General features: G+C 44.8%; 8 protein-coding genes across 10 annotated transcripts; 4 read left to right on the top strand and 4 right to left on the bottom strand.

Moving 5' to 3' along the window:
• Positions 1-71,411: 71,411 nt before the first annotated feature.
• LOC132081924 (ADP-ribosylhydrolase ARH1-like) lies at positions 71,412-75,325 on the top strand. The gene is made up of 6 exons (XM_059485891.1): positions 71,412-71,629; positions 72,499-72,597; positions 72,676-72,781; positions 73,549-73,628; positions 73,699-73,882; positions 74,738-75,325. Exons 1-6 carry the CDS (start codon positions 71,437-71,439, stop codon positions 75,111-75,113), a joined length of 1,038 nt encoding a protein of 345 aa, XP_059341874.1. The 5' UTR covers positions 71,412-71,436; the 3' UTR covers positions 75,114-75,325.
• A 1,020-nt stretch (positions 75,326-76,345) lies between these two features.
• Positions 76,346-79,205, top strand: CCDC61 (coiled-coil domain containing 61). Its single transcript, XM_059485926.1, has 14 exons — positions 76,346-76,397; positions 76,837-76,997; positions 77,078-77,160; positions 77,256-77,413; positions 77,481-77,609; positions 77,704-77,779; positions 77,861-77,943; positions 78,031-78,143; positions 78,236-78,314; positions 78,421-78,485; positions 78,577-78,646; positions 78,716-78,779; positions 78,869-78,935; positions 79,023-79,205. The coding sequence occupies exons 1-14, from the start codon at positions 76,378-76,380 to the stop codon at positions 79,118-79,120; spliced, it is 1,266 nt and encodes a 421-aa protein (XP_059341909.1). The 5' UTR covers positions 76,346-76,377; the 3' UTR covers positions 79,121-79,205.
• Positions 79,206-79,478: 273 nt separating this feature from the next.
• On the bottom strand, positions 79,479-81,527 carry BLOC1S3 (biogenesis of lysosomal organelles complex 1 subunit 3). Its single transcript, XM_059485837.1, has 2 exons — positions 81,486-81,527; positions 79,479-80,421 (listed from the first exon to the last, which is right to left on the bottom strand). Exon 2 carries the CDS (start codon positions 80,416-80,418, stop codon positions 79,945-79,947), a length of 474 nt encoding a protein of 157 aa, XP_059341820.1. The 5' UTR covers positions 80,419-80,421; positions 81,486-81,527; the 3' UTR covers positions 79,479-79,944.
• A 1,746-nt stretch (positions 81,528-83,273) lies between these two features.
• On the top strand, positions 83,274-90,149 carry DHRS7C (dehydrogenase/reductase 7C). The gene is made up of 7 exons (XM_059485848.1): positions 83,274-83,426; positions 83,906-84,061; positions 86,629-86,741; positions 87,966-88,176; positions 88,417-88,509; positions 88,803-88,958; positions 89,881-90,149. The coding sequence occupies exons 2-7, from the start codon at positions 83,908-83,910 to the stop codon at positions 90,087-90,089; spliced, it is 936 nt and encodes a 311-aa protein (XP_059341831.1). The 5' UTR covers positions 83,274-83,426; positions 83,906-83,907; the 3' UTR covers positions 90,090-90,149.
• A 3,707-nt stretch (positions 90,150-93,856) lies between these two features.
• On the bottom strand, positions 93,857-100,858 carry LOC132081897 (germ cell-specific gene 1-like protein). The gene is made up of 5 exons (XM_059485849.1): positions 100,549-100,858; positions 98,607-98,654; positions 95,262-95,414; positions 94,946-95,057; positions 93,857-94,240 (listed from the first exon to the last, which is right to left on the bottom strand). Exons 1-5 carry the CDS (start codon positions 100,856-100,858, stop codon positions 93,985-93,987), a joined length of 879 nt encoding a protein of 292 aa, XP_059341832.1. The 3' UTR covers positions 93,857-93,984.
• A 2,755-nt stretch (positions 100,859-103,613) lies between these two features.
• Positions 103,614-126,935, top strand: GLP2R (glucagon like peptide 2 receptor). Its single transcript, XM_059485850.1, has 13 exons — positions 103,614-103,712; positions 108,105-108,198; positions 108,491-108,595; positions 109,618-109,739; positions 112,731-112,837; positions 113,418-113,574; positions 114,402-114,561; positions 114,692-114,752; positions 116,737-116,806; positions 117,314-117,402; positions 118,495-118,633; positions 123,465-123,506; positions 124,855-126,935. The coding sequence occupies exons 1-13, from the start codon at positions 103,614-103,616 to the stop codon at positions 125,161-125,163; spliced, it is 1,554 nt and encodes a 517-aa protein (XP_059341833.1). The 3' UTR covers positions 125,164-126,935.
• Positions 126,936-133,011: 6,076 nt separating this feature from the next.
• Positions 133,012-214,336, bottom strand: GAS7 (growth arrest specific 7). 3 transcript variants are annotated; one of them, XM_059486025.1, is made up of 14 exons: positions 214,125-214,336; positions 181,512-181,635; positions 171,374-171,445; positions 170,239-170,324; positions 166,983-167,036; positions 158,831-158,920; positions 156,219-156,334; positions 152,310-152,384; positions 149,687-149,765; positions 147,978-148,106; positions 145,567-145,690; positions 143,315-143,394; positions 141,947-142,045; positions 133,012-141,304 (listed from the first exon to the last, which is right to left on the bottom strand). In XM_059486025.1, exons 1-14 carry the CDS (start codon positions 214,305-214,307, stop codon positions 141,191-141,193), a joined length of 1,425 nt encoding a protein of 474 aa, XP_059342008.1. In that variant the 5' UTR covers positions 214,308-214,336; the 3' UTR covers positions 133,012-141,190. The 3 variants fall into 3 exon arrangements, with proteins under 3 accessions (XP_059342008.1, XP_059342009.1, XP_059342010.1); XM_059486026.1 differs by having other exon boundaries at positions 181,512-181,632; positions 214,125-214,307; XM_059486027.1 differs by lacking the exon at positions 214,125-214,336 and adding an exon at positions 185,010-185,099.
• A 9,736-nt stretch (positions 214,337-224,072) lies between these two features.
• On the bottom strand, positions 224,073-255,112 carry LOC132082042 (myosin-13). Its single transcript, XM_059486096.1, has 40 exons — positions 254,909-255,112; positions 254,669-254,812; positions 254,421-254,577; positions 253,857-253,884; positions 253,655-253,766; positions 249,899-249,991; positions 249,739-249,802; positions 249,551-249,649; positions 249,352-249,455; positions 248,328-248,466; positions 247,794-247,912; positions 247,546-247,695; positions 247,292-247,462; positions 246,650-246,959; positions 245,500-245,579; positions 244,885-244,972; positions 244,093-244,210; positions 243,436-243,559; positions 242,864-243,000; positions 241,929-242,184; positions 241,099-241,341; positions 240,263-240,439; positions 239,419-239,564; positions 239,243-239,333; positions 238,097-238,486; positions 237,878-238,004; positions 237,376-237,494; positions 236,216-236,412; positions 235,555-235,738; positions 234,559-234,724; positions 233,684-233,808; positions 231,952-232,260; positions 231,659-231,862; positions 230,338-230,463; positions 229,105-229,275; positions 228,449-228,553; positions 228,279-228,374; positions 227,167-227,333; positions 224,422-224,631; positions 224,073-224,214 (listed from the first exon to the last, which is right to left on the bottom strand). The coding sequence occupies exons 1-40, from the start codon at positions 255,110-255,112 to the stop codon at positions 224,073-224,075; spliced, it is 6,192 nt and encodes a 2,063-aa protein (XP_059342079.1).
• Positions 255,113-255,759: the final 647 nt, after the last annotated feature.

The raw sequence follows: 255,759 nt of genomic DNA, 5'->3' as shown, positions 1-255,759 counted from the left end.
CGGAGGTTCTGCTGGGACGTGCAGGGATGCCCCAGAAGCTGTCACGGATGGTGCAGGGATGCCCTGAATGGCCGGGAGGCTGTTCAGAGGTACTCTGATGCAGGGATGCCCGCAGGCTGTGCCGGGAGGCGCGGAGATACCCCAGAATCTGTTGTGGAGGGAGCAGGGATGCCCTGAGTCCATCCCACGGGGCAGGGAGGAGAGCTGGGAACTCTTTGCTAGCTTTCCTCTCGGTGCTGACAGGGACATCCTGCTGCCCACGGGCTGCCTCTTTCGGCAGCCGAACCCCGCAGGACTTTTCTGTCCAGCACGTGTGTGGTGCAATGAGACCCCGGTGTTTGGCTGACCACCCTGTCCACCTGCCTGTCCGGCCACTCAGGGTTTTAATTGACCCCCCCCGGATCCCTCCGGACCCAAGAACAAATTCCTGGTGTGCCCAATAGTCCACCCTGACAGACACAAATACCTTTGCACGGAAGAGCAGCCCCCCTAAAGCTCTGATGGGTGTAAAACACACTCATGGTATCACAACCAACAGTTCCACCGAGCTCCGTACAGAACATAGCACAGAAACACCCAAAATCAGACTTTTCCCCCCTAATTTGCACAAGCTGCCCCTGGGCTGGCTGCAGAATCTGGCCCACGATCGGTAAGAAATATCTACAAAAGCAACACGATATTGCTGTTGGAATTTGCTCTTCTCCTCTGAGAGTACATAAAATGTGGAAATAGCTCTCAGCTCCATGGCTGCCTGATTCTAAGGGCTTCGTTATTTCATTGCCTGTGGGAATGCCCTCTTAATTTGAAATGTTTGTCATAGATTATAGAATTTTCAAACAAACTCGCACATGAAACACTTGACTTAGATCCTTTTTTTTTTCCTTCTGTTTGGTGTGGACCTAGCTGAGGACTTAAACTTCAACTACTTGGAAATAAAGCTGGTGTATCCAGAAATTATGCAATGAAAAGAGGGGAGAAAATATTGCATTGAATTATAATCAGCCATCTGCAGAGCTGGCTGGCTAATAAAAATGTGTTTCCAAATAGTAAACAGAGCAAAATTAATAACAAATGCTATTTGCAGCGAATTACTCTACTAGATTTTGTTGTAAGATACTGTAGCATTTCAGGTATTTCAATGCTCCAAAATATAAATAGATTTACAAAATGCTGTAAGCAGGTTAGGCCACCGACACCTCTAGGCAGCTACTTCCATCATTAGGAACCTAAATGCCTTTATAAATCTGTGCTCTGATCCAGCTCATTGAAGTCAATGAAAAGACTTTGCTGACATCAATGGGCTTTGGACTGGGCCCTGCAGAAGGGAAAAAGTGATTTCACTTCTTATTATTCTCATTATGATACTTTTTTCCTAGACACTTAGAACAGTGCTACACTTTCTGTTTGAAAAAAAATGGTAATTTCAAATGGAGAAAACCAGAAAAGGGAAATTGGCGTGAAAGAGCTTAGAGCATGTATCTGCTGGGATTGTGTTGCAAGACTTATGTTTGCAGCATTTTTCCTGGAAATATTTGTGTGAATCTGAGCTTTCCTTTAAAGAGTCACTGGCTGACTGGGGAAAATATGACCAGAGCCTGTATAAAAAGTTTCAGTGTCTAGAAAGCAATAAGCTAAATATATCTATATTTAAAAGAGCCCAACGATATTTAAGGCAAACTTGTGATATTTTTACAGCCCCTGACTCATGGTTTCTGCCTCCTGGGGCTGAAGGCACCAGTAATTCTGCAGCCAGGAGCAGCTCTCCAAGAAGGAAGGTGTCTTAATGCTTTAGAAAGGGCAATACAGGGAAATGGTTCCACCCGTATTGCTGTGGGCTCTGTTAGTACAGCTGCAAATCTGAGATTCTTTACTAGCAGCAGACTGCTCTGGACCTTATTTCTGGATGAGTTTTTCTTGCTACATAGAGCATTTGATGAACAGTGTACTATAAAGCCAGAGAAATTATGTGGCTGAGATCATGACATCGAGCGCTGAGAACTTACTCCTCTTATCTATTTTAGCCCTGCTGCAAAAATAACCCTTCTCAGGGATAACTTCAGGGTTTTAAACAACTTAGAGCTTGCAGCAAAAGTTGCTTTTCATTTTACTCAGTCCCTTGCACAACTGAGTTAACATTTTCAGAGCAGGCTCTTTCTTTGCCCCTTAAATTTCTGTCTGCCCATCTCAGAGCTGTTCACTGCACCCATCACAGACCCAGCCTGGGGGGGATCCCAGGGCAGCTCTGCAGCCTGTGCTGGCCCCATGGGCACTGCTCATGTCCCCAGAGTGGGACAGGGTGGAGGGGAGTGTGGCTGTGCCCATGGCTGTGACTCACAGCTCCCTGGCACCAGCCCTGCTGCTGGCATGGGATGCTGCTGGCATGGCAGGCTCCCTCTCCTCTGTGCTCCTGCTTGCACTTGCTCCCTGTTCCTTTCTCCTTTTATCTATTTAAATTTTTATTATTAATTTTTTTAACTTTTATCTGCAGTTTTATTATTTATTACAGTGCTTGCTGCGCTCCTGGCTCCCCCCCAGGAATGCCTCCACCCTGCTCCAGTCATTTTGGGGTGTTGAGGGGGTGAGTGGGGCTCCTCTCCTGGCATTGCCTGGTGCCAAAATCCTCCTTTCAGCAGCAAGGCTTCCCTCTCCAAACGGGCTGATTTGGGATGCTCCTCACTGAAAAAAACACACCTGCTCATCAGGAGAGACCTCTGGCTTAAACCAAAATTATCTGTCCCCTTGGCAAAGCAGAGCTGAAGGCTTTGCTTCCACCATCTGATGTTTCCAGGTGCTTCCACACAGCTGGGGAAGGGGAAGGCTCACACCTCGGAGGCTCTGAGCAGCCCGTGCCAGCCCCACTGGGATTGCTGTATTTTTTCCCCTTTCCCAGTGACCCGTGGCACAGATGGGATCAGGGGTTAAACTGGGACTGTGGTGGAAAAGGGCCCGGGAGCCCGGGGCTAGAGCAACTTAACAAGTGATTATAAGGTCTGAAGGGAAAGGGAAGCCCTGCCTGTCAGGAAGCTGCTGCTGAAGAAAACATCCCTTTGTGCTGGGGAGATGGAGTATGGGACAGAGCAGAGGGAAGCAGATTGATAACCAGGGGGTGATGTGACCCCACATCGGCTCCCACAACAAAAGCCCCTTCATCTAAAATGAATAGGAACAATGGCTAATGGGGACAGGCCAGCAGTGGGCAAGGATCTGAGAGCCAGGGCAGAGAAGGGAGGCAATGACAGCTCCTGTTCTACCCAAATCCTCCATTGATCCCAATAATCTCCTGGGCTTTCCCCCCCTTGAAAACAGACAGAAAGTTCAAGGGCTTTTCGCTTTCCGATTGTAGGAACAGGCATTGTTCTGGAGAGCCACTGAGGTGTGCAGGGAGAGCCTGGGGCAGGCTGAGAGGCCAGGGAGGAGCTGCTGCTGTGCCCTGCCATGTCCCAGCCCTGGAGGAGCTGCTGCTGTGCCCTGCCATGTCCCAGCCCTGGAGGAGCTGCTGCTGTGCCCTGCCACATCCCAGGGTGTTCAGGGCAGCAGCAAGGCCATGAGGACACTGGGAACAGGAGCTGCATCCCCAGGGAGCATCCACAGAGTCCAAGCAGATGGGACAGGTGATGGAGAGCTGATCATCAACTCCAGTCCTGGTAGTTTTGTTGAAAAGATGTCTTGAAATACTGAGCCAGAGACACTAAAAATGTAGGGATGAGATTTGGCTTTGGTTTTTAATATTACTTTTTCTTTTGGAAGGACAAAAATACTCACAGGAAATACCATGTAGACCAGGGAAAAAAGGAAAAATGAAAAGTTTTGAGAGACTGTTTTCACTCTGCACTCTCCTAACCTGATAGGATGACTTGGTCTGCTGTCTAATTTGCACTGCCTGTGCCCAAAAGCAAGCAGAGCTGAGAGCAGAAAGCCAGTGAAATCTGAGTCCTGCTTTGGCTGGGGCTGGAGGCCACAGATCCCTGTCCCTGCTGCCTGGCCATGGCACAGAGTGAATGCACCTTGTCCTGATAGCTCCTGCCCAGCTGGGATGGGGCCAACTTGATTAGAGAGCTGGCACAAGGCATGGGGACATCTGGGAGGCCTCAGAGCAGGAGCATGAATTAATAAGAACCAGAAAGAGGAGGAGGCTGAATTGAGCCATGGCAGGAACTCCACGGTGCCTGGCTGCTGTGAATGGGGTCCTGCACTTCCCAAGGTGCCCATCCTGCTCAGGGGATGCCTGTGCCATGCAGGAGGGCAGAGCCTGGCTGATGGCTCAGCCTGCCATGCCAGCAGCAGTGTTTCCCAAAGGCTGGAGAGGGCAATGGAGCCCTGGGGCCAGCAGGACCATGTTCTCCCCTCTTGCCTGAGCTTTTATATATATATATATATATATATATATATATATATATATATATATATATATATATATATATATATATATATATAATTATATTTATATGTATATATATATATGATTATATATATGATTATAAATATGAAATATTAAAAGCCTTATAAATATGATTGCCTGGCAAAAGATTTTGAGAATATGAAAACTATAAGCGAGATTGAAATGAAAGCAAGCTTTGAGATCCCTCAGTTACTGAACAACTGGAAAACAATGGTGTGGCCAGCTGAAGGTGATCCCCTTTTGATGGAACAACACCCTCTGCTTGCAGACAGGCCCAAGGGTCAGAGCAGACCCTACAGCTTGGCAGAAGGAGCCCAAAGAGGAGTTTTTAGGGTTTTTTAGGGTAACACAGTATGGGAATGTAGTGATTCCTATAGGCTGTGTGTAAATGCTGTAGGATTTGTATCTTGTACTAGATTGGTTAGTGAGAATCAGAATATTCGACACAGAAGAAGATTTATTGTATTGTAACGGGAACCTCACTCTCCCATCCTCTTTACTCTTCCGCACTCTCTCATTTCTCTTTACCACACTCTTGCCTTCTCTGTCTTTACCACTTTCTTTACTTCTCTGATTGGCCAAAGAGTGAAAACAACTCACAGCAGAATCCAATGGAACGATCACCTGTGGGTAAGCAATCTCCAAACACATTCCACATGAGCACAACACAGGAGAAGCAAATGAGATAAGAATTGTTTTCCTTTTTCTCTGAGGCTTTTTAGCTTCCCAGGAGAGAAATCCTGGACAAAGGGATTTTTTCAGAAAATTTGAATGTGACACCAGCTGTGGGGAACAATGGATTGCCAGCTGCAGAGCCAGGCCAGGCACAGAGGTGGGGACACTGTGCTGAGCACAAAGCCACGCACAGGGGAGCCTCACACCTGAAACAACCTCTGACACCCCAGTGCTCATGCATCAGCAGCTCCCACCCTGCAAAACCACTCCTGGAATTACCCAGCACATCCTGAGATGGCCTGTGCTGCCCTGCTGCTGGTGTTTTACCCCTCTGGGTTTGCCACAGGGCAGTTTGGGCATTTGGAGAAAGGAGGATGAGGGTGATGGGTCTGCAGCCCCCATGGGACCTCAGCTCTCTGTGCTGGGAACCCCTTGAGCACTGCATGGCTTCAAACAGCTCCATCCCTCCACCTGCCCCAGCTCCTTTTCCTTCAAGAAATCCTCCCTGCTCAGAAATAAAGCAGCTGCAAGAGTCACCTCCTCCATATCCATGCTGATGGCAATGCTTGAAGTGGCTGAAAACCCCCTGAGCACTGCATGGCTGCAAACAGCTCCATCCCCTCCACTGCCCCAGCTCCTTCCCCTTCAAGAAATCCTCTCTGCTCAGAAATAAAGCAGCTGCAAGAGTCACCTCCTCCATATCCATGCTGAGGGTGATGCTTTAAGCAGCCCTCTGGTATGCAAAGTCTCCTCTCTTTCTTTCATCCAGTGAAAATAAATCCATCAGACTGGGAAGATGCTGAATATCCTGGTAAGGTCTGAATCCACACCCACAGGGTGCTGGGGGTGCCCTGGACACCCCAATCTGTGGGGTTGTTGTGGGGCTGGCAGCCTGGGATGTTCCCAACAGCCCTCGGCCACTGCAGGCAAATATTTACAGGAGCTCTCCAAGGGGAACCTATAAAGTGCTGCCTGGTGGAGCTTCCTGAGGATCACTGCAGACAGCTATATTAGCTGGAACATGAAGTAGTTACACTCCTGCTGCTCTTCCAGTGCTCTGGAAACAGATACTTGTCTCTTTTATTACCTTTGTTTGTGCTTCGTTTTATTTGTGCTCTGCGTGCTGCTTTGTGCTGGCTTTGATACACTTGTGAGTGGAACAACAATCAATACCTTCCAGGCCTTTTGTGCTTTTTAATATTATTCTCCATTAAAAAAAAAGAAAAAAAAAAAAACAAAAAATCAGGCAATGAAAACAATACAAGGAAAATTAAACCCTAAATCTGCATTTATGGTTCTTCATTAAACACACAGGGAAGGCTGGCTACTAACTGCTGATAAAATGGTTTGGTTCTGTTAAAAATGTGCTTTTGGGCAAAGTGGTGTGTTTTGTGGACTGGGGTTGGCTTGGATGAATATATATATACTTGGTAAGGTGTCCCCAGTCCAGGATGGACATTCCAGCTGGTAAAAATGACCCCAACAACTGGAAAGGGGTGCCCTACATGGGGTCAGAGTTGCTCACTCCCAGCTTCACTTTGTTCCTCCATAAAATGCTTTGTCTCTCTGTGAAACCTCAACCAAGCAGCTCTGAAGTTAAGGGCAGTCTTTAAGTGGACTTAATTTGGTATCAGGCCATGCTTGGAGAGCACTGAGGGCTGAACCAGGCCTCCAAAAGGCTGGAAAAAACAGCCAGGGATGCACCAATGGTCTGGGTGTAAAACCCTTCCCAGCAGGTTGGACACAGAAGGGAAAAGGGCAGATCAGGATGGGACTGTGCTGCCAAGGGATTCTCCTCTCTCTGTGTAAATATTTGTGTTCCAAAGCACTCAGAGCAAGGGCAGGGGTGTGGGTGTGTGTTTTGCTGTGGGGGACACCCATGTGGTTGCACTGTGTGAGCTCTGAGCACATCAGGCAGGTTCTCACTGAGGGCTCTGCTTCTTCAAGGCTTTCTCTGCATGGATATTCGCAGAAAAAGAGCCTCACACTCATTTAAAGCACATCTATATCTGAGTGGGCAGCTCAGTGACTACAGCTCCATGATGAAGAACATCTCAGAGAGGATGGAGATCACCACACACTGTGTCCCTCTGAGTAGCCATGATATTTTCTGAAAAATTCCTTTGCCAAGATTTTTCTCCTGAGAAGCTAAGAAGCCTCAGAGGAAAATAAAAACAATAATTATCTGCTGCTGTGGAATGCAACAGGTGCATCTTTGATTGGTCCATGTTGGTTGTTTCTAATTAATGGCCAATCACAGTCTGGCTGTCTCAGACTCTCTGGTCAGTCACAAGATTTTATTATCATCCATTCCTTTCCTTTTCTTTCAAGCCTTCTGTTGAATTGCTTTCTTCTATTTTTTAGTATAGTTTCAATAACATATAAATATAAAAACAACAAATTTATGATTTATAATATATAATAATGATTATACATTATTATAATATATTATATAAGAATATATATTATTTATAATATAAATATTATAAAATTATATTATTTTATATAATAATATAAAATATACATTATATATATTAAATATAATAAATATATATTATGTATAATAATATATTATATATATTCTGAAACATTTATTATATATATATATTTTTTATACATATATATATATATTCTGAAACATGGAGTCAACATTCTCATCTCTTCCCTCATCCTGGGACCCCTGTGAACACCATCACACCTCTGGGTTTTTTTCCCCTCATCCTGGTTTCCCCAAGCCCTGCCCTGAGCAATGCAGTGGACAGGAAGGTGATGGGCACCCCCATCAGGTCAGCTGTGCTTTCCAGCTGCCTGTCTCTTTGCCTCAATGGATTTTACTTCTTTCTGGCTGCTAATATCAACAAAACCTGCCAGGGCACCTCATAACTGCTGCTCCCCAAGAGCAGACACGGAATACTTGGAGCATGCAGTCAGCTTTTCCAGCCTGTCCACACAGCTGCTGTAAACTGCCTAAGCACCATCAAAAACCACTTTATAAACTGAGGACGGGAAGGGGATGATTGATGGCTCTGCACTGGACGTGACACAGCTTCCACACTTCCCTATATTTATAATATTTGTGTATTGCTCCTACCTCAAAGCCTGACTGGGCTGGTCCAATTCACTCAGAGATAGGAATTTGGCACAGCCTGACATAAACTCCACCACTTTGGGCCACCAAGGGAGAAGCCATTGTTATAAACTTTCTCCCCCACACCCTGCTTGGCCCCCTTTTTAACCCCATTCCAGTTGCATTATTTCTTTACAAGCCAGCAAGAACAGAAACAAACGTTTCACATCTGTTCTTGCAGCCTGGCCCATTTGCATGAGAATCATGGCCAGGGATTCACTCATGGCCAGCAGTGGGACAGAGCTGGCCACCAGTGTCCCCTCGAGCTACTGCACAAACCAGACAGACCCTCAGCATCAGGAAATCACTTTCTTTTGGGATCTAATCCCTCTAGAGATGTGCCAGGTGGTTTTTCTTTCTGGATGGTGCTGTGCAGCTGATCACTCATGGGTGAATCCTTTGGAATCTCCAGTTTAAGGGGTTTGGTGGAATTAAAGGGTTAAAACCCCCAGTTTAAGGGGTTTGGTGGAATTAAGGGATTAAAACCCCAAGTTTGAGGGGTTTGGTGGAGTTAAGGGGTTAAAACCTCCAGTTTAAGAGGTTTGGTGGAGTTAAGGGTTTAAAACCTCATGTTTAAGGGGTCTGGTGGAATAAAGGGATTAAAACCTCCTGTTTAAGGGGTTTGGTGGAGTTAAGGGGTTAAAACCTCCAGTTTAAGAGGTTTGGTGGAGTTAAGGTGTTGAAACTCTTGGGTGAGCCCTTTGGAACCTCCAGTTTAAGGGGTTTGGTGGAAATAAGGGGTTAAAGCCTCCTGTTTAAGGGGTTTGGTGGAGTTAAGGGGTTAACACCCCCTGTTTAAGGGATTTGTGGAGTTCTGCCATTCCAGCAGCAGCATCATGAAGGGAAGGTTGGTGCTCCAGCCAGGCTTGAGGCAAGGGTGGGTTTTGTTCAGTAGGTCAGTAATTATCATTTTAATGGTAGAACATCTCCAGTGATATTGGCAGCTGCATTTCCTTTCTCTCTTTCCCCATTTCTGAGGTACTGGAGAGGTTCAGACTTCCCAAAACACCTGATACTAGAGATTCCCCCCTAATGTACAACCCTCCCTTTTAATTTTAAATTCTTATGGAATTTAGGGGTTTTTCTTCCCCATTGCTTCTTTCATCTTTCAATGTCCAATTTCATTTATCAAAGATATTTGTAAAAGCAAATATCCTTTTCCATTCACCAATCAGTGGAATCCTTCCCATGGTTTCTTTTATCTCCCAGTGCTGGTTTTACCCACCAGCAGAGCCACAGCTGGTTTGGAAAGACAAATCTGCTGTTCCTCTCAAGGGCTTGAGGCTGGGATCCCACTGCAGGGTGAAGATTATCCTGGTTTGGAGCTGCAGGGTCTGCACAGGTGGCTGTGTTGCCTCAGGATGGTAAAGTGATATCCCTGTGCTGGCATCCCAGCCCTGCTGTCCCTTCCCAAGGGCTGGGAATGCCCCTGTGGGGTTTTGGGACAGGCAGGGTGGCCTCAGAGGAGCAGGCATCTGCCAGGGTCATGAACCCCAGCTGCAGCATCCTCCTTGGGGCCTGGCCCAGCACCGAATGGTTTTGGAAGGATTCCCAGGCACAAAGGAGAGACAGATTGTGTATTGATCCAGTCCCTTCATCGGTGGCTGCAAACCTGCCCAGCCATGGGAGCACCTTGCAAGCAGAGGGGGCTGATCTGGGCTGTGAGAGATGCTGCTCACTTCCAAAAATGTAAAAGGTTTATCAAACCTGATAAAAAATACAACAGAAGAGTGAATAGAGAAAATACTGTGGCACCAGGAGCAGAGGATTTTCCCCACCATGTGCTCACCCACACAATGGAGGTTTCGCCTTTTAACCCTTCGACCCCTCTGTCCACTCCTCCTTCCCTGTCCAGTGGTGGAGATCATTCCTTAAATCCTGACTGGAGCTCAGGTGTTCCACAGTGACAATCTGACCCTCCCAAATGTCCCAAACCCAGGGCACCCCTGATAACAACACAAGGGGGGTAAAACAACCATAAATCTATAAAACTTCTCTTAACATATATCCATGATATTTGCCTTTTAATTGTGATAAAACATAACTATAAATCTATAAAACAGTAACTATAAATGTGTAAAACTTTTCTTAACATATATACATGATCTTTGCCCTTTAATTGTGATAAAACACAACTATAAATCTATAAAACAATAATTATAGATCTCTAAAACTTCTCTTAACATATATGCATAATATTTACCTTTGAATTGGGATCAAACATAACTGTAAATCTATAAAACAATAATTATACATCCATAAAACTCCTCCTAACATCTCTACATATTTGCCTTTTAATTGTGATAAAACATAACTATAAATCTACAAAACAATAACTATACATCTATACAACTTCTCTTAACATCTATACATGATATTTGCCTTTTAATTGTGATCAAACATAAATCTACAAAACAATAACTACAAATGTATAAAACTTCTCTTAACATATATCCATGATATTTGCCTTCTGATTGTGATCAAACATGACTATAAATCTATAAAACAATAACTATGCATCTATAAAACTTTTCTTAACATATATCCATGATATTTGTGAGAGTCACCCATGGCATTGCCCATGGCAAGGCACCATCAAATCCAACTCCTGGCCCTGTGCAGGACACACCACATGCCTAGGGCTGTTGTCCAAATGCTCCTGAAGTCTGTCAGGCATAGTGTGACTGCTGCCCTGGGGAGCCTGTTCAGTGCCTGACCACCCTCGGTGTGATAAATGCTGATATCTAATCTTGTTAACAACAGTCCTTGGCTCGTGCAGAGCATTTCCAGCTCCAGGGGGTTGTGGGCACACTTGTCAATGACAGCATCAAGCTTAGGGCATGGAAATGTCAGCATCTGCATTTTTGTGCCTGCCACAGGGTTTTGTGATGCCACAGGACATGGGCGGTGTGTGGTGGCAGAGGAGCTGCCACAGACATCCAGAAGGCTGCAAGGAAGAGGAGAGCAACACAGGCATTTCAGCTGGTGCCTTTGTTGTTTGGGCTCTGCGGTCCCACCTGACAATTCAGAGTGTATTTCTATGCAATCACAGAATAGATTGAGTTGAAAGAGCTTTTAAAGATCATCCAGTGCCATGTGCAGGGACCCCTTCCTTTAGACCAGGTTGTTCCAAGCCCACCCTGGCCTTGGATTCTTCCAGCAATGGGGCAGCCACAGCTTCTCCAGGCAAGCAGAGCCAGTGTTTTACCACTCTGGATTTGTCATGGATCCTCAGCTCTCTCTGCTGAAAACCCCCTGAGCACTGCATGTCTGCAAACAGCTCCATCCCTCCACCTGCCCCAGCTCCTTCCCCTTCAGATGGCATCACAGAAATCCTCCCTGCTCAGAAATAAAGCAGGTACAAAAGTCCAATACTCCATATCCATGCTGATGGTGATGCCTTCTGGTACCCAGACTCTCCTCTCTTTCCTTCATCCAGTGAAAATAAATCCATCAGACTGGGAGGCTGCTAAATATCCTGGTAAGGTCTGAATTCCTATTAAACAAATAAATAAATAAGGTAGGCTCATTGTAGTGATGCTGGCTGCAGGCAGGAGAGAGGATGTGCAGTATGGATTTGTGAGCACAAGAGGGAGAGCAAGGAAGGAGGAGAGAAGAAGGATAGGAGTGAAGGAAATGGACTTGATACCTGTTTGTAACCTAGGTCAGGATTAATAATAATTTGGGCAGCCTTGGCTCCAGGCCCAGTTTTACATATTTTGTCTCGGGATCTCTAGCTGGTCAGAGTGACCCTGAGAATGTTGAAAGTCTCTTTTCTTAGCTCGACGCTTGAAGAAAGACTCAGGGCTCTTCATTTCTCGGTCTCAAGGTTGGTTATTGTATCTTATCTATAAAATTCTTTCTCCTGCCCTGCTGAGGTCCATCCAGCAGGACAGTTCAGGCACTCTGCCTGCCCACAGGGCTGTGTTATGTCTTTATACTAAAAACTACATGTACAATGTTTACAATTACTTCCCAATACCTCTCACCTATGTTAGACAGTGAGTTTCTACTCTAAACCAATCTGGAAGTGCCACCATCACAGCAGAAGATGGAGGCCAAGAAGAAGAAGGAGAAAGGCTGGACATGCCCAGTTCCCTCCATCTTGCCCCCTGAACCCCCATTCTAAAAACCCCAAAATCTACTTTTCCACCCCATGATAACTTCACTATTATTCTACCTAAACTGTTGTGGCTTGCTGATCTTCATCTAAGGTTGCTAATTTGCTCCATGGGTCATAATCAACCCCACAGGTGTTTTGGGCTCTGTGCCAGGGTTTCTGAGCCCCCCCTGGCTCTTCTGGACAGCCAGAGGGATGTTCTGGGTTCCTACAGTTTTGCAAAGACATAGAAAGAAATGACAATTCCTGCCTGGAAGGATGAGCTGTGATTTATCAGGACCCCAATTTCTGCTCACACAAACCCGAGCACACAAGCGAGGATCTGCAGGCTCTGGGCAGGGCAGGTTAAATCAGTGCTCTGGTTTAATCCTGCTTATGTCAGTCAGGAAAAGTCTTACCCAAGGAATAAAAAACAGCAAACCAAACCCTGCTTGTGAAGTGATGACTTTTATTTCACTGCTTTTTTAGTTTATCTGCTTAGCTCTGCCATTCCCTCTCATCGCTGTATCCGAGCAGGCGTGGGAATGACTGTGCCAACAGTTTCACTGACTTGAGGGAAGTGATACCAATAGAAAAATAAAAAAAACCTGAATGCTGAGGTTGATATTTTGCAAGACCAGCTCAGTGTTTGCTCCCTGGAGGCAAGGCTGAGTAACTGAGCAAAAAAAGTCCTCTAGAAAAGAAGCAGTGATGGTGCAAACAGTGCCTGGCATGGGGTGCAAGCCCAGTCCCAGGGCAGCATTCCTGCAGTGCTGGAGAGCCTGATGAGAGGCCTTGAGAGCTATTTAGCACCACTGAATTGGGACTTGAAGCAGAATTAATTGAGCTCAAATTGCATCCTCCCAGCAATCCGCTAATCTGCTGCAGCAGCAGGATAATGACATCTTGAGAAACCGCCTTCAAAAACCAAACTTGCCCAGCTTTAATAAACGGGCTGCTTGAAGAGGAGATTAATGCTTGCATATCAAATATTGCCATTTCAAGTCTTATGTTCGTGTAGGAGTCTTTTCCTTCCCAAAGGAGGGGGGTTCTCAAGAGAATTTGTGAGCTGCAGGCACTTCACACACACACACCCAGGAGCACACAGAACCAAGCTGCTGTCATGTCCCCAAATCGCTTTCTTTAAACCCTGTTTATTAGTTTTAGGCAGTTCTTAGCATGCAGGAAGTTTAATAAAAGCTCCTTTCAAACAAAGACCTCAAAATGCTCTGGAAACAGCAACAAATCAAGTGTCACATCATCCCTGGTGACATGGGGACAGCTCTGCAGCCTCTGGAAACGAGTGGAGTGTGGCAAATACATGGAGCCCAGGAACAGAAGCCTCTTTGAATCCTGCACCCTCTCCCCCTTCATTTCATATCTCCTCTTTGCTGACACCTCTGTCACTGAGAAAGAGCTGAGAAAATGGGATTTTTGCTGTGATTGCAGCAGGACCCCTTTTGGAAAACACCCTGTTGGTTCAGGATGTGCACTCATACAGCACACAGGTCAGATTCCTGGAATTTATCCCTTTCCTCACTCCACGCTGCCTGCTTGGCTCCAGCTGGCTGCAAACACCAAATGCAAAGTGTCCTCCCAGCAGTTCCCTGCATCCCCTCACTCTCCATCCTTCCTTGGGTTTATGTGTTAATTCAATGAGACACAACAGAAGTTCCCAACCCTTATGCATCACCCTCAATTTACATTTTATTACCAGGGGTATCCACAGCAAAGCAAATCCACACCAGCAGGCTGTTCTCTCTGCTGCTGTCAGTAACATTGTCACTGCCACCAAGCCAATTAAAAACATTTGTTGGCATTCAGTAATTAGCTTGGAGCAGGGCTGAGGTCTCTGTCTTTCACCAAAGGGCTCACAGGCTGCTATCAAATATTTATGAATGATCTTGGATGACATCTGTTTGCTATTTTGCTGGTGATGTTCCTGGTGAGTGGCTGACCTGGGGAGCACATGCTGGTCGTGGCAGTGGAGCACTCGCTGGTGGGTCAGCAGGAAAATAAAAATAAAATAGAATAAAATGAAATAAAAAATAAATCAAATAAAATATAAAAATAAAAATAAAGCAATGTAAAATATAAAATTAAAATAAAATAATATAAAATAAAATATGAAATAAGATATTAAAGATATAATATAAAGATATTATAAGATATTAAAATAAAATAAAATTTAAAATAAAATAAGATAAAATATAACATATAATATATAAAATAAAATAAAATAAAATAAAATAAAATAAAATAAAATAAAATAAAATAAAATAAAATAAAATAAAATAAAATAAAATAAAATAAAATAAAATAAACCAGGGCTCAGCTGCTCTGTCCTCCAGCAGGTCCCAGCTGCTACCTGGGCTGGTCCAGACACATCAGGAGCCTCACCCAGGATAGATGTCTGAGGCTGAACAAACCTTAAACCTGGGTTTACCAAAGTTTCAGCTGAACCTGGGGCTGGTTTCTTGCACAGAATCACAGAATTAATTCATTAATTCCACAAGCTGGAAAAGACCTTTGAGATCATCAAGTCCAACCTATGACCCAACACCTCCTCATCAACTAAACCCTGGCACTGAGTGCCACATCCACTTCCAGGGGTGGTGACTCCAGCACCTCCCCAGGCAGATGATTCCAGTGCCAATTCCTCTTTCAGTGAAGAATTTTTTCCTGGTGTTTCACCTAAACTTCCCATGAGCTTTAGACTTTGATGGGCTCAGAAAATTCTTGTAGATCCCAGGAGACTTCATCTAGAAAGTTTTTGGTGATGCTTCTGGAGGCTTTGTGTTTTGAGCAAAGCTGCAAGCTCTGAGTGCCATTGCAGAAGTCAGGAACAGAGAAACAAAAGGAGAAAAGTGTTGTGGTGTTGTGGGGGTCCTCAGGATGAGGTGAGAGATGAGAATTGACTTTAAGTTCTCAGAAGGCTGATATTATACTATATTATATTATATTATGTTATGTTATGTTATGTTATGTTATGTTATGTTATGTTATGTTGCGTTGCGTTGCGTTGCGTTACGTTACGTTATATTACGTTATATTCTAAAACTATACTAAAGAAAGAGAAAGGAGACATCAGAAGGCCAGACAAGAATCAATAATAAAAGCCTGTGACTGACCAGAGAGTCTGACACAGCTGGCTGTGATTGGCCATTAATTAAAAACAATTCACATGTTGGATAGACAATCTCCAGGCCACATTCCAGAGCAGCAAAACCTGGAGGAGCTGAGGCTTCTCATCTTGCCAGGACAAGAAATCCTGGCAAAAGGGATTTTTCAGAAAATATCATGGTGACAGCAAGGAGCAAAGCCCTTCTAGCAGCACCACTCCAGGTGTTCTCCAGGCTTGGCAAGAAGGAGCCATCACCTCTTTCCACTCCCCCAGCCATACCATGGAGCTGTTTTAACTGCACCCAGCACAGACAGACAGACAGACAGACAGACCTTTTCACATCTGCTTGCCAGCCAGGCACTTCCTCATGGTGACTTTGGTGGAGGGTGCTGCACTCAACACTTTGTTCCAGCTGAAGCCCATGAGGATGAAAGATAAGCAGAAATAATTTTCCACTGAGGGATATCAGTGAAATGAATGAAAACTGCCTGTCCCTGCACCATCTGGCTGCCAATAATACAATATTAACAAGCAGAGCCAATGAAGCTGAGCCGCCCTCGGGGAGCAGGGTTTCATTTGGGCAATGTCACAGGAATTGATGTAATCCAAGTTCTGATGCCATTGATAGCAGCTGGCCTGGAAGCCAGGGTGCCCAGAGAGGAGTCCAGGCCCAGCCTCAGCTCTGCCAGGAAAGCTGCTGCCACCAGCAGATGCTTTCCAAGGATCCTGGATGGAAAAAGGGTTCAAGGTGAGCTGCAGGTGCTCTGGGAGCCCAAGCTGGGCATCAAAACCCTCCTGTTGTAGGGAAACCACTGGAGGTGATGCTGGACACTCTGTGAGGTGCTGGGGGGAGGCTGGATAGGTCCACAGGCAAAAGGGAAGAGTTTTGCATTGTTGCATTACTCACTGGGACTACAGGAGCTGAAAGGTGTCACTATAGGACATGAAAGAACACAAGCACACCACTGTTCTCAACGTGAAAAGGAAAAAGGGAAGTTTATTTTCTGATTCTAACATTTATAGTTTTACAAAAGTGACAGTGGATTGGAGGGTGACAGTGCCACCTCTCCAATGACACTGGTCAAACTAACAGACCATCAACTCTCTCTTCTTCTATAAATGAATGCAAAACAATGAGTTTTTTACAGAAAGTGTGTGAGAAAGTTCTCTACAAGAATGTCAACATCAGAAGGCTTTGAAAATCTTTAAAAACCAGGGTGACAGAAAGGGGGGACAAAACTTCCCCTCCTACCTTCCTATCACCTGTAAAAACCTTCTCTTCCAATCCAATGGAACAATCACCTGTGGGTAAGCAATCTCCAAACACATTTCAAAGCAGCACAACACAGGAGAAGCAAATGAGATAAAAATTGTTTTCCTTTACTCTGAGGCTTCTCAGCTTCCCAGGAGCGAAATCCTGGGTGAAGGGATTTTTCAGAGAATGTGAATGAGACACAACTCTTGTTGCTTCTACCCATGGAGTTGCTTGGGCTTGGAGAAGTGGAGCTGCAGAGAAGGAGGAGCTGGAACAACCAGGATTTATGGGGAGGTGACAACTCCCAACATTTTCCATCAGGCAGCAAAGGGAGACCCTGTTTTGGAAAGAGCCAGATGCCCTCAGAGGAGGTGTCCAGCCCCAATCTGACCCCATTCAGGTCACCCTCTTGCCTAACGAGGCTCTAATAAAACCCTCCCAAACAAAGGTGCCTTCGTGTGAGGTGGTTCAGCACCCACAGCAAGGAATCTCTGGGCACAGCTGTGTGATAAAAGGCATTTCAGTAATCCAGAGGAAGAAACAAAAGAGTGTAAGTAATTCAGGTGAGTCCTCACACACCCCAGCTCCTCAGCAGCACCTTCCAAGGGAGCTGAACCTCCCGCTGAAGTCAGGCCAAAGAGCTCTTAAAGAGGAAAAAAGAAAATTGCTTACATTGAAAATGCATTGTGTGGCTCATTTCACAATGGTTAAAGCAATTTAGAGCCATCAGCAGGATCAGAGAGAGGGATTTGCTCTGTTTGATCAGCCAAATCAGCCGTGGCAGGAGATGTCTGTGCCTGCAGAGGTTCAAACACTGGGGCTTCCTCTGTGAATCTGCTCTGCTGAGAACCTGCGCACATCCCATGCTGGGACAAGCCTTTCTTTCCCAGCCACCCCAGGCAGTCTGTTTCTCTGTTTCCACCATGCTGTTCCTCTAAAGCATAAGATTGGATTAGGCTTTTCTTAGCTTGCCTGACTCTGAATGTAGTGTTGCCAATTTGTACAATTTTCTGCCAAGCTTTGTGATGTTTGGGATTTTTCTTGGAGTGCCAGTTCCTGGAATAAAGTGATTACAGAAGAACCGCTTTAAAAGTGAATTCCTGCCCCATGTTGTTACCAGAAGGGCTGAAATGGGGAAGGAAGATCTTACTTGGGGGAGGTAAAGAGGCCTTTTCCATCACCCAGATTTAAAGATCCTGCATGCTGTAAGGAGTTCTGAGAACCAGAAACGCTGCTGCTCAAGTTTACCTTGGATTTGCAGCCAAATTTTCTACTTCTCCAGCACATTCAAAAGGGGAACATAATTTCTGGAGCAGTGAGAGAAAATCTTCAGAAGAACCCTCTGCTCCTGAGCCACTCCATGTCCTGTGTGTGGGACAATGCTCCCACAGCCTGTGTGCTCTGACTCAGAGCCAACCTGATGGACAATGGAACCCATCTCAAGAGGAAATGTCATTTTTACTGTGTTATTTTAAGATGTTTGGGATTTTTCTTGGAGTGCCAGTTCCTGGAATAAAGTGACTACAGAAGAACCACTTTAAAAGTAAATTCCTGCCCCATGTTGTTACCAGAAGGGTTGAAATGGGGAATGAAGATCTTGGGGGAGGTAAAGAGGCCTTTTCCACCACCCAGCTTTGGGGATTAAAGATCCTGCATGCTGTAAGGAGTGTTCTTTTATCCACAAGAACCAGAAACACTGCTGCTCAAATTTACCTTGGATTTGCAGCCAAATTTTCTACTTCTCCAGCACATCCAAAGGGGAACATCATTTCTGGAGCAGTGAGAGATGATCAGAAGAACCCTCTGCTCCTGTGTTTGGGCACAGCGCTCCCACAGCCTGGGTGCTCTGCGACTCAGAGCCAACCTGATGAACAATGGAACCCATCTCAAGAGGAAATTCACTTTTACTGTGTTATTTTAAGAGGAGATGTCATTTTTTATTTCTTTTATTGTTTTATTTATCCACTAGGAGGCCATGGCTGGGGATGGAGGGTGTTTAACATGCTGTAATATCCAGGCATACTTGGCCCTGGTGTTTATTGGGGGCTGTTTGCAGCAACATGTGAGATGTGCTCACTGTGGAAATATGTGGCACAAACACAAACCCAGCCCAGATGTGCTGGGAAGTCTTTGGTTTTCTTTGCTTGAAATGGCTCCCAAAGTATTAAAAATCTCTTTTTCCCAGCCCTGTGACCAAAGAAGAAGTCAAGATTTGTCAGTTCTGCCTTTCAAGGTTATTTTCTCTTATCTATTCCATTCTCTCTCTGACCTGCTGAGATCTGTCCAGCACGTCTGGTTGTGGCACAGTCCCTGCCCTTGTTGGGGTGGTGTTGGCTTTTTATACGAAGAAATAATTGAAACTACTGCTTTTTATACTAAGAAATAATTTTAACTACGTGTACTTTATTTACAATAATTTTCCAATACCCATCACCTATATTAGACACTCTGTCTCTAAACCAATCCAGAAGTGCCACCATCACAGCAGAAGATGGAGGACAAGAAGAAGGACAGAACACGCCCAGATTCCTCCATCTTGCCTCTTGAACCCCCATTCTAAAAACCCCAAAAAATCCATTTTTCACCCTGTGACAAACTAACTATTATTCTACTTAGACTTTCGTGGCTTGCAGATCCTCACACAAGGTTGGTAATTTTTTCCATGAGTCATAATCAAAGGCACAGGGGTCCTGGGCTCTGTGCCAGGGTCTCTGAGCCCCCTGGCAGGGGTTTGGGCAATCCAGGACAGCCAGAGGGATGTCCTGGGTTCTGACAAAGGACAGGACACCCCCAGATTCCTCCATCTTGCCTCTTGGACCCCCATTCTAAAAACCCCAAAATTCTATTTTTCCACCCTGTGACAAATTCACTATCATTCTACTCAAACTCTTGTGGTTGTAACTTCACACAAAGTTGGGGATTGTTTCCATGGGTTAAAATCAAAGGCTCAGGTGTTTGTGACTCTGTGCCAGGGTCTCTGAGCCCCCTGACAGGGTCTGGAGCCCTCCAGGGCAGCCAGAGCAATGTCCTGGGTTCTAACATGTCACACCAAATGGTTTTTAATCACACCAAAAGGAAGCACCAGGGGAGCTGGGCTGGCCCAGGGCATGGGGAGCTGCCTGCAGCCAGGGTGGAGAGAGGGCTGGGACAGGAGAGGGTTTATCTCCTGATAAACCCTCACCTGCTGGGCTGGCTCTGCTCAGCTGCATCGTGCTTTAATTCCCTGTTTTCTTCTGAGGTTTGGAAATCCCATTGCACAATATTGTAAAAATGTCATAAAATATTTTATTGCAGCGTGCCACTGAAACGCTGCCAAGAGCCTTAACCCTTGCAATGCCTCCTTGCTGGGGGTGCCCAGCATGTTCCCCATCAGGAACTGGCTCCCTTTGTTTGGGGGTTGGACTGTGAGGATGGGGAGGGTTTGGGGGGCTCAGAGCTGCCTGATCACTGCTCCAGTGAGTCTCTCAGACTGATTTTAACTATTTTTAGGCCTTCCCATGTCTCTGTCTGGGGGTTTCACCTTGATGACAATTAATCTAATCAAATTTAAATTATTAATCATAATTTTAACTGATTGGTTTAAACCAGTCCATTAATCCAGTTGAAGGTGAGGTTTGACCGTGTTCACAGGGGTCTCAGGATGAGGGAAGAGACGAGGATCTGACTCCATGTTTCAGAAGATTGATTTATTATTTTACGATATATATTACATTAAAATTATACTAAAAGAATAGAAGAAAATGTTTCATCAGAAGGCTGGCTAAGAATAGAAAAAGAAAGAATGATAACGAAGGTTTGTGGCTCAGACTCTCTGTCTTAGCCAGCTGACTGTGACTGGCCATTAATTAGAAACAACCACATAAAACCAATCCCAGATGCACCTGTTGCATTCCACAGCAGCAGATAATCATTGTTTACATTTTGTTCCTGAGGCCTCTCAGCTTCTCAGGAGGAAAAATTCCAAGGAAAGGATTTTCCATGTAAGATGTCTGTGACAGTGAGGTTGGTCCTGATGCTTTTGTTCCTCACCTTCATCCCCAGTGAATATCAGAGGAAAAGCAATCAGTGACCTGCAGGTTCCCGGGGTGCGTCCCAACTGTCTCATGTCATGCTGATCAGCTACAAAATGACTTTTGGAATCATTTGGGGTCAAATCCTAAGGGTAGGGAGGTGAAGGACCAGCCCTTAAGAAGGCAATGGTGGTGCTCATGCTCAGGATGGATGACCACCAAGATGCTTCAGCCCCCAGGTCACCCATGACACGCACAGGTACCCAGGATTTGTGTGTGTGAGCAGGACAATGCCCAGGTTGCACCAGCAGCTCCCAGGGAAATGTTCTGTGGCTTGTGAGGAGTCTGAGGTGTCACTGTGGGAAGCTCCTCTGCCAGGGCGGATGGTGTTTTCCAGGATTTTCCAACTAGAGATTCTTTCCTCAATTTTGACTTGAAAAGCAGTGACATTCAGCATTTTAAGGGAAATATAGCTAGGTATGGCTAGGATATTTTTTTTTTCCTTGATATTTCATGGATGACTTGGAGAAGCCACTTAACACTGGACCCTGTCCTCCTCAGCTGTGGGGACAAACTGATTTATTGACCTGCTGCACAAACTTCTGGGGTCTTTGCTGCTGATAAAACCATGATATCAGTGTTTCTGGTAGATCTTTGCAGGGTAGGGGGGACATGAGAGTGACACCAGACCCTTCCCATAAATCATGGAGCAAACTGGACACATCCAACATGAGATGAGGAGGCTCCTGTTCCTTAAAGCAGGACCAGAAATAAAACCTGGCTCCTTGGAGCATGATTGAGGAGTCCACCTCTGCACCAGGTTGGGTTTTCCCTCCATCACTTGTCCTGTGACACCCAGCTGTGCATCCAAAAAATGACCACTGGTCACCCCATCCCCACCCCAACAGACTGTCATTAACTGGGGAAATATCTCCCATTAGCTGGGGAAATATCTGTCATTAACTGGGGAAATATCTCCCATTAGCTGGGGAAATATCTCCCTTTTTCTGGAAAATTCCAGCAAGCTGGGGCAGGCAGAGGCCTCTCCTCCTGCAGATGTTGGGGCTCTGCTTGCCAGAAATCAGATGTTGACCTGAGTTGTTATAAATAAAGAGCAAAAATTAAACCAGCTGTTCTCAGTGGAGATCTTCATCCCTTCTTCTAGAGCCCTTTAATGAAAGAAATAATAACTGCAGAAAAGGCTTGGGCAGAACTGATTCAGGCCCAGGGGAAATTCACCCTGCTCAGAGGTACAGGTAGCAATTAATTCTCACTTAAAGCCTATTTTGAGTGGTACAACATGGGTATAAATCTCTTTTTCTGGTGTTCATGTAGAAATAAATTATCAACCTGCCCTGAAGGGCAGAATTGGAAACTCTTATTTTGTACTTCTTGAGGACACAGTGCGAGCAATCTCAGCTTTTCTAACCTGGGCTGTAGGCAGATGTGGGTTTGAGTCATGGGCAAGAAGAGTCCTTCAAAGAGGAATTTCTGCTGTGATGGATCTCAGGATAACCTTGGTTTGCAGGCTGCAAACTCTTATTTTGTATTCTTGAGGACACAGTGCAACCAATCTCAGATTTTCTAACCTGGGCTGTAGGCAGGCTGTGGGTCTGAGTCCTTCAAAGAGGAATTTCTGCTGTGATAGATCTCAGGTAACTCTTGGTTTGCAGGCTGCAAACTCTTTTTCCATAGTTCTTGAGGACACAGTGGAAGCAATCTCAGCTTTTGGGTGGGTTTGAGTCCTTCATAGAGGAATTTCTGCTCTGATGGATCTCAGGTAACTCTTGGTTTTCAGGCCACACCACCAGTGTTGTTTCCCACCCTGTCCCATCACCTAAACCAGGCTGTGCTGCCTCTGCCCCACACACACACAGCCAGGGTGAAATTAAGGATTAATAATGCAAATTTCCCTCGAGTTTGTGCTAAATCTCCATCCCAGGGGCTGGCTGAGATGTGCCAGAGAGGAATGTGCGGATTTGCTTGTTTGATTTTTATCTAAACAAAATGCTTTCCCATAAACAGGGAGAAGGAAAGCCCACTTGGCTGAGCCCCTTGGAAGAAGTGTCCTCACTGGGAATGTTTACATGCTGCTTTTGAAAGCTAAACTAAACCAAACTGAGGCTTTGAGCAGCAGCTGCCCCAGCTGTGAGCAGCACCAGGGCTCCGCTGCAGGCCTCAGCTGGGCTTTTCATACATTAATTTCATAAATATGATGTAAGAAATAGAAAATTATAAATTAGGAAATAGAAAATAATTATAAAACATCACAGCAAAATGGTGTGATAAATAGAAAATTACAAATTAGGAATTAGAAAATAATTATAAAATATCACAGCAAAATGGCGCGATAAATAATGTTTTTATCACACAAAATGTTTTTTATCACACCAAATTGGTGTGATAACTTATGAAATATAAAATAATCATTATATAAAAATATATATAATATATAATATATGATATATAATATATAATATATATTATATAATATATAATGTATAATATATAATATGATATAATATATAATAGATAATAGATAATATAATATATATAAAATCATAAAATAAAAAATAATTATAAAATATCATACCAAAATGGCACGATAAATAATGTTTTTGTCACACCAAAAGGGTGTGATAAATTTAAAATTGCAAATTATAAAATAGAAAATATTTATAAAATATCACACTGAAATGACATAATAAATAATGTGGGTTTTATCACACTAAAATGGTGTGATAAATATAAAATTACAAATGATAAAATAGAAAATAATTAAAGAATATCACACTGAAATGGAGTGATAAATAATGTTTTTATCACACAAAATGGTTTTTATTGCACCAACATGGTGTGATAAATATAAAATTATTATTAAACAATAAAAATATTATTATATTTCAATATAATAATTAAATATTATTGTATTTAATATTATTATAAGATATTTATAAAATATCACATGATACAGAAAGGATACAGACAGAAGGATAAAAAGATACTAATGAATCTTGTGACTCTCTTTCCAGAGTCTGACACAGCTTGGCCCCAATTGGCCAATAAGTCAAAATAATTCACAGCAGAAACCAATGAATCAACCACCTGTTGGTACACAATGTCCAAACACATTCCAAAGTAGCAAAACACAGGAGAAGCAAATGAGATAATTATTGTTTTCCTTTTCTCTGAGGCTTCTCAGCTTCCCAGAAGAATCCTAGGCAAAGGGATTTTTCAGAAAATGTGAATGTGACACAAAGGGGCAGCTGCTCTGAAAGGTGAGCAAGGACAAGATAAAGCTGCTACAGGAGTGCAAAGCTCCTCCACGTCAAACACTGACGGAGGGAGATGCTGCAGTCAGTGCCAGCTCCCATTGCCTGTTTTTGTAAGGTTTATTTATGAAATCTGGGAGTGAAAGCAGAGTCCAAGATGGGATGCACGGCACAACTCACAGAGGTGAAAGCAGATGGTGGCAGTTAACAGGGGAAGAGCAAACAGAAATATAAATAAACTCTTGGCTCTCAGGGATTCATCAGAGATTCACGTAGGCACGAGAAGATGGATCTTCAAGGGGAGGCTGAAGCAAAAAGCAACACAGATTTTATGGTCTCTTGCTGTTAACTGCTATGAAATTGCAGTGCTTTACAGCACTCAGGTCTTTATGTTCTCTCTGGAGGTGCTGCCACGTGGAAGCAAAGCTGAGCAGCAATCCAGAGCTGCTCTCTGATTAAAGCCCTGCTGCACTCTGCTCTCCCTGTCTCACTCTCTGCTCACATTGATGCTGCTCCAACACCAAACCTGAGCTTGTCTCCCATGAAGAATTGCCTCTCCCCTTGGGCCCAGCACCGTGTTACTGGTGAGCAGTTCCCATCTTCCATCATGTGAAGGGAAATGATTAAAAGCGAATTACCAGAATTCCCTGTATCTCCATCAGATATCAGACTTGGTCATTTGGAAAATTAGTCGTGAGGATCATTTGTTAATGTCACTATTAAGTGATGAATTTTTTTTATGTTTAACATGCCAGGGTTATTTTCCCTTCATTTCCAGCTTTGTTTTTGAACTTGCTAATTTAATTAAATCTCTCCTGTTGAGCAGCCATTAAAGGTGACCAAGCATGCAAGATCCCTGCTGTGGTGCAGGTAAATTAAACAGCAGATAATTAAAGTGAATGGGAGTCAGCTTGGGGGAGAGAAGGAGGTCCCTGTGTTCTACCAGGGGAACACCTGGGTTTATGGGATCATGCCCTGCAGAAGGAGTTATAGGATATTTCATCACACTGCACAGGATATTCCAATTCCCTTCTGGTCCTAAGGCAATGCTCTAAAAATCCCCCCCTGGAGGGTTTTGGCCTTAAACAGTCAGCATTTTGTTTAATATGTAAGATCACTTGTGTCTCATTGTGTGAAAAGGCGTTTTTATCTTTCCATCCAAAGAAAAAAAACCACCTGCAATGAAACAAATATAAATGTATATTTTCTGAGGATCCCCTCCATGGATAGGCAGGGAAAAAGAAGGGAAGGAAGTGGAGGCACCAGATACAACCCCAGAGTGCCCTTTTCCTCCTCTCTTGACCTTCTCAATTACCTGCTGGTAGTTCAAGGCATGTTGTTAGCAGAAATCATAAAGCTCTGAGATTCCAAAACCAGCCCCAGCAGTCTCACATATTTTATATTTTGTAACAAACAAAGTGTTAACCTTGTGGACTGCACTCCTTGTAACCCATGCCCATGAGCTCCAGTATTGTATTTTTAGGGTTCCCAGAGGAAGGCAGGAATGGTGAATTTGACTCCATGTTCTCAGAAGGCTAATTTGTTATTTTATGATCTATATTATATTAAAGTATACTAAACTATTCTAAAGAATACAGCAAGGATACTTACAGAAGGCTAAAACATTAATAACGAAAACTCATGACTCTCTCCAGAGTCTGACACAGCTTGGCACTGATTGGCCAAAGAGTGAAAATAATTCACATTAAGCCAATGAAATAATCACCTGTTGGATAAACAATCTCCAAACACATTCCAAAGCAGCAAAACGCACGAGAGGCAAATGAGATAAGGATTGTTTTCCTATTTCTCTGAGATCTCTCAACTTCCCAGGAGAGAAATCCTGGGCAAAGGGATTTTTCCAGAAAATGTGATGGTGATACATGCCAGGAGGAGTGAGAAGGCTGCAGACACCTCCCCTGGCAGTGTCCCACCCATCCTGGGGTGTGCAGCCTTCCCAAGGGGATTGGGATCCTGGCAGGACACACACACTCTGCCTGTCCTTCTGCTCTCTTGGCAGAACTGCTCCTCTGGGCAGTCAGACCTCATCTGAGATGGGAATTGTGCTGCTCCAAGACATCACTAAGGAGGGAAAGACTGAAATTATCACATGCTGTCTGATAAAAACACAGCTCCCCAGAGCCCAGCATGGGCTGGATGGCAATTTCTCTCCTCCCAGCCTTTGGTAGCTTCATTAATTCCTAGAAGGAGCTGGTGAGAACCATGCTGAGCAGAAAGCCAGACTGTTTCCTGCATCCTTTGTGAGGGGCTGGTGCTCATTGCTGAAGCCACCACAATTTCTCCAGCTCTAAAAACCTCTGAACTTTTGTGAGTGGCTGTGCTCAATTTGAAAGCAGAGGAGCTGCAGTGCTGCCACTCTGGTTTGCAGGTAAAAATGGGATGTCCAAGGTGGTTTTCCTTGGCTCTCAGCCTTCCATGATGTGCAACATTCCCTCAGCAGCATCCCTGCCAGGGACCTCAGGTGATGGCATGAGTGCCCTCAAATAATGTTTTTATCACACAAAATAGTATTTATCACACCAAAATGGTGTGATAAATTATAAATTATAAAATAATAATAAAATATATAAAAATATAAATATATTAGGTATCAGTCCAGCACAGAGCACAGCCTGGACACTCCAGTAAGGCTGCCAAGTGCCAGTGCCTTTTTTCATAAGGACAACTGATGCCTTTTTTTGCTGCTCCTAGAATTATGAGCCAGACACAGTTAGGGTGATAAAAGGGGTTACCTTTACATAAGGATCCTTAGATGCATCATTTGTCAGGTGGAAAACACCAAAAATGCACACCCTGCATAACACATATGCAATTTTTATATTATATATTTAGATTTTGCAAATTATCATATCTGACAATAATCCCCAGTTAGAAGCACACTCAGTGAAGTCATCCCCCAGTTCTAAATCTTCCTCCCTCAGATGAGGACTAAATGTTGTTTATAAAAAACATGCCTTGAAAAGCTGGTGTTAACCTTGGTTTCTAAGGAGAGCCAAGATAGGACAGGGGTTTTGGAATGTGTTCTGTCTTTCTGCCTTGGGAAACAAGGATAAGCTACAATAATAGACTACAAAGCTACAAATCTATGTGAAATAAAGAATATATAAAGAATACATAAAATATATTAAAAAGTATATATAAAATATATATATTATTACATATATTATAAATAAAGACTGTATAAAGAATATATAAAATATATTAAAAAGTATATATATAAATATATATATATACATAAATATGTATATATTATATATATTATATAAATAAAGATATATTTTAGAGATATAATTTATGTATTCTAAAGGATATATAAAATATATTAAAAAGTATATATAAACTATTTTATATATTATATATTATATTAGATATATATTAGATATATAATTTATCTATTCTAAAGAATATATAAAATATATTAAATGTATATATAAACTATTTATATACATTATATAATAAATAAATAAATAAATAAATAAATAAATAAATAAATAAATAAATTGTATATTCTAAAGAATATATTAAATATGTAAACAATCCACTCAGTGTCACAAGCAAAGCAGGAGATGCATGTGTGTGTCCTGCAAAAAGACCCCAGGTCCCCCCTCTGCCTGGAGGGAGGAGTGTGCCCTGCCAGGGCAATGCACCCTCTTTGCACCAGGCCTGGAGCTGGCCAAATCTCCTCAGGAAGCCAAAATTGAAAATGTAAATATCTGCTTTACAAGCACGGGGATATACACAAGCTGCAGCAGGAATGTGGGAGCAGCTGCTGTGGCTCTCCCTGGCTCTCTGCTGATGTACACAGGCACATTTTGTTGTTGTAAATGTTTAGAGAAAACAGCTACTCTTGGATTGTCTGAGGAGCACTTTGAATCAGCTGGGCACTGGTGGGAGGACAGTGCTGGTGATGAGCTGCACATGCAGAGCTCAGAGCTTTTACCCAAAGCAGGCTCAGCCCAGCTCCTTTCCTGTCACACTGCTATTTCAGCATCACTGACAAGGAGCAAACACAAAGCAAGTGGCTAAAATGATTGTCCTTACCCCTAACAGGGTGTCCCTAAGCTCTGTCTGAATTCAGTGATCATGTCACAGAATTGGGATGATCCAGCATCAGGAGAATTCTGAGAATTCCACTGGGCCAGTTTATTCTGCTTACCCTTATCCTGCTTATAGCCCTTATACTGCTCACCCAGGAGCATAAATGGGCTGAAAGCAAAATCTCTGGACCCAAACAGCCTTGGATGCTGCTGGGAAAACTCTTCTCTTTCCATCCCTGAGATCCTTCTCATCCATTCGATAATTACCAGCCAACTCAGGGTAGTGCAGAACCTTAAGGCAGTGAGTTAGGAGAAATGAAGGGTTTGTCAGAACATTGATGGGTTGATGTCCTTAAAGGTAATGGAGAGAGGCAGGAACACCCTTAACCTGATTTAGACTCCCTTGTTTCCACACCACTTTTGTGCCTTTCTTAGATAGCTGACATGCCTGGAGATACAGGAGGTCATCCAGTGAACTAAAGTGACTGAAGATGGGAATTTGGGCCAAAGGGAAAGGAGAGAAGCAAGAGGAAAGAGAAAAATAAAAAAATCTCCAGGAGCTGTTGCAGAGCCCAGCTGAAAACCTGCGCACCCTTCCCTTCCTATGCAAAAAGTTCTTCACCCCTTTGGGCTCTCTGCAAAGCCTTCCCATCTCACCCTGGCCCAGGCTGGAGCTCTCTCTCTCTTTTTCCAGCTGGGAAAAAGTCAGTCAAAGCAGAAGAACCCCTGCTAATTGCGAATGGCACCTCCTGCTGCGGGTGGTCTTCAGGCAGAGAAGTGTGACATTGTCTGGGAGCCCCTCACAGAGTGGAGCCCCGCCTGTCCCAGCCCTGGGCTCCATCCTGCTGCTGGATAATAAGGGTTTAATGCTGGAAAGGATGCACTGGAGTGTGCAGCAATCAGCCAGGAGCTGGCAGGCTGCAGTGGGCATCATTAGATGTGCACAACTGTCTCCTGCAGAACAAAACCCTGTCTCTCCCAGTACAGTTCTGGTGTTGGGCCAGGGCAGTGCAATTGTTGCTTTGATGGACATTGATTCAAAACAAGCCCTCAGTCAGTAATGAGGCTTCTTCAAATTGCCTGGAACTTCATTTGTTCTCCTCTCAATTAACGCTTTCAGAGGAATAATGCAAATTCTTTCCTGATTTGGGGGACAAAGAGGGGGTGAGATGGAGATAGTGCTGAGAGAAGGTGGCTGGTTCATCAGAGGCAAGCACAAACCTCTCACTCTTTGTGTCCAACCCAGCTTTGCCTCTTGGACAGTGAAACAGCTTCATGTTGACAAGTGAGCTCATACGTAATAACATTTGAATGCAATTAATGAGAAAAGTTATGGCAAATTCCAGCCCCAGCATTCATGTGAGTGCTGCTCCCTGCTCCAGCTCTCAGCCTCTGCACAGGCATCAGGGCAGGCACAAAGCTCTGCGAGGACAACTGTGACATCTGTGACACTGGATATGCCAGCAGAGAGGCCAGCTAGCTCTGACACTGAAGTGGGTCACAGCAAACATTTTTTTGTCTGAAATAAGCAAGGTCTGAAATAAGCCAAGGTTGGGTTCCCCTGATAGAGCTCAGTCTAGAGTGAACTGGCAGAAGTCTGGATGTTCCCACCAAGGACAGCTCAGGTGGGTGCCCAAGGGTTGTTGGCGTTGAGACAGTCACAGTACAAACCAACACTCCATTTTCAAACTGCTTTTATTCCAGCATGCATGCTTTTTATACATTCTTACAAAACTCATAAGTTTACTATCAGTTTCTCTGGGTCTGGATTGAAGGCACTTGAGACAGTAACTCAAACTGGGACTCAGGTGTTGATTATTTCTTATCACTAAAACAGTCTCACTACTGTGAGTTCTGCAGCTTTTCATTAGAAGGCACAAAATGGCCAACAATCTCTTGGTACAAGGTCTTTTAAGACTAAACTATCCAATTAAGAACTGACACCTGGATTGTTTCCCCTTTTAACCCAATAACCCACAAGTGAATTATCACATTTTATCTGTTTTTTAAGACTCTGATAAAACACATCTCCTTTCTCTCAGCCCCTCTCCCTTCTGCCTGAGCCAAGGAACCTGGAGCTCCAAGGAAGATTTGGTGCTCTGGCACTGACAGAGCTTTCTGAGCTTTCACATCGCAGAAAATCAGGATTTTGGGGGCTGCAAGGTCTGAATGGACAATCCTGGGATTCCAGCCTAAATTTGGGCCCTCAAATTCCTGCTGGCCCTGCGCTAAACAGGGCAGGGAAATGCTGTGGAGCGTGGTGGGATGAAGGCACGTGGGGAGCCAGGAGGGCTCAGAGAGAAAAGTGGCATTGAAATAAAAGAATAAAAAGCACTGCTTTGCTTTTGGAGTGAAATACAAAGCAGTCTCAATTAACTGCAGTCTGCTCAGTTCTTAAAACTGATCCTCTCTGAAGGAAAAACAAACAGTTTTGATTTTTTTCAGTCTGTGCTCAGTCCTCTCCATCTAAAATGCTCTTTGCACCCTGTGCTTGGTGGTCATTTTTTAATTAGCAAAACGCCTTTTGGGATTTTTATTCTCCCCCAAAATGAAAACTCAGTTCTCCTGTATAATCTAATTTCTTATAAAATATTGAGAATTAGGACCTAATGGAAAAAAAAAAAAGAAAAAAAAAAAAAAACTAGAATAAATACTTCATGGCTCTGAAAAGCTCCCAGACTCCAGACTCCAGCATGGAAAGCTCTTAGATAGTGCTGTTTCTTTTTTATTTAGGTGTTTTTTTTCAAAGAAGAAAGTTTACTGCTTGGAAAAATTCATAACTAATTTATTTATGCTCCTGGTGGTCAGGGGCAGCACACTGTGATGGGGGAAGGCAATAGGCATTGGGTGGATTTTAGGGAAAAAACAGAAGGAATTTTGACATTTTAAAATACCAAATGTTGATCTGTTTTGATTGACACTTTTGTCACACAAACCACTTTTAAAAATCCTGATCCTTGTCTTTGAGATGTGTGACGGCCTTCACAGGGGTCTCAGGTTGAGGGAAGAGATGAGGATCTGACTCCATGTTTCAGAAGGCTGATTTATTATTTTATCATATATATTACATTAAAACTATACTAAAAGAATAGAAGAAAGGATTTCATCAGAAGGCTGGCTAAGAATAGAATAGAAAGGAATGATAACAAAGGTTTGTGGCTCAGACTCTCTGTCCGAGCCAGCTGACTGTGATTGGCCATTAATTGGAAACAACCCCATGAGACCAATCCCAGATGCACCTGTTGCATTCCACAGCAGCAGATAATCATTGTTTACATTTTGTTCCTGAGGTCTCTCAGCTTCTCAGGAGGAAAAATCCTAAGGAAAGGATTTTCCATAAAAGATGTCTGCGACAGAGATGTTTGAAGTGGCTCAGTCTCCTCGTAGGAGAGAGCTGAGTGCTGGTCATGGGTCAGGAGAGCTGCTGCTTGCGCTGATGCCTCAGGTTTTGGCTTTTCTATTTTTCACATTCTGTGCTGCTTTAGTGTGTGGGTCTGGGTTCACATGAGGCGATGTGAGCTCTGTGCACAGAGCAGGGAGACAAAACAATTCCTGCTCCAGCTGGGCACCAAGGACAAATGATCCAAATCTCAGCCCAAGAGCACAAACACCGTGGGCTGGAGAGAGAAAAACAAGAATGGGACTGCATGGGCTAAAGCTGGAATGGGACAATGAACTGCAAGATGCAGATGGAGCAGAACTGATCACAGTGAGAGACCCCGTGACTGGTTGTGCATTTTGGGGCCATTTTGGTTCACCTTGGGTGCAGCCCTGGCTGGGCTCTTGTGCTGCCTAAGGTGGATCCAGTGAGGAGATGCTTTGAATAAATCCCTGCTTTATTCTTTAACTCTGCCCAGCCTCTGCTCCAGCTCAGCCTTCCCAAGGCTGGAATCACTGGAACACCACTGAGTTCCCTGCTGGGGACAGGGAGTGAAGGTCACACTCATGGCCTTGGGTTGCCCAGGGAAATTCCTACCCCCATGTGGTGTGAATCCATCCAGCTGCCTTAATGCAAAGATTTAGGAATGTTTTCCTGCATGAACTGCTCAGGGTTTATCTTGCTTTCGCACTAGAGTTTGAAAAATGCAAGAAGTGCAGATTTTGTGGAAAATCCCCTTTTCTGCAGAACCTCTTGGCTAAGGGCAGCCCTGCCTTGCCCTGATCCCTGTCACAGGCTGAGGCAATGGTGTCAGGGAGAGGTCAAGGAAAGTTTAAAAAGTGCTTTAATTAAGATTAGCCCGTTTTTCTTCCTGCCCAGTCAATGAGGTTCTCTGTGTGGATGGACACAAAGCCATTTTCCAGGCAGGAGGATGGGGCTGTGTGAGGAATGTGGGTCTGGACAGATGATCCTGAACCAGGATGGCCCCAACAGCATCCCAAGGAATGGCAGCTGATGGAAGGGCAGCCAGGAGAGCCCTGGAGAGGGAAAGTGAAGGATATTCCCATTATCTGCAGGCATGTTCTCTAGACAGGATTCCCTTTTATTTTTAAGGATTGTTTTGGATCTCCAGCCAGAGAGAGTTGGGTATAAAAGGGAAAACTGTTCAGTTCATTATCCCTTAATTATTGAAGTGAATGATTTGGGTAAAATGGAGGAAATTGAAAACATAGAGATGATATTCCAGTCCATTAGGCAACCTTGGCTTCCTAAATCAGGATTTTTAGACTGGCAGAAATATTTTTAATTTATTCTGTCATCTGCAAACACAGAGAACTGTGTCATTACTGAAAGGACTTTTCAAAAGCTGCACATTTTATCCTCCTTTTCTTCTCTTCTTAACAATAATCTTCCTGTGGCTCCCACCCCTGAGCTGCTGGTTTCTGTTTTAGTTGGGGGTTTAATTTAAAGAAAAAAGATCAGTCTGGAATTTTAAAGGATTGCTTTGCTAATCATTGTACCTCACCTACCCAGAAATGGGAAACACTAAAAGCCCAGCAGCACAAAAAGAAACAAAAGCTTTAATTGTGGTTAGAAAATATTCAATAAGGAACAACATTATGACAAAGATACAAAAAAATTGCACTAAAATTAAATTGGTATGAGAATGCTCCAGATGAAGAATCCTAGAATCACAAAACCATCAAGTTTTGTGATTAGGACAAAAGTGGTGGACAGACATTAAGTGGTGGCACTGCCCAGTCCTTGCTGGGAGCTTTGCTGCCAGGGCTAGAGCCAGGAGCTGATCCAAGGAGTTTTCCAGAGGAAAGGAAGAGATTCAGCCACTGCACTGCCCCACCAGGCTGCAGACCCCCCAGCAATGCTAATGTTGGTGAATGAGTGCCTGCAGGGTGAGGGCACCAATCGGGCACTGATACCCCCAGCCCCTCTTTGTGTCACAGTCCCCTCCTGCCCAACTCTGAACCAAACCCTGACCTTCCTCATCTGCCCCCTCTGCACTTCCCAGCTCTCCTGAGCTCAGCCTGGAGCTCCCCTCTCCTTCAGCTGTGCTGGATCCAAAGGGGGACGTGGGGTTTGGGATGAGCCTCTGTGGAAGGGGCCAACAGCGGGCCTGTGAGCTAAAGGAGAGAGGACAAGCTGAGAAGCAAGAAGAAGCTGACAAGGAGCTCTCTCCAAGGCTGTAACCAAAGAGACCAAGAGAGGTGAGGAATTGAAGAAAGATAAGAGAACTTTGCAGCTGGACGAAGCATTTTTAGAAAGTTAGTTGAAGAGACAGTAACTTTTCACCAATAGTGTTATGTTGACTTATTGTGGCCAATAGTTAAGGTAGAAGAAGCATAAACAATTGGAAAGTGTATAAAAGGTCATGTTCAATAATAAAGAGTTGCCATCTGAGATTGCTTGTAATCTCTGCTTTGTGTTGTGACCGCCTCGACAGCAACAAGCCTCAAACACACCCAGAAGCAAAGAAGTTTTCTTCATCCATCCCTGACTGAGATTTGACTGAGGATTTGCATTATATTGCGATTTTGGCCCATGTTTAACCAGTGATCCATTTTTATGCCAGCCCATTTTTCAGTCAATTAGTTTTGATGCGGTACTTGTGCATTTGTGTTCTTTTAAAATGTCCTGTTTTACACTTCTCACATTGCTGGGCTCCTAATCAGCTACATGGCTTGTTAGGAACATTTTTGTTCTCATGAGGTGTCTGCATTGAAATTACATCTTCCACTGGGTGTTTTCCTCCAGATAGCACTGCCCTGAGTTAGGAGAGCATCAATCCAAACACTGCCAAAAGCCTCCTTATTCAAAAGCCATCACTTGGCTCTCATTCCCAAGGAGGAAATGAAGTTAATTTGACATGCCAGCATGGATTTAGGTAAAACTGAGGGCTATTTTTAGCGTGGGAGAGTTGTTGAGTTGTTTAGGAGGTTTTTAGCACAGAGCACAACTCCTTAAGTAGATTTACTTGACAAGACTCCAAAAGAATGTGATAACAGACTGTTGGTACACCAGTGATTTTGTCTGATGAAGATAAGATCTCAATGTGTCTGGAATAAAGATGTGAGTTCTTGGTAAAACTCATCTGCCTTCTGAGTCCATTGGACTCAAACAGCAGAAAATTTTTAAACCTCTTCAGCTGCTCTCCCTCTGTAGTTTACCTTGGTCCTTTCTATTCTCTAAAAATACAAACAGCTTGATGATTATCTCATGCAAAAGCCAACACAGAGCCTACATTTCTTCCTGAGAGAGACAAAAGTTCATCAATTGTGTTGCTCTTTTTCAGACACTCACTTTCTAAAGAGGCTTCAACAACAGAGATGAGCTGTGGACATAATGTCACTGTGTTTGTGGCTGCCTCAAAGTGTTTATTGCTGATGTTTGGCCTTATTTTCCTTTCTTTTTTTCTTCATCTGCAATAAACACCACATCCTTCTAACTTCTGTTCATTGCCTCTTACACGATTACCCTCAACTCACACACGCATTTGTGAAGGTTTTTGGGTTTTTTTTCCACATCTAGTCTGAGTCAAATCCAGTCTGGAGCAATTTTTGTTACATCTTTGGAAGCCCATGAAAGACTTCTGAAAGCCAGACTTGTGCCTTATTGGCTGGGTCAAACATACTGACACCAAAAATAAAAATCTGGTTTTAAATGAGTGGTTGAAGATTGAAAGCATAAAAGAGCTGCCTCTCAACATCTTCTTTTTTATGGATGCCTTTTGCTGCAAACAGCTCCTGAAGCTGCCTCTACCATCATGCCTGAGAAATTTCATATTTAAAAGAACCCCAAAAAACGATTTATCTGCAAAGACACAATGCAGTGTCCCCAGGATTTTGATCTATCAACAGTAAATTATGTGTTTCAACCGTAAGAAGTATTTTTACAAAGTAAATATAAAAAAAAAAAAAATGATGGACCAGCTCCAAAAGTTGTGAAAGGACCCTTAGTTTGCCTTGTGCTTGTAAACCACCTTAAAAATATATACAGAGTTGAGACAAAGTTGACAGTTTTCCCTAACAAGTAAAGAAAACATGGTGCACCCAAACCCTGCAATAAGAAACACATAAAGGTTTTGGGTCTGATCCACAGCTGGTAAATTAAAATAAAATATTTTAAACCTACCATAAGAAGGTACAGACTTTTCAAATCTATTTTTACACAGCTAAATTAGGATGATAATGGTTTGACAACTGTTTCCCATGAAGGGTGACTGACAGTGAGTCCCCCCAAAAATACCAGTTCAAGTGCTGTAAGCTCCAAATTTAGGTGCAAATGACCTTCTTCTCATAAAGGGAAAAAAAAAAAAAAAAAGCAGGGGGGAGGTTTCTAGCACATCTTTCAAACAATGTCAGCCTGCCAGTTTTCAGGCTGTAATTTTTTCCAGCTGTAAATCAATCATTTTATTAACTCTTCTCTCCAGTCTCCCAGTGAGTTATCTGGGGCTGGCAGCTCGAGGAGCCCTTCTGGAGGAGCCGTGAGAATAAAGTTCCTCTTGTGCACTGCTGTGATGTCATGAGCACTCACTCCTGGCTCTCCCTGATCCTCCCTCACAAAAGCCTCTTTCTTTGCTCACAGCAATTATTCAGCCATTAAAGCACATTACATGAAGTTTCTTATTTTAAGAGTGATATCACTCCTTGCTTTAATGTCCAGCCCATGGAGCAATTTGTACTGACTTCCCCTGACACTGTGCTGCTGCCCCAGTGCCCAGGTCCTGCTCCTGCCTGCATAAAGCTGCTATTGATGGGCTCTACATGTGGGGAAGGCATGGAGCTTGTGACTGACTTAAACATGTAAATATGCAATATGAGGTGCTCACTCCACTGCAGCAGCAATCCCAGCCACTCTTGAGCTCTGCCTGACAAAGCTTTGAGCCTTTCCTCCATCTCTCTCCATCCTGGGTGCTCCAGAGGATGAAGCTTTGAGCCTTTCTTCCATCTCTGTCCATCCTGGGAGCTCTAGAAGACAAAGCTCATGAGCTTTCCTCTGTGTGTGGATGTCTCCTCGCCATTTCTGGCCCATCATCTGTTCCAGACTGGCCCAGGCCATTGCTGCTACAGGTGTGCAGCTCCCACCAGCTCTGCAAAACCAGGTGGCTGAGCTGGACAGGGGAGCATGCAAAGTGAAGCTCAGCCCTGCTAGCAGGGAGCTACCATGAAAGAGGAGATCCAGAGGGAGTTTCCCCTGAGGTTGTTGCACCTGTGGTTTTCAAACCACAGCCTCTGTACACAATGCTGTGATGGTCTGTCACTTGCCTCCCGTTAGCCCATCACCATCCAAACTGCAGTCAGTGATTTTCTCTCCAGATGGAAGCAGAAGCAGGTGAGGCCTGGGCTGGTGGGGCCAGCAGAGCACACCCTGTGATGGAGCCCATGCAGCTCCACGGAGCCACAGCCAAGCATATTTACATGTTTAAAGCAGTCACAAGCTCTATGGCCTGAGCCCCAGGGCTCTGAGGACCAGCTGCTGATGTCCTCACAGCTTTGTTACACTCCCTCTTCCTCCTTCCCTGCAAAGTCAACTTCCTCCTTCCACCTGGCACAATAATCTCTGTATCCAACCTTCCATCAAAGCTCCTCTTCCCTTCTCCCTTTTGTGGCACTCACATTTTCTGTAAAATCCCTTTGCCCAGGATTGTTCTCCTGGGAAGCTAAAAAGCCTCAGAGAAAAAGGAAAACAATTCTTATCTCATTTGCTTTTCCTGTGTTGTGCTCATGTGGAATGTGTTTGGAGATTGTTTACCCACAGGTGAGTGTTTCATTGGATTCTGCTGTGAGTTGTTTTCACTCTTTGACCAATCAGGGCCAAGCTGTTTTGGGACTCTGGAAAGAGTCAGGAGTTTTCATTATTATCTTTTTGGAATTTATTAAGTATACTTTCTGTATTCTTTAGTATAGTATAATAAGAGCATTCTTTAATATAATATAGTATCATAAAATAATAAATCAGCCTTCTGAGAACATGGGGTCAGATTCATCATTCCTTCCTACCACCCCACAAATCCAATCCCTGTGCACCCTCCTGCATCCCAAGGGCAGCCCCCAGCCCCTGCCTGCCCACAAGGGCACACTCAGCTTTATCTCCCCCCCTAGGAGGAAGGGAAGGAGTGAGCTCTGCCTGCCCTGCTCACAACCATAGGGGCTGGAGCTGCTCAGCTCTGCTTTCCTTGCAGGTGGTCCATGCTCAGCAGGCCCAGGTGTAAATATAAGACTTGCTATTTATAGGAGTCCTTAATTTCCCAGTTCCACCATGAATTAACCACAAATCAAGCAAAACATGCAGCAATCTGTTATTTCTGCTACGTCTCGCTCACAAGGTGTGGAGCTCAGAGGCCACTGAAGGACTTTGCACTGAGAAATGCCTGTCAAGAGCAGCAGGGTTTAAAGAGCCAGCAAGGGTTTAAAAACTGTTTGCATGACCACCTGCAAATGCCAGATGAAGACACATATGCTGATGGCTTGGCACTGAGTTTTGCATGGCATAACCAGGGAAGAAATGCCTGCCAGGTAATTCAACTTTCCAGTCCCTCTCAAAAGCCTGAGCTTGTGGTCTGATCAGACTAAATTTAAATGATCAGCTGATGAGATCAGCTTGTGATCAGCCTAAGTGCAGCACTGCTATCTTGTCTAGTCTGAATTAAGAGTTAGCAAGATGTTATCATCACTATTAACATCACTGTTCAAAGTGCAACTCATGATGTCCAGGAATATGTCAAATAGAGGTGTCAGTGGTTGAACATTACACTGAATTTTTAAGTCCAACAGGCTGGAAATAGCAGGAGCTGAAGAGAAATAAGCACTTTTCAAAAAGTGTGTCATCCAGACCTAAAGCATTTGGAGTGAATTGCTCTCTGGACAACCCTTTTCACAACTGAATGAAAGAAAATAAATGATCAGTTAAGTCCACTAGCCTCTGCTAAGCTGCACAGGCCAGTTTAATGCCATTTCATACAACCATTTTTTTTCCCCAGACTATCTTGGCATGCAACAGGACGGTGAAGAGAGAAAAAAACCTAAAAATTACAGGGTTTCTTTCAAGTATGGAGCTGAGAAGAAGTAGGTGCTATTAAATGCTTGGACAATATACTTAGTGTGAAAACCAGCCCAAAGTTCCCAGGAAACAGAACAGAAGCAGCAGAAAGGATGAGGAAGCCTTGGGAAGGATTTGGTTGTGGTTTCATGTGAAAGCAGCTCAGAAAGCTCAGAAATCACAAAAAGGGAAAAGGTGTTGTAGGGGAAAGTGGCAAAGAAAAACTTGACAAGCTGCAAAAACAGGAGTTGGAAAGAGGCTTGCAGGACAAGATGTTATGAAGCAGCTCTGGAATAACAGGATTATAAAGCATAACCTGGAGATTGGAGCAATCACACAGCAGCAGAAATCCAAGCAGAGGACTCTGGTCTGTGTTAGCTCCCAAAAAAACACTCCAGACAATGAACTGAAACCTGAAGATCTGTGTTGTGGTGGTGTTCACAGGGGTCCCAGGATGAGGGAAGAGATGAGAATCTTGACTCCCTGTTTCAGAAGGCTGATTTATTATTTTATTATTTAAATTAAAAGAAAATGATATATTAAAACTATACTAAAAGAATAGAAGAAAGAATTTCATCATTAGGCTTGAAAGGAATGATAATAAAATCTTGTGACTGCTCACAGCCTGGACACAGGTGGCTGTCATTGGTCACCAAGTAAAAACAATTTCACATGCTGGGTAAACAGTTCTCCAGATCACATTCCAAAGCAGCAAAACAAAAAAGAAGCTTCTCCAAAGCAGCAAAACAAAAATGAAGCTTTTCAGGAGAAAAGATCCTGGCAAAGGGATTTTTCATAAAAAATGTCTGTGACATTGTGTCACTGGTTCCCCCTGGGCTGTGACACGGGGCAGCCACTCAGCAGCACAGGCCAGTGGTGCAGGAAGGATTTGAAAGGGCTGGAAAGTCCAGAATGGGCTCAGCTACACTGCATGGAAAACGTGGAGCACATTCCTGCTGCCCTGGGAATGCTGCTCTGGTGGGAACACACAAGGTCAGGCATTAGCAGCCAGTTCCCAGAAATGAAATTAAATAGAATGAAGGGGTGCGTCAACATCATTGACATAATTTTTGGCCAAAAATAAACCAAATCCTGAAGGATTTTAGGTTGCAGAGTCTTTGAGGTTTCCACCTGCATGATGTGCTGTAGGATTGTTTCTGTGTGTCTGTCTCCTCTGGGACAAACAGACCCTCTGCAGGACACACGTTCCCAGCCCTGAACATCTGACTCACCTAATGGGGGCCCTGCAAATTCACATAAATTTTCATGTGAGAAGAGTCTATCAAGAGTGAGAAGCCTCCTGCCAGACTGGTTCTGATGGCTCTGGGCAACAGTCAGAGCTACCAGGGGAAAGAAAAAGGGAAAGGGAGAAGGGAAGAAGAAGGAAGGAAAGAGAAAGGAAAGGGAAAGGGAAAGGGAAATTAAGGAAAATGAAGAAAGGAAAGAGAAGGGAAGAGAAGGGAAGAGAAGGGAAGAGAAGATGCATTTAAATGAAATAAAATGGTTACTGTTGAAGTTCTGAGAAATCCAATTAGCAATTTTCAGGGTGAATGCACCCCAAAATCAGCATTTTCAGACTTACTGTTTGCCTTGGAGAAGAAGTGCTCATAAATCTATTGCCTATGCAATTCCAAAAAAAAAAAAAAAAAAAAAAAAAAATCTCAGCTAATTTCAGGCCCAAACTAATTAATCAGCACATATTAATTAGCCAAAAGTGACCTCAGACATATTTGGCCTTTTCCAGCCACTTAAACCTAATGGGAGAGAATGCACCTGAGGCAAAACCTGGGCAGAAATAGAGGAGAAGCCTGCTTCCAGCTGGGTAAATACAGCCCAGACTTCCCAGCTCTGTGAAATAAACTGAGCCCCAGCCCTGCCTCTCTTTGCTCTCTGGCCTTGAGTCTGGCCTTGAGGAACATCCACGACTCTCTGGGCTTTAAATCCAGCTTTTGCAATGAGTTATTTATGCACCAGCAGCCTTGGAAAACTTTACAGCTGGGTTTTGGGCACTCCTGAGGTTATTTTTGCAGTGTTTCCTGCAGGGAAGGTTGGTTTCATTGGCAATAAACCATTGCCAATAAACCATTGCCAGGCGTGCACAGCCACCTCCTCATGGGGATGCTGAGCTCCTTCAGCAGCAAGGTTCCTTCTCCACACAACCCTCCTGATCCTTGTGCCTTTTTCTCTGGTCCCAGAAATGTGAGCCAGACACAGTTAGGGTGTTGGATATAGGTTAAGTAAGAGTTAAAAGATTTTATTTTATTATTTTAAAGATTTTATTCTATTATTAGTCTCGATAAAAAGTAAAGCATAAGAGATATGAAACTCAACACTCTTCTATTAGAAGTCAACTTATTTCTTAGTTATAATACTTTATAAGTTAATACTAATACTTATAAATAAGTTTCTGGTCTCAAGAAAGTCTCTTGATTTTTAAAGAGGTTTTTAATGTACTGGAATATTTTTCCTTCTAAAGAAGCTGCAATTCCTGTTCCTGCAAACTGTTTAAGCAAAACACCATTTTCCTCTTTTCTCTGGGTCCCTCTGACTCCTCCAAACTTGCTTCAAGAACCTCCTCAACTGAGCCATCCCCAGCTGAAATCGCTCAGTGCTGCTCTTAAACAGCCATTAACATTTCAAAAAGCTGTTTGAAAACACCAAATCTCTCTTGAGCCACTTCCAAGAAACTTTTATGAATCATGGTTTGTATCATATCACACCATTCAGCAGGACATGGGCTGGAACAAAGGTATTCATGGGCATGACCAATCCTTAAAATATCCACATGAGGAGTAACAATTGAACATTGTGAAGGTTACAGCTGGGGATGAAGGAAGCCAGAGGTGAGCTTGTGGCTGCTGCTTAAAGACTCTTTCATTTTCTCCACTCCTTTTGAGCCTGCAAAGGCTGAAATATTCAGTGTGAATTATTTTCTGAAATTGCAGTCATGCCTCTTCAAGAGTGGTCTTATTTCTGGAACGTGACCCTGTAATGCAAAATAAGAAAATTCAAACTCAAAATAAGAAAACTCAAATATATATATATATATATATATATATATATATATATATATATATATATATATATATATATATATATATATATATATATATTTTATATATATAATATAATATATGATATATGATATATAATATATATTATATATTATATATTATATATTATATATTATATATTATATATTATATATTATATATTATATATTATATATAAATATAATTCTTATTCAAAGTAAGAATTATAATTCTTATTTTTAATTACTATAAGTAATTACTATTACTCATAGTAATTCAAAATAAGAACAAATGATGTTGGCCCCTCTTGGGACCATGTCAGAGCAGTTTTGAACTGCAGATAGCCTGAAATCAGGCATCTGTAGGAATTCTTTTAGGACTTCTTCAAATGTAGTGAATTTAAAAGCAAGATTACAATTAACCACTTCACTCTTCTAACCCAGCTCACCTCATTATTTTGGCACCACAAGTGGCAAAGGGAAGGCTCCTTGAATTTCTTTCTAAATAAATGGAGATGCCATGTTGCTTTTGGAAAGGCTGATTATTTTGTTTATAAATAAATATAAACAAAATTATAAATATAAATAAATATAAATAAATTTTAAAATGCTCATTTAACTACCTGTGACACCCCACTTCTCTAATATTAATTAATATATTTTCCCCAGATCCTCTCCGTGGGCTTCACTGTAACCCTGCAGGCTCTGATATCTCTTCATCACTGAAAGATTTTTTAATTGAGAATCATCACTGAATCTTTCCAAGCAATAGGTTAAAGCTGAAATTTAAATTCCAGATCAACAAGGACCTGTTTTTTTAATGGCAAGTTGTTGATTCAATATTGATATACAGAGAGAAAGCAGGAAAGATAACCTGACAATGATGCTCAAGCAAGGTCAGTGGGAGCAAATCTGGTCAGGCTCTGCTGCAAACTAAAGATGAGCAATCATTTCCGTCTGGAACTGTGCTAAAACACACCTCAAGGTTATTCCTTTGAAAATTGGTCAGCTGAAGTCAGCAAAGTGCAAAAGGGAGGTATGAATGCCCCCTTTGGAGACAAGGGTTTTGGGGAGGAAATGGTTCTTTTGCCCTGGAGTTGGAAGTGCCTTCACTAAAAGGTGTTTCCCCTGCTGAGGGGTACAAAGGTTGATAAAATAAAGAGGAAAATTTGATACAAAGGCTGATAAAATAAAGAGGAAAAATTCTCTCCAAGGGAGTAAAGAGAGAGGAAGGGTTTATCCTCACATCTTTTCCTAGCCCTGGTCATGATGTTGAGCTTGAAAATGTGTCCCTCAAAAGCTACAAACCAAAAGGGAAATAAAAACTAGCCAAAGATTCAGCTGCATTTCCCGCTATCTCACCATTTAAAGGATTGACACTTGCTTTCCAAAGGCTTTGAGCTGGCTGTATTAATAAAGCTGCTTCCACTGTCAGCATTTCAGTGTCAGATTCATTGGAGCAGGGGCTGGAACTGAGCAATTGTGGCTCCCAAAAGCCCACCCTGAGCACCAGGCTGGAGAATCTGCCTTATGCTCCCTTTCTAGCTGAGTGCATTCTGAAACTGCCCATGCAAGAGGCTTCCCAGAGCAAGCACCAAAAGGTCTCTCTCATATTTTGATGGAGAAACTCTGCCACAGATCAGAGCTCAAACCTGCTAACATTCCAGCAACAGAGCATTAATTACTGATTTAATGTCTGGAAAAAGGCTGTAGCAGCAATAGCACAAACCTTCCATTACCAAGGCATGGAAACAAAAGGTTGCAATTCAGGCTGCAGCAAAAATAAAGATTTTCTGGGCTTTCATTTTGGGGAGGGGAAAAAAACCAAGCAAACAGGCAAACAAACAAATTACTGCAGACTAATCACAGGCATTAAAAAATATCATTTCCTCCCTCCAGATGGAGAAGAGTGTTTTTGTACAAATATTCAGTGTGTTTCTTCCCTTTGAAAGGCCATCAGAGAGCTAATGAAAAACACAAAGGCAAAAACAGTGTCTGGTACTACGCTGAAGATCTACTGCAATCCTCAGAGAGTCTGGGACAGCAAAAATATTGATCCTGCACACTGCCAGACTTCTCCACCTCCATCTCCTCCATTATTTCTGCAACATAGGAAGAATGGGCCAAGAGGAAGCAAAAAAGCTTCTTTCCAGGTCTGGGTAATCTTAAATATCTAGATATGATGTTCAAAGACCCAAATCAGTGAATTGGGCACGTTACCCATCAATAATAGTGAAAATATCCTGCATGTTATATGAAGTCCACATTACCTCCTGTCCTGAGAATTGAAGTGAAATCAAAATCAGTGTAATGTCCATCACAATAGGAATCTAACTTTAGCTTCTGGACTTGATCAGTTATTGGGTTAAAAGGGAAAATAATGCAGGTGTCAGTTCCTAAAAGACCTTGTACCAAGAGATTGTTGGCCATTTTGTGCCTTCTAATGAAAAACTGCCAAAATCACAGTAGTGAGGCTGTTTTACTGATAAGAAGTAATAAACAGTTGATCTGAACATGAATTACTGTCTCAAGTGCCTTCAATCCAGACCCAGAGAAATCCACAACTGAAACTCCCACAGTACAGTATCTCTTTAATACAGTAGAGTTATACTATAGTATTAATGTGATATAATATAGTGTTAATAACAACAGGTGCATCTTTGATTGGCCCATGTTGGTTGTTTCTAATTAATGGCCAATCACAGTCAGCTGGCTCAGACACAGAGCCCAAGCCACAAACCTTTGTTATCATTCTTTGCTATTCTATTCTTAGCTGGCCTTCTGATGAAATCCTTTCTTCTATTCTTTTAGTATAGTTTTAATGTAATGCATATAATAAAATAATAAATCAGCCTTCTGAAACATGGAGTCAGATCCTCATCTCTTCCCTCATCCAAGAAACCTCTGTGAACACCGTCACACATCCCCCTGATTAAAGGGGGTAGCACACTCACAAAGGGAAGCAAGAGGTTATGCACAGCACAAAATGCCACTCAGTTAAAAGGAAATGCTCCCAGAAGCACAGAGCAGGGAGTCAAGTGTTCCATTTACCCTCTGCTGCCTTTTATCCAGACTTGGTTCACACCTCAGGTCTCTCCTCTGTGGCTCCTTCTGACACCCACCCAGTTGTGGGTTTTTCTGAGTCTGGATCGAAGGCACTGGAGACAGTAATTCATGTTGGGACTCAGGTGTTTGTTATTTCTTATCAGTAAAACAGTCTCATTAATGTGAGTTCTGCAGCAAGGCACAAAATGGCCAACAATCTCTTGGTACAAGGTCTTTTAAAGCTAAACTGTCCAACTAAGAACTGACACCTGGATTATTTTCCCTTTTAACCCAATAACTGAGCCCACAATGGGGACTTTTCTGCCCAATTACAAAATGCCACCCAAACCCATGGAGAAGAAGCATGAAGAAGAAACCCAGGGTGACACCCTGTGCCCTCCATCTTGCTTCCATCCACAACACACTAAAAACCCCAAAACCTCAATTTCTCACCAAGTGATACACCTACACTGCTCTCTAAAATCTATTTCACACTTTTTGTGGATTCTAATCTATTCTGGAGTTTAGGAAACTTTCTCCATGGATGAGGGTCAGTCAGTGCTACCCTGGGGGTCAGGGCACCCCAGAGCAGATACAGAAATATTCCCAGGGTCCCTGGGTTTCCACAACCCACTTTAAAGATGGTTGAAGTTCTTTTCTTTCAGCTACATTTTAGTGGTAGTGAAGAAGGGAAAGCCAATGCCACACCACCATCTGAAAGGTCATTTACAATTATACAGCCAGCTCCTGTTGGTTTTCCTGAATCAGATCATCCTTTCAAGCTGAAATTAATTAATTCTGAATTAATCCAGAATAATTAAATTCTGTATTTCCCATTCAGAACACTTTCTCTGGATTGGGACATGGAGATGTGTTTTGTGGCTACCTGGAGTGAAGCTGCTGGTCAAGCCAAAGCACTTGAGACTACACAAAGCTCACCAGGATCAGGAATATTATTCCTGTAGATCTAAATTATTTCCAAACCTTGCCCAGAGCAAACCCTTTGATGCTGTGAGCTTCCCAAAGCTGTCCCAGCAAGGCAGAGACCCACAGCAAACAGGTCCAACAGCACAGGCAGCTGCCCATGGTTTCACAAAGAAGGAATCGCTGAAATGAAAACTTTACATGCTAAAAGCATTCCTGCTCATGAGTCACCTCAGAAGGGAGAGCTGTGGCTTTGCCTCTTATCTGTGGGTGCTTAATAACAGCTTGGGGCTATGAGATGAGCAGGATTTTTAATCTTTAGCTGCTCTTTGCCCAGTGTTGCAATTCCCTTTTGCAAGCTGGCAGGTTTGTTTTGCAATGGCTTCCTCAGCCAAGTATCAGGATCATCTTTCATTTAAACAAAATAATAGGTTTCTAGTCAGGTTGAACAAAAAAATCCCAAGCAGAACGGGCTCAAAAGACAGGAGCCAAATGGAAATCTTGTGTTATCAGTTCCCCACATTTTTTTATTTTTATTTTTTTTAATTTAGATTTGAAATTTTTAAACTTAAAGGTATTTCTTAATTTTAATTTTTTAAATTTAAAATAGAAATTTAAAAATAAATTTAAATTTAGTTTTAATTTTTTAAAATTAAATTAAAAAAATTTTATATTTAAAAAATTAAATAATTAAATTTAAATTTTATTTTTAACTTTTAATTTTTTAAAATTTAAATTAAAAATTTGGATATAAATTAAAATAGAAATTTCAAGGTTTTAAATTTTAATATTTTTTAATTTTTTAAAAAGTTTTTTTTCCTCCTCTGGTCACAGTTCTCAGTTCACTGGGATAGGCAACCCTGCTCTCTTCTTTAGTCCATTTATTTCCTTTCTGCCCTCATTAAAAGCAGAAAATCGCAAGCTGGCTGGTTTCACCTGTCATGTCCCCACCACACCCGCTGGGACAGCAAGGCCAAAGCTGATGCGCCCACCCTGAGCTCCTCCCTCCATCCCTGGCCCACACAGGAACGGGGTTTTGGTTTTTCTGGTGTAAAGCACCAAAACCTGCCATGAGCTGAGGGTCTGGCCTCATCAAAACCTGACACCCGGCTCCCCAGGCTCTTTGGGAGCAATTCCCATGGCCTGTGTGATTTATTGTGACCATCAGGATGATCAGAATGATTTATTTGTCCTTCCCAGCACATTTTCTACATGCCAGGTGCTGAGCACAAAGAGCACAGACCAGAAAACAGCAGACACTTGAAAGGCCATTAAAGCTCGAGTCTGAAGCGTGAGAGGAGGTTCTGGGACATCCTTTTACCTCTGCCTGGAGCAGGAAGGAGCCACATCTCAAATTCCCATCCCCAAATTCCCATCCAGGGCGCAGGAGGTGCCACAAGGCTTTGGAGAAGTTGTTTGTTGTCGCAGACATCTTACATGGAAAATCCTTTCCTTGGGATTTTTCCTCCTGAGAAGCTGGAACAAAATGTAAACAATGATTATCTGCTGCTGTGGAATGCAACAGGTGCATCTGTGATTGGTCTCATGTGGTTGTTTGTAATTAATGGCCAATCACACTCAGCTGGCTCGGACAGACAGTGGAGACACAAACCTTTGTTATCATTTCTTCTTTTTCTATTCTTAGCTAGCCTTCTGATGAAACCCCTTCTTCTATTATATTAGTGTAGTTTTAATATAATATATATAATAAAATAGTAAATCAGCCTTCTGAAACATGGAGTCAGATCCTCATCTCTTCCCTCATCCCAAGAATCCCTGTGAACACCGTCGCAGTTTGTCATTCTGGCAGAAACCACAAAGTTTGCAGCATCCAAAATTCCCCACCACAGCCTCTCCTTGGAGATAAAGTCACTGGAGCACCAGCTGGAGAAAAGATTCCAAAAAAAAAAAAGTATTTAAAATCCTGGAAGAAAGCAGCAAGTGAACACAGAGCATTGCAAAGTAGAAAATGGATGCACAATTCCTGGAATTTGGCTCCATTTCACACAACAGACTGTTCCATGGCAGATGTCAAGTGTATTTATGGTGTGGGAACATTTCCAGCCCCTTCCTGGGGTCTTGGTAAGATCTCTGGGATTTGCCTGAGAGAAACTGTTGCCTGGTTAGAGATGAAAAGTTTTTTTTCATATTTACAACTCCAGTTTCCACCTTCCATAAACTGTGCTGTGCCGTCAGAAGGCAATACTCAAAATCCTGCCACAAGCATTGTCTCCTCCCCCTTCCTCTGTTTTCAGAGAAAGCATTTCTTTTTAAAAACATTTGAATTAGAATTTAATGAAACTAATAGCAAGCTCACATTAAATTAATTGGGTTATTTGGCAACAAAATCAGGAAGAAACATGAGACATACCAAATGGAAATATTGGTATATTCCTCTGAAATATGCCAAAATGGAAAATAACAAAAACACATTTTACTTGGTATTTTCAAGGAAAACTTTTTGACATTTCATTTGGAAACCAAGCTCTGCTTCAAAAGATATTTGTGTTTAATAATTAAAAAGAGGAAACAGAAAGAATCAAATGCAGCAGGCTGAGACAAGCAAAATGTTTTCCTGACAAAAAACAAAACAACCAAAAAAACCCAAATCAACAACAAAAACCAACCAAACAAAAACCCCCAAAGTGACAAAAGCAAAACAAAAAACCATAAAAAATATATATTTAAGTTTTCTTGCGGGAAATGAATTAAACTCAGAAGAAATCTTATCTTGGGAAGAGGGTGGTCCCATGAAACAAAAAGTCAGCAGGTTGCACAGAGCCCATCTCCAATATTTGCTGTAAGGGGAGTTGTCTTTGCTGGTGAGGTTTTGATAAGCTGCAAATTGGTAGAAAATCAATAAACAGGGCAGAGATGGAGCCTGCTGACACAAACGCCACAGGAGAAGTCACCAATGACCTCAGCAGGCACCAGAGGGAGGAAGGGGAGATGGGTCAGGGCACAGGGACCCAAACTAAACATTGGCAGGAGGAAGAGAAGACCTTCAGCACCCATCAGCCCCAATCTGCTCTTCTGGCTGAGGTGGCTCCAGGGTCTGGAGTGGGAGCTCAAGCCAGGGAAAACCTTTCCCTGCTGTGAGAGATGCTGCTCACTTCCAAAAATGTAAAAGGTCCATTAAAGCTTATCAAAAATACAACAGAAAAGTGAATAGAGAGAATATCACAGCACCCAGAGCAGAGGATTTTCCTCACCGTGTGCTCACCCACACAATGGAGGTTTTCCCTTTTAACCCTTCAACCTCTCCCAAAGTTCTCTCTATTGACTCCTCCTTCCCTGTCCAGTGGTGGAGATCATTCCTTAAATCCTGACTGGAGCTCAGGTGTTCCACAGTGACAATCTGACCCTCCCAAATGTCCCAAACCCAGGGCACCCCTGATAACAACACAAGGGGGGGTAAAACATAACCATAAATCTATAAAACTTCTCCTAACATCTATACATGATATTTGCCTTTGAATTGTGATAAACCAATAAGTGTACATTTATGAAACTTCTCCAAACATACATACATGGTATTTACCTTTTAATTGTGATAAAATTTAATTATAAAACTAAAAAAAAAAAAAACTACACATCTATAAAACTTCTCTTAACATATAGGCATGATTTTTGTGTTTTAATTAAGGTAAAACACAACTATAAATGTATAAAACTCCTCCTAACATATATACATGATATTTGCCTTTGAATTGTGATAAACCAATAACTGTACATTTATAAAACTTCTCCGAACATATAGGCATGATTTTTGTGTTTTAATTAAGGTAAAACACAACTATAAATGTATAAAACTCCTCCTAACATATATACATGATATTTGCCTTTGAATTGTGATAAACCAATAACTGTACATTTATAAAACTTCTCCGAACATATAGGCATGATTTTTGTGTTTTAATTGAGATAAAACATAACCATAAATGTATAAAACTCCTCCTAACATCTATACATATTTGCCATTGAACTGTGATTAAACATAACGATAAATCTATCAAACAATAACTATAAATCTATAGAACTCCTCTGAACATATATCCATGGTATTTGCCATTTATTAGCGAGAGTGCCCCATGGCATTGCCCGTCTCTCGCTCGGCTGCCTCAGAGCTCCTGGCAGAGCCTGTGGGGACGGGTGTCGCAGACATTTCTCCACAGAAATTCTTTCTTTCAGATTTCTGCGTCTTTGGGAGGCCAGAGGCCCCTGAAGAGAAGGTAAACAATTATTATCAGCTGCTGGGGAATGCAACAGGAACACCTTGATTGGCTCATTTTCTATGTTTATAATTAAGGGCCAATCACCAGTGCAAGCCAGGGGACTGAGTCCTTGGCCACAGCTTTGTTGTGGATTCTTTTCTATCTCTTCTTAGCTTAGCTAGCTGCTCTGCAAAGCTCTCTCTATATTCTATTTAGTATAGTAATAATGTATTATATATCATATATTAATAAATAAGCCTTCTGATCAAGATACAAGATTCACCGTCTCTCTCTCACCAGCTGCGCCCCCTCAGGTCACAGTAATAGACAGGGGGAGCTTTGCCCAGGAGTGATGGATTTCCCAGGCCTCTCCCACCTTGGGGCTGGCAGTTCATTGTCATGCAGCAGCGTGGAGGCCCCAAACCTCGCTCTTTCAAAGTGCAATTCTGAATTACTCACTGTCAAACCCACCCAGCTACAATTCCTCCCAGCTGCTCCCCATCTCCAGCTCTGCCTGGAACCCTCCAGGGGCCCCAGTCCCATCCTTCTGTCTGTGCTGGAGGTGTCAGCATCAGGTGGGCTCAGGAGGCTCAGGAGCTGCTTGCTGCCACCCAAACCTGTGACATTTGAATGTGAATACAAAATTCTACCCACACCACTCCATCCAGGGATTTTTCTCCTCCCCCCCCCTCGGCTCAGAAAAATGATGAGGGTGCAGCAAATGGGGGAGTCTCCCGAGGCCAATTAGCAGAGATTTGGGCAGCATCCAGACACTTCTGGGGGTCACTGAAAAGCCTTGAATTTGCAGCTGCCTCCCCTGCCCTCCCCATTCATTTACCAGTGGGCACAGGTGGGGCTGGATCCCAAATCAGAGTTTTGTTTATCCAGACAGCAGGGCCGGGCACCTGCGCTGTGTGTTTGCATCCCAATAAAGCCCGGGCAGCACGGATCGAGGCTGGAATGCAAACACGGGGTGGGACAAAGGCAGGGAGCTGCCGATGCTGCAGGGACAGCGGCACCTGGGCCAGGGTGGCACCGGCCCCTTCCTGGGACGTGTTTGCATTTCTTTGCCTGTGCAAACCAGAGGAGAGGGTGAACCGGCTCTTCCTGCTAGGATGGGCAGGGAAAAGGGGAGAAATCTGATTTTTCTGGGGCTCTGGATTGTTGGGCAGCATCACTGGCTGTACAAATCACCAATGGGACAGGACTGCTAGGAACGCTTCTCAAGCTGTTGTATTTTCCAGCATCAGTCTCATTCCATGGTTATGACAATGGGAAGATGCCACCAGCTCACATCCCAGGCAGCAGACTAAGAACTCAATGTCACAACTCACTTTAAAAGTTTTTTGACCAATCACACAAAGCAAAAGCACACTGACAGTAGTTCCATCCAACCACTATAAGCACAGGTACCTTTGGTTAAAACAATGCTTGCTTATTTCGAATACAATACCTACTTGTGAGCTCCAAGGAAGTTCTAAGCTCCATTATTAAGCTTAGAACTTCCTAATATCTCACTAGATAAACTTTTCTGCAGCTTAGGGAGTTATTCTAGACAAGCATTGACACACAGACCATTGTTCTATTTGTCTACTTTTCTACTTTTTACATAATTTTTCTGCTGACCAATATCATGGCTGCTGCTTAGCTCTAACCACAGTTTTGCTGTCTCTGAGGCCTTTTGCAGCTTTCCCAAAACCCTCTGATTTTATGGATTCCTACAGACAGCACTTGGGTACCTGCTTCTGCACTCAATCAAATAAGAACAATTGTAAAGAACAACCAGGATGTGCCTCTGATAAGGCTGATTGTTGTATTGCACTAAATAGTTATTTAGTTGGGGTCTGTATTATTGTACAGAATAGTTTGTATCTTCATGGGATTCCCCTCTTAAATCACATTATTGCATAGAATAGTTTGTATTTTCATGGGATTCCCCTCTTATATCACATTATTGCATAGAATAGTTTGTATTTTAATGGGATTCCCCTCTTATATGACATTATTGCACAGAATAATTTGTATTTTCATGGGAATCCTCTCTTATATCACATGCTCCTTCCATGCCCCACGTGCTGCCCAAAACCTCCCTGGAAAACCAGACTTTTTTTTTTTTTTCTTGTTTTTCCACTCACAGTGATGCTCAAGTGCTCCTTGTAACTCCAGAGCAGCAATTTTTCTGCAGGAGCATGATGTTTTCAAGGTGATGCTATGTTTTTATGAGGCCAGGAGGGAAACATTTCGGCCACGACTACGAATTTGCTGTCTAGACACATATTTGACAAAAAAGGGGACACTTTAACACAACCCTTACAGAGTGCTGAGCACAACTACTCAAAGACCCTTTGAAGCCTCACGCCCCAAAAGCCTTTCTGCCCACAAGCAAGCTTCAGCCAAAATACACAAATTTCAGGGACACCCCAAATGCTGCCCCCCACACATCCAGCATGGATTAAGGGCTGGGGATGAAAGGATGAAGACTGCAGTTAATAGAAACACTCCCAGCTTCAAACCCTGCCAGACAGAAGGAATATCTGAGTTTGCACACCACAACCAGAGGAAACACTCTGTGTGTCACAGAAAGCACAGCTCATGGAGCAGAACACTGAATAGAGGCTCAAGTGCAACTTGGTGTGCAAGGGATTTTCTGGAAACATCATTTTTGGCTGTTCAAGGGGATCTCTGCTGTCCCCTTTGATTTCTGATGGCATGTGATTGTGACCATGTTCACAGGGGTCTGAGGATGAGGGAAGAGACGAGGATCTGACTCCATGTTTCAGAAGGCTGATTTATTATTTTATCATATATATTACATTAAAATTATACTAAAAGAACAGAAGAAAGGATTTCATCAGAAGGCTAGCTGATAATAGAATAAGAAGGAATGATAACAAAGGCTTGTGTCTCAGAGTCTGAGCCAGCTGACTGTGATTGGCCATTAATTAGAAACAACCAACATGAGACCAATCCCAGATGCACCTGTTGCATTCCACAGCAGCAGATAACCATTGTTTACATTTTGTTCCTGAGGCCTCTTAGCTTCTCAGGAGGAAAAAATCCTAAGGAAAGGATTTTTCATAAAAGATGTCTGTGACATGTGATGCCTTCAGAAGGCTGACCTAGAACAGAGTTAAAGAATAAAGCAGGGATTTATTAAAAGGCCTCAAAGGATCCACCTTGGGCAGTGCAAAAGCCCAAGGGGTACACCCAAGATGAACCAAAATGGTCACAAAAATGGACTACAGGGCCTCAAAGGGAATGGTGGACAAAGAATAAAGCAGGGATTTATGAAAAGGCCTCAATGGATCTACCTTGGGTAGAACAAGAGCCCAAAGGCTACAAAACACAAGATGAACCAAAATGGTCCCAAAATGGACAACAGGGCCTCAAAAGGAATGGTGGATCCTGGACAGTGGTGGGGTAGAGCACCCAGCAAGGGGAAAAGGTTTCAGGATCAAAAAGAGATGTGGAAACACCTCCAGGATGGCTGGAAGTGCTGGTTTGTCTGTTGCTGCTGAGCTCCTGCTGCCTCAAGCTGGTTGAAGTTGTTCACCTTGGCTCCTTCAGCATCTCTCCATCCCATGGGACACATGGCATTTGAGCTTGATTAAACAGACATGGTTAACATTTGTCATCGGGACACTTCAGATCCCAGCATTAGAGACCACACGTGGAGCAGACAGCAGTCCAAACACTAAGCTAATGGAGAACTCAGCAGAGCTACAGGTTACTCCAATAAAGAGCAGAAAACTGGGGTGAAAAAAATGTTACAGACTAGACTTCTACCCAAAAACATAGTGGGTGCTAACTCCAGAAGCCTGTAAAATGTCTTAGCTGCAATATTTTCACTTGGGGGGGAAAAAAACCCCAAGAAACAGAAAGAATTATTTTGCTTTTCATCAAAATGTCAAAATTAGTGGTGAGACTGAAGCAAGTCACTCTTTTCCCACCCAGGGCAGCAGTAAAAGTGCCACTGCTGAAGGGTTGCAGCATCCTGAGGGGCCCCCTTGGCCCAGCACAGCCCTTAAACTGGGGAGCAGCAAAGCTCTGTGCTGACACCAAGCACTCCCTGGGAACTGCCAGCTCAGGAAAGGAGGGACACTGATGTAGGAACCCAGGACATTGCTCTGGCTGCCCTGGAGGGCTCCAGACCCTGGCAAGGGGCTCAGAGACCTTGGCACGGGGTCACAAACACCTGTGCCTTTGATTTTAGCCCATGGAAACAATCCCCAACTTTGTGTGAAGAGTTACAAGCCACAAGGGTTTGAGTAGAACGATAGTGAATTTAACACAGGGTGGAAAAGTAGAATTTTGGGGATTTAGAATGGGGGTTCAAGAAGGAAGATGGAGGAATCTGGGCATGTCCTGTCCTTCTTCTTGCCCTCCATCTTCTGCTGTGATGGTGACACTTCTGGACTGGTTTAGAGCAGAGACAGACTGTCTAACATAGGTGATAGGTATTGGAAAATTATTGTAAATAAACGTAGTTCTAATTATATCTTAGTATAAAAAGCAGTAGATGTAAATATATCTTAGTATGAAAAGCCAACACCACCCCAAGGGCAGGGACTGTGCCACAACCCGACCTGCTGGACAGATCTCAGCAGGTGAGAGAAAGAATGGAATAAATAAAGAAAATAAACAACCTTGAAAAGCAGAACTGATGAATTTCAACTTTTTTTTGGTCACGGGGCTGGGAAAAAGAGACTTTTTAATACTTTGGGAGCCATTTCAACCCCGGAAAGCCGAGGCACTGTCACTTGAGGACAAAGCCGAGCAGAGCAGTGTGCCCTGGCGAAGTGGGGAGCAGAGTGTGGGTCCCAGGAGCTGCAGGCAGGTGGCTGGGGCTCCCCGTGCCCCTGTGGGCTCTGCTTTGCCAGAAGGAGCCCAAAAGCCCCGCTCGGGCCGCAGCAGCCCCAGCCCCCGGGGCTGGCACTAATGAAGCTGCCCGGCCCTCCTTCCCTTTCTTCCTTCTTTTCCCAGGTTGGGGCACCCCGTCCCATCAGAGTGCACTTGAAAGCACGGGATAGCTCCTTTGTGTGGGGGAACAAATGAAGATTAATGTGTTGGTTGTAATTAATCTGCGATGACAGATTAGCGGAGCAGCGGCAGCGCCTCGCGCTGCTGCAGGAGCCAGTGCTGATGGGACAGCTGGTGAGAGGGGACACCAAATTCAATTTGCTCCTCATTTGCATACATATGACAACCATCTGTGCTAATAGCACTGCAATGTCTCTATTAGGCTCTGTTCGAGTGTGCCAGCTCACCTAGACTCCAATTAGGCCTTTCAGAGAGGAAGCTTCAAGCATAAATATTTGCGGAGGGGAAGGCAAGGGGGCTGCACAGCTCCTGCTCTTGGTGCTGCAGCCTGAGCCCTCCTCCAAGCCTGCCCCAGGATGTTCTGCTGCCATTCAGCACTTGCTGATGGGATGCTGAGCTCCATCAGCCCCACGTTATCAAAAAATGCTTTAAGCCATGGGTGAAAAGCCAAAGGAGCAGCAGAGGGTGGTGAGGATCAGCCCTGCAGTGAGGAGAAGCCCTGGCCAGCACAGGGTGATTGATTCTCTGCCCCCTATTTTCACCCAAATTTGGGAGCTGGGACTCAAGTGCTGCCCCAAGGGTGGAAGAGGCTGTTGGAAGCCATGGGCAGGTCCTGTGGGGATGTCACCCCTGCAGATTTGTCCCCTGGCAGGGTTTCAGCTGAGACCCCAATGAGCAGCTGCTGCTGTGTGCCACCAGCACAGCCCCAGACCCAGTGTGCCACGGGCATTTGTTCCAAGTGGCCTTTTATTTCTGTGTACACATTGCAATTGGCAGCCCCAGACTCCCCTGAAGCTAATGAGTTAATTAACCACTTAATTAATGAGCTGGCTCACCTACCCAGCTCTTCCTATTCTTCCCACCCAAGGTGATTTTTACAATTTTGAGTTTACTTTTTGTTTTCCAGCTATAATACCTCAGCTCTCCAGAACTGAGAGCATAAAACTGAGCCCAACACCAGACCTGACAGTAAACTTTACCCTAAATATTAATATCACTCTAAACATAATAACAGCACTCATGGTAACCTGAAGCCTCAGCCTAAACTTAGCCTAAAGCTAATCACACCCATAAACCGCACATAATCCTAGCCCAAAACCTTCAATAGCCCCAAAATGAACCATAACCCAAAACATAATCATAACCCACATCCTAAAAAAAAAGACCCAAACCTTAACCCTTGCAAAAGCATAAATCTAACCATAACCAAAAACTAACACCAACACTAACCCTATCCTGATTCATTACAAGAGCCTAATACTAAACCCAGACCTAAACCAATCCCAAATCCTAAAATTAACCCTAACCCTAATTTGGAATGTAAAATAGCATTAATCCCAACATTAACCATAAACCCAAGCCTTACATAACCCTAAAAATTATCCTTAAACAACCCTAAACCAAACCACCACATAAACAATCTGAAACCCAAACCACCCTTAACCCTATCCCAAACCCTAACCCTTCCCTAAATCTAATCCTAACCCTCATTTACCCCTAACCATGACCCTAATCCTTTCATAAATGCAACCCTAACCCCCTAACCCTAACCTCCCATGGGTTTCTCCTTTGCACATGAAGGAGATTGGGGCTGTGCTATTTCCTTCACATGGAGAGGAAATCTCATTCTCATCCAGGAAACCAAAATTTTTATTTCATCTCCAAAATTTAGTACCTCCAAGGACTGCTCCCAGAAAAAAATAGATGGGTTTAGCTGGCCTTGACCTTCCCTGAGATGTTTCTCATCTACACCTGGAACTCCAGGGCCATGAGATTTCTTTCCAGAATTGCCACTCTCATCCAGAAGCTCTTGGCTGAAATTGGGATTCCAGCTCCAAAATTCAGTACATGCAAGGATTTCTCCCATCTGCACCTGCAACACTGGGGTTACAGGATTTCTTTCTTGTGGGAAAAAAAAAAAAAATCTCATTTTCATTTTTCAGAGACCATGACTTTCCTATCTCTTTCTTCCCCATCCTTGCCTTGTTTTTACTCCCCTGCCATTGATTTGCCTTGCCTGCCCATCTCTGGGCTTGACTCTCTCTGCCCTGCTTTTCAAAAAACCTCTGGGCTTTCAGTCAATCCATTGCCTTGCCTTTCCTCTCCATTCCTACCAAACCTTGCTTTTCCTTGCCACTCCTTCCCACCCCCTGCTTTGTCTTGCCTTGCCTCCACATCTGGCTTTGTCTGGGTGCTTTTTCACCCACCCCTCCCCTTTACCTGCCTGCTCTTCCCTTCCTCACCTTGCCTTGCCCTGCCTGCTCCTCCTGACTCTCAGTCCTTTCCTATCTTTCATTTCCTCGCCTTGCAAAGCCCCCCTGGTCTTCCCTGCCCTGTCTACCCACTCCCTTCCTTTCTGCTGCCTTTCAAACCTTCAGCTGCCTGCTCCTTTCCTGCCTTGCCTTTCAAAGCCTTGCCTTCTTCTTCTTTGCCTTGCCTTGCCTTTCTGACCCCTCTGTGTCCCTGCCTTGCCTTTCTGACCCCTCTGTGTCCTTGTCTTGATTTTCTGACCCCCCTGTGTCCCTGCCTTGCCTTTCTGACCCTTCTGTGTCCTTACCTTGCCTTTCTGACCCTTCTGTGTCCTTGTCTTGCCTTTCTGACCCTTCGGTGTCCTTGTCTTGATTTTCTGACCCCTCTGTGTCCTTGCCTTGCCTTTCTGACCCCTCTGTGTCCTTGCCTTGCCTTTCTGACTGCTTTATGTTCTTGCCTTGCCTTACCTGCCTGTTCCTTGCGTTTCATGGCGTTGTGTGCTAATTCTCTGCCTTCTCTTGCCCTTCTAACCCCTCTGTGTCCCTGCCTTGCCCTTCTAACCCCTCTGTGTCCCTGCCTTGCCTTTCTGACCCCTCTGTGTCCCTGCCTTGCCTTTCTGACCCCTCTGTGTCCTTGCCTTTCCTTTCTTACCCTTCTGTGTCCTTGCCTTGCCTGCCCATCCCTTGTGTACCCATTCCCTGCCTTGCTTTGCCCGGCCCTTTCTCCCCTGGCCTCTCCTTGCCTCCCTGTCCCTGCCTGCCCTACCAGGGCAGGTAAAGCTCAGTAACACCATTTTTATGGGATCAACCCCTTGATGCTTTCTATTTTGGAGGAGACAATCCCATTTCTTCCTATAGCTCCTCTCTTCAGCAAAGAAACCAGTTTTGATTGCCGGCATTGGGTGGTCCTTAGTGAATTTAATTGCTTCTCCTAGCAGGGAACTCTGTGGGCCAGACCTGTTGAAGTGTTATGGTGGGAATGCAAACTCCAGGCTGCTGAGATTTTAGTCCTGGTACCTTCGGTGTGTGAGCAGAGCCTGGTGTGTTCTGTTTGCATCCCGACCCTGTGAAACTGAGGGATTATGACAGGACCCAGTGCTGAGAAGGAAAGTGAGCACACCAGGGTGGTTTGATGGGTGCAGCTGAAGCTGGAGGCAGCAGGAGCTCTCTCAGCACTTTTGTCAGCTCTGTTTTCACCGGATGTTTTCAAGTTTGTAGAGTGAAAAGACTTCTTAGAGCCCAGGAATTAATTCACGCTGTGTCCCACCCTTTGGGTGTGCTGTAAATGAGAGTCTGTACTTGGAAGGGGCAGGGCAGGGAACACTCGCTGTCCTGACAAAGGTTATTTGAGAGCAGGGACACTTCCAGCTTGGCTCTGCCCTCCGGGTGTTTCCCAGCTGATCTCGGTGCTTTTCCTCCTTTTGCGAGCCGGCAGCGCTATCGTGTGGTTGTTGTGATGAGCTCTGACAGTGCCCAGAGTCAGGAAAATTAATCTACAAACACCAGATGTTTATGTCTAAAAAGGAGACAGAGGAGTCCGTTCTGGCTTTATTCCAATAAAGGGAGAGGCCATGGGGCATTCCCCTGGGATCTCTCAAATTTTTGGAGGATGCAGCCTCCTTTTTATCCCAATTTCCCAGCTGCATTTCCCTCTCTCTTTCCCCATTGTCTGAGGTACTTTAGAGGTTCAGACTTCCCAAAGCACCTGATCCCAAAGATTCCCCTCTAATGTTCCTCCTTTTTAATTTTTAATTCTTATGGAATTTAAGAGTTTTTCTTCCCCATTATTTCTCTCATCTTTCAATGTCTAATTTCATTTATCAGCAAACCTAAAGTTTATTTGTAAAAGCAAATATCTTTTTTCATTCATCCATCAGTGGAATCCTTCCCATTGTTTCTTTTATCTTCCAGAGCTAGTTTTATCTACCAGCAGGCCCATAGATTGATTGTAAAGACAAATCTGCTATTCCTCTCACCAGGAAAACCCCAAGTTTTTATCTGTCCCAGCACAGTTCTGTGCACCTTCAGGCATTTTCAGTCTCACAGAGACAAAACTAAGAACATTCAACAGTTGGTCCCACACTAAATGTTCTAGAGGGAAGAGGCAGTGCTGGAATTCACTTTTCTTCAAAAAGCCCAGAAAACCAACTTGCAAAATAAGGAAACACTCAGAGCTCAGCTCAGAATTCCCCCATTTTTGGGAGTAGCACAGAGCCAAGCTGCAAACTTTCCTGCTTTCAAATCAGCAGTGTCAGGACTGAAAGTTTACACTGATCTTCCCCTTCTAAGTACAAACTCTTATTTACATCACACCCAAAGGGCAACAGGAATTATTTGGTGCTAAGAAATTTTTTCACTCTCACAGAGCCTCTCTGCAAACTTGAGGTGCAGCTGCTAGTTTCTCTCTGGATTTAAGAAACAATGTCAATGTCTAGTCAGCTTTTAATGCTGACTAATGGGCTTTAGGCATCCTAGTGGAAACTTTGAGCTGTAAAAGAGGGTTTGGACCCTCTAAAAGTCTTCAAACTGGGTCTGTGAGAACTAAAAATGGGCTTTTGGAAATGAAAGTGAGGGCCTTGTGTCACCCTGATTTTTTAAGATTTTCTAAGCCTTCTGATGTTGAAATTCTTGTAACAAACTTTCTCACACACTTTCTGTAAATAACTCATTGTTTTGCATTCTTTTATGGAGGAGGAGAAATTTGATGGACTGTTGGTTTGTCCAGTGTCATTGGAGAGGTGGCACTGTCACCCTCCAATCCACTGTCACTCTTGGAAAGCTATAAATGTTGGAGTCAGAAAATAAATTTCTCTTTTTTCACCTTGAGAGCAGTGGTGTGTGCACATCATGTGGTTTCATGTCCTATAGTGACAGCCTTGAAGTTAGGTTTGTGCCCTCAAAGGATGTTTCACTGCCTCAGCTGAAGGCTTTTCCTCCCAAAAGGGATTTTTAGGGGGTTAAAAACCTGGAAGAAGCTGGGAAGGGTGGAACAGAAACCCCCAGCACTCCAAGTGTGCCCGCCTGAACCATGACCAGGCTCATTTACAGCTCTCTGCAAATTGAGTCCTCTCCTGCTGGAGCTCCTGGAAGAGGCAGGAGCTTCTCAGGTTGCTGTTGTTAATTGCAGCCCCAAGATGTGCAGGATGTCTCTGCTTCAGCCCACATGGCTGAAGAACGAGTCTGGACTCTTCACTTTCAGTCTTGAGGTTGTTTATTAATTCTTATCTATAAAATTTTCTTTCTGCCCAGCCGGGATCTGCTCAGCAGGGCAGCCACAGGCACTCTGTGTTTTTCTTTTATACTACAAACTACATATAACATATTTACACTTAATTCCCAATGCCTATCACCTATGTTAGACAGTGCACTTCTACTCTAAACCAATCCCAAAGTGCCAACATCACTGCAGAAAATGGAGAACAGAAGAAGAAGAAGAGGAAGAGGAAGAGGAAGAGGAAGAAGAAGAAGAAGAAGAAGAAGAAGAAGAAGAACAAGAACAAGAACAAGAACAAGAGCAAGAACAAGAACAAGAACAACAAGAAGAACAAGAAGAAAGGCTGGACACGCCCAGATTCCTCCATCTTGTCCCCATAACCCCCATACCAAAAATCCTAAAATCTACATTTTCACCCTGTGATCATTTTGTTATTACACTATTTAAACCTGTGTGACTTTCACATCCTCATACAAAGTTGGCAACTTGCTCCAGGGGTCAAAATCAAATCCCCAGGTGCTCTGGGCTGTGTGCCAGGGTCTCCGAGCCCCCTGACGGGGTCCTCAGTAACTCTGGACACCCAGAGGGATGCGCTGAGTTCCGACAGAGCTCTGCTGACAGACAAACAGCCCTTTGCCCACAGCACCTGCTCCAGGGACTCCCAGCTGTGAGAAGTGCCTGGGCTGTGAAACCAGGGCGTTCTGTGGCCTCAGAGGGACATGGCCCCATGTGGCCTCATGTCACAAAGAGGCAGAGATATGGCCCTGGCCCAGCAATTGTGATCTCACCTGCCCAGAGTTTGGCATCCTGAGGAGAGAGCCACTGAAAGCTGGCTGGGCTGAGCTGGCCTTCAGGATATCTAGGCTCCTTCCACTGTGGGCCTGCCTTTTTCCAAGCAATCTTCATCCTTGACAACAGCCACAAGCACCACCAAAACTTTTTCTGATAGCTGAAGGTGCTCTGTGGGTCATGTTTGGGGTTTCTAAATAAGTTTGTTGGCCTGCAATTATTCCCTTTCCCTTCAAGTGATGGGATTGGTGATGAGCTGATCTTTTTGGAGGAGATCTTTCTGGAACTTTGTCACCCAAAGGTTTCCCCTCTGTTCCTGAGAGGAGTGATGACTGCAAAGTGGAACAGCTCCTGTGAGTCCTGGAAATTCGAGATTCCAAAGGGAAAGGAAGGCCCAGAAATCAGAGTGGGTTTGATGGATTTTTGGCAGAGTACACAGGGGAACAGAGAGTTTTCCAAAACTGCTTCCCTGCCAGTAGATGTCAGCAGGGTTTTAGGATTTCCTTGATGTTTGAGTTGGTGTCCTTGGTGCTCCTGCAGACAACTCAACATTTGAATATTGTTCTAAGGAACAACTTAAAAATTGTCTCACCTCTTTTCAAACATGGTTTCCCTGCAGACATTACTGAAGGAATGGCTCTGCCACAAAGGATTTTTCCCCCAGAGAAGATTTCCATGGACTGGCAGCAAAGACAGAGACCTGGAGCAGGACTGTTCAACCTGGGCAACACGTGCTACATCAATGTCATCCTGCAGTGCCTGACTTACACACCCCCTCTGGCCAACTACCTGCTCTCCTACCAGCACAGCCAGTCCTGTGAGTGCTTTTAGGAACATCGCCTTGTAAATCTCTTGGGCACATCCCAAGGAGAACCTGGAATCAGGTTTAGGAGAACAGCATCCCTTTTTTGTCAGCCCCATGAGCTCATGTCCTTTGAGCACCAGCTAAAAGATGCTTGTCCCATCAAGGTGCACTCACCTTCAGCAAAACACCTCTTTCTAGCCCCAAGTTTCTACAAATTGAACTCTCTTGGCTTATTGCAGGGAACATTTCTGCACAGAAACATTTCTGTGAGTGCTTTTAGGAACATCTCCTTGTAAATCTCTTGGGCACATCCCAAGGAGTCCCAGAACCTGGAATCAGGTTAAGGAGAACAGCATCCCTTCTTTGTCGGCCCCATGAGCTCATGTCCTTTGAGCACCAGCTAAAAGATGCTTGTCCTATCAAGGTGCATCTCTTTCTAGCCCCAAGTTTCTACCCCTGCAAGCTGAAATCTCTTGGCTTATTGCACAGAACATTTCTGCACAGAAACATTTCCCTCTGAGGAATGTTTTCTGTAGACTCAAATGTCCTGGGTTTGTTGGGACACTGGCAGTTTGGGAGTAAAGAAGTGGAGACTGTTCTTAGAACTTCAAGATCTCCATTAGGAAGCTCCTGTCCCTGCTCCCTCCCCTGCTCAGGCCAGCAGCAAGGCTTCTGCATGATGTGCACCATGGAATCACACGTCAGGAAGGTCCTGTCCTCCTCAGCCACCGCCATCCTGCCTGGCGCTGTCCTCAGGGACCTCAAATGTAAGTTGTTTCAGGCACTCCCAGAGGTATTCTTCTTTGTCTTCCCTCCTTCTAGGGGAGAGCTACTAAATTCTTTCTCAGTCATAGGGGAGGAGTTTGAGTATGGCCGGCAGGAGAACGCCTACGAGTTCTTGCGCTGCACGCTCGATGCCATGCACAGAGCCTGTCTGAGCTGCCAGTAAGCACCAGCAAATTGCAAGTTTTAATTTTCCCAGCCCCACTGGACTCCTTGATGTGCTCCCATCAAGGAAAACTGATGTCCAGACCTTTCAGTGCTAAACCCTCCGAGGAGGTGACTCTCTGCCCTGCCATTTATTTCCAGCTTGGACGTCTCTTCAGAAGAAACTACCATCGTCCACCAAATATTTGGGGGCTTCATGAAATCTAGAGGTAGGTTTCTACAACTGCTGCTTTATTTGGCTTGTCTGTGCCCTTCTGTCCACCTTTGACAAGCAGCTGGTGCTGTGATGGCTGATGTAGGAAACCCCACAAGCACAGTCAATTAATTTGATTTTCCTTCCAGTCACGTGCTTGAGCTGCCAAGCAGTTGTTGATTCCTACAAGGCCTTCCTGGATGTCTCTTTGGATATCAAAGTAAGAGGTTTGCAACTGAGCTTCAAGACATTCCCAAGGCCCCTGTAGCTTTCCAGAACCAAAGCATTTGTCTTAAAAACCTGTACTGTGAGCACAAGGGAGCTTGGTGGTGAGTGGGAAGGGGGAAGCACAGAGTCCTCATTGTCCTGCAGAGGCCATGGCACTGCTCTCTCCATGGTGTTGCTTTGGGCTGGAATAGCAATCATTAACCCCTCTGCAGCCTTGGCATATTCTGCTACTCCTTCCTTTGCTCTCCCTCAACACCCACCTGGCTCTCCCAGGCTCATAGGTAGGATCAGTTTTCAATGCTGACGGCCCTGTGTCACTGACATCTTTTATGGAAAATCCTTTCCTTAGGATTTTTCCTCCTGAGAAGCTGGGAGGCCTCAGGAACAAAATGTAAACAATGATTATCTGCTGCTGTGGAATGCAACAGGTGCATCTGTGATTGGTCTCATGGGGTTGTTTCTAATTAATGACCAATCACAGTCAGCTGGCTCGGACTCTCTGAGACAGAAGTTTTTGTTACTCACTCTTTCTTTTTCTATTCTTAGCTAGCCTTCTAATGAAATCCTTTCTTCTATTCTTTTAGTATAGTTTTAATATAATATATATCATAAAATAATAAATCAGCCTTCTGAAACATGGAGTCAGATCCTCGTCTCTTCCCTCATCCTCAGCCCCCTGTGAACACTGTCACACCCCTGCATGCCTTTGGTAGCCCTTGATGACTCTGGGAGCCCCTGGGACATGAGGGAAATGTTCAGCATCACTCCCTCCTCCTGGGGTAGTGCTGGCTCTCTTCAGCATCAGCTGCCTGGGTTTTCTTGTCCTGGGAAGTGTTTGGGTGAGAGAATTTCCTGCAGCTCCTCTCTCCCTCCTCCAGGCAGCCTCGTCCCTCACCACAGTTCTGGAGGACTGTGTGACACCCAAGCAGCTGGACCAGACTGAGTGCTTCAGGTGTAGCAAGTAAGATGATTCCACACAACACAAAAACACCAGATCCTGCATGAGGGGCCGCATGGCTCTGAACTCATCTTCTCAAGGACGTTTAATGCACAATAACAAGACTCTTTTAATGTGCCTCTGAATAACCTTAAAATAGCATAAGGATGTGTGAGACAGGGGAAAGGCTGCCTGGCCTTCTTGGGGGGAAGATGGGGTGCATGTCTGGTGCATTAGTTGTTTTGTAACTAGGTTAATAAACCATAGTTGGAGGGTTGAGAGTCAGTTAGTAATTAATTGGTTATCCAGGGATGGTAATAGGAGGGCTGGGAATGTTACTGAGATGAGGATTAGTGGGATTCCTAAGAAGGATGGGCTTGAAAATTGGTCAAAGAAGCTTAAGTTCATGGTCAGGTTCAGGGGATAGTGCTTGGAACGAGGGGTGGTTCGTTAGAGGGGGGATTTATTGATATGAATGACAGGAGTTTGGGTTGGATGATTAAAGAGAAAGCGAGTCATGAAGTGAGCATGATGAAAAATCAGACGTTGGGGTTTAGTTGAGGTGTATCATTAAGGAGGGGGGAGTCCCTCTTTCTTTAGCTTAAAAGGCTAATGCTGGTTCATAGCTTCTTAAAGATTGGGATGATATTAGAGAGGATCAGCTTGGTTTGTGCTTGGTTTCAAGGTGTAAGAAGAAAGCTGCTGCCTCCAAGAAGGTCACAGTCCATCGTGCACCCCGAGTGCTCACACTGTGCCTGGAAAGGGCTGACCAGTGGACTGGCACAAAGATCAGCAAGGTGTGCATGCAACTGGAGGGCAACTTTCTCTTTACAAAGAAGAAGATTCCCCAAAGCTCTGCCACAAGATGTTCACTTTGGGATATTTGTGCTCCCTTCTGGGGAGAAGAGAATTCCCATGAAAAGACGAGGTTGGACTCTGTTCTCAGCCAAAGCACTCAGTCAGAGCAGTTTGCTGCCATTACATGCTGAAGGATATTTACTGTGGTAGCTGAGGATCATTTCTGAGCCCTCTCGGTCTCTCTGCAGTTCGTGGAGTATCCTGAGTACCTGGACCTTCGGCCATACATGTCAGACACAGCTGGAGAGCCCCTCCTCTGCTCCCTTTATGCCATCGTGGTTCACAGTGGGGACACCTGCCTTGAAGGACACTTCTTGTGCTATGCAAAGGTAAGGGGCCACTTCACTCCTGACAGGGACAAACGTGTGTTGGGAAAGACAAACTTCCCCAGCAGAGTTACTGGCAGCCAAGGTTTGGGGGGAGAAGGTCTCCTTCGGGGCTGGATTTGGATTTGTGTGCTCCTGGGTTGGCGGTTTTCTGTCTTTGGTGCTGTGGAGGTGTCGATATGACAGTCTGGTCAGAGAGAAAAAGCTAGATAAGCTTTCCCATGAGCTGGTCTGGGAGGCTTTAGGGAGCTGGAGACAAATAATGATAATTAAATGGAAACAATCCACAAGTGCTGTTTGTAATAATGTTGTTTGTTCTGTTTTCCTCATAAGGTTGTTTACCAAAAGGGTGGTTTCTTAATTAGCCAATGGTGAGATGTTTTGATTAAAGCACCAATCAGGTCCCCCTGTAGTGAACTAGAGTATAAAAAGGAATGGGATCCTGATAAAATTGTTATTAGCTTTCTGAAAAAGCATGCAGTATGCCACTGTTATCTGTATGTCCTTTTAGCTGTGTCATTTCTGACACAGACAAACCCTGAGAGCTGGGTGCCTTTCCTTGCAGGCCAGCAATGGGCTGTGGTACAAGATGGATGATGAGTCTGTGGATAATTGTGACATCCACACAGTTCTAGGGCAGCAAGCCTACTTGCTGTTTTATGCCAGGTAAGAACCAGGATCCTGTGGTCAGAAAACATTTCCTTATTTTGGATTAGCTCCTTGTCTCCTCATCCTCCTGAGTGTTTCTGCCACAGGGGACAATTCCTTCCTGCACCCTTCAATGCTGTCATTTCTCTGCTATCCCACTCCAGCTCTCCTTTCCCTGCTGGGATTTAGGGTGCTGCCCTGTGCAAAGTGCCTCTTGTCTGCTCTTTGGAGATGAGAGAAGAGGACTTAAAGGGATTCCCTAGGAAGGATGGGGAGAGATTCCTTGGCAGGGAGTGCAGTGATGGGGCAAGGGGAAAATATTTTAAAGTGAAAGAGGGAATATTTAGATATTAGACAGAAATTCTTCCCTGTGAGGCTGGTGAGGCCCTGGCACAGGGTGCTCAGAGCAGCTGTGGCTGCCCCTGGATCCCTGGAAGTGTCCAAGGCCAGGCTGGACAGGGCTTGGAGCAGCCTGGGACAGTGTAAAGTGTGCCTGCCCATGGCAGGGGGGTTGGAATGAGATTTCTTTCATCCAAATTCTAGGATTCTGTGAAGTGGAGGCCATAGGGGGTAAAAAGATGTGGACTTGCTCTGACAGTGGCAGACATGGTGGGAAGACTTTAATTAAACTCACCACTGGTGACCTTGGTGAAATCTTCTCTCTGTGGCTCCAAGAAAATGCCTGAATCCCAGAGGAACCTACAAGGGATGCCTGAAGCAGAGATAACTCTTTTTTTCCTCCAGGTGCTCGGATGTGAAAATGAGGGAAACAACGCCTTCCTCACCAGCACCACCCAGTGCCCATTCCACGGTGGGTCAGGGAGGTTCTGCAGTAGCCCAGGCTGTGCCTGGCAGGATTAAAGCGATGCACAGTCAGAGGAGCCATGCCAGGGAGAGAGCCAGGAGCAGATCCCCACAGTGGGGCAGTGATCTCTGCAGCTGGATCGTGAGCAGCGCCAGCTGTGGCAATTTAACAGGAAGGAGGAGGAAGAGAAGCAGTCCTTTAGGCCTGGACCTTGCTCCCAGGAGTGCCACAGCTCCAGGGCTCTCTGACAGGATCTGCCAGGAGGTGCCTGCACCAAGCCTTGCTTGGGTGCAAGCCTTGCCTGTAGAGAGGGAGCTGGGCAGGTGCTCGTGGCAGGAGTACAGCCTCTGGAGCCAGCTTGTGGAGATCACAAACTCTTACCTGTCAGTGTGGAGGGCTGAGCATCCCAGAGGTGCATGTGAGACAAGCACAGCCTGGATGCTGCAGCAGCACAGCATCTGAAGTGAACAAAGCCCCATCTGTTTGGAACCAACAGGCAGAAGAGCCAAAGCCAGAATTAAAACCCCTTGTTGGGCTGTGGAGGATCAGATCTAAGCATGCTTTGTCTCAAACATTCTGGTTATTGCAGTAGGAAAGGTCATTGGAGAAGATTGAGGCAAATTGCTCAAGAGGGTCAGAAGAGCTGGCTGTGCATTCATGAAGAGAACAGCACAAACAATTTAGGCTGTGTCAGAGGTAGGCACCAAGTTCACTATAAAGGGAAGCCAATTGGATCCCCTGGCTCTTTTTCCTCTTTCTAGCTTTTTTTGTCTTGCAATCCCTGCTCCAGACTATCCACAGCAGAACCAACATGGGATCTATGGACTGGTGATGAGCTTTGTTCTCTCTCTCCCTTTTCTGTGTTTATTATCGCCTCCTTTGCTTTGTCTGGGCAAAGCATGGCAATGATTCTGCCCCATGCTCCACACTAAAATTTGTTGTGGGAGCTTGTGGAAGTGTTTTGTGGCTTGTTAGCCAGTCCTTTTGAGGAGCTTGTGGTGGGAGCTGAGAAATTATTGAAAAGTAATGCTATACAAAATTAAGGGCTTGTCAGCCACCACTCGTGAAAGCCTAATGTAGAATTCAAGGATTTTTAGCCAACATCTTTTGGGCCTAAATATTTGGCTGGTTGCCAGAATTATGGCAAGAATAAAACATAAAGAATTCCCTGACACATCATCAAGTGCCTTTGTTGAGCCTGATGACAATTTCCAGTGAACATCATGCCTCTGACTGGTGGGCTGTGACATTGTGTGAATAATTTACACAGTGTTTCCTTCTCAGGTTTTGAGGCAGCTGCTGGAAATACCCACAGTGTGATGGTTGTGTGATGGGATTGTGGGAGCTGTGTGCTTGCACGTGCCCATCTAGCAATTTTAAATATGGAGTTTAAGTCACTGGAAGGGACGTGGGCTGGATGTGGCAATGGTGGCTGAAAAGGGCTGAGGGCCAGGCCCTGAGGGGGCTGCTCAGTGACACCACGACAAGGATGGAGCCAGGAACAAACAGCATCTCCCAAGGGTCAGGGGCTGGTCCTGCTGAATGTCTTTCCTAACTGGATGCTGGGGCAGAGAGGACACGCAGCAAGCTGGCAGAGGACACCGGGGTGGTGCTTGGCTCAGGGGACTCATGCCACCACAGCAGTGACGAGGGCAGATTGCCCGCCTGGAGGAGGGGGGAGCAGATGATGGGACTTGTGCAATGCCAGAGAGGAAGAAGAGGAATGCAGGAAGTACCAAAAGTGTCTCTGGCAGGGAGCAGCTTGCACAAAGAGCACCAGCAGACTGCCCTGATGTGGTCAGAAAGGGAAGAGATGAGAATCTTGACTCCATGTTTCAGAAAGCTGATTTATTATTTTATTATATATATTATATTAAAAGAAAATGATATATTAAAACGATACTAAAAGAACAGGAGAAAGGATTTCATCAGAAGGCTTGAAAGGAATAGTGTGACTGTGTTCACAGGGGTCCCAGGTTGAGGGAAGAGATGAGGATCTGACTCCATGTTTCAGAAGGCTGATTTATTATTTGATGATATATATTATATTAAAACTATATTAAAGAAAGGATTTCATCAGAAGGCCAGCTAAGAATAGAATAAGAAGGAATGATAACAAAAGCTTCTGTCTCGGACAGAAGTACGAGCCAGCTGACTGTGATTGGCCATTAATTACAAACAACCACGAGACCAATCACAGATGCACCTGTTGCATTCCACAGCAGCAGATAATCATTGTTTACATTGTGTTCCTGAGGCCTCTCAGCTTCTCAGGAAAAAAGATCCTAACGAAAAGATTTTCCATAAAATATGTCTGTGACAGTCTGACTCTGCTCTGAGTGCTGCTCCCAGTAAGGAATCCCCCAGAAACAGAAACTGCAGAAACCTGCCCAGCTCTGCCAGCTGCTCACTGCCCACAATGAGGCTGGGACATGAAGAATAGGGGCTCCTTCAGAACTTCCCTGCTCCTCCAGGCCGGTTGTCATCCCCAACAGCTCAACTTCCAGCCCACAGGGACACCTGCTGCTGTGCCTTCAGGCTTACTTTCTTGAAGAACATCCATCCTTCCTGGACCCCTTTGTTTTTAAAGGCTGCTTCCCAAGGAAGTTTCCAAATCAGCTTCTTGACAAGGTCAAAATCTGCCCTCCAGAAGTTTTGTTGGTGCCTCTCCTGGTTTCACCAATTACTGAGAATTCTGTTATTTCATGATCATCAATCTGGACATTATGAAACAGTAAACTTGCCTTCAGAACCAAACCCTGTCAGAGGTAGCACTTTAATTTCTGTAGAGTGTGACCAACCAAGAAAGAACAGGGGCTTGTGTCACAGACATCTTTTATCCTTTCCTTGGGATTTTTTCTCCTGAGAAGCTGAGAAACCTCAGGAACAAAATGTAAACAATGATTATCTGCTGCTGTGGAATGCAACAGGTGCATCTGGGATTGGTCTCATGTGGTTGTTTCTAATTAATGGCCAATCACAGTCAGCTGGCTCGGACAGAGAGTCCAAGCCACAAACCTTTGTTATCATTCCTTCTTTTTCTATTCTTAGCTAGCCTTCTGATGAAATCCTTTCTTCTATTCTTTTAGTATAGTTTTAATGTAATATATATGATAAAATAATAAATCAGTCTTCTGAAACATGGAGTCAGATCCTCGTCTCTTGTCAGATCCTCACCTCAACCATCACAGGTTTGATTGTTGGGTTTTTTTGTTTGTTTGGTTGGGGTTTTTTTTAACTGGGAAAAAAGCCAAATTGCCTGAAAAGAAGGCTTTGGAGAGGAAAAACCCTGCTTGGAACTCACAAAAAGAGAAGTTGTGAGCTGAAACATTCTTTGGATGCTCAAAATGAGACTTTGTAGCCTAAAAGGAGCCTGATTAGGAAGCCAGAACTAAGAGCTTCAGAAGGAAATATGGGGTTTAGAACCATCCCAATGTAGGTTTGTAGTCTAGGCAGGATTTCTGTCCAATAAATGAGGGTTTGGATCCAAAACATGAAACTCTGTGCCGTAAAAAAAGCAACAGCTGATATAAGAGAGGTTGGGAGCCCAAAAATTAGGATTCTGGCCCCAAAATGGAGGTTTTAGGCATAAAAAACATTAATAGGTGAAATGCTACAAATGACCTTGTGGGCCCTGCAATGGAGGTAAACCTCTCTTGCCCCAAGAAGTGAAGCTTTGGTGCTGACTAGAGGGCTTCAGGCAGTCCAGTGGAACCTTTGAGTGGTAAAAGAGAACTTTGGACCCTCCAAAAGAAGGTTTTGATCTTAAAAAGAGGGCTTGGGGTCCTAAAAATTAAACTTTGAAAACACTTTGTACCCTGAAGTTACGTTTTGTGCCTTCAGAGGATGCTTTGTTACCACAGTTTAAAGCTTTGACCCTAAAAAGAGATTTGAGGCCCTTGGACCTCTCTTTCCCTCTGCCCCTGGAGTCCCTCCCTGCTTTCTCCCTCTTGTTTTGGGGATACCAGCCCTGTACCCACATCCCCGGGGTGTTCTGGTCCCCTTAAGGGCCCCTGGCCAGCCCTGGCCCCGTGCCCTGACCCTGACAGGCGTTCCCAGCTGCTGCACCATGGAGGAGCCGTGAGTGCACCGGGATCCCTGGGCTTCCCCTGCTGCTGGCACCCCTGAGCCCCCTGATCAGAGAGGGCTCCCCCTGAACACACCCTGAGCCCCCTGATCAGAGAGGGCTCACCCCTGAACCCCCTGAACCTTCTGATCAGAGAGGGCTCCCCCTGAACACCCTGCCTGGAACCCCCTGAGCCCTCTGTTCCCCCAGGGTTCCCCCTGAAACCCCTGGCATCCCCTGAACATCCTGGAACCCCCTGAGCCCTCTGTTTCCCCAGGGTTCCCCCTGAACACCTCCTGAGCCCTCTGTTCCCCTAGGGTTCACCCTGGCACCCCCTGAACACCCCTTGAACCCTCTTTTCCCCCAGGTTCCCCTGAACACCCTGGCAGCCCCTGGCACTCCTGAGCCCTCTGGTCCCCCAGGGTTCCCCCTGAGCCCTGTGTTCCCCCAGGGTTCCCCCAGCACCCCCTGAGCCCTCTGTTCCCCCAGGGTTCACCCTGAGCCCTGTGTTCCCCCAGGGCTCCCCCAGCACCCCCTGAGCCCTGTGTTCCCCCAGGGTTCCCCCAGGGTTCACCCTGAGCCCTGTGTTCCCCCAGGGTTCCCCCAGCACCCCCTGAGCGCTCTGTTCCCCCAGGGTGCCCTCTGTGGAGGCCTACGAGGCAGCCATGGTGCTGAGCGGGGTGGGGGATGCCCTGGGCTATCGGGGTGCCCGCTGGGAGTACTGCACCTCGGGCCCCCAGATCCACGGCGAGCTGGCTGAGCTGGGGGGGCTGGCAGCCATCAGCCTGGAGCCCCCCGAGTGGCCCGTCAGCGATGACACCGTGCTGCACCTCGCCACCGCCGAGGGGCTGGCCACAGGTGGGGGACACCGTGACCCAAAGGGAGGGGTCCCTGGGGGTGGGGTCCCCATTGTGCCCCAGGCTGGCGCTGGAGGGGGTGTCCTTGTTTGTCCCCTAAGAGGTGGGGGGTGCCTCTTTGTTCCTTGGGTTGGTGTCTGGGTGTCCCCTTACAGCCTGGGATGTGTCAGGGAGGTCCCCATGGCATCCCTGACTCAATTGGAGGATTGATGGGATTGTCCAGCTCTGGAGGGGGCTTTGGGGCATCTTTATCACACTTTCCCCACCTTTTAGGGATTCTGAGGGGCCTTGGGGGGATGTGTATCCTTGTTTCCTCTGGGTGGGGGTGGCATGGGCACTGTGAGTGTGTCTGTGTTTTTCCTCATTTATGTGCCCCTTCATCCCATACTGGGTGCTGGAGACAGGGACATTTCCCCCTCCCACTGCCAGAGGTGCCATTCTTGGGGACAGTGACCTCTGTGTCCCTGGGGTTCCTGGAGCATTTAGTGTTCTTGGTGGTAGTAAGAAGGTATCCAGTGCCTTGACACCCCCCAGGTTTCCTGATTGTCCCCAGTGTCCCTGCCACTATCTGGGGTCACAGGGGTGTCACGGTGTTCACAGGGGTCTTAGGGGTCTCCTTTGGGAACCCAGCAGGGTCCCCCTTTCTCACTCAGTCTGCAGTGCTCAGGGATATTCCCCATTTCTCCACTAAACCCATCCTGCTTCCCCTCCAGTTTTGGAGGCTCTGTGGGGCAGTGTTCCCTTCCCCACATTTCTGGGAGTGGTGCGATGAGGATGTTATTCCCTCCCTTAATTTTTGGGGGGGTTCATGGGGCCTCTCCCTGCCAGCCTGGGTAACCTGGCCGGGTTCCTCACGCCCACCCTGCACAGACCTGGAGGGGGAACCCCTCCTGCAGGAGCTGGCTCAGCGCTACGTGGCCGCCATGGGGGACATGGAGGGACGCAAGCCCGGACCCAGCAGCATCCTAGGTGAGCAGGGAGGGCCCGAGGAGCCAGGGAGAGGCAGAGGGGCTCAGGGAGCCTCACACCCCCCTGTCCCCTCCCCAGGCACCTCCCAGCTGCGGCCGGGGGAGCCCCAGGGCTATCGCATCCCCTTCAACGCCCGCGGCACCGGCTGCGGGGCTGCCATGCGCAGCCTGGCCATCGGCCTCAGGTGGGCATGGGGACACTGAGGGACACCTGGGGACACTGGGGACACCTGGGGGCACTGGGGAACACGGATGTGGGTGTCAGAACTGGGGTGATGGGGATGTGGGGGTGTCAGAATGAGTGGAAGGGGGGATACAGGAATGCCACGCGGGGACACGGGGAGGGATATGGGATGGGGATAAGGGGACGTCAGAGGGACAGGGTGGGGACAGGGATGTGGGGGTGTCAGAATGAATGGAAGGGCAGACACAGGGAGAGACACAGGATGGGGATAAAGGGGTGTCAGAGCTGGGGTGATGTGGACAGGGATTGGGGGTGCTGCAATGAGTGGAAGGGCAGACATGGGGAGGGACACGGGATGGGGATAAGGGGGTGTCAGAGCTGGGGGAGTGGGGACATGAGGATGTTTGGGGCTGGGGAAATGGGGGTGTCAGAGCTGGAGGGAAGGGGACAGGAAGGGATGGGAGTAGGGTAAGAGGGACATGAGAATGTCAGAGGGGGAAGAGCGGGGATATGGGGTTGGTGGAGCTGGAGGGGACAAGGTCCAGGGCTTGGGGACATGTGGAGCTGGAGCTGGGAGGCTGGGGACGGAGAACATGGGGACAGCAATAGGGAAGAGGGACACAGGTCACAGAGCAACTAAGAGTGGGACGTGGAAGTGATGGGGCTGGGAGAATGGGCACAGCAGGGACAAGGGTGGTGGACTGGGAATGGGGACATTCCTGGACATACAGGAGCAGGAGTTTGGGGACTGGTGTGATGCCAGTGCAGGTACCCACACGCCTCAGAACTGCCGACTCTGATCCGGGTGAGCATCGAGAGCGGGCGCATGACCCACCACCACCCCACTGGTGAGTGCCAGCCTGGCAGGGGAGGGCAGGAGGGGACAGCAGAACTCCCCTGAAGCCCCTGTCCCCACAGGGTACCTTGGAGCACTGGCTGTGGCCCTCTTTGGGGCACTGGGGGCTCGGGGTGAGCCCCCAGAGCGCTGGGGGGCTGAGCTGCTGCGGGTCCTGCCCCTGGCATGGGACTACGTGCAGGGCACCGGGCTGGCCCTGGAGGACAATGCTGCTGCCTGGCCGTTCTTTGGGGACGCGTGGCACCGGTGAGGGGGCACTGTGAGGGTTCTGGGGGGACACTGGGAGCACAAGGAGGGGCTGGGGAGGATACTGAGAAGGTGACTCAGTCCATTAGTGCCACTGGTGCCAGCCAGGCTCTCTGACAGTCCTGGCAGGGCATTCCAGCGGTGTCATTGCTGACCCCGATGCCCAGTCTGTCCCTGGTGCACCCAGTGTCCCTCATGTCACTGCCAGAGGTGCCATCCTTGAGGACAGTGACCTCTGTGTCCCTGGGGTTCCTGGGGCATTTAGTGTTCTTGGTGGTACTGGTATCCAGTGCCTTGCTACCCCACAGGTTTCCTGATTGTCCCCAGTGTCCCTGCAGTTATCTGGGGTCACAGGGGTGTGACAGTGTTCGCAGGGGTCTCAGGATGAGGGAAGAGATGAGAATGTTGACTCTATGTCTCAGAAGGCTTGATTTATTATTTTATAAAACATATTTTATTAAAACTATACTAAGAGAATAGAAGAAAGGATTTCATCAGAAGGCTAGCTAAGAATAGAAAAAGAAGATAACAGAGGCTTATGACTGACCGAGACAGTCTGGACAGCTGGACTGTGACTGGCCATTAATTACAAACAACCCCATGAGACCAATCAAAGATCCACCTGTTGCATTCCACAGCAGCAGATAATCATTGTTTACATTTTGTATCTGAGGAGAAAAGCTGTTTCTCGGCTTCTCAGGAGAAAAAATCCCAAAGAAAGGATTTTTCACAAAATACCACGACTACACAGGGGCTGCTGGAGAGCCACAGCCCAGTGACCCCCAGCCTCACTGGTTACCCCATTGTCTGTGACAGCAATGTCCCCGGTGACCTGGATGTCCCCATTCTCTGCAGGTACCTGGAGTCCCGCGGGCTCCTGGCAGGCGGTGGCCCTCCGCGGGTGCCACCGCTGCCGTCCCCAGCCGAGCGGGACACCGAGTACCTGCGCTGGGCCTTGGACGGCTGGGCGGGCCGCAGCGGCCACGACGCGCCCATGGTGGCGCTGGAGGCGCTGCTGGCAGCGGGGGACAGCTGGCAGGAGCTGTGTGCCAGGGCGGTGCTGCACGGCGGGGACAGCGATTCCACGGGCACCATCGCGGCGGGCTGCTGGGGGCTGCTGCGGGGGATGGCAGCCGTGCCCCCGGGGCTGCACCGGCGCCTCGAGTACCGCGGGCGCCTCAGCGAGGCCGCCCGGAGGCTGCACACGCTGGCCTGGGGGGCACGGCGGTGAGAAATGAAGCCCTGGAGAGGAGAGCGCTTTCTCAGAGTAGTAATTGCTACTTGGTGGTAATGACGTTGATAGGGTCTTAATTGGAAGTGTTGGTTTGTTGTTAAATATTGAATGTTAGAGTTCTAGGACTTGCTTTAGTGTCCGCTATTAAGTGTTACTATTTTACCCTGTGTTTGTATCCCTTTCCATTACACTCGGTATTTGTACTCCTTTGTATCCCTTTTCGTCGAGAACCACTTCCCCTGCTCCCAGGAGGTCTTGCACCCGGACTGAATTTAAATGAGAGGCTGTGGGAACTATATTAACCCACTCAAAACAACAAACCAGCACATAAACTATGACTTTAACCCAGCAGAACGGCACTAAATCACCCACCCTTGACCAGAGCCAGATTCTGTCCTGCCACCATAACAACAGTATTCAGCTTGGAGGATATCCCTAAACTACAAGCCAACATCACTTTCCTAAGGACTCTTGTGAGTGAAGGAAGCCCCTGCCTTGCCAAGAGACAAAGCTGGAAGTCCCAGGGGCAATTTTGGGGTGTGTTGAACAATACTATATGTGCTCTCCTCCCCAATATTTTATGGGCGCCCGCCTGCAACGTTCTGGGGGGGATTTGGAGCCTTAGGGCTGCCCCTTCCATCCATTTCGGGGGGAAACGTTGCAATTGGGGGGGTCCTCCTAAACATTGGGGCCCTCTAGTGGAGTACTGCGGCCTCCTGAGGCATCCCCCAGTCTCTCACTGCTTAATAAAATCAGGTTCGAGGTTCAGTTGCTCCACAACTTGTCAGTGCCCTCCTGCACTGCCTCGGGTTCTGTGCTGCCCCATATCCAGCCCAGATCTCCTGCCCCAGACTCAGTGACCCGTTCCGTTCCGTTCCGTATCTCCTGTCAGAGCAGACCGCGGCCATGATCAATGGCAGGCACGTCGCTCAGATGCATGAGAAGGGGCGGACTACAGCAAGCAGGCATGGCTCCACCTCTGCCCCAAAATGAGCGACAGCTCCATTAACCAATGGCGCAGCGGGAGCAGGAGGCGGGCTTCGCCTGACAACCAATGGCAGCGGGAAGCTGGCAGGCAGGGCGGAGCGGCTAACGGCACTGCGATGACGGGCAGCGCCGACAGCCAATGAGCGGGAGGGATCGGTGCAACCAGCCAATGAGGAGGCAGGGCGGGGCGCGACCAGCCAATGAGATTGGGCGGTGAGGCGGAGCGGGGTGCGGCCAGGAGCGGAGGATCGCGGCGGGCGGTGAGGCTCCCCCGATGCGGCACGGCTGCTCCCGGTACCTGTGGGCTGAGCGGCACCGCGGGCCCGGCAATCCCCAGCTCCCCTCCCTCGGTACCCCCGAACAGCCGCGCAGGCAGCAGGCCCAAACCCACGGCTCTCCCCTTCTTCCGCTGTGTTCTCTCCACCCCTTCGCGCTGCGCCCGCCCCCATCGAGCCCGACTCAACAAAAGCTCCGAGGTGCCGTCCGCTCACCGCTCGTGGGGCTGTGGGCTCCCCTTCTCACCCCGTCCGTTCCCATAATTCTGCTCCCGTTCTGCTCTCACCAGCCCAGACCCCACCGCAGCTCAGCTGTCCCGAGCCCTCCAGCCGGGCTCCCCTTTCCCCTGTGTGCTGCTGGGGTCCATGGTGTGCCAAGGGTGCCCCTGTGTGCTGCTGGGGTGCCCGGGTGTGCCTGGGATGCACCGTGTGCCAATGGTGCCCCTGTGTGCCCGCAGAGCCCCCCGTGCCATGGCGGAGCCGCGGTACCTGCAGGCCGAGTGCGCTTTCCGGCCCGGGGCACACACGGTGCGGGTGACCCTGACCCGCAGCACCTTGCGGGTGGAGGTGGAGGCTCACGGCACCAGCGACCTGTGGAGGGGCGAGTTCGATGCCGCCTGTGAGTGCTGGAGGGAGCCTGGGGGGGATGAGGGATCTCCCACGGCTGCCTGTGACTGAAATACCCTCTGCTCCTTGCAGTCATCGAGGACCTGACCCGCAAAACGGGGAATTTCAAGCAGTTTGGCATTTTCTGCAGCATGCTGGAGTCGGCACTGACACAGGTGTGGCCGTGCTGCTGCCCCACGCGGCGTTTTGGGGGTGCCTGGGGTGGGGTGTGTGTCTCACCGATCCCTCCTGCTTTTCCAACTTTCTGCAGAGCAGCGACTCCGTCAGCCTGGAGCTGCTCACCTTCACCGACCTGGAGACCCTGCACAGCCGGAAAGTGGGGGCAGTCACCCGGCCTTCCCCTTCCACCTCTTCCCCCCTCAACAGCAAGCGCTACCTCATCCTGGTCTACTCTGTGGAGTTCGATAGGTGACAGGGGACACCAGGCAGGGGTCACGGGGGAGTGACTCCAGCCTCACCTTGTGCTCTCCTCCAGGATCCATTACCCGCTGCCGCTGCCCTACGCGGGCCGGCCGGACCTCGTGGCCCTGGTGCGGGAGCTGCAGGAGCAGCTGGGGCAGCTCCGGGCGCGGCGCCTGGAGGAGACCCAGCACTTGCGAGATGCGTGAGTGGGGCCAGGGCACCCAGAAGGGTTTGGGGGTTCCTGTCTCTCAGGGTGAGGAGGGAACCCCCAGACCACCCCCTGGCATTCCCCACAGGCTGTGGAAGGCACTGGAGGAGAAGCGGGCAGCAGAGAGCCGGCACCAGCGCGAGTACCGGCAGCTGGCTGCAGAGGTGGGCGGGGAGGGTGGGAGCTGCTCTGGGGAGGGACAGGGGCTGCCAGATGCACACTGAGCCTTTTTTTCCCCCTCGAAGCTGGCCCAGGCAAAGGCGTCAGAGCAGAAGCTGCAGCTGCGGGTGAAGAACTTGACAGCTGAACTGGCCTCCTGCAGGAGAGGGTGAGGCCAGGGTGAACCCTGCAGGAGGACCCTCATGACCGTGGGGTGTCCCCCTGTCCCCCCTGATGGTGCTGGTCCTCTTGGCAGCCGCCAGAGATCTGCCAGCCCAGCCCCACGCACCCAGGAGCGACGCTCAGCATCCCTGGAGAGCCACAGGAGCAGCCGGGGCCGCCCCTCGCCCAAGTCCCTGTCACCTGCAGGTGTGGGACACTTGGGGACACACCCAGGAGTGGAGACAGGACACAGCTCACCCCCTCCTCACCCTGACCCCTCCTCTGCCTCCTCCTGCCAGGCTCCCGCCCACCACGCTTCGACCCCACTGCCTTTGTCAGGGCCCAGCAGCGCCGGCAGAAGGAGGCTGAGCTCAGAAAGTAAGCGGTGCTGACAGCTCCTCACCATCCCTCCCTGGTATTTGGGGGGGTCTCCTTCCCCCTTTAGCCCCATGTTCCCCCTCACCACCATCTCCCTTGGGTGCAGCCAGCGGCGTGGAGTGGCCTCTGGCAGCAGCAGCCCCGCCAGGAGCCACAGGCGCAGCTCGTCTGGTGAGTGGGGAACAGGAACAGGGCTGGGGGTGCACCCACTGTGTGCTGGGGCTCCTTCCTCAACTTCCTCCATCCCCATTTCTCCCTGCAGCTGAAAGCTGCCGGAGCTGGCGCCAGGGAGGGAGCCCTGCCAGCAAAGCCCCAGAGACCGTGCCCTGCAGGTAACACTGAGGTTGGACAGGATGCTTGGGCATCCCTTCTGGCACCCTTTAACCCCGCTCCTTGGGCAGGGACAGGAGAGTGACCCGAGCACGGAGACCCCTGAGCGCCTCACTCTGCAATAGCCCCTGTATGGTGAGTGGCTGCCCCTTTGGGGTTCCCACCCTTCCATCCCAAAGCAGGGTGACCAGGAGGTCACTGGTGACCCCCAACCTCTCCCCCAGGCGCCTCGCCCAGCTGCCAGCCACAAGATGCCAGCGTGCAGGACTGCTGGCAAGCGCCCTGGTAAAGGTGAGGCCCCTTCTGAATCCTTAGATATTTGAGGGACACCCCAACCCAGACCTTTGTTAGCCCTTTTTTCCTGCACTGCCTCCCCAGAGAACCGTTCCAAGGAGCCCTCAGCTGAGCTGGCTGAGATCGATGCCCGGCTGCAGGCTCTGCAGGAGTACATGGACAGCCTCAACACCCACATGTGACCCCTCCAGGGACACACACCCTCCTCTACCTGTGTCCTCTGGAGTTCTGGTACAAGTGTGTCCCCAAATAAACCCTTGTTTGGCCCCAGAGTGTGTCCTTCTTGGGATGGGGTGAGGGCATTGTCCCCTGGGAGGGACACAGTGTTGGGACTGAGGGCACCAGGGGCATCACAAGAGGGTGACAGTACCAGTGCTGGGGACATGTGGGATACAGCCCAGGCCACCAAGCTCATCCCCTGGGCTACTAGTGAACTCAAAGGCCACTGCAATGTGACACCAGCACCCATGTCACCCTACTCTGTGCCCACTCCTGCTACACTACTGTCCTCACAGTGCTGGCCAAGCTCCCCAGCATGGCTCTGACACCACCATGGCTTTATTCAGTTCCATGTCACATAAAACAGTGGCATTTGGGGACAATGGTGATGAGCCAGCACCAGGCTACAGTTCTGGGATGGTGGCAGCTGGCCAGGGGATGAGCAGTGAAGATGTCACCAGATCATGCAGGTCTTGGGGCACCAGGCTGGCAGTCTCTGTGCCAAAGCCACTGTTTGGTGTCACCGTGGTACACTGGTGATGACGCCACCATGGTGAGATCTTCAGGGTCAGCGTGAGGTGCTGCAAACATGACTCGATGTCATCACAACTCCAGCCTCGGCAGGATGCTGCACTGATGGTCCTGCTGGTGATGACCCCGCTATGGCACTGGCGATGCCGAGGTCAGCAGTGCTGCTGGCAGCTGCCCGTGGATATCTGCCAGGTGTCGGTGCCGCCGCTGGTGCCACTCAGTGGGGATGCTGCAGGCGGTGCCCCGGCCGTGCCTCTCAGAGCTGCCCGCGGATGTCGGGCAGGAGGTGACACGCAGTGACGATGTCGATGGTGTCGGCCACAGCCCGCAGGTCGCGGCGGGCCAGGCGCAGGCAGTGCGCTGCCGCAGCCGCGGTCACCTGCGCCCGGCCCAGGGCCCCGCCGAGCCCGCCCAGGCTGCGGGCGGCGCTGCCGTAGCTGTGGCGGAGCGCGCTGCCCACCGCGCCCCGCAGCCGGCCCGTGCCCTCCCGCAGCCGCTGCTGCAGCAGCGAGGGGCCGCCCCCCCACACGGCCGCCGGCTCCTCCGCCAGCACCGGCGGCGTCTTCGGCCTCTGCTGCTCCTCCTCCTCCTCGTCCGTCTCGGAGGCTTCGCCCGGCACCTTCAGCCCGGCCCCGGGAGCCTCCCCGGCCGTCTCCACCAGCAGCTCCGGCTCCGAGTCGCTCTCGGAGGCTTCGCCCGGCACGACCCGGGGAGGGCGGGGGGCGGCCATGGCCTGGGGGGGACAGGGGTGCGTCAGGGGGTGGCATCGAGGGGAGGGGGAGACCCGGGCTTGGCCCTGCGGATCCCTCCCGATCCCCTGGGCTCAGACCCCTCGAACCCGCGCGGCCTCTCCGGCGATGCCGGGGCCCCGCAGCCCCGGCAGTGACCCCACAACGCCACACCGGGGTCCCCTGGATCCCACAGCCCGGCAGTGACCCCACTTCCCCATAGCACGGTCCCCTCGATCCCATGGCAGTGACCGCACTTCCCCCATAGCGGGGTCCTCCTCGATCCCATCGATCACATCCCTACACCGGGGTCCTATCGATCCCACATCCCCACAGTGACCCCACATCTCCACAGCGGGGTCCCACATCCCCGGCAGTGACCCCAGAGCCCCACAGCAGGTTCCACATCCCCACAGCGGGGTCCCCTGGATCCCACAGCCCGGCAATGACCCCGCACCCCCACAGCACGGTCCCACACCCCCACAGTGACCCCACATCCCCACAGCGGGGTCCCCTCGATCCCACGCCCCCACAGTGACCCCACATCCCCACAGCGGGGTCCCCTCGATCCCACGCCCCCACAGTGACCCCAGAGCCCCACAGCGGGGTCCCCTGGATCCCACAGCCCGGCAATGACCCCGCATCCCCACAGCACGGTCCCACGCCCCCACAGTGACCCCAGAGCCCCACAGCGGGGTCCCCTGGATCCCACAGCCCGGCAATGACCCCGCATCCCCACAGCACGGTCCCACGCCCCCACAGTGACCCCAGAGCCCCACAGCGGGGTCCCCTGGATCCCACAGCCCGGCAATGACCCCACATCCCCACAGCACGGTCCCACACCCCCACAGTGACCCCACATCCCCACAGCGGGGTCCCCTCGATCCCACGCCCCCACAGTGACCCCACATCCCCACAGCGGGGTCCCCTCGATCCCACGCCCCCACAGTGACCCCACATCCCCACAGCGGGGTCCCCTCGATCCCACGCCCCCACAGTGACCCCACATCCCCACAGCGGGGTCCCCTCGATCCCACGCCCCCCCCCGCTCCCCCCGTCCCGCTCCCACCTCCTGCCCGCAGCGCCGCAGGTCACATGACGCGCTGCCCACGTGACCGCACCCGGAAGTGGCGGCTGCAGCAGGCCCGGGAGCACAAACAATTCCACCAAGGTGGAATTAAGAGAAAAAAATAACAAGGATGGGACTAATTAAACTAAAGCTGTAACTGCACAGTTAACTCCAATAAACTAATGGAGCAGAACTGATAAAAATGCACGACCCCTTGCCCGGTCGTGCATTTTGGAGCATTTTGGTCCATCTGGGGTGCAGCCCTGTCTGGGCTCTTGTGCTGCCCAAGGTGGATCCACTGAGGAGATCCTTTAATAAATCCCTGCTTTATTCTTTATCTCTGCCCAGGCTCTGTTCTAGGCCAGCCTGCATAAGGCATCACCCTCTAGAACAATTTTAAATACTCTTGTTCCTCTGGCGTTCCCAGCAGTGCTCTGAAGGTGGCAGTGCACAACACATTTCTCGGGTATTTCTGAAAGTCAGGTTTCTGTGCTTCTGAAGATTTGGGTGTTTGGGTTAATGCAGTCCCTGCATTTCTGTATTTTCTGACTCTGGCAGCTTTCCTTTACAATTTTTCATTATGGACATGATAGCATTTTATCTTTACAGTCTTACACACTGTGGGCTATATAGTTCTCTCAATTGACCTTCTCCTAGTCCTGTTTTTTTGCTTTTCTTGTACCTTTATTCTACCTTTATACTAGTTCATTTGGAAACAAATCACTTGGAACTCATATAAGTCCTCTATCTCTAGTGTGTGCTTTTTTTTTTTTTTTTTTCTTTTTAATGTTTCAACTTTGCAGGAAAGATGTTTCCAGAGCCCTGACTGAATTAAACAAACAACACATCATGTTCCATGAAAGGAACGAACTGGCTCAGCTGCTGATAGGGAACTGCTCATTTGTTTATTAAAAACTGATGCTTTAAAAGTAAGAGAAGATAGCTGGGGCTCTAGGGATGATGAAAAATTGGATTTCCTCTCTGTTGCTGCAGGTGGCCTGACATGACTCAATGTTTTTACATTTCCTTGCAGAAACTGATGTACATTACAGCACACTGTGACCATTTTGCATTGAGAAACATATTTATTTCTGTCATTCATGTTTTTTTAGCTATGTAAAAAACACCAATCTTATATAACATAGTTTCTCTTCAATTTTCTGAAATGTTTCATTTTAACCTTATGTTATAACCTAAAACTATACTTAACACACCACTTAGGAAAATAAATACAGCATCACTTTCTAACCATAACACATATAATATTAATTTTAATTTTTGCCAAGTTTAAAATATATATTATTATAAAAATATATATTATTATAAAATACAATTATATATATTATATATAAAAATAATATAATATTATATAATTATATAATATTATATATAATATTATATATCATTATATATATAATAATACTATATATAAAATATATAATTATATAAATATATATTTTACATATAATGATATATAATTATATAAATATACAATATATATTTAATATATAAGAATTATTATATTTTTATATATAATAATATATAATTATATACTTATATAAAATATATGATATTTTAGATTATTATTATTATTATTATTATTATTATTATTATTATTATTATTATTATTATTATTATTATTATTATTATTATTATATTTTTAAATAGTATATTATTATTACAGGTGAATTGATTCTGTACCAGGAGCTTTTCTGTGCTGGTGGGGTGGGAAGGTCAGGCATGCAGATCACTTGGGCAGGCTAAATTTACTCTGGAGTGCCTCTGTCCCCAGCCATACATGGCCACTCTCACTCAGGGCAAGCAGCCCCAACAAATCAGTGCTCTGTGAAACTCTGAAGGATCCTAATTAAATCTGTAATGAAAAAGTTTGCAAAAACACAATAGAATGCTCTGTGTGTGTCTGGAGTCTTCATAGCCATGGTAAGTGATTGTATTTTCTCTGTCTTTTAGAACAGAAAAGACTTGTGTTGTGAGTTTTATCTGAAATTTGGATTAAAAGTTTTCTCTCTGTTTTCTGATAATAGCAATGTGGTTAAAGTTCAGTGTTTATTTCATGTTTTGCTTCAAGGCACAATAGAATATACATACACCTATTAGTACAGATATATATTCTTTCTTTTATTATGGCCTTGCCATCATACAGTAATTTAGCATAAAAGGAACCAAGATTTGCCTAGACCAAACAAAGATGAGGAAAACGGACAAATAAACAACATTGCCCTGTTCATTAAAAAACAACATTACACCATTGATTGGAAAATCACCTCCCTACTGTTTCAAGTCGCTGCTTCGGCATGCTGTCAGTACATTTTCTAGATCAGAAAACATTGGAATAATTGAAAAATAATCAATGTGTATTGTGATTACTGTACTCTGATGTGATCTTGTGTTTCCCACAGCCATGGGTATCCTTTCTGTACTTGCTCTGCCATTGCTGCTCCTGGGGATCAGTGGAATTATTTACATTTACCAGTCAGTCCGGTGGCTGCTGTCCAAGTCAGCAGTGCAGAACAAGGTGGTGGTGATCACAGATGCCATCTCTGGCCTGGGCAAGGGTGAGTTGTCTCATTTCTTCTCAGCGGCACAGAACAGAAGCAGCCAGAGAGCCACGCTCTGGATGACAAACATGCACACATTGCCTTGGATGCATTCATAACTGGATGAAGTAGAAGTTAATAATAATTATTTATATTTATATTTATATTTATATTTATATTTATATTTATATTTATATTTATATTTATATTTATAATTTAATCTATATTATTATTTAGTTTTATTATAATGTTTTTATATTCATCTTTATAATGATAAAAGTCTGTGTTTATAATATGGCTAATATATGTTTATATATGTTTAATATATGTTTTTATATGTCTAATATATATTTATGTTTCATACATATTTATATTTATATTTATAATAATAAATATATTTTATATCATCTATAGCACAATTATATTATTATAGGTAGAGTATAAATAAAATATTATATTTTTCTACATATTTATATTATATAAATATTATATTGGTAAACTCATAGGAGCTGCAGAGCTTTGTGCTTATTTAATTCAATAGAAGAGAGGTTTCAGAAGGACACTGAGTGCTATTTTTAGCACGTTGCTACTGTAAGATCTCATTTCACAGGCTGTCAGTGCAGGGTGGCTGCATAAACAGGTGTCACCTTACTTTTTACATGTTCCTTTTCAGCCCTTAGACACTTCAGCAGTTCCTGCTTCTTGTGAACAGCAATGCTCACCCCTTTTTCCCTATTTTTATCTCTTCCCCCCTCTATATATATTTTAAATATCACCCAAATTACTCCTGCTCCCAGCTGAGCTGCCTGTGCAGTGTGAATTCAGAGGACAAGGAAGAAGTGGCTGCCTAGAAGAGAGGCTGGGCAGAGTTAGAGAATAAAGTAGGAATTTATAAGAAGGCCTCAATAGATCCACCTATTTTATTATTGTATATATTATATGTATATTATACATATATATTTATATATATAAATATATTATATATATTTTTCACCTATTTATTATTATTTATATTATATGTATATTATATATTTTTATATAAATGTATATATATATATATAGCCCACCTATTTTATTATTGTATATCTTATATATTTGTTATATATATTGGGCAAGGTTAAGAGAATAAAGTGGGTATTTATTAAAGGCTTTCCATAGTTAATTACACCTTGGGCAGTGCAAGAACGTTACAGAGGCTACACCCAGGATGGATGATGGTCACCAGTTTTTTATACAGATATAAGTTTGGTCTATTTGCATATCAGAGGTTAATTGTTCAATTACAGCTTCAGCTAATGAAGTCATACTCCCACAGTTTGCTCTCCCGTCCAAATTAAATTTTGTTTCTAGTTTTTGGTGCCTGAGGCTGTGGTGTGTCCTTGGATCACAGGCTCAGAGGAATTGTTTTGTCTGACCAAAATGTGAAGGCAGGAGCTGACACTTTATAAGGATTTCAGAGTTTTGCACTAATGCAGTGCAGGATTTGAAAAATATAAAAGCTAAAACTGAAGGCATCAAGGGTGTGTAATAATTTATCTGTTTAAACAGCTGGTCTGGGTGAGCAGCCACAGAGCATCCCTGGGCCAGAGGAGGTGACAAAGATGCCAGGCTGGCAGAGTGGGGTGTTCATCCCAGGGAAGGGCTCTGGCAAACCTTAGAGCCACTTCCAGGGCCTAAAGGGGCTCCAAGAGAGCCAAAAAGGGACTTTGGGCAGGGGCCAGCTGTGGATGTGGGCTCTGAGGAAACAGACAAATTCTTTTCCTACACGCCAGAATTTCTGGACTAAAGGCAACATTCATCAAAGTTAAAAAAGAGAAACAAATCTATGATGATTGAAGGTGTTTTCAATGGTTTGTGATTGTTATTGAAACCTAGTTCCTGTTTCTTCTGAGTGCTGGAACTCAAAAAAGTTCTGGGAAGTTCTGGAGGAGAACATCATTGGTTTCCCTTTAAACATTTATTGCTGTTCACATAGAAGTCTTTTCCCTTTTTTTCCTCAAGATTGCCTCAACTGTTGTTTATAGGGAAAATTCTGCTGTAAGTGTTCTGGCAAATACTCTTTTGGGCATTAAATTAAAAATCCTTCTATACTAGAAAACAACAAAAAAAAAAGAAAATGGAAGATGTTCTTAAAATGACTTTTGTAAATAATGAAAAAAATTGCTTAAATAAAAGCTTCCAGCTGCACAGGTTTGCAAAACTACAAGGGTGGATCCATAAATACTTCCATACAGATATTAGGAGTCTAACATGATCATTTAAGAAATCTAAAATGGGTAGATTGGAATAACTGGATTTCCTGTAGGTATTGAAATCTGAAGGAAATGTTTCCTGGAGGACAGCAAGCACTGGGGTTGTTCTGTAGCCCATTCAACACAGGCATTATCCCATTACATTAAATCTAATTTATTTCTCACCTATGTACTATCACAAGTCAATGCTTTCTTTTTTCTCATATTATTTTCAAATTAATGAGTTTTAAAGTATGGATTCACCACCTTAACCAGCATCCCATTTCAAACAAAATAAACAAAATCAATTTGCCACTATTGTAATTTTTTTTTTTTAATGTATTTCTCTCCTAGAATGTTCTCGTGTGTTTCATGCAGGAGGAGCAAGGCTTGTGTTGTGTGGCAGGACATGGGAGAAGTTGGAAGCTTTGTATGATGCCTTAATTAGTGTGACAGACCCCAGCACGGTAGGTATCCATAGCCTGGGATAAACCTTGCTCAGGGACAGAATGGAATTTTAAATCCAGTAAAAAAATGTACAAGAAACATGATTTGCTGTCAATGATGGCTTTGATCACCATTATAATAACAGCAAACGGTTCAGAGAGAGATGATGCCAAAATCCTGCTCTCCTGAGCTATTCCTGTCAGGCATCTGAGTGCTCCTGTGTTCTGAACAAGCCACCCAGCTAGAAATCCTCAGCAGAGCAATTGGCCTGATCATTTGGATGGAAGGGATCCAAATGCTTCATTTAATGGCAGGAAATGCCACCAGGTTTTGATATCATTCATGTGCTTAAGGAGTGGGAGACAGGTCTAGAGATCAAATTCATTTTGAGCTTCCCCACTGTTTTGGGGAAAGTCTCAGATAGAAGGGATCCCAGAAAAGATTTTTCTTTCTGGCAAGAAAAAAAACAGGAAAAAAACACCAAAATGGCCAGAAGAGGGGCAAGAAACACTCCCCCCCCCCCCAAACCAACCAACCAACCAAAAAACTAAAAAAAGAAAAGAAAATTCTCTTATCCTCATGGCCACTGACTGTGGAGATGCAGGACTCCAGCTCTTTGGCAGGTGTTTCTTGAGGCTCCTGGCAAAGCTTCCCTTCTGTGACCAACATTCAGCTGACTGTTCCAGGGCACAGGTGTTCCTGAAGGCATCACATAAATTTTGCAGCCATTGCTCATCAGACCTACAAATATTTGCCTTTTTTCTTTTTCAGTGGGTTTCATTCATCTGCATAAATAACCACAAAAGTAGTGTGTTCATGTTAGCCTGCACAGATTCAACTAGGCAAAAATATTAAGTATGACTAAAAGTTCTGCATGAAATTGTCTAATTAATACAGTAAAGGGAAAAACTTCAAGTTCATTCCTCTGTCCCACAGCGGATAAAATCTGTTTTTGCAGAAATCATACAAAAGTAAACTCCATTTGTATGACCTGTAGCAAAACAAACCCTTCCTACCTTTCCTCTGTCCCCATGGGTGTGTAGCTCATCCATCAAAGGAAATAGAAAGAAATAGAAATAAAAATAGCAATAGCTATAACTATATAACTATAACTATAACTATAACTACAACTATATAACTATAACTATAACTATAACCTATAACTATAACTGTAAATGTAAATGTAAATATAAATAGAGTTTGTATCTAACAAGTCCCACTGAAATGAGTCTTTTGCTCACCAGACATATGCCCCAAAGCTGATTCTTCTGGATATCACAGACATAAGCTGCATCAGAGATGTAGCCAAGGAAATCCTGAACTGCTATGGCTGTGTGGATATTCTGATCAACAATGCAAGCATGAAGGTGAAAGGAGCAGTGCAGAGCATTTCACTGGAGCTTGATAAAAAGATCATGGATGCCAACTATTTTGGACCTATAACATTAACCAAAGGTATTTTATTATATTTTTTTTCTTTTTTTGCTGTTACCACTTAAAGCACATTGGCAATTAAATGTGTTAATCAATACTGCAGCCATCTCTGCATGTAGAATTCAGGTGAAGTCTAGAAGACAATTCCCAGCTATTGGATTTTATGATATTTTGCTTTCAGCATTTAGACTTTTTTTTTTCTCCTTTTCACTAAATACACTTTTATTTACGTGGCTCTTTCTTGTGTTTCTCTTTTTGCAGCCATCCTTCCTAATATGATCTCAAGAAGAACTGGCCAAATTGTTCTAATTAATAGCATCCAAGGGAAAATAGGAATTCCATTTCGTGCAGCTTGTAAGTGATACATTGCAAAACCATAAATTCTAATGCATAAGCTGTGAGGAGTCCCTGACACTCATCAGAGGTTATTAAAAGTGCTAATTTGCATCCAAATTTAGCATTACTGCAGTATGTGGCTGAAATTTTTTCAAATTGGAACTCAGTTGAACATAGTTAAAATGCTACCTTAGAAATGCATTTTGGTTAATCATTCCATGCTCATTTTCCCTAATATTTGTTCTCTGTTATACACCTCCTTCCATGCAATCATGTATCCAACCATGCATATGTGTGCTTTTTACTTCTAGATGCTGCTTCCAAGCATGCTGCTGTAGGATTCTTTGATTGTCTCCGAGCTGAAATGGAGGAATTTGATATTTCTGTCAGCACTGTGAATCCAACCTTCATCTGCTCCTACCATCGCCAGCCAGCACCAGGCAACTGGGAGGCATCAATCTGGAAATGTGAGTTTGGGTGGGTGAAGATGAGGCACATAAAGCAGGATGAAGGCTTTTCCAGGGTTAAAAAACAAAGGAAAAATGATGGAAATGGCAAAAAGGATGAACAAGCATGAGGAGCAAAAGGAAAGAGATATTTTATATTTCTTTATATAGATATATTCTATATTTATACATAGGTATAGAATCTATATATATAGATATATTCTATATCTATAAAGAATACCTCTATATCCCTCCATATAGAGGTAATATTAGCCTGGTGAAAAGAGAAGGAGCCTGGAATGAGACAATGTTATATGAGAAAATAAATATATCAGGGCATCAGGCATGGAGGGGGAGGAGAGCACAACAGTGTCACTATAGGACATGAAACAACATGACACAGACTCACTGCTCTTTCCAAGGTAAAAAAAGGACTTTTTATTTTCTGACTCCAACATTTATAGATTACCAAAAGCGACAGTGGATTGGAGGGTGACAGTGCCACCTCTCCAATGACACTGGACAAACCAACAGTCCATCCAATTTCTCCTCTTCCACAGAAGAATGCAAAACAATACGTTATTAACATAAAGTGTGTGAGAAAGTTCATTATAACAATATAAACATCAGAAGGCTTAGAAAATCTTAAAAAAATCAGGGTGACACAAAAGGTCCAAAGGGAAAATTCCACTGCACTCAGGTTGCTCCTTGCCCTAGGGACTTGTAAGAACTTTACCTCAATTATGAAAAGATCTTGGTCACATACTGATCAGGAGAATGGAGTGGGGAAGGGATTGAGAGTGCATAGAGAAGAAGAAATTAAAGAAATTAAACTGATTCGACTGATTCACTAGCTGATTACCTTTTAAACACTCTTCCCTCAGGGTATCTGCCTGTCTCTCTGTCTGTCTGTCTGCAGCTCTCATTCCTCTCTCATTTACAGTCTTTTTCAGGAAGGTGTCCTATGGAGTGCACCCCGTGGAGGTGGCAGAGGAGGTCCTTGCCACGGTGAGCAGGAAGAAGCAGGAGGTGCTGATGGCCAATCCCATCCCCAGAGCAGCAGTTTACATCAGAACATTCTTCCCCGAGCTGTTTTTTGCCATTGTTGCCTCAGGGATTAGGGAAAGGCTGAAGACAGAAGAGGAAAGTTGATTTTGTTCAGTTATTTCTTTGCTTTTGACCTGAAAAAAAAGGTTTTTGTTTTGAATGTCAGTGACTTGTGCTGCTTGCTGTGAGTAGAATAACCCCACTATCATTGACACACACAATCATCTATAAATTTAGGAACTTCAGGTGAAGCAGAACACCATTGAAGGGTCAGCTGGACTAGCTCCTAAATTTAAATTTAAATCATCTTCAAATTGGTTTTAGGGATTATGACAATGTGCCATTGGAACCAAACTGCTAAAAGTCCCATTGTTCACGAAACTTCCAGCACTTACAGACCTCATTCATAATGCAATCACCAAACATGACAGGAATTCTGAGGGCAAAGGAATATCTGTCACTTGCAGGGACATGAACCTTTGGCTGTAGCTCTAAATGAATTCTTCTGGGTTCAGGAAACCTGGCTCAGGGAGGTGTTCAGCTCTGGGATGGAGGGGTCAGTTCCTGCAGCTCCTGCTGGAGCTCCATCTATTTTCTGGTGTAGCACTGGGGTTTTATTGTGGTGTGAGTGATTATTCCTTCACTGGGAAGTCAAACAATCATTTGCTCAAAATTTTCTTGGTCCTCAGCAGAGCTCTGCTCCCTCAAACCAATGGGCATTTGCTGCCATCTCAGTTCTGTTTGTTTCTGTACTCAGCAACAGTCAAGTCCTCCACATTTCCATGAGAGCAAGATGCAGAATAAGCATAATTTCATCAGAAAAGGGTCAGGCATCACAGTACACCCCAGGTAAACATGAACCAACATTGTTTGTGGCTGCCCCATCCCTGGAAGAGTTCATGTCCAAGATGGATGGAGCTTGGAGCAACTTGGGGTAGTGGAAGTTGTCCCTGCCATGGGTGAAATGACACAGATGCTCTTTGAGATCCCTTCCAACCCAAACCATTCTGTGATTTCTCTGATTTCTATTATTGTCCTTCTTCGTTGTAAAAACAGGTGGATTACATGTTAAAATAAGCTGAATAATCCTTCTACTGCATTTTGCATGTTCTAGAGATCAGCAGAAATTCTTCACACAATTTCCCTTCCAAACTGTGAGCAGTTCAAGGCACCACAGCAGAAGGCAGTGAGAGGTGAAATAACACCAATATCCTTCAAGAAAGTTTTAAAACCCAGATGAATTTTTATCTAGAAAGTTGTATCTGAATGATTTTCATATCCCTGCAATGTTCTGCAGAGGAGGCAGGACTGAAGTGTTCTCCATGTCTGCTGGAGTAGGACAATGTGCTAAAATTACTGCCAAGGAGATTTACAGGGACAGCATTTTCTGCTAAGAATAGTTAAGCACAAAGGATAAATTGCCACAGAAATTTTCAAATGCCTGTCTTCAGAAGCTTTAAAGAAGAGATTAATGAAACATCTGTAAAAAAGCAATGTAGCTTTAGTTTATCCTGCCTAAAAGAAAAGAAGGATTAGATGACCTTTTAAATGGGTCACACTTTTCTCTAATTCAGTGGCTTTTTCTCATCTTGAAGATGAGGTTTCTCCACTGGTATTTCAGACACAATATTTTTTTCTCTCTGGGGAAATCTATTATTTAATCTGAAGTTTTCTGTTTCATTTGTTGATCTCTGTTTTTCTGTCTCACCTGTGGATATATGTTGCACATAAAAATATTATTATAAGAAAAAGAAATATTAAGATGAGTTCAGGATAACATGAATTGCATCCCAGAGGTGCCTATTTCTCTCATTAAATACCTGGTTTCCACTGGTAACCAGGACTGCTGTAAATCTGTGTCTGAAATTTACTGAAATTCATCAAAATTGATTGGATCTAATGAATCAGAATAAAAATGCTGCTGGTGCTTTTCCTCTGCTTTCAAATAATGTGGTTCCAGGACTTACTGGGTGTCAAAAGTTAAAATGAGAGGCAGAATATAAAATTGTGGCTTACAAATAGGGATCAGGAATCTTGCATTTCATCAGGTGAATTTATTTACCAGATATCCAGCAGAAGCCATACAGCTTCTGGAATGGTAGGCATGAGAAAAACGGACAGTTTGAGATTTAATAATGGATCTGGATGGATTCTTACTGCTAAATTATTTTTAAAAGCCCTTGCCTACCTACAGCACTTTATGTGCTTGCAAACCACTGTAAGAAACAACCCCGAGGAAGCAGCATATGGAGAGACTGTGTTAGTGACCTGCAGGCTAAGAAAAATAAAATGAGGCACTTGCATAAATTGGATTTTTCAAGGGAATCGCAGGCATCAGCCAAGTATGTTCCTGGATGAGGTGGAAATTCTTCCATCACACCCAGGAACAGCATGAGATGGGTAAAAATCTATTGTAAAATAAGAGTTAGGGTAGGCAAAAAGCAGAAAGTCAGATGGGATCAGAAGTAATTCCTTTCTTGGTGAATGTGTTAGAAACATATCCATCACAGAGAAATGAGTGAAACAAGGGGAGGAATAAAGATCTTGTGTTTTGGTCAAGGGATTGAGAATGCTTCTAACAGAGTGGCACCAAACTCTGGCCACTGCTTTGTTCCCTGCTGGACTGAAGATGGCACTTTCAGAGCACTGTAAAGGATAAACACAGACTTTTCTAAAGATTTAAGAGGAAACCTTATTGCTATCTGCAGCCACCTAGGAGGATGGTGTAGGGAATATGGAGCAAGATTCTTCTCAAATATGCACAGTAGAAATAAAAAAGGTAATGGACATGAACTGGAACACATGGCACTGTGATTTGGTACAGGAAATTGTTTTTCTACAATTGCAGCAGTGAATTTGTACAATTCCAGCAGTAAAGCTTTGGGACCTGTTGCCAGTGAGGAAATCTCTCTTTTTTTGAGTATATTCAATACATACACATAAACTCTTCTCTCTCACCACTAATGGTTTTTCTTCTGATTCAAGGATGCTTCTCTGTTATCAGCTCCACCTTATCACTGGCCATAGCCTGAACTGGTACAGATCCTGCTGGCAGAACAAGCTGAAACTGTATTTATTGCCTGAATAAAGATAGATAGGGGTTTTTCCAAAGTCAGAGCTGCTCAGTAGAATGTGTAGGATCTCTGTCACCCAGAGTTCACAAGTGTGTTTCCCAAGGGGCTCAATAACAGGAATATTCTGGTGTCCAACCAAGCAGGCACATGGCTCAGTTCCATTAGGAGGCTCCATGTTCCTGATCTGTGATATTTACAATCATTTCCACCTCCCCATCTTTAATGTGATTAGAGATTCTTCATTTAGAAATGTATAAATCAAATTTTGATTCTTTCTGAGTCTGTTCCCAGAATGATTCCTGGAGAATTCCATAGGTGAGTGGTGTGCTGTCCACCACCAGGTATTTTTCAGATTTCATTTTGCCTCCTCATGAATCTTCCAGATTTTATTTTGCCTTCTCATTTTATCTAAGTGTTTACACTGAAACCTGTTCCCTCCACCAGCCTTCCTTTCACAGCAAATCCATCATGTGTATGGTGAAATTCTTGAACCATGAGCTGAGGTCCACAGATTTTTTGGAGAGATTGAACCTTTCATAAAAAAAATTATCCAAGCCATGCACCACATGCCTTATTTGCTTCCCTGTTTCTCATGGCTTTTGGTTTCAGGATGGTATGTTTTAGTTTTTTTAATAAAGAATCAGAATGGAGTGATGCTCTAAAATTCTCACCAACTCACATACTATGTATCAGTCAAAAACTTAAAAACTAGATCTGGGAGGAACCTGTCTCACTGTTTTTATCTGAACTGAGCCACCTGAATCTTCTTTTCCAATACCAAGACTTCCTTGAAACATCCACGGAAATATAATTTCTTTATTAAGAAAAATAAATAATACTACACATTGAGACATTTTATTCATGAACACCATTTTGTTTGGATCTAGGATTATAATTTACAGAATTCTCTGAGATCTGGTTCAGCTTTACAGGACTGAAATAGTGGCCAGGTGGCGCAGACTTCTCAATGCATGTGCGGGGTCATCTGTGTTGTTCTGGAAAGAGTTCACATACACATTGCAAACCTTCTCTGGAGCTGTGTACTCAGGAAACTTGTACTGAATCCTAAAGCTCCTTTCCAGCTTTTTCCTTTTGTGCTTGAATTCCAAGATAGTTTTCGTGTATTTGTTAATAGTGGTGACAGCTGCGGCCATACAGCAAGCGAAGGAGGTCCATGCAAGGCTGTGAACAAAAAAGCAAAAATTATCAGAAATTAGCAGGGAATTTTCATATTCAAGCCCTTCAATTTTATTTTTGAAAACACTGATTATGTGTGATTGTGTTGGTGAGTATTAGGGAAAGATGAACAGGCTGGGTGAGGAAAAAATAATTTTGGTCAATGACCATTTACAGAGCTCTACATATTTATTGCAATATCTACATTTACCATACCTGTTTAATGAATCATCTCCAGTTTCTCTATTTTAGCTCTATTGAGCTTTACTTCTCTATTAAGCTTAGAGCTTAATATCAGAAAGGGGTTTTATTAAAAAAATGGCAATGCATAAAAGTTAAAAGGTGCAGTTATTAAGGGTATAAATCTCACAGGGGACACTGAGAAAAATGTGAGTTACCCAAAAGTGTTAAAAAGAACTATAAAATATCTGGGTAAAGGAGGTTCAGGGCATTGAAATGCATTCCTGAGCAAATGCATGGCACAGTAAACAGAGAAAAAAGGACATCAACTCTGAAATGTTAAAACACCTAAGGAGACAGAACTAAAACAATTATATTGAAATACAATTTGTTAAAAATGTGTGAAATTAAAAGCAGCATGTAAAAATATGGCCACATGAGCATGAACTGGAGGGTGCAGCCAGGTGGGGTCGGGCTCTGTCCCAGGGAACAGTGACAGGACAGGAGAACCAAATATAAACCAGTTAGTACCCATAGGACCAGCCATAATCCCAAGTGTGAGGTCTCCAGTCTTCAGGACCAAGATTTACAGTCATTTGAAACACAGTTGTGTACATCATGTGAGCAACCATGCCCAGAAGACCTAAAAAATACAGTGTTATGATAACATCAGTTATTTAGGCTTTGGCAACCCACCTGACAACTAAATTAAAAATGGTAAGTTAAACGTAGCAAAATCCACAAATCTAAAATTCAAAATAGATCACATTAAGAAATAATTCATTGAAAAGAATATTTTCCCATAAAATTTTGCTTCACTTTGTGAAATGGAGGTGTTTAACTGTACCTGCTAGCACGGTGACCACTGCAGAGAAGGCGTTGATCTTCAGCCCATCAATGACAGAGCTGTAGTAGCAGATTTCTACTGACATCAGAATGTTTCCAATCAGGAGCAAAACCACGTAGAGAAGCTCTGCTACAATGGACAGCCATAAAACCCCTGCAAACCAAATCAACAGCACTGATATTATCAGCAAATAATTTCAGATTTTCACCATTTCCTTCTTCATTTGTATTGTTCATGCAAAGTTAAACAGAAGCACAGGGACTGTGAGGGTGCTGTGGTAATGAGAACATTTGTGGAGGACTTCAGTGTCAATGACAAATTGATTATAATTATTGGAAAATAAATTTAATTATTTAAAAAATTAATCTTAATAATTTTAATTAATTAGGTAAATAATTAGCTTTCAAATTATAATTATTGGAAAAGCAGTTGCATATTGGAATAGCAGTTGCTACACACTTATTGCAATGTGGTTCAGTGTGGTTTTTACTCAGTAGCTACCCTAAAATCACCATAAACCAAAGGTAATATAAAAATAACCAAAGGTAATATAAAAATAACCAAATTTAATATAAAAAGAACCAAAGGTAATATACAAAGAACCAAAGGTGATATAAAAAGAAGTGTTAGTGTCATGGTTCTGAGTGCAGAGAGGAGCAGCAGACCCAGCTAACAACCTGGAGGTCATGCACGCACCTGCACTGCCTGTGGCTCCAGTCATTCAATAAAATCTTCCCCACAAGCCTAACTTTGAACCAAACAGGATCCTGATTTTTTTAGACAGAGAAGCCTTCACGAGGCCAGACAGCCTCCAGGTTTCGCTGAGATTCATTTCCCTAGTTATCTGCTAATTCCTCTCTCTTTGGAGATCTGGTAATTACATCTTATGCAAGAAGTTAATCCTGCCACGAAAGTCTCTCAGCCTGTCTGACCTTTAGCATGCCAATGTCCCCCAGACGGGAGCAGGAGCCCTCCTTGTGTCCAAATCTGCTGTGGCAAGATCTGGCAAATGGTCTCTCCCAAATGTAAGAGCTGAAATGAGGCATGTGGGACTTCAGGCAGCTCTCCAATATGCAGTTTATTGTACCCAGGATGTCACAGCAGGCCAGGGTTGTGGGTGACAGAGCTGTGCCCACAGCTGTCAGCTCCAGCTGCAGGCAGGCCTGGAGACCCTTTGGTTTTGGTTACAGTGCATTTTATACTTTTCTTTGCTGAGCATCTTAATACAGTAGAACCAATCTATCCCTTAACTTTTATCTCTAGCCTATCATAATTGCTATAATTACTATGTTCATGTTACTGTTCTCCAATCACTAAAAGTCAGTACATTACAGTTGAAGCTAGAAATTGTTTTTCAGTTTTCTTTCAGTGGAAAATTCTGAGACCTTTTTTCTGCTTGCCACATTTTGCTGCCTTGTTTGCCTGTGCTATCTTTCTGCTTGGTACAAACATCTTCTTGTTTGGGGTGGGTTTATCCTTTGCTCTAAGCCATAAAAACCCCTTCTAACTCACACACCCTTTGCCCCCTTGGTTATCCAGTAAGACTGGCTCAGAAATTCTTTTCTTCTATATCAAAACTTGCTTTACTTTATATTTCTTCTTCAGATTCTACATTCAAAAATCTTTCAGCTAAGCACACACATATCTGTGAGACTTTCTTGTCAAACTTTCATCCTTCCCAACACCCAAACTTTTTAAAAACCAAATATGCCCTGAGACACCTGGCTGCAGATTCAAGCAGTGATTTCATGAGAAGACGCAAACAAACAATCATAATTTAAAAAATGAAACACTGCTGAGACACATCCTTGGTTATCAGACACCACCTAGGGTAGGAGACAAAGTTTGTGTGGTGTATAACTCCAAATGCTGGCTTGGACAATGTCTGTGGGACTTCTGTGATTCATGGACCATTCAGACATTAAATTTTTGGGCCAGGCTATGTGTGGGTGTTCTTGGACATGGTTTGTTCCTCCAGAAAATCTGTCTCGCTAAAAAAATGGGATTTTCATCAGGAGCTCCAGATGTTGCATTGCCCAACAGTGCTGGCTGCTCCAGCTGTGAGAATTTGCATTTTAACATTTTTTGGGCAGTGAGCCATTGTGAGAAATGCCCCAGACAAGGGTGAGCAGCGCTGTGTGTGGGAGCCAGGGCCGGGGAATTCGGGGGGGCTGAGCCTGCTGCACACTGAGCTGGGATCCCACAGCACCCCCAGGCATGTGCAGAGCACAGATCTGTCCTGGGCAGGATTTCCACGCAGCATTTCACTGCCCAAAGGGAGATTTCTGCTTTTTAGGTACCCAGAGGCTTCTTGGCTGTCTGCACTGGCCTGCCAGTGCCTGTGACATTTGCTGATGCTGTTCAGAGTCAGTGTCAGCTCTGTGTCCACCAGCAGTTTTCCTTGTGAGGAGCTCTCAAAAACCACCCCCCACTCCTGTGTGACTACACCCATATCTCATTTATATTTTTTTCTCATGCTACAAAATTCTGTGATGCTGTAAGTCTCTGTGATGAGCTGCAGCAGGTAGAAGGAAGAGTGGCCTTCAGAAAATGAGTATTTCTTCTTCTCCAGGGTCTGAAATTGCATTTCCAGTCAAATGCTCCAGTCCCAGAATGCTGGGAAGAACAAGTTTTGGGTTTTTTTTTTTCTGGGTCAGCCACTGGGAAGAATGAGTTTTGGGTTTTTGTCTGGATCAGCCACTTGTAAAGTGATTGTTCAAATCAGATCAGTGATGGACTGGTGTTTTCACACTGAGGATCAAGAGGAAGGCACAAAGCAGCATCTGCAGGAATGTTTTATGAAAATATTTGAAATATTCTGTATTAAGAACTATAGATCTTCATTAAGAATTAATTATTTTTATCAAGAATTGTTGAATATTCTTTGAAAGAAGGGAATGGAGCTGTGTCCCCACAGCCCTGAGTAAGGCACAGGGTGGGGATTCAGATTCCATCAATTGATGCACAGCACATCTCCCTCAATCCCCTGAGCACACAAACCTCCTGGGTGGATGTTCACACACTGCCATGAATTCCTGGCTCCAAATATGGAGGTATGAGGAGACAGAGGGCAAAAATACCCAAATTTTGACTTCCAGTACCCATATTCCAATTTCAAAAACCATTCGTATCCAAGTGATGTGTCTTCAGAAAGGCATACATTGATATTGTAAGCCATATTGCCTTCATTTTGAAGTCAGAAAAGTAAATAAAGGACAAAAAATACTCTTTGTGATTAAAGAAAGCATTTTTGAAATGGATTAATTTAATTTAATGCAGAATACTTATATTGGTAAGCGTGATCAGGAAAGTTTTGACTGCAGACAAACAATATGCAATATCTACCTCGATCAGAAGCTGGAGTCAGACTGATGAAGCTTCTACATTTCTCACCTAAAAAAGAGAAAAAAATAAATCAAATTCAGGATTATTTTGTACTCTGTAATGATATAAAGAAAGGGATTAATAGAAGGAAATGGAAAAGCTATCGTAGAAGCAGAAAGTGAGAAGATCAGGAAAAGCTGTTTTTAGTGCACACAGAGACCTTGGTACATCGAATTTCTCCTGGGGTTTAACCAGAGAGTCCTCACAGACTATTTCACTGCAGAACCAGAGCCTGGAGGAGCCAGAGGAGGGCTGTGAACTGATTTCCATGGGGTGGTGGCTGTGAGAGCCAGGAGGGGAAAATTCCTTTGCAGGACTGGGATCGGTGCTGGTGTCAGGGCAGGGCTGCTCTCCTCACAGCAGCCAGGCTGCTGCTCACACAAATTCCCTCTAAGCTTCATTCCAATTTCTTCCTGTGAGCTTTGCTTTCCCCATGCCCCCCTGCCCCCCGCACAGATGCTGTGAACAAAGCTCTGGGAATTAATTCTCTGATCTGAACATGCTGGGTGTTTTTTTGTTTGTTTTTTTTTGTTTTTTTTTTTTTTTTTTTTTTTTGTTTTTGTTTTTTTTTTGTTTTTTTTTTTTTTTTTTTTTTTTTTATTTTCCAGCTCCTAACTGCACCCAGTCAGAAAACATCAGCTTCCAAACTTGAGCTCCCACAGCAGATGCTCAAATTACACAACCCTGGAACACTTAGCATGGATAAAAGTGTCTTTTGGACAGCTTTTGCTCTGGTCTTTGACATTTTCCCCTTAAAACTGCATAACTTACAAGAAGTTCTGGTCAACCTGGTCCTTCAGGACAGGTGACTGTGAAAATATTTTCATTTTATGGCATAGGTGACAGCTGCTTTGATTTATCTGAAGTTCTGCTCTAGCTGGGCTTGTTAAACTGATTAGGGCAATAAGGGGAAAAACTGAATGTTGATCTGGTTTTACAATAAATGCTGGAATTCTTGGACCAGCAATTCCCTTATACAAAAATACAAAATTTGCTAGAAAGTTTCTGTAATGGCAAGCTAATTTAATTCTCATACCATTTACATATGCAGAGTGAGCCCCAATTAAATGTCATCACTTATGGCTAGTAAGTCTCCATGTTTTAGCAGGATGAAAATAATCCTCTTTTGCTTTGATTTATGCAAGGTGAGATCACAGGAAGAAAGCAGAAATACTTGTGCTCAAGAGGAAATCCAGGAACTAATTTAGATCCCACAGATATATTAGTGCAAATGATTTAATTTTTTTTTTTAAACTCAGTTTGTGTTTTTTATGTTTTTATGTTTTTTTATGCATCCTTCTGATCCTTAGGGCATTTTATCCATAGGGTATCAGAAGGAATTATTTAAAGCAAGGATTCGTTTTGGACTAATGGAATAAGACCACTGGAAAAATGAAATGCTTTCTTGTTAGTGTCATTTAACTTGCTGTTATGGTGAGTAGAATAAAAACCAAATAATCTTAATCTGATTATGTGTACTTAATTGACAGGAACCACAACCTGTCAGCTAAATCAACACCACAACCTGTCACCTTCATGTTCTTTGCAGAATTTATTAGGAACTTTTTAAAAAATTGACTATACACTACCCTCTAAGGTCCCTTTTGCCAGAGAAGAGCAACTTTTTAAGGACACAAATCTTTCTGCTAAGCATACATATATCTGTGAGACTTCCTTGTCAAACTTTCATCCTTCCCAACACCTCAACTTTTAAAAAACCAAATATGCCCTGAGACACCTGGCTGTAGATTCAAGCAGTGATTTCATGTGAAGATGCAAACAAACAACCATAATACAACATAAAATACATAGGCAGTAATGAAGCAGAAGGGGTGGGCACACCAAATAAGCAGCAAAAAAACCATGATTAATTTATTAAATAAACCCCCACGGGTTTACCTACCTTCCTCATTGATCATTTCCTCACAGGAGTACCAGATGCCAGCGTGGAACTTCTTCTCCACGAATTTGTCATCGCCGGTCTCCCAGATGTACTGCACAGCCTGGCTGCCGTTGCCGTCGGCGCTGTTGAAGCGGATGCACAGATCCCCTTTGCTGTCCCCTTTGCAGAAAGGCTTGGCCACTTTCCTGGTCCCCTCGCACCAGTAACTGCTGCTGAAAGCTGTGATGGAGAAGATTAAAGAGAGGAAACTCAGAGAAAATGCTGCTGAGGCTCTGTGCCTCCTGTCTGCCTCGGGGATGGAGGATGGCATCTTCCGGAGATGCACCAGAAATTATTCCTGAAATTCCCTTCTGCAAATTTCCGACGAAGCACCTGCCTGCCTTCACCATCCCATTCCTCATCCCTCCCAGAAAATTGTGCTGGCTTAGGAGTTTAAGGCAGAGAGCAGAGATCTGGGCATGACCAGAAATCATGTGGCAGGGGAGATTAAGAATAAAGGACAGTGTTGCTTGGCAGCAATGTGTTGTGGAAGGAATATGAGGAAGTGTGACAATAAATGTTCATTTGCCCCATGAATCATACTCAGAAGCACTGGAAGCACCCCAGTGTGCAATCACTAAAGTTTTATTTATACAAACAAAACATGCCTATTTACCTTGATCAGAGTCAGACTGATGGAATCTCTATTTCTTAGCTAAGGAGTAAACAAAATCTCACAGCTCCTGTGACACTGAGCTCTTTAAATTGAATACAGTTGTGACTCTTACTATTAAAAACTTGTAAGGAGCTAAAACTGGTTGGTCAGCTACAGCATTTCACAGTATGCAGCACTAGAAAGGGGACTGCCCCTGTTCAGAGCTCCACCAGTGACAAATAATTACTTGAAAATAATTAAATTACCTGAATTTGCTCTTGATGGTTTCCTGGGCACTGCCCATGAACACACAAGTTTTGCCCAAGGGAGGTGAAACATTAGAGAAAATGCTGAATTATCTTTATTTGATATTTCACTGTGTAAACAGCATTTCTTTTTCCTCTGTCTAGGAAACATTTCCCACCTTATGTTATATATATTGTTTTTTCTGTCTGTTTGGTGATGCAAGTAAGTTATGCAAAGAACTAAAAGGAAGTGGGTGTTAGAGTAATTCACTGTTTCATTTTACAGCTGTGAAGTCAAAACTTGTGCCCTGGGGGGAGAATGGTTCCTCAGGACAGACACTGAAGTCACTTATATACCTTCTAATGAATATAATTTGGATTTTCAAGACAACTCTCTACCCAAAGATGTCAGAGCTGGAGAAGCAGATGAAACTCAAGGATGACAGGATCAATGCCTGCTGTAGGTTGCCATGAAAAGCTCAGCTTACAGAGTGCAAGACCAAGCAGGTCTGGTCTGCAAAGGCAGAGCAAATCTCACAACCCAAAATGCAGCTGTAGCTCCAGCCAGGAGTTATTTTTTCCTAAAATTAGAAAATTTCCTTTGTCTCCCTGCATTTTCTCAAGGGTGTAGCACATGTGAGAACAGGAGTGGGAGCAAATGTGAGAGCAGGAGGGAGGGAAATCCTTCTAAGGATTAAACCCTGATCTCTGTTTCTGTTCCTGTGACTAATCTGCATATGGCTGTAATTAAATGTATTTTGAGACCTGTGAAACCACTGATGCCTTCTGGATGACACCTGAGTCTGAGATGTTTCACAGAGACAGGTTTTGCTCATTCCCTAGCAATGCTGGTACCACAACTTTCAAATCAATTTTTCAGGCAAGAATGGCTCTGTTTAATTGGAGAAATAGGATAAATTTATTGGTTAGTTCTATTTCTATTTCTATTCTGTGAAAGAAAAAAAAAAAAAAAAAGAGAATAACAGAGGAGCAAATAGGTTTGCTGGACCTTCCTTCAAACAAAGTGTTACATGCAGTGATTTTTGCTGAATAAATTTGAGAGGTGGGTAAACAGAATATGTGCAGGTAACACCAAGACAGCCACGACCCACCTGGCAGCTGCAGCTTTGAAGAAAACATTGAACATCACAAGAATTGTAGTAAAACTTCACTACTGGGAGCATTTTCTTTTTGTCGCATTTAGATTGTCATTGATCCTGCACTGGGTGTGCACATTTGACAAAATATGATCAAAAAGCATAAAACCAACTTTTAGTGAGCTGTTTTCTGACAGACAACCAGAGTGAGCAAGTTTCCTACACAAAGTTTTTTCTGTGTTTTAAGGTATCATTTATTAGTTTAATGAGGTGTGTATAAATATATATGTATATAAATATTTATAAAAATATATTTAAAATAGACATATATAGATATGTATAAATAGATACGTACAAATATATAAATATATATAAATATTAAATGTAAATATAAATATAAAATAAATATAGATATATGTGTATAAATATACATATCTAAAATATATGTGTGTATAAATATATACGGATAAATATACACATATGTAGAGATATGTATAAATATATGTATAAACATACATGTAAATATATAACTATAACTATACCTATAAATATAAATATATAAATATAGATTAAATATAAATAAAAATAAATTATAAAATATAAATATAAATATAAATATAAATATAAATATAAATATAAATATAAAAATAAAATTAATTTAGATATATAAATATGTATGTATGTATGTATGTATGTATGTATGTATGTATTTGTGTTTTTGTGGAGCTGGATTGCATTCTGGAAAAATCACTGGCAAAATTCCTGTGGTGATTCAAGGGACAGGATCAGCCCTTTAATGTTTTAATAGTTTTCTGCCTCCTTATTGGCCAATGGAGGAGCTGCAGTAAGCAGAGTTTGTGAAGTTTAGACTGAGCTCTCTCTGCCTTTAATCAGAAAAACCAAAGCGGAGTTGGAGTCTAGCAAAGCTAAACACTTCAGGAGACTTCCTCACTTGTTGGAAGGAGCATTCATGGAACACTGGGATTCATAAAAGAAGACACTTTTACTTCTATTTTTTATGTTTTAATTAATATAATTGATCTTTAGAGTGAAATAGCAGCATATTGGGGACAAATCTACCCGAAAGGGATGGTGACGCTTCTTGCTCTCTGTTCCAGCATGGGACTCTGGACCAGGATAGCTCCAACCTCTGCCAGCTCTCTCATGGTCTTGTTCCTTGTGAAACAGGTAAGCTAATTCAATAATTAATAAATTCTATAGAAGGGAGTTCTAGCACGGAGCATTTTAACTGTCACAAACGAAAAAGCATCTTTGTACCAAAGATCCTTCCAACATAACAATTAATTTTTATTGCTAGTTAGCCACGGGAAATAATGGCTGCAAAGCTGTAGAGTTTTATATCAGAACTCTCTCTAAGTCATTTATTACCATTTTATTCTATTAATCCTCATTCATGCAGTGAATAAATTATGTTTACAACCATTTGCACAATCACTTTTCATACCATTATTGATCAGCATTGAACTATATTTGGTTTTCCGTTTTCCTACCAGATAAAATACTGTTATGAATTACATTTATTTTCTGCTGTTTTTTCTCTGCTCTAAACCCAGCTTTGATTTGTTTCTGGCACTGACTTGTGAGCACTGAATCTCCAATTTGTGAAATCTGTCTGGTTTTGTTCTGCACCTCACCTTCATGCAGAAAGCAAATAAATCTGTATAGGATTTCTGCCTTTATTTCTTGTACAGATCCACTAAACATTTTTACTTTTATTTTTATTTTATTTTTTATTTTTATATTTTTTATTTTTATTTTCCCCCTAAATCTTTACAAAATTATAAACACTTCTCACTTACCTTATAAATAGGAGGGGTTTAGGTACTTAATGAGAAAATGTCACTTCAAGGAAATTTTCATGTAGCTTTTTATAATTCCTATTTATTTATTATTATCAATCTTGATTTGAATAATTTTTTTTAAAAATTACTGATACTTGGTAAGTTTCAATTCAATTGAATAAAATTCACAGATATATATAGAGTACATTTTTATGAAGTGTATGTGCATTAGGACAATAAACAAAGTAAAAAGGTATTTCTACCCCCTTAATCTCCATTTTCTTGGGTTTCTGAGAAAGTAGGTTTGCTGCTGTGTGTGCTGTAGAGCCAATATTTGTGTTTCTAACATTTTTATAAAGAAAAAATTACCAGGAGAAAAATATATATATTTTTAAAGAAAATATTCCTAATATTTTTGTATAATTCAAATCTAAAGCTTCTCTGCATAGAGCTTCTTTTTATAGGACTGAAACAACTCAGATTTGTGAGACACCTCAGACAAAGCATTAGTTCCATCAATGCTGAGAGAAAATCTCCAAATTCTTCTGTGAAATCAAAACTTTGCTAGACTAATCACAGTGAATTAATTTTTCATAGTGGTTCTTGCAATTTCTTTAAAGAAATATGTGCTGTATTTCCTTATATTTTATTTTATTTCATAAGGAAGAAACATTTAAAAGAATAATAGCCATAAATGTTAAAATATATAAATACACCATATCTGTATTTTCATAAATACAGAAATACTAAAAATATATAAATACACTGTATCTGTATTTTCATAAATACAGAAATACACTATATCAAATACATACATAAATACACTATATCTGTATTTTTTAGGGAAAAACCTCTATAGATAGGAAAAATATCCATCAGACTAAACCTGGATCAAGGTTGAAAGAATGAATAAATATTTTTATTTTTAGTTTATGCCTAAATTGAAGGGGCTTTTTTCTGTCCATAAGAGCATAGCCTGAATAAACAGAAACATTTCATTTCACTGCCAGCTTGGTGTAAAAAATTTAAAAGGTGAAATTCTGACTGTACTGTGGTCAGTTATGAAAAACTTAAATTCAAACCGGTCTGGAACCAGATGTAATCCATTTCCTAAATGAAAGCTTCAGGCAGCATTTTCTTCTGCATCCAACAAATGTCTGAAGAGTGGGGTCTTCCTGGTGCAATCTCAGTAAATATCCAGACACTTCCAAGGAGTTTTGATTAAATTTCCTCATGGGTGAACTTCAGGGCAAGCAGGGGCCAGGCTGGCTGGGTGAGGCAGTTCCTTTTTTACCAAAAAAACTTCAGACAACCTGAAATGATGCCCAGTGCAGGGCAAAACACCATGGACTTTCTGAGCTTCTGTCTTAGACATGGGAGTTTAATTTTCCTTTTTTGAAAGCAGTGGCCAAATGGCAGCTACAGATCAAGGGCTGCGTGTTTCCACTGGTTGAGATCATGGGAAATGTCCATGGAAGTTTGTATTTCTACCATGGAATTTGCACTGTACCTAACCCAAAACTTGGATCATCATAGAACTTCCCTGCGATTTGTAATCACAACCTGTGTTGTGGTATTTGAGGTATTTGTTGGGGGTGGCATTCACATTCTCTGGAAAAGTCCCTTCACCCAGGATTTTGCTGCTGGGAAGCTGAGAAGCCTCAGAGAAAAAGGAAAACAATAATTATCTGATTTGCTTCTCCTGTGTTGTGCTCCTTTGGAATGTGTTTGGAGATTGTTTACCCACAGGTGATTGTTCCATTGAATTCTGGTGTGAGTTGTTTTCACCCTTTGGCCAGTCAGGGCCAAGCTGTGTCAGGCCTCTGGAGAGAGAGTTTTCATTATTATCTTTTTAGCCTTCTGTAAAGAAGTACTCTTTAGTATAGTTTAGTGCAGTATTCTTTAATATAATATAGTATCATAAAACAATAAATTGACCTTCTGAGAACATGGAGTCAGATTCATCATTCCTGCCTTCATCAGGGCACCCCACAAATACAATAGTTGGATCTGTCAGAGTGCAGCCAAAGGCTGTGTGACCAAAACAAATTTATCTCACAAATATTTACACCAATAGTGACCAGGCATTGGCTATGTGACCATAACAAATTTATCTCACAAGTATTTATATGGAGAGTGACCAGGTATTGGCCATGTGACCACCAAAACAAATTTATCTCACAAGTCTTTACATCAATAGTGATTAGGTATTGGCTGTGTGACCAAAACAGATTTGTCTTGCAAATATTTATATCAATAATGACCAGGCATTGGCTATGTGACAAAAACCAAATTTGTCTCACAAATATTTACATCAATAGTGACCAGGCGTTGGTTATGTAACCAAAACAAATTTATGTCACAAGTCTTTACATCAAGACTGATCAGGTATTGGCTATGTGACCAAAACAAATTTATCTCACAAGTATTTACACCAATAGTGACCAGATATTGGCTGTGACTGAGCCTTCAGATTTAAAGAAATGGACAATTCCATCAGGAAGTGATGTGGAACTGTCATTTAGACCTAACCTGCTCCTCACTCTTGTTGGGTGAACTTCCCCATGGCTGTGTATCACTGAGTTCCTCACTTCCAGAACTTCCCCATGAGTGTTCATCACTGAGTTCCTCAGCTCAGGAACATTCCCATGGCTGTGCATCACTGAGTTCCTCACTTCCAGAACTTCCCCATGAGTGTGCATCACTGAGTTCCTCAGCTCAGGAACTTCCCCATGGCTGTGTATCACTGTTCCTCACTTCCAGAACTTTCCCATGAGTGTGCATCACTGAGTTCCTCACTTCCAGAACATTCCCATGGCTGTGCATCACTGTTCCTCAGCTCAGGAACTTCCCCATGGCTGTGTATCACTGAGTTCCTCACTTCCAGAACATTCCCATGGCTGTGCATCACTGTTCCTCAGCTCAGGAACTTCCCCATAGCTGTGCATCACTGAGTTCCTCACTTCCATGAACATTCCTCCTCTCCAGGAACGGAACCCAACGAGCTGCCAGGTAGCCACAGCGAGGTTCCCTCTGCAATTTTTTGGCCGTTTAACACATTTGTTTATCAGAAACTGGAGTGTTCTTCCTGCAGCCCAGCAGCTCTGTCACAAATGCGTCATCCCCAGGGCTCTGTCTCTCCAGATGGGGTTCACTGACCCACCAGTGTCTGAGGAATCTCCCCTGGCTCCCAGGATTTGGGGGCCTGCAGGAGGGAAATGTCAAGATGCTTATTTTTTTTTATTCTGGAAACATGCATTCCTTTCTCATGGCTGCTGTAAATATTCTCTCCTTATCTTGCAAGCCCATCCACCGAAGAATGATTTTAGTTTTTCTGCTTCCCTCAAGCTTAAAGTGGGTGTCTGGAAATGAGATGAGAGACTGAAAGCAGGGTATTGAGCAGACGACAGTAAAAACATGCATGAAATAGTGAGCCTGCCTAAGAGCTAGACACCAGAACCCTGTTCTTGTTTTGAAAGTAAATAAATATGCTTTTTCTTCATTAAAATAAAAAAAACCCATAGGTTTAAAGGAACAAAGGTGAAGTTCACAGCCATATATAGTGCTGGTTATATATCTCAGACAACATCAGGACAACCAACATGTGTTAAAGACTTTTTTAACCTATCATTTTTTCCTCCACTCTCCTCTCCTCTCCTCTCCTCATTTCTCATTTCTCTCATTTCAGAGCAGAATTTCTTGTAATGGAAAGCAACCTGTCATTAGGGACTAAAAGGTTCTAACTGATTTTTCTCATGTACAGCATTTTCACTCCCAGGCCAAAGGTTCTCTGCTGGAAAAAACCACGACTGGATGGAACAAATACAAACAGGAATGCTTGAAAATGCTGCGGGAATCATCTGTAGATAGTGGTAAGGAATTAAGCAATTAAGAAATTTATTAAGAATGATGAATATGCAAATATTGTCTTGCTGTATGTCTGTCCCTGTCACAGGGCAGAGTTTGGAGCTATCCATCAGGAGGAATCTGCACACCCTGCTTGTGATTTTAAGCAATAAACTTATCTCATGCACAATATTTATGTGCAATATCTCATTACTCTGGAGCAGCTCTCAGGTTCCCTGGAGCAGCACAGAGTGGTTTCCATGATTGCTCGTTGTCTGCACAACTTTTTGTCAAACTTTGGTTTGCTTCTCTCCCCAGGAGTACATTGCAATGGGACATTTGATCAGTTTGTTTGCTGGCCTTACTCACCCCCAGGAAATGTCTCTGTTCCTTGTCCTTCATATTTGCCATGGCTGGAAAATGGTAATGGGAAAGTGACACTAAAATATGGTTTTTATATTATATATTAAATATATTAGATAATAATATATTTGATATAAATAATAATATCCTTTTTAATGCCAATAAGCATTAAGACACCAAGTTCCTATCTAATTTCACAAACTGCTTCTGCCAACCACTTAGGACAAACCCAGCTCTTCATAATAAACAAAAACATCTTGCCTGCATGGAATGGAGACTTTTTTTCTTTTTCTGTCTGAATTCCTACAAAAGGAAGATTTCTGGTCACATTTCATGGATGGTTTAAGGTTTTTTCCAGTGTCTTGTATTCATACAGAGCTCCTGCTCCATCACAACAAAGCAATTCTCTGAGTTCTGAGCTGAGCAAAACAAGAAATTTTGGTTGTTGCTATCACCCTTGAACAATTTCAACTCAAAAATGGTTGAAAAAGCTCAGGTCTGATCAGAAATGAATGGATGGCAGCTGTTGAGGACAACAACAAACAAACACCAACCAGGCTCCCTACACCATTCCTCTGATGCTGTGGGCAAATTTGCAATTAGTTTAATTGGGAAAATGCAGTGAAAACCAAGAAAAGTTCATCAGTTCACCCACCTGCTGAAGGTGCACAGAAATGAAATATCAGCAGCATCAGATTTTACAGAGAAAGATCATTCCCTGATCACGTCCTTGTGCAGTTTTGACTGCACAAACCTGGTCAATGAATTACCCATTCACGAGCTTAATGAGGAAAAATGAATAAAGGGAGATGTCTGCAGGCTCCTCTTTTGGATGTACTGTGTGGGTTTTCTTGTAAAAACCAGGTACATCCTGGGAATTTATTTCTGCTGGATTACATTCCTACTTTGTTCTATGTAAATATAAAAAAAATATATTGACAAAGATAAAAAAATTAGTTTTATGCTTTTTTTTTGAGTATGGGTGGTGTAGAGTCGATTGTGGAGGTAGAAATGTTTCAAAAATGTATGAAAAATGAAATCTCTATTTTGACCTTTCAAACTGAAACTCTGTTTACTTTCAGGAAGTGTAGGACATGTATACAGAGTCTGCTTGGATGAAGGGATTTGGCAAACAAAGGAAAATTCCACAGACATTTGGCGGGATAGTTCAGAATGTTCTGAGAAAAATCATTTCCAAAAAAATGTAAGTATGTTTTATATTACAGCTGAAAACTTTAATCTTCCTAATCCTTTCTTGAGTAACTGACAAAACATTTCCATTTAATACCTGCAAAGCATCTTCAGATTTCATTTAAATTACCAGATGGAAAGCTGTTATTTTATTTGTAAGAAGCAGAAGATATTAAAGAAGGGGATTCCTGCTTTAGATGGCACAAGTTATTTTCTGTTCAGAGTCCAGAGTTCACATGGGCTGATTTTCTGCTAATAAAATAGAAAAACACTGCAACTTGTCAAGCAAGCAACATGCCAGCATCTCCCCAAATCAAATTGGTCTGTGAAAATCGGAGAGCTCAGCTCCCCTCCTGAGCCTTTCAGCATTTAATGAGCTGTTAATTGGTATTTCAAAGTTGGGTAGAGGCTGCAGGATTCACCCTCATCCAATGCCATCCTTCCTGTATTTCTCACATTGCATCAGGCCAGGGGCTGGGCTTTGTCAGGCAAACTTCTTTTGCCATGGAATTCAGATTTCATTTCAATTACCAGATGGAAAGTTGTTATTTCATTTATAAGAAGCTGAAAAGAAAATATTAAAGAAGGGGATTCCTGCTTTAGATGCCACATTTTCTGTTCAGAGTCCGGAGTTCACATGGGCTGATTTTCTGCTAATAAAATAGAAAAACACTGCAACTTGTCAAGCAAGCAACATGCCAGCATCTCCCCAAATCAAATTGGTCTGTGAAAATCGGAGAGCTCAGCTCCCCTCCTGAGCCTTTCAGCATTTAATGAGCTGTTAATTGGTATTTCAAAGTTGGGTAGAGGCTGCAGGATTCACCCTCATCCAGTGCCATCCTTCCTGTATTTCTCACATTGCGTCAGGCCAGGGGCTGGGCTTTGTCAGGCAAACTTCTTTTGCCATGGAATTCAGAATTAAGTCTCTTAGGTAAGCACTATCACCGCTGGTTTTTACTTTTTAACACTGAGTGCTTTTCTTACTTTATCAATAACACTGCTTTACTGATGGGTTATCAAACATTATTAGTTTAGTATCTCTGTGTATTGCTACATCTTTACTAAGCTCTTTATATGGTAAATACATGAACTTCCAAACTTTCAGTTTATTTGTGCAAATGTAATAAATATTCATAAGTTCTGGGTGTTTTCCAAAGTTTGTTGACCATTTTGGATCAGCATATTTGGTATTATTTCATCTTGTGTGACAGCAGACAATTTCTTTGAAAGCTTTAACCAGCTTTCCTACCAGCACTAAATGTGGGCTTGTTTTGTTCTATTTAATTGAATAAATTTTATTCCATTTGCTTTATTTAATTGAATAATATGGGCAATTTGTCTGTTTTATTTAATTGAAACCCCCCAAGCTGTTGGAAATCACCCAGAGCCAGTATCTTCACACATCAGAGGAATCATCTTGGTTTGATGTGCTTTGTTGTGGCAAAATTGAAATAGCCAAAGTGATAACTTGAGATTTCTGCAAGGTTTTTACCTGCTGGAATGTTTCCACGGAGCAGAGTGACCAACAGCTTGGAATCTCCTGCACCCACACTGGGCTCTTTCACCCCCTTCAAGAGTAATTTGGTTTTATTCCTCTAATAATTGGAATTATTAGAGAAAACTTCTGGCAGGAAGACAGTGCTAAAGTCCTAGTTGTGAAGGACTTTTAGTAGAAGAAGAAAAACAGCAAAATCACTGAGGAAAAGACACAGGTTCCAAGAAAAGCTCTGTAGGCCAAATGTGGATTATGAAAGCCACACATCCTGTATCTCACTGCCCCTTCAGAGATGCTTTCCTTGGGCTGGAAGCTGGAAGAGTTGAGAGGCAGACATAAGCAGCTAAAATGGAAAAAATAGGAAAAATAGATGTTAAATTAGGCAAATTGAAAGGAAATTTGTGCAGGGCCAGGAGCTGGACTTAACAATCTTTGTGGGTACCTTCCAACTCAGGATGTTTATAATAATCTATCAGTATGAGTATGAGTTCCCTTCCGCCTCTGAGGTCTCATTTGTCGTTCAAAGACATTCAAGACAGCTCTAATTTAATAATTATTATTTTACCTTGAACTCAAAACAGAAGTCAGTCTGTTTGAGTAGCTCCAGGCAGAGCTGGCTCCCAGCATTGTCAGACACAGCTGGGCAGTGGCTGAGTCCAGGCCACACACACAGGTTCAGTTATCTCTGATTTGTGCTACAAATGGTGTTTGTGCAGGAGAAATCTGGGAATAGTCTGGGAAAGCCTTTGGATTTAAAGAGAAACTCAGGGTGCAAGTGTCTTTGTCACACACTGATTTCAAAAGGCAGTGCAGGGAGTGTTATTGTTATATTTTCTGAAAAATCCCTTCGCCAGGAGTTTTCTCCTGAGAAGCTGAGAAACCTCAGAAAAGAAATGGAAACAATGATTATCTGATTGCTTGGAATGTGGTTTGGAGGTGCTTACCAACAGGTGCATCTTTGATTGGTTCCATGTTAATTGTTTTTAATTAATGACAAATCCCAGCCAGCTGTGTCAGACTCTGAGTCTGTCATGAGTTTTTATTATAATTCATGTCTAACATTCTGATGTCTCCTTTCTCTTTCTTAGTATAGTTTTACTATATCAATATGATATGATATGATATTATATGATAACAAATCAACCTTCTGAGAACTTTGAGTCAATTCTCATCTCTCATCTCATCCCAAAACCCCTGGCAACACAACAACAATTAGTAACCACAACAATTAGTAACCTGAGTAGGGATCCAAATCCTGCCCTGGCTCCTTGAAAGAATATTGACTTTGTCAATATATATTTTTTATAGTTACATAGGACAAAGTAGGAATGTGATCCAGCAGAAATAAATTCCCAGAATGGACCTGCTTTTTGCAAGAAAACCCCACAGAGTAGATCCAAAAGAGAAGCCTGCCTCTCCCTTTATTCAAAAATGTGACTCCAAAGTTCCTGAGCTGTTTCTGCCCTGTCCCCCTTGCCTACATAACACATTTCCCTTCTTTGTTCCCAGGAAGAAGAACACAAACTGCTCACCACATTACAGCTGTTATACACAATAGGATATTACTTTTCTCTCATCTCACTGGTATTAGCTCTGCTTATACTTTCTTTACTCAGGTGAGTAAAAATTCACATGTATTTTAAATGTACAGAGCCCTGTACTCATATTATTTTTCTTATGAAATTGAAGTTATCATTTAGTTATGAATGATAAATTATCATTTAGTTTCCAGTGTTCCAGTACCTGAAGGGGCTACAAAAAAAGCTTGGGATGAGCTTTGGCAAAGGGCATGGAGTGATAGGACAAGGGGAATGGCTTTAAGCTGAAGATGGTAGATTTAAATTAGGTGTTAGGCAAAAATTCTTTACTGTGAGGTCATCCACACAAACTGCCCCATGCCTGGAAGATTTTAAGATCACATCCTGATCTAGTGGAAGATGTCCTTGCCTATGGCAGGGGGATGGAATGAGATGGGCTCTTAGATCCTTTCCAACCCAAACCATTCTGTTGGTCCCATGTAAATAATTTGTATTTTTCCAAGGAGCAATAAAAATGTGATTTCTAAGCAGAATCCATGGATGGCAACAATATGAATGCAACAGTTGTTTTGCTGGGTTATTGGTTTTTTTAAAATTTTTTTTTTCTGCAAATTACACATATTCTGGAGGATTCATGAATTATTTTTTTCTCCCCCAGAAAACTTCACTGCACAAGAAACTACATCCATATGAATTTATTTGCATCCTTTATCTTGCGTGCTGCAGCAGTTCTTATTAAAGACTCTGTGTACAACAATATTTACTCAAAAAGACCAAACGATGAAAGTGGATGGATTTTATACCTCAGTCCTGAGGTAATGTGTCAATTCATGGCTGATAATAAATGTCTGCTTCTAGTGCTCGTAGCAGTTATAGTTTTGGAATTTTCCCTACAGCATCAAGTGTTGAGGTGTTTGTAAGCTGAGCTTTTGTTGAAATTTTGTTGATAAAAGTTGGAGTAATCAAGATTAAATCCTGTTGTAAGAGATTTCTTTTAAATGAATGGGATGAACAAATTAATTGATTGTAATATTTAGAAACAGCCACTTAAGCAAAGCATCTCACACCTTGTAGCCTTTAGAAAGAAATCTGTGGTTTTATTTGGCACAGATTACATATATCTATAGCTGTATATTATATAGATATATCTATATATTATAATATTCATTATATATCTTATAATATATATCTAATAACGCATTACAGTAGATATATATATTATAATAAAGTGTATTATAATAATATATTATAATATTATATATATTATGTACATAATTATATAGTATATCTATATATTATAATATATACATTATATATTTTATAACTATATAATAGATATGATATATTATATTAATAATTATTTTATATATTCTATTTCTAATAAGTATATATTAGCTATATGCATTATCTACTTTTTATATCTTAAAATAAATAAATATTTATAGATATTATAATAATATAATATTTATAAATATTATAATATTTATTATTCCTCTATGTTATTGTAGGAATAGAGCTTACCCATGTCAACAAGGAAAATTATCTGCAAGATAATTAATTATTATTTTAACAGCTCACCAGTAAAAATTCTCACATGAACATCATGACATCTACATTTACTCCTGTTCTCTCATCCCTACAGATTTTAATCATCTGCAGGACTGCCCAGTTTTTCATGCATTACTTTGTTGGGGCGAATTACTTCTGGCTGCTGGTGGAAGGGATTTATCTGCACACGCTGTTGATAACTGTGGTGCTGTCTGAGAGGAGGCTGCTGCAGACGTACATTGTCATAGGATGGGGTGAGTCCACAACTGCTCCAAGCTCCGATTTTGCTTTCCTTTGCTGAGTCAGTGGAGGATATTTTGTAAAGGAATGAAAAAAATCTACTTCTAGAAGCTTGGCTGGAATAGATTCTTCTTTTCTTTTCAGTTGTTCCAATCCTGTTTGTGGGCCCATGGGGAATAAGCAGATCCAAACTGGAGAACACTGGGTAAGTTATTAAATAAATTGTTCTTTGGAATCCTGACTTTGCTTGGCTGTGCCTGACAGAAATACTGACCAGCAAATTATCAGATTATACAGCACCTATGGATATTTGTTACACTTTCAAGGTTCCCTTTAGTACTTTTACATTAAAAAAAAAAAACTTTAAAAAATTATTAAAAAAAACTACTGGCAATTCTCAGATTTCCTTATGCATTTAGCAATTCTCAGATTTCCTTATGCGTTTTGCAAGGAGTAAAATGAACTTTCACTGTTGCTGAAATGTTCATCCATTTACATGAGGAAACTGGATATTTTACCTCAGTCCATAGGAAATGTTTTAATTCATAGCTGAAATGTTTTAATTTGTGCTTCTAGTGGTCATAACAGTCACAGTTTTGGGAGTTTGCCATACAGAATCAAGTGTTGAGGTGTTTGTAAGCTGAGCTTTGGATGCTGAAATTTTTTTGATAAAAGTTGGGGTAATCAAGATGAAATCCTGATTGTAAGAAATTTCTTTTAAATGAATAGGAAGAACAAATTAATTAATTTTAATATTTAGAAACAGCCACTTAAGCAAAACAACTCACACCTTGTAGCCTTACTAACCTGTCAGTAAGGAGAGGAGACCAGTGCTTTCCTTGGAAAAAGAAATCTACACTACAAAGGAAATCGACCACCTACACTTTGAGTTTATTTCATATTCACTGCCACTTTTTAAAGAAAAAAAAAAAGTAATTTTTAATGGAAGCTCATGGCCAAACCTGATAGTGATATTTGCTGAGGGCATCAGGGACAGAAACTTGAACCAGCAAGCAGCAGTTCCTGCTCTGAGTAATGCTCTTGGTGACAGCCCATAAACTTTTTTGTGAAAAATGCCAATCACTTGTTTTTAGAATTTTAGAAGTTTAATAGTAATAAAGTGGTTATAAAAAGAGTAATATAATTAGAGTAATAAAAATTTGGACAATTAGGATTTAGGATAATATGAGACAATAGAAACAAAGAGTTACAGATGGTCTGGGTCTCTCTTTCTGGGCAAAATAAGCCCAAAAAAGACACGCATTAACAGAGGATTAACCCTTAAAAGCAACAGCCTGTTGCATATTCATACACCTCATACGTGATGCATAAATTCCATTCAAATACAGGATTCTGTCTGGTCAGTGTCAGCTTCTTCCTCTGAATCCTGACAGCTCTTCAGGTTTTAACCCAAAACTATATTTAACACACTACTTAAGAAAATTAATACAGCATCCCTTTCTAGCATAACACATATAATATCCATTTTAATATTTGCAAAAAGCCAATCATAAAATACACATTTTTCACATTTGTGCTTTATGTATGGAATTTTTTGTTCTCCCTTTATTCTTTGTGGTTTCTAGAGAATTTTATTTGCAATGCCAACATGGATAATAAGCAACATCCAAGCCGTAATTATGGTCTTACAGAGTCAGATAAATTCTAAATGACAAGCCAAGGTCTTACAGAACCTCAGGCTGATTAGCAGGAAGAAATAGGACAAATCAGAGGGGTAAAGCAGGAGAAAAAGAGACAGCTGCAAGGAAACTGCATGCACATTTTTTATCAGATCAAGAAGCATGGTCACAATTCCCAGTTCATTCATTTCCAGTCTCCAGTTTCAGATAGATAATTCAAGTAGTATTTTTTCCATTCTGAGGGTTTGGTGTTATGTTTTGTGGATTCAAAGACTGAGTTTGATGGATAGTTCTGAAGTTTATGGTCCAGGGAAACCTTTATCAACATTGATGTGAAAAGATCTTCAGAGCTGTTGGTGAAACTCTTCCTAGCTTTATCCATTTCTTCTGGGGGCCACCTGAAAATGTTGAACTTCATCAAGTTCCTTTTGAAATAAATGGACAAGTTATGTGAGCATTCTAACTTATTTTTTTTCCCTATCAAAATAATTATACTAAAATATATATACTAAAATATAAATTATACTAAAATAAAAAGTTATTCTCCAGGTGCTGGGGAACAAATGAACACATGGGGATCTGGTGGATCATCCGAGGACCAATGTTGTTTTCCATTGCAGTAAGAATTATATAACCTGTATTATTTTCCCCTCTTTGCTCTTTGTAATTAGTGCCATTTTTGTCCTTCAAAATTTTGGAACAAATAAGGCACAGTTTCCTACCACAGAAATATCAAAATAATATTTTATATTTCAATAATTCGTATTTCATATTTCAATAATTTCATAATATTTCAATTTTCACATAATATGACAGAAGGGATAAAGTTTTGTTCAGAAAATGTTGAAGCAGGGTTCTGTGTTAAAAACATGAAATGTGATTTTGTAGTGGAAGATTATGTATCAAATTCTATGCCAGGCTGAATAAGGCAATGCAAAGTTACTCAATTTTGCATATTTATAATGTGACAATAACCTGCTTGTATTCAAACTTCAGCCCAGCTGCATTCCAGTTATTTGTTGGCAAATTTTGCAGGTGATTAATATCAATTATACATTTATTTAGTTGTTAACTGATGAGTGTAATAACATTTGCTCTAAGTAAACCATATGTGTTTTCCTTCAAGGTTAACTTTGTCATCTTCTTAAAAATTCTCAGAATGCTGATTTCCAAACTGAAAGCTCAGCAAATGACCTTCCATGACTACAAATACAGGTGTGTAACAAATGACACAGAAGTCCTGACAGCTTTTTCTTGAGTTAGGTCTTATGAGCTCTTATTGAATTTATCACACTTGAGATAGCTTAGCTACTGTGAACAGTATAAAATTAGTAGGATGGTTATTGAGGTAGTGTTGGAAACAGAAAAAGTTTAATAAAAGGCAAAATAACAAAACTTTTTAAGAGGAAAAACTGAGCCAGGGGTAAGAGGTTTTTGTTAAACCACTTTACAAATGTGATTATTTCTTTTGTTCTCTTCTTTTTCTAGTGAATTACTTAGGTGGAACTTTTTTGGCCTCTGAGCAATTGGGTAACTCTAGGTCTGAGGTGAAGTTTTCAAGGTTTTATGAGGTGTCTTTTAATGAAATTGAGGAGAGCAATTTTTGAGCTTTTTGGTTCTTTTTAAGTAGACAAAGAATAATTTGGTCACTTTGTTAACAGAGGGTCTATTCCTCCAAAGTCCTGGCCCCTTTTTAAACATTTTGTCACATCAAAAACTTGTCAGCTTCCCCTAAAGATGTACCCACCACCACCAGGAGTAACAGGTATCCGGAATATGGGAAATAGCTATATTGTGAATAGATATTCTGAATATTCTGAACAGATATTCTGAATAGGCTCCCCAGACATTTCCATATCTGGGACCAAAGGCAGCTCAGCACCTGTGCTGAGTTTTGGGGGCATTTTCACAGAAGTTTTTCTTTTTTCTTTCTGAGATCTCTGCCCTCAGGTATCTCCTGTTACTCCTGTGCCTCTGCTGCTGTGACACATCTTTCCCTTTGTCACCAAAATTTGGGGAGAAAAAGAAAAACCCTCTAGCACTATGTTTCTGGCCTGATAGAGAATCAGAATTATTATATTCTGGCCAGGATGTGCCATGGAATACATTTCATTTACAGAAGCCTTTTAACTAGACTTTCCACAGATTTATGCCTACATTGTTACCAAAATCACAAAACTTCTACTACGATTTCAAAGTCAGAATATTGAGGGCATGATTTTGGATTAATTTATTTGTCTCTGAGCTTTTGATTTTTGGCTCCAAGGATGTTAAAAAAATACAATAATCAAACATTTTCTTTTTAAGATTGGCAAGATCTACACTTGTGCTGATTCCATTGTTGGGGATCCACGAATTTGTGTTTACCTTCATCACTGATGAACAGGTGGAAGGACTTTCAAGACATATAAGACTTTTCATTCAGCTGACAATGAGCTCATTTCATGTAAGTCCTGAAAATATTGGTTTTTGTGTTTTGAAAATATTGGTTTTAGTGTTTTAATTTTTTTTTTTTTTTTGTGTTTTGCAAATATTGCTTTTTTGGTTCATAGATCCATCTGCATTTGCTGCTCACCACAGTTACAGTGAATTTGGATTCAATATTATATCCCAAGCTACAATATCTCTAAATACACTGTTGCAGTAACAAGATAAAACATTCATAAATAAGTATGATAGTCCCAAATACCAAAAAAGGAGTTTGACATTAAAAAAAATAGGTGTTCTCTGGTAGTAGGTAAAAACTCATCAGACCCCTGAAAATAGGCTTAAAATGGTTCATTTAAAATACTCCCAGCCAAAATTATAATCATGAGAGTGTAATACAAGGTTTGGGCTCCATTTTCCTCAGTGATGTTTGTTCACCTGCAGAGTGACACTGCCAGGTGCAGGCTCACAAAAGTTCTGTACAGCTGCATCCATTTTTAGTTATATTTAGGAGAAAATTGGTCAAAGCCCTCACAGGATGGAACAGAAAAATGGAGCAGCATCTGCAGGTGGAAAAGAAGTTTCTCACCCACCCAGTCAGGGGTGTTTTACAGTGTTCAGGCACTTGGCTCCTCTTCAGTCCCCCTGTGTGGTGGTGTTTGCAGAGGTCCCAGGATGAGGGAAGAGATGAGGATCTGACTCCATGTTTCAGAAGGCTGATTTACTGTTTTATTATATTTATTATATCCAAAGAAAATTATATATTAAAACTATACTAAAAGAATAGAAGAAAGGATTTCATCAGAAGGCTTGAAAGGAATAGAAAGGAATGAGAATAAAATCTTGTGACTGACCAGCGAGTCCAAGCCAGCTGGGCTGTGATTGGCCATTAATTAAAAACAACCACATGAGACCAATCCCAGATGCACCTGTTGCATTCCACAGCAGCAGATAACCATTGTTTACAATTTCATTTCTGAGGCCTCTCAGCTTCTCAGGAGAAAAATCCTAGCAAAAGGATTTTTCATGAAACATGTCCGTGACACCCCTGCCTTGGTTTGGTTGGGGCAGGAAGAAGCTGAGGAGAGGGAGGGAGCGTGGCTGTGGATCTCAGCTGCAGCACTGGGCTGAAGGAGCCACATTCCATAACCAAACAGAGTTCCGAGGAGCCCAGGCCCCAGGGTGAGCTGGTCTGGAGCTCAGGGTGATTCTCAGATGGCCACTCATGCACAGGCTGTGCCTCATGGAGCCATCTCCAGTTTGCCAAGCACTGGGCACTGGCACAGACATCTCTGTCTGTCTGTCTGTCTGTCTGGAGTGCTGCAGCCCTGCTAAATAATGAATTTTTGAGAGACTACTAATGAACCTGCTAAAGTTGTCCTGGACCCACATCTCCCTGCCCTGCCAGGACAGCAATTTCCAAATCTTCATTTGCTGCAAGGCCCGGGAATCTCTCTGGCTCCAGTGGCTGCTCCTCAGCAATTCACTGCCCTGACAGCGCTGCCCTCTTCGGCAGCCTGAGGCCATCTGAGCCTTTTTGTGCTGCACTTTCCCCACAGTTTGTCATAATCCTGGGTTTTTCCCTTTGCATATATGCACCTGTGCTCTGGTGTATGTATGCATCAGTGTTCTGGCACTGTTATTGAGGCTGTAATTTAAAATTTACACCACAGCTTGAGGGGAAAAATGTCCCGGTGACAGCAGAGAATTCCTGGAGAGCCACAGCCCCGAGGAGCCTGCTGACATGGTGTTCACAAAATCCCAGGATTATTTGGGTTGGAAGGGACCTTAATGTTGGAGTATAAGTTCCTTGGTTAGAAATATCCTTACTTGGAGAGGTTGCAGTGCCTAGATGTTATTTTAAAAGTGCAGAATCATTTTAAGTGAAGATTTTATTTACTGGCTTCTACAAAGAAATCTGATATATAAACCTGCTTACTTATCCTTGCTAAAGAACACAAACTTCATTCCTTTTAGAGAAACATGCATGAGCTTGGCAGCATGTCATGCTTTAGAAGCAAAGCTCCATTAAAAAATACCCAGAGATCTCAGCCAATGTTTATTGCAGATTCTCTTTTTTAGCTGCAGCATTATTTATGAAGGGATTAGCCAAAAAGCACATAAACTGTACCCAATTACATTTGTTTAGTCTGTAAATCTTCTCAGTAGTTTAAAAAGGCAGTTAAACTGTTTTGTTAAAGAAAAACAATTATCCCTGGGATCTCAGCTGAAGGTTTAACTCAAAACATTTTCAAGGAGCACAAAATTAAATTCTAAATAAGAGTTCTGTTGTAGGTAGGATGCTGCTTTGCTTTAGGAAATGGGGAAATCTAAACATCTTGGCTCCCTTGTGCATGGAAACTGTTTCCCTCTGGAAAAAAACCACTGCTTTCTGGTGGAGAGATCCCAGTTATTTGATGAGTAATTTATCACATTCCAATTGTCATTAAAACTGAAGAGCAAATTTGAGGCTTAGGTGTGCATCTCTCCTTTCTTATTGGTGTTTCTGCTAATGAGCATTTATTCTGAATTTCTGATTCTCTTTAACTCTATAATCACTTATTATCATTAATTTCACCCATTATCATTAATATAATTTTCATTCACACTGGGATAATTCTGAAAAAAGGGTGTTTGAGAAGTCACAACACACCGGGAAGCTTTCTAAGTGTGAAAATCAATTTACTGGGAGAAAAATGAGTAAGCATTAAAGAAACCAGGATTTAATGAAGTGAACATCAAATATAAATAATCAGTGAAGTTTTCCTCCTTCTGGGGGGATTTTACAGCGCTTGTCACTCCTGCTCTGACCCTGCAGCAGCAAAGGAGATTCCCAGAGGATTTCAAACTGAAATCAGCCCAGGGAGCCTCACAGGCAGCTGAGCCCCTGCCTTTCTCACCAGGCTCAGGAGTTTAATTTAAATCCTCTTTCTGCTTGTGGTGCCTGTGAGGCCAAATTTACAGTTTGTACCCATAACAAAAAACCCCAAACCACCCAGCAGAGTCAGGAACTTTCTACACCCCCCAAAAAAGAGAACTGCCTCCAGGAGCAGGAGAAGTTCTGCATAAAAGTTGCTTTTTAAGCTGCTGAATTTGTATTTAATATAATATATTTTAATATTTTAATATTTAAATATTAGATGAGACTACATTATATATTTATGTGATATATATATAAAACATAAATATCACCTATTAATATCACCTATTAACTCTATAATCACCTATTATCATTAATATCACCTATTGTTAACTAATATCACCTATTATTATCACCTATTAATAACACCTATTTTTAACTCTATAGTAACTTATTATTATTAATATCACCCATTATCATTAATATACTCATTAACTAATATCAGCTATTATTAACACCTATTAATATCACCTATTATTAACTCTAATTAACTATATCTTCCTACATTAACCCAGGTGAAAATTGATAGAAATAAAATAAATGAAAAAGCAATTTTGTTTGCTGTTTCTCCTGCCCCCATTTCCACTGGTGTGGCAGATAAATTGCACGTACGCTGAAGGAATTAATGACTCCAAATAATTCAGGACTGCTGGAAAATTAGCAGCAGGCTCAGAATGCTGTTGGTTAATTTTAGGTATAATGAAAAATGTTGAAGCCTCTGTGTATGTGGATTTCTTTTTAAACTTTTGTCTGAGCAAAGCAGAAATATTTCTGGAAAAAAGTGAGTGTGGGAACAATCAAATGCTGTCAGCTTTTGTAGCTGTGATATAAATATTGCCTTGGACTCAGAGTATTTATTCTCTTAATCAGAACTTGTGTCACAGATGCCTTTAGACAACCAAAAAAGGGAATTTCCTGAAGCAGGGGGAATAAATCTGCATCTCTGTGGGGCTGAGATGCAGCCTGTAAGCTGCTTTAGCCTGAGACCAAACCCAGACAGAGACAGGCAAATGGAAATTATAATTTTGGGATTTTGGTTTAAAACAAGTTGTATCTGTAGGGTTTTTTAAGGTGTTTATCTGAATCAGTTTCAAAGAAAAAACAGCTATTCCAAATGGCCATAACAATGTAGCTGAACTTTGAGCTAACACTAATCACTTAATATAGAAATAATTTGTAAAATGAACCCAAATGAGCTCTCAGTAGAATAATTCACAAACCCAAACAAGCATAGAGATAATAATATGAGAAACCAAGCTGCATATTTTTTATTTTACCACGTGGAAATAGCAGCAGTCACAGTATAACAGCAATTTGGGAAAAACCCCAATATTGTGTGGTAGCAAAATGAAGATAAAACTGGGGTTTGTAATCTGTAAATATATTATATTTTACACACATATATATATATATATATATAAATGAAATTATATAAATAATATATATTATAAATAAACATATGTATAATTTTATATATACATATATATCCATATATATACTTTATAGAAATATATATTTACATATAATATATATAATATAATATATATAAATATAAATAACTATTTAAATTTATATATATTTAAAATATATAAATATATATTTTTATTATATATCTATTATTATACATTTATATATTTACATAAATAAATATAAATATAAATAAATATATAAATAAATATATATATAAAATTTATATTCTTCAGCATCTGCACAAAATGTGCCCTGCACTTGCCCAGGAAGTGCCCAAAAACAAGTGACTGGGTACTTCATTAATTAATAAGAAATAAATAAATGTGACAACTAGTTTCCTTTTTTGAACATTAAGGAGCACTGTTGAAATTTATGGTTTTAACATTATTGTCACCTTTAAATTAGAGCCTCAGGTATTTCCTGCACATTGATTTTTGCTCTGACTCTCTTTCTCTTACAGGGTTTTTTGGTAGCAGTTCTCTATTGCTTTGCTAATGGAGAGGTAAGACAATGCTGTGAGAGAAGCTTTTAGTTCATTTTAGTAAAATGCTTTTAGTTCATTTTAGTACATTTTAGTAAAATGAATTAATGTAAAATGCATTAATGACACCAAGAAGGACGAACACACTGAGCAGCTCTGCTTATTGAGAGCATGTGTGCATTCTTTTGAGCTGTAATATTGTTTTGAGTGAAGAGAACAGCAAGAATTAGCACAGGTTTGGACTCAAATGCAAAATATTCTGTTTTCTTGTAGTTTAAAACCATTGCCCCCCCCCTTGTCCTATCACTATTTGCACATGTAAAAATGTCTCTCAGCTTTTTACATGCCCTCTGTAGGCCCTGGAAGGGGTACTAAAGAATCTAAAGAATCTTCTCCAGGCTGAACAACCCCAGCTCTCTCAGCCTGACCCAAACTACCTTGGAAAATTATTCTATCTCAGTTAGTTTTAAATGTTTTCTAAGCTGAATCTGCCTGTTCTCCCTGACATTTAGCCCAGGTGCAGATTGCCACTACTCACACACATCACATTTGCAGAGGAAAAACCTTCCTAAGTCAGGGTGAAGAGGTTGGACTCTTCAGATTGATTTAGCAAACAAATCTGTTCCCACCCTACAAGCACCAGGTGCAAGATAAACCCTATTGGGGAAGACAGAACAGGAAAGCCTTATAAATATGATTGCCTGGCAAAAGATTTTGAGAATATAGAAACTATAGGAGAGATTGAAATGAAAGCAAGCTTTGAGATCCCTCAGTTACTGAACAACTGGAAAACAATGGTGTGGCCAGTGAAGGTGATCCCCTTTTGATGGAACAACACCCTCTGCTTGCAGACAGGCCTAAGGGTCAGAGCAGACCCTACAGCTTGGCAGAAGGGGCCCAAAGAGGAGTTTTTAGGGTTTTTTAGGGTAACACAGTATGGGAATGTAATGATTCTTATAGGCTGTATGGAAACGCTATAGGATTTGTATATTGTACTAGATTGGTTAGTGAGAATTAGAATATTCAACACAGAAGAAGATTTATGGTATTGTAATGGGAACATCACTCTCCCAACCTCTTTTCCACTCTCTTTTCCACTCTCTTTTCTGCTCTGAACTGTGGCTGGCAGCTCCCAGCAGGGCCCTGCACTTGTCCCTTTGCAATAAACCACAATTTCCAAGCCCTGGCTTCAGAGATCTCCCAGTCCATCCATCCTGACCATCCCGCCCCCCTATTCACTCCTACAAAACCCCAAAGGGGCAGGAAGCTCAGCACTTCACAACTCCTCTCATTTTACACCTGGTGTTTGTGTCAGGGAACTCCGGGTGCTCACATGCCATTACCAATGATTATTTTCTCCTCTCCTCAGGTGAAAGCAGAGCTGCAGAAACAGTGGTCCCGTTTCCTGCTGGCAGATCCCTTGGGCTGCAAGCTCTGCTTCCTGGGGGAAAACATCAAATACCTCAGGAAATGTTCCCAGAAAAGGAAAAAGCAGCACCTCGGCAGCAGGCACCACTTGTGCCTGGAGGTGAGCAAGCCCTGGGAGCTGCAGCTGCAGAAGAGGCAGAGCCCAGGGGCCAAGGCAGGCCCTCCCCAGATGAGCATGTCTGACAGCAGCGAGGGAGAGGTCACCACTGCAGAGACCACCGAGGAAGTCTTTGAGGAAAGTGAGATTTAGGGAGATTTCCCCTGGGACAGCAGCTGCCAGCAGGAAAAGCAGTGTTCATCTCTCAGCTGCAGCTGTGCAGAGCTCTGGGATGGAGCAGTTGATGTCCCAGGTGTTCCGGTTGTCTTGGGCTGAGAAAAATGTGATTTATTAATGGAGGTTGCTAAGCTGTGTGCCTGGGAGAAGAGGTCTTCTGGATGGAGTGTTTTTGCTTTGAGCTGACGTTTCCATAGCATACACCAAGGAAGCAGGATGAGCTCTGGAAATCAGCAGGCTCTGGAGACACATTTTGTCAGCTTCATCCATATGGGACTGGCTTGAGTCACGTCATGAGGAATCAATTTTCCTTTTTCATAGGAGTGGCTCATGAACAGAGAGATGTGTGTGGCAGTCTCCTTCCTTCACAGACTGAAATCATAGCCCATTTCAAGAAATCCATCCCAATTTTAGAACAAACCAGACCAAACACACACACACACATACATATATATATATGCATCTATATATATATATATATGCATCTATAGATTTATATTTATATATACATGCATATACATATATACATATATACATACATATATATATATAAAACAAAAAAAAAAACCAAAAAACAAACTTGGGAAGAACCAAGCCTTTTCCTTGCATTTTTGAGCATCATCTTAAAGTTTACTGCTGGATATGTCATTATGAGATGAAAACCCAAAACACTTCCATGGAATGTGCCCAAATGAAATGTTCTGATAGAATTTTTGTTACGTTTTTTTCTTTTTTTTTTTTAATACAAGCCACTGTGACTTCTGGTTTGCCCTACACGTGTCCTTAATGACAAAACAGTGGTGAGTGCTGCCTCCACCTTCCTCCCAGGGGACCCAAAATGGATAAAAACATGGGATTGTGACAGCACCAAGAGTATTGTGAAGCCCTTCTTCCTCCATTTAACAAGAGCCATGGGAAAGTTTAATTTCTCACATCCAAACTCATCCAGAGACCTATGAAATGCAATCAAGTTTGTAAATATTCTATGATTCCACTTCCATAACTTAGCAATGCTTTTCTGATTATTTATCAGGCTACAAAGGTTTAGCCATGCAACCTGTGGCATTTATACTCCTTTATTGCAAAGAACAGATAAATTCATTGACTAGCACTAGCTCAAGAACCTATTTCTGGCACTTTAAAAAAGTATTTCTTTTACAGTTCTATCTCTGTTACTTATTTAATGAATACCAAGTTGTATATTTCAGTGATATATTAATAAACTGTAAATGTTTGATCTATTTTAAAATAATTTATCTGCAGTTTTAAAAGGTGTTTTCTACCCAAATGTGAAGTTTGCTTATATAGAATTTTACTGCAATGGATTTCTTCAGCAGCCACTGGAAACAGCAGACAGCACACATGCACACTTTGTGTATTCCTCAATTTAAAACACACTGATTTCTTCTAGAACCATTGTTTGAGATATTAAAGAGACTGAAGAGATTTCGAATGTGTTTTACTTAGGTGTTAAAGACATTGAAATGGTAAGATTTTATGGCATCTCAGTGAAATAGTTTACTTTTTAATTGCATTTTAAAGATTTTCATGTGGTCAAGAAACCAAATTTCTGTGTTTTGAACAGCAGTCCCTCTAGCTGCATTTTCTCCTCTCTATTATGTGTTTGGGCTCTTTGCCTCTTTCAGTTTATAAAAATCAACTCTTGTTATATAAGCAAGCCCTGTTGGCCTGAGGTCTAATCCAGACAAAAACAACCATCACATGGATTCCTTCACAAAGTGCCTTTCTAAGTAGATAACAGCAAGAATACAGCATTATTTATTTTACAGAATTATTACAAGCTCCTACTTTCTAAATATTTCTAGAAGACAGCAGCGAACCTCACAATTCACATATGTGGGAAGGCATCACTGTCACTGCTAGAAATGAAGGGATGGGACTATTTTTAAGTTAAGAACAATTTATTGTTTAGATAAACATCAATCAGTGAGATTTTGGAGGAGTAAGCATTTGGCTATAGCTGAAGAGTAGTTACAAGGTTTTTTTGTTATAAGGTATTATATAACTTTCTAATAATATATTAGAAATAAATTCAAAGTATTAGAAATAGTATTATACTTCTAATATATGATAGTATATATTATTTCTAATATATTATATATTATATTTTTAATATATTCTAATATATACAGAAGTAATATTAGAAATAAAATTATTAGTAATATATATTGCTTTCTTCTATAAGCAACTAATAGACAGTTGCCACAGGGTTTATTTTACTTTTCTAACTTATCATTTTTACTTACTTCTGCTGCACTGTGGATACTTTTATCCAATGGGCTTTTAACTCACAGGCACACATATGCTTCTATTATAACTTCTAAACTCTTTAGCTTATTCCATATAACCACACCCCTGAATTATAAACTTTTTGCTATAAATTATATTTATATTATTATTTCAGTTTGCATTATAGACTTTTCACTATCTTATTTAATACAGTTTATCACTTACTTAAGGCATATTCTTACAACTGTAGAAAGATAATTTATGATTTTTCTGCTTAATGTCTGTGTATTGTATTTTTAATCAATCTGTCTTTTAAGGCTACAGATCCAACTCTTCAGTGTCTGGAGAAGTTCCTGGTTTTTCCAGTTCTCACAGGAAAGACAAGAAATAGGATCTCTTGTTCTAACAAAACAAGAGGAGGAGACAGCCTGACCTAAACTGGTGTTTGTTTACAAGTGGTATTTTATGTAAATTATGTATCTAATTATCAAGTAACAGAAAGTTTAACATTCCCCCAGGGGTTTATGCTCATGGAGACCCAGTAACAGATCTTTTATCCATTAATTTCTCACCTTTACTCCCCAGATATCCACTGCCTCTGGAGAAAGCCTGGTGGGAGATAAAGGCTCCCCACAGTCCTGGGAGTCTGCTGAGTCAATCCATTCAGTAAAACAATTATCATTGTCTTATTGAATATTGTTTAATTAATCCTCAAAATCAAGCCATGCCCAAACCTGACTGCCACAGCTTTGGAGTTGTCTTTGCCAAGGATTTTGCTTTCTGTCAAAACTTGCATGACCAAAAAAAGAAAAAAAAATCACATTCCAAGCCCAGAATAGCCTGTGGGGGTCAGAAGAGCTTTGCCATGAGATGTGGTGTGATAACTGATCTGATATCTACAGGATTTATTCCATCTCAGTAATCTGCTTGAGACAGGCCATTAATCTCTGATATTTTACTACACCTGGAGCACAACCCTCCAGACACAGTGGCTCCTCCTACAGCCAGAGATGTCAGTTGTATGCTAATTATTCATGTGTACTTACATTCTTTGTTAAATACATTGCTTCGTCACAGCCTGTGCCTCAAAGGCTCAAACAGCAAAGCACAAACATTCCATTCTGGAAGGCTCTGTCAGTTATGCCTTGGAATTGGTAATACTGGCCCTTCCTTTCACTTCTTTTCATTTGTTTCTGGAATTTTCTTCCCTTTTCCCATCAGCCTGAGCTCCCATTAAGGAAAATTCTATGATTCTGTAAGGAAAATTCTGTAAAATTCTCCGTGACGTTATTTTGCTAACATCATCTTTCCCAACTCCCATAGCAACCACCCTTCTGGATTTTTGACTGGTTTTTTTCCACCTGCCATTTCAAATCTCACCAACTCTCTGCTGTGCTAAATGTCATCTCCTGTTTAGACATCTCTGCAGTCATTCCTGGAGCCACACACATCTACAGTGAGAAGCAGCTGCTTGTGAGCTTCAGCATGGCAATTAGCTCCAGGAAATTAAAGTTCAGCTGCCACATGCCAGCCCTCAGAGGCTGTTTCCTTGTGCATCACACTGGCTCAGCAAAGAGGATGCAAAACACCACCTAGAAGAACTAAGGAAAGGAACAAAGCCAACAAAAAGGCACTAGGAAGAATTTTTTAGCTTTTTCCTTTCTCCTTTTCCTTTCAGGGAAGGAAAGGGGTGGATTTATTGGGCTTTATTTGAGAAAGGTATCACAGAAGATCAATTATCAATCACTGACTGAACTGTCCATCTATTTTATCTGTAGAGAAGCAAAAAATCTGTCAAGTGCTGTTTAATTCCAGCACTGACTCTGCTGGGGAAGAGTCCCCGAGCAGAAGATCAAATCACAATGAATTCCATGTAATTCATGATCAAGCTTTCTTCTCCCACCCTTCCCTATGGAACCGGTGCTTATGGACTAATTTGGTGCCACATAGATTAATCCAGAGTTTTATTTCTCATGGACTTGGGAGAAGTAAGACTCTGGATTTGAAATGAATTGGTTTCAGCAAGAGAGGAAAAGCACAAAGCAGCAAAGGTCAGGAAGGCCAGCACTGACACTGCTGGGGAAGAGTCCCTGAGCAGAGGATCAAAGTGCAATCTAGGGCTGAATCTCAATGAATTCCATGTAATTCATGACCAAGCTTTCTTCTCCCACCCTTCCCTATGGAACTGGTGCTTACTGGTCACTGTCATGCCAGGACCCTTGGCTATATGGACTAATCCAGGGTTTTACTTCTCACAGACCTGGGAGGTGAGAAATGAATTGGTTCATCAAGAGAGGAAGAGCAGAAAGCAGCAAAGGTGAGGAAGGCACTGAGCACACATCTGCCTGCGGTGTCGGGTGGTGGCTGTTCACCCTGCACAGCTGCACACAATTGGCAGGCACTCGAGCCACTGAAAGATCCCTGAGAGCTGTGAGCAGTGCTAGGAGGGTGTCTGGACTTAACCCCCACATTTCCACATTCCACCACAGTGCCCATCCAGTCTTCCTCCCTTTTACAAACCTGCAGAAAGTGGAAGGGCAGTGGGAAGAGCCCCTAAAGCCTGAGAGCAGAGAACTCAGCTTAAAGACATCCAAGCAGATGAGACAAAAAATCCAGCCCCAGTCTCTTTCAGCAAAGAACCAGAGACAAGTGGCACAGTCTCAAAACATTTGCTAAGTCAAAAAAAAATTAAAAATTTAAAAAAAGATATTGCTCTGTAAATAAAAAGAATGTAACTTCTTCTGTAGCTCTGGGAGACTCGAGTGTTTGGTTTTGTACTTGATAAAACAGGAAGTCAGAATCAAATCTGAGCTGAAGGTTTTCATCCTCTGCTTTCAGGGGCTTGTGAAAACAACAGTGCAAACAGCCTGCAGCACAGACCACGGAGCTTGGACTGTTTGTCCCTACAATAAATACTTCATCAGTGCATGTTTGTAATTTTTTTTCATTTGTATAAGGACTGAGGCAGAACTTCCCCAAGGAAGAAATATGACATGAGGATTTCTGTGGTTCCAGTCAAGCTAGAGGATCATGACTGCTGGAACTTCCCTTGTCTCAAGGTTAGTTCAAAATAAGCTGTGCAAATAGAATTCCCTGAGCTGTTTGACCATCAATACAGAAATTTCCACTGTATTCCTTGAAACCACATGACAGAAATGGTGGTAATGCAGCAAACCAGGAAAGATTGCAAGATCTGAGTTAAACCAACTGCTTTAACTTTACCCATAGCTTTACTCCTAAGGGCCTCATGCAGAACACAGGTCACACTGACTTCTGAAGGTTTAAAAACCCTTTCAGCCCATCCACCTTGTAGAACCAGTTTAACTTTTTCAATTGACTCACAGCAGCATCCATAGGTATCCTATTTCAATGGCCATGTGTGAATCCTTCATGAAATGAACACTGCAAATATCATGAACATCTCTGACCTTCTGCAGGCTGCCTGTCTGTCCATCCCAAGCCCTGCAAGGCAGAGTTGTCTCTCTGTGTGCCCAGTGGCCAGCACAGATGAAGGCAGATCCAACACATCATTGTCAGGGCCCCCAGGAGCACCACCAGGACTTACCTGCCTTAGGGCTGGCCTGTGGGTCCAGGAGCTTTAAATTCAGGCCTGAGACATCTGCAGGTGCAGTCATCTCCTTCTCCTCTTGCATGGACCTCAGAAGTCAAAGGCTTGATTATATTGCAGAATCCAAGCTGATTTTTTCATTATTATGGCAGCAGAAGCCTAGCACAGCTATTCCTGTGCAGAATGGTGTTAAACCTTGAGATTTCTGTATGTAAATATTGCAGATTGCAAGGCTGCCACCCTGCCACTGCCAATACCTGCTCTGGTCCTTAACTGGGATGTTCTGGGCACTGGCACTACACCAGCACAGCAAAAGGTTTGTTCAGTGTCTCCCCAATTTGGGTTTCCAGGTTGTGTCAAAGTCCTCCACAAGGAAGTGCTTTTTGCTCTCAGGTTGCAGCTAAATGTACCACAGCATGTGTCCCATGGGTCCAGGAGCACTGCATTAAATTCAGGCCTGAGAAATCTGCAGGTGCAGTCACCTCCTGCTTCTCCTCTTGGATGGACCTCAGAAGTCAAAGGCTCGGTTACATTGTGGAATCCAAGCTGATTTTTTCATTATTTTTATGGCAGCAGAAGCCTAGCACAGCTTTTCCTGTGCAGAATGGTGTTAAAAATTTAGATTTCTGTATGTAAATATCGCAGCCTGCCACCCTGCCACTGCCAATACCTGCTCTGGTCCTTAACTGGGATGTTCTTCTGGGCACTGGCACTACACCAGCACAGCAAATGGTTTGTTCAGTGTCTCCCCAATTTGGGTTTCCAGGTCGTGTCAAATTCCTCCACAAGGAAGTGCTTTTTGCTCAGGGTACTCACCAGCTGCTCTACACCATGCACCAGAATCTGAGAGATTTTTAAAACAAATTTAGGCAACTTTGGACAAGGTTTAAAAGACACTGCTGTGAAAACCAAGCTTCCACCTGGAACTTTTTCAGTGTTTAACCTTCAGTGTCTTCTCCTTTCCTAGAACAGTGTGCACGCCTCTGCCACCGCTACACCAGCGCAGCAAAAGGTTTGTTCAGCATCTCCCCAATTTGGGTTTCCAGGTTGTGTCAGTCCTCCACAAGGAAGGGCTTTTTGCTCAGGGTACTCACCAGCTGCTCTACACCATGCACCAGAATCTGAAACAGCCTTCTGAAGTTTTTTTTTAACAGATTTAGGCAATTCTGGACAAGGTGTAAAGACACTGCTGTGAAAACCAAGCTTCTGCCTGGAACTTCTTCAATGTTTAACCTTCAGTGAATTCTCCTTTCTGCCACCACTTCCCACCTCCATGCACAAGCACAGAGTGCAGGGGGTTGCAGAAACCAGTTTTTACATGAGCTCAAAACTGGAAAAATGCCCAGAAAGCATCTCCACAGAGGTTTCTGAGATGTATGCATGTCACACCCTGCAGAACTGTGACCCCCGGCTGCTCTGAGCCCCCTTGCACAGGCAGGTGTTGGGTTAGGCAGGATTTTGGCAGGCCTGGTTTTGACTTTGTCAGAAAACCTGTCAGCATGCATATTAACTCAGGAGAAAAATTATTAACAAGGTTTTACAGCAGTGTTTCCAACTGAGCTTCCAGCTGCATGTGAAACATGAAAGTAAAGGATTGACTGGGTGGGGAAAAGCTCCAGATCCCTTAAAACATAAAAACCACACACCCATTCCATGGCAGCTGCTCTCAGGCTGCTCATGGGCAGCTTGCTTGCTTCAAGAACCACTTAACCACACGTGTTTCTTAAACTGATTCCAGAAAAATAACTAAAATTGAAAATAAAACCTGTAGGAACCAAACGTGTCTGAATATCATGTGAAGATCTGAAAAGGGTAGGCACAAGAAAATCACACCCCAGTGATGTGGCTACAAAATCAAGCTGCATTAATATAACAGTAATAAATAAATATAATAGTAATTAATAAATATCATAAAGTCCATGTGGCACCCCACAGGGCCTTTGATCACGAGGTCTGGGGCTGTGGGAGAAGAAAAAGCAACTGGGTAAAGACAGTTCCATGCTCAATGTGTCTCTGTACAGTTTATTTTACAGGAGATGAGATGAGCACTATGGTGTATATAAACTTGCAGAACAATATAGGAAAATACAGTTTAACCATATGAAATTGTTTTACAGTAAGACAGAAAAATTACATATAGGAAATGCCTTCAACACTGAAGGACAAGATCCACAGCTGACATCAAGTAGCTTCCACTGAACCCTGCCAGTTTATTCAAGCTGAAGATCTGCCCCTTAAATCTTTTCTTCATTCAACTTAAGTTCAGTAAGCGATTCCTTCATCTATCCTTAGGGAACAAAAGCCATTCTAGAATTTCCACAATGATCCAAGATTTACTAGTAACCCAGACAGAGGCTGTGTGATAAATAAACTATTTAAGGGGTCTAGTCAGCCAAAATTTATGGGAGGTTATAAAATTTTGGTTAAGCATCTGTAAAAACAAGTCATTAGTACTGGCAAAAGACAACTTTCCTAGAAATTTAGAAGTATTTAGGAAAATCTTACACAAAAAGGACCAAATAAGCAACTTAATTTTGGTAGAAAACTCTGGTTTAGTGTATGCCTGGTATCTGGGAATCCCTGCTGCTACAGCATCTGCAGAACTGCCCAGGGGAATTCTCACTGCTTGTGTTGCAGAAAACAAGGGAATTATCTAAGGAGGAGAAAGAATTTTTGTCCAACACCAATACCTGCTGTTTTCCTACTGGATAGAGGCTGCTGTGCCTAAAGAGTGTTTTTGACCTAAAAGAATATGGACATCCAAATTCCTTAGGCAATTCTGATAACCTCAGCCATTTCATCGAAAACCTCCAAAGGAAAAAGGGATTTCAGGTCAACCATTGCCAAATTCTGGGATTAACATGACTTTGCTTATTTTGTTAGCAGATGTGAGATCCCTGAAATCACATTCAGCTTTTGAATTCTAGGACTAGAACATTCCTTCTCTGCTGTAAAAAAAATAAAGTTGTGGGCTTTTAAAATTATTATTAATTAATTTTATGCAATAAAGTGTAACATCTCTATTATGCAAAATCATCACTGCATACTATTTTTATGCAGAATTCCCTGCTTATTCTACTGAGACCATGGGTCCAAAGATTAGTTTCAATGCAGTTGCTTTTAAAATCTAATTTTTTCTATTCCATTTTCAGCATTGAGAACTTAGGGTGCCTGAGCTGGACAGCAAATTCCCAGAGCCAAAGGCAGCTCTCCTGGAGATGGGGCTGTCCTAAAAGGGTGCACAATTCAGAGCAAGGAAAGGGCTGAGAATCCTGCACAGATCTGTGCACTGTGGCTGCTCCTGAGATCTGGCAATTTGTAGGGTAAATCTGTATTTTTCACATGCTTGTAGCAGATACTATTTAAAGAGGCACTTGAAGGGGATTTACTAGCAGAATTTTAATAGGGTTGTGATACAAGCCATTACTCAGTTACTTGTTAAATCAGTAGCCCTAAAAGACTGCATATATTCACAATTATAGTCCTGTCCACTCACTGAACCTGGAAAGCTTTTATTCTGAATATCCACTGAGTTTGTCTCTTATGACACACCTGAAATAGTTCAACTTAATGTAAGTTGAGGGAATTAAATTTGCATGTCTCAAATCTATATTTTTTTTTCTGTGATTATTATGTGGTTAATCTAAGATTTTTTTAATTGGTCTACAAAATATTTTATCCATGTATAATTCTTAGACTCAGATGCATCATTAGGCACAAAAGGTTTCTGCCTTGAGGAATGCATGGGGTTATAAATTTAAGTTGAATTGTGCTATGTGTTGGTCCCTTCAGAGAAAAAAAAAAACATTCAGGAAGGAAAAAGAAGCTGCAGCTAGCACAAGAAGAAGTTATTACACTTCCAAACTTGGTGGCTGATTAAAAAATTCCAAAATAAAACCCAAAATAACCTCTCCAAAAAAGCTCGTAAACCTCTCAGAAAACAGCCAAAAGCATGAAGTTCGGTTAGCACATGGAAATAACAGGTATGTTCTATGAAATTTCAAAACTAAAGGTGTTGTACTTCAGTGATGGAGGGCTACAGTAACAACAGAGAGGGGAAAATAAAGAGCTGAATGATGCACCACTCATATGAATAAAATCTATTTTAAGACAAAGCAGTGGGTGTTATCCTTCCAACAGTGTTCTCAGGAAAAGACAAGGATTTGCTGCCAGGAAAGACTTCATTCCCACTGCGCCTCATCAGCAGGGCCGTGTGCTCCAGGCTCCTGAAGCACAGCAGGCTCAGCACACCTGACCTGGGGCAGCCAAAGCAGGGCCCCTCTCCATTCCCCAGGGCAGCACTGGCACCTGCTGGCCTGGCATGGTGTGAGCTGGGCAGCTCTGAACAGCCACAGCCACAGGCAGCACTCATCTGCCAGTGCTGGGCAGGACTGGACAATGATGGGCTCCTCACCCACCATCACTCAGTGCCCATCAGGGTCTGAGAGATGCCACTGAGGTACCCATCCTCCTGCCCTGTGTCTGCTTTAATCTGAATTTATCATCACTCAGTGCCCATCAGGGTCTGAGAGATGCCACTGAGGTACCCATCCTCCTGCCCTGTGTGTCTGCTTTAATCTGAATTCATCATCATCACTCAGTGCCCATCAGGGTCTGAGAGAGATGCCACTGAGGTAAGCATTTCCTGCTCTAATCTGAATTTATCTGTGGCTCCTGCCCACCTGGTTAAGACAGATGAGACCAGCAGGCTCCTCTGGATGCCTGTGGCTGCTCCCCATCCCTGGGAGAGGATGGCAGCAATGTCCACACAGCAGCGACTCCCCAGAGCCAATGCTCCAGCAACCTCTGCCCCAGCACTCTGCTAATTCAACACACACTGGGGAGCAAACAGCCTGCAGGCTTTCCAGAGAGGGCTGTGAACTGAAAAGCTCATTATTTTGAAAACTGCCTTTTTGACACTGCCTTTTGAAGATGTAATTGTCAGGGTGAGCAGGACTGGCCTCAGGACACTGCTGCCATCTCTGGGAGCAGACCCAGCAGGCTGCACTAGTGGACAGAGCACAGGAGATGCTGTGAAACACTAAATCTGCTTTCAGTTCAGAAGGAAACATCCAATAACCACATCAAGAAGCCACATCTACTCATTCCAGGGGGACCTTCAAAGTGCTTGTCTGGATTTCTTAAGGTGCTTGGTAGTGAAGGACCCACCTGGGTAAGCAGTGCCCTTTCTGTCCCTGCGTGTGATGAAGAAATGGATGGGCAGAGCCACTTGGTCACTGAATTATGGATTTGAGCTTTTACAGCTGATCATCTGTGGGTCCAGACCCCAGAGGTGTGTTCTGCCTGCAGCCCCACACAAAACCACTACAGCAGCTGCACAGAGAGCAGCTACACGTTAATTATTTCTCATTTCTTATTATTTACTTTATCCATGTACTTGAGTATAAGTAAGGAATAAAGAGGCTTGTGCATTTCTGTTTGTTAGCCTGATTTTCAAAGAATCTTACCTCTTAGCTCCCTGCTGTATTCCAAGAAATCTCTGAGTGCTGAGCACTTCCAAAGAACAGGTGAAGAATGCCCAGTTCTAAATAAGAAGCCTAACTTGCAGTCAATACTAAATAATGACTTTACAAACAAGGACAATTCCAGGAAGTTCTAACAAAGCCTGAGAAACTACAACTGCTACAAGCATAAAGAAGTTTCCTGTGAATGCCCCACAGAAAATTCCTACTAGGGGAAAAGAAAAAACCCCAATCCAAGCAAAATTAAAAAAAAAAAAAAGCTGCATAAAGGGAAAAAGAAGCAGTGCACAAGGTTGCATGCTGCCTGTCAGGCACTCAAGTGTGATTTCAGTGTTTATCTGTGCAATAAGGGGGAGCACAGCTGCCCCCCAGCAGCTCAGAAGTGACTGCACAGGGGGAAAGGCAGTCTAGAAACATATCAGGGATTTCTGTGTGATTTTCACTGCTGTTACAGTATTTTAAAATTTAAAAAAAATTAAAGCTATCTTCTACAATTCCAGTGTCCAATAATGAACCAATGTCCCCATAAGGGAGCAACAAAAGTCTTTCAGAAGATGTCCAACCCATAGAAGTGATGAACAGGTGTGAGTTACAGAGATGACTGAACCTGGAGCAGGTTGGCAAACTGAGAATTAGGCCTTTTTGGGATATTGCTCCAAGAAAGAAACTGGAATCTTGCTGTTAATGGGAGAAGAGTGCACTTGACCCATGTGGTAAAATACTGCTCTCAGCTCATCAACTCCCGCAGGAATCAGCCAACAGCACTGGATCCAGAATGAGTTCTGGCAGGAAAAAAGCTGAAAGAATACCTTGAAGATGTTCAACTGTGCTTTGGAGACACAAGCAGGAGGGTCTGGATGATGAATAAAAAGTTCTTATTCTGTATGGGAGCTGAGTGTACAGCTGGAAAAGCACCTCACCAGCTCTGGCACTGATCTGAAGCCATGGGGTTCAGGAAGCCCAGAGTAGGGCCAAAAGGCTGTGGCTGAAATGGAAAATGCCAGAGAACCCTCCAGCACAGACAAGAGTGTGACAGCATCACTCAGACCAAGAGGGAAGATCACAGATGTGGCAGCACTCCCAAAACATGGGTGGCCTAACAGATCTGGGCAAGCAGAGCTACCTGCTAAGGAGCAGAGAGAAATTCCCCCTTTTCTACCTCTGGCAGTGAAAGCAAACAGTGTTAGCTGAGAGCTGACCTAGCTGTGACCTCAGAGCATGCAGAGATGTGAGATAACCCTGCCAATCTGATCCCCACAGTGACTCAACCAGCCAAAGCTCACACCAGGAGTGTGAGGTGCCAGCTGAAGTGAGATGATGCCCAAGCTCAGTGCTGGAGGCAAGAGACTTCCTTTGGCATTCCATTGCTCAGCTACACTGCAGCAGCATCATGCACCATCCACACATGCTGGAATTCCAATAAAACACTGAGTTTGCTCTGGAGAAGCAGCTGTGTAGGATGAGCATGAAGACAGACTCCATTGCATTTTTGAAACCCAGTAGAAGACAGAGCAATGCTGAAACTCCCAAAGTTCCCTGTGAGAGCAGGAACCCCGGCTCCTTTCAGTGTGACACTACCCTCTCTGAAGATGCTGCCTGTTAGAAGCAAGGGAACTCCAGCATGCCCTGACCTGGAAGGCATCAATATCCAAAATCCATCAGTGAGAAAAGGGAATGGGCCAGGGAACTCTGATCTACAGGGGCACATCAAGAGGGAATATAATTTTTTGAAAGAAATGAGATGAAAAATGTTTATAGGCAACAGCAAAACTTGCACTGAACACAGATGGGAGTGTTGTGGGCGAAACATCTCACCTGTGGAGCAGAACCCAGAGTCTCCTGGGGCTGGGAATGATCAACAGCCAAGTACCTGTGCTCTCCTCTGCTCGTGGAAGTGAAAACAAGATACAGACTCCACCAAGAGAATTGCTGTTCTGGGCAGCTCACATCCCTGAAACATTTAAAATGGACCAAGAACTAGAAGCAGGAAAACTGTCTAGAAATAAAACCAAAAGGAAAAATAAAATAAAAACAAAAACGACAACTAGAAGCAGGAAAACTATCTGGAAAATAAAACCAAAAGGGGAAAAAAAAACCCAAAACCAACCCCCCTGCAAAAAAAAAAAAGAAACCCCAACCAACCAAAAACAACAAACCCTGCAACTAAGAATTTAGAGCAGCATAAATACACCTTAGCAGAGGAACCAAAACACATTACAGTCCCCAGATAAATGCTGTGCTAATGGACAGCATTTCCAGTCCAAAAGAGGTAAAGTAACAAACATCTTTAAAGACAGAGGAAAAATAAAGTGTAATTTCTAACTTATTTCAGGTATTTATTAAGGAGAATACTGTATAAAGTGCACAACTAGCTTTGTTTTGCAATCCAAACAAGAATGTGCTGAGGCATTGTCAAGATTGCTCATTCCAATTTACAATACAGCCAAGAACAGGGGGAAACCTGAAATGCAGCTTTCATGTATTCACATTATTTTGGCCACTGAAGTTTTCCAAGTTCAACCTGCACTTGTGGCTTAACAAATAAAAAAGTGCCTGTCCTCTGAAGTGCAAGGTAAGAGTTAGAAGCACACACTGATAGGGCCAAAAATTAATAAGACAGAGTGAATCAGTAGAAAAACTAAAAAGGAGAGATCATCAATTGCCCTGCTTGAGGGAAAAAGGAAGGAGAAGAGGATTCCAGGGAGGACACTCAGTAAACCAAACCCTTCAGCTGGTGCTGCAGTGCTCTGTGCAGGAGCTTAGGAGAGGCTCACAGCACAGTGAGCTCTGCCAACACCAAGAACAGAGCCCAAAAGAGTCCAAAGAGAGTCCAATAGAGTCCAAATTCCCAAATGTGCAGAAGAAGAGCAGCACAGAAATGTCACACCAGGAGCAGTGACCCTGAGCATGCAGCAGCCATGGCACTCCCACTGCCAAAAGGATGCTGAGGGTTTGGAAAGGTTGATGAGGCAGCAGAGGATGGGTTGTGAAGGAATTTGCAAGACAGGAATAAACCTGTGCTAGTAAAGAGATGGATGGAAAAAAGCGACCAATAGAAAAATGCAGTAATAATTTAGAAATAATAAACCAGAAAAATCACCACTGCAGCAATGTTACAAACATGCTCCAGGTAAGACTTTCCTGTGTCTCAGTTTGTATTTGTAAAGAGGAATATTGACTCCCAATGATCCAATCCCAGCATTTGGAGGATGGTGAACAAAAATCTGGAATAGCAGTAAAACAAAAGAAGGATGCAGTTCTGGGGCTGGGGAGAAAAAGACAGTAACAGTGAGACAAAATGGAGCAGAAGTGTGGATCAAATGAAATAGTGTGGTTTGGGATATTGTAGCTAAGACCACAGTAAACACTGAGTAAAGGCCACAGTGGTGAGAATCAAGATTTCTCCTGGATCTAAAGCAAGAATCTGAAGAACTTTCGCATTGTATGAAATGCTGAAAAAATATATTAACAGCAACATTGAATACTCCATCAGAAATAACAGCAGAAGAAAATAAATACCTTTTCAAAACCAGTCTCCAAACTACACAACACTATTTGCTAAGAGCTGTGTTGAATTTTTGGTGGTTTGCAGTTAAGAGTAACAGAAAAAACTCACATGGTACAGAAGTGCTGGGCACCTACATCTACACTGAATGCAATCTAGTATCACATATTCATGGCACCTTTGAAAATCAGGCTCCAAAAAGATAAAAGCCAAAATTTAATGGGACAAGCCCAGTAATTAAAAATACCTAAAGTCTGTGATATTCACCTGAAGAAACCAACAAAGGAAATTTAAACCTGAATGCCAAGTAAACTATTCGAGGACTGTTTTTAAGGAGATTCTGTGGAAAAACACCTTGCATGAGCAGGAAAAATTTTAAACATCTCATTTATTCCTTGGAATATGACCTCCTTCTGTCATTGAGGGCACTCTGACAGCTAATGAGGTAGGTATAGTACAACCAAATCTTTCCTGATTAAAAACTGTGATGGTAACACTTTCAAACTTACCGACTGGCCGACAACAGAAATCATGAAAATGGGTTTATGCATCCCTGAGAGGGAGTATAAAACAGGAAGAACACGAATCCTCTCCACAGATTTTGGGAGAAGGGCCATCACTTCACTGCCATGGTGAAAGACTGTTCTATGAAAGCAATGCATCCACACAACATTGCTGCAGGACCCACAGATTTCATAAATGGGGGAGCCAGGAAAGTGAATTGATTTGCCTATGGCCATGAGAGCAGTCAGTGACAGACCTGGGATTGGTGATCAGGACTTCCTTGCCTCCTGCATCATATTCAGTTATCTCCCTGCTGGCCAGAGGCTCTCTGCCTGCTGTTCTAACATACTGGATAGAGATAATCATGCAAGGGGTGGAGCACAAAGTCACTGGAGAACAGGGCACGTTCTGTGCCAGGAAGCAGATTTCTCCTGGAAGCTGCGTGCAATTGGGAACCTCTGGTGGGAAGCACACATCTGATTTTTTTTCACCCTGGAATGTCTGGTGCTTAAGGCTTAGCACAACGAGGACCATTGTAATGACTAAATGGAACAGAGATAGCCCGTACAGGCATAAATTACAAGGTGTCTGTCTGGTAGTGAAACAACCTTTTCCCTATGCTCTTCTGACCCTTAAAAACAAACGTTAGCCTGCTTAATTCAGTGGACTCATCCCATCCAACCACAGATCAGTCTATATTTCCATGTCCACAGGTCGGATATCTCCAGTTTTGTGTTCTTTTACCCACAGTTCCCTGTCTTTGGCAGGATCCACTTTCCGAAGCAGCTGATCCACGAGTTCTACTGTCTGAAATGAAGAAAACAAGAATCCAAATGTCAAGGGCACACTTCAGGCAGAGAGTCATTGCTCTGACATGCAGAGCAGCTGTGGGCATGCCTACACTGCATCTGCAGACAAGTGAGAGCTGCACGTACGCAAGACTGGATGGACAGGACAGGTTTGGACGTGCAGCCTTGTGAGAGGGAGACTTGAAGAAGCAGAGACAGGTTTCCTGTGCCAGGCAGCAGCCAGGCAGCCTCTGACTCCTGCACCTTACACCAAACACAACTGTACTGAGTCAGCATGGATCCCCCATACTTCAGTATTTGATAAATGGCCAGTTTTCAATAAGGAATATATATATTTATACACTGCCTTTTCCAATAGTGAAATTCAGCATCTTCCCTGCACAAACAGAAGACCTCATGGGGAGTAGTGCATCATGCTGGGAGAGCTGATAATGTCTCATGCTGGCCAAATGTACCTCAGCTGGTTGTGTCTCCCTCAGGAATGAGCTGCATGAAATGTGATCAGAGAGCCCTGTGCAGCACTGCTGCAGACACTTCCCCCACATCCTCTGAAAAAGCCAGTCAGAGCAGGCCAGGAGGGACAATTCAGCTCAGCTGGAGGGCAGTGAAGGGCACAGAGAGCAAACAAAAGCACACTTACACTTTGGTTGAACATGTCTGTCTCGTGCCGCAGCTGTGTGTACTGGCACAGATGCTGCCGAATCATCTCCACCCTTTCAACTTCTAGTCTCTCAAGCTCCTGGACATGAAGAAAAACAAGTCCATATTTTTACTGGAACCTGAGCTCGGAGGCCCAGAGAAAGGAGGATACACAAAAGGCTGCCAGGAGGTGCCATACTGCCCCAGGGTCATGCTTTGGAGCTGGACTCTGTGGTTGCACATTCCTCTGCTCTGCAAAGAATAAGAAACAGCAAGCAACAGCAGTCATCTCAGCCTAGCAACAGAAAAGAAGGTCAAACCTTTCCAAAAGGCTCCAAAACTGAGACAACCAAGGCAGACAGTGGAGGCACTGCCTTCAGAGATGCTGCAAGCAAGAGGGAATCTGTTCCTGCAGGAAATTTTGTGTGCTTTATTGCTAGCTACAGAAATTCCAGTGATTCCCTGGGGCAGCAGAAAGCACACTGGGGGGATGGCTCAGAACACCCCCATTCCAACCTGACACCTGTCAGAGCACAGCTCACCAGATGATGAGCTGGGACAAGCTTCCACCTTGCTCAGATGGCAGTAAGCAGAACCCAGAGACCTTTAGTTGGAAATGCACGTGATTTCTGTCTTTCCTCTTGACATTTTCTGCCTCCCGCTTCTTCTGAATTCTGATATTATACCCCAAAATCTGCATTTAGTCCTTCTGGACTGAATACACTGAGCACTATATGCAGTTTTGGGCATGAAAATATAAAAAAAAAAAAAAGACCTTAAGCTGTTAAGAGTGTCCAAAGCAGGGCCACAAATACAAAAAAGGGTCTGGAGGGCCCTTAGGGGAGGCTCTGGTGAGATCCCACCTGGAGCCAGCTCTGGGCTTGGCAGCACAAGAAGGATGTGCAGCTTCTGGGTTAAGTCCAGAAGAAGCCACAGGGATGCTCCAAGGCAGCTTGCAGCAAGCCAGGCTGAGACAAGTGGGGCTGTTAAGTCTGCAGAAGAGATGGCTCTGGGGAGACTTCAAAGAAAATTGTGAAATTGTGGAACAGAAAAATTAATGAATGTATAAATGGATTTGGCGATTTATCATGTGTTTTTCTGTGTTTTCCTTGTGCATTACTTCATCCTTCTCAAGGACAATTTGAGTGTTCTGGCCCCTAAGCAGCCCTGAACTGGTTTAATGCCTTCTGCAAAGACACAATTATTTCTTCTTTCCCCTACTGATGAGCTTTTCTTAGGACTGAGAGTGGGACAAACAATGTGAGATTTATCACCCCATTTTCCCCAGAGCTTTACACTGAACTAGCTGTGAATGATGAATACTGGAGGCCATGACAATTCTGCAAGGGTAGCTTTAGATGTTACACACCAGAGTGGTGGTCACCATCTCCTCAAACCACTTGGACTGGGCTTGATTGTAAAGATCCACACAGCGCATCAGGTCATCCCCTGAAAGAGAACGGACAACAACACATCAGTCTTGTCCAGCCAGAGCTCAGAAAGAAAGTGCAGGTCAGGTTTTGTAGACCTCAAGGGTTTGAAGATGAATCCTGGTGGAGCTCAGAGAAGTTCTGCTACACAGACCAACATTTCAACTAAATGCATGCACCTGATATATGGCAAAAAAGCAGGTGATTAGGGAGAGAATTAATAGATTTTGAAAGAAAAACATAAGCATAAAGAGTAGTATTTTACAAAATGCCCAGAAATATAAAAAAAAAAAGGCAAGCTACTTCAGTTAAAAAAAAAAGCCATGGATGGAAAGTTGTATTTGAAAAATAAAGTAATTAAAATGGGAAATCAACAATGGTGAGTTATGGAACTGCAGGGCAGCACTGTGTAGGTGAGACTGCTGTCCAAGAGGTCTCTGTCTCAAAGGAGAGGGATGCAGCAGGCCCCAGCTGTTGGATGAAGGGACGCTGATTTGCAGCCTCATGCATTCTCCAGCCTCTGGAGATGCCCAATTCCAGCTGAGCTCCAGCTCCTGTGATCAGGGCAATAACAGCAGAAGTTGCAGTTCTTTCCATTGTTTTCTTTGTTACAGGACTCTGCACTGATGAAGGGGGAAACACAGGTGGCAAATTTGGAAAACAATTTTCAGAGATTGCTGCTTTGCAGCTAGGAAATTCTCTTTGTTCTTTAAATGAGGCTCAATTTCTCTCTCCCTCTCTGATCTTCAGCTCCTCCTTGCTTATTCAATAAAAATTGATTATAAACAATTTCTAAGGACACAAGGAACAAAGAGAGACTGTGAATTTTCAGGTGATAAAGAACATCTCTTACAGAACCTCCTGTTGTTAAATCATAACTTTTCTTTCCCCTCAAATGATTGCCTGTACACTTGGTCACACTTCCAAGGACTCTTCCCAGACTCCTTAAAGCCCAGACACCTATCCTGAAGTTTTAAAATCCTCAGAACTCTGAAGGACCATTCTGCCAAGAAACATCCCTTGTTGGAGGGATGAAACATGGGAGGCCTAGCTAAAACTTATTTTCAGCCAAGGTACTGAGCTGCATGTATCAGCTTTGCAGATCTCAAAGTTCCTGATGGGTCCTGCAGATGTGACTTGAGCCTCTGCAAAACGTGCACAGGTCACAGCAACTGGCTGTATCCTCAGTACAAGACAGCACACACTACTATATCCTCGGTATTCCCAGAAGAGAAATTATTTTAGTCACTGAGTAGCAGAGGGGAAAAAACCGAAAAACATCACTTTCAAGGAAAAAGACAGTAATAGTAAGTGCAATAGGCACCCACCAAGTTGTGGGTGAGTGTGATTTAGGAATGAACCAAGGAAGGAACTGTGATTTATGGAAGAAACACCCTCAGCTAAGCTTCTCTGAATCTGACTCTGGAAGTTCACAAACATTCAGTAATCTAAGGACACCTTCATGAGACAGATAACTCACCCTACTTCTGCTGTTCTCACCTCAATTATCAATAATTTGTGACATCTGAGTCAGAAAAACTAGGCTTGTTTCTTCTGAGGATTTAACATCACACAGATCTGTAGCATGGTTCACTTTGACTTTTGTAGCATTCACATTCTCTGAAAAAAAGCCCTCTGCCCAGGATTTTTCTCCTGGGAAGCTGTGAAGCCTCAGAGAAAAGGAAAACAATTCTTATCTGATTTGCTTCTCCTGTGTTTTGCTCACATGTGGAATGTGTTTGGAGATTGTTTACCCACAGGTGAGTGTTTCATTGGATTCTGGTGTGAGTTGTTTTGATTCATTGGCCAATCAAGGCCAAGCTGTGTTGGGACTCTGGAAAGAGTCAACAGTTTTCATTATTATCTTTTTAGCATTGAGTAAGTATCCTTTCTGTATTCTTCAGTACAGTACAGTATTCTTTAATATGATATAGTATCATCAAGTTATAAATTATCCTTCTGAGAACATGGAGTCAGATTCATCATTCCTCCCTGCCACAGGGGGTCTCTGCAAGTACAACAGCCTTTGTTTTTACATTAAAACCAAGCACCACATGGATGGATGGATGGATGGATGGATGGATGGATGGATGGATGGATGGATGGATGGATGGATGGATGGATGGATGGATGGATGGATGGATGGAGGCCCCCTGGCTCTTGCTGTGTGCTGACAGACACAGGTACTCACCTGCCTGGGTGGACTTCCGTCTGGCCTTCTTGATTTCCTCTTCTGTCTTGTTGCTGAGTTTCACCTCTAGCTGCTGTGTTTTCATTTCCAGATCCTTCTGCCTCTCTGTCAAGGCTTTCCGGGCCTTGGAGGAATGAGGAAGAGTCAGAAGTTACAGAGAAGAAGATCTGGCAGCTGCTTTCAGCCACCTAGGACTCCTCACAAGTGGTTCTCAGGGAGGAGTCAACAACTGTGCATGGAACTGGGTCCTAACAGGGATTCAGGCTCTTACAACACCATGGAGTTCACAAAAGTGTCCTGTGACCACAAAGGGGTCACCACCAACAAATCACAAATGCATCTGAACTCTTCAGAATCTTAGAAAGGCAAAGGACTAATGGCATCATCAGGCTCTCCTGTTTCTTAATAGCTTTCTCATTATTTCTGGAAGAAAAGAGAGCTGGAGCCTCTCTCAAGTGTCTTAAACAGCATCATTACCAGGACACCTCTTCTATTCACTTTTCTTAGGATCTGAATCGTTAAAGTAATTTCAAGTATCTTACAAAATTTGTCTTTAAGTAAGTTCTGGACTCAATGTACAGCCATCACAAGCTAACAATAGGAACTTAATTAGGGACTTTTTAATTCAGAAAAACTTGCTCAGGTTCATGCCAACAGTAGAAATCAAGAACCTGAGGCCTGGTTACAACTGGTGACTTGAACTACTTTACTCAGAAGTTCTTCAAGCTGTTAAAACCTGATTTATCAGTACAAATATATATTATACATGTAAATTAGTAAAGTACCTTAACAAATAAACATTGTTACATGCAGGCTGATAGATAAAAATCACTTGCTTTGCATGGATTTGTTATAAAACGTGTCACATTTGTTCTTTATACTGTAGCAGTGTTTCAAACTAAATTGGATGTCTGCATTTTCTTAGAACTTTGCAGTTTTTTACAGTCACACCAGCCTAAATGCTACAGCTCTGCTGAAACATTCCTGGAATTTTTTCCATGTGCAGTTCTGAGGCCCTGGTGGGTCCTGCAGGTCTGGAGAGGGAGCTGCAGGAGAGCAATCTGCGAGGGCTGAGTGCTCCACAGGCACTGCAGTCACAGCTCTTCCTTCTTCCCAGGGTTATTCCTAATTCACTACTCCCAGTATTGCTACTGAGTTGCTTTGCAGATAGGAGTGTGAAGAACTTGGTGTTCTGCAGAAAAATGCCTTCCTTGCAGACACTCAGCCTAAGGACCTTGTGTATCCTGCCACAGTTCTGTCCCTGGGGAACTCCTGCTGAGCTTTAATGAAAGCACAAACAGCTTTGGGGATGACTGGGAATGGTATTTTCCTCTCCAATTTACACCCAAAAGCAAACTCATGAGGATACAATTTGGCAGCTGAGGCACAAGCATGCTCATTTCTGCCAGCTGCTGCTGGGAGATCACATTTTGTGGGTCTAACTCCCTCCACCACGACCTCAGCCACCTCCTGGCTGGTGTCACATCAGCCCATTACTGGCTGCTGCTGCTGCTGTGTGGGCTTTTTCAGTGAGGATGTTTCTTGTGAAGGGCTGGTGATTTCCCAGGTCAGGGTCCAGCTGCTTTTGGCCACAGAGCCAGGTGAGCCTCTGACCTGACCCTGCTGCCATTCTAAGGCAAGGTGCTCTACATTTTGAGGACAACAGATGCACACTAATCAGAAGTGTTTGCCTCAAATTTATTGCCCCAAGCTGGCAAGGGGAGGATGAACCAAAAAGCCACTTCAGCAATGAGATGTTTGCCCCCCCACTTCCCAGATCTCAGTTAAACGCCAAACTATTTCTGGGGCTGGGCAAAGCACAGCAAACAGCTGTGGCATTCACATTCCCTGAGCAGAGAGACATAATTCCCTCTCTCAGAGTTTTTCCCTGGAGAAGCACAGAGAGCAGAAGAGAAAAACAATTCTTATCTCCACTTGCTGCTCCTGCTGTTATGCACATGTAGAATGTGTTAGGAAGACTGTTTGTGACCTGAAGTGATTTGTCAATTGGATTCTGCTGAGGATTGTTTTCTTTCCTTGGCCAATCACTCAAAGCTGTGTCCTAGCTTTCTCAGACAGGAGTTTTCTTTAGTATCTTTTAGTATTCTTTGTAGTATACAAAGAATACTAAAGAATAGTAGTCTTTTAAAGAATAGTAATTGTAATCTTCAATACAGTATAGTATAGTATAATGTAATATAATATAGTTTAATAAAGCAATTATTCAGCCTTCTGAATCAATAGAGTCAGATACCAATCATTCCCTGCGTCAGGAGCACCCTAATTTCAATAAACAGTGAAAGTCCTCAGCAGGAACAGCTGTGACAGAGCTGAAACTCTCCAAGGGGCAGCTGCTCTGCTCAAAGCAGCAGTTTGGTGTCTCAAAGCCTGCAGGCTGCTCCTGCTCCCACCTTCTCCACAGCCGTGTAGCGGCTGGCCAGGTGCTTCCGCAGGTCCGCGATGTGGTGGTCACACTTCTTCATGTCCTTCTTGAAGTTCTCTCTGAAGTTCAGCAGGGGCTTCTCCACCTCGCTCTGGAGCTGGAAATGAAAATAAAGGAAGAATTGAGGAGCCAGACAGCAATCCCTGGCTCTGCACAGAACCACAGCTGGAAAAAACCTCCAAGATCATCAAATCCCATCGTCAACCCAGGTGTGGCATCTACATTATCTGAAATAATCCCTTTGCCCAGGATATTTCTCCTGGGAAGCTGAAAAGACTTAGAGAAAAGGAAAACAATTCTTATCTCTTATTTGCTTCTCCTGTGTTTTGCTCATGTGGAATGTGTCTGGAGAGTGTTTATCCAACAGGTGATTGTTTCATTGGATTCTGCTGTGAGTAGTTTTGATCCATTGGCCAATCAGGGCCAAACTGTGTCAAGACTCTGGAAACAGTCACGAGCTTTTATCATTATTATCATCATCATTATTATTATTTCATTATTTTTATTACTATTTTCATTATTATCTTTTTAGCATTTAGTATGTACCCTTTCTGTATCCTTTAGTATAGTTAGTATAGCATTCTTTAATATAATATAGTATCATAAAGTAATAAATTAGCCTTCTGAGAACACAGAGTCAGATTCATCATTCCTGCCCTCATCAGGCATTTCCTGGCAAATACACAACCCAGGGCTGCCAGGTCCACCATTAAACCTTGCCCCTAAAGTGCCACATTCACACTGTTGTTTGCACACAAACAGTGGGAAGGATTTGGAGGATGCTGCAGGAGTTTTTGTGCAGAGTTTAAGAAGTAAAATAATGGAAAAGCCCCTCTCAACCTGGCCTGCCTACACACACATATCACTCCAAGGTGCATTTCTTCCTTTTGGAAAACAATTCAGGAGGACAATGGGGAGCAAAAAGTATTTCACTAATTACAGCCCTGATGTCGAAGTTTAAGGCAGAGCAGTGGGTTACCAAGGCAGCAGCTGGTTGCCTGAGTAACCTCCGCTGAATTGCTTACAAATGGTGCAGAGCTATAATTTTCCTCCAGAACATGGCTGTTGTGCTGAGATATCTGCCACTGAATTGAACTTGAACACCCACAGAGGTTAACAGAATGCAACAGGATTCAAGAGCATGTCACATGTGGTAGAAAAAACCCAGATAAATACCATAATTTGTAAAAGAAATCTCCTTGGGCATCACTTGAGATAAAACCCCAAAATAACGTGATGCTCCCAGCAGACTTTTGAGAAAGGCTAATGGTACAAAAAAAGCCAGAATTCTTGTTCTCTTCCTTCCAGACAGGTAGAGTAGATTCTTGTTGAGAAGCCAAATATTGCTTTTCATTTCTTCCTTTGCAGAAGTGAATTGTACAAGCACCAGTTCAATTTACTGCTGGAACACAGAGTCCAGGTGAACAACATCTAAAATCAGTTTTACTTTTTAATGAAAAATTAAAGCTAGATGTGTTTTGATTTACTCAGCAGGTAGACTAAATAAACTGATTTTGGGAGGAAGATTGGACAGAGTTTCAGCAAGTTTGTTCACCAACTTATTAATTCTCCTAAAATTGTACCACATGCCTGTGTATTTCCCCCACTAACATGCACTGAAGGGAGAGGCCCACCAATACAGGGAAAAAAATATTTGGAAAAGAAAGAACCATTTACCTTAGAAGAAAATTTGAGATGAACCTCTGCTTCATCAGCTAAACTCTTCTTGAGCTGAGCCCAAGCTTCTCCCAGTGTGCTGAAGGAAGAGCAGGACAATGATCAGTCCCTTCCCCACCTCTCCTTGTGGATCTGTCAGAGAAATCTGGCATGGCACTTTGTACCATATCTTGATCGGCAAAATCATGGAAAATGGTAATAGAAGTCTGAGAAAACGCCCAACCTTTGTGACCAAGGCAGAATTGTGTTGGCATTGTTTGCAGCAGATCTTTGCAAACCCAGTTTATGACAATCTCCACTTAGAGAGACACCAGAGCCTCCCTAAGCAAGACCCTTCAGCATCTCATCCTCACCATAACGAAGTTCCCACCAATGCAGTTTTTTCTACCTCTTCTACTTTACACCCTACTTCAGAGAGCAGATTTTCACTTCAGGTGAAAAGTTGTGGAAAAGCTTTTCAGCACTTGGAAATTTCTCTGTTGTCTTTTTCTTTCAGATTATTTCCAGGACAGTGGCAGCTGAGGCACACTCCTCCAGATCCTTTACAACGGCCCAGACTCCTCTTAAAGCACCATAACCAAAACTACACTGTCCCCAGTACAGTGCAACTCCAGGGGCTAAACTGGTAACAGATTATTTTGTATCAGACACTCTTTCTTCTACATATTTCAATGTGATTGCCTTTTTAGACAACAGCATGAAGTTGTTGATGAATAAGCTTGTGATTCACTATAGCCAGATCCTTCTCCCACAAAGTGTTATGTAACTGTATCTTTCACATCCTGTGAAAGTATAAAACCCGCTGCTTTGTCCTCATTAAAATGCATCTTAGTTTTTTTTTTCAGTTAGTTTCTCAATTTTAACACAAGAATTCTGAATTGCAACCTTTTCCTCAAGTTACACATACCAACCCTCCTAGCTCTGTCACATCTCTGGATACAGTAAATCCGTAATTTCTTCTATCACAGGTTGTTCATTACAAAAACATTTTAAAACACCCTGGACTTAGGACAAACCCTTTGGGATCTCATTCCACAGTTACTTTCTGCAGTTTAGTTTCTGTAAGCAGTGGGTTTTTCCTACCTAGTTTTTTGCACATTAAGCTTTATTTAGGCCACCATTTCTCTTGTCTGCCTACGAGAATCTCCCATCACAAAAAGCAACACTAAATTAAGAGCTGTGAGGCTTGACCTAGTCTTTTACTCCATCACTGAAGGAATTTAGGTTGGCTTGGCATGGCTCTCTATGCATATACAACAATTGCATCTAATTTTTCCCCTTAAGTGGAAGTTTGATGGTTTACTCTACCACTTTGCACAGGTTAAATAAAGCTGAGTGATCTACAATTCCTGGCTCCTTCTATCTCTTCCCCATCCCCTTTTCAAGGATAATGAGATTTGACTGTTCCTGATAGCCTGAAAAATCACCTGTCACCTGCAATCTCAAAATAATGATCTGTCACCTCTGAGGCTGCTGCAAGGCCTTGAGTCCTCAAATGTGGTGTTCATCAGTTAAACAACTTAGACACACCTAGAGAATATTCCTCCTTCCCTGAGGTCCTCTCCCACTGCCCATTTCCCACTGACACTACCCCTGCTATCTGGGAGAGCATCACTGGACAGTGCTCTCAGCTCCATGTCCTTTCCAGTTTTCTACTTCAACATTTCTTAGGCTTGAGTGCTCATTCATTTTCTTTTCACCTACTTTGTCTCCTTCCCTTTCATTTTTTCAGTCATTCCCTCCTTTTCCCATTGGGGGTAGGAGAAAGTGAAGGAAGATGTGGGAGGAAAGGGGTTTAGCTTTGCTAGATCAGCTGAGCATCCAGCCCTAAGGAGAAAGGAGGACAGAAACCATTCCCAGTGTAGGTGCTCAGGGCAGTAACAGCCCAGTTATCCTCTTGGAATTTCTGTCATTGCCTCCTGGAAGCTGAGCAAAACACCTCATGCAGCTTCAGTGCCAAAATGAAGACAGTCATTTCCAGCTTGGCCTTCAGAGCTCGGAGGGTTTGTGGTGAAACACACAGAGCCACCAAGTTCTGATCCTTCAGCAGTGGTGCCTTTGCATTAATACTGAAAAAATGCAATTCAGGCTGAACTGCACTGCCTAATGTCTTCTTAATAACTTCCCAAGTGTAAAATGTTGGAAATAAGCAGCAGTCTGCTGCTTTTCTTGGAGTGCCAGAACCTTGATAAGAAGAGACTTCTTTATCCTCCCTCTTGTCTGTGCTGCTCTGATTGTACCAGCATTGACCTTACACAGCTACTCTCAGTAGTATATATATATATTCTATATATTCTTCCATTTCCAAAGTAGTTGAAATACATGCTAATCCTGGAAGGAAACCAGTCCTGCCTACAACAAGGACAGCATATAAACCTGATTGGAAATGCAACGTTTTATACACATATTCCTAAAAAACTTCTCAGTAACAACCTAAAAAAAAAACAAAAAACAAACAAACAACTCTGAAGCAATTCCATCTTCCCTAACATGCCCAGGGTGCTAATCTAAATAAACCTCTACTCAGAGGGAGAGAGCTGGGGAAAATTACTTGTACCTGTGTGGGAGAAATGCCTTTTATATTAAAATTCGTCTTCTGTGAAATTCACAGAGACACACTTACCCTTCTTCCTGAGCAGCCAAGGAATTCTGAGACAGTTTGGACAGGTTCTTAGCATATTCCTCCTCAATCTTTATCCTACACTCACATACACACAGAGAGAAAATAAAAAGACAGCAGTAAGTAAGCTTTAAGGCAGAAACCCACACACATAATTTCAAGAAATTCTCTGCATTTTAACAGATTTTGCCACAGGAATTTTCCTTTCAGTCTCCAGGGCTTGGCAGCACTGGTTTGATGAGCAGTCTTCTCCCCCCATACGCTAAAAATGCAGAGGCAAGAGCAGGGCTATATGCAGGACGGCATGTGAGACAAAATTAGCTGAAGAAGCTCCAGTTCTGGAGAGCCAGCAACAAGGACAGAGTGTTTCTGCTCTGCTGTCTGCAAAACCAGGAGCACGTGCTTCAGTCTGCTGTGAAATGTGAGGCTGCACATCCTTGAGGCAAAAATGAAGGAGTGCAGCCACCCAGGAAAAACCCAGATGAGATTTGGGGGGATGAAGTGCACCTTCCTTGGGGACAGCAAATGCTTCCTGCTCTCTGTGATGGGTGACAATCGTGGCAGGGATGTGGCAGCAGCAGCCCCTTCCTCTCACCCACTGCCCTGTGCTGGTCTTCACCCACCTGGAGGCACCAGGACAGGAGCTGAGCTTGCCAGGGGCAAGGGAGCAGAGCAGCAAAGGTGTGACGGTGCTCACAGGGGTCTGAGGATGAGGGAAGAGATGAGGATCTGACTCCATGCTTCAGAAGGCTGATTTATTATTTTATGATATATATTAAAACTATACTAAAAGAATAGAAGAAAGGATTTCATCAGAAGGCTGGCTAAGAATAGAAAAAGAAGGAATGATAACAAAGGCTTGTCTCAGAGAGTCCAAGCCAGCTGACTGTGATTGGCCATTAATTACAAACAACCCAATGAGACCAATCACAGATGCACCTGTTGCATTCCACAGCAGCAGATAATCACTGTTTACATTTTGTTCCTGAGGCCTCTCAGCTTCTCAGGAGGAAAAATCCTCAGGAAAGGATTTTTCATAAAATGTGTCTGTGACAGAAAGGCGCTGCCACACAGCCCAGCAGGGAGGAACGACCCACAGCTGGTGCAGAGGTGATGGGAATCCTGCCTGGAACCATCTTCTGCTGCCACTGAAACTGCAAGGTGCACATGCTCCCAGGCACAGCAAACACTTGTCTGTTCACTGGTTTTCAACCCAGCTCGCTCAACAGAACATTTTTGAGAGAACTGTGAGTCCCCCAGATAGAAATACTCCTTATTCTGTGCCAGCTGTGCACAAAACCCGCTCTGAAGTGTCTTTATTTGTCCATGCACACAGCCTCAGAAGGTGGGGTGTTTCTGGCAGGCCCCTTTGCAGGAGCTGCCTGAGCAAGTGCCCTTTTATGGGGCACATTTGAGATAAAAAGAATACTTTTTGTGCCCACACTCAATTTCAGCCATGACATATTATGGTGGATGAAGAAAAACTAGAGAGCTGCAAAGGGAGGCGAAGATGATCTGATGTGACTGCCATGCAAGAAGGAACTAAATAGATTAAGACAACAGGGGAACAGGGAGAGAAGGTGGTAGAGGATATCTGACAGACAGCTCCATAATTCCCACTGAGGAAAGACTGTGACTGAGTCTTTTTACACTGTTCTTCCAGATTAGGAGGGAACAATGGAATTATCAGACAACAGAAGCATAATTATTTTTCCTGTAGTGCAGAGACTGCAGAAATCTTCCATAAATTGCTCAGACAAACAGTGAAATGTGCATATTTGGATCTGCTGAACATGGCAGAAACTAAATAATCTGCTATTTAACTTACATTTTCTAAACAGAGCACTGCTTAATTAAAAAGTAAATAATGGAAACAATTTGCTAATGGAAACACTATTTCAATACTTGGTGCTTCTCAGGGCAGTGTGCAGATTTTTTTGGTGTTTTGGAGCCTTTCCTGAATGCAAATTCTGGACCTTACTCTCACTTTTGATTTAAAGTAATACCTTCTTTCACACCAACACCCTGGATTTTTCAGTTCAGTATATTTATTAATTACTTTCCTCCCTTTCTTGAGGTCTGTCTTCCTAAAATTCAAAGTCGCTGACTATTTGACTTTTAAAACCCCACCTCTGTCAAACAGAACTGAATGAACATGTAATTGCTCAGTCTGAAATCACTATAGACAAGAAGCTCCTGTAAAATCATCTACCTGATAAACCAAATTGCAGTTAGCTTCCCTCTTGTTGGATATTTGATGAAGAAATCTGGTTATCATGTCTGGTTATCATGTCTTATATCAGCTTCCTATTGAAGGGCTGTCTTTAACAGCTGCCTGAACTCACCTCCAGCAGGCTGATTGTACAAAGAGAATTTTTCTGGACACAAAAATTCCCAGTATTTAATTAATGTGGTCTCGTGCTCCCCAAGGCACCTGATGGTCATCATGAAAACCTTATTTTATCCCTCTTAGCTGAGGTTCCCCGATGGTCTGAGCTGTTTCCATGAATAATCCCTCCAGCTCAACACCAACCTCCTCCTTTTCCACACAGAACACTCCTGATCTTTGGTTACAAACAGATGAAAAATGTAATAATCTTTCTGTAACTCCCATCCCGACTCTGTTCACATTCAATTCCCAACATTTTTTTGTTCCCAGCACACAGTGGGTCTTTTCCTTCCTCTGCTGAGGACAGCCACTCCTCCCCACAGTGTCAGAGCTGCTCTCCTTGCTCTCTCTAATTTCACACCAACTTTCCTTTCCTCTTGAATGCCTCCTGCTTTTATTTCTGTCAAATTTCATTATATATTACTTCCTTTGAAGCAGCTTCCCCCTCTTTTCCCTTGCTATCATAATTCTGGTTGCCTTCCCATCCTCTCCCTTAGCATTCCTATTTCTCAATTGCACTTTTAACGTTCCAGGTTGTTCTTTCTTCTACCTCTGGTCCCACTATAACTGCCTCTTGGATTATGTGATGTCAAAGGCTACAGAAACCTCATGTGAGTGTATCTGCCACCATTTCTTTGCATTTTCCCACTTCTTTGCATTTTCCCACTTCTGCCACATCCCTAGCATGAAAAAAGAGGTGAGAGGGAGAAACAAAACAAATTACAAATGAAGCAAATATCTGCAAGTTCTGCCCAACTGAACTGCACCCTGAGAAGGCTCTGGAGAGAGCTCAGAGCCTCTGACAGTGCTTAAAGGAGAGCTGGAGAGGGACTGGGGACAAGGGATGGAGGGACAGGACACAGGGAATGGCTCCCACTGCCAGAGGGCAGGGATGGATGGGATATTGGGAATTGGGAATTGTTCCCTGGCAGGGTGGGCAGGCCCTGGCACAGGGTGCCCACCCTGGATCCCTGGCAGTGCCCAAGGCCAGGCTGGATGGGGCTGGGAGCACCTGGGACAGTGGGAGGTGTCCCTGGGACAGTGGGAGGTGTCCCTGCACTTACAGCTGGCAAGGGGCTGGAATGAGATGAACTTTAATGTCCCTGCCATCCCACACCATCCTGTGGTTCTATTACCAAGCTCAAAGTGATGGTTTTTTTTAAATCTTCCTCTAGGAAACTGTGCCTATGCTGCATGTGAACAAATTGCTTCTGTACTTTTCAGACAAAATATTTCCCTTTTAAACATCACCTCCACTCTGCTTCTCTCCTGTTTATACTTTTTCCTTGAATGTGCTGCTTAAAACCTTCTTGGTTCCCTCTGACAGACAGCCTTTGTGCAATACAGCTCAGACAAGTGAGAACTGGAAAGTGTGGATGAACACTAAAGAAATATTAAATCTTCAGTAAGAACTTGTAGCAAACCTTTTATGCAGTTTAAGCCTTAACATATTTAAGGAATATCTAAACTGGGGAGAAAACAAGTGCAATAAAGATTTCATTTGATAGCCAAGTGCTAATTACCTTTCTCGAACAAACTCTGCCATTTCTTTCTGCATTTGTTTCCCTTTAAGCTGCTTTTGAAGAAGAATTTCAAATCCTGACACTGTGTTGTTCCCTTGTGAGTCCTTCTTGTCTGCCTGAAAGAAATAAAAGGAAGTTCAGCAAAAACCTTTGGAGGCCAAACCCACAGAGATGTGGCTCCCAGCAGTGGTGCCTGAGGAATCCTGCCCTCCGAGCTGCTGTGGCTACAGCACCTCAGACCCTCTCAAAGAAATAGCATCACGTCCTTCTTGCTCATTTTCTTAAATTTAAAAAGGGAAGTTTTACAATTATCTTTAGCAAGAAAGGGATGCTGTGGGGGCCAAGCAGCAGCCCTGCTGTCATTCCTGCCCAGCACCTTTCACACCTGGGTAAGGTCAGCCCCAAGGGCTCAGCCTGCCCAAAGCAGGAGCCCTGGAACAAGGGAACACTCCTGGGGCAGAGGGGAGGACAGGGCTGCTCCTTCCAGCCCTAAAACACCTTTAGCAGCCTGCCAACTGTGATTTTTACTGAGGAAAACCGAGCCAGTCTGCATAAATCTGCTGTAAAACAAGGCAAACCCATCCCACAGATTGCCACCGCACATCCCATCCCTCACTGCCTGTTTCTCACACAAACCCTTGCTCCACTGGCTTCAAGAACCAACACAGTTTTCTCCCTGCTTCCCTATTTCATTTCTTACCCTCTTCCAACACCCAAACTCTCAGAGAACACCTCCCCCAGTGCTGCCCTGATCCCCCACGTGCTGCACAAGCAGCCAGAGGAAAATGCCAGATTAATCAAAGCAGGAGACTGGCAGGGTGCCCTGCCAGGCACCAGCAGGCTGAGCCAGTGGGAGAAGTGGAGATGATGGAGGAAGGAGAATTGAGCTGTGGGCAGAGCATGACAAGGCCAAAGAGGAAATTCCTGCAAGCAGAGTTATGGGAGGATAAAAGTCTGCAAGAAGTAAGGAGCTGTGAGTAGAGTTTCATTGAAATCAAGATGTGACCAAGCCATGGAACCAAGCACAGGCTGAGCTTGAACAGGGAGGACCAAATGAGGCAGGAACTTTTGTGAGACATGTACAAAAAAATCAGTCAGTACACCATTAATTATTTAGGGTCCACTGGGATCAGAAGACTGGAAGGAACTGAATAAATGTTGTGGTAATGTGACCATTTTCAAATATGTGTAATTTTTTTTTCAGTGTATTTTAGCAACGCCCTGCCATCAGCACTGAGCAGGCACAAGGAGACATTCTGCTGGGCCTCCAACACTGACACTTTTTATTAAAAGGGAAACACTTCAATAACCAATAACTGAAAACACACATGAGATTCCTAAAAGCTTCATTGCTGAACAGAAAATATACATGAGATTCCTAAAAGCTTCATTGCTGGTTCCTTTTGTAGTACTTGTTCATTCCATTGTAGTTTTCCTCTCACTGCCCAGAAAAACATTCAGGTGGAAAGAAAGTTTTCCACTGGAAGACCATTTTCTATAATTTTCTATCAGCTCCACACTCCAAGGACCACAGCATCATTTTCATGTGACTCAGGAGCCTGAAAAGAGACCTGAGCACAAGGGGGCACACACAGAACCAGCCATGGAAGACTCTGCATGCTCCAGGCTGCATTAAAACTACTCAAGCTATAAACTGGCCTGTCCTTCACAGACCTCACCCTACAAAGAAGGCATTCATTGTCTGACCTCTGGAATACCCCGTGGAAGGAGCTGTACAATTTAACAAAGAGGTTTTAACTTGCTTTAGAAGGGGCACCCCTGCTTCCTTGTGCATCCCTGGCTCTCAAGGCTCTGGTAACACTGGGATCACATTCCCTGCCAGCCATTCTGCTATCCATGGAGCTGGGGTAAGTCCAGAGGAGGCCACTGAGCTGGAACACATCTGCTCTGGAGACAGGCTGAGAAATGGGGGCTGCTCAGCCTGGAGAGGAGAAGGCTCTGGGGGGAGCTCAGAGCCCCTTGCAGGGCCTAAAGGGGCTCCAGGAGAGCTGGAGAGGGACTGGGGACAAGGCATGGAGGGACAGGACCCAGGGAATGCCTTCCCACATCCAGAAGGCAGGCTTAGATGGGATATTGGGAAGGAATTGTTCCCTGTGAGGATGGGGAAGCCCCAGAGCAGCTGTGGCTGCCCCTGGATCCCTGGCAGTGCCCAAGGCCAGGGTGGATGGAGCCTGGAGCAGCCTGGGACAGTGGAAGGTGTCCCTGCCATGGCAGGGGTGGAACAGGGAGGGTTTTAAGATCCCTTCCAACCCAAACCAGTCTGGGATTGTGTGATTCTATTCCCTTCCTCCTGCACTGCCCTTTTGCCTGAGCTATTTTGAAATATGTGGCTTCTCCTACATCCTCCCTATTTCCTGAGCAAATTCATCTCCTGGGAACTGCCCATGCCTTTCCTTCTCTGATGGATCAGCCACATCTCAGACTGGTCAGATGTTTCCAGGAGATCTTCCCTGGCATCCCCAGTCTCTGTGGTACTCCCTGAACACACTGTATCTCAGCCCAAATTCTCCTTTACCTTGTACCACAAATCAAGCTGTTTATTCCACTTTCTTGGAAGCTCTGGAGCTGCATGTGGCTGGCTGCCCACTTACCCAGAAATAATCACAGTAGCTCCACTCTGAAGGTTTCAGCAACTGCTGCTCTGGCATTACGTCAGGGTGGGGGAAAGTCACACAGTTGATCTGTTTAAAAAAATACAAAAGCGAAAAAAAAAAAAGGAGAGTTAGACAGTAATGAAATGTAGCTGTTAATGAGAAATACATAAATAAAAAGTTATATCCATCAGAAAATCCGCAGTGAAGGCATGCCAGGGCAGAAAAACTGCTTGTTGCATGGAAACAGCAAAGTATTCCCAGAATGCTGCTCTCTGCAGGCAGGAGTGTTGGCTCAGAGGGAAATCAACTACCCATTGCACATGAGGAAAACCTGCTGCATTTGGAAAGCACCACGCAGGGAGTTCTCCCAAATCCCTGAAAATTGTGCTAAAAACCCTGGTGTGAAACACAGTGAGCATCAGAGAGCACTGTCAGTGCAAAACACCCTTGGCTATGCCGTCTCCTACAGGATGCCAAAAAAAGGGATTATTTTATCAGTGCACAGCCCTTCAATCTGTGTCTAACACCTTTTCAGATGGAAGTGACGCTCTGGGTAGAAAGAGCAGGGGCTCTCTGGAGCCAGTGAACCTTCAGTGCTCACAGAGATCAGTCAGACAGGACTCATCACACACTCATTAAACAACAGGATCAGAAAATCCAAGCACTCATTAAGCTATCCCAGTGGAACACTGCAGCCTGCTAACAGCACAGTGAAGGCAACGAGCACCACAGCTACAGCAGAACATTCTGCAGAACAACCCTGACACAGCTGAGCCTCCCAGAGCAAGCACCAGCACGAGTCAGAGCTCACTGCCAGTTTGTAATGCTCACCCCAAATCCCTGCTGGGCAGGTTCCCTAAAATCAGCCCCTCTCAGGCTCATGGGAACACTAAAAGCACTTGATTCACCAAGGGATCAAGAGGTATTGGGGTTGGGATGTCACAGATGTATCTGTATGGGGGTGGGGGTTTGTTTTGGATCAGTTAACTCACAGGAAATCCACACAAATCTGTGGGTAGGGTTAGCACAGCTGCACAGGCAGACCCAAAGGCATGCAGTGAATCTGCCTCTGGGCTATCCAGAGAGGATCAGAAAGGATGTGGCTGCTGACACAGCACAAACCCACCACTCCAGAGCACAGCAGACAAAGCCTTCAGCTGATACAAGCTGCTCCTACAAACCCACACTGGTTCTGCTGCCTCTGCCCAGGCTGGAGCTTCAGCAGCTGCCCTGTAACAGTGCAGGAGCTTGCTCCACATAAATCACCCTGCCAGAGCTTGCCAAGCCCACCCCAAAGCAGGCTGAGCACCCTGAACCTGTGCTGTCTTTGGCTGTCACCTCAGCTAGAGCCTAAACCATGTGTCTTGCCTTCCAGCTCCCACCAGGCTCCAAACTGACCTGAAAGACAGAAAATTGGGCTCTGCAGGCAGTGACCATGCACTGGGGACCCTGCACCTCCAACCAGAGGCACAATGTCCAGTCAGAGCTGGCACTTCCAACCACAGCTGGCATCTCCAGCCAGAACCAGCACTCCAGCCAGAACCCTCAACCAGAACCAGCATCTCCAGCCAGAACCAGCTATCTCAACCAGAGCTGGCACCTCCATCCAACTATGGAATTTTTATAGTATTTCTAGAGTTTTGAAAATTTTCACAGCTGGCCTCCAGTGGCTACAGGGTGCCAAGCATAGCACTGCAAACACCTTCCCTGTTCCCTTGGATTCCCCAGCAGAAGAGTCATGCACCAGCTCAGCTGAGAGCAGGATGGCCATGCTCTAACCAACTGCACTTCCCAAGTGTGTTCTGCAGCCTTTAACAGAAGTCTGGGCATCACAGAACCAAAGAAATATAGAATATCCTGAGTTGGATCATTGTGTCGTGGCACTGCACACCAGGACAGGGAGGTGGTCTATAGTGGGTGGCACAGAAATTGTATCCTGCAGCTGGAAAAATCTGCAAAGAGAACCAGCATGGGAAATTCCCACTCCCTGCTAAAGGCAGTGCCTGCTCCACAAAAGCTGAATCTGTGTCAGTTGGAAGCTGCTGATTAGAGATGTGACAGTGAGTGTCCATGTCCTGAAGCAATAACCACAGAGTCACTGGAAATGCCAGGGCTGGACTGGGGACAGTGTCTCACTGCAGTGCACAGAACTCCAGGAATGCAGCAGCAAGTGGAACAGCGAGTGTGCACATCAGCAGGGGATGAAAGCAGGGTTAATTCAAGTGTTTCTCAAAGTTCTAGGAATAAATCAAAATATTCTTCACTTCTCTAAAGGCTGAATTGTCTGGAAATGATGCTGAATTGTCTGGGAAGAGTCATGAGGCCACTGGGGTCTAGTATCACTTTTAAAAGGGAATTGGTGCCAGAATCAAAAAATAAACTCAGAAGCTTTTACAATCTTAAAAACAAACAAACACACAAACAAAAATTTTATGGTAAACAGAATTTAACAGAATTTACATCTTTTTACACAAAGTCCCAGCAGGGGGCATGAAAATTCTCTAAACTCTAGAAATACTACTAAAAATTCCATAGGACTACACAGGTAATCCTGTGATCTTTCTTTCCTTTCATTACCCCAGATTGCTTATACTCAAACAAGAGCTCTTGGATTGGTATTTCCCAGCATTTCTCAGCAGGAGGGGAGCACCAGGCTGGCACTGAGCAGCAGTGGTGTGACAGGGTGGCATTCCCCCTTCTGAAATGCTCCTTTTCTTCCTTCTAAAAGCAAAGGGAGCTGAAAAAAACCCCACTCAGCTTCACCAGCTTGGAGCCACTGATGAGCTGAGTGATGTGAGGACAGCCAAAGCACCTGGGGTGATGTCCCCATGTCTGACAGCTCCATCAGTCCCATGGACAGTGACATTCCCCCCATGCAAAGGAGCACTGCCCTCACTAATTTTGAGAGATCACACTTTGCTCACATCCCTGAGAGCTGTCCAGGCTCCCTGCAAGTTCCAAATCCAGACCTGTGGCACTGTGGATATTTGAATAATGCTGACTTGCCAGCAAGGCCCAACAAAAGCTTGCAGAAGGTGACTATTAGAGCTGTAATTGCCAGGAAGAAACAAAACAAATTAAAGCAGGTCTCTCAGATAATGATGGAATCACAGAGCACGAAGAGAAAACAAGGTGTGATGACCTGCATTGCATTCCCACAAGCTCCACTGGGACAGGTGAGGTGATAATCAGCCTCACCATGATATTAAGTTCTTATGCAGCCTCTTTGTCAAAATGATGGCTATTGTCAGCTTGCAACAAAGCAAAATTAATGACAAGACAGCAGCAGGGCAAAACCCCAAGGAAGAGCTGAGCAAACCTGCCAGGGGACAGCAGCTTGTCTTTCCAGCTGCCATGGGCCAGGAGTGGCACCAGAAAACCTGTCTGGGAGCCACTGGATTAAAGGGGACAGCAGGATCAGAGTCAGAGAAGGAAAAAAACACAGTGACAAACAAAGCTTGGTGGAGGACACACACAGAGGGGATCAAACAAGCAGCACAAACGCATTTCTCTTGACAAGCTGTGTGCCAAACTCAATGGATTAAAATACTTTTGCCTGTGTACTGATCATGAGCAGATGCAATTATACCCTTAACAGCTGAATATTCCAGCTCCTATTTCCCACGAGTGCACTGGCAATAATGACAAAATGAGCTGTTTATGGTGTAGGTGACTCTTAATTATGTCTGAGACACAAAAGGGTGACAGAAGAGGAACAGACCCAGGGAGCCAGGTGAATGCACAGGATTTGCACAGGAACAACAAACTTTGTTGGGCTGGACATGCACATTAATCTCCTGGATTTCAGAGTCTCTACAGGCTTTGAAGTCACTCACCAGTAAATGAGACATTGCCAAGCAACAAGAATAAAACAAGAATAATTTGATCAAAGCTTAAATAATCAACTACATGTTTATTACATCAGTCACAACATAAATAAATGAGCAGAGAGCAGGAGAACTTACTGTGCCACACTCACGTGACTAAAGCAGGGCAACATTTTTGCTTATCTCTTCAACTTAAAAATGCACATTATTTTTTGATTTCTACACATTCTCAGCACCTTAAACACAGAAGAGCTGTCCCAGATTGCCTCATTTCAGTATGTTTTTTACTATTTCAGTTGAGACTCAGAAAGTAGAACATCCAACATTGAGTTCATATGGCAAATGGAACCATTTGGGTAAAAAAAGCCAAATGCAAAGGCTGGAGAAGAGCTTGGGCAGTCTGAACTCTCCCCAGACAGGGAAGCCCGGAAATGCCTAGGCTGTGTCTGGGCAGCTTCAACACCATGAGTTTGCCCTGAGTTTTAGCTCTGGTAGGGTGATGCTGCAGCTATGGTACCACAGAAGGGAAGAACAGACAATTCTAGTCCTCACTGTTAACAAATCCATTGATTCCTTCCTACTTCAAAGGAAAGATTCTGCCAAAAGTGTGGAGGAGGCCTCTCCACTTGGTTTATCTGTAGAAAGGTTCAGAGATAATTCAGGCCCCTGCCCAACCAGGGCTTTGTGACAGTATCTACCATAGTCAGCCCCAGGGCACAGGGGGGACCTGGGCTGAACCTGTGCTCATCACAGCCCTGTGTGTGTCACACTTGCCAGACACAGAGCAGAGAGCAGGAAATCCCAAGTTCCTGTGCACAGGCTGCCCCTCTTCCCATCTGCAGCACTGTTCACTGACGTGGCCAGCACATGCAATCCAAACACCAGCATTTTCCAGGTCCTGCACTATCCCAACAAGGCACTAGAGAATTTTGAAGAAAAAAACCCACACTCAGAAATACCTTATAATCAGGCAGCTTTCCTGCTCTTCCAAGTAAGACACAGATCTGTTCCTCAGGTGAAATCCCCCTGTACATTCTGCATTTAGCTCTCCTTTACCTATTGTAAATATCTCCAGCTTCCACAGACCAGAGGCTTCAGGAATCAGCCAGCAAACCATCCAGCCTTAAAACAGCAAGTGCACCTTGAAATTAATTGTAAAACCAGCAAAGACCACGCACCTGCAGTTTCATAACTCTGATATACCCAGCTGGAGTTTCTCCTCCAAAGAAGATGGAAGACCATGTCAGTAACATTCACTGACCAAAGAGAAAACACCAGATTATTCTGGTTGGTTGCACACAGATGGGAAATACTCCAGCTCCACCTGCCTTCAGGGTTTCCAGAAGCTGTGCTGCTAAATGCCACTTGGATGCAGAGGAGGCAGATGCATCCTGAGGAAGATGCTCCCACTCCTCTGCTGAAGGCGATGACGCAGCAACAGCTTGGCTGGACATCACCTGATGTCTGCAGCTTGTGTGCCACAGGATTTCGCTTTGAAGGGAGGTTTCCTGGACCAAAAGCCTCAAAGTAGATCACAGAATTCCCCTCTGCAAGAAGAGGTTGTGCCTGAGCACAGCTACAGAGCAAGGAAAAGCATCTGACAGCAAGCTAAGGACATGCCCTGCAGCTCTGCTGAGAACATCCCCACGTCAGCTTGAGTGGCACTGAGCACACAGAACCTCCTAGGAAACAGTGAAAAACACTTCCACTGTTTTACAGTTTACACTCCTTATGAGATTCATTTTTCACAATGCTGCCTTGATGGAAGCAATGGCTTGGAGCAAACAGCTGTTAAAATTAGCTTATTTTTGTCTATCTGATTCATCCCACTTGAAAGCTTTGAGCTTCTGCAGGAGAAATGCACAGCCAGTGACCCTGACATAACACACAGTTTGCTTTGCAGATGTTACCTGATGGCACATGGGCCAGTAAATATGGAAAACCATCCTGAGAGAACAGCCTGAGCCCTCAGCCCTGTAAGGAACAGGGATTGCAGAAAACAAGCTCTCCTCCTCTTGCTCTCATGCACCCCACCCAGTGTGACCATGCCTAGTCCCTCTGGACACAATGCCCAGCCCATGATTTATCTCAACCCCCCAGTCTGAGCAGGCAGGAGCTCCTTTCAAGGGCTGGGACATGTCTCCTGCCCCAGCCACTGCAGCCCTGGAACAGCCGATTCTCCCAGACATCTACAAAAACGCCTGAACGTCCAGATTTGTACTTGCTTCAAAGCACACCACACTCTCAATAAACCAATTGCCAGTACTAACATCGGGAACAGCCTATTTTTATAACTAAAATCACTGATGGAAGTGTTTTTTTCTCAAAAACTGTTGAAGATTTCCCCCTCCTGCCCCAGAACACTGTACCTGCATGGCAGTGGCTGACTCACATCTCAGTCACAGGCACTTCTATGTGCTCCTTTTGAGCCCTGGTCTCTGTCACCAGCGACCCAGCCCACTAATGAATAAATCTGCAGGCTGCACGTGACAATGCAGACAACAATCTCCTCCTCATAGTAACACTAACAAGGATGTATAATTTTAAATTATTCCTTTTGTTCTCAGGGACTTGATACCCTGCCAATACTTGCAGCTGCAAGAACTGCCTAGCTTTTATTGCCGAAAATTAATTTATCTGTTCATTTCTTCTGATTTCCATTTGAATAAAACTTTCTATTACTAGCCACTTTCATTCATCTATTTTGATTTCCCTTCTGGTTTTAATCACCTGTCCTGCACTGAAGAACTCACAAGTGCTAATTGTGTTCCAGATGAGGTCACCAAGCACACTAAAGTTATTAATGTCTGTAAAGTGAGATACATCATACAACTGAGAACATTTCCATTCAGAATCATAGGATGGCTTAGGCTGGAAGGAACATTAAAGCCCATCTTGTTCACCCCTCTGCCATGGCAGGGACACCTTCCACTACCCCAAATTGCTTCAAGCCCTTTCCAACCTGGCCTTGGACACTTCCAGGGATCCAGGGGCAGCCAGAGCTGTACCAGGGCCTCCCCACCCTCATATGGAAGAATTTCTTCCTACTAGCTAACCTAAATCTTCTTTCTTTCAATTTTAAACTGCTCCCTGTCCTGTCACTACACGTTCTTGTAAAAAGTCTCATCATTGAGCCATTTATACTTAATTATAAAGACTAAAAGTAAATGTAAGATTAACTTCACACTGAAATATAAAACCTTTGCCTGTACTTTCCATAAGAAATCTTTAATTGGACACTCTGGCACAAGAAACCTCCTAGACACCTCAAATACAGATTAGGAAAAAAAAAATTTGCTGTCTGCCTTCCTCTAACTCTTCAGTCCCTCTCCCAGTACACTGTTGTGGAGATGATCAGATGAGGAAGTTTTTTCAGGACACCTGGTCAGAGTGCCAGGCACCTCTTTAGGCACCACATTCCCTCTGCTCATCCTGGAACCACCACTATTCCACGGAGAACCGTGCCTGAACCCCAGCACAGGGCAGAGATCCCAAACCCTCCGCGGGTTTAGCGGCGATTGAACACCAAAACGCCGCGGGGGCAGGATGCTCCGGCACGGGGTGCCCAGCACGGGATCCTCAGGGCAGGATGCTCCGGCACGGGGTGCCCAGCACGGGATCCCCGCGGTCCCCCCAGCCCCGGTGCCTGATGCTCAGCATGGAACGCCCGCGGTCCCCCATTCCCACTGCCTGGAATCCCCGCGGTTGCCCAGCTCCGGTGCCCATCACGGAATCCCCGCAGCCCCGGTGCTCATCACGGAACCCCCGCGGTCCCCCAGCCTCGGTGGCCAGCATGGAATGCTCGCGGCTCCCCATTCCCACTGCCCAGATTCCCCGCGGTCCCCCAGTCCCAGTGCCCGTCAGGGAACCTCCGCAGCGCCGGTGCCCAGTACGGAATCCCCGCGGTTGCGAAGGCCGGTGCCCAGCATGGGATGCCCGCGGTTCCCCATCCCCACTGCCCGGAATCCCTGCGGCTCCCCAGCCCCAGTGCCCACCACAGAATACCGCCAGCCCCGGTGCGCAGCACGGAATCCCCGCGGTCCCCCAGTCGCGGTACCCGGCGCCCAGCATGGAATCCCCGCAGCCCCGGTGCCCATCACGGAATCCCCGCGGTCCTGCAGTCCCGGTGCTCTTCATGGGCAGCCCCGATGCCCATCACGAACCTTCCGCGGTCCCCCAGTCCCGGTGCCCATCACGGAATCCCCGCGGTCCCGGTGCCCATCACGAACCCCTCGCGGTTCCCCAGCCCCGGTGCCCACCACGAACCTCCCCCAGCCCCGGTGCCCACCACGAACCCCCCCAGCCCCGTGCCCCGCTCTCACCGTCAGGCTGCTCTCCTTGCTCTGCCGCCGCGGCGCCGCCGGGGAGCCCGGGCTCTGCGGAGGGAAGCGGAGCGCATCATCGCGGCCGCTCTCGGAGCCCAGCATGGCTGCGCGGGGCGGGGAGAGGCGGGTCCCATGGCACGGCTCGGCTCGGCTCGGCTCGGCCCGGGAGGCAGGCAGGGAGGGAGGGGGAGCTGCGGGAGGCCCCGGCTCGCTGCTCCGCCTCTCCCGCCCCCGCCGCTGGGACGGTGGCACTGCTGGCGGGGGTGCCAAGAGTGTCCTGCCACGCCGTGGGATGGCGGCGTGACACCCCCCCCGAGGACAGGGACAGCAGTCTTGGTGTCCCATGGGTGTCACTTTGCTCTGATGGGTGCGAGAACGGGGACAGGGATGGGAACATCCACTGCTGGGGACACTGCTGGACACCACCACTGATGGTGACAGTGTCCTGCCATCAGGCAGCTCCTACCTGTCTGTGGAATGGTGGCATCGTATCCCCCCGGGGACAGGGACACAAATGTGCCCCAGTGCCCCCGTCCCTGTCGCAGGTGGGGCTCAGATGCTGTGACTGCTGCTGGCATCATTTGGGACTCCCACCCCAAATCCCACGCGGTGCTCGTCCTGGGACTCCACACCCAGCAGCAGCAAGGTGCCAGCACCACACACGTGCAGTTCCACGGCTGCTCTGCTGTCCCCTTGGTGGCAGTTGTGGCAACTCGAACGGGCAGCATTTAGCTGCTCTCTAGGAAGCCATAAACAAGGTCTGGCTGAGTGCCCAGCAGAGCATAGCTCCGCGTTGTTCTCAGTTGTGGCTTTTCCCCCCACCCCCTGACCTGTTTCCAAGAAATGTGGCTGAGCTTGCTGGAGGGACCTTGCCAGCATTTGTTTGCATGGTGGCTGCTGCCCAGGCCCAAGAAAGCATCCTGGCCAAAGCTTAGGAGCTGCTCCACAGTGGGAGACAGCCCGTGCCAGGAACAGACAAGGAAGCAGTCAAAGCAGAGCAGCTTAGGATGGCCCAAGACACACAAGGAGAGAGAGAGACAGGCCAAAAAGACTTTGAGGGTATGCAGAACAGCTTCTTGCAACCACAGGTTTATGGTCAGATGCTTTCCTTACTCAGGACTCTTCTGCAGAAGCTGCCTCAGCCCCCAGGAAAAGCAGCTTCCCAAGAGGGCGTAGACACAAGCTGTTCTGAGAATTAATGCCACCAGCAGCCAGTCAGGGATTCAGAACTAATTCAAAGCAGGTTCAAAGCAGGGATGAAGCCAGGAGTTCAGTTTGGAAAAACCTGTAATAAAGGAGCAGTGGAAAGAAAGTACCATGGAGGCAATGAAGGGAGTGAGAAAAGCCATGAGAGGGATTTCTGACAGGCTGATGCTTGAGTCAGCTGAGCAAGGACTGCAAAGGCTGAGAGAGCCTGGAGAAGAGAAGGCTCCAGGAAGACCTCAGTGGAAACTTGCAGTACATGAGGTCAGTCTACAAAAAGCTGGAGAGAGATTGTGGACAAAGGCCTGGAGCGATAGAAAAAGGGGGAATGGCTCCCACTGCCAGAGGGCAGAGTTAGATGGGACAGAAGGAAGAAATTTTTCCCTGTGAAGCCCTGGCACAGGGTGCCCAGAGAAGCTGTGGCTGCCCCTGGATCCCTGGAAGTGCCCAAGGCCGGGCTGGACAGGGCTTGGAGCAGCCTGGGACAGTGGAAGGTGTCTAGATGGGACTGGATGGGCTTTAGTCTCTTCCACCTGAACCATTCTGTGACTCTGACTCCTCATGGATCTCAGATGTAAATTTGAGTATAAAGGTGTCTGTGAATTTGAGTAAGACGCAGCAGTGTAAAATCAGAAGGTGGCAAATGTTGCTACAAAGGAAATTCTGCAGAAGTTAATCTGTGTTCCATGCCAACTACAAAAACATGGGAGTCAGATGCCTTGAGAAATTATTTTTTTTTTTTGGCAAAAAGATTCACAAGGGACTTTTTGAAGGAAGTCACAGCCTACAAGTTTCTCTGGGTTCTCTGAGGGAGTCACAGTAGATATGTGGACAGGGGTGTCTGGTAATGCACTACATCAGATTCTAAAATGCTTCTGACCTAGTTTAGGTGCTTACTGTCTCCAGCCCAGGCAAACTGCTCAGAGAAACAGCAGCACAGGGAGTTAGTACAAGATGTTTGATGCAGAAGAAACAGAGAATCCAAAGAGCTGGACTGTATCATGAGAAATGCCATGAATCTAAACCAGGGATACTGACCTAGGTGAAAGGAACTACTTAAGAGGTAGCATGTGAGAAAAGAGGGTCAAGGCAAAGTGGGACCACTGTCAGACAACACAAAACTTAGCCCAAGAAACAGAGAATGTCAGAGACACTGAGAGCACCAGGCAGGCCAGGTCCACATGGCAGCAGCACACCAATAAGCCAGGCATTTCCCCAGGGATATTTAGCACTGTGAAAGGAACCATCACTTTCACAGAGAAAGGAACAGAAAAGTCAGGTCTGGGACCACTGGGGGAAACGCCAGAGGGTGGGGAAGTGTGATCCAGCAGCTGTGGCAGTTACATGGTCATATGGGGATGTTTTGGCAGGGAGCAAAGAGTTTCATGGGAGGAGCTGGAAGAGGGCCCTGTGCTGCATCTGCATCCCCACATCTGTGGGGAAGAATTTCCCAGGGATATGACGTGTTGCAAGCGAAAGTGCAGAGATATTTATTGGAAATTTGGACAAAGGCAGGGGAGGTGCACAGGCCAGCATCCTGTAGGTTAACTCGGGGTGATGTGCTGGGTGAGGCACTGAGGAGGGGCTGTGAAAGGACAGGCCAGAGTGGATGAAGTCATTGAGAAAAAAGCTTTGGATGAATTCTTTGTGAATACTGTCTTTGGGAGGGAAAGCTGGAGCTGCAGGAAAATACAATGAGATACAGACATGGGCGGATGTGCAAATGTAAAGAGAGGACTGTGCTGGACACAGGCCCAGGGTTCAGGCTGGAGTGGCAGGAAAATTCATAGGGTTGCTAATAGTGACTGAAGTGGCCTGGTGGATTTTTCAGAAAGGAGTGATAGGACAAAAATTCCAAAGCATCTTGGCTTTTTTTACTGTTTTACCAGCTGGACACAAAGCCTAACTATACTACACAAAAATCTGTCTGATCTGAGAGTTTCTAAAAGAAAATGACCTCTTGACTTCTTGCCCTGGGTGGATTCCTAAACTACTTAGAAACCCATATACTCTTGGATCCTGCTGTTTGGCTTTTCCCAAAAAAACTTACCTGGGGGTCCCCACTGGGTTTTCGGAGGCTCGTGTGACCCGAGTCGAGCTGGTGCACAGGGGACCCAGAGACGTAGTAGCCATTCACTGCAAGAACAGAGGGAGAGTTAGCAGGCTTGCTGCTGATAGCCAATGAAATTTAAGATTTAAATTTAAAAATTAATCCCACGTGCACAAATTTAAAAATTAATCCCATAACTGAATTGCAGATATAGATCACAGTGTTTAAGGCTTAGTTGTATTCTGCATCACCCTACTGTGATTTGATGGGTAATAGATTAAACATTTTACTGAGTGGAGTGTGTTTTGCCCATGATAATAATGAGTGATGTCTCTCTGCCCTTATCCCAACCCTTTTGTTGTAGTTTTCAGCCCCATCCACTTGAGGAGGAGAATGACAGAGTGGCTTGCTGGGCACCTGGCATCCACTAAAAGTACTGGTCCAAGGGAGTTTTCATGTAAAGAAAGCAAGCCTTGCAAGATGTTTTTGGTTCCTGCATGGAACTACAAATTGCCTTTTCTTTCTAATATAGTGAGCAATGAATAATGCTCAAACTAGTGTTGAAACAAGATACTCAACTACATTATAAATCCTTTGGTCACAATGAAATGCACAATCTTCACACAAACTACTAGGAGGGAAAGCTCCACCATGTTTGCTCTGCTACACTCTCACAACCATGTAGGCTGGAGAAGAGAAGGGTCTGAGGAGACATTAGAGCCTGACAGGGATACAGGAGAGCCAGAAAGGGACATTAGGCAGGAGTCTGGAGTGACAGGACAAGGAGCAATGGCTTTAAGCTGTGGGAGGATAGACTGAGATCAGAGATTAAGAGACAATCTGTGAGGGTGGTGAGGCCCTGGCACAGGGTGCCCAGAGAAGCTGAGGCTGCCCCTGGTTGCCTGGAAGTGTCCAAGGCCAGGCTTGGAGCATATTCCATCACCTGGAAGAGTGGAAGCTGTCTCTGCCATGGCAGGTGGGTGGAATGAGATGATCTTTAAGGTCCCCTCCAACCTGAACCATTCCATGATTCTATATGTCCATCAAGTCCCTCTCCCACTGTATCACAGCACTCTCCTTTGCTTTGCTGAATGGTGGAGGAGCAGATTCAGCCAGGCACAGTATCAGACAGTACCTGCAGAAGTCTTCTGTGACACAGGGCTCTTGGGAGTGCCTGGCACACTGCTTGGCCGCTCCCACGTCGTTTCTGTGAAGGGAAACACCAGTGTCAGGCTGATGGAGGCTTTGGTACACATACCAGAGTTATGACACATAAACCAGTGGTCTGACCCTCACTGCCCTCTGAACCAGGTTCTCACCCTGTGAGGAAGATGCCTGCACCTCCCTGACCTTCCTCTCTCTCCTCATCTCTTCCTGCCGCAGCTGCCAGCTGGGCTGGGTGGAGACAGAGCAGGCTGAAGCTGCATCACTGGTTCTTCCAGGTCACTGCCTGGGAACACTCACCTGGCTGCACTGGCTGCCTTTCCAGCTGCACTGAAGGCCAGCCCAGCCTGGGCACTGCCTGCAGCCCACTGTGGGCACTGCCAGGTGCCAGCCTTGGTCCTCAGCCTGGGGACAGAGTGCCTCTGCCCCTGCTCTCTCCATGGAAGGCAGCTGTGAGTGACTCACAGATGTGCTTTCAGTCATACACACAAGCCTTAGCACCGGTTTTCCCCCCCAAAAAAATATTTCCCTGGAAAATTTCCTTTTTTTCCACTCAAGTCACTTAGCAGCAGGAATATGCAAGCGTTTGTCACACCAGCTGTGACACTCCAAAGGTTGCTGCTGCTGCTTTCCCCCCTCAGCTGCCTTTGTAGTTTTACCATTCTGCTCATCTCAGCAAATGCAAAATTGATTTTGACCACATGCTGAAGACAGAAGACTTAAGTGCCAAACTTTTTAGAAGTTGTGAGCAGAAGACAGTGGAGTGAGAGCAGCAACTTCCAGAGAAGTCCAGCCAGGAAGCCCAAGGAACCATTCCTTTTGAATGCACATCTCAGTTCCCAATCAACTAAACAAAATTGATTGCCAGATGGTATCACTAAGAAAATTAGCAAGTCATAATAGTCATAATAAGAAAATTAGCAAGTAAAAAAGTCTGAGGACTACTTTGGCTGCTTCATTTGAAACTGCTGTTTCCCAAATCCCAGTCAGCAACCATCTAATTCTGCCAAAGCCTGAAATCCTGCACCTGTGTCAATATTCTGGATGAACATGGTCAGGAAGTGATGGAGGAGAGCCCTTGAGGATTTTAGAGCTGGCAGTGAACACCTCTCTCAGGGCAACAAAGGCCTCCTGTCCTGGGTCAGTGCTTATTTAGGCATCAAGCAGGATGTTAATATGATTCAACAACCATAAAAAAACTATTTTTACACATAGATTCATGCACATATGTATATACATATATGTATTTATAGGCATCTAAACGTCTATGTGTGTATATATATGCACAGAAGTGTCCTCAAGGGTTGTGTGAGGTTCCTTATTTCAGAAAGAACTCAGGATTACAGATCCCAAATGGAAGCAGGTGCCACCCACACACCTGTACATGCCCTGGCCCTCCCCATCCTTCCCCTCTCACCCCCTCCCTAAGCCACAGCATGCTTTTGACTGCAAAGAAAAATACTTTGAGCCTTTTCTTCCATTACAAGAGCAAAACTTGAACTAGAAGCTTTGCTGAATCACGAGGGAATATTTAAATTTTAGCTTTTTTTTGTGAATTGGGTAGTAAGTAAATAAATTCCACACTAGGTCAATGAAGAAGAACTGAGAAGTGTCTTAACTAAACAGAGGCAAAATCAAATGCAAAGAGTTGCCTTTTATGAGTCAGCTTGTCTTGGCTTACAATCCACAAGTGCATGGTTAAATAAATTCTAATTTCCATTTACTGTAAGGCAAAGGTAAATAACACAGTACCCAGGTGTGTGGTGCTGTTCACAGGGGTCCCAGGACGAGAGAAGAGATGAGAATCTTGACTCCGTGTTTCAGAAGGCTGATTTATTATTTTATGATATATATCATATTAAAAGAAAATTTTATACTAAAACTATACTAAAAGAATAGAAGAAAGGATTTCATCAGAAAGCTAGCAAAGAAAGTAAAGGAATGATAACATAATCTTGTGACTGACCAGAGAGTCTGAGACACCTGGACTGTGATTGGCCATTAATTAGAAACAACCAACATGGGCCAATCACAGATGCACCTGTTGCATTCCACAGCCGCAGATAATCACTGTTTACATTTTGTTCCTGAGGCCTCTCAGCTTCTCAGGAGGAAAAAATCCTAGCGAAAGTATTTTTCAGAAAATATGTCCATGACACAGGTGTCTTGTAGATTTTTTTTATTTTAAAATGTTGATTAATTAAAAATGTGAGCTGAGATCTGTGGGAAGGGACTGTGATGCCCCCTGATACTGAGCCCCACTGCAGTCAGTGAACTAAAATGTTTTTTTTTGCCAGTACTGACTTTGATGTTAGCAGTAAAACAAGCTACCTTCCTATTTGGCTTGGGGGTTTCACACAAGCATACCTGTCTCCAGCATTTTTGAGACCCTGCAGAGGAATGCACCTAAAAACCCACCAAATATATATGAAATGTAATTAATTGGTTAAAGAGCCGTGGCTCAGTCAGCCAGAGCATGGTGCTAATAAATGAAGGTTGTGGGTTTGATCCCTGTATGGGCCATTCACTCCAGAGCTGGACTCGATGATCCTTGGGGGCCCTTCCAGCTCAGAATGTTCTGGGATTCTGTGACAATCACCAGCTGCTCCTTGTAACTGGTCTCTGCTCTGCCTGCTGGCTGTTGTGGAGCTGCTGTGCCTCATTCCTTCCCTGTGCCACACAGAGGACCCAGACACATAACCTGAGGGCAAAAAATTCACACATGAAAGAGCAGTGCCCAGCGGTTAGCAGATTTGTGAATCCAATCCAAAACATTCAGTGTCTTGACAAATTTTCCAAAATAAAATGGCTTTGGAGTTAAGCACGTTGAAAAATAAAGAAAAAAACCCCAATGCTATAAAATGCATTAAATAGAAAAAAACATCTTTAATTAGGTAGGAAATGAACAAGAGCATTTTAACTCCATTTATTTTGAGCATTAGGAGGAAAAAAAAAACCTCCTTCTGTGCAGGGATTATTGTGGCAGCTCAAGCAGGGACAGGAACTAATCTGGATCAGGACTGCATGGCTGGAATGCCATCTACTGGAAGCAACTACGTTTACCAAGGTAAAACTGTGACATTACAGATTTCTCTGCAGCTCAGTCATGATTAGAAGTGAGAGCGGGGATTAGAAGTGAGTGGGCGGATGGCTTTTTTTTACAGAGACACAGAGAAGGCTTGTTGAGAGATAATGCACTGTCTGATCCAGGGAAGGCACAGTCCTGTCTGGGAATACCAGCACAGTCCTGGTGCTTGGAAAATCAGAAGGCTGCTTGTAACCCTGTGGTAAAACAGTGATCATGGCTTTAAGGACAGATTCCATACTGGCCCAGATTTGACATCCCACACAGTTTTCCCCAGAGGATGTTCCAGTCAAGCTGCAGCCTTGCACTCTGGGTGCAACTTAGCACTGGCAGACCAACACCAACAAGTTTTGTCGTCCCTGATCAGCCACATGCTAATTAGACCATCTAGGCAGTGTGGGGAAGGAATAACCAGCAGTTTCCTTGAGAGAGACGACCCAGCAGACAACTGCAGACTCTGAAGGAGGGCTGTGAACAAAAACAAGTACTGCAGCCCTGCGAGATCCCCAAGGCCAGGGCCAGGAGCCATCTGGTCTGGTGGAACGTGTCCCCTGCAGGGAGCTGGCACAAGGTCCCTTCCCACCCAAACCACTCTGTGGCTCTGTGGAATTGAGTTAGTGAACAGCAAGGCAGGAGAAAACCACTTGTTAAAACTGCAATGACGTAGTAAAAGGAAAAACAATTATGAGATCCAAGCTCCAGCGGCCAATGGAGCCAGAGAGGGTTTCCACAGAAGTGGAGAAACATTTCCTACCAGAGGAAAAGTGGAAACCTTTGTGGTGTTTGGGGGGAGCAAGTTCACTCCTGTTTGGCAGAATGAGAAATGACATGATGTGTCAGAGAGCCACACACTCTGGGAATTGTGTTAGTCAAGAAACTTCTGAGAATATCCTGAAGCATTTTTGTGATCATACCATGACTGCTGAAGAATGAATTGTTGGTCCCTCTTCCATGAATTCAGCAGCACTCTAAGGTCAAAGGAGCTGCTTTCCAGTTTGAACATACATCAGCCAAAGGCCAGGGCTTTATGTACCAGCACAATCCCTCACAAATGTGTTTATATTCTTTTCATTTTAGTACCTCAGCATGGTGTCATGTGTAGTTCCATTTCTGGAGCTAAATGCTCCACAGTTTCATTATGGAGCCATGGAGAAGGCACCAAGCAGGAGTTCCTGAATTGTTGTGTCCATGTGGAATAGAGAGGTGCTTGTCACCACCTCCACAGCACAGGAAAAGCTGCTGACAAGAGCTCTCACTTGATCTTTCAAAATGATTAGTGGGATATCTCCCATGCCCCTCCTTTTGCAAACACCATGTGACAAAAGGGAGCCCTTCACTGCAGGCTTAGCAGGGATAATAATGCTATTTCCAGCACTTTCTGAGACATGCTTTATTTTTCTAGGTTTTAGGCCACTTTACCAAGGCAACTTCCTATAACCACCCTTTAGCTGTATCAGACGGAAATGTCACTGAAACATTTTAACTGTATGAGAAAAAACATGTAATAAAAATGGCTTGACATATCTTTGGTGTCTCCACAGATGACTTAATCTTTGAGCTGCAGTTCATAAGTTTAGCTGGAGCAGGAGCTGACCATAGCTGGTGAGGCATGAACAAAACCCCTCAACTCAGAGACCTTCTAAGAAAATGACCTCTTTCAGCCACACATTTCAGGACTGCCCCAGAACTTACTGTTGCAGGTGGCATTTCACTAATGATGCTTGTGAAGATAAGAATATGTGAACTTTAATTAGGATCAAGATAACACAAAAACAGCAGTTCTGCTTTCCAGGAGATAAAATGCTGTTTAGTAAATGGGAAGGACCTTAAGTAAAAGACCTAAGAGTATATGGACTTTAATTAGGATCAAGATAACACAAAAACAGCAGTTCTGCTTTCCAGGAGATAAAATGCTGTTTAGTAAATGGGAAGGACTTTACATAAAAGACAAGAAAAGGCTGGAAATAAGAACACACCACATAAAGCTGGCCTCAACTGTGAAAGCAAGGTGGCAGTAAGCCACACAAACACTGGTGTCACAAGTACACAACTCATCTTTAATGTGATGGGCAAGGTAGCTGCAGTGCTATTGTTTGACTAATGCAAGAGGTATTGCAGCTGCAGCCCATCAGAGAATTTCTTCAGCATAATGAAATATTTTCTTGCTGAATCTACCACCCACACACAATTGAAAACCCCTCCTACAGGCACTGAGTAACTCATTAACCACGTAGTGGCTGTGCATTCTGGGCACTCTGTCTTGTGCTTTGCCATGGCAGGGGTGGCTCTGGATGTTGCACAAGGAATTACCCAGCTGTATTTGTCACTGGTGTACACTCATCCCTCCTGTGGCAAGGCCATGCTCAGAAAACCTTGGGTGCACTGAAATTGTCCCGGGTTTCACTGTGCAGATCATATCTAGCTCAGAGGCCCTTACAATGGTTTCAGGATTGAACCTGCTTTAAAGGATGATAAATGTGGAGTGTTTATCTGGTGGGATATCAAGTGGAGACAGACAGGAATGTGCTGTTTGTCACCTCTGCACATCTGTTTGTTCCAGGGTCACTCCAATTCCTTCATTACTGGTTTTCCTAACATTTTTTTCCACAGAAGAACACTGTCTCATATATATTCTATTTATTTCTAGTTAAGAACCAATTCCTTGTGGTTTTTTTTTCCTGTAAAGACAATGAAAATCAGACCACACAACAACACATGGTGGAAATACTGTAACAATCAGATAAGATCACAAAATAATCTGAGTTGGAAGGGACTCAGAAGGATGATGGAGTCAGACTCTAAGGTGAATGGGGATCAAAGCCACAACCCTGCCATTATTAGCACCCTGCTCTGACCAACTGAGCTCATCTCAGGGTCAAGATGTACAACAAAGGCAGATTATCCCAGTGTGGAAGGACATCAACCACTGCAAACAATGGTGACAATAATAGTAATGCCTCACAAGAAGGGAGGCATCTGCTGTATTTTGAAGGCTCAGAAGAATGAAGATTTTACTTGACCCTAAAATCCCACTTCCCCTCCTCAGGAATGTGAGTGGATACTTGTGTTACCACTTCTGAATAGTTCAAGCACTAAGAGCAATAAAACAATTTAAGCCAAAAAAAGACTTGTGCACTGAGGTAGAGAAGATGCTGCACCAGGCAAGGTCAGAAAGACAAGTTGTTGAACAGACAGGTGACCCAACACCTCTTTTCTTTAGGAGGAGAGCACAGAATTACACACAGGGCTCATCTGGGCAGCAGCACAGAGCTCCACCACACCAAATCTTGTACACAGATGACCTTCCTCAAAGGCTGTGTCCCTCCCTGCTCCCATCCCAGCAGATGCTGCGGTGTGGAGCCCACCCTCTGCTGCTGCCTGCGGACATTCCTGCCTGATCCTGCCTTTCCCTGGAGAGCTCAGGGCAGGACAGTCCATGGAGGGGCAGGACCTGCCCCAAAACACAGCGGGAAGATCCAGCACAGCTGCAAATGAGAAGCGCAAATGAAAAGCTCCTCTGAACTCATATTAAGATTCTTTGACTCAGACAACCAGAAAAAGCAAACCAGCAGATGAGTGACAAGAGCCTGGTTAAACATGATGATTGTAAAAACTGGGGAAATACAAAGACAACAAATAAAGAACAACTTCCATTGAAGGCGTTTGTCAGTTTCTATATTGATAAATATTTTTGTGTAGTTTAGGCCTTACAGACTGAAACCAACAGGCCTGGCAGGGATTTCAGGAAGTCCTACTGCCCCTGCACTATACCAGAGAAGGCCAACCATGAATTTTCATGGTTTTGCATAACCTGCTCTGGTGATAGAGACTCCCAGGCAACTCTGCACTCCCACACTTCACTCCCAACAGAGCTTGGAAGGGTTAGCTGTCCTGGTTGCAATTGAAATGTGTTCTAGAGATGAAAATTGAAGTTGAAATTGAAATCTTCTGGCGATGACAGGCATTGCAAACAGCATTCTCCTGAATGGCAACTGATGCACTTAAAACCTGCTTCCACAACCCTGCCCATATCTTTGCTTTCTAAGGGCAGACATCCCCAATCTCTCAGCATTCCCCCACAGGCTATGTTTTTCACATCTTCCATCACTTTTGCTACTCTCTTCTGGGCCTTATCCAGCTGACTCACATATTTCCTGAAGTGTAGAGTCCAAACAAGATAAAATATTCCAGCTGAGGCATTATAATTTCCTTGTAAAGTTGGAGGCTTACTTCATGCCTCACAGACAACACTCCTATTTATACAATGGAAAATGCTGGCTGGTTTGTACTAGCACAACACTGCTGGCTCTCACTCAACTTCAGATCCTCCAGAGCCCCAATGTCTTCATCTGTAAACTGTTCCATTGCCTGTCTTTGCCACTTAATTATTTCTGGTGAAATCTCTGATCCTAAATGCATCTTTACTGAACAGCATCCTCCTATTCCAGGGCGATTGTGAATTCTGAGCCTGTTCTGTGCAGGAGAGAACACCGTGTTCCCTCCCAGCTCCAGTTAAAAGTTATTTTTTGAATAAGTGCTCTCAATGTCAACATGCCATTCATCACTGGAAATGTTGCCTGGAATGGATTCTCGGGCAGATCACTGCAGGATTCCCTTCAGCACAAACTCCCCCAGGACAAAGGACCATTGATGACCATGCTCTGAGGATGAGCTGGCAAACAGTTTTGCAGCAGCTCACTGTAATTTAACTATGGTTGCTGCTTTGTTTTTCCCTTTAGTGAGCTTTCAAACTGCCTTTGCTGCTTTTAAGACCTGTTTTCCCATCAATGAAATGCCTTCCTTCACACAGGTCCCCTTCCCACAGACCCTGCCTGGATGCTGGGTGAATGTTTAGCCACAGTGCCACCCCATAAGAAGACCCACACCTCCTCTCACCAGAGCCTTTCAATGATGGAAGTGGGTTTAGGATTAGTCTGGTGAAGAGATTCTCATCTGAACAGAACTTGAATAAGTGATCCCTGCAGCAAGGCTCAGAACACAGAAACAAACCCCACTTCCACCCTCTCTCACATGCTGTTATTCTGAGAACCACACAACACTGTAATGGTTGTGTGCACAACCACAGGTGGGTTGGGCATTCTCCTGAGAAAGACTGGATGGAAGTGACCTCTGGAAGTGTTCAGCCTAGCTTCTCTGAGCAGGATCACTGCTAACAGCAGATCAGCTACAGCTCTGGCCAGCCAGTTTCTGAGATTTTCCAAGGACGGAGATTCCCCCACCTCCCTGGTCAGCCTGTGCCAAAGTTATCCTCCCTTCCTAGAGGAATCAGAAATCTCCTGATTGCTGGCCTGAGCTCCCAGGCAGGATATGGCAATTGGCCTTTGTTATATTACTTGTCACTTTTCTGAGGGAAATACAAAACTGACTGACATTATGGAGAAATTTCGTCCCAGTCCCTCACCTTTCTGAGGCAGGGTCTCTGTGATAGGAGCTCTTATCACAAGAGAAACTGATTCTGCCTCTTACTGGTTTTACCCGGCCTCAACCCAGTGAGTCTGGGTCCATCCCAGTGATGGCTCAGAACTGAGTAGAATCACATCCTGCCCTGAATTTGAAGTGCAGTGGGTATGGGTATCTAACTCCTGCTGATCTCCCCAGCTGTGCAGGGGATGCTGCCCACCAGCCAGAGCAAATTGTGCTTGGAAATGGAGGCAGAGTTAAATGGAAATGAACTTTCTGGAGGGAGCATCCTGTAAGATGTGAGTGCATCAAATTCCAGTAAATAATGACTTGGCAAAGTCCTGGGCCAAAAGCTTCTGCAATAAAACACATCAGGCCCTGAACAGACCATGAAGTGCCCACTGCTCTCCTTTGTGAGATAAAGGAATGCCAGAATGTCACTCCTGATGGCTGCAACTTCCCTGTGAACATGGTCAGCTCCCGCTGTCCTCTCCTTCCTGTCACTCTGGCATTCTCTTTACTACAGAAATGTGTATTTGCTGGTCACAAGACCCTGTTTTGCAATGCTGCTGTGAGCTCACGATGAGAGGAGCAGGTCGACACAGAGTCTCGGGTGAACTGGAGGTGGTACAAGTTTGACAGGTCTTGAGCAGGTGATAAGATCATGAGTTCAGTCTGCTTCTCAACATGACAGGGAATAGAACACACAAATACAGACTGGAAGCTTTGTCTGTGCTGTCCCAATACATGTGTTTTTTCTTTCCTTGTCTCCATGGACAAGCTGAGTGCAACCTTCATCATTTCTGTTTTGCCCAATGGTGCTTTAGTGGTATCTGATGTTCTATCAAACTATTTTACATGGATGTGTATATATAGACATAAATATCTCCAGGCAAAGGAAATAGGGAATGTGGTAAAAATTGTATCTTTAACAGTGTTTCAGATTCTAAAACATTTATGACAGGGGCACTTCTACTCTACACCCTCTGTCTTTTGTCAATGTTTCAGATATCTTCTGATGATCAGAATCAAGACGAAAGAGTGTCACAATCTTCTTGTATTTTCTTTCAGCTATGGTGTCAGGATCATGTTGCTCTGCAGCTACTTTTGTTATCAAAATCAACTATCAAGATGACTTCCTGAAACAGATCTGGGCTGGTATGGTGAAATATGTACTGGAAAGCTGTGCCATTCACATTTCTGAAAAATCCATTTGCCCAGGATTTTTCTCCTGGGAAAGGAAAACAATTCTTATCTCATTTGCTTCTCCTGTGTTGTGCTCACATGTGGAATGTGTTTGGAGATTGTTTACCAACAGATGATTGTTTCATTGATTTTCTGGTGTCAGTTGTTTTCATTCATTGGCCAATCAAGGCCAAGCTGTGTTGAGAATCTGGGGAGAATCATGACTTTTCGTTATTATCTTTTTAGCCTTCTCTAAGTATCCTTTCTGTATTCTTTAGTATAGTTTAGTATAGCATTCTTTAATATAATATGTACAATAAAATAATAAACTAGACTTCTGAGAACATGGAGTCAGATTCATCATTCCTTCCTTCATCTGGGGGGAACCCAAATCCAAGAGAAAGCCACCCCCACTTACCATTTGTGAAGGTGTTCACATAGTACCTGCGACCCTGGGGAGACATGTAGCTCTGCCAGCCTGGGGGAAGGTGCCCGTTCAAGGTGTCTTCTCCTGGCTGAGGAGTTGCCTTTCTGGGTTTCTGCTGAGAAAAGAAAAAAAAAAACCAACCTATTAAGTCAATATCTAGATAACATAAAGTCTAACCAGACACACAGCTGGAAGGAAATGATGTGGTTTGGCATTCTACAGATTCCAATATACCCAAAGAATTTCAGTCCATTTCTCTCTTCATCTGTGCTAGCTTCATCCAGAACAGGAAGCAGCATTGCCCTGGAGAAATCACCCTTTGGGACAGAAATGAACCCCTCTGTATTTAATGTCCCAAGAGCACGTGGAGCTGTCCAAGAAAAATGACTCTGGTTGAGCAGAAAAATGCAAAACATGAAATGATCAAATGTCTGAGAAAGAGAGGCAGGCATCTGGCCCTCCTTTACTTTCCCATGGATACACCAGGGGGTCAAAGCACTGGAGGTGCTGTCACCATTAATTTTACAGAGGCACCATCACCTGAACCACAAAACCAAACTCTGTCCCAGTAAACTCCGCTGGATGGCACAGAGTACTGGAACAAATGCTGGGACAGCTCCTCCACCATGGCATTATTGGTCCCCTGTTACTGTTTGCAAAAGCACACTGAAGAAAAGTAAACTCTGCAGTGGGGGAGTGTACCAGCTCCAGAAGGATTCGGCAGCAGGTTGGTTCCCTCATATTCCCTTCATGGATATCTGGCCTTGAAAACAACAAAGATACTCCAGACTATCTCTGCTGTGCATGAGAACCTCACAAAGAGGAGTCTGGGGTAATCCAGCCCTGGGTTCTGTTTCAGAAGATCCAGATTTCACACATTTCTGCTGCTTCTTGCTGTTTCTGTACCCAACACCTTCTTTCCCTTCTGGAACTGAAGTCCCTCCATTTCCACTGCTCTTTCTCCTTAATTTGACCCTACAGTGATTCCATGTGCCAAGCAGGTCACCATTAAGCTCAGATCACTTCAGGGGCCCATGGTGTTCCTCCACTTTGCACAGTCAGCACCAGAGCCCTGCCAGAACAGATATTAGCAGTTTGCTCAAGGGAAGCTCTGAATTGCCCCAAGATCCTTTCAGTCACATTTTCAGAGTGCTCCATGTGTCTCTGCTGCACTGCAGGGAAAGCAGAGCTCTTTCACAGGTGAGTGCCATGGCTGTATTCTTAAACTAAGAGACAGATGGGGATGGTATACAGTAAACACCAGCAAATGTTGGATGGAAACAGTATAAAAAGCAAACTTAACCCAGTGTTTCAGCTGTAGTCCCTGCCAAAATGTGCATCATTTCAAAAAGTACACAAGCATTATGTTTTGCAGTGCTAATTCTGTTTTTTGGTTACTAATATTTCTACCTTTGCTTCTGATTTTGCCAATCAAGAAGTGCTGTGAGCGCAGCAGTCTCTATCAATGACAGACAAGAGGGAATCTCAGCACTGCCAAATGCTGAAGCTCTTGCAAACAATGAGGAAACAGTTTGCTTTTATGTGCATGCATTGTGGTTTAGCTCCAGCCAGCAACTCAGCACTACACAGCCACTCACTCCCTGCCTCCCACCCCTGGGATAGGGAGGAGCACCAGAAAAAAAAGTGAAGTTTGTGAGAGGAGAACAGTTTAATCACTGAAATAAAGTAAAAGATAATGATAATAATAACGAGAATGATGATAATAACAAAGAAACAGGAGGAAACAAAAAGTGAGAGGAATAAAACCCAAGAAAGACAAGTGATGCACAGGACAATTACACAGCCATACCCAGCCCTTCCCTGAGCAGCATTCAGCCCCTCCAAACAGCTCCCCCAGCTCTGTGGTGTGGAATATCCTTTTGGACAGTCCTGGCCTTGCTCCCTCCTGGCTCCTTCTGCAGCTCCTGCTGGCACAGGACACTGAGTCCTCCATTTAGGGTTGAGCACCAGCTAAAACATCAGGGTGTTATCAATGTTATTCTCACACTGAATCCAAACTCAGCACTGTGCCAGCTGCTGGGAAGAAAACTAACTGTACCTCAGCTGAAACCAGGACAGCACGGAGTATGTGTGGATTCCTTTCCTTTGTTTGAGACAGGAGTGTGACTCAGCTCACTGTCAGGCAGGACTCATCCCCCCATGGAGGCTGCAGAGGAAAATCCACTCAATGCTGGGACCACTCCTGTGTTAGAGTCCCTAACTGGTCCCAGTGCAATCCCCTCCCAACAACACTTGGACTCCAACTCCTACAGCAGCTTTAGGGGGAAAGAGGAACTGAAAATGCCATAGGGGAGGAACAGAAGAAGAAACAAAACGTGACTTCAAACAGGTTTCCTCACAGAATCACAGAATCACCAGCTGGTTTGGACTGGAAGGGACCTTAAAGATGATCTCATTCATCCCCCCTGCCATGGGTAGAGACACCTTCTACTATCCCAAGCTCCAACCTGGTCTGGGACACTTCCAGGGATCCAGGGGCAGCCACAACTTCTCTGGGCAGCCTGAGCCAGGGCCTCAGCACCCCCACAGTGAAGAATTTCTTCTTAATGTCTTAATCTGCACCTACCCTCTCTCAGTTTGAAGCCATTCTCCCTGGCCATATCACTACAAGCCCTATTCTCTTCATGCAGGAGCCCAGGATGCTCTGGCATAGATAGAGGGGGATGATGAGATCTGGGATAGATGCACATGGGCCTGGGCATTATAATTATAATTATAATTATAATGTATTAGTACATAATTTAGGCACACTCAGCAAGCCATCCTTTCAGCAATGAGAGTGCCAGAGAGGCCATCGTGGGTAGCACATTGTCCCTTTTCTGCCAAAACAGGAGATCTGAGGAAAAGGAGAGATTTTCTTGCTCTGTTTTTCTCAGCAGACACAGCCCTGCTCCAGCCAGGCCATCTGCAGCCCCTTCTTTCACCAGCACAGCCAAACCAGGACCCTGTTTGCACACCTCTGTGGGAGAAGCTTTGGTTACTGTGGTGTGTGATGACAGCAATCCTGCTGCTGGGACACAGCAAGGACAGGGCCATGGGACTGCACAGGTGACTGGCAGACTGTTCCAAGAGGCCAGCTCCACATCTGGCACAGCTCCACATCTGGCACAGCAGCCACAGACAGGCTCCAGAGCTCTCCAAACCCAGCTCCCAGCAGGGCACCCCTGCTCCCAGCCACATGGACCAAGGAAAGTGCTTAGAGGTACCCATGTGCAGATGCACCTCTTCCTTAGATCAGCAACACTGGGCTGTTACTTTGATTTCTTGTTCCTGTTTTAGGGGAATTATTGCCAGGATAATTTCTGAGAACAGTAAATCACAACAGAGGATGTCTGCATGGAGAGGAGAGGTGTCAGCAGAGAGCATTGCAAGCTAACAAAGAGAGAGCAGCAGGCAGGGACTGGAAGCTGAAGAAAAGCTCATCTTGAAAAGAATCTGCCAATCATGAGGATAAGTATCAAGGCTTACCAGGGAGCTGTAAACTTCTTGTGGTTCCTCCATCAAGATTAAGTGCCTCTTTCTAGAAGTTCTGCTGTATTCCAATAAAGAGAAGAAGGCAGGAGCCTGACACCCCTGCCCCAGCTCAGGCTGGGTGGGCTTGCAGTCCCTTCTGCTTTCTAAATCTTCCAACTCCCACAAAGCCTTTGAGCTCAGAAACGTTCAGGCCACTCCCCTCACTGTCACTGCTGGAAGTGTCACCAGCTGGTGTCACCATGGTGGTGGACAGGCAGATCTGGACCCAGAAAGGATGTCTGCAACACAGCTCGAGGAAACAGGAAACCTGAACAATGTGAGCAGCGAACGTGTGACCCCAGTGAAATCCTCCTCCATCTGTGCTGGGGGGGCTGGAAAAGGGATCAAAGTGTCTCACAAAACATCAAAATCCCACAGCACAAGCACTTCTCTCCCACGAGATTTCCTAGGATCAGAATTCTGTGTAGCAGGGGAATATACAAGAGCCAGCCACCCAACAGGTCTGTTCTGTGTGACAAGGGATGGTTTTTGTCTGCTGCCTGCAGAAACACAGGGATGGAATTCTCCTGATAAATGCACAGCAGAGAGCAAACAGAAATGAGCAACAAATGGGCACTGGTGCTATTCAGCACCAAAGAGAGATGAGAGAGAGAGTTAGCAGAGGCAAGCACATGGAATAACAACAGATCTGTGGGTTTAACTCCCCTAATCCAGCACAGCAGCACTGACAAGAGACAGAAGGATTTGCTGTTTGGATCAGAGTACATAAACCTGACCATTCTCTGTGCTTCATCCTCTGCATCCACAGGCACAGGGCCAGGGATGGCAATGACAGAACAACCTGTGTGGGCAGAGAGCCACCCCAGAGGGCCACAACCCTGACCAGGACATAAATACTGTTCCATCTGTGTGCTGCTGTACACTGATAGTCTAGAAGCATGTCTGAAGAGAAGGACAGCTGGGTCAGACATCCTTGATGCTTCACATGGAGAAGAGCAGCAGCCAGGGGCTGCCTGGCAGAGCTCTGACATTTCTGGCTGGCTGGGCCAGCTCAGAACAGGGCAGCAGGGAGGTGGAGAGTGCTTCTCCCACTCCATCTCTTCTGACTTTCTGACTGTTCTCTTTTTCTTTTCTTTCCTGATCTTCTTGATCAAGTTAGCAGCAGCACAACTCATTCTGTTCCTTTGGAAAAGCCCTTGGCACTGTGATTCTGTTCCAGGGATGGAAAAAAGCCAACGAGAGTTTTATGCAGCAAAGTGGGGTAACAGGGAGTTACACACATCAGTTCAATCCATGATGACTTGACCCTGAGGCAAGTTCTGCCTTGCTCAATAGAGGAAAATGACTTCCCATTTTCAAACTGCAGGAAATCCCCATTCTCCTTCAAAGAGGGATCCTAGGGAGGAAACATCTGTGTGTTGACAAGGCTGAGCTCCCTGAAGATGTATGGGCTTGCACAGTGCTCCAGCACAGCTCACACCAGGGGCAATTCCCAACACACAGCCCCAGGGAAAGGAAAGCAAAACAATCCCAAAACCACAAGTTCAGGCCTTGAGCAACCTGATCTAACTCTGAACAAGGGGCTGGACTAGAGGCCTCCAAAAGCCCCTTCCAATTTAAATTCTTCTGTGATTTTGTGATCCTATTTCAGCAGAGCATGCAAATGGAGAGGAGCCTCTGGCTGTGGGGCAGTATCAGCACAGCCACCTGCTGCTGCCACAGTCACACTTGCAGGCCCAGCAGCACAAGGAAAGCCACAGTGCCCAAACAAGCAGTGCTGGAGGATCACTGGTGACAGAAAAATGGGCAAACCATGGAGGGGAAACTCCCTGCAAGGAGCAATGCAAGGACACAGCATGAATGGATGAATCTGCCCCAGAGCAGGCTCTGTGCTGTGGGGAACAGCTTGTTCTGCATTGACAGCACTGAGCTTATCTTTCTAACTGCAGTTTGCGTGATCACTGAGCTTTGGAAAGGTGTGTGTCAGCCCTGGTGCAGAAAAGGCAGAACCACAGAATCACAGAATGGTTTGGGCTGGAAAGGACCTCAAAGCTCATCTCATTCCACCCCTGCCATGGGCAGGGACACTTTCCACTACCCCAGGCTGTTCCAATCCCTGTCCAACGCAGCCTTGGACACTGCCAGGGATGGGGCAGCCACAGCTCCTCTGGGCAACCTGTGCCAGGGCTTGCCTACCCTCAGAGTGAGGAGTTTCTCCCTAAAAGCTCATCAAAACCTGCTCTCTGTCACTCCAAAGTCCCTCTCCAGCTGTCCTGGAGCCCCTTTAGGTACAGGAGGGTGCTGTATGGTGCAGTTAAAAAAGAGGGGTCTGTGTTTGGCTCCAGCTGATGCCTGTCCCAGCCTGTGCTCTGGCTCAGGACAAGGCCTGGGGCACCCCCAAACCCCTCAGCCCTACCCACAGCCTCTCTGTGCCTCGTACTTTGAGTCATTCTGTATTTTGTTCATTTTTATGCAATCTTTCTTGCTCAACATTTGGTTTCCATGGAGTCACATACACTGTGTGAAACAGACTTATATATAGAAAGTGGAACGGGTCATATGATCTGTCCTGGTTGCCATGGCAACCAGCACAGCTCCCCTCGGGCTGAATAGGATGGCACATTCAGCTGGGGACAAGTCACCCTCCATGGGTGGCCCTGCCCTGCAGTGCCATCCCTCTGCTCTGGGCACCAGCCTCCCGTGCCACCAGAGGCCAGTCCCCCTCCTGTGCTGAGCTGGAGCATCTCAGAGTGCTGAGGCTGGAGCTGCGTGCTGAACTACGCCCAGCACATCCCCACATTCCACTTTAGCTGGGCAGCTCTCACTTCTCCCAGTTTTAAAAACCTCCTTGTGCTAATAAGGTTCCTCTGTGCCATGGCACTCTGCTTCACTCCTTCTTCTTCCTAAATAACTCCTGCATCTCCCTGCAGCTGCTGTCTGTGACCGTGTTCACCGGGGTTCTTGGATGAGGGCAGAGACAAGAATGTTGACTCTGTGTTTCAGAAGGCTTGATTTATTATTTTACTATATATATATATTACATTATAACTATATACATATATGTATATATATATATTACATTATACTAAAAAGAAATAGAAGGAAAGGTTTCCTCAGAAGGCTAGCTAAGAATAGACTAGAAAAGAATGATAACAAAAGGCAGCTCACTCGGACTCTGTCCGAGATAGCTCAGCCTTGATTGGCCATTAATTATAAACAACTAAGATGGGCCAATCAAAAATCTACCTGCTGCATTCCACAGCAGCAGATAACCATTGTTTACATTTTGTTCCTGAGGCTTCAGCTTCTCAGAAGGGGAAAAAAATCTTAAGAAAGGATTTTCACAAAGAGATGTCTACGACAGCTGTCTCCTTGGATGCCATCTCTGTTTCCTTGGATGCCATCTCTGTCTCCTTGGTGCCATCTCTGCCACCTTCCCAGCAGCTGCTGGTGGCTGTGACCAGGAGAGAAGGGTGGCCAGCTCTCCCACATCTCTGCATTCCTCTGTCTGGTTTGGAACACAGTGTGCATGCTTCCCAGCCAGCTCTGCCTGGTCCCCAGCCAGACCCACAGCTGCCAAAAGCCTCCCTTGTCACCCACCCAGGTCCCTGGCTGTGGCACAGGCATGTGCCCAGCACTTTGCTGTAATGTAAGGCACATGAAAAGCACTGTGTTAGCAGAGAAGGAGCCTTCTGGGAGTAGGATATTTTTCTCCATCAGTACCATAAATGAGGGAGAAACAAGCTGTTTCTGAAGGTGCATGACCCAAGGAGATGGAGTGGGTGATGTTTTCTGCCTCAGTGCTGTGTGAGAGACCAAAATGAGTGGGAAGATAAATCCTCTGACCTGTGAATCCCATCCCGACCCCTTCAAAATAGGGGCTGTCAAACCAGAAGGGAAAAAATCTGAGTAACTGCAGTGCAGCTCAGCCCTCTCCCTCCCTTCCCAACATGTGCCTGGTGCACAGAGCCATGTGCCAGACTGGGAAGGTCCCAGCAGGGAGCTGCAGCTGAGCCTGGCCCTGGTGGGTGACGTGGGGCTCCTGGCACAGGTCTGCTCCAGATCCTGCCACAGACGATGCTCACTCCCTGGCACAGCAGCACTCAGGGAGTGCCTGGCCACAGCAATCACTGGGCATGGCTGGTGTAAGGAGTAGGGAGCATAAAAATAATGGCAGGATTGAGATTCAGTGTGGAGAAAGAGCACTGGGAGCGGGGCCCTGATTTGAAGAGGGTTGCAAAGAGACAATAAAAAGCCTTTGACAGCAGGGATTTGGGGAGTGGTAAGGGAGCAGGAGGGTGAGAGCAGCCTGCAAAGGACAGCCCGGCTGTCAGCCTCCTCTGCCTCTTGCTCTGCCTGAGCTCTGCTCCCTCTCCTGTGCTCCTTTCTCTGGCTGCTCTCAGGGGGTGACAGCATTCAGCACTTTGTGACAAGGGTGCAGAGATCTGGCACTGAAAGAGCAACCAAGAAGGGGGAAATGAAGCACCACCCTCTCACCAGGTGCCCAAGAGCATGGACAGCCACATGGGAACAGTGTCTGCTCTGAGAAAGCCCATCTAGAACACAGTGACCATAGGGAGCTCAGGAATCACCCCCAGGAAAACACACAGTTGTTTTACCCTTCTATGCTAACAGACAAATCATTAATGAACAAATCTGTCCAATTCCCTTTGAGCAGCCCCTCTCCTGTATCCAGCTGAGCCATGCACGGCCAGGTGATAGCCAGACTGACACTGGACAGGCAAAAAGCTGTGGGTGGTCACATCAGGCAGCCATGAGGATGCAGCTTCTACAGCACGGCCCTGGAAGGCGAATGAGGGCTCCTGTAGACAGACTGCTGCAATATCAGGAAAAATTTCTTCACCAGAAGGGTTGTGAAGCATTAGGAGAGGCTGCCAAGGCAAGCTGTGGAATCACTGTCCCTGGAAGTGCCCAGACAGTGAGCAGGTGTGGGGTTTTTAGGGACATGGTTCAGTGCTGGGTTAATGGGGGACTTGATGATCTCAGAGGACTTTTCCATCCTTTGGGGATCTGTGATTCTGTGAAGGGTCCAGCTCCACAAACAGAGCAGAGAGAACAGGAACAGAACACAGAGGGCCAGTGATGGGAGCTGAGATAATCTAATCTCACAAACACAGCACTCTGTGCAGTCACCCCTGTGGTGAGAGCCATCAGGGCCTTGCTCTGGGGTGAAAATCATCACAGAGAGCCACAGGAAAGGTTCTCTAGACCACTCAGGGACAGAGGGATGCAGGGAAAGAGGTGTTATACAAGACAAGGGATGATGAGGGGTGGGTGGTTAGAGGAAGAAACAAAGATGGGGAAGGGATGAAACCATGGATGAAGGGTAAGAGATTCAAAGAACCAGTTAAATAGGCAGCTGGTGATGGCATTTGTCTGTCCATGCCCTGGATGGTGACTGCAGTCTGTCCTGTCTAAGAAACAAGCACTGAAGAGAAAAGGGGCAGATCTTGGCATCAACAGTGGCCTTGGACACCCCTGTGGGGAGTCAGCACATGAACAATCCAGAAGTGAAAAATCCAGTGAAAGAATGCCAGAAGGCCTGGGCTGACACCTCTTACCCATTCCCAAGCATATCTGTGACCAGCTGCCCCCTGAAACATGGAGCAAACCCTCCCAGCAGCCAGTTCCCCTGAAGGAGTCCAGGAGTTTTTCTGAATTAGCTGTAGTCTTTTTCCTTCTTCCCCAAAAGAAATACAGAAGTTAGCACACTCCCATTCTGTTTTCCTTTCAGCACCAATGTTTCTTGCTGTTCAGAGAGTTAACATTTGGAATCTCCTTTGCCAGCCAGCAGAGTGGGTATGGGCTCTGGAGGTCCAGGCATGGTTCATCTGCCAGGACACAGCCAGCACACTGAGAGCCCTGCTCTGCTGCTTTTCTGCCATCAGAAAATGAAGCCATGCTGTCTCCCTGCCACAATGTCTCAAAAGAACAGGATGTGGCCAGCTGGGACGAAGCTGATTTCTCAAGAGATCCAGAGCTGCCATGAGCACAGTTTCATGTTTCTATGCAAAAGCCCTGCATGCTGCTGTGCAAACTCAGCCCACTCCGATGTGACAGAGTTTGACATGAAGTACTTGAGTCACAGTCTCATCCCCTCAGTGAGATGGAGACCCAGAGCTCTGCCACGGGCTGTCAGGAGCTGCCTCTCCTGGACACTAAGGCTTCCCCAAGCAGGAGTTATCACACCATGGCTTGGCAGGGTAGGAATGGGCAGAGGAAGGTGAAAGACAGGGGGTGAGGCACATGCCAGCCCTCCTAGAGCCCTGGGCTGGATGTGTGCTGTGCCAGGGCAGCCCAGGAGCAGCAGGAGCCCTCCTCCCTTCTGTGGAACCCCCAGTGCTCCAGGGGAGCTGAGCTGGGACCTGCAGGCTGTGCCAGGAGGGGGGAATGGCCAAAGCCCCTGGCAAGTGGCTGGGAATGGACACTGAGGACACTGACCCTTCCCCTGACCAAGGGCTCAGGGCCCTGCAGGGCTGAGCAGGGCGTGTTTGGTCACCCAGGGACTCTGCAGGAGCCAGAGAACAGCAGGAGACCCTGTACTCAACCACTGCAATGACATGTGGATTGTAATGCTGTAAAAGCCCAGGGATTCCTTTGTTAAGGGCTGTTTCTAGCACTGTACCACTCAATTATTAAGTTATTATCTTCCCAGAACTGGATGCCTGAGACTCTGCTGTGGGAAACCTGGAGCAGAGAAGTTTTTTACAAGGCTCACCCTTCTCAGGAGGGATGTGCCACTCTGTCTCTGACACCAGCATCTGGTATGAGACAGAGCACCAGGGCCAAGTACTCTGAAGGGCTGTGTTGTTCTGCCATCCAGGCACAACAGGGCCATTGTTGAGCAGACCTTGTACTGTCAGAGTCACCCCCAGAAGCACAGAGTCACAAGCCCAGACCAAGCCAGCTGCAGCATTACTGCTTGTCTCCAGTTTGGAATGGCCTGCCGTGGGGACAAATCCCTCCCTGGGTGACTGCAGAGCGTGGCACACCAGCGAGATGGTCAGAGGCAAGGGAGGCAGCCCGGGAGCTGGGGGCATGCTGCCTGCTCCAGGTGCTCTGCCCCGGAAGGGTGACTGGAAGCAGTTAAAAAATAAACTCCCCACAGACTGAAATTGGCTGTCTGACCCCCCTCCCTGGGCTGTGGCATGAAAAAGGGGGGTAGAAAAGTCACCCTCAGCAGGCTTGAGGGCAAACAAAGAGCTGGGCAGCATGGCTGCCTTCTGGAATTCTTGTGCCTGTGAGTGCAGCTGGGCTTGGAGGAACGGAACATCTGGGAATAAAGCCAAATGCTTTAATGTGGGGCCTCCAGCCTGTGCACTGCAGGCAGCTCAGCCTGGCTGAGTGCTCTCCCTACCTGTGCTGCAATCCTCCTGCTGCATCCTCTGCAAGCCCAGCAGCTGGAAGCAGTTCCAAACAATGCAGCTCCAGCATCCTCTCTCCCATCTGTGCCAGGGCATCCCTTCATGTGCTTCATTTCTCACACATCACTAGGGTTTTAACAAGCCACACTCTACTGCTGGGTTCTGCAGCTTCCCAGACACAATAAAATCACTTGATAACAACTAATAATTAGTGTCCTTTCAGGAAGGAAGGGATTCTCCCTTAAAATAGAGACTCCCTCCCACAAGCACACACAAGTATGCAGAGCAGTGCTAAGGCACAGCAACCTCAAACCTTGCTGCAGTCATCTGCCAAAAATGTATTTACAGAAACAGTCTGGAGCAAGTAATGTACCTATAAGTTAGAAAAGCAAGTAAAAGCATCATAGATAAGTTTCTGGAGATCTTGTCATGTATTCTTCTCATGAGAAATTAATAAAAGGACATTCTGAGAGTGCCCAAAGAGTAATCCCTGTTAGTTGTCTGTATTTATCACAGAATCACAGAATGCTTCAGGTTGGAAGGGACATCAAAGCTCATCCCACTCCAACTCACTGCCATGGGCAGGGACACCTTCCACCAGACCAGACTGTCCAAGCCCTGCCCTACCTGGCCTTGGACACTTCCAGGGATAGGGCATTAATTTATTTAACCACTTTTAAAAAGCTTTTAACTAATCTTCTCTCTTTTAGGAAGAATGTTGGACAACGTGCCTGAGAACCCTATGTTTAATGATCCACATTTCTGATAATTTTATTATAATTACTATCTAAAACCCCATGAAATTAAAACAAAATTGCAATAGTTAGCTCAGATTCTGTTCCTGGCCCCAGGCCATGAGCAATCTTTTGGCATATTATAGCTACACTTTCCTCTACTTTAAAATGAAATTTGCTTCCTCCTGTTGCTGTGGTTGGGCAGTTCCCTGCTTTACTACTTTTTCAAGCAGCAACCTTTTACTTACAAACACCCTCAATTCCTCTTGAATGGTGTTTCCCTGCAGAGGAAATCTGTTCCCTGGATTAAATGGCCCTCCATGACCAAAACTTTGGGAACCTCAGATGCAGAGAAAGCAGCGAAATGGCCAAGACACAAAGTGCTGCCAGATGCACATTCCTGCGCCCTCCCTTGTAATCTCTCTCAGGCGTGGGGAATGTGGCTGTTGTGCCTGTAACCCCGCAGCACAATGCACTCACACAGACACACCACCTCTATTTTTTCATTTCTGCTGCTGCTACAAATGTTAATAAACTAGCAAACTAACAAACAACAAAATAAAGCACGGGAGGGAGGTCATTCTGAGCCCTTGGCACGCCTGAAGGAGGCTGCAGGAGCCGTGGCTCACCCTGCCTGCTGCTGCGGCCAGACAGACAGACAGACAAGCAGCCAGGCAGACAAACAGGCAGCTCTGAGAGCAGGGGATGTGCCCATGCCTGCTGGCAGGACAGGGTGGCACAGGAAGGCCAAGGGGCTCTGGGGGCAGTGCAGAATGCTTGGTGCCCCTCTCAGCTGGGATGCAGGCTCCAGCAGGGCTCAGCAGACAGGGACAGCCCCACTGACACCAATCCCTGCACCTGCAGCATCTCCAGGGCCCTTCTCTGAGGATGCCAGTGTGGGGCTGCCTCTGTACCCTGACAGGACACTGAAATGTCCTTCAGAAAAGCGAAAATCTTCTCCACCGGGCTCAGCCACTCTGGGGGCTGCTCAGGCAGGACCACAGCAATCTCTGCCTGCCTGCCCCAGTCCTGTCCCACAGCAAGGTGTGGGCAGCCACATCAGAGCTGTTTGTTGGCTGAGATCAAGGCCAGCCTGTGTGTGACACCCAGGTAAAGCAGCCCCAGGTGGGCAGAGCAGCAGAGGGTCTCCAGAGCTCTGCAGGAACTGACTGCTTCACTCTTCCCTGTGATCCTGAAAGAACTGAGCTGGTTCTCATCAACCCAGCAGCACCAGCAGCTCTCTGCAGCTGCTGCCCCTCTCCAGCATCCCTGCACAGTGGTTCTGCTCCCACTGGCCTTTCTGATTTGGAGGAGGACACAAGCAGAGGACACCTGTGTGTTTCTCCCACATGCAACCTTCCCAGGGCTTTAATGTGAGCAGCCATTTCACCAGACCAGGCAATGAACTGAATATCTCTTATCTCTGGCTGAAATTAAAGGGTTTGTTCACATTCACCTTCTAATTAGTGGCCTACCTCTGAGGTAAAAAACCTGTTTCTTGTCCTCACAGCTGCTGCTCCTGGCCCTCTACACACTGAAGGAAGCTCAGATCTCCTTTTCCTGGTTTGGCTCTTTTTAATGAAACTCCATTCATCTGAGAAGAAGAATATCCAGGTCACCACATTTGTGCAGGGGAATTCCTTCAGTCCTGGTCCACATAAGCATAGAATAACACTGAAGGCAGCACATTGCCAGTGGTGGGGAGGACTGCAGAGATGAGGGATGGCAAAGGCAGACCTCAAGGAAAGGCTGGGAGTGGCAGCAGGGGCAGCTGAGCAGAAAACCTGCTGCTGGGACAGGATCAACCGCACAGGGGTCAGGTGCATGCAGAAAAAAAAAATGGAGCAGGCAGAAACACCCAGGAAATATCAATTCAATATTCAGCTTGGAAAAAGTGCAAATAGGAGCAAAAAGCCCTGAAAAAAGCCAGCAGGGGGAAATCCCTGGAAACTAAAGTTATCCATCAAAGTTATTGATGGATTTTAATTTGCTCTGTGCAGTAACTGAGCATCCTCAGAAGAGCACAATGAATGTCACTGGGTCCTCCACCCCCTCTCTTTTCCCAGTCTCCTATCTCACTAGATAAAGATGCTGAATAAAATGGCCATTTTAAAACTGCCTGGCACCTCAATCCCTGGGCTATCCTGCCAACAGGATTTCCAAGCATTTCCAACGTGGTCCAGACACTGCTGCATAGTCCACATTCATCAAACCACACTCCCAAAGCAGATAAAGAAAATCTATTGTTTTGATAGCTCTACACGTAGCAAGTTAATCTTGTTTATGGAATTGGGGATTTCAATATCTGTCTTCCTCCTATGTCCATTACAGCATATAATTACCTGTTACTGCATCAGTGAATTTGAGTAATTGTAATACAGAAACATCAGAAGTCACTGGGAATGGGAAGCCTTTGTGCATGTAAGAGAAGGAACCTTTTAGACTGCTTTTAAATTAAAAAAAGCTGCCAGTTATTCCTATGACAAGCAGAGAAGTGTAGGCGCAGAAGTAGATAAAATCAGCAGAGAAACATTAGCAGCAACAGGAAATAGTTTATAAATGTGTATTAAGAGGAAGGCCAAGTAAAAGAACCAGTGGAAGCTCAGCAGCAGAGGAGAGCTACCCATGAATGACCATGTTCAGGATACTCACCAAAATGTCATTTATTAATAAAGCCCTTCATCATCAAGTTAATACCAGCTACAAAGATTTCAGCCTGCAGTAGGGAAAGAATAACTTGGAGAACTCTGAGATTGATAGACTTTTGAAGAACTGGCTCGTAAATCTCAGAGCATTTGCTAATTTTCTCTGAGAATCCATGGAAAATCTAGTCCAAAAGAGAGTAAAAACTGGAGATCTACGAAAAAATGACCTGAACAGAAAGAGAAAAAAGTAGTTTAATAGAGGGCAGGAATAAAGAATGAAAGGGAAGTGTCTTGGACATGCCAAAAAGAAAAGGGTGGTTTATTTTCCCATCCCTCACAGGAGAGAGGAAAATGAATTTAACCTGCAGATGGGAAGGTTCAGGATGGAGGTGGTATCAAAGCCCCAGTAAAGGTTGAATTTCTTTAAAAAAATAGCAAATAACTCTTTATAAGAAATGATGTAGGTACTATTCAGCCTTTCTGACTGTGACTGTGTATAAGGCACACATATGTATCCTCAGCAGCTGTTCCCAAAGATTACACCATGCTGACATTCCACTGGGACATGGCTTGGAATGGACACGTTTGATATGAAAACAGAAACATTATTTAAAGTATGACATCATGTATTAAAAAGAAAATAAAACCTTATAGAAATAATCTCATGATCTAATAAGAAAATGCTGCTTAGGAAAGATCAACACTTGGAGCTGAAAGTTAAGAATTGGGGTGGGGTTGGTACACTTTTTCTGATTATTTCTGATTATTTTTCTGATTATTTCTGATTTTTTTCTGATTATTTCTGATTATTCTGATTTCTGGTATTATTAAAGGTTTCATTCACAATGAAACCTTTAATAATACCAGCACAGCAAAGGTGCTTTCTGGCCACCCTGCACTACCTGGACACCATCACCTCAAAGAGCCATAAAGAAATCATTCCTAGCCTCTAAACCCTCTCCACATGAACCTCTGCAAGCTTTTGCATGTGAATTACAGTAGTATTTGCAGCTGAGGTATTCTGAAGCCTGGGACTGCAAAAAAAAAAAAAATATTAAAACTAGGGAATACAAGAAAGTTCTGTTGAGTCTGCCAATTATATTCCACTACTTTAGATGGGATTTTTAACTCCATGGGGTTTTTAAGTAATATGCTTTTCTGAAAAAGGGTAGAATTCAATTTTTTAATCTACACTTAACATAAAAATAAATTATCCCAAATTTCCAGTTCACAAGCTGCTACCCTGTGAAGAGCATGAAAAAGCCAGTATTGCAGCACAGCCTCTGGTACAGCTAATCCAGCAGCCATGGAAACACTCTTTGGATGTTACACAGAGCGCCAAGCTCCTACAGGGTCCCTTCTGTCAGGAGCTCGTCCAGCTCAGGGCACGTCCCTGTTTGTGCTACTTCCCTTCTGAGACTTCCAGTGAAGTCCTGGGGAACCTCTCTGTGCCACCTGTGGTGCTGCACCCAGCTGCCTGAACACTTGAACACTTGGGCTGGGCTCAGGCAGATGCAAAGTGGGGGAAAAAAAAAAAAAAAACAACAAAACTTATGGAAAATTTTAATTCAAACCCAAGAGCTGCTTTCTGGGCTGTAAAAATCATATTTGCACCTTCCTGCTCTGCTGCAGCAGCTTTGTTTGTGGAGGAGGGAATGGGGAGGCTGAGCACAGCCCTGCATTTGCAGGCAGGTCCCACCTCCTGGACACCAAACCTTGGCCTCATGCCCGGGAAAGAAGCAAGAGGATGCAGAACAGATGCTGAATTCAAGCTCCAGATTGATAACAACACCCTCAGGCTCCTGCTCTCTGACTTAGCAAGAGAAGAACAGCTTGGCAAGACACAAAAACTACATCTCAGTTTGGTTCCTCGTGGGGACTGCCATCCAGCCTGTTTGAGCACATCCACAGGCAGAGCTGCTCCAGCCAGGACTGCAGAGCTCAGCTGAGCAGGTGCTCACAGCTCTCTGATCACCAGGGAGAAAAAGAACCCAGCTCCTTCAGCCTGGACATCTGAAAAAGCACTGGAGAGTCTGACCTCAGGAGTTTCTCTTCCTCAGCTGGCTGTAAAAATCAGTGTTCTGTCTTTTTGAAATAAGGATGAGCTTGTTCTTGTCTGCAGGATTAAGAAGTTCCTGCCCCAAGGCTTCTCACCTGTCCATGCTGGAACACAGCAGCACAAACAATCCTTGGAGCTTATGAGAAACCTGCCATGCCCCTGGACAGCCTGTGCTGGCACTTCTGGTGGCTCCTGGGGCAGCAGGATGGTGACAGCACACACAGCAGCTCCTGAGGAAGTGTGTGGTGCTTGACTCCATGCAGAGAAGAAGAAACTGCAGCCATGTTCATCAGTTTCTGCCCCTGAGCTGCTCAGCTGGCACAGGAGGTTGGTTTATCCTCCTCTCCTGGAGGCTAAAAATGAGCCAGTGACACCAAACACACGCAGCCCCCACCAGGCAGGGAGGAGCCCCTGCTCACCCCATCCCGGGAGTTTTCCACTGGTGTTATGGTTTTCACAGGGGTCTTAGGATGAGGGAAGAGATGAGGATCTGACTCCATGTTTCAGAAGGCTGATTTATTATTTTATGATATATATTATATTAAAACTACACTAAAAGAATAGAAGAAAGGGTTTCATCAGAAGGCTAGCTAAGAATAGAAAAAGAAAGAATGATAACAAAAGCTTGTGTGTCAGACAGAGTCTGAGCCAGCTGACTGTGACTGGCCATTAATTAGAAACAACCACATGAGACCAATCCCAGATGCACCTGTTGCATTCCACAGCAGCAGATAACCATTGTTTACATTTTGTTCCTGAGGCCTCTCAGATTCTCAAGAAGAAAAATCCTAAGGAAAGGATTTTTCATAAAAGATGTGTGTGACACACTGGCGAGCTCTGGGCAGCTCCTGCCAGGCATAAACCCACACCAATCCCCTCTGGAGAAATCAGCATCTCCTGCATCACCTGCACAGAAGGGCTGGACTCCTCTGTCAGGAGGTGGGAGCAGCCCTGTCAGTGCCCAGGCTCTGGTGCCACCTGTGCCACCTTCCCCAGTGTGCTCCAGCTGCTCCAGCCCCATCCAGAGCAGCACAGGACACACTCAGCATGCCTGGAGACCAGGCTACTGCAGCCACAGGGGAACAGGGCAGGCACGGGCTGCCAGCAGGGTCTGCCCCCTCTGCCCTCCCTCAGTGTCCACTCTGGACAGGTCCTGCTGCTCGGTGGCCTCGGGAGCTCACACACACAGAAGCCACCCCAGGAAAACACCAGCCCTGAGAGCTGCACCAGTGCTTGGCGAGGCTCAAGAGGCCTTCCTGGGGCTGCTGCTGGGTGCAGATGGGGTTAAGGCACCATCAGAGGGTTAAAGGGGAGCCCAGAGCATTGCCATGTCTACGCCTGCCCAAACATTCTTCTCACAACTCTCAGTATTTCTGTGCCTGCTGCTGAACTGGAACAAAGCATCCCAGCAGCCTTGGATGTGCAGGATGGCACTGCATGTGCACACCTGTAGCCCCCCAAAAGCAGTGCCTGCCTTTCCCACCCTCACTGGCCCTTCAGAGGGGTCAGCAGAGCAGGGCTGCTCCTGCTGCAGCAGCTCTGGGCTGCTCATTCCACGTTCCTGTCACTGACTGCACTGAGGGGAAGAAGTTGGTAGAATTACAGAAGGAATGTTTTTTGGTGAATTTTGCACAGCTGCAGGATCTCACCATGTGAAGAAAAATAATACCTGTTTTATTTGAGGGAAATCTGAGAGGTTGTCTTGGGTTTGGCCTCCCTCTAGGAGTTGTCTTGCACGCTTAAATGTATTGAATCCAGTGCCTAATTAATCCCGCTCTGCTACACAATGGCAGCACACTTCAGTGCATTATATTATTATAATAACATAGAGAACTGAAACTATGCTGTAACTTGTGGTTGCTGTTCCTCAGGCTGGGCTCCTGACAGAGGGAACCTCTGGAGCTGAAGGATATTTTCTCAGCAAGCTCTGAACAAAAGTTGTAAATTTCAAAAGTGGAAATGTTACATTTCAAAAGTTGTAGCATTTCATGATCTCCACTGAAAGAGAAAAGTTTTTAGACAGGAAATGGGGCTGAGATCAAAATTTCTGTTACAGGAATAGCTTTCAGATCTGGCCTGCTCTTTTCTGGGGTGGCAAATTTAACTCCTTCCGCTGAAGATATTGCCTTACTACTGCTGGAGCTGCAGCCTAGCACAGAGAGGGGGAAAATGAACAATAATGAAGAATTTATACCTTTATAAACACAGTCATTTTATTTAGTTATAAATAAATGTCTCGCCTTAAGAAGAAACTGTGGACGTTGCCAAGGAAGGCAACATCATAAATAAAATAAAAAGCCTACAAGAGAGGAAAAAATTGTGTCCTACATTGTGATCAACAGTAATTCAATTGTACTCCTTAGGAATATTCTGATAAGGCAGCTGAGGTAGTTATACATTATGTGATAGAGACAATTGTTGCTCTCCACAGGGCAGGATGAAACATCCTGGGTGTACAGGCTATCAAAAGCCAAGCTGTAGCCTTATTTACTAAAATTAGTAAATAAATTAGTAAAAAAATTGTATAAAATTAGTAAAGGAAAAATTATTTTGAAGGATTTTAGTTGCACTGCATCTCAAACCATAAGAACCTCGTGGGTGTGTGCCCTTTGAGCTGTGTGTCACCCAAACAGAGCCACAGTGACAAATCATTGCCCAAATCCAGCCTGGTGCCATCCCTGGCAGGCAGAACCCCTGTGGCAGCTGTCTGATGGTGCCAGTGCTGCATTTCTGTGGGGTTACAGGTTTGCACCCCAAGCAGGTACCCCCAGAGACGCTGAAAAGAGCAGCCCCAAGAACCCCCTGGTACAGAGCAAAGCTCAGCAGCCACAATCATTGCTGTTTCAAGTAAAGCACTGATGGCTCAGATTGATTTTGGCTCTTCCAAAGGAGGGGTGTGCCCCAGAGGATGAAGGTGCAGGGTGGCTGAAGTGTGACTCCTCAGAGCTAAGAAAAGAGCAGAAACCTTTATGAGGCTCTCTCTTCGTGCTGAGGAGCAAACATCCCATCCCTGCACAGGGAGGGATGTGCAGGTCACATCAACCTCCCCAGAGCATTTCCCTGCCATGGGGAAAGGAGGAGTAAAAGGTTCTCAAGGTCACTTGCCTCTAACCACAGGGAAACACTGGATGCTCCAGCACTGAAAGCAAAAGCAAATTCCCTACCACAGAAGTGAATGTTGGGATTTGTTCACTCCAGGGCCTGATTCTGGGCTGGAAACAGGCTGTAGCTTCTGAGTGGCTCTTCAGAGGCTGCCAGGGCACAGCTCTGACCCCAGGCAGGGCATTGGAGCTCCTGCTGCAGGAGGCAGCAGAAGGGAGGAGAGGGCTCAGCCCTGCAGCTCTAACACCATTGCATACAGCAGGGACACACACACAGAGCACCGACAGTGCTAACACAGGGATTACAGCCATTCCTGCTTGTGTATTACTGATTCTAAAATCACAAAAGAGCCATTTCCAGAGACTCACATCTTGCCCAGCAAAAAGCTGCTTTGTTCAGTGCAGCCACCTTCATTCCATGTGTCACCAAAATCCCTGTGGGCAAGCTTAGAAGACTGTGATATAAAGACCTGAGCATCACTGGGTGGAGATCTGTGATCAAGCTCTCTGACCTAAGTGAGTAAAAAAATGCAGCCAGGGCTGAAGCATTCAGCATTCTCAGCTCCTTTCCCCTTTCATGTGCTACTTGAGGTTGGTGGTCTCCATCTGTGGGTTCCCTGTCTCCAGTGTGGGGCTCCAGTGTGGCCAGCACACCTCCTCTCCTCCTCCAGCAGAGTCCCACCTCAGAGATGGGACAGTGCCACCCCCAAACCAACAAGATTCCCAAGGATGGTATCAGAGACATGCTGGAAGATGCCCTGTTCCATGAGCAGGCACACAGCGCACTGGCCAAGGGATCACAGTGTGCTGGGAACACTGATTTGCACCAGCAAAACCTCCTCCCCAGCACTGCCAGCAGAATATGCCACAGTCCCATCCCTGAGATGAATTATGTTGCTGGCCCACGATTATGTTTTTGGCAAGCACTGAGGGAAAGCTTTGTCCCTCACTGAAGATTCATATTCAGCCTCAGTAAATGGTGCGGGGCAAGAGCAGAGCAGGGAGCTGGGGTGAGGGATCCCCAAACCCTGGGGCAGTGCAGCTCAGAGGAACTGTGCACAGGGGTTCACTGACTCAGGTTCATGGCAAAATTATTGTCCAAAAGATGATTTACACATGATTTCTTTTTGGAAACACCTGAAGTTCTATTCTCCATTCTGTAACAGACTGAGGTTATTCCCAGTCTTCATTTGGTCTCAGTTATCACTGATCATCAGCAGTCTGCAGAGCAATGAGACAAGTCATAGGCTCTCCTAAATCTTGCTATTGAGAGTGATTACTTGGCCTTGGGTAATGAATTAGTCCTATTATACAGCAGCTGGCACAGTAGAAGCTAATCTGCTGCTCAGGCAGCTCATTACATGGGCAGGGCTGGAAGTGCTCAGCTGTGTGCTGCACACACAGCCCTCAGCAGCATTTTTAAACTGAATTCTGCACACAGTTCTTCAGGGCTACAAAACAAACTACGTCTATCAAACCAGTTTCTGTCTGTTCCTTTCTGAGTTAAGCATTTTCTCACTCCTAGGAAATACAATTCCTCTTCTGTGCAATTTCTACATGGCACCTTGCCATATCTGTATCCAATTCAAACTCTGTTAATTCTTCATTCTCTGTCAGCCCTTGCAAACTCTGTCACTCCTCATCTCCATTTTTCTCCTCCTAACTCCTCTGTACCAATTATTTCATCCACCCCACTACCAAATGCTTTCCAGCTCTGCCTCTTCTACGACCAAATTTCACTTCTGTAGCAACTGGAACTGCTCCTGTACTGCACCAGATTGTCACTGCAGGTCTGGCTTTGTGGTTTTGTGGAAATGGCTCAAGGAGGAGAATTTCAGCAGACTGCAACTACAGGGTTTCATTTGGAAACACGAGCAAAGGGCTAAATAAGTGAATTAGAAAGGATCAGGAAGACAAAGCAGATCCAGGTAGCCAATTTAAAAGAACATTCTGAAAGTGCTTACGGACGACCACAGTCAAACTAAGCAGAATGACAATAAATTCAATAGCAATGTTGTAGCCATGGTGGCAGGAGCAGCTCTGTGTGGTACCCTTGGGAGTGCTGATACCTGTTGTCAGACCAGGTGTGCTTGTGACAGCATAAACTCCTTTCTATGAAGACTTCCGGGAGAAAAAAAGCAGACAAGGACTGAAAAAGCTACTATACAAAATGAGAAATAGATAAGCCAGAAGGCAAAGAGCAGAAAAAAAAGAGTCTTCCTCAAACCAAAGGTGAGCCACAAAGGTCTGGTTATGTGGCTGAGGAGTGATGATGCCAGTCGCTCCTCAGACAATTCAGGAAGGTGAGAAATGTCTTGTAAATATGTTCAGGTTATACATGATTGTTTACACGAGCTCTGAGCTCAAAGAACAGGCAACAACACAGCAAATAAAACACACAGGGAATAAATGCAAAGCATTACATATGGAGGTAATAACTGAAATCCTGTTGTAGTTTTCATGTCCCGAACAATGTCAAGCTCAGAGATCCTTGTTCCTTCCCTCAGACTTCCACAAAAGCTGTTCTTTTAGCAGCCCAGGGAGCTGCTGCACGTTAACCCCTTCCATGCTTCCATTCCACTGCTGCATTTTTCTCAAGCAGTCTCAGAGCTGCCTGGCCTGTCCCTGGTGAAGGGCTGTGAGGGGTGAACAGGAGCCACAGGCAGGGCTGAGCTGCCAGGAAGGACACTGCAGGTGCAGTAAACAATGACATTTAACCCTGAGCTAGCAGATTTCAAGGAAGTTTTTACTGTGATTCCAAGTAAAACAAAGGGGAAAGTTTGGGAAGACCACATGAAAAGCTTGAGACTCTTATTTTTGTTCCTCTCCTCCCCACTCTCACACCTTTCTCCTTTTTACCCCCTGATGGACTTGCTGAGTGTGTTTTCATATTTTTCAAATATGAAAATTCAGTACTTATGGGACAGTTTGATTATTCCAGGCTCCATTTCCAGCCCAGAGGAGCTCCTGCTTTCTCTGTCTGTGATGAGTCTGTTTCAGCTCGCCCCTGCTTTGGCAACATTGATCCTCTGCAGCTTTCACATCTGCTGTGTCCCTTCTTTGCTGAAAATCATGGAATATCTCATCAGAGCACTCTGTGGAACATCACACACCTTCCTTATGGATCTTGGTCTGATCCATTTTACAATACAGAACCCCAGGTCTTCCCAAGACTTATTACTTCTAATTTCCTGTTATTGAGGGCTTTTTCCACAGTGCAAAGAGAGGCAAAGAACTGATGGATGTGGGCACATGAAGTGATAGCCAGCAAAGGAGTTAAAGTTGGGAAGATTTAGTTCCTGGAGACTGTGGCAGCAGAGGCCATTCCAAGTGCCACAGAGCTGGGAAAGCCCTGAGAGATCTGTGCAGTAAACAAACCCAGGGCTCAAACAAACCCTGGAAGACCACGGTGCTTTTGCTGCCAGCATCACAGTGGGAATATCTGTGGCTCAAGAACAGCCTGCACAGTCTACTCTTACCAACCACCAGTGCAGGAAAAATGCCAGACAGGTCTCAAAGAAAGGTTTTCAACCTTTGCATCTGCACCTGTTGAGGAGCTCAAAGATTAGTGCCCAAAGTCATCTGTCAGTCAGCCAAAATTAACTCCAAAGTGCCTCATGCTGATGGCTGAGCACTGAGGGGACTGCTCACAAATGCTGACAAAAGTGGATGTTAAAAGATGCTGGCCTATTCTGCTGCCAGATATACTCTACAAAATGCAGAGTGGCAGCTCCTGAGTAACCCATGGCACCCCTTTCTGGAATGTGCCAGCAAAAAAGCAAACCACAGATGTACTAGGCTAGTACAAAGGCTATTTTGATAGCGTGATGTGGAAAACTGGATTACTAGTACAAGCAAAAAGCTTTCTCTGCTATTCCATACGCCTGTAAAAGCACTGCTCCCCAGGGCAGTCACCACAGCAGGTACTGAGAGCCCACAGCAGGGAGGGAGTCTGGGGAAAATGTACAGCCCGCTCTCCCTCTCCATCACAAGTGCACTTGTGCAGCCATGGCAGGTATGCAAGGGGCTCTGCCATGCCTCACCCCGTGCTACAGACTGAGCCTGCTCACCTGCCCTGCAGGTACAGGGCAAACCTGTGAACAGCCCTGCCTCATACCAGCCCTGCACGGCAGCTCCTCTCAACAGCTACTGCTTTACACCGTGGAGCAACACAAAAAATTCCAAATACGCTTAAGCACACTTAAATTTTTCAAGACAAACACTAATTGAAGCACAGACTTGGAAAACAGTGGCTGAGCAAACTGTTGGCCCTGGTTTCACACTGTTCTGCATACTCAAGGGCTCATACCAATAAAATGGAGTGTGACAGGTTATTAAATATGGCAAATGACACTTTGAAGTGACATGAACTGATGCCAGTGTGCAAAGCAGAGTGTGGGGACCATCAATTCCATTATGCTGCTCTCGGGTTTCCCCAGGTCTGTCCCTGTCTGCAAAGGCAGAGCTGTGCAGGGTCCTGGGAATGAGCACACACGGAGCAGCCACTGCACCCCAGCCCCAGCTTTTGGGAGATTTCAGCAATCTGCCTTGCACAGGGAGCAAGGCACAGTCCACAAGTGCTGGATGCTGAGAAAGCTGCCCACAATGAGTGTTCCCTGGGGGTGTCAGAAATCAGAGACAGAAACATCAGTGCCTTATGTCAAACATCCCAAACACAAGTTAGTAGTGGCTGGCTCCCTTTGCTGTCAACGGAGGGAACAGGAAGAACACACACAGAGTGAGAAACTCCTCCTGCCCTCAGTTGTAGCATGGCCACAATGAAAACAACTGCAACAGACCCAAATATTTTCAGAACAGACACTACCTGCTGCTGTTATTGTGGAGCTTCTCCAAAACAGACAATGTCCTGTCTTTGGGATAGCACTTGGCGTCTGCAGGCAGCAAAATAACAAAAATAAAATAACAAAATAACAAAAAACAAGTCCTGAGAACACACTCAGACATTTCAGATTCTGCTAATGAGTATTGGGACACAATACTGAAAATAATGTGCTTCATGGGCATAAGCAACCATGGAAGATAAGGAATCATGGAGCATAAAACACAGGTTTAATCTGGTTAGTTAAATGACTAGTTAATTCTACCTGGTCATTTATTATCCCACAAGTAAAAGCGAAATAAGTAGAGAAAACTAAATCCTATCAAAGCTGCCAGAATCTTCTGGTCTTGATTGCAGAGCCAAATTTTCCATTTTGAACATGAAAATAAAGCTTTGTTTTTAGAAAATAAGTATCTGGCATTTTCTCATTATTCCTACTGTGTCTTTTTAAATGACATTCAGTATAGAGTGCTGTGTGGTACATTCAGCACCTCTGTTTGTGGCAAAACACTCAAGGCACCGAAGGTGCAATTTGCACTCAAGCTGGAAAGTGAGACTTGAGTGCAGAAATCACTCTTGTAGTTTCCTACAGGACTTGTGCCCCATTCAGAGCACAGAACGAGCTGGAAATTCTTTAGGGAACAAAGCAATCTTCAAGTGAGTCTTTAAATGATCCACATTTTTTATGGTTGCTCCACATCCACCCTTAAATTGCAGGTGCACAGCAACTCATTTAATCCTGCCCATCTAGAAGGCAGACATCTGCAGGGAGACTGTTTTTGGACTCTTTTTGTAATCCACAGGCCATAAGAGACATTCCAGTTTAAGCCTTCCATGGCACTTTTTCATCTTTTAGCTAAGGATAAAGGAAAAACATCTTTAAAAATTCTGTCCTATGCAATTTTTGTAAGGCCAGCAGTGTGATTGTTCTCACCTGCTGCAGAAGCAGCACCCATGAGCCCAGATCCTGCAACGCCTCAACTTCTGCAGGGGACAGAAGAGCTCATAAAAAATATCACAACCATCTTTAAGACCCTTCTCTACACAAAGTTTGGCTATTTTTGGTACTATTCAGTTTTTACATTTTATCTGTAACTCCAACAGAGCGAGACAGTTATTGCTGGATGGATAACAGGGATTGTGAACTGCAGCCTCACATCCCCTTCACATTCTCCTGGGGCTTTAAATTCCCTCAGAACTTGATTAAAGAGCGATTTTTCTGGCAGCAAAACATAATTTCCTCACCCTTTTATATTTGATTTCATTCACATTTGCCAGAAATATCAGTGGTCAGATGATCACAAGCTTCAACTCTCAAAAATACAGAAAGTCAAAGACAGAAAAAAGCCTGTGTGAAACTAAACCACAAGGCAATACCACAGGATTCTCATTGTCACTTCTCTCATGAGCACTCTGAACAACAGTTTGCCGTTGAATCACGCAGAGCAGACCGGCCTCAGCGTCTGTGAGCACTGAACTTTGGGAAATTCACCTTTTCCCTGAGACACCACCCACAGCAGGTCCCAACTACACAAATCTCTACCACAAAAACCTCTCCCTCTGCCCTCATTAGGGAGCCAGCCCTGCACCAAGAGAATGAAAACCAATCTTCCACACCAGGGGAAATGCCATCCCCACCTCAGCTTTGGCTGCTGCCCCAGCACCAGCTCCCAGGGGCAGCAGAATGGCCAGAACACCCAGGATGGTGTCACCAGCACCCCTGGGCAGGAGACAGGAGACAGATAGACCAGCCTGGCAGTGATGCCATCCACTCTTGGGGCTCAGCACCCACAGCCTTATCACGCCAGATTAAACACCAGATTCCTTCCCCAGCACCCAAGACAACAGATTGGAGCATTACTTGCTCCACAGAATATCCTCAGAAAAAAGCAGTGGCACCAGCCACATCTGTGCCTGAGATCATCACACATCCCCTCACAAGAGTTCTTGTGGCTCTTCATGAATTTTATGTTAAGCTGATTTTTGAGTGGGGAGGTGGAAGAATGAGAGAGAGTGAGACAACAAACTCCAAGGATGTAGAAGAACCTTCTGAGAAAGCAAAGCACCATTGCTGTGTGCAGGAGATAAAGACACCATGCACAAATAGCTCAGGGCTCAGGTACCCACAGCCATCCAGGTGCACACACGACTTTATTCTCCTTTGTGCATCAGGAAAAGCTCTGTTGCAACAGGTACCAACACACCCTCCCTTTTAATACCTATCACTGACATCATACAGCCCCCAGGATGGCAGAGAGCAGTTTAGCACGGAAATCCTCGACACATTCGCTGCTATTACTAAATAAATAAATAAATAAATAAATAAATAAATAAATGGCTCTTTATTTAAATTTTATTATTTTAAAAGGCTCTTAAAAACAAAATTAAAATAAAATTTTAATTTCTGTGCATTCCTTTCATCCTTTTTCTCTACGACTCCCCAGGCACCACAAAGGAAGCAATCTGTGCCATGCCATGCCATGCTTCCTGCAGCTGGATGTGCAACAACGTCCAGGCTCAGCTGCTTGCACATCTCCACCTGTCCCAGGTTGGTTTAGGTGAGGTGAGGATTACACAGCAGTGGAAGCAGTGAACCATCTGTCTGACAGCTGCAGGTGAAGCCTGCACCAGGGAGAAGAAGCACACCATTCCTTCCTTCCTGAGTGCCTCACAGTTCTGGTAAATCAAGCTGTGGAGTACAGATAAGATCAGTGGCAGCTCGCTCAGTCAGATTCCAGAGCCACCTCCATCCATTCTGGAAGCACACGCTGTGCTTCATACAGAGCCTTACATCTGTGGGATGACTGAAGCTATAAAAAGTGCTGACAATTTCCAGCAAATCTGCATATGTTGCTGCTGCTGCTGCTTATATAAGTGATTTCTAGTTAACTACAAATACAAAAAAACCAAGGGCCAAAAATAGGTTTTCAGAGAAACCACTTGCAAATGTGACTGAATGATCCATCTCTCCAATACTCCAAAATCACTTGTCTAGAAAAAGCAGACGCAACAGAGGTTTCTCCAGAGGGTCCCATGCAAAGCACCTCCTGAACACACACTACCCCACTTTCTCAACATCTGTGCTGCCCTGCACCATGAAGGTTGTCACAAACTGGAGCACCTGAGCCTTGTGCCAGGTTGCTCTTACATGTGGAGCTGTAGAGATCTCTCTACACACCTCACTATCCCAAGCACCCTGATGCAGCTGGGGTGAGGAGGCAGCCAGCCTCAGGGTAAGGAACAGGAGCTGTTGAGAAATCCCTCAGTGCATCACACACCACACTCCACTGGCTCTGTGCTCACCACCTCCTCACCTGCATCTGCACAGAGTCCCTCTTGCTCCAGGCTGGGAAGGACAATTGCTTCACCTGGGGCTGTGACAGTCTGGTACCGAGGGGCCCTGTAGGGCTCTGCTCAATGGTCAAAAGGTCAGGCAAAAATATAAAGCACACAGGAGGGAGGAAAGGGTCAGCAAATCCCAGATTTGCAGGTCTCACAGCTGCCATAGCTATTAATCACCAAAAGAGAGGTGAGGGTTGAAGCTGATGGTATCTACTCAATAGGATATGGATCAACAACATCCTCCTGCCCTGAGCCCTTCAGCTTGCAGAAGGATGATGCAAAAGCAAAACCAAACTGACAGCAGTCTTCAGGATTGCTCTAGAGTCCATGGATTCTCACGCTCAGGAAATACTGCTTAGGGACCATTTTTCCATTAACCTACTGTCTACAGCAGTGTAAGGAACCACACTTGGTTTTCCAGCATAAGGAAGGCAAGGACACGCTGGAGAGAGTCCAGCAATGGGCCATGAGGATGATTAAGAGTCTGGAGCATCTGTCATACAAAGACAGGCTGAAAGAACTGGGACTGTTTAGCATCAAGACATGAAGGCTTGAGAGGGATGTCATCACTGTTTAGCATCAAGACATGAAGGCTTGAGAGGGATGTCATCAATGTGAATAAAAATCTATGTGTGGGACAGTAAAAAACTGATATAGACTGTTCTCAGTGATACTCAGGAAAAGGATGAGCTGCAATGGGCACAGATTAAAACAGGGAAACTCCCTTGAATGCAACACAAATTCCTTTAAAGGACACAAGAAAAGACAGTGAGGGTAGTTAGACACTGGAATACATTGTCCAGAACAGTGTGTCCACCCTTGCACACACTGAAAACCCAACAGACACAGCCAGGCAAGCCAGACTAGCTGATCTCCAAAGGTCCTTTCCAACTCAGTGATTCTGTGATTAAAACCACAGCAGCCTCCTCAACTGCTCCCAACCAGCCCAGCCTCAGGGAACCCATCTGGAACCCCCCATGAAGCCAATACCCTCCCTTTCTCCCTTTCTCCCTTTGCTCTCTGCTTTTGATCAGTTTTTGGTTTATGCTCCCTCTTTCCTCCCTGACAGCAGCATCCTCTCCAGAGCTCACAGAGACATGCCATTTCTGGCTTGTCCCTACCATGAGCTCCTCCAGCTCTCACTGCTTCCATCGCTGCCTTGAGCAGGATGCTTTCCTGCCATCCCTGTTTTCCTCTAAGCCTCCACTGTGGGCTTGCAGCAGCCACAGGAGCAGGAAAGAAAACAATGCCAAATGTCTTTATCTCTTTACCTCTCTATGTCTCTCTTGCCCCACATTTACCACTTTTTTTGGTCCTTTCCTTGATCTTCTGTGATGAATGAATTGAAAAGACATTTTTGCTAGCAAAAGAACACAGGAGGCAGCAAACGCAACAATGCCTCAGGAACATCCATCTCTGGCACAGGGCTTTGTTTCCTGGAAGCCACGTTCCAGAAAAGGCTCCAGAGAGAGCACCAGTAGTTGCTGGGGTAAACTGGGCACAGGGAAATGAGGGCAGGACAGAGGGAGAGAGCAACATCTTCCTCTTCAAACAATGTGCGGTCAGGTTCAGCTGAGGACAGAGCACTGAACCTTGCTGAGACCTGCAGGCCAGGGCCACCCAAGGCCTATGGAAGGGCTGGCTGGTACAGGAAGGGGACTGATGTCCATGGCCCCATCTGGACAGGCACTGTCACCACCTCCCTGACACCAGTTCCCATGTCAGTGTGGCTGGGCAGGGACTCGGATCAGAGAACAGAGAAGGACAGAATTCTGTTGTGGTATCTTTCAGTTAGATCAGGACCCTGAGCACGCTGCACACAAGGGATAAGCTACCCACAGAGAAGGGAAAGGCTACCTGAACAGAGAGACAGAGCCATGAGAGACAGACACACACAGAGCTTCCTTCTCACACATCCACCCTGATGTGTGCCAAGTACCTGTGGTCCCATGGATTTGGTTCATTGGCTCTCATTTGATGAATTTTTTAACTCCAGCTCATAGTCCTTATTAGGTACCACCTCTGGAGAAAAGGAAAACATGATCTAGAGTGAACACAATCAGCCCTTGCCATTTTTCTCTTTCTTTCTTTCTTTCTTTCTTTCTTTCTTTCTTTCTTTCTTTCTTTCTTTCTTTCTTTCTTTCTTTCTTTCTTTCTTTCTTTCTTTCTTTCTTTCTTTCTTTCTTTCTTTCTTTCTTTCTTTCTTTCTTTCTTTCTTTCTTTCTTTCTTTCTTCTTTCTTTCTTCTTCCTTCCTTCCTTCCTTCCTTCCTTCCTTCCTTCCTTCCTTCCTTCCTTCCTTCCTTCCTTCCTTCCTTCCTTCCTTCCTTCCTTCCTTCCTTCCTTCCTTCCTTCCTTCCTTCCTTCCTTCCTTCCTTCCTTCCTTCCTTCCCTCCTTCCTTCCTTCCCTCCTTCCCTCCTTCCTTCCTTCCCTCCTTCCTTCCTCTCTCTCTCTCTCTCTCTTTCTTTCTTTCTTTCTTTCTTTCTTTCTTTCTTTCTTTCTTTCTTTCTTTCTTTCTTTCTTTCTTTCTTTCTTTCTTTCTTTCTTCTCTTTCTTTCTTTCTTTCTTTCTTTCTTTCTTTCTTTCTTTCTTTCTTTCTTTCTTTCTTTCTTTCTTTCTTTCTTTCTTTCTTTCTTTCTTTCTTTCTTTCTTTCTTTCTTTCTTTCTTTCTTTCTTTCTTTCTCCAAGAGAAAGGGGGACAGGCTGTGTGGACAAGTGGTCTCCACCTAAGCTATCGGTGATACACAAGCCAAGGGTCAGAAAGGCACATTTAGGGGCAGTGGGCACCAATCTGAGCATGGTGAAACTTGCTCAAACTTAAGCAGAGAAACAAGAGTTTCTGACAGGAAAGCAAAGCTACGGTATTTTGAAGCAATTCCCCACTGCCTCTGCTGAGCAGAATCTTCCACATCTCATGATACATTTTTCCTCAAGCAACTCCCAGATTCCTAGATGTGTAAACATTTAGCAATTTGTGAAACCACAAACATTCACGTTTCTCAAAAAATGATCTTGTAGGTGGCAAAACTGACAAACAATAGGACTCTCACATTCTGAAACTAACGAAAGAAATCCCAAGTGTGTCAGTTGCACGGGAAAGTCCACGGCCTCACTCTTGTAGCACTGTGTGGGCAACTCTTGCCTCTACTTTCCTGTCTTTCCAGGAAAAATAATAAGAAACAGGAAATCAATGGAAGCATCATGGATTTGGACAAGAGAAATGAAAAGGCAGCACCAGATTTGTGGGCAAAATGTCCTTTTGCATAGAATCCTTTGCTCACAGAGCATTACTCTACATGCAGCTGGTGGGCAGGTTTTGCTCAGGACTCTGCTTCCTGCTTCTCTGGATTCCTTGGGAGGTGTGCATGGAAAACTGGGGATGGGCATTGCCTGCCTTGCTGGCTGATTCCCCTTGGAAGGGAGGACAAGCAGAGGCTGACCTGAGAAATGAGCTGTGAATGGCTTCAGCCCAGTCACCATAGGGAGATGCTTCCCAACACTACTGCCATGCCCCCAGCCTCAGTGTAAGGTCCAAATTACAACAGGGCATGGCCATCAAGGAGAGGACTGATGGGGTCATGGCAAATTCCTGCTTTAGTGTATGAGATGTTTCAGAATTCACATGCAGAAATTGTAAAGGAACTCTTCATTAACATATTTTTTACCCTCACATGGAGCCTTGTTTGCACAGACTGAAAGCCATAAACACATTCAGGCACAAGCAGTCCTGAGGTGGGAATCCAACTGTCATCCCAGCTGTCAGGGCCCTGAAAATGAATGAAGCTGACAGAACTTTTCAGTATCCTACAGAAAGTCCATGGGTCTGCACAAGCAGCCTTAACCCTGCTGGGGCTCCCTGAGCCATGCCGCAGGTAGGGAGGGCAGTGAGGTGTCTGCAGCTGGCTGGGGAACTCCTGCAACGGAGGGAGAGAAGAGATGGCTCCAGGGAGAACTTAGAGAGTCTTCCAGTACCTACAGGTACTGGGGAAGGACATTGGAGAGGGGCATGGAGTGAAGGGGGAATGGCTTCAAGCTGAAGAAGGGCAGATTTACATTAGACATTAGGAAGAAATTCTCCTTTGCAAGGGTGGTGATGCCCAAAAAACCTGTGGCTTTTCCTGGAAGTGTCCAAGGCCAGGCTGGATGGGACTTGCAGCAACCTGGTCTAGTGGAAGGGGATGCTCATGTGAGAGTGGGTGTAATGGGACGATCTTTAAGGTCCCTTCCAAACCAACCCATTCTGTGATTCCATCATTCTAGACCCGAATCACCTCTTCCACAACATAAAGCCACGACACGTTCAGTGAAAGGAAATGAGAAGGAGTGGGGCTTGCCCAACATCGACCCTTGTGAGGGACGGACAGGGGCTGCATCACCGCAGCCACCGACCCCTGCTGCTGTTCAGCCACTGTGAGAAGCCAAGCGTCCGGAGCACCCGCAGCTCGTCACACACCTCAGCTCTGCTCTCCATGGCTACAGGCACAGCACCGAACGCTCCGGCTGCCTGAGAGAGGCCGGGCAAGCGGATTCCTACAGCACCCGGCAGCCTCAGTTCGGGGTGCCGGGACACCTGCCCGGGGCTCGGCGATGCTGAGGGGGATCCGACAGCAGCACGGGCATGGCCCCGTGTGGCCCCGGGACACCTGTCTGGGGCACAGCGATGCTGAGGGGGGATCCGACAGCACCCGGCAGCCTCAGCCCGAGGTGCCGGGACACCTGCCCAGGGCTCAGCGATGCTGAGGGGGATCCGACAGCAGCACGGCCATGGCTCCGTGTGCCGGGACACCTGCCCGGGGCTCAGCGATGGTGAAGGGGGATCCAACAGCAGCACGGCCATGGCTCCGTGTCCCGGGACACCTGCCCGGGGCTCAGCGATGCCGAGGGGGATCCAACGGCAGGACCTCCATGGCTCCGTGTGCCCCCGGGACCGCCGGTTCCCCCGCGGGACATCCCCGGGCCGGCCCCTCCCGCCCGGCGCAGCCCCGGCCCCGGCCCCGGTCCTACCTCCAGCAGCTGGACGTAGCTGGCCGGGAACCATCCGCGCAGCCCGTCCTCCTTCTGCCCTTCCCACCAGCCGCCGTCTGGCACCTGCAGCACCGTGATCAGCTCGCCCGCCGCGAAGCGCAGCCCTTGCCGGTGCCGCTCCCCGGAGAAGGGGTACAGAGCCTGGCAGCGGGTCCCCGACATCCCTGCGGGACGCGCCCGCCGCCGCCGCCGCTCCGCGCCCGCCCCGCTCGGCTGAGGGGGCCCCGCTCCGGCCCGGCGGGCGCCAGGCGCGGGCAGCGCGGGCAGCGGCAGCCGAGCAGCGCCGGCGCCGGGCGCCCACGGGCACCGCCGGCTCGGGGTGGGGCGGGAGAGGCGGGACGGGCTGGGCGAGGGGAGGAGGGCGAGGGAGGGAGGAGGAGTGCCGGGAGGAGGGGGAGAGCGGGAGAGGGGAGGGAGGGAGCGGCGGGAGGAGCGGTGCGCGGGCCGCGGGGCGGGCGGTGCGTGCGGCGCCCGTGTCGGCGGGACGGGACAGCGAGAGGGAGCGCGAGTGAGTGACCCGAGGGGCGAGACGGGGGGATAGCGTGGGGGAGAGGGCACGGGGAGCACCGCTGTGTGCGACAGGGACCGTTCCGAGGGACTCTGTGTGCTCCACACCCCTCTGTGTATCTGTGTGACAGACACTGTTCCGAGGGACTGTGTGTGCTGCGCACCGCTCTGTGTATCTGTGTGACAGACACTGTTCCGAGGGATGCTCTGTGTGCTCCACACCTCTCTGTGTATCTGTGTGACAGACACTGTTCCGAGGGATGCTCTGTGTGCTCCGCACCTCTCTGTGTATCTGTGTGACAGACACTGTTCCGAGGGACTGTGTGTGCTCCGCACCCCTCTGTGTATGTGTGTGACAGACACTGTTCCGAGGGATGCTCTGTGTGCTCCACACTCCTCTTCTGTGTATCTCTGTGACACACTGTTCCGACGGACTCTCTGTGTTCTGCCTGTGTGCTCCACACCCCTTCTGTACGGCTTGTGTGCTCCACACCCCTCTGTGTGCGACAGACACTGTTCCGAGGGATGCTCTGTGTGCTCCACACCCCTCTGTGTGACTGTGTGCGACAGACACTGTTCTGAGGGACTCTGTGTTCTGCCTGTGTGCTCCACACCCCTTCTGTATGGCTGTGTGTGACAGACACCGTTCCGAGGGACGCTCTGTGTGCTCCACACCCTTCTGTGTATCTGCGTGTGACAGACACTGCTCTGAGGGACTCTCTGCTTGTGTGCTCCACACCCCTCTGTGTGGGTCTCTGTGTGTGTGTGTGGGACAAATGCTGTGTCACCCCGTGGGTGCATTAGTGATGCCTACCTGTAGGTCTGTGAGAGGCAGCCGTGTTTGTGACAACAGGACACTTGTGTGTGTCAGTGACAGGCAGCAAATGTGACACTGAGTGTGCCTGAAGCGTTTGTGACGCTGTGTGTTTGTCACCTGTGTGTGTGTGCAGCGCCTGTGTGAGATGGTGGGTGAACCACCGTGCGTGTCCAACGCCAACACTATCACCCTGAGTCAGACACTGTGTGTGTTTGGAGAGAATGCTGTCTGTGTGAGTGTGAGACCCCTCTGATGTGGGACACTCACTGTGCGTGTGCATTTGTCACACACGATCCAGGGTGTGAGATAAAGACCTTATGTGACACACCTGTCTGAGTGCACACCTTGCTTCATGTGTGTGTGACTGCCGCTCGTGTGTGAATTTCACATGTTTGAGCACCTCTGTGTGGCACCCTGGTTTGTGGCCTTTCTCCTGGACCTTTCAGAAGGTGGCTTTCAATGTAGCTGTCCTTCATTTAGCACAGATCGGAGCTGAGCTCTGCAGGATGTTTTATTAGGATTCTTTCAACAATTTTCAGCCTTTTTTCACAGTTCTATTTTTGATTCTCTGGATTGTGATGAATTGCTTAAAATCATCCCCTTTTGATATGTATTTAAGCTGATAACTACTGATCTATGATCTATTATGTGGTATTATCACAGCAGCTGTGCCTTGCTTGGCAAAACTGCACAGACCTGATATCATGGCACACCTCCAGGTACATCTATCAGCAGTATTCTCTAACAATGCCATTTATAGATGGCAAGAACTGAAATCAAAACAAAATCCTCTCTTTTTCTAAAGCATATACACACCCAGCTTTGCTATGTTGCAACTCATATCCACATAGTTTAAAGCATTCACGTAAAATAATTTATTTTGGTTTGAATATTGCTTTTCTTATGTTTGATGTTGACAGAATGCTTCAGTATTTTCTTTGGTTTATTTTTGATATTTTTTTCCTCTACTTTCAACTTGCTTTTTCTCACTCTCTCCCTTTCTAATATTTTTGCAGGCTTCTGTTCTTCTTTGCAGCAACTCTCTTGATGGGAAAGCCTCTAGCAGTCAGTCCTGGGGTTGTCTCCTCCCTGAAGCCTTTACAAACTTTATCTTTTTAGCAGGCAAACCCAAATGTAAACACTTGCCTAATTTTTATTTTAAATTTTCTTTCTAAACCTGTTACTATGGCTTGCCTTTGGTTTGTGTACAAATGTCCAGTCTGTAAGCAGAAAACCTTTTAGTCACTGGAGGTAAATATCTCTTGAACAGTTCCATAAATAATCCTCATTTTATGTTGGAGATAATGACCAGGTTGGGCTCTCTTGAGCTGTGTTTTGTCCTTCTCCTCAGCTTGCAGGATGGCTTTGCCTCCTCAGCAGAGAGCAGCTCTTGCCAAAGGCTTGGCTGGACCTGTGCTTGCTTCTGCATCATGTAATATCTGTATTGTGAAGGATGTTAAAAGGGGATAAGCTTGGTGTGTGAGGAGAATTATTTCTTAGCATAGGCATCTTTTTTATCTAGCATATCAGGGCCAGGGTTATGATGAGGTAGAGAAGCCATCCCAGAACAAATCCTAGTGTCAAGAAATGCTGTCTAGGAATGAGAAAGAGCCAACTTCACATAACACTGCAGAAAACCTCCACTGTGGTCATCCAGTCAGAGAGAGAGAGAGCTCATTCCATGATTTCACATCTTGTTCTTGGGCCTTAAAGGGCCATCACTGCAACAAGCCCTGTGCAGATGGGCAGATTTCCTGAAGAGGGACCTAAGAACGTCCTGGGAGTACCAGAAGAAGGCTCACACCTGACGGCTGTAGGAGCAGAATGGTCAATTTTTTTTTCTTTTTGTTCAAAGCAGTATTTGACAGTCTGTCTAGCCTGTGAAAAAGATCTAAATGACTCCAGCTGTCTTCTCAGAATAGATTCTGCAGAGCTCCAATGAGAATGGGTTAGCACAGGTATATGGGAGAGCTTTATAACCAAGATGGATTGGAGATTTCCATGAATAATTGATTGGCCATACCTGCTTTCAAGAGGCAGCACCACCACATCTCCTGAGGCTGGGAACCAGGAAAGAAAGAGACTAAAAAGAAGCTACATGTAGCACTGGATCTTTAAATGACCTTTGATATCTAGGAGACTACAGAAATTAATTCTGGTTTTGGAGAGCAAATGTTCTGAGCGTGTACATAGAAGATATTTTCAGTTGTTAAAATGCTTAAAAGTTTTTGGTGGAAGGGGCCATTCTCAGTGCTTTAAACAGCCAAAATACCAGAACAGATCCAGGGGCTCAGAACAAAACTTCATCTGGTCTACAGTCTCATTTTGGTCATTGACTTACAGAGAATGAATGTCCTAGACCAGACACTCATGAGAATCACGTTTGGAAATTCAGGCATCCAGGACTTCAAACATTCTCAGCAGAGGACTTGGATTTATGAATCATGTTTATCTGATCAAATATGTGATTCAAACATGAATTTTTTAAAAAACCAAAGGATACAGCTTGGCTTTACCTTTGGTTTCTGCTTTTAGAAGTTTTTCAGATGGCTCTGCTGACCTTGGAATTCCCTTTGTACAAGTTCAGCCCTGAAAATGAAGTCAGATGTGCAGTGCCCTGCCTGGCTGTGGTTGTAGTAAAATTTTGTGATGTTCCAAGGCAGGTTTAGTCATCTTTGTCCAAATAGTGCCCAGAGCTGTATCTACTATTTTAGAATCAGACATAAACAAGTGTATTCTCTGTCTATAAATGGACAGGGGTATTACATGAACAACAGCTTGTGGTGATTCACATGGGAATCAACTGGATGTTTCTGCCAGAATAATTCACCTGGAGAGATGACTGCTTCCATTCACTTCCTTTCTTGGAAGCAGGCTGAGAATAACAAACTGTTCCGATAACATCAGCCTAATTCCAGTCAACATATTTCCTACTGAGAGGCAGGGCAGGCCCCACCCTGCTGCATGACAGGCAGTAATTGGGCCTAGAAATGTGACTCATAACTCTGACACTTTGCCTCGGAGTTAGGTGCCAGCAGCAGCCAGTTGTCACAAACCCCTGTTTGAAACAGTGATGCCAGACCTTCTCTCCAGCAGTTCAGTGTTCACCTCTCACTTCTTGGGGCTCTGAAAAGTCTCAGTCTCAGCTGTGTGTTTCTATTAGATGGCTGCAGGATTTAAAATCAGAGTTTCCCTCTGTCTTGCTGCTGTTTCTCTTGCTGCAAACTAAACATTCAGTGCATCCAGGGCACTTCATGGTGGTCAGTGTGCCCACAAACGGAGGACAGGCCTCATTTTAGACCACCTTTATTTGCTGAAGCAGACACTGCTGTAGCTTTGTCCTCTCTTCTTCCAGCTCTATAAACACTAGGCCATTAAATGTTTAATGGTTTTGGGTTTATTCAATGTTTAACTATTTCATGCTAAGTGGAAAAGTCATTGAAAGGAAGAAAGGCACTGTCTATCAGTCATATAATTGCAGTATTAGTAACAATAAGCTGTGACTACATGGATCTCAGCTTCTAACTTAGACAACAACATTAGACAAATAACTCTGGATCTGTCTGGTTTATTATCTTGTCTCCAGCAATATCAAACAGCAGAAATCTAGGGAAAAGGACAGGTAGAGAGAGACCTTTCTGAAAACACGCTCTTCATTTCCAGAAAATGGTAGCTCATGTCTTCCCCAGTTAGAGGTGGTGTCACATCATTCCCCATTCATCTCCATTATTGAGGCTAGTCATTTTTTTTAGGCCATGCAAACTCTTGGCATGCATAACATTCTGTAGCAAGGGTTTCCAGTGCAGGCATGGTATTTTGGAGCCTGTCCCTTGTTTGTTTCATCTGAGGATTGTGCTGGCCCACAGCCATAGGCTCAACCCACCCACAGTGACCTTCATCCCCTAAGAGCTGCAGTGGAGTCCAAACCTGAACCATGACTCTGAAATTTACCTGCACATGGAGATGTGGGCATGAGGGACTAAGGGGCTTGTCCAAGATTACATGGAGAACCACTTGAAAAAAAGGAAAACATCTCAAGAGGACTCTGATGAAAGCACCCAAACTTTCCTTCAAATGTCCTTCTCTCTGGCTTGGTATCAGTCTTAGTGCTACAATTTGGGCTTGCCAGATAATCTGCAGCAGCTTGCTGGATCCCAGAGTGATCTTCGCTTTTGAGCCCATGGAGAACCAGGCTTCTGGCCAGCTAAGGAGAACAATCCAGGCAGGCAGCCCTCTGGCCAAACTCCCTCTGGGTGTGCTAGCCTGGACATTGATATTTCCCCGACACTAAGCTTTCCTCTTCAGCATGAATTGCTCATTACTTGAATTCCATCAGGGATTTCTTGTGTCATGAAAGAGTGGAGATTCTGCCTGAACACACTGAGCAGGACTGACTGCTTTCTGTGGATGAAGCTGTTGATGTGTGTGTGTGTGCCTGTATCTGCAGGACATAGATGTCTCAGTGTTTGCCTCTCAATGGTGCCTCTGTTCTACAGCCATCTGTGGATAAAGCTGCTATTCTGCCATGAACAATGACTCATACAGGAAAGTCTTGAAGAATTAGGCAAGAATTAGGCAAGTTCGTCCTGAGGACTATTGAAGATGAGGATCCAATCCCATAAATTCTTGGAAAAACTCAGCCTTAGTTTTCCCTTGACAGCTTTAATCTTTAAAACCTGCTTTTGCTGATACACATTTGCCAACAGCAGGTTGGCAGCAAACTGTCTCTGTCAGAGGACATCACACATCCACTGCTTGCCTCTGAGCCCTGCTCACTGCGACCAACTTCTCCTCACTGCATTTTCCAAAGAGGATCTTACTGGTGACTCTTCCATCTCCTATATTCTCCTGAGCCCCCACAGATTATTGTCTCCAGTCCCTTGTCTTGTAGGGTCACTATTCCTGACCCCCTGCAAGCTTCACCTGGACCTGGAGCTGCCCAAAAACTCTGTGAAGGCTGTAGGGACTATCTGGGTATCAAAAAAATCACAACAATCTCTGCTTCAAATATCTAGTCAGGTTTGGGTACTCAGGAAAGAGCTGAAAGGAAGGAAACAACCAGAGGATTTTATCAGGCAGTCTCTTGTAGACAGATTGAAAGCAGAAGGAAGAGTTTCTGAAGATCAATTGCGCTTCTCCAACTAGTGGGGAAGGTTCTAGTTTGTGGCACTGCTGTAGAAAGAAAAGGTTGCAGGGTTCTTATATTGCAGAAAGGAAACTGTCTGAGGAACGAAAATTAAAATGATCAAGAAAGTTTAAAACAAATGGACATATCTTCATAATGTAATTATAAGGAAATTCCAGGTGTGTAAACCATACATACAACAAAATAAACACAATAAACACAAGTTTTCAATTGGACTAGAATTTAATTAGTAATTTTATTCTCAGATTTTGAAGTTTCTCTAGGTATCAGGTCTGTGCTTCTCGACCTTTCCAGTGAATTGATCAGTCCTCAAGCTGCAGAGTGCAACTTCCTTCCTGCTAGGTTAGTGAGTTCAGCTGGGTCCGTGAAGAATGTGCATTGAAATCCCATCTCCTGCTCCAAGCAGGGCTAACTTCCAAGCTGGCTAAAGTCACTCCAGGGTCTTGACCACATGTATCCTGGAAATCCCATGGAGATTCTAAAACCTCCTTGGGCAGCCTGTCCCAAGGCTGCAGCACTCTCCTGGTAAATGAGGTGCTCCCTTTGTTGGGAAAGGATTTTTCTGGCTGGCAACATGAGCCCATTGCCTCTTGTCCTTTCACTGTGCACTTGCAGGAAAAGCTTGGATGTGTTGGAATTTTATCCCCTCCTTGCAGCAGCATCTCTGCAGTGCAATCCCCCAGCCTTCCCTAAATTCCCACCTCCTCTCCTCACCCAGCACAGACTCCTGCTGGTCCCGGGGCTGTGCTGGAGCCTCTCCAGCGTGTCAGCATCCCCCTCACCATGGGCTGTGTGTGTGTGAGAGCTGCACAGGGTGCTGCAGAAGCAGCCTGCCCCGAGGCAGGCAGAGGGAGTGACCACATCCCTGCACTTGCTGACCACTTGCTGATGCAGTCCCGTGACTGGTGGGTGTTGCTGCTGCAGGGGAGTGCTGCTGACACAGGTCCAGCTTGTTTTCCACCAGAATCCCAAGGCCTTTACTGCAGGGCTGCACTCTGCAGTCAGTCTCCACTCTGTCCTAATGCATGGAGTTGTTTTGTCACAGGTTGAAAAGATAAAGAGGTTGTATTTATCACAGAGTAAATATATGAGGTGAATTAAACCAAATTTATCATGGGCTTGGAAAGGGTCAAACCCTGAGTCCTCTTGTGCTGATGCTAATACAAGTACAGATCAAGAGTGGCACATGGGAGCAGCATTTCAACCTGAAAATTGGGGTTTTCTGCAGAAAGTTCTTATGTCAGTCACAGATTTAAGCAAGGGGCTGTTAACTCTCAGCACGAGTTACTCTTTTCCTACAGGCCTGAAAGAGAATCTTGTAGGGCCCTGGAATGAATCCCACTTCTCTCCATTCCCCCAGGACCTCAAAGGAGGAGCAGGCACCATGCCTAGAGGGGATGAGCTCCGTGTGTGCATGGTGTGGTTTTAAATCAGCATTTTAATCCTCCCTTTGATTAAAAACCCTCCTTTGCAGATAGGCAAAGTTGCAAGAATTATCCAGGCAAACTAGCAAGAATTATCCTTTGGATACATTGATATGGGACACAGCTCCATCTCCCTTAATCAGCTACTTTGTTACTGTTCTAAAATAAAGAGTCCTTTTTTAATTTCCTAGTAGAGGAGATATTTATATTTCGTGTCACTTCCGGTTTGACTAAATGAAAAATAGTACATTACTTGTTCTTAAAGAAATAAATAAAGTTCATTTTATAAACTTAGCAGTTATCTCATTTCAACTTCTTTCCAGCTTTCCACATTTTTTTTGAGGGACAAGCAAAGGACTCAGAGGGCTCTGGAAGTCTTATGAGGACTACGAAGCACATCAGGAAACTTCTGGGAATGCAAAGCATTACTCAGACAAAGGCTTTATAAATATGTTTTCAGCCTTCATCACAGCAGAGCAAAAAATAGCCCCAAGAACACTCCTGCAGAACCAAACCCCCATGCAGGAGCTGTTTCTCCTTCCTGCAGTTTTTTCTTCCTTTATGCACAAGGTTTGTGTTTAACAAAAGGCTAAACCCTGATAATCTGCTGATTTGCCAGCCAGCCCTGTGCTTATCACAGCAGTGTTTGTTGGCCAGGGCAGAGGCAGTGCTAACGTGCCCAGCTGTGCTGTGAGAGCATCATCATCGTGTGTGTGTCATGTGAGACGGCGAGGGCAGGACCTGCACCCGGGGCTGGACACAGGGAATGCTGTTTGTGAGCTGAGCACACCCATCCACCCCAGGATGGACACAGGGAATGCTGTTTGTGAGCAGGCTGAGCATCTCTGACAGCAGCTCCTGCCACACTGCAGGATGGGCCAGCCAGAGCTGGGGATGGCTGGAACCAGTTGTGGGTGTCTCTGGGTCTGTATTGAAGGCACTTGAGACAGTAATTCATGTTCAGACTCAGGTGTTTATTATTTCTTATCAGTAAAACAGTCTCACAAACATGAGTTTGGCAGCTCTACATTAGAAGGCACAAAATGGCCAACAATCTCTTGGTACCAGGTCTTTTAAGATTAAACTATCCAATTAAGAAGTGACACCTGGATTATTTTCACTTTTAACCCAAAAACTGATCTCAAGGAGCTGCAATATGGATTTTTCCACCCAACTACAAAATGCCTCCCAAACCCATGGAGAAGAAGGAAGGAGAAGCATGAAGAAGAAACCCAGGGTGACACCCTGTGCCCTCCATCTTGCTTCCATCCACAACACACTAAAAATCCAAAAGCCTCAATTTCTCACTCAGTGATACACTTACACTGCTCTCTATAATCTATTTCACAATTTTGTGGATTCCAGTCTATCTTGAAGTCTGGGAAACTTTCTCCATGAATGAGGGTCAAAGTCAGTGCTGCCCTGGGGGTCAGGGCACCTCAGAGCAGACTCAGAAATATTCCCTGTGCTGCCCTGGGTTTGCACAGATGTCAGGTAGCCATGGAGCTGGGGAATGAAACAATGAGATGATTTTTGTCAGCTTGACAAACAGATCATTGCTTGATGGCAGGGCCCTGTCCAAGGGGCAGCAGCAAACAACGTGCCAGGGAGTTCTGACTGGCACAAAGGAGCCCAAATGTGGATGAGAGGATGAATGGCCAGTCAGGAGGCATGGGTGACAGCCAGCTGTGATGACAGGGTATAAAACACAGGACAGAAGACGACAGAAATCTAAATGGAAAACAACGTATGGCAGCAATTTAACAGATAAATACACGGAAGAAGAGAAAGGAATGTCATGAGAGGAAGGGACACAGAGTGCTGGATGTGCATGGGAGGAGGCAGGAGCCTTGGCTGGGGTGACCAGCAGGTGTGGGTGATGGCACTGGTGCCTGGAGACAGCACTGGGAGTGAGGAGAGCAGCCAGAGCCACTGCTGCTGTGGCTGTCACTTGGGCCACCGGGCTGAGCCCAGCCACGGGGCACAGCCCAGCATGAGCACGGCCAGGAGCCAGCACGGCCTGTGCCCTGGCACTACCCTGGCACTTCCCTGGCACTACCCTGGCGCACCTGCCGGCAGCGTGGGATCCTGTCCCGGTGCAGGAGCGTCTCAGACGCCACGGGGAGCCCCTGGGGCTGGCGGTGCGCTCCCAGCACGGCGGGGATGCTCTGTCCTCTCGGGGACAAGAGCGGCTCAGCAACCGCGTGTCTGGGGCATCCCGCACGAACCGCACCTCGCATCCCCCGCACCCTGCACACCGCACCTCTTGCACACCGAACCCCTCAGTCCGCACAGCCCGAACCCCTCAGTCCGCACATCCTGTACCCCCCGCACACCCCGATCCCCCACACCCCGCACACACCCGCACCCTGCACACCGCACCTCTTGCACCCCGAACCCTTCAGTACACACAACCCGAACCCCTCAGTCCGCACATCCTGTATCCCCTGCACCCCGCACACCGTGTAGCCTCTGCACACCCTGTACCCCTCGCACACCCTGTACCCTCCGCACCCCCTGTAGCCCCGGTACCCCTCGCACACCCCGATCCCCCACACCCCGCACACACCCCACACCCTGCACGCCGCACCTCTTGGAAACAGAACCGCTCAGTCCGCACACCCCGGTCCCCTGTACCCCCCGCACATCCCAATCCCCTGCACCCCGTAAACCCTGTACCCCCCTGCACACCCCGTACCCCCCGTAAACCCTGTACCTCCCTGCACACCCCGTACCCCCCGTAAACCCTGTACCCCCCGGACCCCTGCACACCCCGTACCCCCCGTAAACCCTGTACCCCCCGGACCCCTGCACACCCCGTACCCCCCGTAAACCCTGTACCCCCCGGCACCCTGCACACCCCGTACCCCCCGTAAACCCTGTACCCCCCGGCACCCTGCACACCCCGTACCCCCCGTAAACCCTGTACCCCCCGGCACCCTGCACACCCCGTACCCCCCGTACCCCCCGTATTCCCCCGGACCCCGCACCCCCCGCGGGCCGGCGGTTCCACAGCGCCCCCTCGCGCCGCACCGGCGCAGCTGCGCCTGGCAGCGCTCCCGCCCGCCCGCGGGCACGGAGCGCGCAGAGGGACAAGAGGGACACGGACAGACAGACACACGGACACGGACACACGGACAGAAGGGCACACGGACAGCGGGACACGGACACATGGACACACGGACGCATAGGAACACACAGACGGACACACGGACAGAAGGACACACGGACACAGAGGGACACACGGACGCGTGGACAGAAGGACACACGGACAGCGGGACACGGACAGAGACACACAGACACACGGACAGAAGGACACACGGACAGCGGGACACGGACACACGGATACATGGACACACGGACACAGAGGGACACACAGAAGGACACGCGGACAGCGGGACATGGACACATGGACACACGGACGGACACACGGGCACATGGACACAGACACATGGACACAGAGGGACACACATAAAGACACAGAGACAGCGGGAAACAGACACACGTACACATGGAAACAGAGGGACAGATGGACACAGTGAGACAGACACACGGACAGAGGCATACACAGACATCAAAGGGACGCATGGACACATCACATGGACACACATCAGAAGGACACATGGACACATGGACACACGGACACAGACACACACACAGAGAGACTGAGACAGACACAGACAGACTGACAGACACGGACAGTTGGACACGAGGACATGGACAGACAGACATGGACAGACAGACTGTGAGGCAGGGACACACAGACAGGAACAGACAGACTGGGATACGGGCACGGATGCTGAGACACAGACAGACAAGGACAGACAGACACAAACGGACAGACACAGGGACACATGGACACACAGAGATGCACAGAAAGATACTTGTCAATCTCATAGTGAATCAACAGTCCATATAGTCACTAAAGCATCACCCAGGTTTATTTTATATATATATATATAAGTATACATATATATATATATATATATATATATATATAAGATTTCTCACAGCTTCACCTTAAGGCTGGCTAAATATATCAGTTACACACAAGCACACCGGGTTACTTGAAGAAAGTAATGGATATCTGCTGGATCCACAGAAGTCTTTATCAGGAGGGAGCCTGCCGCAGCTCAGGTCAGGAACCTCATTTCTCTGATTTCTAAGTACAGAAAAAGGAAAATAATGTAGAGGGTACTGGAGCAACTGAGTTATTTGTGGTCTTGTTTCAAGTCTGTGGCTGTTGCAATTGTTCTGCCATTTTGTAATGAAGAAGTAATATCTCCCAATTGTGCTGAAAGACCTGGATTCTTAGGGTTGATTGTATCTGGTCTGATTCCAAAAGAACTTGCAAAATGCAGTGGCTTTGAGTAAGTGACTGTCCCAGATTGCAAGACAAGATGTATTCTATTTGTATGGCATCTGTATGGCAGCTGTCTTCTGCTCACTGGGCAGTTTTCCTTATCTCTTCCACACCCAATCCTCTCTCAGGGCAGACATCTGCTGATAACAGCTATTGAATGTCACTGCATGGCTGATAAGAACTGCAGCATCCCATTGGGAGATGTGAGCCCAGAGGGAGGAGCCAAGCATTCCTACCTGGATAGAATCTGGAGATTCTGGAACACCAGCACGGCTTCTCCACTGCATTCCCCAGAGAAGCAGCATCTGCTTCTGCCCCTGGATCTTCAGAGGAAGAATACATCCTTCTCTACAGGATCCCTGCTCCAGCAGAACCAGCCCTCACACTGCAGGAGGGCTGAGCCACAATTCCAGTGGGACTGCTGCGAACACCCTGACCCACAGGGTGTCAGGCTGGGTTCTGACTCTGGCAGTGTTGGTTTGGTTACTGCATTCTTTATTTTATCCTTTTATTTCCTTCCCTAATAAAGAACTGTTATTCCTACTCCCATATTTTCGCCTGAGAGCCCCTAATTTCAAATTTATAGCAATTTGGAGGGAAGGGGTTTACATTTTCCATTTCAGGGGAAGCTCCTGCCTTCCTTAGCAGACACCTATCTTTCCAAACCAAGACAGTGACAATTCCTGGCCTTTCTTTATGAGGACACTCCAGTAAAAGAGTGGGAAGAATGCAGCTGTGGCCGTTTGAGCAGTGACCACCAGCACAAGAAGGTCCTTCTCTGCAGCCTCCAACTCACCTGGCCTTCCATGTCCCTGCTTTTGGCTCTCAGCTTGTTCACCTGCCCTTCAGCAATGTCAGCTCGTTCCTTCGCCTCCTCCAGCTCGTGCTGCGCCTTGCGGCACCGCGAGAGATTGAGGTTTGCCTGCTCCTCCTGAAAATCAGACAGCATTGGCACAAATGTCACTGCCCTGCTGTGGGAATCCCCAGAGAGGGGGAACTGTGGGAATCCATAAAATCAGAGGGTTTTGGGAAAGCTGCAAAAGGCAGGCCTCAGAGACAGCAGAACTGTGGTTAGAGCTAAGCAGTAGCCATGAGATTGGTCAGCAGAAAAATTATATAAGTAGAAAAGTAAGGACAAATAGAACAATGGTCTGTGTATTAACTCCCTAAGCTGCAGAAAAGTTTATCTAGTGAGATAATAGGAATTTCTAAGCTTAATAATGGAGCTCTGTGCATTGTGTTTTAAGGCTCACAAGCAGGTATTGTATTTGAAATAAGCAAGCATTGTTTAACCAGAGGTACCTGTGCTTATGGTGGTTGGATAGAACTACTGTCAATGTGCTTTTGCTTTGTGTGATTGGTCAAAAAACCTTTAAAGTAAGTTGTAACATTAAGTTCTTAGTCTGCTGGCTGGGATGTGAGCTGGTGGCATCTTCCCATTGTCATACCCATGTAATGAGAGCGATGCTGGAAAATGAAACAGCTCAAGGCACATTCCCAGCAGTCCTGTCCCATTGGTGATTTGTACAGAGACCCCAGGCAGTGATACCCTGCCACCACTGACACCTGTGCTGGCCTCATTGCCAGTACTCTGTGTTTATATCCAGTATCACCCACAGCATGTCCACCTGGGTGGCAGAACAATTACCCCACTCTGTTCCAGGTGGGAAAATTGGCTTGTGCAGCTCCAAAAGTGCACCAGTTCCAGGAGAACTACAGCTACACCCGCTCTGCTGTGAGCCATAATTAAGAATATTCAAAGGCAGTGTGGCCTTCGCTGCCCTGTCAAATTCAGTATTCAATAATTTAATGATCTAGGGATCCCAGCTTTCAGAAATCTCCACCCAGGCCCCATTGAAAAGAGTCCTCCACTCACAGCTTCCTCAGCCTGTTTCTTGTAGGCTTTCACTTTCAACTGCAGCTTGTCCACCAAGTCCTGGAGCCGAAGAATATTTTTCTTATCTTCTTCAGACTGTAGGAAGTGAAAAAGGAGTCAGCCTTGGCAGCTGAACTGAGGTGGCCCACGTGGCAGGGGGGAGGATGTACCTGGTAGGTGAGCTCCTTCAGCCTCCGTTCGTACTTGCGAGCTCCTTTCAGGGATTCTATTCCTCGTTTCTGCTCAGAGTGAAGCTCATTTTCCAACTCGTGAATCTGGAACACAGGATCATGGTGAAGATGGCAAGAATGGCTGCTGATCCTGCTGCCCTGCAGCTGCTTCTTGGGTCTAGATTAGCTAAAATATGCTCCCTGTGTTATGTTGGTGATGACAAAGTGTGTGAACCAATAGTTGTTTATAAAAGGAACTCAGCTGTGCATACCTAGAGAATTTGTAGTGAAAATCAGGCTTAAATCTGTCAGAGAGGAGTAAATGGACACAGGTGAGGGTGGGTTCTATGAATGTTCACCAGGTAAATAGGAAAAATCTGTTTTATTTTTTGTCTTTCATTTGTTATCTTTGGGAGTGGCAGTGGCAAATACTGTTTGGGGACAGCATGGAAACCTGGCTGCTGTCTATTCCTTTTCCACTTGTCCAGCTTCCACAGGCATTGAACTAGAGATGTAAGGTGGCATATCTATCACAGCTCTCACCAAACCTGCTGGGGATACCTGGGGCTCTCCCTGTTTCCACCCTCCCAAGAGGTTCCACCAACGAAGGGCCCAGTTAGAAACTTCACCTTAATCTACCCAAATCTTCACCATACCCTGGCCTCCAGCTTCTGGAGTTGTTTCTTCCCTCCCTTCAGTGCCAGCTGCTCGGCCTCATCCAGACGAAGCTGCAGGTCCTTCACTGTCTGTTCCAGGTTCTTCTTCATCCTCTCCAGGTGGGCACTGGTGTCCTGCTCCTTCTTCAGCTCTTCTGCCATCATGGCCGCCTGGTTGTGGTCACAGTTGTGTTACAAATATTTCCATCCCAGCAGTTCTGGGTGCATGAGAAAAACCCCCAGCCTCACACTGGTGAGGGACTCTGCGCATTCTCAGTGCCCATGGCTGCGACAAACAGGATCACTCTTTCTCAAAGTCTGTGTTTCTAAAACTGCTTCACCTCAGAAAACAGACAGGGTTGACACAAAGAAAAAAATAATCAAGGCGTGCAAATGCGTTGGTACCAATGTTCTACGTTTTAAGTCAGTCAAAATTGAGGTGTTACCAGCTAGCACCCTGCATCTCTGGGCTTCCTCATGACTTTGAGTGTCTGGCTATCTGAAATTTGCCAGAGTCAGACATCTAAGCAATTTTTGCCAGTGAGATGACCCTGAGTACCTCAAACTGCAGTGAAAAGTTTTTGCCTGCTGAGGTGCTCAGAAGCTGGGTTGATAGATGTGGCCCAGCAGAGAAGTCAGGGATCCTGCAGCACTGCTGCTGGTGGGCAGGCAGGACCAAACCCTGGTGCACCAGGGCTTAATGCAATAGTGTCACCATTCTTCTCAGTTTAATTTTCCTATACCTTTCCTAGATGGTCCCAGGTGCTGTTATTTCTGATAACGTGGAACCTGTAGCCTCATTTAAATGAACTATTTATATTCTCTCTTTTTCTTTCTTACATCTAGCATTTGTATAGAATTGTGTATGATTTTATTCTTAATTTCTGCTTTTCTGTGCTGTGTCTGAACAGGCCTTTGTTTCAAACTACTCTTTTTCTATTACAATTTTGCCACCATCTGTTCTGCCTACTACATTTACTCTGGAAGCAAAAGTGAATGGGTATGGGGAAGGGGAGAGAGAATTCCTCTTCAATACAGACAGCTAGTAGGACATGAGGACCCTTTCTGGAGGGGTCTTCTGTGACCCCTGGTAGGGCAAGGTCTGCATGAGGCAGGGACTGTGTGTCACAGATATTTTCTGCTGAAGAATTGGATCTCCTGCATCTGACTGCTGCCTTTCTAGAGTGGAAAAGTAACTGTGGTAGCACAAAATGGAAGAGCAAGAGGACTCACATCTGTGATTGCTTTCTTTGCTTTCTCCTCTGCATTCCTGGCTTCCTGAATGCTGTCTTCAACTTCAGTCTGTAAGTGAGTTATGTCCACTTCCAGTCTCTTCTTGGTGTTGATGAGGCTCGTGTTCTGTTGGGGCAATCAGCAGACAGGTCATTCCCTCCCTCTTTACTAATTAGTGTGGGATGAGCTGCTGCCTAAAAATTCAGAGTCCTAGAATATTTAATTGATCCTAGTCCCTGTGCATTCCACAATATTTAATTGATCCTAGTCCCTGTGCATTCCACATTTGAGGGAATCAGAAGCAGAGAGCCACGTGAGCATGGTTCATACAGGGGCTGCATTTCTGGTGCCCCCTGAGCCAGGGAGCCCAGAGTGGGGTTGGGAGCCCTGCCAGGCACCTGCTGGTCCCTGCCCCAGCTGATCCAGCCCCACCTCATCCTCCAGCTCCCACTGTTCCACATTTCAGAACTCAGTACATCCCTCTGGGTGTCCAGAGTTGCCGAGGACCCCGCCGGGGGGCACAGAGACCCTGGCACACAGCCCAGAGCACCTGGGGATTTGATTATGACCCCTGGAGCAAGTTAACAGTTTGTATGAGGACCTGAAAGTCACACAGGTTTAAATAGTATAATAATAAAATTATCACAGGGTGAAAATGTAGATTTTAGGATTTTTTGTAGGGGGGTTATGGGGACAAGATGGAGGAACTTGGGTGTGTCCAGCCTTTCTTCTTCTTCTTCTTCTTCTTCTTCTTCTTCTTCTTCTTCTTCTTCTTCTTCTTCTTCTTCTTCTTCTTCTTCTTCTTCTTCTTCTTCTTCTTTTTCTTCTTCTTCTTCTTCTTCTTCTTTTTCTTCTTCTTCTTCTTCTTCTTCTTCTTCTTCTTCTTCTTCTTCTTCTTCTCCATTTTCTGCAGTTGGCACTTTGGGATTGGTTTAGAGTAGAAGTGCACTGTCTAACATAGGTGATGGGTATTGGGAATTAAGTGTAAATATGTTATACGTAGTTTGTAGTATAGAAGGACAACACAGAGCGCCTTTGGCTGCCCTGCTGAGCAGACCTCGGCTGGGCAGAAGGAAAATTTTATAGATAAAAATTAATAAACAACTTCAAGACCGAAAAACTGAAGAGCTCTGACTCCTTCTTTGGATGCGCGGGCCGAAACAGAGACGCCCTGCACATCTCGGGGCTGCAATTATCAACTACTCTCTGAGACTCACACAGCAGGTGAGTGTGTTTGTGCCACTCCCATTTGTGAGTTTGTGTTCGTGCCATTCCCACAGGCCTATAGAAATCTCCTGTGGTGCCAGGAGGTGCCAAATACCTGTGAGTGCAGCAGCTGCACCCTCTCGCTGGCGTCTGTGAGCTCCTGCTCTGACACCTTACGGGCTCGCTCCGTCTGCTCCATGGCAGCTCTCATCTCCTCCATCTCAGTTGTCATCAGACCATTCCTGCGCTCCACTATAGCCAGCTGCTCCTTCAGGTCATCATTCTCCCTCAGGGCATCGTCTAAATGGAGCTGGGAGTCCTTGAAAGGTGAGAGCACCAAATGTGAGACCCAGAGGCAAGCAGAGGCAATGGGAAAGACTCAGGGGGCAGCAGCCTTGTGGTGCCTACCTTGAGCTGCCCTTGCAGAGCTTTGAGGTGCTTCTGTGTCTCTGCTACCTGACAGTTGGCATGGCTCAGCTGGATTTCCATGTCGTTCAGGTCTCCTTCCATCTTCTTTTTCAGCCTCAGAGCATCATTTCTGCTCCTGACCTCGGCGTCCAGCATGGTTTGCATGGACTCTAATACCCTCTGGTGATTCCTCTTCAGCTGTTGAATCTCCTCATCTTTCTCTGCAGTCCTTCTGTCAACGTCTGACTTCACCTGGTTCAGCTCCAGCTGAACACGTAAGATTTTCCCCTCTTCATGCTCTAAAGAGCCCTGTGAGGGTTGAAATATTACAATTTGTTTCTGTAGTGTCCATTGCTGGGAAATGCCCATGCAGAAATGTGACCCTTTGCAGCAGGAAGGACCCTAACATGGACCTTTAAAGACCAAGCACTGAAAAATCTGACTCCTATTCCATACTCACTGTACCCCAGCTGGATATTCAATGGTAATTTAGGAATAATATTCCTTAGGAAAATGCTTCAGACACCACAAGGTCTGGGCACTGAAGGCTGTGGTGATACTGGAGAGACAACAGATCATGAGGAAATATAAAATAGGACAGCCAAGCCTCCTGCTCAGAAGCAGCTTGCCTTCTCTTACATCTCCATGCTGATTTCTGCCTTGTCCCATCCCAGTGACTGTGTGGCCAATTTGCCTTTTCACACAACCTTTCCCTCTGGAACTCATTCCATTCCCTCTGGTGCCATCCAGCTTCAGTTGTAGTAGCAGTGAAAATCCTGAGGCTGGGTCTTTCCACCCACTGGACAGAAGTAAGCACATGCAGAGAATAAAACAGCTGATGCAGCCCTGGCATCCTTTTTTAGAACATATTTTCCAGAGGTGCCTGACTCTCCTTTTGGTTTCTAGAATAAGCCAATGTTGATTAATTCAGGATTAGACTGATTATATTTAGATGCATAAATTGGAGTAGATGGATTACATGACCACAATAACTCTTGCTCCTACTGCCCACCCATTTAGTGAGATCTAAAGATTGATTTATTCTTCTTTTCCTGCCTAAGAGGAGTTAAAGAGAAAATCAAGTGAAGCTCTTCTTGGTGGTAAACGGCAAAAAGACAAAAGGTCTGTTAAAAGTCAATACAAGGGAAATCCTGGCTGCATACAGGGGTAAAAATCTTTAACCCTGAGAATGATGTTGTACTGGAAAATGTTGTCCAGCAATAGCCTGAAATCTCCATCCTTGAAAATTATAAAAACCAATTAGATAAGGATTTGAGTTCTTTGACCAGGAAGTTGACTAAAGACTTCTAGGGATCCTGTACAAGCTAATTCTGTGCTCACAAAGATATTTTGTGGAGTATCAGATGTGGTCATACAGATCTTTTCCAAGAGGCAGTCAGGGAAGATACAGAGCAGAAGGCTAGAAACAAAACTGTTAGGAGTTTTTAAATTTCAGAGACTTTTCTACAGCCTTTCATGGAAGCAAATGCACATAAATGGTGCCAAATGAGCTCAATTTTAGCCAGGGCCCGAAGGGGTTTTGTGCATGATAGCACAACAAGGAATGCCTCTTTAGTATGGCAGGGGAGCAGCCCCTGTGCTTTTTGGTCTGTCTGTGCTGCTTACTGCAATTCTGGGACAGTTTCAGGATAAGCAGGAATATAAAATACATCCCCAAATTTTCTCTGTTCACAATTTCTTTAAAAGCAGGCCCCTGACTGAGGACACTTGCCTCTGCTTCTTCTAATGCTGCTTGTAGGTCACACTTTTCTTGCTCAATTTGCTTCTTTGCTTTCTCCAGCCCATGATTTGCTTTTCCAGACTCAGCAATCTGTTCAGTCAGGTCAGAAATTTCCTCTGCAACCAGAAAACACATACTCAGCTCCTCTCAGACAGTGTGATCAGTGGCACCTGCAATTGCTCTTTGGCAGTGGGAATGACAAAAGAGACTCTGGTGTAAAGGGATGTAACAGTGAGAAAAATAATACATCTTATGTGCAATCTTTATTTCTGATAACCTGCACATCCCAGCTCAGTGTGCAATTTGAAAATGAGAGGGACCAACTGAGTGAGCTCAGAAAACAATGTCAGCTTCCTCTGGGTAGTGAAATTACATCTCCAGAGACAGTCATGTTTGATTGATCTCTTTATGCTCAGATAATTCCCAGTGATCACTCAGTTCACAAAAAGGATCTGAGTTGTATTTCCTTTCTATAATTAGTTTGCTTATTAAATGCCAACCCATTGTGGCACAGCTGCATGGTCCTCCAATAATCAGGAGACAGACTGATTTTTTCTAGAAGCAGTGGGTGAGTGAAGCAATCTGAAAAAAAACTGAGTATCATCATAATTTCTGTCTATTCAGTTAACTTGGTCCTCATCCCTGCAGAGGATTATGATGGTGTGAAGAAGGGGGAACATCCTGAGGGAGCAGGATGTTGTAGAGGTGGAAGTGTGTGCTTGCAGGTGACTTTATGATCAGCTGAACAGGAAAGGAAGTCACCACCTTTGTGGGAAAATGATGAAGAACAAAACCCTGGGAAGAGGCAGAGCTCTGGCAGTCCAGAAATTCACAGTGAATCCAAGGTGACAGACACATGAACTCACGCTGAAGGTTCTTGTTCTCCCTCCTGACTGTCTCGGCCTGGTCGAGCATCTCCTCGTAGGCGTTCTTCATGCGGAAGATCTCGGTGCTGAGGGAGCGCGACTCCTTCTGGGCAGCCTCCAGCTCAGTCTGGCTCTCCTGGTACTTCTGCTTCCATTCAGCCAGGATCTGGAGGGACAGGAGGAGAATGACCCACTCTGACACACACTCCTTCTCTGCACCTTTATAGACAAGAACGCAAGAGGCCTGGCCTATCTTAACAGCCTTTTGCTTTGGACTGTTCTCTGCCTGTGACAATAACTCCCTGTGATGCATGCTCTGGTTGTTTTGGTGAGATCTACTTAAATTTGCCTCTTCAGCCAACACTAGTGCATGCCCCAAGCTGTCAGGAAGGAGTTTGGTTTGACACCAGCCTGAACATAATGTATTTGGTCTGAATAAGGATGTGTGAGGCTGGGTTGTGTTGCAGGAGTCAGTCCTGGACCAAGCCCACCAAGAAAGGTCATTCTCTACCAATTCTCTCCTCACTTTGATACCACAGAGCTGTAAGATCCTTTTTTAGCACAGTGTTCTCACTCACACAGGGTATGCCAAGACACAGGGCTGTGCAGCATCACTTGGTCCAACAGTGCAGATTCTTTTAAATGTTAGTAAGAGCACTGAAGGCTGGAACTTTCCATGAGTCTGAGGCTGGCAGACTAGCACTGGGGCTTCTTAGCTTGCGTGTGAGTACTCAGTCTGCTTGACGAGTCTCCCTTGTGAAGACTTCATGTTTTTAAGATTATCAGAAGGCTGATTTATTATTTTCTGTGGTCACCTGAGGTTACTTATACAATGACTTTGCCATATGTCCCACTATGGGGTCCTTACCATAATTTTGCTTTGGGCAAGATGCAGTTTATTTTAATGTGAGTGCAGAACTTTGATAATTTCAGAATTTGTCTTGTCCTATCAAATATCTAATGGTGTTTAGGTCTGGCATGGTCTTTTGAACAAACCTTATCAAAATTCCTCTGCTTTTTATCGAATGCTGCACAGACTGCATGCGACCTCTCCACATCAATCATGAGATCATCCACTTCCCCCTGCAGCTTCTGCTTTGTCTTCTCCAGTGAAGCACACTTTGCATTGACAGCCTCAATCTGCTCCTCTGATTCCTGCAGGCGCTGGGCCAGCTTCTTCCTGCAGGATGGGACATTCAGCTCTGAGGAAAAGAAAATTCTGACCTTCTCAGAAAATGGACATGGAAGGAGTTTGGAATGGGGAAGATGGGCACAGAGAGCAATATATAATGCTGTGGTGCCAGGAGCCTGGGGGTGGCACAGCAGTCTGAAGTGGTGCATAGATTGAGAGGATAAGAACGGTACCAATGTGGAGATGGACCAAAAATATGCTTTCAATACTGAAAGGGTAAAGAATGTGCTCTTTCAACTACTATGATTAACTCAATGCACTGGAATCCTCCTTTATGTGGACACCCCTAAGCCTCCACCCCTACTTTTCCTTTAAATATCCACTTACCCCCCTTTTCACTTCCAATACATTAACAAGCACACTGCTGTTCAAATTTCCACTACAAATATATTCTGGTTTCCTTCAGCTCTGCCTTCATTATGCTTAAATATCCTTCTACTTGCTCCAAGCCACTCCTCCACATACTTGGCCTCCTCGAGCTCCTCCGTGCGCTGAATCGCGTCCGTCTCGTATTTGGTTCTCCACTGGGCCACTTCACTGTTGGCCTTGGACAGGGCTCTCTGCAGCTCCCCCTTGGCCTCCTGCTCCTCCTCATATTGCTCCCGGAGCAAGTCACAGTCGTGGCGAGCGGACTGCAGGGCATGGGCCAGGGCATTCTTGGCCTTGGCAGTAAAAATGAAACAAGTCGTCAGAACGTAAATAATTTGTGACTGGGTATTTTTCCTCTAGTCTGATAAAATATTCATATCTCCCTGTCCATGTGCTGCAGATGCTAGAGAAACAGAAGGAGCAAAATGAATAACATTAGGCATTATGTGTCTCAGGCTTGATGTTGTTAAACAGGGTGGGGTGCTTGTCTGTGGTGGTGTTTGAGGGTCCCCAGGATGAGGGGAGAGACGAGAATCTTGACCCCATGTTTCAGAAGGCTGATTTATAATTTTATTATATATATTATATTAAAAGAAAATGATATACTAAAACTGTGTTAAGAAAGAGAAAGGAGGCATTGGAAGGCTAGCAAAGAATGATAATAAAATCATGTGACTGACCAGAGAGTCCGAGATGTCCGGGCTGTGATTGGTCATCAAGTAAAAACAACCACATGAGACCAATCACAGATCCACCTGTTGCATTCCACAGCAGCAGTTAATTTTTGTTTACATTCTGTTTCTGAGGCCTCTCAGCTTCTCAGGAGAAAAAATCCTGGCAAAAGGATTTTTCATGAAAGATGTCTGTGACACTTGCCCATCTTGTCTGGGGTGATAACACCTTTCAACCACATCTGCACCAGGTGTTTCAAGCAGAGGCAAAACAAATCCACCCACAGACAAATTGCAAGCACTGCTGCTCTATTTTCTTTTTTTTGGCTGCTGCTGTTTGCTTTGCCTATAGGCACAGAGCTGCTTTCTTTCACTTCTCTCATGTTTTTGATCTTCAGAATACATGATGAGAAGGGCTTAAACTGTCTTGCTTATTTAATTTTTAATGTCTCCTCACTGTGTTGTATTCCAAGGCAAAGTTCAAAATTTTCACTACTCTGATGTCCCTTCTCTGAGGAGAAATCTCATTTCTTTTAAAATAAATTTAAAATAAATATTGTGCTGATTCAAATTAAAGCAAATCACCTTATTTTCTTCCTCTAGTTGTCTCTTCAGCTCTTCAGTCTGCTGAGTGAAAGTATGTTTGCCTCGAGTTAACTGAGAAATCAAGGCCTCCTTCTCCTCCAGCTGCCGAGTAAGTTCACCTAACGAGAGAAAGGTTTTGTTTTTTACACAGAGATATGAGACATAAAACGAATTTATGAGAGCAGCTAGCCATGTGGGATTGCAAGATATAACATAGTAAATTGAAGGGAGAGTAGTCATTGCATTCCCACTGATGGGAAAAGCTGTGCTGACATCAAAGAAAAGACAAACTGACCACAAGCTCACATGATCATTTTGACTGTCAGCACTGCTTCTGGTTTGGTTTTGTGTTTCCTTGGGCAGGTTTCTATGACTGCCACCAGGAGGAGATTCTACTTTCTGAGTTTTGTTCAGATCCCCGAGTGATGAATATGTTACAAAACACACGGGCATTCAGGCAGTGGACTGACACTGGAATATTACATTTGATCAAGGGACCTACCATTCTCAGTCTGTAGGCGTGTTTTCTGTGTGTTCAGATCATTAATGAGCCGCACGTGTTCATCATCTTTGGCTCTGACTTCACTGAACTGGTCTTCAAGAGCTCGGCACATCTTCTCCAGGTTACTCTGCAAAGAGGCAGGAAACAAATCCCTCAGTTCATCCATTTGTTCAGAAGAACAACGCTGACAACGACAAATACTCCTTCCCATGCAGCAACCTTGGCTTTGGAGACAGACTCCACGTTGCTGGCCAAGTCATCAATCTCCATCTTCAGCTCACTCTTCTCCTTCTCCAGCTTCTGCTTCACGCGTTGCAGGTTGTCGATCTGCTCGCCCAGCTCAGCTGTGCTGTCCGCGTGCTTCTTGCGCAGGGCGGCAGCCGTGGCTTCGTGCTGCAGCGTGGCCTCTTCCAGGTCACGGCGCATCTTCTGGAATTCTGCCTCACGCTTCTTGTTCATCTCCACCTGAGCTGCTGTGGCCCCTCCTGCTTCTTCCAGGCGCTCGCTGATCTCCTCCAGCTCCCTGGACAGGTCGACTCTCTGCTTCTCAGACTTGGCGCGGATCGCGCGCTCTGCCTCGATTTCCTCCTCCAGTTCCTCTATCCGAGCCTATGAGAGTTAATTGGTTAAAAGAGGGCTTTAGGATGGACAGATGTAAAGTTATCACTAAGGAATAAAGAGGAAACATTCACATCCATTAATACTTCTCTTTCTAAAGAGAAGTACTGTGGTATTTTTTGGGGTATTTTTCATCAGGAATGATGAATCTAACTCTATGTTTTTAGAAGGTTAATTTAATATTTTATGTTACTATATTAGATAAAAGAATGCTATACTAAAACTATACTAAAGAATAGAGAAAGGATACAGACAGAATGCTACAAAGAATGATCATGAAAACTCGTGACCCTCTCCAGACTCTTGACAGAGCTGAACCGTGATTGGTCATTTGTCACAGACATATTTTATGAAAAATCTTTTTGCCAGGATTTTTTCTCCTGAGAAGCCTCAGAGGAAAAGAAAAACAATAATTATCTGCTGCTGTGGAATGCAGCAGGTGCATCTTTGATTGGTCCATGTGAGTTGTTTCTACTTGATGATCAATCACAGGTCCAGCTGTATTGGGACTCTGGTCAGTCACAAGATTGTATTACCATTCCTTTCTTTGCTGGCCTTCTGATAAAATCCTTTCTTCTTTTCTTTTACTATAGGGTGCTGAGATGGGAACAGCACCCAGAGTCCCATATTAATGGTTTTATTCATGTGAGGGATAATATTTTTGTAAAATGGTCTAAGAATAAATACCAGTTAATTCTAAGAAACTTGTGCTTGCCACTAAAATTATTAATACCTCCTTCACTTTACCTGAATCTCCTTAATTTTCTTTTGCAGCTGAGAACTTTGAGCCTGCTCATCTTCAATTTTACTTTGCAGCTGGCTAATTTCAAAATCCTTTCTATTAAAGAACAAGAAGGCAAATTCAGTGTGGTTAAGATAAACATGAATTTCAGAATTCAGAGTACAATAAGTCAGTGTAATACTTTTTTAGCCTTTCATCCATTTGTTGCTTATCATTTTCCAGATCCATTATGGAATCCTGAGACATCTTCAAATCACCCTCCAGTTTTCTCTTTGCTCTCTCAAGGTCCATTCGCAGCTTCTTCTCTTGTTCCAGAGATGCTTCAAGCTAAAATACATAAAACATACTCTGACATACATAAATTATACTTTAAAGTAACTATGCTTGATTTAAAAATCTAACTAAGTTGGAAATTGATGAATAGAGAAAATAATAAAATAATCAGACAATAACCAGGACATCTCCATGTGTGCTGCATTCTCACCATGAGAGAGGTGTCGACAACTTGACTGTGCACATATGAAATATTGAAACACCAGTTTTTGAAAAAACAGAAGTTAAATTTTCCCAGTAGCTGCAGTTCCTAGCATATAGACTGCTAAATATACACAAATTCCCAGTATTTATAACTTCCTGTAGTATATGTGCACATAAATAACAGCAGCAACCTCAAACTGTCACAGGTCTCCTGTTTCAGCTAATGAGTTAAATCAGATCACAAAAGTCTACAGTGCTGAAATGCCCTGTGATTAACATGAAAGTTGTGCTGGATTCCACAATTTCCTGTAAATTAGCAGTGGTTTATTGGCTGAAATTATTAGACCTGACTTGTCTGCTTCAGATGTTGCTTATACTCCAAACTACAGATTTCTAGTGTACTGTAATCTGTCACAGCATTTATACTTATAGTTAGTTATAGTTATAGTTATAGTTATAGTTATAGTTATAGTTATAGTTATAGTTATAGTTATAGTTTAGTTATAGTTATAGTTATAGTTGTATTTAACCCAAAACCTTCTACTTACATCATCCACTTGCTGCTCCAGTTTGGTCTTGGCTTTGGTGAGGGTGCTGACTTTGTCTTCCTCAACTTGCAAATCATCCAGTGTCTGCTGGTGGGCTTCCTGGAGGGCCTTCTTCTCCTTGGTGAGTTTGGAAATGTTTTCATCCAGAGCTGCCATCTCTTCAGTGAGGTTCTTTACCTGTCAGACAGCCAGCATCCATCCCATGAGGGGATGCCTTGAGAAATGGCAGAGTGAGAACACAGTGACTGCATCCTTGCATGGATGTAGTAAAAATGTTCTCTGCAAAATGTTTCTATTGATTGCCATGAGGGCAGCAGCATATCTCATACCTGAGAGTCTCATCTCTCTGGTCCTGCAGCGATAGGAATTCTTGCTTTAGTTGTTTTTGATCCCCACTCCTATCCTACGAAATTTATAGTGAAACCTGCTAGATCTTTCCTTGCCTCTGGAAGTTTTTCCCATTGGGATTTACAAAAGCCCTCTGAGTTTCTCTTGCTCAAGGAATCTCTTTCCTGCATATATTTGCTGTGAAAACAGCTGTGATTTCTCAGCAATTCATGTTCTTTAAAAAGAGATGGTCAAGTGTGAAGCACAGCCAAAAATATGTTGAGTTTTCCCTAAAACTGAAACAAACCATGATAACATGATAAAGATACTTAATAGAAAAAATTCTGTCAGCTGATTAAGTGAAAATACCTCTCTCCTATGCATTGGACACATCTCACTTCTATTCACAGAACTTATTCTATGAATAAGTGGCTACATTTTTCCACAAAACTGACAAGCTGAATGGGAGCACATTCTGGGGGAGAATAATTCCCTGATTCCTCTGTCACCTTATTCTCTGTTGCATGCTTCTCCTTTTCCACTTTGGCCAGAGTCATTTCAAGATCATCAATATCTTTTTTCAGCTCTGAGCACTCATCTTCAAGTTTCCTCTTCTTTGCTGTCAGTTCAGCATTTGTCTCCTCTTCATCCTCCAGTCTTTCATTTAGCTCTTTAATTTTAGCTTCTAGCTGGATTTTACTTTTAATGAGTCCTTCACATCTCTCTTCAGCATCAGCTAGATTTTCACTCTCCTATCAGAACACATTGAAGGCACATTATATTTATCATAAAAATGACAAAAGACATTAAAAACTCTTGGTCAGTGCAACAATGCTTGGTTTTTTTGAAACTGAACTGATTTGAAAGCACATGGCAACAAGTGACAAGTCCACTTGTACCTGACTGCTCTTGGCCATGTAATATTTTATTACCTTTTAGAACCTGACAAGTGCAATTTTAGTCTCTGTTCAGGAGTATTCCAGAGAAAAGCAGTTTCCACAGTTTAAGTCCTGCCTCTGACAGAAAAGCTCCATATTGTAGTGGCAGCAGATGTGGAAATAGCCTGTATTTCATCCAGAATCAGTCACCACATTATATACACTGTGGAATGTCTGATTCTTCCACTGGTGATAGCATTGGAACCTCCTGTATTTTTACTGGTGTTAGTGTTTGGTGTCTGCTTTGCAGCTTGCTTAGGTGTAAGGGACAAGACCAGACACAAAGCAGTGGAGGCTTTGTCCCCATGACGTGCCTGTTTATAGAGGACAATGGAAAAGAGGAGAAGAAGAAGAGCAGAGTAAGAGGAAGTGGGGTAAATCTGGAAATTGAGGTTACTCACAGACTGAACCTGGAGCTGCAGGTCATTTTTCTCCTGCAACAGGGTCACCATCTTCTCCTCCAGCTCCTTCCTCTTTGCCTCAGACTTTGCAAGCTCCTCCTTGGTTTTCTCAAATTCTTCCTTCATATTGGCCATCTCCTTCTCAGACTCTGCACTCTTCAGCAAGGGCTTGATCTTGAAGTACAGCTTCATCCACGGCCAGTGTTTGACATTCATGAATGCACGAATGTTGTACTGGATGATATAAATAGATTCTCTGAAAACATATGAAACCAGTTAATGAGGGTGGTGAGACTCAATCTGAAAACATATTCTGATTATTTTCCACACATCATCAGGATTTACCCCAAGAAGTTTTTTCCCTCATCTCCCTTGTTTTTATTAAAGAGTCATTTCTTGGCCCTTGCTGCAGAATGGCATGTTCAGTATCTTGAATAATATCTATTGTCTGAATATACAAGGAAGGAATACTACAAAACAGACAGACTTCTCTGCCATATTGACTGGGAATCTCTGAGGCTTTCCTCAGTCTCAAGGAAAACAGGAGCGGTCAGGTAAATACCACAGTGAAAACTGATATGGCTGAAGTCCTGCTGCTAAGACTGCAAATCTGGCAGTTACTGTCGATTGTGGAAACAGCTGCTTGATGCTTTTTGGGTCACTCAAAATAGCAAATACCATATTAGAAATTTTTAAGACAGAGACTGAAAAAGAGTTTCTGAAAAATAAGGAAGCATTTTTATGGAATTGAATGCTAAACAGCTCCTGCCAGAATTTGTGAGACTGTCAGGAGGGAGCTGATTGTTTGTACTTGCTCTGCTCCCCAATAATTTCTAAGGTTCTTCCCCAAGGGCAGCTTTTTGCCTGAGACAATATATTACATTGATGCACCTTTGGTCTGACACAGTACAATTGCTGGCATTTTCTTACATTACCTTCTTTCATTCATCTTCTTAAATTCAGTTCTCATGAGGTACCCTCTGCACATAGCTTGTGTATGAGTGATGAGGCTCACAAGCTTCTCATCTCTCATCTCTTCTAGCAGTCCCAGGAGACCTGCCTTGAAGAACACCTGGAACATAAAACAAAGGGTCAAACAGCTTGAGGCTTGGGCAGATGCATGGCCATTGACAGCTGATGCAGGGCAGTACAAGGTGGTTTAAAAAAAAATGTCTGCAAGGAAGGGTTTAAGTGCTAGAGAAATTTTCTGTCAGTGGTCATATGATTCACGACAAGTCACTCTGTATGTGAGCTAATCATATTATTGCAGTGTTATTTGATGTCTGCTCCACTGTAGTTTATGGAAAATTTAGCTCATCTCTGGAAGTGTCCAAGGCCAGGTAGGACAGGGCTTGGAGAAATCTGGGATAGGGGAAGGTGTCCCTGTCCAGGGCAGAATGGTTGGACTGTTTATAATCATCATGAAGGCTGATTTAGTATGCAAGAAATACTTCCAACAAACAAAATATTTTGCTTAATTGTACCTACTCTTCCACAAGGACTTTACCTTGGTGTGGCCAAATTTATACTGGTTGTGGTCAACATCAATGGAAGAAAGAAGCTTTTCTGAAGCCTTTTTGCTGTCGATGAATTGGCCTTCTGGAATGGCTGAGGCATTAAGGATCTTGTACCTGTGGTGAGACAGGTTGCAAGAACTGGTTGCAAAGAGGGTGAGGAAAATAGGAATAATTTTATATCATGGGTCTGTTTCACACCAGTGCAGCATGGAAGATGTATTTAACTATAACAGCAGACAGCTCTGATTTAGCAATCTATGGCAACTGAGCCCCCATGAACAAGTTTAGTTGTCTCCATTTTAAAGATGATGGAAAGGCACACAATGCAGAGACAGAGCACTGTGAGGAGGCTCTTGTGGATTGACTTTGTATCTGTACTCTGGAAGACTCCAAGAGTAGTCTGTAATGGCACCTTACTCATTATACTGCAAGAGTTTGGCATCTCTTTGAGTCATCAGGCACTGGCTTCAGTTTAGAAATTATTCTGGTTCTGATGTTTAGAGAAATCTCTGGTCTGGTCAGAGAGGGGAACACTGGGGTGACCTCAGAACAGAATTATTGCCTTGGTTCCCTCCAGTGCCACTAATCTGGTCTGGCTGGGAAAGTGTCATCAGACATGTCACCTGAGCTGTGTGCTGAGGACCTACCTTTGCTTAAAATCTGCATAAAGGATTCTGCTTGGAAACCCCTTCCTGCAAATTCGGATTCCTTCCAGAACCCCATTGCAGCGCAGCTGATGCATCACCAGGTAATGGTCCATTGCACCTTAAACAAAATACATCCATCATGATCCCATTTTTATCCCAGGGAATCTTCATGTGTATTAGCATTTCAGAATTATCTCCTATATTTTTTTTTTTCTTTTTAATTCAAGCAGCTCTCAAAGATGCCGGAAGTGCAGACAGAACATGCCTTCAATTCATATATGTTGTAGAGAGTTGCATCAGTGAATTTTACTGAGAACACAAGGGCTAGCAGTGCTTGTGCAAAGCCATCAGGCCACATTTCTCAAAAAATGGCAGGGTGGTGCTTTAGGAGACCAACTGAAAAATCTTCAACAGCATCAGCCTCCTCACTGGATGCAGGCAAAGATGGAACAGTGTAGTGCCATCCAGACAAGGGATTTTCTAATGCTGTTGCCCACAACAGGCAATTTTATCAGCTGTAATCAAACCCATCTTTTCCACCCTCAGTTCTGTACACACATTAAACAGAGATGCAGATACACACATAAGCAAAACTGAGTAAATGGTCCATGTAATGCTCAAATTTTTTCAGTCACAGTAGACAACACATAAAAAGCTCCCCTTGTTACTGTCTTGCAGGCCAACTCCCAAAAGGATTCACATGCAGAATGAGCTGTTTGGGAAGTTGGTGTGGAAGATTAACAGGCCAATCCCTGCCAGTCCCATGTCTTCAGAACATGAGGGTGGACTTACCAGGTGTCTTGGTCTCGTTGGGAATCAGACAACGCACAAAGTGAGGATGGGTGCTTCTCAGGTTAGTCATCAACTTGTTCAGGTTCTCCTAGGATAGAACAAAACAAGGGCTTCAGCTTCAAGTTACAAAGCTTTTGCATCCTGATTTAAATTCAGGGAGTTATGGAATCACAGAATGGCTTGTTTTGGAAGAGGCCTTCAAAGGTCATCAAGCCCAGCATCTCTGTCCCACTATCCCAGGTTGCTCCAAGCCCCATCCAACCTGGCCATGAACACTTCCAGGGATGGGGCAACCACAGCTTCTCTGGGAACCCTGTGCCAGGGCCTCCCCACCCTCAGAGTGATTTTTTTTTAATTATATCCAGTTTAAATCTACCTTCCAGTTTGAAATCATTGCCTTTTGCCCTGTCACTACAGCCCCCGGTAAAAGGTAATTTTCTGTCTTTGTGATAAGCCCCCTTTTATATATTGAAAAACCAGAATAAGATGTGACTGAAATCTTCTCTTCCCCAGGCTGAGCAGCCCCAGCTCTCTCAGCTGTTTTTCTAGGATAGGTATTCCAGCCCTCAGATCATTTTGAGGAAGCATGGCTGTTGTAAAAAGAAATTCACATACCCTGAACACAGCAGACACTGTCTGGAAAGAGCCCCCCTTCTTCTTAGCACCCTTCTTGCCACCACCACCAGCACTGTCACCTTGGAAGAAGTAGATGGGAGGTGAACAGTTAGAATATGCAGTACATTTCATAGGCCTCATCTTCCTTTGGCCATGGACCAATAAAATATTTCATTTTAAATACTGACATGCTGCTCCCTGAGAGTTTAGTGAACTGCTGCTAGATAGTTGTTGATCAGTGTGTGGGACATTTGATTTATAAATATAAATATATATATAAATACAGGATGCATATAGATAGATATAGATATAGACATAGACATAGACATAGACATAGACATAGATATCTAAATGCAAGATTTAGGTTGCTTGCATGGAACAGTGTGGCCTGACCTAAGTTTCCTAACAGTGTACTCTGTGCTTCTGGTCACATATTACTTTCACTATTACACAATCCCTTTAATTTTTATAAATTAGGTGAAAGACCTTAAAAATGTGAGACTGAGCACCGGGCATCCACTTAGTAAAGGGAGATCTTCTATAGAAAAATCTCCCAATCCAATATTCCCAGTGAAGAGTACAGTTCTATTCTGAGTTACAACAGGAAGCAAATTTTAGTCACAGAAATGCAAGTCCAAGCAGCTCAGTGTCTTTCCATGGTTGCTATACTGTGAAGCCAATTAAATCGAGATTTATACAGGACTTCTAAATTTATTCTCTGTCTCTTTTTCCATTACAATACCAGGACTTCTCAGCTGGATACGAAATCATGCCATGGTCACCTTTCTGTTCTTCCAGTTCCCCTCAAGAAACAAAACTCTAAGAAGTGAAAAGACTAAAATGCTTGCACTTTACACATTTATTTTGCCCCTGTCTAGTGGCTGAGTAAGCATGCAGGTGATTCACAGCACAGTCAGGAAACATACACCTCCTGTCACTTGGGGTTGGACTTGCTGTGCTTTATTTCTCTGCAGCACTTAAATGTGGTGTTTCCAACAGTTCTGCATGCTGGTGTCCTAGCTTTGGCATATCTGGATGCACACAAGGTCACCTTAGGGGCTGGTAGCCTTGAGTATACCACTGAGAGGAGAAGCAGAAGGAGGCTTTAGTTGATTTTTGCCTTCTTGGCCATCGCTGAAAAGGCACTTACCTGCTTCTGCACCAGCGTAGTTAGAAAAGAGGAAGGACAGCAGCTTCAAGGATGATTTCTGGTACAACCCCACAACAGTTTCATTCAGGGGGTCCTTGTTCTTGTCAAGCCACCCAGAGATGTTGTAGTCCACTGTGCCAGCATAGTGCACCAGGGAGAAGTGGGCCTCAGCCTTGCCTTTGCCTGGCTTGGGCTTCTGGAAGCTGCTGCACTTGCCCAGGTGCTGGTCATAGAGCTTGTTCTTGAAAGAGGTGTCAGTTGCCTTGGGGAACATGCACTCCTCTTCCAGGATGGAGAAGATGCCCATGGGCTGGGAGAAATATGAACACATAAAGGAGGTAAGTGGTGGGGAGGGGAGCCATTACTGCTCCTCACTGTTCACCTCACTGTTTAAAGGCAGTTGTTAAAGTCATCAATTGAACATTGTGTAGGCATTCTCCCTTCCACCCCAGCTACATTGTTGAGGGAATCATTGTTTGTGCAGAGACAACTGTTGTACCAAAAGCTTTGGTTTCATAAGCTGCCTATTTTGATGTGAAAAGGTAATTCAACAGTAATGCATCGTTTCCTCAAGAATGACTGAAGTAAAATCAATTATCATAAAAGAAATGTATTCTCCTACAATGAAAATATTTTTTCCACCTTCTCAATGAGCTCAATGCAGGCAGCCAAGTCCATGCCAAAGTCAATGAACTCCCATTCAATGCCCTCCTTCTTGTACTCCTCCTGCTCCAGCACGAACATGTGGTGGTTGAAGAACTGTTGCAGTTTCTCATTGGTGAAGTTGATGCACAGCTGCTCCAGGCTGTTGAACTAAAAATTCAAAATACCAAAAAAGTAAGAGCCATTTAGTTTCAAGCAGCCCTCAGTGGGCAAGTGTACCTGCAGTAACTCACATCAAAGATCTCAAAGCCAGCAATGTCTAGGACACCAATGAAATGCTGTCTGGGCTGCTTCGTGTCCAGCTGTTGGTTGATGCGAACAACCATCCACAGGAACATCTTCTCATAGACTGATTTAGCCAATGCACCCACTGAATTGTACACCTGTAAGAGGCACAGCCATGGCAGCAACAAATGTTGAGTCAGCTTTAAATTTGAAAGAACACTGAAGAAATTGAAAAGCTGATGGGCTGTTTGTATACCTGTTGGACATTTTGTCCTTTGGTTACATATTCATTCCCGACTTTCACCCTGGGATAGCAGAGAGCCTTGAGCAAATCAGCAGAATTCAGACCCATCAGGTAGCCAGCTTTGTCAGCCACTAGGACCAGAAATAGCAAACGAGGTCAGAAGGGACAACGAAAAGTGTCCTGGTCCTCTGGGATGTTTCTGTTACAAGGATCCTACTTTTGGCACAACTCAAATTCATGTGTTATCAAGAGAAGCTTCTCTCTAGTGTCATGGAGAATTTTCCCCTTGCTCCAAAGGCAACATCTCAGCTGCAACACAATCCTGTGTCCATGCATAAAGGGCTGCAGCAATGCTTAAGTTGCATGTCTTTCTGTTTCCTTGTAGAGCATAAATTAAATTACAGACTTTGTGAAACTTGAAACAATCTTTATAAAAATTAATTTCTGGAAGGGAAAATAATTTTCAGAGAGTTGGGCACTCTGTGGGGTTGGGTTGCTGGCTCTCTGCTGGTGCAGTTCACAAGCAAACTCTGCAATCAGCCCTACCTTCTGTGCCGTCCGGCTCCGCCTGCTCCTCCCGCTGCTTCTGCTTGAATTTCATGTTCCCATAGTGCATGACAGCCCCTGTCAGCTTGTATATCCCCACCTTCTCATCAGGGCTGAAGCCCAGGATGTCCACAGCATTCTGCAGGGGCAACAGGCAGGTTGGGAAAGCACAAAGGCCGAAGCACAAGGGGCAGGTGGGGTTTGTGTCCCTGCCTGTGCTGTGTCCAGAACCATCCCAGTCCCATGGCACTCGGCCAGCAGTGCTGGGTCTGACTGGCCAGGCCCCCCTGGCTGCAGCTGGGCTGGCTGCAGGGCTGCTGTGCTCTGCTCTGCTCAGCTCTGCTGTGCTCTGTGATTTATTAAGGAAATATGGATATTGATCTAGTACCGATATCCAACTGTGATGGACAAAAATTCTCTAACAGTTTAATGTTAGAAGGTGTATGTTTATTGTGGGATAACTCCCAAATACACACTGCAGTTTACAGGTGATCACAGAGTCCTTTTATCTATACAAGTATTGAGTACCCAAAATACAAATACATATTCATCACTTTGGTACATCCCATTCCCTGCTTTGTACGGTAATTAGTTCAAAAGCTACTAAGCATACATAGCTTGTTCCTTGAAATGGGTCCGTGGTCCCTTCCATGGGGAAGGGTCCCAAAATGAGGAAGTAAATGAAATCTTCCTCATTCTGACCTTTCTACCCTTTCAATGACAAATGAACCCTTGGTAGAACTCCCATTCCCCAACTTCAATTGGTTTCAGAACAGAGGAGGCCTACAATTGTCTTATGTTCCTAAAAGCTATTTAGCAGTTTATATATTCTTCATTATAAACCCAGCTAACCAAACATTGTGTTGACAAGCAATCAATTATTAGTTAACTACTAATAATTAACTTCATCAAGGCCTACCCATTTATTTTAATTAACTCCAATCAAGCTTATCTCTAACTAAAATCTTAGCTCCTCTAGAATCTCTAAATTCCTTAAAGTTTATGTCTCATCTGCTCTACTCACATCTGTCGCCAGCAGCTCCTCGCTGTCATCAATGCTGGCAACCGTGACTTCTCCTTGGCTCACGTAGAGGAAGTCATAGGGGTTGGTGGAGATGAGGAGGAGATCTGCAGGTGTGTGGGTGACCTTTAGTGGCACTGGGGAGGTCACAGTGGCAAGAGAAAGCACTCACTGAGCCAAGCCCAGCACTGCTGGCACTCACCAATGAGCTCTGGCTTCTTGTTGGACATTATCTGGTAAAAAATGTGATAGCTTCTTTCGCTGGACAGCTGAAAAGTGACTCTGGATTTTTCCAGGAGATCTAACCAAAAGAGAGGTGCTGTTAGTCTCTTGAGAAATTTGAGGTTGCAAATGCATCAATTCTGCTTGCACTGAGTTGCTCCCACTCACAGGTTTCGATATCTGCTGAGGCCAGCTTGCCCGTTGGTCCAAAGTGAATCCGGATGAATTTTCCCTATCAAGCAGAGCAGATCAAACCATTGGTTATGACGATCAATGAATGAGACTTGCATTAAATGTCTTCCTTCCAAAAAATCTGAAATGAACTCACAAAGCGTGAGGAGTTGTCGTTCCTCACAGTCTTAGCATTGCCAAAAGCCTCCAGCAGTGGGTTGGCCTGGATGATCTGATCCTCCAGAGTTCCCTAGTCACAGAAGAAAATCTTCTTTATCACTTTAGTAATTAACAAATATTGCAAAAAGGATATTACAGAAAATTTTTACACGTCACACATGATTTAAACCTAAAAATTAACAGAGTTCTTAATCAGCCAACATTCACGGATATTTCCATGGGTTTCAAAGGGAAGAGTGCTGAAAGACAAATCTGTGTTTTGCTTGTTTCTTATACCTGATACCACATGTTGGGTATCACATACAAAGTCACTGCAGTGGAGTTCAGGGCATTTGAAACCTGTATGAGAGCTGTTTCTGCATTCCTGTTCACAAAAGTCTTGACAGTTGAAGAAAATGTGAGAAATCTGGAAAGTTTTTTGAAGGTTGCTCAAGCCTGAGAAGTACAGACTTTGGTAGGAAACACCTACCAAGGGAGAATGTAAAACTTTGCAGTTACATTCAAACAACAGCAGCCTTCTTGGATGCAGGAATATAACTCTTGACATTCTTTGAAAACTGAGACATGGACAAAGCCTGACACTCAAATCCAGATTTAGATAAGCAGAGAACAGAGACTCTTCAATTACTTTTTTTTTCCCTGCTGCATTACTGCAGAAAGAATGATCAACAGGTAAATTTTGATATTGTGCTGTATCTCTCTTGGTAAGAGCAAAACTATGGAAGGAAAAAAGCTTCTGTGACATTATTCTCTCCTTTTTGGTGCAATACAGTCCAGGAAGTAGAGTCACTAGTTTGACTCTAACAAAGTCATGACTGATCCTACATAACCTGGGCATGAAAGTGTTGCCAGGGATAATTTCAAAAAGATATGGAAAACCAAGAATAAGAAGGAAAAAAAGATAAATTTGTTTATGCCAGATGAAAGGTGAGCAGCACCTTTTCAGTTACTGCATCTCTGTGCATGCAGTAATTGCATCTCTGTGCAGCTCTGAGCACAGGGGAGAGGCACTGCCTTTCCCAGCACTGTCTGCAGATGGCACAGCAGGTTTAAATTAGATTTTGTTAATCTGCCGTGAGGACAGACCTCTAAAATTAAAGCAACACAGTAGCATAGGAAGCTCTGTATCTTTTTTAAAACAAAATATCTTATCCATAGCATAATGTCCTCTAGAGAGGAGAGGAGAGGAGAGGAGAGGAGAGGAGAGGAGAGGAGAGGAGAGGAGAGGAGAGGAGAGGAGAGGAGAGGAGAGGAGAGGAGAGGAGAGGAGAGGAGAGGAGAGGAGAGGAGAGGAGAGGAGAGGAGAGGAGAGGAGAGGAGAGGAGAGGAGAGGAGAGGAGAGGAGAGGAGAGGAGAGGAGAGGAGAGGAGAGGAGAGGAGAGGAGAGGAGAGGAGAGGAGAGGAGAGGAGAGGAGAGGAGAGGAGAGGAGAGGAGAGGAGAGGAGAGGAGAGGAGAGGAGAGGAGAGGAGAGGAGAGGAGAGGAGAGGAGAGGAGAGGAGAGGAGAGGAGAGGAGAGGAGAGGAGAGGGACATGTCAGTGCAGCTGACTACACCAACACCGAGCCTCTTTTGAATGCACAGCTGTAACCAGGGAACTAAAACAGGAGCACTGTACATGGATAACAGTGTGGAAGAACATGGCAATTCTTTCCATAAGTTCATTCTGGACTCCTGTTTACAGGCTGGGTGACAAAGTGCTGGAGGCTGAGACCATGTTTTGAGGAAGTGCTGTTAGACACATCCCTTACTCCTGTACCATTGCCTGGCATCTGGTTTCAGCTTGTATCTGCCACTGAAAGCTGTGCTACACAGAACCATAACCTGTTTTATTTAATGTTCTTGTAATAGTCTCTGTGACTATTGTCACAGAGATTGGAATGCTAAAAAATATTCTGTGAATACTCAGAAGAGGGCAGAACAGATTACTGCCAGTCTGAGAGCCAGGTGATTTTCCTTCTATCACACATGGCCTGTACATGTCTCAGCTGTCTTGAAGCTTTTCTGAGATCAGTCTGGCATAGTGAGCAGCTGATGAAAGCTGAGTCCAGGAGATTCTAACATGGTGCTGATGGAAAGAGTGCCTGTGATGAACTTGCCTTGGCCACAACAACCCATCAATCACAGACACCTGCCTCTGAGTGAAAGAATATTCAGCCTTGGAATCTCCTTAAGCTCCACTATGCCCCTGGGGACTCAAATAACATGCTGACACATGTCCCACGCTTTGATGAGCATCTCACAGGCTGTGTTGGCACACACTTGTGCCACAAGGGTGTTTGTTGCTTGTTCTGTGATGGGGAATGAAGTTTGTGCCTTGCAAATGCAGCAGTGGGCTCAGATTGCAACAGCTGTGCTGCTCAGCAAAGGGACATCGAGGCATGCACTTTTTTTCCTGCAAGGATCCTTTCTGAGGTGACTTTCTGACTGTCAGGGAAGTGGTTCCAGCTGTCCCAAATCCAGCCCTTTTCCCATGCTGTCCCTCTGGGCTATTCTGTTGACCACAGACAGAAAAACCAGCCAGTGGAAGCTACTGCCTGATGCAAGTGAAATGATGCTTAACTTCAGCACAGCCACTCGAGTGCAGACCTCCTGCACTTCCCTGCCAACAGGAATGAGCCAAGGGCCAGGAATAGCACAGCCATGTGCCAATGGGAACTGACTTCTTGTCACAGCAGGTGTGGTAGTTGAGATGGCCACGATACACAGAGTGTCACCATTCAATTTCAGAAGCATTTGTCCATACAGAGTGACATCAAATCGTTTCAGAAGGCTTCAAGTATCTGTCCTTCCTGTTCTTTAGCCTTGTGTTCCTGCACTGCCCCTGTGTGCCCTCTGCTCCCTGTGGTGGTTGCTCAGCACCCCTGGGCACTCCCTGGCTCATTGCTGTCAGTGCTGCTCACCTGCTGCTCACAGCTGCACCCACTGGGGATGAGGCCGGGCCACAGCCCCACTGCCAGTGACCCCAAACTGTGCCACACACAGCCCAAATCACCCCAAACTGTGCCACACACAGCCCCAGTGACCCCAAACTGTGCCACACACAGCCCAAATCACCCCAAACTGTGCCACACACAGCCCCAGTGACCCCAAACTGTGCCACACACAGCCCAAATCACCCCAAACTGTGCCACACACAGCCCCAGTGACCCCAAACTGTGCCACACACAGCCCCACTGCCAGTGACCCCAAACTGTGCCACACACAGCCCCACTGCCAGTGACCCCAAACTGTGCCACACACAGCCCCATCCCAGTGACCCCAAACTGTGCCACACACAGCCCAGTGACCCCAGACTGTGCCACACACAGCCCCAGTGACCTCAAACTGTGCCACACACAGCCCAGCCCCAATTCCTGTGTACCTACAGCTGCTCTCTTTTCACCTTCAGCACTCAGGTGCTGTGGATCTCCAAGGACACTGAAGGATAGACATGTAGATGGACAACCAGCACAGAGAAGGCTGCTGTCTAACATTATCTCCCCTTCCCTGGTAAAGACTCCCCTGTGTAAATAGAGGCTTTCCTACATGGACAAAATGGTTTTATAAGAATTCAGCAGATTTGAGGCTGGTCATCAGGGATAAATGAGCATAGGTGTGCTTGGGTTGTGCATCCTGACTGTGATCTCAGCTGCACAGCACTTCCTGCCTTTAGATATTACTGCAGCCCCAAAATGCACATTGGTACTTCCTCCTCAGTGTTGGCAAATACTAGAAGGGGGAGATGATGTCATACCTGCATTTTGCCGGGCTGTGGATCTTTCTTCTTCTCACCAGTGACTGCAATTGTTGCAAAGTACTGGATGACACGCTTGGTGTTCACAGTCTTCCCTGCACCGGATTCTCCGCTGTTGGAACAAAACTATTAATTATTACGGGAAACAGGAAACATAATCCCTTTTCTGTCAGCTTTGTCACTCGTACCAGAACATACTCACGTGATAAGGATTGACTGGTTGTGACGATCTGAAAACAAAATCACAGAAAGAGCTGCTCAAATGAGATGTGGAGGATGTTGGTTCCCCAGATACAACTGACTTCAAGGGAAAGAACTGTGTTATACCAGTATTTATCACCTTCATACAAACTAAGGTAAGTGATGCATTAATACACATTAGTTTGGATCTGGACTTTTCTTTTAGGTACAGACAGGGATGAAGTAGCCCAAAATTTAACTTCAAGCAGTGATTCTTTACAAGGCTTCCCACTTACTATTTCTTTTCTTTTACACATAGATTGTGGCTTAAATACTGTTTAATTATAATCAGATTATTTGCTGTGTTCCTCTTTTAAATTCCTTATGAAGAGAGGAGGCACAAAGCCATAGAGCCAGCTACAGCTTTTCCTTTATTATCTGATGATTTGAAACCATCAAGATTTTCATGGTGTGATCTTGCGTTGTGCTGTAGGACTATGGCACCACTGAGAAGAACCAAAAATTCCTTGACCAAATAGTCAGCCCTATTTATATCAAGGTTTTCCACTCTTGCCAAGTAACTCACCAGTCAGCATGAACTGATAGGCATTGTCAGAGATGGAGAAGATGTGTGGAGGGGCTTCCTGGCGCTTCTTGCCGCGGTAGCCAGTGACCACCTCGGGGTTGTACACCGGCAGCCACTTGTAGGGGTTGACAGTGACGCAGAAGAGACCCGAGTAGGTCTGCAAGGAAGGGACACAGCACGTTGCCTTGCCCTGAGCCTGGCCCAGCAGCTCCTGAGGCTGCCCAGAGGAAGCTGCTGCTGCCACTTACGTAGATCATCCAGGCTGCGTAACGCTCTTTGAGGTTGTACAGCACAGCGGGTTCGTGCAGGTGGGTCATCATGGCCATGTCCTCGATTTTGTCAAATTTGGGAGGGTTCATGGGAAAGACTTCATCATCCTTTACAGTCACAGTCTAGCAAGAAAAAGAGAAGGGAACAACAGGAGAAATCTAAAATGGGGAACTGTCTGTACTGGGTGATCCCATAGGAATAACAATGGTATCACTTACTGTGTCATCACATTTTTTAACGGTGACTTTGTCACCTTCTTTGCTCTGTATGGTGCCCTTCACATACATTTGCTTGTCATCTACTACAAAACAGGCTGTCTTAGCATCAAATGGGCGATTCTGGGCTTCAATTCTCTCCTTCTCTGGCTTCCTTAGGTAGGGAGCAGCTTCTCCAAAGATGGCCATCTCTGCATCTGAGCTCATGGCTGCAGCTGCTCTGGAGGAATGCAGAAAAGTTGCAGAAAGTTTGTGCATTTGTAATTTACATTTATCTGGACGATGGTCATGCTCAATGACTAATAGGAAGAGGAGGACTAATGAGGCACTTAACTTCTGCCCCAATTTTTTTTATCCACTGAAAAAGTGCTAATAAAGAAAATTCCTCTTGTAGCCGGATTGTCTTTGAAGACATCATCCTTAAATAGGCCTATGTGACCAAGTGAGGGCAGAGAAAATATCAAGCTAGAAGTCTTCAAAAGCTGGTCCTGCTCTATCTTCACCTTCTACTCACTGCACAGCCACATCCTTCTCAAAGCCACATTCACAAAGCCACTGAGATTATGCTGAAAATTTAGACGAAAGTAAGCTCTGTGAGTCACGTAAAGTGGCTCTCACATGTGATTTCCAGGTGGAGGTATGTTAGCACCCTCTGGTTTTGATGTTTTAATACCAAGCATGGGAAGTTCAACTAGTTTCTGTCCATACCAAGCACTGGAACAAATTGGGAATGTCAGTCATCACCTATCTTAAGCCAAACCTGATTATTGGGTGAATCAAATATAAAACCTCTTTTCCTGTTATGTTGCAAAATTGGCCTATAAAGGAATATCTTGTATATTACAGATAATAAT

This window comes from Ammospiza nelsoni, chromosome 19 (assembly GCF_027579445.1).
Source record: "Ammospiza nelsoni isolate bAmmNel1 chromosome 19, bAmmNel1.pri, whole genome shotgun sequence".
Taxonomy (NCBI): domain Eukaryota; kingdom Metazoa; phylum Chordata; class Aves; order Passeriformes; family Passerellidae; genus Ammospiza; species Ammospiza nelsoni.
This window is presented reverse-complemented; position numbering and strand designations above follow the sequence as displayed.

What these genes read in the sequence shown, in the direction of transcription:
- LOC132081924 (XM_059485891.1), top strand. Translation starts at nt 71,437, where the DNA reads ATGGTGCTGAGCGGGGTGGGGGATGCCCTGGGCTATCGGGGTGCCCGC. An exon ending in CGCCGAGGGGCTGGCCACAG is followed by an intron (nt 71,630 to 72,498) that starts GTGGGGGACACC and finishes CACCCTGCACAG; the next exon opens with ACCTGGAGGGGGAACCCCTC. An exon ending in TTTGGGGACGCGTGGCACCG is followed by an intron (nt 73,883 to 74,737) that starts GTGAGGGGGCAC and finishes CATTCTCTGCAG; the next exon opens with GTACCTGGAGTCCCGCGGGC.
- CCDC61 (XM_059485926.1), top strand. Translation starts at nt 76,378, where the DNA reads ATGCGGCACGGCTGCTCCCG. An exon ending in GGGCGAGTTCGATGCCGCCT is followed by an intron (nt 76,998 to 77,077) that starts GTGAGTGCTGGA and finishes TGCTCCTTGCAG; the next exon opens with TCATCGAGGACCTGACCCGC. An exon ending in CTGGCCTCCTGCAGGAGAGG is followed by an intron (nt 77,944 to 78,030) that starts GTGAGGCCAGGG and finishes TCCTCTTGGCAG; the next exon opens with CCGCCAGAGATCTGCCAGCC.
- BLOC1S3 (XM_059485837.1), bottom strand. Translation starts at nt 80,418, where the DNA reads ATGGCCGCCCCCCGCCCTCCCCGGGTCGTGCCGGGCGAAGCCTCCGAG.
- DHRS7C (XM_059485848.1), top strand. Translation starts at nt 83,908, where the DNA reads ATGGGTATCCTTTCTGTACTTGCTCTGCCATTGCTGCTCCTGGGGATC. An exon ending in CATCTCTGGCCTGGGCAAGG is followed by an intron (nt 84,062 to 86,628) that starts GTGAGTTGTCTC and finishes TTTCTCTCCTAG; the next exon opens with AATGTTCTCGTGTGTTTCAT. An exon ending in GTGTGACAGACCCCAGCACG is followed by an intron (nt 86,742 to 87,965) that starts GTAGGTATCCAT and finishes TTTGCTCACCAG; the next exon opens with ACATATGCCCCAAAGCTGAT.
- LOC132081897 (XM_059485849.1), bottom strand. Translation starts at nt 100,858, where the DNA reads ATGCCATCCTCCATCCCCGAGGCAGACAGGAGGCACAGAGCCTCAGCA. An exon ending in GGAAATGATCAATGAGGAAG is followed by an intron (nt 98,655 to 100,548) that starts GTAGGTAAACCC and finishes TCTCTTTTTTAG; the next exon opens with GTGAGAAATGTAGAAGCTTC. An exon ending in AGTGGTCACCGTGCTAGCAG is followed by an intron (nt 95,058 to 95,261) that starts GTACAGTTAAAC and finishes TGTATTTTTTAG; the next exon opens with GTCTTCTGGGCATGGTTGCT.
- GLP2R (XM_059485850.1), top strand. Translation starts at nt 103,614, where the DNA reads ATGGTGACGCTTCTTGCTCTCTGTTCCAGCATGGGACTCTGGACCAGG. An exon ending in CTTATACTTTCTTTACTCAG is followed by an intron (nt 112,838 to 113,417) that starts GTGAGTAAAAAT and finishes TTTCTCCCCCAG; the next exon opens with AAAACTTCACTGCACAAGAA. An exon ending in TTCCATGACTACAAATACAG is followed by an intron (nt 117,403 to 118,494) that starts GTGTGTAACAAA and finishes TTTCTTTTTAAG; the next exon opens with ATTGGCAAGATCTACACTTG.
- GAS7 (XM_059486025.1), bottom strand. Translation starts at nt 214,307, where the DNA reads ATGTCGGGGACCCGCTGCCAGGCTCTGTACCCCTTCTCCGGGGAGCGG. An exon ending in GCAGAGTTTGTTCGAGAAAG is followed by an intron (nt 152,385 to 156,218) that starts GTAATTAGCACT and finishes ATGTGAGTGTAG; the next exon opens with GATAAAGATTGAGGAGGAAT. An exon ending in GCTACACGGCTGTGGAGAAG is followed by an intron (nt 145,691 to 147,977) that starts GTGGGAGCAGGA and finishes CATTCCTCCAAG; the next exon opens with GCCCGGAAAGCCTTGACAGA.
- LOC132082042 (XM_059486096.1), bottom strand. Translation starts at nt 255,112, where the DNA reads ATGAGCTCAGATGCAGAGATGGCCATCTTTGGAGAAGCTGCTCCCTAC. An exon ending in TGCAGCTCCAGGTTCAGTCT is followed by an intron (nt 241,342 to 241,928) that starts GTGAGTAACCTC and finishes GTGTTCTGATAG; the next exon opens with GAGAGTGAAAATCTAGCTGA. An exon ending in AGCAGAGGAATTTTGATAAG is followed by an intron (nt 234,725 to 235,554) that starts GTTTGTTCAAAA and finishes CTGTCCCTCCAG; the next exon opens with ATCCTGGCTGAATGGAAGCA.